General features: G+C 38.4%; 1 protein-coding gene across 1 annotated transcript; it reads right to left on the bottom strand.

The window, feature by feature from the left end:
* Positions 1-83,429: 83,429 nt before the first annotated feature.
* On the bottom strand, positions 83,430-220,806 carry Clvs2 (clavesin 2). The gene is made up of 5 exons (XM_052169641.1): positions 220,418-220,806; positions 195,275-195,449; positions 130,388-130,498; positions 113,172-113,392; positions 83,430-83,517 (listed from the first exon to the last, which is right to left on the bottom strand). Exons 1-5 carry the CDS (start codon positions 220,804-220,806, stop codon positions 83,430-83,432), a joined length of 984 nt encoding a protein of 327 aa, XP_052025601.1.
* Between the last annotated feature and the right edge of the window lie 67,552 nt (positions 220,807-288,358).

The following is a 288,358-nucleotide window of genomic DNA, read 5'->3' as shown; positions in this document are numbered from 1 at the left end:
GGCCACTTGATCCTCGACAAAGAGGCTGAAAACATCCAATGGAAAAAAGATAGCCTTTTCAACAAATGGTGCTGGTTCAACTGGAGGTCAGCATGCAGAAGAATGCGAATTGATCCATCCTTGTCTCCTTGTACTAAGCTCAAATCCAAATGGATCAAGGACCTCCACATAAAGCCAGACACTCTGAAGCTAATAGAAAAGAAATTGGGGAAGACCCTTGAGGACATCGGTACAAGGAGAAAGTTTCTGAACAGAACACCAATAGCGTATGCTCTAAGAGCAAGAATTGACAAATGGGACCTCATAAAATTACAAAGTTTCTGTAAGGCAAAGGACACCATCAAGAGGACAAATCGGCAACCAACAAATTGGGAAAAGATCTTCACCAATCCTACATCAGATAGAGGGCTAATATCCAATATATATAAAGAACTCAAGAAGTTAGACTCCAGAAAACCAAACAACCCTATTAAAAATGGGGTACAGAGTTAAACAAAGAATTCTCACCTGAAGAACTTCGGATGGCGGAGAAACATCTTAAAAAATGCTCAACTTCATTAGTCATTAGGGAAATGCAAATCAAAACAACCCTAAGATTTCATCTTACACCAGTCAGAATGGCTAAGATTAAAAATTCAGGAGACAGCAGGTGTTGGAGAGGGTGTGGAGAAAGAGGAACACTCCTCCACTGCTGGTGGGGTTGCAAATTGGTACAACCACTCTGGAAAGCAGTCTGGCGGTTCCTCCGAAAACTGGACACCTTACTTCCAGAAGATCCTGCTATACCACTCCTGGGCATATACCCAGAAGACTCCCCACCATGTAATAAGGATACATGTTCTACTATGTTCATAGCAGCCCTATTTGTAATTGCTAGATGCTGGAAAGAACCCAGGTATCCCTCAACAGAAGAGTGGATGCAAAAAATGTGGTATATATACACAATGGAGTACTATTCAGCCATTAGAAACAATGAATTCATGAAATTCTTAGGCAAATGGATGGAGCTAGAGAATATCATACTAAGTGAGGTAACCCAGACTCAAAAGGTGAACCATGGTATGCACTCACTAATAAGTGGATATTAACCTAGAAAACTGGAATACCCAAAACATAATCCACACATCAAATGAGGTACAAAAAGAAAGGAGGAGTGGCACCTGGTTCTGGAAAGACTCAGTGAAACAGTATTCAGCAAAACCAGAACGGGGAAGTGGGAAGGGGTGGGTGGGAGGACAGGGGAAGAGAAGGGGGTTTGCGGGACTTTCGGGGAGTGGGGGGGCTAGAAAAGGGGAAATCATTTGAAATGTAAATAAATTATATCGAATAAAAAAAAGTTTTTTAACTAGTTCTTCCTAGTGAAACTGAATTAGCAAAATGTAAAAGTCCCAATTCCTTGAGACCTTTGCAAGCACTTACTAACCTCTTATTTAACCAACTTTATTGTGAGTATGAAGATAAACACATTTATCTTTTAAATTAGTTTCCCCAGTGGTTAGTGATCTATAGAATTGTTTACCCTTTCTATTGATAACTTGAATAGCTTATTTGATATACAGCCCAAGATTTTTTTCTGTTGCTAGTTGGATTTTTGTTACCCATTATTATATAGGAATCCCTATTTTTGTTTTAAGTCCTTAATTTGTCATCAGTATTATAGATGCATTCTCTTACTCTTGCCTTTTAATTATGTTTTAAAGTCTTAAACTAAGAATAACCTGGTAATACTTCCCTCTAAAAACAGTGCTCTTAACCTAAAATTAATATATGTTTCTTCTAAACTATCAAGAAAATTTTCCTCAATCTAAAAGAATTTTGTAGTCTACTTGTCTGGCAGCTTCAAGTGCATATCCATCTGAGTGTGGGCTTCACAAGGCCCTACAAGCTTCTAAAGAATAACTATGCATCATTCAAGAAAGTATGTCACTAGTGCCTTATACAGTGGTTAATTCACAACCCTACTAATTTTCTTATTGTGCAAATATATGCAGAATAATGAAGGTATTAACTTCTCATTACATTAATTTTATAAACATGATTCCTACATATACTAATAATTCTCCATGTAAAACCACAAACCTGAACATTTTCTGCACTACCACTTTCTCAATCAGACCAGCATGTCCTAATTTAGAGGGGTCTGAGAACTATTTTTGGATAGCATGGAAAGAAGTAAAATGCTAAGAATGATAATTTTCAAATCACCTACGTTCTCAAATATAAGATCTTTGACAATCTCTCTTTGAGACCCCTGCTGTCCTAGATCCCTCCCACTGTCACACAAGACTTGAGATAGAAATTAGCTAATATATTTTCTTAATTTTGAAAAAAAACAATTCCATAATAAAAAACTAAAGTCAAGATCATCAATTTTGACTTCATTTGAGACTTCAATAATTCCCATTTTTTAATAATTTTTCTCCTGGATTTCAAAGATTAATGATTTTCATAATTCTTACTCAATCCATGAGTAACTTAGTCTGTGAGATTAAGTTTCTGAAGAAGAAAATAATAAAGATGTGTTTAGTATCACTTTTTTTAGAGCCAAATGTATCTGGAATCTTAGTCAACCCCAATATTTTTCTCCCATAATACACACACACACACACACACACACACACACACACTCATATATGTATATACATATAAGATATGTAAATATATAATTAAAATATGTTATTAATATATTTTATGATTAATATAATACACAAATGATATAAATATATAAGCATAATATTAAAATATAAAATTGTATATTATAAATACTTATATAATAGATAAATGTATACTTTGTATATGAAAATAAGGCCTTTTTTATATATGTGTGAAAAATGAAACCATTCATTTGAAAAAGAGCTAGGAGGGGTATGTCAGAGGGTTCAGAGTGGGCAAAAGGAAAGGGGAAATGGTTTAGTAATATTATGATCTTAAATATGAAAAGATAATTTCTGAAAATGAAAATAAAATCCATCAATAAATCAATCAATTAATAAAGCTAAATATTGTAATTCTGGGAAATAAGCTGTCATTTACAAATGGCAGATTTCAATATCTCAAAAAGAACAATCTAGTGAAAAGTTTTTAGAAAACTTTTCTAACACAATTTATTGAACAAAACATTGTTATTCAAACTGACCCATTTAAATAATTTTTAAAAATAATAGTGTAGCTTTATAACTAAGAGTAACAGATTTATTTCATTTCTAACAAAATTGTAATATTTCCCATTAATTCATTAATTAATTTATTAACTTTACATTCTAATTGCTGCCTTCCTCTACTTCTGCTCCCCCCACCACACTATCTTGGCCCTGTGAAGGAAACACCGCACAATTTTAGTTTAGAATCAACAGAGAAGATTGCTCCTCCCAATCTTCTCTGAGATTGTGAAAATTTTCCAGGGATCACCCACCCTGGAAATCATGTCTGCAGTTCTAGGCACATTCTTTCCGACTAAGGCCAAACAAGGCAACCAAGTGAGGGGAACAATATCCACAGACAGGCAATAGCTTTAGAGATAGCCCCTGCTCCAGTTGTTAGGGGACCTACACTAAAAACAAGCTTCATATCTGCTATGTATATATGGGTAACTAGTTCCAACTTATGCATGCTCTTTGGTTGGTAGTTTAGTCTCTGAGAGCCCCCAAGGATCCAAGTTATTTGATTCTGTTGGTATTCCTGTGGGGTTATTATTTCCTTTGTTGCTGCATGAAATATTAAAAGAGCAATGCACATTATCTGCACTGGCAGACAGGTGGGCCTGTTCTCAGCCTAGCATACTCTCAGACTCAGAGCTCCTAAATCACTCTCTCCTCTAGGCTCCCTAAGTCCCCAGGGCTGGCTGTTGCCATGCCTGCCCCTCACTTCCAGATCCTATGGGTGCCTTGAGTGTACTCTTGCACAGTTATACTCTGCCGCAGTTACCTTTCTCTCTGGAACCCAGCTGAATGGCCCTGTGAAGGAAAACTCCACACAATTTTAGTTTAGAATCAGTAGGTAACACAACCAATGGGCGCAGAACCTAGCATCCTAATTTTATAAAGTAATCTGTTATAAATCCTCCAGTGGTGGATCCACCACTCAAACTGACAGCCTCCAGCTTCCTACATTGTGCCTGCCTCCCTTGCTCCTACAGTCCAAAAGAGCTATTCCTTTCTGTCTTGGTTGCTCTTCCTCTTCCCAACCTGCCTACTTGCCCAGTGATTGGTCCCTTATAATATTTATTCATTAGGGGAAAGTTCCACCACACTCTGGGGGCCCTTAATCATTCCTCCAACTCTTCCAAAATAGTTTCTGGGCTCTGACTAATATTTGGCTTTGGGTCCCTGTGTCTGTTTCAGTCAGCTTCTGGGTGGAGCCTTTCAGAGGATAGTTAGGCTATGTTCCTGTCTGCAAGCATAACAGAATATCATTGATAGCCTGTGATTGATGCACAGTGGATGGGTCTCAAATTGGGTTGGTTATTGTTTGATCATTCTTCTGCTCCATCTTTCTCCCTGAAATTCTTGTAGTCAGGACAAATTAAGGTCAAAAGTCTTGTGAAAGGATTGGTGTCCTTATTCCTCCACTAATGATCGTGCCTGGCCATAGGGCATGGGCATTTTATGTTCCATATCCTCACTGCTAGGTCTCAGGTAAAGTCACCCCCCCCATAGACTTCTGGAGTCACCCCCATCCCAGCTTGCTAGCAGGTCCTAGAGATGCACCCAGAGCCCCACCCACAACAATAGCCAATTTTCATTCATTCTCAAAGACCATGTCCCTCTCTTCTTTTCTTTTCCGACACCTGATCCTGAACACTACCCCACATACATTCTCTCTCCCACACAGTTTCCTCCATGCATTTGCCTCTAATGACTCTTTTATTTCCCATTCTAAGTGATGTTCAAGCATCCTTGCTTGAGTCCTCCTTCTTGGTTAACATCTTTGATTCTGTGGAGTATAGTGTCAGTATAGGAATAGTATAGTTATATCCATTTATAAGTAAGCACATGCCATGCATGTCTTTTGGGACTGGGTTATCTCACTCGGGATATTTTCTACTTCTATCCATTTGGGAGCAAAATTTGTGATTTCCTTGTTACTTGATCAAAGTGGGTGCTGCTTTTGATGTGATCCTGGATTTGGTTTGGAAATATTTTATTATTTTTGCTCTGTGTTGAATGTTTACATATCAGGGTTACTGTGGGCTTAGAATGATTTTGGTAATGTTTCTTCTGTTTTTCTTTTGTGGAATGATTTGAGGAATATTGGTATTAGTTCTTCTTTGAAAGTCTAGTAGAACTCAGTACTCAAATCATCTGACCCTGGACTTCTGGGAGGGGGGGGTTGGTTGAGGATTTTTAATGACTGGTTCTATTTCTTTAGGGGTTATGGGCTGTTTAAATAGTTTACCTGATTTTGATTTAACTTTGGTAAGTTGTACCTATCTATTTTTCTTTTTTTCTTTCTTTCTTTCTTTCTTTCTTTCTTTCTTTCTTTCTTTCTTTCTTTCTTTCTTTCTTTCTTTCTTCAAGACATGGTGTCTGTCTGTCTGTCTTTCTTTCTTTCTTTTTTCAAGACATGGTTTCTCTGTGGAATCCTGGCTATCCTGGAACTCACTCTGTAGATCAGGCTGGCCTCGAACACAGAAATCCGTCTGTCTCTGCCTCCCAAGTGCTGGGAGTACAGGTGTGTGCCACCACGCCCGGCTATGTCATACCTATCTAGAAAATCATCCATTTCATTTATATTTTAATGTTTTATGGAGTAAACGCTTTTGGAGTAAGACCAAATGATATTTTCAATTTCCTCAGGGTCTGTTGCTACATCTCTCCTTTCAATTATACTTTTGTTTATTTGGATACTGTCTCTCTGCCTGTTAGTTAGTTTGATTGTCACAAAGAACCAGTTCTTGTTTCTTGTTTTTGTTGTTGGGTTAGGGTTTTTTTTCTTTTTGGTTTTTGGATTGTTTGCTCAGTTTTTTTGTTTGTTTGATTGATTGGTTCTTTGTATTGTCCTCTTCATTTTTTCAATATCTCATTGATTATTTTACTTATTTACATTTCAAATATTATGCCCCTTCCGGTTTTCTCCCTATCCCATCTCCTTCTCCCCTGCTTCTATGAGGGTGATCCCACACCCACTCACCCACTCCCAAACATTGTCCTACTCTGGGGCATCTAGCCTTCACAGGACCAAATGCCTCTCCTCCCACTGATGCCAGATAAGTCAATCCTTATCGACATATGCAGCTGGAGACATGGGTCCCTCCATGTATACTCTTTGGTTAGTGATTTAGCCCTTGGGTGCTCCTGGAGGTCTGGTTGGTTGAAACTGTTTCTCTTCCTATAGGGTTGCAAAACCCTTCAGCTCCTTCAGTCCTCCATTGGTGTCCCAATGCTCAGTCCAATGGTTGACTGCAAGCATCTGCATCTGTATTGGTCAGACTCTGGCAGAGTCTCTCAGGAGGCAGCTATATCAGGCTCCTGCCACTTCTTGGCATCAGCAATAGTGTCTGGGTTTGGTGGTTGCATATGGGATGGATCCCCAGGTGAGGCAGTCTCTGGAAGGCCTTTCCTTCGGTCTCTGCTCCAATCTTTGTCCCTGTATTTCTTTTATAAAGGAAAAATTCTGGGTTAATATTTTTGAGATGAGTGAGTGGCCCCATTCCTCAACCAGGAGCTGTGACTAACCCTTGGATATGGTCTTTACAGGTTCTCAGTCTCCTTTGTTGGGTATTTTAGCTAATGTCATCCCTGTTGGGTCCTGGGAGCCTCTTGCTTTCCTGGCATCTGACACTTTCTAGTGGCTAACCCCAGTTACCCATCCTCCAACATATCAGACTTCTGTTCAATTTTCTTCCCACACCTAGTTTTGTCCCCTCATTTTTCTCCTCCTCCTCTCTCCCTCCTAAGTTATCCCTCCCTCTACCTCCTGTGATTATTTTGTTCCCTCTTCTAAGTAGGACTGAAGCATCCACACCTTGGGCTTCCTTCTTCTTGAGCTTCATATGATCTGTGAGATGTATGGAAGGTATTCAGTGCTTTTTTTTTTGACTAATATCCACTTATCAATGAGTACATACCATGTGTGTTCTTTTGTGACTGGGTTACCTCACTCAAGATGATTACTTACTTCTTCTATCAATTCTCCTGTGAATTTCATTAAATCATTGTTTTTATATTATTTATTATTCATTATTTATTACTTTATAGCTGAGTAGTACTCAATTGTGTAGATACACTAAATTTTCTGTATCTATTCCTCTGTTGAGGGACATATGAGTTGTTTCCTGCTTCTGGATCTTATAAATAAGGCAGTTATAAACATAGTGAAGCATGTGTTCTTATTATATGTTGGAGCATCTTTTGGGTATACGTCCAGGAGTAGTTTAGCTGGTTCTTCATTTTATGAGGAACTGCCAGACTGTTTTCCAGAGTGGTTGTATCACCTTGCAATTCCATAAACAATAGATTGAGTGTTCCTCTTTCTCTACATCCTTGCCAGCATCTGCTGTTACCTGAGCTTTTGATCTTAGCCATTCTGACTGATATGAGGTGGAATTTCAAGGTTGATTTGAATTGCATTTTCCTGATGAGTAAGGACATTGAAAATTTCTTTAGGTGCTTCTCAACCATTTGAGATTCCTCAATTGAAAATTCTTTGTTTAGCTCTGCACCCCATTTTTAATAAGGTTATTGGGTTCTCTGGAATCTAACTTCTTGGGTTCTTTGTATATACTGGATATTAACCCTCTATTTGATGTAGTATTAGTAAGATCTTTTCCCAATCTGTAGGTTGCCATTTTGTCCAGATGACTAAGTTTTTTGACTTTGCTTTTAAAATTTATGAGATCCTATTTATCTATAGTTTATCTTAGAGCCATTTGTGTTCTGTTCAGGAAAATTTTCCCTGTGCAGATATGTTTGAGGCTTTTCCCCAGAGTAGAGAGTTGAAGTCTCCCACTGTTAATGTGTGGAAATCAATGTGTGATATAAGCTTTAGTAATGTTTCTTTTATTTGGCTTTGCATTTGGGACATAGATGTTCAGAATTGAGATGTCATCTTGGATTTTTTTTCCTTTCATGACTGTGATATGTCCTTCTCAATCTCTTTTGATAACTTTTGGTTAAAAGTCTATTTTATTACACATACATTAGAATAGCCAATTAAGCTTTTTCTTTGATCCATTTGACCAGAAAACCTTTTACCAATTCTTTCTTTTGAGGTATTGTCTATCTTTGTTGATGAAGTATGGTTATTTTTTGTTTTGTTTTGTTTTGTTTTGTTTTGTTTTGTTTTGTTTTGTTTTTGTTTTTCAAAACAGGGTTTCTCTGTTTTTCTGGCTGTCCTGGAACTCACTCTGTAGATCAGGCTGGCCTTGAACCCAGAAATCCGCCTGCCTCTACCTCCCAAGTGCTGGGATTAAAGGAGTGCACCACCACTGCCCAGCTTGAAGTATGTTTCTTGTATGTTGCAGTGATGGACCCTGATTACTCATCCTCTCTATTATCCTGTAACTTTTTATTGGTGAATTTGTTGTGCCCATTCACAAACCTCAAAAGACCACCAAGGAGCCAACTCTGATTCAATTGCACTAGGGTCTTTTTATTTAAGCTTGAGCTTGGGCTCACTGCTGACCATGATGCAGCAGGACAGAAATGTAAAGCCCTAAGCTTTTATAGCTTGCAGTTTCAAGCAAGCATTTATAGAGCAAGCATTTATACAGTTCAAGCAAACAAGCAAGGGCATTTCTAGCCTGGCACACATCTGATTGGGGGCTATTATGAAACTTTTGGTCCTTTAAAATAATTGACTGGTGCTGGGAGCCAAACCATAAACTTAACTTTAGCCTTCCTCCTGACTGGTGGTTGTTAGGAAATGAAGTGCCTAGGACAAGCGTGTTAGAGAGTAACCTGGGAACTAGTGCTAGGTTTAGGTTTGTTTGGGAGTAACCTGAAAACTGGAGCTAGATGCTGGCTTGTTAGTTAACTCTAGTTCATCATTAGGTCAAGTTCTCTAAGATGGAGTCTGAACCCAAGATCTGGTCTCTCAAATTGAGTTCAATAATGTTGAAAGATATTAGTCACCAATGATTGTTAGTTCTTGCTATTTTGGTGGTGGTGGTGGTGGTGGTGGTGTGTGTGTGTGTGTGTGTGTGTGTGTGTGTGTGTGTGAGAGAGAGAGAGAGAGAGAGAGAGAGAGAGAGAGAGACTCTCTTGGTTTTGCTGTATAAATATTAATTTTTGTGCCCTCCCCTGAGCCTTTGAGCAGGAATTTCAGACCTCTATTCTAGCCACTACTTCACACTCTTCTTGGAGCTCTTCTTGTCTATTGTTCTTCAAGGACCTGCAGTTTCCTGAGAGTGACTTAACTAGCCACCTTCTGAGCAAACAAACTGTTTTTGCAGATGAGTTTCCAGCCTTTGGGGGAAGGGTACCACCCACCCTGTCTTTATATTTGGACCCTCCCATTAAACATTGATCAGAAAACTTCTCTTTGCTCTTTATTTCTCTAACAAGCCCATTCAACCCCAGCTTTCCTTCCAGGTGACCCTGGTTCCCTTAGCTGCAGGTGGCTACAAATTTTGTGTGTTTTCTTGGGTTTAGTTACTGTTCTTGTGCTGGAGTTTTCCTTTTAGTATCCTATGTAGAACTGGATTAGTGGAAAGATATAGCTTAAATTTGGCTTTGTAATGGAATATCTTGTTTCTCCATCTATAGTGATTGAATGTTTTGTTGAATACAGTAGTCTGGGCTGATATATGTGGTCTCTTAGGGTCTGTAAAACATCTGTCCAGGTCCTTATGGCTTTTAGACTCTCTGGTAAGAGGTCAGGTATAATTCTGAGAGATCTACTTTTATATGTTGCTTAGCCTTCATCTATTGCAGCTTTTGTATTCTTTCTTTGTTCTGTACATTTAGTGTTTCGATTGTTGTATGGTGGGAGGATTTTCTTTTCTGGTCCAAACTACTTGGTGTCCTGTAAGCTTCTTGTACATTAATAGGCATCTCTTTATCTTAGGAAAATTTTTTCTATGGTTTTGTTAAAGATATTTTCTGGGCCTTTAATCTGGGCATCTTTTGCTTCTTCTATTTCTATTATTCTTAGGCTTGGTCTTTTCATAGTGTGCCAAATTTCCTAGATGTTCTATGTTAGAAATTTTTCAGACTTAGCATTTTCTCCGACCGATGTATAAATTTATTCTATTGTATTTTTTATGCCTGAGATTCTTTCTCCCATTCTTGAATTCTGTTGTTGATGCTTGCATCTGTAGTAACTAGTTCTTTTTCCTAGGATTTCCATCTACAGAGATACTTCTCTTTTTGTTTTCTTTATTTTTTTCCTATTTCCATTTTAAGGACTTGAACAGTTTTATTCATTTATTTTGCCTGTTAAATTGCATTTTCCTGTATATTCCTATATTTATTCACTTCTTCTTTAAAGGCCTATACAAGCTTGATTATATTTTTTTCTTTTCCTTTAAGGAATTTATTTATTTCCTCTTTAAAACTCTCTATCATCTTCATAATATGAGATTGAAGGTCATTGTGTTGCTATTCAGATGTATTAGGTTTTCCAGGGCTTGCTATAGTAGGAGAGCTGGTTCTGATGGTGCCATATTGCACTGGATTTTGTTGATTTTGTTCTTAAAGTGGCCTTTGTCTCTGGTGTTGGCTGCCCTGGTAGTCCCTGGAAGAAGCAGGCCTCTGGGACTGCATGTGGAGCTGGTAGTCGCTAAGAGCAGCAAGCTTCTGTCTCTCTTGGGTGACAGCAGGCCTCTAGGGAGGAAGACTGAGCTGTAGCCCTGGAATTGTAGTATGAATCTGGTATGACAAGTAGAGATGTGGCCTGGAAGGTGGAGCACAGAGGATCTAGAGTATATCTTCCAAATTTTCAATATTGATGAATAATTACTGATTGATGAAATATTTTCCAAGTTCCAGAAAAATGATTCTTTCAAATTTAGAAATCAATTTGAATGATGTACCTTGACAAGGCTACTAAACACAGAACAAAACAAAACAAGACAGATTAGATGGCTTAAATAATGGTAATGTGTTTTCTCAGAATTCTAATATCTAGACATGTAACACAAGATTATTAGCAGTTAGTGTTTTCTTGAACATCTCTCTGTGGCTTTCAAGAGGAAATCTTTTCATTGTTTTCTCATATATCTTTTCCTATATGCATATTCGTCTTGGGCATATCTTTTCTTTTATTTCGTTCCTTATGCTAACATTTCGATAGCTTCAGGTTCTTGCACTTATGAATCAAATCAACCACAGTTATCTTTATAAAAGACCTAACTACAAATGAAATCACATTCTAAAGTACTGAGATCAGGGTTTCAGTTGAAAATATTTTTGGCCATGAAGTAATTCATAACATGTAATATGAAATAAAACTTGGAAACATGGGGAATTTAAAATCCCCGGCAGAAAGCTTCGAAAATAATATAGCTTAAGAATAAGATGTCAAGATTACTGGGCGGCGGCGGCGGCGGCGGCGGTAGCAGTGGCTGCTCCAGCTGAAGGGCCATCAGCAGTGGAACCAAGGCGACACAGGGTCCAGTTAGGCCCTGCGCCCACGACCACTGACCTTCGCTGACCAGCCGGGCGGCAAGCAACTGCGGTTCTGCGGAGCCTTTCGCTGCACGGAAGCCACTTCAGAACTCGGCTGCCCGCCAGTCAGGAGAGACTCACCGCCATCTTGATCCCGGGCTCCAGAGATCAGTCAGACTGAGGTACACAAACATAATCCTAGGCCCAACACCGCAGGGGTCTGAGCCAGACGGGCGTTGGCCTGCACCCAGGCCCTGGGCTGTTCGAGTGGCCATCGGGGCGCCAACCCAGCCAGGAGTTTTTTTTTTTTTGCCCCGGCCGGTGCACGCGCCGCCATTTTGCCTACAGGAGCCAGAGTGCTCGGGAGGGCAGAGACTGCTAACAAGCGTAGCCTGAGGCTAACAAAACGGGGGTCTAGGCCCCAAAAGGCACAGGACTGACCCCAAGAACTGGGCGGCTTGGTGGGCCATCTGTGTGTCAACCAGCCCAGGAGGTTATTAGCACAACAGACTCTCCCGGTGCTTTCGCGGAGCGCGGACGCGCACGCCCGCCATCCAGGTCACCTGGCGGACCCAAATAACAGACATAGCCCTAGGGGAACTTTGCTCGGACCTTGGCCTCCCAGGCGTTTGCCTGGACTCAGGGCCCAGGCGACAAGGCTAACCTAGTGTGCGCCAGCCCGGTTGGGGAAATCGGCTGCCCAGCGGAGTGAGCGGAGCACAGGGGAGGTCACAGCAACATTCACCTTCGGAGCTCCCTGGGGGTGCACACGGGTTCCACCTGGTCCACAGACACAATCTGGGGCAAGGCCTCAGGCAGAAGCCCCCAGCTCAAATCTCTCCGCTTCAGATCAGCCTGGGTGGCCGCCACATCTCCAGGTCCCTCAAGAGGCTAGTGGGGGCTTCCGGGCGGCCAGCTGGGAAAAGTCGGTGTGCTCCGATAAATCCTGCGGGCCCCAGCGGGAGCCTTCAGGTGCCTGCTTTGGGATCTGAACAGCCTGGAAAACAGCACCCTGTCTACAGGCAGTGCAGAGTGTAAGCTGTGCACCAGAGGCCAACGGGGAAGGGGCAGCTTGCACTGGTGAGTCCAGCACTGACAAGACCAAGTAACACCAGTGAGAGCTAGATGGCAAAAGGCAAACGCAGAAACGTCACTAACAGAAATCAAGGCAATATGGCAACATCTGAACCAAATTCTCCTCTACCAGCAAGTCCTGGATACCCCATCACACCAGTAAAACAAGATTTGGATTTAAAATCACTGGTCATGATGCTGGTACAGGAACACATGAAGGTCATTGAGGAGAAAATGGATCAAAAGTTAGAAGCCCTTGCAAGGGAAACACAAAAATCATTGAAAGAAATCCAGGAGAATACAAAAGCCAACAAGGAGGAAATGCAAAAAACACTTAAAGAAATACAGGAGAACTTTGCTCAACAGGCTGAGGTCATGAAAGACGAAACACAAAAATCTCTTAAAGAAATACAGGAGAACTTTGGTCAACAGGCTGAGCTCATGAAAGAGGAAACACAAAAATCTCTTAAAGAATTACAGGAAAACACAAACATGCAAGGGAAGGAGCTAAGCAAAACCATCCAGGATCTAAAATCAGAAGTAGAAACAACTAAGAAAACTCAAAGGGAGACAACTTTGGAGATAGAAAGCCTTGGGAAGAAATCAGGGGACAGAGATGCAAATATCAACAACAGAATACAAGAGATAGAAGAAAGAATCTCAGATGCTGAAGATTCCATAGAAACCATGGACTCAACAGTTAAAGAAAATGCAAAGTGCAAAAAGCTTGTAACCCAAAATATCCAGGAAATCCAGGACACAATGAGAAGACCAAACCTAAGGATTATAGGCATAGATGAGAGTGAAGATTTACAACTTAAAGGGCCAGCAAATATCTTCAATAAAATTATGGAAGAAAACTTCCCTAACCTAAAGAGAGAGATGCCCATGAATATACAAGAAGCCTACAGAACTCCAAACAGACTGGACCAGAACAGAAATACTTCCCGTCACATAATAATCAAAACACCAAATGTTCTAAACAAAGAAAGAATACTAAAGGCAGTAAGAGAAAAAGGCCAAGTAACATATAAAGGAAGACCTATCAGAATCACAGCAGACTTTTCACCTGAGACTATGAAGGCTAGAAGGTCCTGGGCAGATCTCATGCAGACTCTAAGAGAACACAAATGCCAACCAAAACTACTATATCCAGCAAAACTCTCAATCACCATAGATGGAGAAACTAAGATATTTCACGACAAAACCAAGTTCACCCAATATCTATCCACAAACCCAGCCCTAAAAAGGATAATAGGAGGACAACACCAATACAAGGAGGGAAACTCCACCCTGAAAAAAGCAAGATAGTAACCTTTCATCAAACCCAAATAAGTTAAGCAATCAAATTTAAAAAATAACGTCAAAAATGATAGGAAGTAACAATCACTATTCCTTAATATCTCTTAACATCAATGGACTCAATGCCCCAATAAAAAGACACAGACTAACTGACTGGATACGTAAACAGGACCCTACATTTTGCTGCTTACAGGAAACACACCTAAGGGTCAAAGACAAACACTACCTTAGAGTAAAAGGCTGGAAGACAATTTTACAAGCAAATGGTCTCAGGAAACAAGCTGGAGTAGCCATTTTAATATCAGATAAAATTGACTTTCAACCCAAAGTCATCAAAAGAGACTCTGAGGGACACTTCTTGCTGGTCAAAGGAAAAATACAACAAGAAGAACTCTCAATCCTGAACATCTATGCTCCAAATGCAAGGGCACCCTCTTTCATAAAAGAAACTTTATTAAAACTCAAAGCACACATTGCACCTAACACAATAATTGTTGGTGACTTCAACACTGCACTTTCCTCAATGGACCGATCAGGAAAACAGAAACTAAACAAGGACACAATGAAACTAATTGAAGCTTTGGACCAATTAGATTTAACTGATATATATAGAACATTCTATCCTAAAACAAAAGAATATACCTTTTTTTCAGCACCTCATGGTACCTTCTCCAAAATCGACCATATAATTGGTCACAAGACAGACCTCAACAAATATAAAAAGATAGAACTAATCCCATGCCTCCTATCTGATCACTATGGAATAAAAGTGGTCTTCAATAGCAACAGAAACAACAGAAAACCCACAAACACGTGGAGATTGAACAATACTCTACTCAATGATACCTTGGTCAAGGAAGAAATAAAGAAAGAAATTAAAGACTTTTTAGAACACAATGAAAATGAAAACACAACATACCCAAATCTATGGGACACAATGAAAGCAGTGCTAAGAGGAAAACTCATAGCCCTGAGTGCCTCCAAAAAGAAAATGGAGAGAGCATACATTACCAACTTAATGACACACCTGAAAGCCCTAGAACAAAAAGAAGCTATTTCACCCAGGAGGAGTAGAAGGCAGGAAATCATCAAACTCAGGGCCGAAATCAATCAAGTAGAAACAAAGAGAACCATACAAAAAATCAACAAAACTAGGAGCTGGTTCTTTGAGAAAATCAACAAGATAGATAAACCCTTAGCCAGACTGACCAAAGGGCACAGAGAAAGTATCCAAATTAACAAACTTAGAAATGAAAAGGGAGACATAACAACGGAAACTGAGGAAATCCAAAAAATCATCAGATCCTACTACAAGAGCCTGTACTCAACACAACTGGAGAATCTGGAGGAAATGGACAATTTCCTTGACAGATACCAAATACCAAAATTAAATCAGGACCAACTAGACCATCTAAACAGTCCCATAAAGCCTAAAGAAATAGAAGGAATCATAGAAAGTCTTCCAACCAAAAAAAGCACAGGACCAGATGGTTTCAGTGCAGAATTCTACCAGACCTTCAAAGAAGAGTTAACACCAATACTCTTCAAACTATTCCACAAAATAGAAACAGAAGGAACACTACCCAATTCCTTCTACGAAGCCACAATTACGCTGATACCAAAGCCACACAAAGATCCAACAAAGAAAGAGAACTTCAGACCAATTTCCCTTATGAACATCGATGCAAAAATACTCAACAAAATTCTTGCCAACCGAATCCAAGAACACATCAAAACGATCATCCACCATGATCAAGTAGGCTTTATCCCGGGAATGCAGGGTTGGTTCAATATACGGAAATCCATCAATACAATCCACTACATAAACAAACTCAAAGAACAAAATCATATGGTCATTTCATTGGATGCTGAAAAAGCATTTGACAAAATTCAGCATCCTTTCATGCTTAAAGTCTTGGAGAGAACAGGAATTCAAGGCCCATACCTAAACATAGTAAAAGCAATATACAGCAAACCGGTAGCCAGCATCAAACTAAACGGAGAGAAACTTGAAGCAATCCCACTGAAATCAGGGACCAGACAAGGCTGCCCCCTTTCTCCTTATCTTTTCAATATTGTACTTGAGGTACTAGCTCGGGCAATTCGACAACATAAGGAGGTCAAAGGGATACAAATTGGAAAGGAGGAAGTCAAACTATCATTATTTGCAGACGACATGATCGTCTACCTAAGTGACCCAAAGAACTCCACTAGAGAGCTCCTACAGCTGATAAACAACTTCAGCAAAGTGGCAGGTTACAAAATCAACTCAAGCAAATCAGTGGCCTTCCTATACTCAAAGGATAAGCAGGCTGAGAAAGAAATTAGGGAAATGACCCCCTTCACAATAGCCACAAACAGTATAAAGTATCTTGGGGTGACTCTTACCAAACATGCGAAAGATCTGTATGGCAAGAACTTCAAGACTCTGAAGAAGGAAATGGAAGAAGACCTCAAAAAATGGGAAAACCTCCCATGCTCATGGATCGGTAGAATCAATATAGTTAAAATGGCCATTTTGCCTAAAGCACTATACAGATTCAATGCAATACCCATCAAAATCCCAACTCAATTCTTCACAGAGTTAGAAAGAGCAATTATCAAATTCATCTGGAACAACAAAAAACCCAGGATAGCTAAAACTATTCTCAGCAACAAAAGAAAATCTGGGGGAATCAGTATCCCTGACCTCAAGCAATACTACAGAGCAATAGTGTTAAAAACTGCATGGTATTGGTACAGTGACAGGCAGGAGGATCAATGGAACAGGATTGAAGATCCAGAAATGAACCCACACACCTATGGCCACTTGATCCTCGACAAAGAGGCTGAAAACATCCAATGGAAAAAAGATAGCCTTTTCAACAAATGGTGCTGGTTCAACTGGAGGTCAGCATGCAGAAGAATGCGAATTGATCCATCCTTGTCTCCTTGTACTAAGCTCAAATCCAAATGGATCAAGGACCTCCACATAAAGCCAGACACTCTGAAGCTAATAGAAAAGAAACTGGGGAAGACCCTTGAGGACATCGGTACAGGGAGAAAGTTTCTGAACAGAACACCAATGGCGTATGCTCTAAGAGCAAGAATTGACAAATGGGACCTCATAAGGTTACAGAGTTTCTGTAAGGCAAAGGACACCGTCAAGAGGACAGATCGGCAACCAACAAATTGGGAAAAGATCTTCACCAATCCTACATCAGATAGAGGGCTAATATCCAATATATATAAAGAACTCAAGAAGTTAGACTCCAGAAAACCGAACAACCCTATTAAAAAATGGGGTACAGAGTTAAACAAAGAATTCTCACCTGAAGAACTTCGGATGGCGGAGAAGCATCTTAAAAAATGCTCCACTTCATTAGTCATTAGGGAAATGCAAATCAAAACAACCCTAAGATTTCATCTTACACCAGTCAGAATGGCTAAGATTAAAAATTCAGGAGACAGCAGGTGTTGGAGAGGGTGCGGAGAAAGAGGAACACTCCTCCACTGCTGGTGGGGTTGCAAATTGGTACAACCACTCTGGAAAGCAGTCTGGCGGTTCCTCCGAAAACTGGGCACCTCACTTCCAGAAGATCCTGCTATACCACTCCTGGGCATATACCCAGAGGATTCCCCACCATGTAATAAGGATACATGCTCTACTATGTTCATAGCAGCCCTATTTATAATTGCCAGATGCTGGAAAGAACCCAGGTATCCCTCAACAGAAGAGTGGATACAAAAAATGTGGTATATCTACACAATGGAGTACTATTCAGCCATTAGAAACAATGAATTCATGAAATTCTTAGGCAAATGGATGGAGCTAGAGAACATCATACTAAGTGAGGTAACCCAGACTCAAAAGGTGAATCATGGTATGCACTCACTAATAAGTGGTTATTAACCTAGAAAACTGGAATACCCAAAACATAATCCACACATCAAATGAGATACAAGAAGAAAGCAGGAGTGGTCCCTGGTTCTGGAAAGACTCAGTGAAACAGTATTTGGCAAAACCAGAACGGGGAACTGGGAAGGGGTGGGAGGGAGGACAGGGGAAGAGAAGGGGGCTTACGGGACTTTCGGGGAGTGGGGGGGGCTAGAAAAGGGGAAATCATTTGAAATGTAAATAAATTATATCAAATAAAAAAAAAAGACAAAAAAAAAAAAAAAAAAAAAAAAAAAAAAAAAAAAAAAAAAAAGAATAAGATGTCAAAGGGGTGGGTGGGAGGACAGGGGAAGAGAAGGCGGCTTACAGGACTTTCGGGGAGTGGGGGGGCTAGAAAAGGGGAAGTCATTTGAAATGTAAATAAATTATATCGAATAAAAAAAAAGAATAAGATGTCAAAAAAAAAAAAGAATAAGATGTCAGTTTTAAAAAGTATGTGCATGCTGCCTGCTGGGACAGAAAAGGGTCACTAGGTACTGTATCACCCTGAGCTTTAGATCTCTGGTGGTGTAAGCCTGCGCCAAGAAACTGAGCACATAGGCGGTTTGTCTGCCAGCCCGCCAGGAGTGAGGCCTGTGTCCTGCCCAGAGAGCTGCAGAAGAAGAGAAACCCCTCAGCCATATTTGCTGCCTGCCGGGACAGAAAAAGGTCACTAGGTGCTGTATCACCCTGAGCTTTAGATCTCTGGTGGTGCAAACGGCCAGGGGTCTGCCTGCACTCAGGAACTGAGCACATAGGAGGTTTGTCTGCCAGCCTGCCAGACCAGGGGCCTGTGCCCTACCAGGAAAGCAGCAGAAGGAGGGAAGCCACGTGGCCATATTTGCTCCCTGCCTGGACAGAAAAGGGTCACTAGGTGCTGTATCACCCTGAGCTTTAGATCTCTGGTGGTGCAAACCACCAGGGGTCTGCCTGCACCAAGGAAATGAGCACATAGGTGGTTTGTCTGCCAGCCAGCCGGGCGTGGGGCCTGTGTTCTGCCCAGAGAGCAGCAGAGGAAGAGATTCCCTGTGGCCATATTCGCTCCCAGCCGGGACAGAAAAGCATCACTAGGTATTGGATCACCCTGAGCTTTAGATATCTAGGGGTGCAAATCTCAAGGGGTCTGTCTGCACTCAGGACCTGAGAACATAGGCGGTTCATCTGCAAGCCAGTCCATCGCGGGACCTGTGTCCTATGTGAGAATCAACAGAGGGAGAGACCCCCACCACACCATCTTCGCTCCATAATAGAGCAGACAGAGGACACCTGGTTGACCTTGACAACCTAAGTATAACATTGCTTGAGGCAAGACTGAGCAGGGCTCCAAAGGAACAAAAGAGGAAGGCAGCATATCAGTAATCTGTGTCAGAGGAAACCCAGTCATCAAGTGTTGCAGAAATAACCTTAAAGATCCACAGTAGGTTGAAGCACCAGCCAGTGACAATAAGACCATCTAACACCTGAGAGAACTAGATGGCTAAAGGCAAACATAGGAATGTTACTACCGGAAACCAAGGCATTATGGCAGCATCTGAACACAATTCTCCAACAATAGCAAGTCCTGGATACCCCAAAACACCAGAAAAACAAGATTTGGACTTAAAATCACTAGTCATGATGCTGTTACAGGAACACATGAAGGACATACTTAAAGAAATTCAGGAGAAAATGGATCAAAAATTAGAAGCCCTTACAAGGGAAACACAAAAATCATTGAAAGAAATTCAGGAGAATACAAAGGCCAATAAGGAGGAAACGCAAAAATCACTTAAAGAAATACAGAAGAACTTTGACAAACAGGCAGAAGTCATGAAAGAGGAAACACAAAAATCTCTTAAAGAATTAGAGGAAAACACAAACAAGCAAATGACAGAACTGAGCAAAAACTTCCAGGATCTGAAAACAGAAGTAGAAACAACTAAGAAAGCACAAAGGGAGACAACTTTGGAGATAGAAAACCTTGGGAAGAAATCAGGGACCATAGATGCAAATATCAACAACAGAATACAAGAGATAGAAGAAAGAATCTCAGACGCCGAAGATACCATAGAAATACTGGACTCAACAGTCAAAGAAAATGCAAAGTGCAAAAAGCTTGTAACCCAAAACATCCAGGAAATCCAGGACACAATGAGAAAGCCAAATCTAAGGATTATAGGCATTGATCAGAGTAAAGATTTACAACTTAAAGGGCCAGCTAATATCTTCAACAAAATAATGGAAGAAAACTTCCCTAACCTAAAGAGAGAGATGCCCATGAATATACAAGAACCCTACAGAACTCCAAACAGACTGGACCAGAAAAGAACTACCTCCCATCACATAATAATCAAAACTCCAAATGTACTAAACAAAGAAAGAATACTTAGGGCAGTAAGAGAAAAAGGACAAGTAACATATAAAGGAAGACCTATCAGAATTACACCAGATTTCTCACCAGAGACCATGAAAGCTAGAAGATCCTGGGCAGAGCTTATGCAGACTCTAAGAGAACACGGACGCCAGCTGAGACTACTATACCCAGCGAAACTCTCAATTAATATAGATGGAGAAACCAAGATATTCCATGACAAAACCAAATTTACACAATATCTTTCCACAAACCCAGCCCTACAAAGGATAATAGGGGGAAAACACCATTACAAAGAGGGAAACTATACCCTGGAAAAAGCAGAATATTAAGCTTCTTTCAACAAACCCAAAGAAGATAACCACACACATATAAAATTAAAATAAAAAATGATAGGAAGCAATAACCAATACTCCTTAATATCTCTTAACATCAATGGACTCAATTCCCAAATAAAAAGTCATAGACTAACAGACTGGTTACATAAACAGGACCCTACATTTTGCTGGATGCAGGAAACACACCTCAGTGTCAAAGACAAAAACTGCCTTAGAGTAAAAGGCTGGAAGACAATTCTACAAGCAAATGGTCCCAGGAAACAAGCCGGAGTTGCCATTCTAATATCAGATAAAATTGACTTTCAACCTAATGTCATCAAAAGAGACATGGAAGGTCACTTCTTGCTGGTCAAAGGAAAAATCCAACAAGAAGAACTCTCAATCCTGAACATCTATGCTCCAAATAAAAGGGCGCCCTCATTCATAAGAGAAACTTTACTAAAGCTCAAAGCGCACATTGCACCTAAAAGAATAATTGTGGGTGACTTCAACACTCCACTCTCACCAATGGACCGATCAGGAAAACAGAAACTAAACAGGGAGACAGTGAAACTAATTGAAGCTTTGGACCAATTGGAGTTAACAGATATATATAAAACTTTTCATCCCAAAGCAAAAGAATATACCTTTTTCTCAGCCCCTCATGGTACCTTCTCTAAAATAGATCATATAGTTGGTCACAAGACAGACCTCAACAAATACAAGAAGATTTAAATAATCCCATGCCTCCTATCAGATCACTATGGAGTAAAAGTGGTCTTTAATAACAATAAAAACAACAGAAAGTCCACAAACAAATGGAAACTGAACAATACTTTACTTGGTCAAGGAAGAAATAAAGAAAGAAATCAAAGATTTCTTAGAATTTAATGAAAATGAAGGCACAACATACACAAATCTATGGGACACAATGAAAGCAGTGCTAAGAGGAAAACTCATGGTTTGAGTGCCTCCAAAAAGAAATTTGAGAGAGCATACACTAGAAGATTAACTGAACAACTGAAAGCTCTGGAACAAAAAGAAGCTAATTCACCCAGGAGGAGAAGAAGACAGGAAATCATCAAACTCAGGGCTGAAATCAATCAAGTAGAAACCAAGAGAACCATACAAAGAATCAACAAAACCAAAAGCTGGTTCTTTGAAAAAATCAACAAGATAGATAAACCCTTAGCCAGACTAACCAAAAGGCATAGAGAAAGTGTCCAAATTAACAAAATTAGAAATGAAAACGGAGATATTACACCAGAAACCGAGGAAATTCAAAAGATCCTACTACAAAAACCTGTACTCAACACAACTGGAGAATCTGAAGGAAATGGACATTTTCTTAGACAGATACCAATTACCAAAATTAAACCAGGATCAAATAGACCATCTAAACATACCCATAATCCCTAAAGAAATAGAAGGGGTCATAGGTAGGCTTTCAACCAAAAAAGGGACAGGACCAGATGGTTTCAGTACATAATTCTATCAGACCAGACCTTCAAAGAAGATTTAACACCAATACTCTTCAAACTACTCCACCAAATAGAAACAGAAGGAACACTACCCAACTCCTTCTTCAAAGCCACAATTACGCTGATACCAAAACCACCCAAATATCCAACTAAGAAAGAGAATTTCAGGCCAATTTCCCTTATGAATATAGATGCAAAAATACTCAATAAAATTCTTGCCAACCAAATCCAAGAACACATCAAAACAATCATCCACCATGATCAAGTAGGCTTCATCCCAGGGATGCAGGGATAGTTCAATATAAGGAAATCGATAAATGCTATCCACTACATAAACAAACTCAAAGAAAAAACCACATGATCATTTCATTAGATGCTGAAAAAGCATTTGACAAAATTCAGCATCCTTTCATGCTAAAAGTCTTGGAAAGGACAGGAATTCAAGGCCCATATCTAAACATAGTAAAAGCAATATACAGCAAACCAGTAGCCAACATCAAACTAAATGGAGAGAAACTTGAAGCAATCCCACTAAAATCAGGGACTAGACAAGGCCACCCCCTCTCTATATATCTTTTCAATATAGTTCTTGAAGTCCTAGCTAGAGCAGTTAGACAACATAAGGAGGTCAAAGGGATTCAAATTGGAAAGGAAGAAGTCAAACTATCACTATTTGCAGATGATATGATAGTATACTTAAGTGACCCTAAAAACTCTACTAGAGAACTCCTACAGCTGATAAACAACTTCAGCAAAGTGGCTGGCTACAAAATCAACGCAAGCAAATCAGTAGCCTTTATATATTCAAAGGATAAGCAGACTGAGAAAGAAATTAGGGAAATGACCCCCTTCACAATAGCTACAAACAGCATAAAGCATCTTGGGGTGACTCTAACCAAACAAGTGAAAGACCTATATGACAAGAACTTCAGATCTCTGAAGAAGGAAATCGAAGAAGATCTCAGAAAATGGAAAAATCTTCCATGCTCCTGGATTGGCAGGACTAATATAGTTAAAATGGCCATCTTGCCAAAGGCAATCTAAGATTCAATGCTATCCCCATAAAAATCCCAAACCAGTTCTTCATAGAGCTAGAAAGAGCAATTCTCAAATTCATCTTGAATAACAAAAAACCCAGGATAGCTAAAAACTATTCTCAACAGTAAAAGAACTTCAGCAGAATTTGATATCCCAGACTTTAAACTCTACTACAGAGCAATAGTGATAAAAACTGCATGGTATTGGTACAATGTCAGGCAAGCGGATCAATGGGATAGGATTGAAGACCCAGAAATGAACCAACACACCTATGGTAACTTGATCTTGACAAAGGAGCTGAAAGCATCCAGTGGAAAAAAGAGTCTTTTCAACAAATGGTGCTGGTTCAATTGGAGGTCAGCATGCACAAGAATGCGAATTGATCCATTCTTATCTCCTTGTACTAAGCTCAACACCAAATGGATCAAGGACCTCCACATAAAACCTGACACACTGAAACTAATAGAAAAGAAACTGGGGAAGACCCTTGAGGACATGAGCACAGGGGAAAAGTTCCTGAATAGAACACCAATAGCTTACGCTCAAGAGTTCAAGAAATGACAAATGGGACCTCATAAAACTTCAAAGTTTCTGTAAGGCAAAGGACACCGTCAAAAGGACAAAATGTCAACCAACAGATTGGGAAAGGATCTTCACCAACCCTAAATCCAACAAAAGGCTAATATCTAATATATACAAAGAACTCAAGAAGGTAGAACCCAGAAACCCAAATAACCCCATTAAAAAGTGGGGTACAGAGCTAAACAAAGAATTTTCACATGAAGAACTTCAGAGGGCTGAGAAACACCTTAAGAAATGTTCAACATCATTAATCATTAGGGAAATGCAAATCAAAACAACCCTGAGATTTCACCTCACACCAATCAAAATGGTTAAGGTCAAAAACTCAGGAGATAGCAGGTGTTGGTGAGGATGTGGAGAAAGAGGAACAGTCCTCCACTGCTGGTGGGATTGCAAGATGGTGCAACCACTTTGGAAATCAGTCTGGCGGTTCCTCAGAAAACTGGGCATGACACTTCCTGAGGACCCTGTTATACCATTCCTGGGCATATACCCAGAGGATTCTTCAGCATACAATAAATACACATGCTCTACTATGTTCATAGTAGCCCTATTTGTAGTAGCCAGAAGTTGGAAAGAACCCAGGTATCCTTCAACGGAGGAATGGATACAAAAAAATGTGGTATATTTACACGATGGAGTACTATTCAGCCATTAGAAACAATGAATTCATGAAATTCCCAGACAAATGGATAGAGCTGGAGAGCATCATACTAAGTGAGGTAACCCAATCTCAAAAGATCAATCATGGTATGCACTCACTGATAAGTGGATATTAGCCTAGAAACTTTGAATTCCCAAGAAATAATTTACATATTAAATGATGTCCAAAAAGAATGGAGGAGTGGCCCCTGGTTCTGGAAAGATTCATTGCAAAAGTGTGGGGGAATTCCAGAACAGGGAAGCGGGAAGGGGTAGATTGAAGAACAGGAGAAGGGAAGAGGGCTTATGGGATTTGCGGGGAGTGGAGACCCAGAAAAGGGGAAATCATTTGAAATGTAAATAAAAAATATATCAATAAAAAAATAAAAAAAATAAAAATAAATAAAAAGTATGTGCCACCTCTCCATACATGGAGAATATTGAACTTTTACCACTATGAACAGAGGGAATTTAGTTTGCTTTGGGCCTCTCCCTATGCCTAAGAGTTCAGTCTCGTCCTGCTTGATTTACTGATATATATTGTTATGTAAGCCTGTTTATTTAAATTTGATTCTTCTTTTGTTTTCTCTCTCTCATATATATATGAGAGCTAAGCAGGAATTCACAGGTGTCTAGTCTACATCAGTGGGAGAGAAAATAAGATCAAATTTTAAATTCCTCAAAGGAAAGTGGAACTATACAAACCCCGACTTTGGCTTCTGACTCCTAGAATTATGAGAAATACATTTCTGGTTTTGGTACACCCTATTTCTGTTATTTTATGTAGGTAGTTCTAGCAAACTAAAAGGATTCTTAGCCTAAGATTCAAGATGGGCTTTCTCCTGTGTTTCTTTGTGAAGTTATACAGGACCTGTTGGACTCTAGACTGTAGAAAAGTGTTTCTTACTAGTAACAGTTCAGCATGTTTGGCTATCATGTGTTACAAAGAAGGCACTTTGTAAAAAAGAAATAAGAAGTTGGTAAAATCTTATTCTAGATATTCTCTGGATTTATTGAACAAAGGACTGTTTTGGGAATTGATCCTTCATCAGTTATGTGTGTTCACAGTTAGCGTAATAAGACACTCAGAAGCACCATTATGGTAGGCTCTCTTTAACCTATTTGACACTTCATGAAAGCTATCAGTTTACAGCTTATACTTGTTTTTCCCTTCACTAAAATGCACTTCATCTCATCTAAGGTATACAACATTAAAGACTGAACCATTATTCTTTGATAAGGTTGGTTCTTTGGTTTTCAGTCAGACTCATGTTAGAACATGACTGTTTAATTTTAGTGTTACCGGAGATATGATTATATTGATTGTGAAATAAATAGATATCTCATATAAAGAAAGAAATATTAAAAGATTAATAAATAAAAGTAATAGCAACAATGTTAAATACTACTTTTTTATTATTAAATCCTTTGCTTTTATATATTTCAGGGACTAACATTCAACTTATGGTAAAGGAAGGGAGGTATATTATCAGTGTATCAATTAAGTACACACAGAGTATCAGTATTCAATTTAATTTCTATGTGGTAAGCACTTGAATTGGATCTAATTACCAGTAGTGGTGAAATCGTAGTGATCTGGACCATGATTATACACTGAAAAATATCTAGGGGAAAGATAAAATACTAACTTTTTCTGCAACGATTTGTGGCCTATAAGACACTGACAAAATAGTGAGATGAATAATTTAACAGTTCTTTTTCATCTCTATATTTTTAATTGGTTTCATGCAAATCTTGTTCTCTTAGGTCTGTGACCTCCTTGAAAAGAAGAGTGATATGTCAGCTTTTAATGCATTTCCTTTCCCATTCCCTAAGACAATGAGATTTTCAACTATAAATACTAATTTATTAATAGGTACAGAAATAAAATTCTGAAAAATAGATTAAAGTGGTACTCTAGGCATTTAGAATTCCATTAAAAACCCAAAACCATCTCAACAACTTAAAACTGCAAAGAATCGTGTTGTAGAGCTGTGAGCACCTAAAATTGCCTTTCTGCTTCTTTACCAGTTCTGTATGGATCTTAATAAAAGAATTATATCTGTAGATATTACAGAAAGTTTACATCAGAGGATGCATCAATGGTGAAAAATCAAATGCTGCTCTTTGGGACATCAGCATTTTCAGCAATTCCAAACACAAGAGATCAGGGAAGAGACCTGCCCCTGTTGTCAAGAATTTAGTCAAGAAGAAGTGATATGAGTGTCTGTTTTTCAACATCTCTATATAGAAAAACACCTGGAAATCATCTTCAAAAAATACAGTCTTAAGTATGAAAAACATTGCTCACAAGTCAAAATGACTTAAAATAATTTGAAGCTATTACTACTTTTACATTTCTGGGCATCTCAAAAATATTAGATATAAGCAGTCTAATAATAAAAAAGTTTGCTCTTCTTTTTATGACCAACTTATATTGTCATTACTGTATAAAATATGACTGAGATTTTATTGGTTTGGCCCACCCTTTTCCTTCTGCTTATAATCACTTTGTGTAATCATAGCTCATATTCCTCCAATTATTGATGACATTTTTAAATTACATGGAGCTTATAAAGTTGGTTGAGTATGGATAATGTAGTAAAGCCTTAGTGTGCACCCTGGCACACTATGAAAACACACTATGTTTTCAGAATCTCAATAGTTTCCAAAATTTTGTCCAAGTATTTCATGTTGCCCCGTATTAGTTATGGCAGTTCTACTCTGAATTAGCTATATTATTCGCTCTCCATGTTTCCCTTAGTTTTAGAGGAAGCACTATATATATATATATAGTGGGATGTATGTATGTATGCAGGTGGCATCAGATATCAGATGCCTGGGAGACCAGAGGTTTCAAACTCCTGTGAAACTGGAATCACAGGCAGAAATGAGCACACCATTCTCAGAGTTAGGAAGTGTATTCATTTCTTCTCCCATGAGAGAAGTAGCAGGAGTTGGCTGCTAGTGCAAGATGATTTGCATAGGTATTTATTAATTAAACTACAGATGCCTGCATAAAACTTTATATGTCACTGGATATTGGGTTGCAAGTAGTCATGGGTGTCTGTTAGAAAATGTGGGAGAGTTTTGTTGTTATTTTTTGTCCTTGCCCTCTTCTGTGTTAAGACTTTATATTTCAATTGATTAGAACATGTCCTAATTAGACTTGTGTTTGGAGAAACTGGTCATTTTCTTTTCTGTTTTACTTTTTCACACTATTAACAATGATAAAACTACTAAGTGATTTTAAAAAGAAGAAAATTATCTTGGTAATTATTTATACACACAAAGCAAACTGGTTAGTAGAAATTATTCCACTGATAATTTTTTTCAAGCTTATTTATTTTACAAATACCAAATAAATGAATACTCATTTAAGGTAATGGTTCTCCATAATGTCTAGAAAAAAAGAGACAAAGCAAAATTTATTAGATTATTTTGTCAAATATCTCTTTGTCTCCAATATCAATTTTTGTTGTATAAAGTCTTTTCTTGCTGAATTATAACTTTTCTTTTAGTGTCAATTAATACGGGAAAGACGCAGCATGATCTCCTAACCACTGAACCATCTCTCCATGTCCATGACTGTGATATTCTCATGCATTCATGTGATCCGAAATGAATATTTCCAGTGATGACATTCCAAGAAGGGTATAAATAAGTAAATATGAATCACTTTCCTACACTGTTCTTTGATTGCAGAACTGGAGCCTTAAAATCAATGTGTCTCTCTAGATGTCCTCAAAACAGTCAAATAGATCTAGAGATAGCTCAATGATAAAGAGCTTGTACTTCTCTTACAGAGGACAGGAGTTCAGCTCCCAGGACCTATGTCAGGTTTCTCCCCAGCCCCTGTAAGTCCATATCTGACACATTCTTCTTGCCTCTGCAGGTATTCACACACACATAAACATACCAAGACAACCACAAAATTTTTCACATCAAACACAGTAACACTGATTTCCAAAGTGTTTTTACCAGCTTACAGTCCCACCAGCAATGGAGTAGTATTTATGTTTCTCCACATCCTTGCTGTCTGGCACCTACATTTTTTATCTTAACCAATCTGATTTTTGTGAGGTAGAATCTCAGGCTCCTTTTGATTCGCATTTCCCTGATTACTAAGGATGTTGAACATTTATTTAGATGCTTCTCAGACATTTGATATTCTTCAGTTTAGAATTCTTTGTTTAACTCTGTACCCCACTTTTTAATAGGGTTATTTGGTTCTCTGGAATCTAACTTCTTAAGTTCTTTGTATATTTTGGATATTAGACCTCTATGATATGTATGGATAGTAAAGATTTTTTCCCAATCTGTGGGTTGACATTTTGTCCTATTGATAATGTCCTTTGCCTTACAGAAGATTTTGAATTTTATGAGGTCCCATTATTCAACTGTTGATCTTAGAGCATGAACCATTGGTTTTTTCTTCAGGATTTCCCCCTGTGCTAATGTGTTCCAGGTTCTTTCTTAATTTCTCTTCTATTAGATTATACATATCTAGTTTTATCTGAAGATTCTTGATCCCCTTGGACTTGAGATTTGTATAAGGAGATAAGAGTGGATCAATTTGTGTTCTCTACATGTTGACATCCAGTTGAACCAGCACCATTTGTTAAAAATGCTGACTTTTCTCCACTGGATAATTTTGGCTTCTTTATCAAAGATCAGGTGACTATAAGACTCCAGAGAGGCTCCAGAACCCAAAAGATATGTCTTTTGCTGAAATACCCAACAAAGGGGGAAATAGAACCTATAAATACTACCTCCAGTAGTAGGCATGGCCCCCAGTTGAGGGGTGGAGCCACCCACCCATGGGGCCACCCACCCATCTCAAAATTTTTAACCCAGAAATATTCCTGTCCAAAGGAAATACAGGGACAAAAAATGGAACAGAAACTAAAAGAAAGACCAACCAGAGACTGCCCCAACTAGGGATCCATCCCATCTGCAGACACCAAACACCCACATGATTATTGATGCCAAGAAGCACTTGCTGACAGGAGCCTGCTATGGCCGTTCCCTAGGAGTCTGCTAGCACCTACCAAATACAGGTGCAGATACTCAAAGTTAACCATTGGACTGAGACCAGGGACCCCAATTGAACAGCTAGGGGAAGGACTAAAGGAGGTGAAGGGGATTGCAACCCCATAGGCAGAACAATATCAGCTAACTGGATCACCCAGAGTTCCCAGGAATGAAACCACTACCCAAAGAGCATACATTTAGAGAGCCATGACTCCAGATACATATATATAGCAGAGGATGGTCTTATCTGGAATTAATGGGAGAGGAGGCCCGTGGTCCTGTGAAAGCTTGATGCCCCAGCATAGGTTAGTGAGGCAGAAGCGGGTGAGTGGGTGAATAGGTGGAGGAGCACCTTCATAGAGCCAAAGGGAAGGGGAAAGAGGATGGATGGTATTGGGGAGATGTGGAGAGGTAACTGGGAAGGGAGCTATCATTTGAAATGTAAATGAATAAAATGATTAATAAAAAATAAATAAATAAAATCAGTCCCAAGGAAAATGAATACAACTAAGCCAAGTGTTCATGCATGGATAAAGTGGAAGAAATAAACAGAAAAAGATAAAAGTATGTGTAAGTTCATAAATATCAGAACATTATAGCATCTAGAATGAAGAGTTAGGTAAATAATTTGAAGATAATCTAAGTTTAAGGCAATCAAACCCAGAGTAGCTAACCTGGAAAAAGAAAAGTACCATAATCAAGGCAACTTTTAGAAGAAATGATTTATTTTGGCTTTTGATTATAGAGGGTTAGATTTCATGGTGGCTATTAGATGTGATGGGAAGAAGATGCTGGAAACTTCTACTGAGAACTCACGTTTTGAATAACAAGAAGGAAGCAGAGAGACTGCACTAGAAATGGTACAAGTCTAAGCCTCAAAGTCCTCAATTCTCCTACCAAGGCCACACCTTAGTCCTGCATAAACTAGGTGCATTAGCAAAGTTATTACTTGCATTGTAGAAGTATTTATAGACATAGAGGCAAGAGGATCAGGATATAATAGCCTAAAGGGGCTTCCGTATCAGCATGAAATATATGAAACTTTAGCTTAAAAACAAAAATGAAATGGAAATGGTTTTGTGTGTGACTGTGTATGTATGTTACTTTTGTTTATTTGCCATGCTGGAGATCAAAGTCAAGACCTACATATTTTGGATAAATCCCTTATCCCAATATTGAACTGTATATGCTGTCTTAACATGCAGAATGCAATTATGAAATAAAGATAAATATGGCAACCTCTGTATTTATATCTCTGTTTAGCTCATTTGTATTTTAAAAATTAACAAGGTATTTGAAATTTCATTTGTCCCTTTTTCCTACAGATTTTTTTCTCTCTTTTGTCCCTTTGTCCGTTTTTGCATGATTTTCATGCTTTGGAATTATATTTTCATTTTTTGTTTCTCTTGAGCCATTCCGGTTTTGTGTAATTTTTGAGTAGTTAGCATGGAGAATACTTAATATGTAACTGTTTACAGTCTTCTTAGAGTAATTATTTCCACTTGACTCCTGCAACCATTACTGTTTCCTGATTCTGATTGCCACTTTTGTTACCTCTGTACATTTAAAACATTGCCCAGAATAGTAAATTTAGCTTTCAATGGTCTTAAATGTTTAAAATAATTGACAGGGGCAGTTACTTTCTGATTTATTTCTACCAATTTAACCAATTGGCTTACTCCCTTCATTTCTAGAGTTTCAAATTTTCCTGAGTGATAATTTACTAGAAATCTTACTTGTTTTTTTAAGCATTTAAAGAAATAACCATGGTCTTCAAGTTCCCAATTCTCACAACAGGCTTCCTGTTTTGTGATATCTGAGGGGCCTGAAAGGGCCTGCGGGTTGTAGCTTACATATACATGAAGTTTTTTAGAATGTCTTTACTGGGTTTGCTCCAGTTAGTCCAACAATAGTTTTCTACCAATGGAAAGTTCAAGAATCTATTACTTGTTTAGTCCACAAGGTTGTATATCTCAGTTTGTCTTTAGTATACACCCAAATGTCAAAGAAGTAGGCTCTAATGTTAGTGATGGAATGGACTTGCCAACCAAAGTAAGGGCAATCAGACAGAGTGAAAGAGCTTCCTTCATCTATGTCATTCACATAGGCTGCCACAAGAAGGCATGACTAAGAAAAAGGTGGGTCTTTCCATCTAAGAACTTTTGATTGAAGATTTGTATTTCCACTTCAAATTATTTGATAAGGAAAAATTCCTCTCAGGTGTAATCATGTGCTTGTGTTTTAGTGAATTCCTGAGATAGTCATTTGACAAGTAAGTATAGTCATTGCACATTAGTAAAATTATTATTGCATAATTATTATTCTTTTCTCAGTCTCTGTCTCGCTCTGTCTCTCTGTCTCTCTCTGTCTCTGTCTCTGTATCTCTGTCTCTCTCTCTGTCTCTCTCTCTCTCTCTCTCTCTCTCTCTCTCTCTCTCTCTCTCTCTCTCTCTCTCTGCCTATGTAGTATTGTTCGTTTTTAAAATTCCTACTTCTGTTTTCCCCTAGAGGTTTAAATTTTCATCAGGGAAAATTGTCTGCAATAATATTGTCCCCATCCTAAGTAAAAGTCTTTCTCATGATATTTCACCACAGCCCTTTTATCCAATCAAGGCCAATTTTCAAAAGTCCAGAAAACATTAGCAGTAATATACATGCCTTTGGTTATTTAAACACTTTTAAAATCACATATATTAAGTAATTTCTATTCAAATTTCATAATTCATAAATTTCAGTAATTTCATATACAAAGCATATGAAAATTTTAATTTGCCTGAAAATAAAATTAAAAACAGGTATTAATAGGTGAGTGCTTGAATTCACCAAATCACTTTCACACTACATAGTGAGTTTAAGAATACACAATTGGAGTATTTTGCTTACTAAATATGTATGTAAATGGTATTGTTTCTTTATATAACCAATGCACATAAATTATTGGAGCTTTGATGAATTTATTTTCAAGAAGTAATTAACTATTGCTCTGTAATACAACTTGAGGTCAGGGATAGTGATTTCCCCCAGAAGTTCTTTTATGGTTGAGAATAGTTTTCACTATTCTAGGTGTTTGGTTATTTCAAATGAATTTTCAGGTTTCTCTATCTAACTCTATGAAAAATTGAGTTGGATTTTGATGGGGATTGCATTGAATCTGTAAGCTGTTTTTAGCAAGATGGCCATTTTTCCTATATTAGCCCTGCCAATCCATAAACATGGAAGATCTTTCCATCTTCTGAGATCTTATTCAATTTTTTCTTCAGAGACTTGAAGTTCCTGTCATACATTTCTTTCATTTGCTTGGTTAGAGTCACACAACGGCATTTTATATTATTTGTGACTATTGTGAAGGGTGTCATTTCCTTAATTTCTTTTTCAGCCACTTTATCCTTGAGTAGAGGGTGGCTACTGATGTGTTTGAGTTAATTTTATATCCAGCTGTAGGAGTTCTCTGGTGGAATTTTTGGAGTATTGTATACAATCTCCATTAAGTATACAATCATATCATCTGCAAATAATGACATTTTGACATCTTCCTTTCCAGTGTGTATCCCTTTGACCTCCTTTTGTTGCTGTTTAATTGCTTTGGGTAGGACTTCAAGTACTATATTGAATAGGTAGGGAGAGAGTTGGCAGCTTTTTCTAGTCCCTAATTTTAGTGGGATTGCTTCAGTGTTCTCTCCATTTAGTTTGATGTTGGTTACTAGTTAGCTGTATATTGCTTTTACTGTCTTTAGGTATGGAGCATGAATTCCTGATCTTTCCAAGGCTTTTACCATGAGAGGGAGTTGAACTTCTTTGTCAAATGCTTTCTCAGCATCTAATGAGATGATCATATGTTTCTTTTTCCTTGAATTTGTTTATATAATAGATTATGTTGATGGATTTCCATATATTAAACCATCCATGCCTTCCTGGGACGAAGCCTACTTGATTATGATGGATGATTGTTTTGATGTGTTCTTGAATTCCTTTGCAAGAATTTTATTGAGTATTTTTACATTAATATTCATATGGGAAATTAATCTGAAGTTCTCTTTCTTTTTGGGTCTTTGTGTGGTTTAGGTATAAGCATAATTGTAGCTTCATAAGAGAAAATGGGTAGTGTTCTTTCTATTTCTATTTTGTTAAATAGTTTAAAGAGTATTGGTATTAGGTCTTCTTTGAAGGTCTGATAGAATTCTGCACTAAAACCATCTGGTCCTCAGCATTTTATTGGTTAGGAAATTTTAATGACTTCTATTTCTCTAGGAGTTATGTGACTGTTTAGATGGTTTATCATATCCTGATTTAACTTTGGTACCTAGTATCTGTCTAGAATTTATTCAGATTTTCCAATTTTGTTGTAGTATGATCTGATAATTTTTTTTGTATTTCCTCGGTTTCTGTTGTTATGTCTCCCTTTTCATTTCTGATTTTATTAATTTGGATACTGTCTCTGTGCCTTTAGTTGGTCTGGCTAAGGGTTTACTTATCTTATTGATTTTCTCAAAGAACCAGCTCCTGGTTTTGTTGATTCTTTGTATGGTTCTCTTTGTTTCTACTTGATTGATTTCGGCCCTGAGTTTGATGATTTCCTGCCTTCTACTCCTCCTGGGTGAAATAGCTTCTTTTTGTTCCAGGACTTTCAGGTGTGTCATTAAGCTGGTAGTGTATGCTCTCTCCATTTTCTTTTTGGAGGCACTCAGGGCTATGAGTTTTCCTCTTAGCACTGCTTTCATTGTGTCCCATAAGTTTTGGTATGTTGTGCCTTCATTTTCATTAAAGTCTAAAAAGTCATTAATTTCTTTATTTCTTTATTACTCTTGGTTTTCTTTGTATAGAGTAAGATTAATTATAATTAATTTATATTTATTATATTATTTATTTACATTCAAATCATTGGCCCCCTCTCCAGTCTCTCTTCCACAGTTCCTCTTTCCATTCTCCTTCCCACTTGCCTCCAAAAGGGTACCCTCCCACCATACTTTCCCCTTCCCTGTGTCCTCAAGTCTCTCCAGGATTAATCAGTTGCATTTAAGAATGAGTTATTTTGGGATAGGGAAGTTGCTTAGCAGGTAAAGGTGCATACCTGCCAGTCTGTTTGGAGTTCTGTAGGCTTCTTGTATATTCATGGGCATCTCTCTCTTTAGGTTAGGGAAGTTTCTTCCATAATTTTATTGAAGATATTTGCTGGCCCTTTAAGTTGTAAATCTTCACTCTCATCTATGCCTATAATCCTTAGGTTTGGTCTTCTCATTGTGTCCTGGATTTCCTGGATATTTTGGGTTACAAGATTTTTGCATTTTGCATTTTCTTTAACTGTTGAGTCCATGGTTTCTATGGAATCTTCAGCATCTGAGATTCTTCTATCTCTTGTATTCTGTTGTTGATATTTGCATCTATGTACCCTGATTTCTTCCCAAGGTTTTCTATCTCCAAAGTTGTCTCCCTTTGAGTTTTCTTAGTTGTTTCTACTTCTGATTTTAGATCCTGGATGGTTTTGCTTAGCTCCTTCCCTTGCTTGTTTGTGCTTTCCTGTAATTCTTTAAGAGATTTTTGTGTTTCCTCTTTCATGACCTCAGCCTGTTGACCAAAGTTCTCCTGTATTTCTTTAAGTGATTTTTTAAGTATGTCCCTCATGTGCTCCTGTACCAGCATCATGACCAGTGATTTTAAATCCAAATCTTGTTTTTCTGGTGTGATGGGGTATCCCAGACATGCTGTTAAAGGAGAATTGGGTTCAGATGCTGCCATATTGCCTTGATTTGTGTTAGTGACATTCCTGTGTTTGCCTTTTGCCATCTGGTTCTCAATGGTGTTAGTTGGTCTTGTCAATGCTGGACTTACCAGTGCAAGCTGCCTCTTCCCAGGTGGCCTCTGGTGCACAGCTGACCTCCTTCACTGCCCGGAGACAGGGTGCTGTGGCCCAGGCTGTTCAGATCCCGAAGCAGACACCTGAAGTCTCCCGCAGGGGCCTGCTGGACTCACCAGAGCACACTGACTTCTCCCAGCAGGCCTCCTGGATGCCCCTCTTGCCTCTTGCAGGAACTGGAGATGTGGTGTTGTAGCCCAGGCTGTTCTGGATCCCGAAGCGGAGATCTGAAGGCTCCTGCCAGAGGCCTCAGGACCGGAACCTAAGCTCCATGCTGGAGCAAGCTGTGTGCTCCCAGTCTGCTTCCAGGTGCACACCAGGTCTCCTGCACTTCCTGGAGACCGAGTGCTATGGCCCAGGATGTTCAGATCCCGAAGCAGACACCTGAAGGCTCCTGCTGGGGCCTGCTGGACTCACTAGGGCGCACTGACTCCTCCCAGCCGGCCTCCCAGATGCCCCTCTTGCCTCTTGCAGAACCTGGAGATGTGGCATTGCAGCCCAGGCTGTTCTGGATCCCGAAAACGGAGATCTGAAGGCTCCTGCCAGAGGCCTCAGGACTGGAACCTAAGCTCCGTGCCTCCGGAGCAAGCTGTTATTATCAGTTTTATGATCCCAAAGTGTATTCACCCAAATTCTGTCGCTCCTTCAGATATTTATCTGTAATTACTTTATTCCATTTTAAAAAGAGATAGAAATCTTTGGCCTGTTTTAGGATTTGTAAATATTATATGGCAGAAAAGCATGTGATTTTGATGATTTATTTGTATGTAAGGATGTTATCATTTAAGCTTTGATAAACAGTTCATAGTGCTATTATCACTCATAAATCTCCAGCTGCCTGTTTAAAAAATACTGTGGCATGTTACTCTTAGTCTTTCTCTGTGTTTCTCTTCATATATATTTAATCTCTAGGCAAAGCTATCATTCTTAGTAATATCTGCCATTACATCGTTAGGCCACATTAACTCAATCTTCTTGGCTAAGAAATTTTATAAAACAGACAAAATGTCTGTATGCCAGTATGTACATTAGCTTTAGTTCTAGGATGACTGATTGCCTAATGTTCTAGTCTGGAAAAAATTTGAGACTGATAAGAAGAATAATTAATAGTTCTGAAGATATATCAAAAACAATACAGTTGGTTTTTTTTCAATTAGCAAAACAACTGGAAAAAGTATAAAATGTAATTAAATATCCAAAATTATACATGTGGCCCACAATGAAAACTAAAGAAAATATCTGATACTAAATATTTTGCTTCCTCTAGAAAAATATGCTATGTACTCTATGATTCAATATTTTTGCTTAAAATGAACCATAAATTATTCCATCTATAGACATAGGTCTAATAGGTTAATAAACATAAAAGAATTTGATAGAGCACTTATTAGCAGAGGTTCAACTTGCAAATGTGTTGCTACCTCACTTTGCTGTGCTCCTTTGGGCACTCCTGATACTCATAAGAATAAATAGGACTCTAACTCTAAGTGTTGGCACTCATTAATATATTAGATACCTTGTATATCATGCTATATCTATTATTCCATTGGCACCTTCAATCCTGATACCATGTCCATTGTACAGATCAGAAAACTAAAATAAATGGAGGTCATAATATTACTCGGTATCTAGGATTAATATTTAGTTGATTCATACAAAGTTCTTCTGGTTTTAAAATCTATATAGGGCCTTTTATGCTTTTGCTGTTTATTTACAAAATAAATTAAAATAGATAAGAACAGATAATTACAAAAGGATTCCAATATTAGAATTTAAAAAGTGTTAATCTTTGGTCTTCCTTCTTCTTGAGCTTCATTTGGTCTGTGAATTGTATCTTAGATATTCTGAGTTTCTGGGCTAATACACACTTATCAGTGAGTACATACCATGTGTCTTCTTTTGTGATTCGGTTACCTCACTCGGGGTAATATTTTCTAGTTCCATCCATTCGCCTAAGAATTTCATGAGTTCATTGTTTTTAATAGCTGAGTAGTATTCCATTGTATAAATGTACAACATTTTCTGTATCCATTCCTCTGCTGAGGAACATCTGTGTTCTTTCCAGCTTCTGGCTATTATAAATAAGGCTGCTATGACTGTATTGGAGTGTCCTTATTACCTGTTGGAGAATCTCCTGGGTATATGCCCAGGAGTGGTATAGCTGGGTTCTCTGGTAGTACTATGTCCACTTTTCTGAGGAACTGCCAAACTGATATCCAGAATGATTGTACCAGCTTTAAATCTCATCAGCAGTGTAGGGGTGTTCCTCTTTCTCCACATCTTTGACAGCACCTACTGTCACTTGAGATTTTTATCTCAGCCATTCTAACTGATATGTATGGATACTTTGGTCCTTCTTAGAAGGGGTGAAACAAAATACCCATGGGAGGAGATACAGAGACAAAGTGTTGAGTAGAAACTGTAGGAAACATCATCCAGAGACTACCCCACCTGGGGATCCATTCCATGTACAGTCACCAAACCCAGATACTGTTATGGATGCCAACAAGTGCTTGCTGACAGGACCTTGATACAGCTGTCTCCTGAGAGGCTCTGCCAATACCTAACAAATACAGAGGTGATGTTCTCAGTCAACCATTGGACTTAGCACAAGTTCCCAATGGAAGAGCTAGAGAAAGGACTGAAGGAGCTGAAAGAGCTTGTAGCCCCATATGAGGAGCAACAACATGAACCAACCAATATCCCCAGAGCTCCCAGGGACTAAAACACCAACCAAAGAATACACATGGAGGGACCCATGGCTACAGCTGCATATGTAGCAAAGAACGTCCTTGTTGGACATCAAAGGGAGGAGAGGCCCTGAGTCCTGGGCAGGCTCCATTCTCCAGTATAGGGAGATTGGGTAGGTTGTGAGCAGGGAGAGTGGGAGGTTTTGGAGGGGAAATCAGGAAAGGGCGTAGCATTTTAAATGCAAATATAGACACTATCAAATAAAAAGTAAAGGAAAATAAAATGAAATGTGTAGAGTTTGGGAAAATAAAAGAATTAATCTATTAACCAATGGATATAAAAGCCTAGTTTATTGCACAAAATAAATATTCAATTATTTATTTTTTCTTCTTTGAATTATAATATAGTTAGGCTACTTTTTGCCTTCCATTTTTCCCTCCATGCCCTCATGTTCTTCCACTTATTTTGAATGTTGTAATCTCTTTTTTCATTATTATTATTGTTACACATAGTAAATGTGGGCTAAACTATCACAGCAAACTTTGTTTGGGCTATAAGCAGATGAATAAATGTGTCATTCAGTGTTCTGACATCTTATATAGGCACTGGTGTTGAAAAGAAGAAACACTGAATTCAATTTGGGAGGTAAACACTTGACCAGCCTTCTGATGTGTAGGCACACTGGCTGTGTGGTTCTCTTTATGTAGTTACTGTTGTTATTTCATTTTGTTTAAAAATGACAGAATTATGTGTCACTCAAATTATTTTAAAGACATATTTACTAAAGAAAAATGCTGTCTTGTTAGCATTTAATTTGTGTTATCATCTTTGCCTGCCTGTAACAGAATGAGACTAAAAGGACATTTAGTTCTGTCTTTTAGTGACTAATGTTATTTTATTCAACACTTTTTTTCTAGATGATTTTCTTATTATAAAATGTGTGTGTGTGTGTGTGTGTGTGTGTGTGTGTGTGTGTGTGCTCCCATTCACGCATGCATGAACATGAGAGAGACAAAGATGAATTGATGGATGGGTGGATGGATGGATGATGGATGGGTGGATGGATGGATGATGGATGGATGGATGGAGAGATGGATATGTAAATGATAAATAGATGATAGGTAGATAGATAATAGATAGATGATAGATAGATAGATGATTGATGGTGTAGGGAAAAACGAACGGGGCCAGCGACCTGTATAGAGATCATGAGTACCTGTGTATCTATGGAGGGAAGGCTGCCCAGCTAGTGGGGAAGGTCCTTGCTCAGAATGTGGTACCATTCTGGCATGGGCCCGTGTACCTGTAGAGAAAACCTGACTGGGAATAGTCTTTGGTCCTTTTTGGCAGCTGGAGATGCTAAGGCCTATTCCATTATTCCTACATGGCAGATTTTGATTAGAAGAGACAGACCATGGTTTCAAAGCTTTCTTATAGAAAAGTAGAAAAAGAAAAGGAGATAGAGAAGTAAAGAGAAAAATAAAAGATAGAGGGGCAAGAGCTGTCTATAACCACATGGAAAGAGAGGAGAAGAATGGGGAGAGAGGAGAAACAGGGGGGAAAGAAATAAGAGAGAGCATAAGGGCAAGAGAGAAAAAGCAAGAGAGCTAGTAGGGGCCTTGCATCACCTTTTATAATGGGCTGGGTTACCTGGCTGTTGCCAGGTAACTGTGGGGCGGGGAAAACCTGGCTGTAGCCAGGCGACTGTGGGGTGGAGTCTAGCCAGAACACTAAGGTCCTGGCTCTATATGTGACTGATAGCCACAGGATTATGGAGTTGAGGAGTCAGGAGTATATGGCAGGAGCCTGAGCATTTGGGAACATGGCTCACTGGTTCCAACCCTTGTAGAATATTCTACTGGGTCTCCTGAGTAAGCCTTGCTCAACCAGGCCATGGACTGCCTTTCACAGTCCCACAAGATGGATAGATAGATGATAGATAGATAGATAGATAGATAGATAGATAGATAGATAGATAGATGATAGATGATAGATAGATAGATAGATAGATAGATAGATAGATAGATAGATAGATAGATGATAGATAGATAGATAGATAGATAGATAGATAGATAGATAGATAGATAGTTGGATAGATAGATAGGATGGAGAGACAGTGCACATATGAGGGCACAGGTGTTGGCTGACAATTTTCCTCTATCAATTTCCAATTTACTTTTGAAATAATGTCATTTCATTGAACCTGGTTCTCCATGATTGCCCAACCAAGCTAACCATCTGTCTCGGATATATCCCACTGTGGTTATAATTTCTTGCTTCACTGTTGGGCTTTTACTTCGATATCAGGGTTCTGAACTCAAATCCATTCAAGCACTTTACCCAAAAATCTGTCTCTCCAGTTCCATTTTAAAGTATTATACATGATTTAATTTTTTTAACAAACGTGTTTATTTTCTTCCCTACCCTGAAAATTGTTTTAGGCACTGAAGAATAGTAATATAAAACATAAATAATAACACTTGCCTTTATTGAATGTATTTATTATCTCCTTACATATTCAATTCACTTAAATCGTTAGCTAGAGCAACAAGACAACTGAAGGAAATCAAGGGGATGTAAATTGGAAAGGATGAAGCCAAAGTATCTTTATTTCCAGATGATACAATAGTATGCATAACTGACCCTATAATTTCCAGCAGAGACTGCCTACAGCAGCTAAACACTTCCAGCAAAATAGTTTTATATAAAATTAACTCACAAAAAGTAGCCTTCCTATATAAAAATTACAAATGGACTGAGAAATAAATCAGGGAATCAACACCTGTCACAATAGCCTCATCCATGTGAACACATGTCTAATTCCTCTATCAACATTGGTTAATAATACATCTATATGTCCTGTTATGGTATTATGCCCCCATGCACTTTTGTAATAGTACATCCGTGTATACATTCATTAGTGAATCTATATCAGTACATCTGTAACCACTGTACTTCTAGGAAATCCATAAATGCTTCTTTACTAGTACTTCTATGAATGCTGATGTACTAGTATATTTGTTCTCTGCTATAGTTATACACCCATGTGCACTCCTATATTTGCATATAAGACAACACTACTGCACTGCATTCATTTAAACTGATTAGTAAATAAATCCATGTGCACTTGTGTCGTCACATATAACCCTGTGTTTCTGTACTAGCTCCAACTTGTGTATGTTGACATAGTAGTACATCCATGTTTTGTGATTATACAGGTCATCCTCATCAACTTTGTATTACTATATGATTGCCTACCATAGTGACAGTACAGGCATGTGTTCCATTATATAAATACATTAATGTCAAATGTTGTAACAGCGTATTATTTTATACTGCTTAACTCCTTCATCAAGGTATGCTGTAGTACTGGTACTTCCATGAGCTCTTCTTTTTTTTATTAACATTTTTTATTCGATATATTTTTTATTTAAATTTCAAATGATTTCCCCTTTCCTGGCTTCCCACTTCCCAAAAGTCCCATAAGCCCTCTTCCTGCACCTTGTTCCCCCATCCACCCCTTCCCACTTCCCTGTCCTATTATTGCCCTATACTGCTGCATTGAGCCTTTTCAGAACCAGGAACCACTCCTCCATTCTTCTTGGACATCATTTGATATGTGGATTATGACTTAGGTATTCCAAGTTTCTAGACTAATATCTGCTCATCAGTGAGTGCATACCATGGTTGATCTTTTGAGACTGGGTTACCTCACTTAGGATTATGTTCTCCAGCTCCATCCATTTGTCTAAGAATTTCATGAATTCATTGTTTCTAAGGGGTGAATAGCACTTCATTGTGTATATATACCACATTTTTTTTATCCATTCCTCCGTTGAGGGACACCTGGGTTCTTTCCAGCTTCTGACTATTATAAATAGGGCTGTTATGAACATAATGGAGCATGTATCCTTATTAAATGCTAGAGAATCCTCTGGGTTTGTGTCCAGAAGTGGTATAGCAGGGTCCTCTGGAAGCGACAAGCCCAGTTTTTTGAGGAACCCCCATACTGATTTCCAGAGTGGTTGTACCAATTTGCAATCCCACCAGCAGTGAAAGAGTGTTCCTCTTTCTCCACATCCACACCAGCACCTGTTTTCTCCTGAGTTTTTGATCTTAGCCATTCTGGCTGGTATGAGGCAAAATCTCAGGGATGTTTTGATTTGCATTTCCCTAGTGACTAACGATGTTGAAATTTTTTTAAGATGCTTCTCAGCCATCCAAAGTTCTTCAGGTGAAAATTCTTTGTTTAGCTCTCTGTACCCCATTTTTAATAGGATTATTTGGTTTTCTGGGGTCTAACTTCTTGAGTTCTTTGTATATATTGGATATTAGCCCTCTGTCAGAGGTAGGGTTGGTGAAGATCTTTTCCCAATTTGTTGGTTGCCAATTTGTCTTTTTGATGGTGTCCTTTGCCTTACAGAAACTTTGTAATTTTATGAGGTCCCATTTGTCAGTTCTTGATCTTAGAGCATACGCTATTGGTATTCTGTTCAGAAACTTTTCCCCTGTGCACAATTCCTCAAGGGTCTTTCCCAGTTTCTTTTCTATTAGTTTCAGTGTGTCTGGTTTTATGTGGAAGTCTTTGATCCACTTGGAGTTGAGCTTAGTACAAGGAGATGAGGATGGATCAATTCCCATTCTTCTGCATGCTGACCTCCAGTTGAACCAGCACCATTTGTTGAAAAGGCTATCTTACAGCACCATTTGTTGAAAAGGCTATCATTTTTCCACTGGATGTTTTCAGCTCCTTTGTTGAAGATCAAGTGGCCATAGGTGTGTGGGTTCATTTCTGGATCTTCAATCCTATTCCATTGATCCGCCTGACTCTCTCTGTACCAATATCATGCAGATTTTAACACTATTGCTCTGTAGTATTGCTTGAGGTCTGGGATACTCATTCCCCCAGAAGGTCTTTTGTTGTTGAGACTAGTTTTAGCTGTCCTGGGTTTTTGTTATTCCAGATGAATTTGAGAATTGTGCTTTCTAACTCTATGAAGAACTGAGTTGTGATTTTTGATGGGTATTGCATTGAATCTGTATATTGCTTTTGCCAAGATGGCCATTTTAACTATATTAATCCTGCCAATCCACAAGCATGGAAGATTTTTCCATTTTCTGAGGTCTTTTTCCATTTCCTTCTTCAAAGACTTGAAGTTCTTGTCATACAGATCTTTCACTTGTTTGGTCAGAGTCACACCAAGGTACTTAATATTGTTTGTGACTATTGTGAAGGGTATCATTTCCCTGTTTCTTTCTCAGCCTGCTTATCCTTTGATTAGGAAGGCTACTGATTTGCTTGAATTGATTTTATTTTTTATTAAATATTTTCATTTTCTATATTCTTTGTTTACATTCCAAATGATTTCCCCTTTCCCAGATCCCCCCTCCCCATATGTCCCATAAACCTTCTTCTCTCCATCCATTCTCCAATTACCTCCCTCCTTTTTCTCTGTCCTTATAACCTGCCACTTTGCTGAAGTTGTTTATCAACTGTAGGAGTTCTCTGGTGGCGTTTTTTTTACGGTCACTTACGTATACTATCATATCATCTGCAAATAGTGGTAGTTTGACTTCTTCCTTTCCAATTTGTATCCCTTTGACCTCCTTATGTTGTCTAATTGTCCTAGCTAGTACCTCAAGTACTATACTGAAAAGATATGGTGAGAAGGAGCAGCCTTGTCTAGTCCCTGATTTTAGTGGGATTGCTTCAAGTTTCTTTCTATTTAGTTTGATGCTGGCTACTAGCTTTCTGTATATTGCTTTTTACTATGTTTAGGTATGGGCCTTGAATTCCTGTTCTTTCCAACACTTTAAGCATGAAAGGATGCTGAATTTTGTCAAATGCTTTCTCAGCATCCAATAAAATGACCATGTGTTTTTTTTTTTCTTTGAGTTTGTTTATGTAGTGGATAGCATTGATGGATTTCCTTATATTGAACCATCCCTGCATCCCTGGGATGAAGCCTACTTGATCATGGTAAATGATGGCTTTGAGGTGTTCTTGCATTCAGCTGGCAAGAATTTTATTGACTATTTTTGCATCAATGTTCATAAGGGAAATTGGTCTAAAGTTCTCTTTCTTTGTTGGATCTTTGTGCAGTTTTGGTATCAGCATAATTGTGGCTTCATAGAAGGAGTTGAGTAGTGTTCCTTCTGTTTCTATTTTGTGGAATAAACTGAAGAGTATTGGTTTTAGGTCTTCTTTGAAGGTCTGATAGAATTCTGCACTGAAACCATCTGGTCCTGTGCCTTTTTTGGTTGGAAGACTTTCTATGAACCCTTCTATTTCTTTAGGGGTTATGAGACTGTTTAGACGACCTATTTGATCCTGATTTAATTTTGGCATTTGGTATCTGTCTAGGAAATTGTCCATTTCCTCCAGATTCTCCAGTTGTGTTGAGTATAGGCTTTTGTAGTAGGATCTGATGATTTTTTAAATTTCCTCAGTTTCTGTTATTATGTCGCCCTTTTCATTTCTAAGTTTCTTAATTTGGATACTGTCTCTGTGACCTTTGGTTAGTCTGGCTAAGGGTTTATCTATCTTGTTGATTTTCTCAAAGAACCAGCTCCTGGTTTTGTTGATTCTTTGTATGGTTCTCTTTATTTCCACTTGATTGATTTCAGCCCTGAGTTTGATGATTTCCTGTCTTCTACTCCTCCTGGGTGAATTAGCTTCTTTTTGTTCCAGAGACTTCACGTGTGCCATTAAGCTGCAAGTGTATGCTCTCTCCCGTTTCTTTTTGAAGGCACTAAGGGCTATGAGTTTTCCTTTTCACACTGCTTTCATTGTGTCCCATAGATTTCGGTATGTTGTGTCTTCATTTTCGTTAAATTCTAAAAAGTCTTTGATTTCTTTCTTTATTTCTTCTTTGGCCAAGGTGTCATTGAGTAGAATATTGTTAAGCCTCCATGTGTATGTGGCCTTTTGTTGTTTTTGTTGCTATTGAAGACCACTTTTACTCCATAGTGATCAGATAGGAGGGATGGGATTAGTTCAATCTTCTTATATTTGTTGAGGTCTGTCTTGTGACCAATTATATGATCGATTTTGGAGAAGGTACCATGAGGTGCTGAGAAAAAGGTATATTCTTTTGCTTTAGGGTGAAATGTTCTATAAATATCAGTTAAATCCAATTGGTCCAAAGCTTCAATTAGTTTTTATGTCTCCCTGTTTAGTTTCTGTTTTCCTGATCAGACCATTGAGGAGAGTGGAGTGTTGAAGTCACCCACAATTATTCTGTTAGGTGCAATGTGTGCTTTGACCTTTAGTAAAGTTTCTTTTATGAATGATGGTGCCCTTACATTTGGAGCATAGATGCTCAGGATTGAGAGTTCTTCTTAGTGGATTTTTCCTTTGATCAGCAAGAAGTGTCCTTCCATGTCTCTTTTGATGACTTTAGGTTGAAAGTCAATTTTATCTGATATTAGAATAGCTACTCCAGCTCATTTCCTGAGACCATTTGCTTGTAAAATTGTTTTGCAGCCTTTTACTTTAAGGTAGTTTTTGTCTTTTACACTGAGGTGTGTTTCCTGTATGCAGCAAAATGTAGGGTCCTGATTCCTTATCCAGTCTGTTAGTGTGTGTCTTTTTATTGAGGAATTGAGTCCATTGATGTTAAGAGATATTAAGGAATAGTGATTATTACTTCCTGTCATTTTTGATGTTATTTTTATATTTGAGTGGTTATCTTCTTTTTGGTTTTATGAAAGAAGGTTACTATCTAGCTTTTTCCAGGGTATAGTTTCCCTCCTTATATTGGTGTTTACCCCCCTATTATCATTTGTAGGGCTGGGTTTGTGGAAAGATATTGTGTAAATTTGGTTTTGTCATGGAATATCTTGGTTTCTCCATCTATGGTGATTGAGAATTTTGCTGTGTATAGTAATCTTGGCAGACATTTGTGTTCTCTTAGAGTCTGCATGAGATCTGTCCAGGATCTTCTAGCTTTCATGGTCTCTGGTGAGAAGTCTGGTGTAATTCTGATAGTTCTTCGTTTATATGTTACTTGGACTTTTTCTCTTACTGCCTTTAATATTCTTTCTTTGTTTAGTACATTTGGAATTTGATTATTATGTGATGGGAGGTATTTCTGTTCTGGTCCAGTCTGTTTGGAGTTCTGTAGGCTTCTTGTATATTCATGGGCATCTCTCTCTTTAAGTTAGGGAAGTTTTCTTCCATAATTTTTTGAAGATATTTTCTGGTTCCTTCGGTTGTAGACCTTCACTCTCATCTATACCTATAATTCTTAGGTTTGGTCTTCTCATTGTGTCCTGGATTTCCGGGATGTTTTAGGTTACAAGGAAATACTACTCAGCTATTAAGAACAAGGACATCCTGAGTTTTGCAGGCAAATGAATGGAACTAGAAAATATCATCCTGTGTGAGGTAACTCAGACCCAAAAGGACATGCATAGTATGTAATTAATAATAAGTGGATATTAACCAAATACCCAAGATGCAGAACTCATAAAGGTCAATAAGCTGTAGGGCCCAAGTGAGGACACCTCAGTCCCACTTGGGAAGGATAAGAAAGCAATCACAATAGAGGATGGAGGGAGGGACATGGGAGGAAAAGTGGAAGGAGGGGACAGGGAGAAGAGAAGCTGATCTGGTAATGGGTGAGGGAAAAGGACAGAATCCCTGAGTGTCAGCAGGAAGAATGGAAACAGGCAACCTTGGTAGGTAGGAGGTTGAGGGGAACCTCCAGAATGCACAAGAAACCTGGGAGTTGAGATACCCTCAGGATTCAAAGGGAGGGTCCTTAGATGACATGCTGGACAATAGAGAAAGGGAACTTCTAGAACCCACCTCTAGCAGAAAGATAGAGCATTAAGTGAGGAATGGAGCTGTCATTGCACAGTCAAAACTCAGACACATAATTGTTTCTGTCTGAAAGAACTGCAGGGATTGAAATGGAGAGGAGCCTGAGAAAAAGGAGGTCTAGCAGTAGGCCCAAAGTGAAATCCAGCTCAAGGGGAGGCCTCAAGACCAGAAGCTATTACTGAGGCTATAGAGTGCTCCCAGAAAGTGACCTATGGTGACTGCCCTTTGAAAAACTCAACAAGCAATTGGAAGAGTCAGATGCAGCTATTTGCATCCAACTAATGGACTTAAGATGCTGATCCCTGTGATTGAATTAGGGGAAAGCTATAAGAAGGTGAAGAGAAGAGTGACCAGACCATGGAGGAGGATCAGTGTTCACAATTAACCTTGACCACAAGATCGCTCAAACACTGGACCACCAACCAGGCAGCATACACCAGGTGATATGAGGACCCCCAAACACATATATAGCAGAGGACTGCTGGGTCTGGATTCAGTCAGAGACAATGTACCTAACCCTCAAGAGACTGTAGGCCCCAGGGAGCTTAGAGGTCTGGTGGTGGGGGGGGGGGTTGGGGACATCTTTGTAGAGACAGGGAGGTGGGGAGGAGGTATGAGATGTGGAACAGTTGGAGAGTGGACTGGTAGGGGAAAAAATCTGGAGTGCATACCACTCCTGGGCATATACGCAAAAGATACTGCAACATAGAACAAGGACACATGCTCCACTAAGTTCTTAGCAACCTTCCTTATAATAACCAGAAGCTGGAAAGAACCCAGATATCCTTCAACAGAGGAATGGATACAGAAATTATGATACATTTACACAATGGAGTACTACTCAGCTATTAAAAACAATGAATTCATGAAATTCTTAGGCAAACCGATGGAACTAAAACATATCATCCTGAGTGAGGTAATTTAATCACAAAAGAACTCACATGGTATGCACTCACTGATAAGTGGATATTAGCCCAAAAGCTCAGAATACCCAAGATACAATTCATAGCCCACATGAAACTCAAGAAGAAGGAAGACCAAAGAGTGGGTGCTTCAGTCCTTCTTAGAAAGCTGAACAAAATACTCAGGGGAGAAAATATGGAGAAAAAGTGTAGAGCATAGACTGAAGGAAAGGCCATCCAGAGACTGCCCCACCTGTGGATCCATCCCATATACAATCACCAAACCCAGACACTATTGTGGATGCCAAGAAGTGCTTGTTGAAAGGAGCCTGATTTAGCTGTCTCTTGAGATGCTCAGCCAGAGCTTAACAAATACAGATGTGGATGCTCTCAGCTGACCAGTAGAGTAAGCATGAGGTCCTCAATTGTGTCCCCAATGTAGAATTTAGAGAAAGGAGTGAGGAGATGAAGGTGTTTGCAACAACATAGGAAGAACAATTATATCAACTAGCTAGACGCCCCCCCCCCCCCCGAGCTCTCAGGGACTAAGCCACCAACCAAGGAGTACACATGGATGGACCCAGTGCTCCATTTGCACATATAGTGGAAGAAGGCCTTGTTAGGCATCAATGAGAGGAGAGACCCTTGGCCTCTGAAGGCTTGATAGATGCCCCAGTGTAGGGGAATTCGAGGGCAGGGAGGCAAGAGTGGATGCGTGGGTGGGTAGGGGAACACTCTCATAGAAGCAGGGGGAGAGGGGATGAGGTAGGGGGCTTGGGGGAACCGGGAAAGGGTATAACATTTGAAATATAAATAAAGAAAATATCCAATAAATACATCTGGAGTGCTAAATAAATGAATAAATAAATAATTTTTTAAAATAGTTTCTAAAATAAATAAGTAAATAAGTTATAACAAACATCTTACTTTGATGATCCTCAAGGATTTTACAGTAGTGAGTACTGATTTAGATACTTGTGACTTTGGCAAGGTCTTTTAAAATAAGAAGCTTTTACAGGGAGTGGTATATACCTGAAACACCAACAGCTGGAAGGCTAAATCAAGAGGACTATAAGACAGAGGTGAGCATAAAATATCTAGTGAAATGCTTCAGTAAGAAGAAGGAGGAGGAGGAAGAGGAAGAGGAGAGAGAGGGAGAGAGGGAGAGGGGGAGGGGGAGGGGCAGGGGGAGAGAAAGAGAGAGAGAGAGAGAGAGAGAGAGAGAGAGAGAGAGAGAGAGAGAAGGAAGGAAGGAAGAACGAAGGAAGGAAGGAAGGAGCGTATTCATTTTGTTGATAGGAATGGCAGATACATGCATGCTTCTCATATTAAATAATGATTTTGTTAGAAAATGAGCTCATGAACTCAATTCAAGAAAAATTGGGTATAAAACCTGTGATATGTGATCAGTGTGGCAAGTTCTATGCTGTTCTTTAGTAACAGCATGATGCCAATATTCAATGTGTTTTTCTGTCTTGTTTTACACCAGTGTCATAGGAAACAAAGGTATTTACCTTACTAATGTATTTGCAATTTTTATTCAAAATAAATTCAAGTTCTATAGCATATTTTGTTTTGCCACACAGTTACACAATATGTTTTCATTTGAAAAAATGAATTTTACGCAGCAGTCTCTACGGAAAATTAGAGTGATTATAATTCCTATTGATATTTTTAATGCAGTGATTTTATATTTAATTCTGAGTCTCTTAGAATACACTAAAATACAGCAATATGCTGCATTTTTCTGGATATTTTCTTATAATCTTTTTTATTTATGAGATTGTAGGATTTAATGAGACTTTGAGAATTCACTGCAGTATACCAGGGGATCTATGGGTTTTAAAAATGAAGACAAATTAGTAAAAATTTCAACTGAATTGTATTATACTAAAAATAACTCCTTTTCACAGAAGATCACAAAGAAAAAATCTAGATGAAATAGCAGTCAACTTCTAGAAAGAAAAATAATAATTTATGGACTGAAAACATCCATGCCAACAAAATTGAAGTTCTTGGAATAACATTATTATAAATATATTGTAAAAAATATTTAGTACTCTAAGGAAAAAATGTCAGTCTTCCTGCCTCCATTTGCACCAGGGAGCCAGGAGACTCCACAGCCTTCTGTGCACAGCCCACCAGGAGGGAGTGATCTCCCAGCAGGCTTTCACTTTTGAGCTCAGAGGTGAGATCTCCATCTTCTCTCTGGAGGGGACCTGCTAGGAGCACACAGGGCCTAAGATCAGTGAAGCAGCTGGGATAGAAGTCTTCCTGCCCACCACTGCCATTTGCACCAGGGAACCAGGAAACTCCACAGTCTTCTGTGCATAGCATAGCCCGCCAGGAGAGAGAGATCTCCCTGTGCTTTCACTTCTGAGCTCAGAGGAGTAAGGACACAGGCTTACAGGTCCACAGGAGGAAGAAACTCCAGTCAGAGACAACAATACCAACTAGCACCAGATGGCAAAAGGCAAGTACAAGAACCCTACCAACAGAAACCAAGGCCACATTGCAACATCAGAACCCAGTTCTCGCACCACAGCAAGTTCCGGATACCCCAACACACCGGAAAAGCAAGAGTTGGATTTAAAATCATATTTCATGATGCTGACAGAGGGCTTCAAGAAAGACTTAAATTCATATATAAGAACTATATATGTATACATAAATAGTATAGAAATACAGGAGAACATCGGTCAACAGGTAAAAGCCCTTAAAGGGGAAACACAATAATCCCTTAAAGAAATACAGGAGATCATGGGTCAACGGGCAGAAGCCCTTAAAGAAGAAACTCAAAAATCCCTTAAAGAGTTACAGGAAAACACAAGCAATCAAGTGAAATAACTGAACAAAACTATCTAGGATCTAAAAGTGGAAGTACAAACAAAAAAGAAATCACAAAGAAAGACATCTCTGGAGATAGAAAACCTTGGAAAGAATTCAGGAGTCATAGATGCAAGCATCAAAAATAGAATACAAGAGATAGAAGAACCTCAGGTACTCAAGATACCATAGAAAACATTGACTCGACAGTCAAAGAAAATGCAAAATGCGTAAAGCTGGTAACCCAAAACATCCAGGACACAATGAGAAGATCAAACTTCTAGAAATATAGGTATAGATGAGAGTGGAAGATTTCCAACTTAAAGGACCAGTAAAATTCTTCGACAAAATTATAGAAGAAAACTTCCCTAACCTAAAGAAAGAGACGTCCATGAACATACAAGACTTCAGAACTCCAAACAGACTGGACCAGAACAAAAAATCCTCCCAGCACATAATAATCAAAACACCAAATTCACTAAAGACAGAATATTAAAAGCAGTAAAGGGAAAAAGGCAAGTAACCTATAAAGGCAGACCTATCAGAATCACACCAGACTTCTCACCAGAGATGATGAAAGCTAGAAGATCCTGGGCAGACCTCATACAGACCCTAAGAGAACACAAATACCAGCCCAGGCTAATATACCCAGCAATCATCATAGATGGGGAAGCCAGGATATTCCATGATAAAAACCAAATTTGCACAATATCTGTCCACAAATCCAGCCCTACAAAGGATAATTGATTGAAAATGCCAACACGAGGGAAACTACACACTAGAAAAAGCAAGAAAGTAATCTTCCAACAAACCCAAAAGAAGATACCCACACAAACATAAAAATAACATCAAAAATAACTGGAAGCAATAATCACTATTCCCTAATATCTCTTAACAATAATGGACTCAACTCCCCAATAAAAAGACATAGACTAAAGAAGTATTTCTCATGTAAATCTTCAATTTTATCAGAAAATGTTTGCAATTCCCCTTTGAATTAATTTAGTAATTTCTTTTATGTCTACCATTTTACCTGCATTATTTTTCAGGATAATCTTCAATTTTAATATGTCTTTCTATATACTTCCTCTATTTTATCGAAATGTTTTCAATGTAAATCTTTGATTTTATCACAAATGTTTCTAATTCCACCTTCAGTTAATTTAGAAACAATTTTACATCAACCATTCTTTATGTAAAATTACCCATGAAATAGTCAATTTTAACATGTTTGTCTATTTCTTGAATTTTACCAGAAATATTTTCCATGTAAATCTTCAATGTTATCTGAAAATGTTTATAATTCCACCTTCAATTAACCTAGAATTATCTTTATGCCTATCATTTTATTTATATAATTTTCATGATAATCTTTAATTTTGACATGTTTTTCTATATATTTCTACAATTTTATCATATTTTCCATGTAAATCTTCAAGTTTATCAGAAAATGTTTATAATTCCACTCTTAATCAACTTAGGAATACTTTTATGCCTATCATCATTATATCTATATAAAATTTTCCATAAAAATCTTCAATTCTAACATGTTTTTCTACATTTTCTACAATTTTATCAGAAATATTTTCCACATAAATCTTCAATTCTATCATAAAATGTTCCTATCCCATATTTCAATTAATTTAGCAATGTTTTACATCTCTGCCACTTTACTCCTTAATTTTCCATGAAAATTAAGGACGTGTTTATCTGAAATATTTTCCGGGTAAATCTTTAGTTTTATCATAAAGTGTTTTTATTTCCCTTTACTTCCCTTTTCAATAAATAAAAAAATTTTTAAAAAGAATTTAAAAAAATGTCTATGCACTTAAATTTTTAGAAGCCTTACTTTCATATATAATTAAAGAACTCAAAGTTATTGCTTTTTTTATATAGCTGTAACAATTTTTCCACTAATCCTGTCATTGATATCAATACTCAGTTTGCATCAAAAATATATTTGTGTGGTCAAAACATCTGTAGTAATTTGAGAATTTAGTGAGAAATTCTCCCATTGACTTGGCTTGGGTATTTGAACAGTTGTTTCTTAGATAGTAGCACTGTTTGGAAAGGTATAGGAAGTGAGGCCTTGCTGGAGGGAGTATATCTGATTGCCTTTACATTCCCAGTCTTCACGTATTCTGTCTGGTGTTTTCATTACAGAATGTAAGTTCTCAACATCTTTCTCCAACCACTGCGCCTGCCTGTTGCCTTGTCTCCCATCATGAAGGTGATGATGTACTCTTTTCCCTGTGTAAACAAAGCCCAATTAAATCCTTTCTTCTGTAATTGCCTTGGTTATGGTGTGTTACCATGGCAACAGGAAATTATCTAATGCAACATCAATTATTTAAAATTAGAGGCTGGAGGGAATGTACAGGGGTTAAGAGGTCCAATTGTTCTTCAGAGGGCCAGAGTTCAATTCCCCACACCCACATGGCAGCTCACAACTGACTATAACTCCAGTTCCAGTGGATCTGACACCCTCACACAGACACATGTAGGAAAACACCAATGTACATAATATATAAATAAATAAATGATTTAAAATTAAAATGTGTAACTATCAGAGGTAATTTTTAAAGCACATTGTAGAAAAATTAATTTTGTCCTATATGCTTGACCTATAAATAAATGACAATATCAAGACTGTGCTCGATTTGAATACCCATCACAAAGGAAATGTTAGTGAGATGAGCCAAACAAAAATTATCTGCTAAAATTAGTATCCATTGTGAGTGGTTAATGCTCCACAAATAGTATAGAGCAATCAGAGGTACTTTAATTTTTGCTACATCTCATCACAATCATAATAAGACTACAAATGAACACCTTTACTCTTCATACTATTCACTGGTACATCCTAAATGTATCAAAGTCCCAATAACAGGAACTTCATTATGCCCACAGATTCTGTAAAATAAGAACACAGAGAGATGATAGAATCAAAGCTGTACACTTGCTATAGTAGTCTGATCATCACCCAACTTTAATCTGGAATTCACCAGAAGCATTTCATATGTGACACATAGGTGGAAGATAAAGCAAAGGCTGAGCCTTACTAAGATTGTTAACTATTAGAATTTACTCATTTGTTGTGCTAGTCACTAACTTAAATTGAAAGACTTAGGTTAGAACTCCCATAGCATAACATCTTTGCTCTAATAAGGAGCATACGGGTTTATAGCAAGGATTACAAGAGAAATATGGGAGCTAACTAGCTTTTCGGGGATTTTTGGCTGCAAGAATCATGACTTTTATATTCAGTTATTCAGTAAGTAGTACAGCTTTTTTTTTTTCAAATGAGAAGTGGCTCTGCTTCTTTCTCTTTATGATGTCAAGATGTTGCAAAAGTGCACATGGTACCAAGAAGTCTTTGCCATCCCTAGAAAATATAACCTGCTACGATTTTATATTCACTTCATGTCACAGCTTTTATCCAAAGCCCCATTCATTATTCTGTAATATTCTCAGTGGAAAATTAAGTACTCTATAGTTTACGTAAAAATGTATTGTATTTCCCCTTCCAAGGGAAATTCATGTGTCCCCCCTCTAAACCTCTCATCTTTATCTAAATTCTCTTTATCTTCGGATTGTAGTATCATTATCCTTTACTTATCAGCTCATATCTACTTCCCTGCATGAGGCAACCCAGAAAGACTGACATGATATATACTCACTTATAAATAGATTTCAATTTAAATAGCAACTGTCAGAGCAGATACTGTCATCAAAAGTTTACTTGTTTGTAAGGCTTTGACTCTTATGCCATTAATGTGACTACCCTTATACACAACTCACCTTTTATTTTTTTGTATTCGATATATTTTTATTTACATTTCAAATGATTTCCCCTTTTCTAGGCCCCCACTCCCCGAAAGTCCCATAAGCCCCCTTCTCTCGCTCTATCCTCCCACCCACCCCTTCCCACTTCCCCATTCTGGTTTTGCCCTATACTGCTTCACTGAGTCTTTCCAGAACAAGGGGCCACTCCTCCATTCTTCTTGTACCTCATTTGATGTGTGGATTATGTTTTGGGTATTCCAGTTTTCTAGGTTAATATCCACTTATTAGTGAGTGCATACCATGATTCATCTTTTGAGTCTGGGTTACCTCACTTAGTATGATGTTCTCTAGCTCCATCCATTTGCCTAAGAATTTCATGAATTCATTGTTTCTAATGGCTGAATAGTACTCCATTGTGTATATATACCACATTTTTTGCCTCCACTCTTCTGTTGAGGGATACCTGGGTTCTTTCCAGCTTCTGGCAATTATAAATAGGGCTGCTATGAACATAGTGGGACATGTATCCTTATTACATGGTGGGGAGTCCTCTGGGTATATGCCCAGGAGTGGTATAGCAGGAAGTGAGGTGCCCAACAACTCACCTTTTAAAAGTAGGCCACCGTTCTGATATGAATTAACCTATAGTAGAGGCTCTAAAGCAAACAAATTTTGAGAGTTATAATGCAGAAGAATTTCTAAGAATGACGTATATCAAAGAAAATTTCACATCCTCAAAAGCAAGTCAACTTCCTATCTCTGTGAAGAAAGGTGCTTCATAATCTCAAAAATATCAATATTTAGCTGTTGCCTGAACATAGGAAGACTAAATTAATTTTCAGATAAACATGTTAAGAGTAAATTTTAGTTTACCTGATTTAGTATACTTAAACAGTTTCATTACACTGAAAAAAAATTAGAGGAAGAGTTGAAAGGAGTTTAGGAGATTTTTTTAATCTACTAATTTCAAGGATAGCAAATCATTCACCAGAAACAATGGTGTTCAGTAGGAGTGAAGGATAGAATTCAAATGTAAAATATTGTCAGCCTTTCATTCTATACCTAATGACATTACCTGTCAGAGATGAATATGGGAGAGGAAGTAAAGTAAATCCAGCAGATTTACCACTTAAGACTAGATGGAGGAGGTTAAAAAAACAGACAGTGAATAATGATACAGAAAGAAACCAGAGTCACCATGAAGGACAGAAGAATGAAAAGGGCAGAAATGTGACTATGACATCTAAGGAGATGGAGATAATTGTAGTAACGTTTAATAATAAAAACAACAATATTTAAAATCATTAGGGTGGAAGAACAAATTAGGAAATGCAGATTTTTCATTGCAAATTTTTCAAAAAGCACCCTAATTGATAATAATAAGTCAAATGCACACACAAAGAAACACACTATAATATGAAAGATAACTACTAAAAATACTAAAAAAAATCTATATTCAGAAGTCACTGTGATTCAGGATTAGGGATGGAGCCAAGAATGAGAGAAAGAGAGTGCCTGTGACAGGGGATCAAGTTACACTAATATTTATTCATAAGCAACAATTAACAAATATAAAGCGAAAAGGAATCACATTCATTCACACACACACACACACACACACTCACCTCTGGTCTCCTAAGTGCTGTAGCCTAGTTCCAATGGAAGCACAGGCAAGATCTGCAGCGTTTCCTCACTGTGCTTTGGATCCCTGCTGGAGCCTTGGTCCAGAGTTGGGGTGCCTGGAATCAGTGGGCTGGCACCAGGATTGAGTTTAGTCTCAACACAAAGAGGACGGAAGAATGAAGAGTCTCCATTGGAGTTCTCCAGAATGAGGCCAAGCCTTAGCTATCAGACCAGGATTTTTAAGTCTCTTACCTAACACCACCTTATCTAACACTAGGCTTATCAATCTTCACACACACTCTCCAGACTTGGTCTTCATAGTATTTTTTTAGTCAATTAAAACTGAGGAATTCACCTAGTCAGGGCATTTCCTTATTACATTTCACACTCACACACTCTGAGCTTGGTTACATTTGTAATTTCTTTTATATTGCTTACATTTATTCCTTGCAGAAGCCTAAATCTATTAGAATATAATCCAGAAAATTACTCAAGGCACCCACAGAAAGTCCAGGGTTGTGAGTTGAATACTTAAATAAACTACAATTATGCCCTGGTATGACACAACAGTGAAGAGGAAAGAATAATGAATGTATTTTTCATGTGACTAGATGTTCAGAGAATTAGGCTATTGCAGAAAAGTTAAACCCCAAACAACTGCTCTAGTATTGCAGCTATGGAACATCTTTGAAGGAATGAAATTAGAGAGATGGAGATTAAATTAGTTATCAGTGTTTTATAGAAGGTGAAGATTGAGACAAAGGGAGCTGAAGATAGTTACAGAAAAAAGCTCAAAGAACCTTATTTATTTATTTATTTATTTATTTTATTTGTGGTGATATATTTGCAAACTTCTAAATTTAATAGATTTTATAGATGACTATCTAAACACAAACACATACAGCAATGTCAAGAAGATGAATAAAGATGGAAGGTTATATCAGTGATAATATACTGGTTGAATTATTACTGTATAGTTTTTGCAAGTTGCTACATTTGATTCTAAAAAACCAAAAATAATGTTTCTTAATTTCTGTCTTGGCCCATGTTTCAGTCAGTTGTGAGCTGTCTACCTTTCATTAGTTTGCAATACTTCTGTTTTTTCTGATAATGCCTATTATAGTGTGATCAGAAAGGATGGTATTCCAATTTTCTTTTATCTGTTGACCCTTGATTTGTGTCCCAGAATGTGGTCAATATTGGGAGAAAATTTCATTAGCTGCAGAGATGAAGACATTTTCTTTTATGTTTTTCTGAAATTTTCTGTAAATAGCTGTTAGGTCCATTTAGTTTATAACATCAGTTATCTCTGTTTCATATTTTATTTCTGGATTATCTATTAGTGAAAGTAGATAATGAAGTCACCCACTATCAGTGTGTGAGAATCTAAAGTGATTTTACCTGTAGTATGTCACTGTCCTGCAGCCATGGAGAACTGAGTACCTGAAAGGGAGGCCTGGAATAAAAAAGTATGGGAGGGGAAGAGAAGAATAAAGCCAACACAAAGGTTTCTGATCCAGGCTCAAAATTTAATTTTCAGCTCTGCATTTAAATTTGCAAAACACAAAGTCCTATCCTTTGTTTCAGCTGGATTGAGTTGCAAAGCAAGCTCAACAGGCAGTCAACTCCTTGAAGTTCAGGAAGGAAAATATAAATGCAGTGAGGCCAGGTGACTCCAACTAAGTTGTAAAACCCTCAGAGGTTTGTTTAGCCCATTCAAGACTGGGGGAAGGGCACAATAGTAGTGTCTGTTTTATGAAGTTGAGGTACACCTGTGTTTGGTGCATAGATGTTAAGAGTTGCAATATCTTGGTGTATTTTTCTTTGATGAGTATATCCTTCCCTATTGGTTCATTATTAGTTTTGGTTTGTGGTTTATTTTATCAAATATTAAAATGGCTACACTACAATTTTTTAAATATATTTTCGTCTTTTAATGCTGAGATGATGTGTAATAAAGTGTTCCTTCAGATACATCAGAAGAATGGATTATGTTTTCCTATCCAATCTGTTCCTTTGTAACTTTATATTGGAAATAAGACTATTAATGTTGAAATACAAGTGAAACTTGTTGATTTCTACTATTTTATTGTCGTGGTGTGGGATTTACCCCCTCTGTTTTGGTTTACTGCTACAGGTCTGAGATTAAGTATTCTTTTTTCTTCATAATTGTGATTAACCTCTTCAGGTTAAAAGCACCTTTCAGGTCCTTCTAGCACCTTTTGTAGAGGTGAATTTACAGATAGATATTATACAAATTGTGTTTTATTGCTGAATATCTTTCTTTTTCCATCTATTATGATTGAAATGTTTTTGAGGGTATAGTAATATTGGCTGGAACCTGTGGGTTTTTTGTTTGTTTGTTTGTTTGTTTGTGGGGGTTTTTTTTAGTATTTGTAAAACACCTACCCAGGCCTTTTTTTTTTTTATTTTAGTGTATCCATTTAGAATTCGGTTGTTATTCTAATAGGCCTGCCTTTATCTGATACTTGATTTTATCCTCTGCAGCTTTCAATAATCTCTATTTGTTCTGCTTAGTATTTCGAATATGTACCTAGGGGAATTGCCTTTCTAGTCTTGTCTATTTTGTGTCCAGTATGCTTCTTGTATACCTTGATAGACATCTCCTTCTTTAAGGAAGTGAAGTTTTCTTCTATGATTTTATTGAAAGCATTTTCTGTGCTTTTTGTCTTGGTTTCTTTGCCTTCTTCTCTTCCTACTCTTTTCAGATTTGGTCTTTTCAAAGTGTCCCAGATTTCCTCTATGCTTTGGAATTTTTTTTAATTTAAAATTTTCTCTGACTGGGGTATCCATTATTCCGTCTCATTTCCTTTTTCTCCAAGGGCCAGATATTCCTCATTTACTTACCTGTGAAATATGTTGAATACAGTCAAGGTGATATAGGTTCTATACCTGACAGAAGCAAGACCTTTCATGGAACTGAAGGTTGACTACAGTCTAGTGTGTAAGTATCTATATACACTATATATAAATCTAAGTGGATCTCTTTGTTTAGGAAAACAAGACATAAGTAAAAACATATTGGGTGATACATACAAGATATAAAATGCAACATAAATCACAAAACAGTAACCAAAATAGCTTTCCCAGAGAACTATACAGGGATGGGACAAAGGAGCACCCTGATAGTACTCCAGACAGGCAGGCTTGGAAGGCTGCTGAAATTACTCTAGAAGCATGGTGGCTCATCTATGGCCAGTTGCAATGTACAGGCTGCTACATTGCTAGGTTGGTGGTGAGGCTGTGCATCCTGACACTAAGTACTAGATCATTTGGCAGTAGCACTCTAAACAGGAAATGCCAACTAGGTAGTCAGCAAAGGGTTAAGTCAACCCTGCCCTTTTCCTGCCAAAAGCCAGACAAATACTTGATACTCTTGTAGTATGTTTCTCCTGAATATTTAGTGAGTTCCATAACAAAATCTAACATAGAGAGCTGAAGATCTAACTACAATTTTCAACTTTCTTTTGTCACTTTTTATTCAACTAATAAAATTTATTTTAAAATATACAACTCAGTATTGATATTTTTAAGTCAGCAAAATAATATATAATAGTTAAATGCCTCATAAATATACATGATATCTTCTGAAGCTAAAAGTAATATGCATTCAACCAGTTTTTAAAATCTATTGGGAACATTAAACTTAATAGAAATAGGAAAAAATCTCTTATAAAGTCCTCTATGAAAGGAAATTGTGAAAATTTCCTGATTAGACAGAAATCTTTGAATCTCCAAGGGAGAATGCTCAGCGAAACTAAGGCATCATAGAATGAATTGGGTAGTATTCCTTCTGTTTCTATTTTGTGCAATAGTGAGAAGAGTATTAGGTTTTCTTTGAAGGTCTAATAGAATTCTGCACTAAACCCCTTTGGTCCGGGCTTTTTTTTTTTTTTTTTTTTTTTTTTTTTTTTTTTTTGGGCTGGGAGACTTTTAATTACTTCTTCTATTTCTTTAGGGTTTAGGGTTTAGGTGACTGTTTAGAGGTTTTATCTAATTCTGGTTTAACTTTGGTATTTGGTAACTGTCTAGAAAATTGTCCATTTCATCCAGATTTTCCAGTTTTGTTGACTATATACTCTTTTTTTTTAATTTTTTTTATTCGATATAATTTATTTACATTTCAAATGATTTCCCCTTTTCTACCCCCCCCCCCACTCCCCGAAAGTCCCGGAAGCCCCCTTCTCTTCCCCTGTCCTCCCTCCCACCCCTTCCCAGTTCCCCGTTCTGGTTTTGCCAAATACTGTTTCACTGAGTCTTTCCAGAACCAGGGACCACTCCTCCTTTCTTCTTGTATCTCATTTGATGTGTGGATTATGTTTTGGGTTTTCCAGTTTTCTAGGTTAATAACCACTTATTAGTGCGTGCATACCATGATTCACCTTTTGAGTCTGGGTTACCTCACTTAGTATGATGTTCTCTAGCTCCATCCATTTGCCTAAGAATTTCATGAATTCATTGTTTCTAATGGCTGAATAGTACTCCATTGTGTAGATATACCACATTTTTTGTATCCACTCTTCTGTTGAGGGATACCTGGGTTCTTTCCAGCATCTGGCAATTATAAATAGGGCTGCTATGAACATAGTAGAGCATGTATCCTTATTACATGGTGGGGAATCCTCTGGGTATATGCCCAGGAGTGGTATAGCAGGATCTTCTGGAAGTGAGGTGCCCAGTTTTCGGAGGAACCGCCAGACTGATTTCCAGAGTGGTTGTACCAATTTGCAACCCCACCAGCAGTGGAGGAGTGTTCCTCTTTCTCCGCACCCTCTCCAACACCTGCTGTCTCCTGAATTTTTAATCTTAGCCATTCTGACTGGTGTAAGATGAAATCTTAGGGTTGTTTTGATTTGCATTTCCCTAATGACTAATGAAGTGGAGCATTTTTTAAGATGCTTCTCCGCCATCCGAAGTTCTTCAGGTGAGAATTCTTTGTTTAACTCTGTACCCCATTTTTTAATAGGGTTGTTCGGTTTTCTGGAGTCTAACTTCTTGAGTTCTTTATATATATTGGATATTAGCCCTCTATCTGATGTAGGATTGGTGAAGATCTTTTCCCAATTTGTTGGTTGCCGATCTGTCCTCTTGACGGTGTCCTTTGCCTTACAGAAACTCTGTAACCTTATGAGGTCCCATTTGTCAATTCTTGCTCTTAGAGCATACGCCATTGGTGTTCTGTTCAGAAACTTTCTCCCTGTACCGATGTCCTCAAGGGTCTTCCCCAGTTTCTTTTCTATTAGCTTCAGAGTGTCTGGCTTTATGTGGAGGTCCTTGATCCATTTGGATTTGAGCTTAGTACAAGGAGACAAGGATGGATCAATTCGCATTCTTCTGCATGCTGACCTCCAGTTGAACCAGCACCATTTGTTGAAAAGGCTATCTTTTTTCCATTGGATGTTTTCAGCCTCTTTGTCGAGGATCAAGTGGCCATAGGTGTGTGGGTTCATTTCTGGATCTTCAATCCTGTTCCATTGATCCTCCTGCCTGTCACTGTACCAATACCATGCAGTTTTTAACACTATTGCTCTGTAGTATTGCTTGAGGTCAGGGATACTGATTCCCCCAGATTTTCTTTTGTTGCTGAGAATAGTTTTAGCTATCCTGGGTTTTTTGTTGTTCCAGATGAATTTGATAATTGCTCTTTCTAACTCTGTGAAGAATTGAGTTGGGATTTTGATGGGTATTGCATTGAATCTGTATAGTGCTTTAGGCAAAATGGCCATTTTAACTATATTGATTCTACCGATCCATGAGCATGGGATCCCACTAGCCTCTTGAGGGACCTGGAGATGTGGCGGCCACCCAGGCTGATCTGAAGCGGAGAGAGTTGAGCTGGGGGCTTCTGCCTGAGGCCTTGCCCCAGATTGTGTCTGTGGACCAGGTGGAACCTGTGTGCACCCCCAGGGAGCTCCGAAGGTGAATGTTGCTGTGACCTCCCCTGTGCTCCGCTCACTCCGCTGGGCAGCCGATTTCCCCAACCGGGCTGGCGCACACTAGGTTAGCCTTGTCGCCCGGGCCCTGAGTCCAGGCAAACACCTGGGAGGCCAAGGTCCGAGCAAAGTTCCCCTAGGGCTATGTCTGTTATTTGGGTCCGCCAGGTGACCTGGATGGCGGGCGTGCGCGTCCGCGCTCCCCGAAAGCACCGGGAGAGTCTGTTGTGCTAATAACCTCCTGGGCGGGTTGACACACAGATGGCCCACCAAGCCGCCCAGTTCTTGGGGTCAGTCCTGTGCCTTTTGGGGCCTAGACCCCCGTTTTGTTAGCCTCAGGCTACGCTTGTTAGCAGTCTCTGCCCTCCCGAGCACTCTGGCTCCTGTAGGCAAAATGGCGGCGCGTGCGCCGGCCGGGGCAAAAAAAAACTCCTTGCTGGGTTGGCGCCCAGATGGCCACTCGAACAGCCCAGGGCCTGGGTGCAGGCCAACGCCCGTCTGGCTCAGACCCCTGCGGTGTTGGGCCACGGATTATGTTTGTGTACCTCAGTCTGACCGATCTCTGGAGCCCGGGATCAAGATGGAGGTGAGTCTCTCCTGACTGGCGGGAAGCCGAGTTCTGAAGTGGCTTCCGTGCAGCGAAAGGCTCCGCAGAACCGCAGTTGCTTGCCGCCCGGCTGGTCAGCGAAGGTCAGTGGTCGTGGGCGCAGGGCCTAACTGGACCCTGTGTCGCCTTGGTTCCACCGCTGATGGCCCTTCAGCTGGAGCAGCCACTGCTACCGCCGCCGCCACCGCCGCCGCCGCTGACCACCTACCATGCAGTTTTTAACACTATTGCTCTGTAGTATTGCTTGAGGTCAGGGATACTGATTCCCCCAGATTTTCTTTTGTTGCTGAGAATAGTTTTAGCTATCCTGGGTTTTTTGTTGTTCCAGATGAATTAGATAATTGCTCTTTCTAACTCTGTGAAGAATTGAGTTGGGATTTTGATGGGTATTGCATTGAATCTGTATATTGCTTTTGGCAAAATGGACATTTTAACTATATTGATTCTACCGATCCATGAGCATGGGAGGTTTTCCCATTTTTTGAGGTCTTCTTCCATTTCCTTCTTCAGAGTCTTGAAGTTCTTGTCATACAGATCTTTCACATGTTTGGTAAGAGTCACCCCAAGATACTTTATACTGTTTGTGGCTATTGTGAAGGGGGTCATTTCCCTAATTTCTTTCTCAGCCTGCTTATCCTTTGAGTATAGGAAGGCCACTGATTTGCTTGAGTTGATTTTATAACCTTCCACTTTGCTGAAGTTGTTTATCAGCTGTAGGAGCTCTCTAGTGGAGTTCTTTGGGTCACTTAGGTAGACTATCATGTCATCTGCAAATAATGATAGTTTGACTTCTTCCTTTCCAACTTGTATCCCTTTGACCTCCTTATGTTGTTGAATTGCCCGAGCTAGTACCTCAAGTACAATATTGAAAAGATAAGGAGAAAGGGGGCAGCCTTGTCTGGTCCCTGATTTCAGTGGGATTGCTTCAAGTTTCTCTCCATTTAGTTTGATGCTGGCTACCGGTTTGCTGTATATTGCTTTTACTATGTTTAGGTATGGGCCTTGAATTCCTGTTCTCTCCAAGACTTTAAGCATGAAAGGATGCTGAATTTTGTCAAATGCTTTTTCAGCATCCAATGAAATGACCATGTGGTTTTGTTCTTTGAGTTTGTTTATGTAGTGGATTGTATTGATGGATTTCCGTATATTGAACCAACCCTGCATTCCCGGGATAAAGCCTACTTGATCATGGTGGATGATCATTTTGATGTGTTCTTGGATTCGGTTGGCAAGAATTTTATTGAGTATTTTTGCATCGATGTTCATAAGGGAAATTGGTCTGAAGTTCTCTTTCTTTGTTGGATCTTTGTGTGGCTTTGGTATCAGCGTAATTGTGGCTTCGTAGAAGGAATTGGGTAGTGTTCCTTCTGTTTCTATTTTGTGGAAGAGTTTGAAGAGTATTGGTGTTAACTCTTCTTTGAAGGTCTGGTAGAATTCTGCACTGAAACCATCTGGTCCTGTGCTTTTTTTGGTTGGAAGACTTTCTATGACTCCTTCTATTTCTTTAGGCTTTATGAGACTGTTTAGATGGTCTAGTTGGTCCTGATTTAATTTTGGTATTTGGTATCTGTCAAGGAAATTGTCCATTTCCTCCAGATTCTCCAGTTGTGTTGAGTACAGGCTCTTGTAGTAGGATCTGATGATTTTTTGGATTTCCTCAGTTTCCGTTGTTATATCTCCCTTTTCATTTCTAACTTTGTTAATTTGGATACTTTCTCTGTGCCCTTTGGTCAGTCTGGCTAAGGGTTTATCTATCTTGTTGATTTTCTCAAAGAACCAGCTCCTGGTATTGTTGATTTTTTGTATGGTTCTCTTTGTTTCTACTTGATTGATTTCGGCCCTGAGTTTGGTGTTTTCCTGCCTTCTACTCCTCCTGGGTGAAATAGCTTCTTTTCGTTCTAGGGCTTTCAGGTATGTCATTAAGCTGGTAATGTATGCTCTCTCCATTTTCTTTTTGGAGGCACTCAGGGCTATGAGTTTTCCTCTTAGCACTGCTTTCATTGTGTCCCATAGATTTGGGTATATTGTGTTTTCATTTTCATTGTGTTCTAAAAAGTCTTTAATTTCTTTCTTTATTTCTTCCTTGACCAAGGTATCATTGAGTAGAGTATTGTTCAATTTCCACGTGTATGTGGGTTTTCTATTGTTTCTGTTGCTATTGAAGACCACTTTTACTCCATAGTGATCAGATAGGAGGCATGGGATTAGTTCAATCTTCTTATATTTGTTGAGGTCTGTCTTGTGACCAATTATATGGTCGATTTTGGAGAAGGTACCATGAGGTGCTGAAAAAAAGATATATTCTTTTGTTTTAGGATAGAATGTTCTATATATATCTGTTAAATCTAATTGGTCCAAAGCTTCAATTAGTTTCATTGTGTCCTTGTTTAGTTTCTGTTTTCCTGATCGGTCCATTGAGGAAAGTGCAGTGTTGAAGTCACCCACAATTATTGTGTTAGGTGCAATGTGTGCTTTGAGCTTTAATAAAGTTTCTTTTATGAAAGAGGGTGCCCTTGCATTTGGAGCATAGATGTTCAGGATTGAGAGTTCTTCTTGTTGTATTTTTCCTTTGACCAGCAAGAAGTATCCCTCAGAGTCTCTTTTGATGACTTTTGGTTGAAAGTCAATTTTATCTGATATTAAAATGGCTACTCCAGCTTGTTTCCTGAGACCATTTGCTTGTAAAATTGTCTTCCAGCCTTTTACTCTAAGGTAGTGTTTGTCTTTGACCCTGAGGTGTGTTTCCTGTAAGCAGCAAAATGTAGGGTCCTGTTTACGTATCCAGTCAGTTAGTCTGTGTCTTTTTATTGGGGCATTAAGTCCATTGATGTTAAGAGATATTAAGGAATAGTGATTGTTACTTCCTATCATTTTTGACGTTATTTTTTAAATTTGATTGCTTAACTTCTTTTGGATTTGATGAAAGGTTACTATCTTGCTTTTTCCAGGGTGAAGTTTCCCTCCTTGTATTGATGTTGTTCTCCTATTATCCTTTTTAGGGCTGGGTTTGTGGATAGATATTGGGTAAACTTGGTTTTGTCGTGAAATATCTTCGTTTCTCCATCTATGGTGATTGAGAGTTTTGCTGGATATAGTAGTTTTGGTTGGCATTTGTGTTCTCTTAGAGTCTGCATGAGATCTGCCCAGGACCTTCTAGCCTTCATAGTCTCAGGTGAAAAGTCTGCTGTGATTCTGATAGGTCTTCCTTTATATGTTACTTGGCCTTTTTCTCTTACTGCCTTTAATATTCTTTCTTTGTTTAGAACATTTGGTGTTTTGATTATTATGTGACAGGAAGTATTTCTGTTCTGGTCCAGTCTGTTTGGAGTTCTGTAGGCTTCTTGTATATTCATGGGCATCTCTCTCTTTAGGTTAGGGAAGTTTTCTTCCATAATTTTATTGAAGATATTTGCTGGCCCTTTAAGTTGTAAATCACTCTCATCTATGCCTATAATCCTTAGGTTTGGTCTTCTCATTGTGTCCTGGATTTCCTGTATATTTTGGGTTACAAGCTTTTTGCATTTTGCATTTTCTTTAACTGTTGAGTCCATGGTTTCTATGGAATCTTCAGCATCTGAGATTCTTTCTTCTATCTCTTGTATTCTGTTGTTGATATTTGCATCTCTGTCCCCTGATTTCTTCCCAAGGCTTTCTATCTCTAAAGTTGTCTCCCTTTGAGTTTTCTTAGTTGTTTCTACTTCTGATTTTAGATCCTGGATGGTTTTGCTTAGCTCCTTCACTTGCTTGTTTGAGCTTTCCTGTAATTCTTTAAGAGATTTTTGTGTTTTCTCTTTCATGACCTCAGCCTGTTGACCAAAGTTCTCCTGTATTTCTTTAAGAGATTTTTGTGTTTCGTCTTTCATGACCTCAGCCTGTTGACCAAAGTTCTCCTGTATTTCTTTAAGTGTTTTTTGCATTTCCTCCTTGTTGGCTTTTGTATTCTCCTGGATTTCTTTCAATGATTTTTGTGTTTCCCTTGCAAGGGCTTCTAACTTTTGATCCATTTTCTCCTGAATTTCTTTAAGTATGTCCTTCATGTGTTCCTGTACCAGCATCATGACCAGTGATTTTAAATCCAAATCTTGTTTTACTGGTGTGATGGGGTATCCAGGACATGCTGGTAGAGGAGAATTGGGTTCAGATGTTGCCACATTGCCTTGATTTCTGTTTGTGACATTCCTGCGTTTGCCTTTTGCCATCTAGCTCTCACTGGTGTTACTTGGTCTTGTCAGTGCTGGACTCACCAGTGCAAGCTGCCCCTTCCCCGTTGGCCTCTGGTGCACAGCTTACACCCTGCACTGCCTGTAGACAGGGTGCTGCTGTCCAGGCTGTTCAGATCCCGAAGCAGGCACCTGAAGGCTCCTGCTGGGGCCCACAGGATTTACTGGAGCACACTGACTTCTCCCAGCTGGCCGCCCGGAAGCCCCCGCTAGCCTCTTGAGGGACCTGGAGATGTGGTGCGGCCGCCCAGGCTGATCTGAAGCGGAGAGAGTTGAGCTGAGGGCTTCTGCCTGAGGCCTTGCCCCAGATTGTGTCTGTGGACCAGATGGAGTCGTGTGCACCCCCAGGGAGCACCGATGGTGTAAGCTGCTGTGACCTCCCCTGTGTTCCGCTCACTCCGCTGGGCAGCCGATTCCCCAACCGGGCTGGCGCACACAAGGTTAGCCTGGTCGCCCAGGCCCTGAGTCCAGGCAAAAGCCTGGGAGGCCAAGGTCCGAGCAAAGTTCCCCTAGGGATATGACTGTTAATTGGGTCCGCCAGGTGACCCGGATGGCCGGCGTGCGCGTCTGCGCTACCCGAAAGCATCGGGAGAGTCTGTTGTGCTAACAACCTCCTGGGCGGGTTGACACACAGATGGCCCACCAAGCCGCCCAGTTCTTGGGGTCAGTCCTGTGCCTTTTGGGGCCTAGACCCCCGTTTTGTTAGCCTCAGGCTACGCTTGTTAGCCGTCTCTGCCCTCCCGAGCACTCTGGATCCTGAAGGCAAAATGGTGGCGCGTGCGCCGGCCAGGGCAAAAAAACCTCCTGGCTGGGTTGGCACCCAGATGGCCACCCGAACAGCCCAGGGCCTGGGTGCAGGCCAACGCCCGTCGGGCTCAGACCCCTGCGGTGTGGGGCCTCGGATTATGTTTGTGTACCTCAGTCTGTCCGATCTCTGGAGTTCGAAATCAAGATGGAGGTGAGTCCGACTATATACTCTTGTAGTAGGATTTCATGATTTTTTTTTTAATTTCCTCAGTTTCTGCCGTAATATCTCCCTTTTCATTTCTGATTTTGTTAATTTGGATATTGTCTTTGTGCCTTCTGGTTAGTCTAGCTAAAGATTTATCTATCTTGTTGATTTTCTCAAAGAACCAGCTCCTGATTTTGCTGATTCTTTGTATATTTCTTTTTGTTTCCACTTGGTTGAATTCAGCCCTGAGTTTGATTATTGCCTGCTGTCTACTTCTCTTGGGTTTATTTGCTTCCTTTGTACTAGAGTTTTCATGTGTTCTGTTATGCTGCTAGTGTATGCTCTCTCCAGTTTCTTTTTGGAGCCACTCAGAACTAAGAATTTTCTTCTTAGCACTGTTGTCATTGTGTCCTATAAGTTTGGGTATGTTGTACTTTCATTTTCATTAAATTCTAAAATAGTCTTAATTTCTTTCTTTCTTATCATTTATCAGAGTATTGTTCAGCTTCCATATGTATGTAGGACTTTTGTAGCCATGGAAGACCAGCCTTAATCCATAGTTAGGAGGCATTTGATTATTTCAATCTTCTTATATCGGTTGAGATCTTATTTGTGGCCAATTATATGGTCAATTTTGGAGGAGGTACAATGAGGTGATGAGAAGAAGGTATATTCTTTTGATTTAGGATGAAATATTCTTTAGATATCTATTACATCTATTTGGTTAATAACTTCTATTAGTTTTACTGTGTCTCTGTTTAGTTTGTGTTTTCATGATCTGTCCATTGAAGAGAGTGGGGTGTTGAAGTCTCCCACTATTATTGTGTGAGGTACAATGTGTGCATTGAGCTTTAGGAAAGTTTCTTTTATTAATGTGGGTTCCCTTGCATTTGGAGCATAGATGTTCAGAACTGAGAGTTCTTCTTGGTAGGTTTTTCCTTTGATGAGGATGAAGTATTATTCCTTATCTTTTTTGATGACTTTTGGTTGAAAGTTGATTTTATCTGATATTAGAATAACTACTCCTGCTTGTTTCTTGGGACCATTTAGAAAATAGTTTTCCAGCCCTTGACACTGAGGAGCATTTTCTATATGCAGCAAAACCCTGGGCCCAACATTTTTTTTTTATTTTCTATATTCTTTGTTTACATTCCAAATGATTTCCCCTTAACCGATTCCCCCCTCCCCATAAGTTCTATAAGCCCTCTTCCCTCCACTCATTCCCCAGTCAACCCCCTCCCACTTCTCTGTCCTGGTATTCCCCTATATTGCTGCATCAAGCCTTTCCAGGACCAGAGAGCCCTCTCCTTCCTTCTTGGGAATCATTTGATACGCTAATTGTATCTTGAGTATTCAGAGCTTCTGGGCTAATATCCACTTATCAGCGACTGCGTTCCATGTGTGTTCTTTTGTGATTGGCTTACCTCACTTAGGATGATATTTTCCAGTTCCAACCACTTGCCTAAGAATTCATTGTTTTTAATTGCTGAGTAGTATTCCATTGTGTAAATATATCACATTTTCTGTATCCATTCCTCCATTGAGGGACATCTGGGTTCTTTCCAGCTTCTGGCTATTATAAATAAGGCTGCTATGAACATAGTGGAGCATGTGTCCTTATTGCATGCTGGGGAATCCTCTAGGTATATGCCCAGGAGTGGTATATGGGCCCAACATTTTAATATCCCCTGTGTTAGTCTATGTCTTTTTATTGGGGAACTGAGTCCATTGATGTTAAGAAATATTAAGGAAGAGTGATTGTTGCTTCCTGTTATTTTTGATGTTACTTTCATGTTTGTGTGTCCATCTTCTTTTGGGTTTGTTAAAAGAAGATCACTTTCTTGCTTATTCTATGATATGGAGTCTCTCCTTGTGTTGGCATTTTCCATCTGTCACACTTCATAGGGCTGGATTTGTAGAAAGATATTGTATCAATTTGGTTTTCTCATGGAATATCTTGGTGTTTCCATCTATGGAAATTGAGAATTTTGCTAGGTATAGTAGTCTGGGCTGGCTTTGTGTTCTCTTATGGTCTGTATAACATCTGCTCAGGATCTTCTAGCTTTCATAGTCTCTGGTGAGAAGTCTAATGTAATTCTGATAAGTCTGCCTTTATGTTACTTGACATTTTTCCCTTATTACTTTTAATTTCCTTTCTTTGTTTTGTGTATTTGGAGTTTTGACTATTATGTTATGGGAAGAATTTCTTTTCTGGTCAAATTTATTTGGAGTTCTATAGGCTTCTTGAATGTTTATGTGTATCTCTTTCTTTAGGTATGTTTTCATCTATAACTTTGTTGAAGATAATTACTGGCCCTTTAAGTTGAGAATCTTCACTCTCTATTATCCTTATGTTTGGTCTTCTCATTGTATCCTGGATTTCCTGAATTTTTGGGGGGTTAAGAGCTTTTTTTATTTTGCATTTTCTCTGACTGTTGAGTCAATGTTTTCTGTGGCATCTTCTGCACCTGAGAATCTCTTTTCTATCTCTTGTATTCTGTTGGTGATGCTTGTATCCATGACTCCTCATCTCTTTCCTAGCTTTTCTACCTCCAGGGTTGTCTCCTTTGTGATTTCTTCATTGTTTTTATTTCCATTTTTAGATCCTGAATGATTTTGTTCAATTCCTTCACCTGTTTGTTTATGTTCTCCTGTAATTCTTTAAGGGATTTTTGTGTTTCCTTCAAGCTGTTTACCTGTGTTCTCCTGTATTTCTTTAAAGGAGTTATTTATGTCCCTCTTGAAGTCCTCTATTATCATCATGAAATGTGATTTTAAATCAGAGTCTTATTTTTTCGGTGTCTTGGGATATCCAGGGCTTGCCATGGTGGCATCACTGGGTTCTGATGATGCCAAGTAGCCTTGGTTTCTGTTGCTTTATGTTCTTTCCCTTGCCTTTTGACATATGGTTATCTTTGGTGTTAGCTGTTCTTGCTGTCTCTGACTGTGGCTTGTCCCTCCTGCTAGCCTCTGTGTCAGTACTCCTGGGAGACCAGTTCTCTCTGGGAAGAATTTGGCTATGAAGAGCTGTGGTACAGGGTCAGCTCTGTTGTGCAGACAGAAACCAGAAGAATCCTGTTCCCAGTTGTTCCTTGATTCCTGTGTCCTGATGGCTCTGGGGGCATCCCACTTTGGCTAGGAATTTGAATAGAAGTTGTAACATTACCTGTGCTTGCAGGTGTGTCGGCTCCCATGGGATCCCAGCTCTCTCCTGCTGGTATTTGTATATGTACAGCTGTGGTACACAATCAACTAAGGGAGCAGATGGAGAACGGAAGGCTCCTGTCCCAGGCTGCTCCTCAGTTCCTGTCCTCAGGTTTTCAGAAGGGTCCCTCTGAGCAGCAGTGTTGGTTTTACCTGTGCTCACAGGCTTGTCAACACACCTGGAATAGTAGTTCTTCTGGCACTATATGATTATTGACAGTATGGACTCTTAATTACTACAAAAAACATACATGAAAAACCTTCTTAAATTTGAGCCAAATAAAGTCCATAAATATCTTACAAAGACATTTATGTAACTAAGATATCAAATGTAACTAAGTTTTATTTTATCTAATGATTTGACTTGTCTTCCAAGTTTGCAGGGGATGGGAGTGGATGAGGTGGAGTGGACCTATTTCCAGTAGATCACACAGATCACCTACAGCCTTTTCCATCACCTTTTCCATTTACCTCTTGCCATCAACTCCAACAGTCTCACCTTAGAAACCTGTCAGTCAGCCTAGCCAAGGAATGAGTGAGGTAGGTGATCTTCCCTTTCCCTTCTCTTCTCCAATTATAGTCTAACAAACTGACTTCCAGCCACTGACTGTGGCCTCTCCTACTTCACTCTCCCCATTCCAAGAAGTCAATCTAGGTCCTGATTGCACCTCAAGTATTTCTCCCTCCTAAAGACCACCTCAGTCTCCTCACTTGTAGCCTATCCCCATACCTTAGTGTCAGTTCCTAATGCATAGAGACACATTCTACATGTGACCCTTAGTGGTCAAATCTGGTAGAATGTGAGACCATGAAGGGCAGCCTGTGATCTGACTGGGCTAGGTTTAAGCATCTCAGTCCCCCAGAGATAGAGCAGATACAAGGAACAGAAGGCCATTTGCCACACTCCCAGACACTAGGCTCCTGATACTAGGCCTCAGCTCTCCATAATTCTGTGGCCATCAGTCACATAGGGCAATGACCCAAGGCCCTGGTGTTCTGTCTGGACTCCACGTACACAATTACTTGACAACAGCCAGGTAGGCCTGGCCCACTATAAAAGGGGATGCTTTGGCCCTCTTTTCTCTCTTACTCTCATACTCTCTTATTCTCTTATTCTCTTACACTTTTACTCTTGCCTCTCTCTCTTGCCCTCTTGCTCCCTCCCCCCTCTCTCCATTCCCTTCCCCCTCACTCCATGTGGCCATGGCCAGCCTCTACTTTTCACTCATTACAACTCTCTGCCAACAACAAATGCTTTAAAACCATGGACTGCCTCTTTTCATCTGGACCCACAGTCCTGGAGCAATGGAGCAGGTCTTCCTCTAAAGAGCCATGTCTAGTCTCACACGGAAGGCCTCCCTGTGCTCCCAGCCATGTCTCTTATGAGCCAAGCAGCCACCCAAGCAAGCCAAGTTCTCTCCTCCTCATGGGAACAAGCTGAAGCTCTCCTCAATGCCCTTTTGCCTTCAGTCCTGGCTAGAGCTGGCCCACGGGGTCCCCACTCCATTCTAGATTCCAACATCCAGTGGCGTCTGTGGTGTCAAGAGCTAGAAACTGCTGTCTTTGGCCTCTATGAGACCTGGGGACCCACGAGTCAGCTTCTACAGGTTCCCTAGGGACTTCAGACTGTGCTTCCCCACCACCAGAACTGGGTCCTGCAGCTTCCCACAGCCCAATACACACCTAGCAGTGGCAAGGGTGTGCACAATAAACTTCCCTCATCCTCTTCATCCAGCAGCTTGAGCCCTGGCTGGACACAGGCTACCATTTTAACCCACAGTAGAATATCAGAAACACTCTACCAGGCAACCTATAGCTACCACATATCCTAAGAAACAGAAAGGGTACCAGAAACCAAGAAACTCAGCACACACACACACACACACACACACACACACACACAACCAATCAAGCAAACCAACCCACATAAGACTAGATATCAGCACTGGGAATTATGATCATCCAGAACCTAGATGCTTAGGTGCCAGTATAAAAACACAATAATATACCTCCACTAGTTCCTAGAAACTCTAATGCAGTAGGCCTAAAGAAATGGAAAATAACTGAAGCATAAAAAAGACTGAAAGAAAGCTATTATGAATATGCTCATGGACTTTTAAAAGGTTATAAAAAAATCTGATAATAAAATATAAATATGCGAAGGGTAGAATGAAATGAAGAAAGCTGTTCAAGATATAAAAGTTGAAATGGAAACACTAAAGGAAACCCAATCATAGGGAAAGCTAGAAAGGAAAAATTTAGGAACTCAAGAAGAATACTCAGAGGCAAGCCAACCAAAGTAATACAAATCCCCACTATAGGCAAGACAGGAGAAATGTATAACTCACTTAAAGAAAATCCTAAATCCAAAAAATTCCAGGTACAAAACATTCAGGAAATGTAAGACACTATGAAAAGACCAATCTATAAATAATAGGAATACAAATAGGACACAAAATCCGGGTCAAAGGTACAGAAAATATTTTCAACAAAATCACAAAACAAAATCAACTTAAAAGAGAAAATGCCTATCATGGCAACAGAAACATACAGAATACCAAATAGGCTGGACCAGAAAAGAAATTCCCCATAACTAATAATAATCAAAATAAGAAACATACAGGACAAAAAGAGTGTTAAATGTTATAAGGGGAAAAGATCAAATAACTTTTCTATTGGATATTTTATTTATTTACATTCCAGATGCTCTCTACTTTCCCAGTTTCCCCTCTGCAAATGCACTATTCTATCCCCTTCCTCCTGCTTCTAAGTCAGAGCTCTCCCACCCACCCATTCACTCCTGCCTCACTGCACTTGCATTTCCCTCCATTTGGCATTGAGCCTCCAGAGGACCAAGGGCCATGTCTCCTATTGATGCCAGATAAGGCCATTCTCTGCTACATATGCAGATGGAGCCATGGGTCCCTCCATGTGCACTCTTTGGTTGGTGGTTTAGTCCCTGGGAGCTCTGGGATGTCTGGTTGGTTGATGGAGAAAGAAAGGTATTTCACACACACAAAAAAAATCAAGAAGTATTTATCTGTAAATCCAGCTCTACAAAAGGTGCTAGAAGGAAAACTTTAATCTGAAAGAAAAGCCACATCCAAGAAATTAGCATAATAAATAATCAGACCAGTAAATCAAATGATGGGGAAAACCCACACCACCACAACAAAATAATATAATCAAAAAACACTGCTCACTGATAATACTCATCATTGGTCTCAATCCATCAACAAAAACATATAGATTAACAGATCAAATCTGAAAACACAATTCATCCTTTTATTGCACCCAAGAAAGAGACCTTAATATCAAAGATAGACGTCATCTATGGGTAAAATGATTAAAAAATATTTTAAGAAAGTTGACCCAAGAAGTAAACTGGTGTAGATATTTTCATGTCTCCCAAAATAGACTGAAACAAAAACTAAGTAGAAGAGATAGGGAAGGACTCTAAACAAAAGAAGAATCCATCAAAAGAATATTGTAATTCTAAATATTTATGAAACAAACACAAGGTCACCTAAGTTTATTAAAGAAACGGGAGGCACCCTGTAGCCAGGCAGGGTCTATAGCATATGGATGACACCAACATACTGTTAGAACCTTTGACCAAATATTTGTCCTGTTTACAAGACATGGAGGGACAAATATGGAGCAGAGACTACAGGAATGGTTAACCAATAACTAGCCCAACTTTGAAAGCCATCCAATGGGCAAGCACCAATCCCTAACACTATCTGTGATACTCTGATATGCTTGAAGACAGAAGTCTAACATAACTGTCATCTGAAAGTTTTCACCCAGTAGCTAACTGAAACAGATATAGAGATCAACAGCCCAACATTGAACGAAGCTTAGTAATTCTTATGGAAGAGTTGGGAGGGAAAGCCCCTACAGTGTGACACTGAAGGGGATGGGAAATCCACAGGAAAAACAACAGAGTAAACTAACCTTGACCCTTGTGGGTTCTCAAAAAGTGAGCCACCAAGCAAAGAACATTCATGTGCTGGATCAAAGTCAGTGCCTCTACCCAGCACATAAGTATCAGAACATGAGCTGAGTCTTCATGTGGGTCCCATAATTACTAGAATGGGGGCTATTCCTACATCGATTTCCTATCTTTATAATCCATTTCCCAACTGACCTACCTAGTCTGGCCTCAGTGGAAGGGGATGTGTCTAACCCTGAATAGACTTGATGCCCCATGGTGGACAAATACCCAGAGGACTCCACCCTCTCAGAGAAGAAAAGGAGTGGGGATGGAGGTAAGGACTCTGTGAAGAACTTGGAGGAGAGTGCTGTGATGGGGATGTCAAATAAATAATTAATGGAGAAAGAAAAAAAGCCCATTTTGTGCCTCACACAATAATAGTGGGTGATTTCAATACCCCATTATTGCCAATAGACAGGTCATCCAGACAAAAACTTAATAGAAAAATTCTGGAGCTAAATGATGTCATAAATCAAGTGAACATAGCAGGTATTTACAGAGGATTTTAACCAAACACACACACAAAATTCCTTCTTCTCAGAAGCTCATGGAGATTCCTCCAAACTTGACACAAAGTAAGACTCAACAGACACAAGAAAATTGAAATAACTCTCTGGATTCTATCTGATCACCTTGGATTAAAGCTATCAGTCACAAAAGAAACAACAGAAATCATACAAACTCGTGGAAAATGAATAACACACTAACATGAAAAATGTGGCAGGGCAGAAATTAGGAAAGAAAATAAGATGATTTTAGAATTCAAAGAAAATGAATACACATCATACTCAAACTTATGGGACTCAATGAAGGTTCTAAAAGACAAAGTTACAGTATTAAGTGGCTACATACAAATTAGATTGATCTCATATTAGTAACTTAATGTCAAATATAAAAGTTCTAGAACAAAAGGGAAAAAATGAAATCCAATAGGAGTGGTTAGTAAGGAAAACATCAAACTCTGGACTGAAATAAATAAAATAGAAACACAATGACAATACAAAGAATTAATGAGCAAATTAAACTAACTCTTCAATAAGCAAACTATAATTTGTATAACCACAGAAGTTAGGCATATAATGCAGGAATGGGAGGGACATGTGGGAAGGAGAAATAGAATAGATTGGGAGGACTAATTAGGAAGAGGGAGAAAATAGAGGGCAGTGGAAGAGATTTGGGGAGTGACAACTTAAATTAGAGGTCATTTGAAGGACAAATGAAACCTAATACAGTACATGCTTCTTAAAATATATACATAGAGTACACATGGAGAGATCCATGGCTCCAACTGCATATGTAGCAGAGGATGACCTTGTTGGGCATCTATTGAAGGAAAGGTCTTTGTCCTGTGAAGGCTTGATGCCTCACTGTAGGGGAATGCCAGGGCGATGAGTTGGAAGTAGGTAGGTGGGTGAAGGAGCGTCCTCATAGAAACAGGGTGAGGGGGATGACATAGGGGATTTTCAGAGGGTAAACCAGGAAAGGTGATAACATTTGAAATGTAAGTAAATAAAATAGCCAATAAAAATTCAAAAAACTATGTACATGTATGAAGGTAATTGAAATGATGTTGCTCCAATACCTCTCATCCCTAAATGAAGCTTCCTATATGTACAGTCATGTGTCTCTACATCTACATATGTTTCTTGTGCTATTCTTTGTTGTTTTTTCTTCTGTGGTTTGGATGTTTCGTCTAATTCCAGCTTGTTTGGTTTTTTGAATATTTTATCTTATTTTATTATTATGTATTAGATACCTGCTTATTTTCTATCTAGAGACAGAAAGGATTCGGATGGGAAGAGAGGTAGGAGGATCTTAGCGGAATTAAGAGAGAGGAATTATATTCAGAATATATTGCACAAAAATGTTTCAATAAAAGAAAAATAAAAGTAAAAAATACACATACGTGTGCCAGTGTTCAGAGTTAATTCTCTCTGAACCAATATTTTACCACCAGCTTAATATTTGATGGCCTCATCTTATTTTAATGTAGTTTTTATTTTGAAGAACCTATCCACTAAATGAGAAATGTTTCACTGATTTAATAGGCTGTATAAGGAAAGAAACTGAAACAATAAGGTAATGATTGAACATATAAGTACACACATACTCAAGCACAGTCATACAATAGAAAATTGGAAGTTTGGGAAAATACTAACTCTTCAGACAGGCTGAATATTTTTTATTTTACTTAATGTTTCCTCCTAAAATTATTTTCAATGATATTTACTTAAATAAATATAGATGGTTCTTATAATCCTAATTTCTGAATTTGAACTCTTGCTTAATCCAATTGTTTTCTATGAAGAAGTGAAAGTTATGGCATGTATAATAAGGCTATTTTCCTCAGTACACACTGTTTTACTTCTTCACACACTGTTGAAAGATTGTAAAGTGATCAGATGCTAAGCAGTATCTTAGTGAAGCAAATTATGCAATTATATTTCCCTTTGTTTCAAACATACAAATATTAGAAAAAATGAAACATTCCTGCACAGGGTGGAAAGAATAATCTCTTTAAATAAAGTTCTTATGTGCTTTTAATGTTTCACTAGAAACCGTCACTTTTTTTTTTTCAGATGGAGTCCATCCAACACCTATGAACTCAATAGATTCCCTATACGAAACAGTCGACAGAACTGTATTCTTTCCAAAAATAATTGTTTTTCAATTTGTAATTCTCTGTTAGAATAAATTACTGAATAGATTATATTTATCAAAAGTTTACTTGAGATTACTAATATAATCTTACCAAACATGTGAAAGATCTGTATGACAGGAACTTCAAGACTCAGAAGAAGAAAATAGAGGAAGACCTCAAAAAATGGAAAAATCTCCCATGCTCATGGATTAGCAGGATTAATATAGTTAAAATGGCCATTTTGCCAAAAGCAATATACAGATTCAACGCAATACCCATCAAAATTCCAACTCAATTCTTCATAGAGCTAGAAAGAGCAATTCTCAAATTCATCTGGAATAACAAAAAACCCAGGATAGCTAAAACTATTCTCAACAACAAAAGAAATTCTGGGGTAATCAGTATCCCTGACCTCAAGCAATATTACCAAGCAATAGTGTTAAAAACTGCATGGTATTGGTACAGTGACAGGCAGGCAGATCAATGGAAAAGGACTGAAGATCCAGAAATGAACCCACACACCTATGGCCACTTGATCCTCGACAAAGGGGCTGAAAACATCCAATGGAAAAAAGATATCCTTTTCAACAAATGGTGCTGGTTCAACTGGAGGTCAGCATGCAGAAGAATGCGAATTGATCCATCCTTGTCTCCTTGTACTAAGCTCAACTCCAAATGGATCAAGGACCTCCACATAAAGCCAGACACTCCGAAGCTAATAAAAAAGAAACTTGAGAAGACCCTTGAGGACATCGGTACAGGGGGAAAGTTCCTAAACAGAGAAGAGAAATAAAAGCATTTCCTTTTGGAGTCATTTAACCAAGAGAGAGTCCATATTTGAATTCTCTATTCTCCCAGTATCTTCTGGCTTCTGTCTCTCTATTATGTGAGTCTTAATTTGTCCCTGATTGAAGACTGTCTTATGATTCTTTCCAGTGTGTTTCTATGTTTGTGTGACTGTCTCTGTGTCTACCATAGGGCTTTGGTTTGCTTTACTGGACAACATAGAAAATATCTAATGGAGAAAGAATGAGAAATTTTTTACAGAAAACATTATCAGGGTATTACAAGAGAACAGGGCACTGGCTTCAACCTACCCTGACTTACCAGAGAGCAAGCAGTACTAAGAACATCATTGTTTCTTAATCAATGTCCAAATTTATGCTCAAAATTTATGTTGGATAGTCATTTTAGGATACTTTACAACAACTGTATTTGTTTCTTTCAGCAAATGATACAAATGCATTGTTCTATGTCAGGGCATGGAGTAGTACATAAGATTACAACTATGCATTATCATAGATTTAAAAAGTTGATTACATGGGAAATTCAAGGCAATTGAAGTTGGTTGTTACATAGTTCAGAGACAATTGAACAAACAGACTGAGCACACAGTAGGATAGCATTCTTAAATCTTCAGTAAACTCAGGGTGATTATTAATTATGTGAAGTCCTGCAAAACTCTATGCAGAATGTAAGAACGTAAGAAATTATGTTTTATCATAATGCTTTGCCACAAAGAACTCCCTCAAGAGATCAAATAGTAAATAAAGAATAATGGAATACAAACAATATATTAGTTAATAAATTTAAGCCAAATAATAAAGTGTTTGGTACTTTTGCAACACTTGTATAATTTTGTTGTAGATATTATTTGAACCTTAAGAACAAAGAATGTGTATTTTTAGCTATATTTTTAAATGTATTTTGTTTCTTATAAAAACTTGTGTCATCATGCTATGACACAAAGTCTAAAACAAAACTAGATCAGAAATAAGACAATAGCTTGAACCTGTGATGATATCAGTTATATAGATATCATTGCAATTCTTCAAAATAGTGGAGGTCTGGGTCATGCTAAAGATATTGTTTAACTTTAGTTAGGTTTTATCCAGGTCTATTTTATTCACAAAAATAATAATGTCATAATCAACAATTCTGAAAACAAAAAAATTTGCATGGAGATCTGAAACTAAATCAAATAATGACAAATACCTTCTACATTGTCAACACTTGCCAAGCCTTGCTCTAAAATGCAGCTATTATAACAATTTGGTGTCTAAATGATTTTCATTTCTATAGTAACATCTGTATCCCTTTGAACAATAGGTCCAATTTGAGCATTTCACTACTCATAAATTAGTTTGTTTTTATCTATAGTCTAAGTGGATTCATTGCCATATTTTTTAAACAACAAGTTTCATAACAGTATGTATAGGACTAAGTAACCTCTGGATTTTATGAACTTAAAATCTTGGTTGCATCAAAACTGTTCTCCAGACCATGAAGTCATTCAGTGAGCTAATAATGCTGCAAAGGCAAGGCCTGCTTGTATTTCTATATATCCACCCAATATGAAGTGCTGAGCAATGACCAGTCATTATAGTAGTACACTGGAAGCTGTTTTCCTCAGCTAAAAACAAGAAAAGTCCATTTGTTCCATGTGTTCCTTTACTTGTAGCAGCCTCACAAATTCAAAGAGCACTGCTATTTCAGGCTCCCTGTGCACATAGCAGGTCTAAACTGGAGTTCCTATGGCATACTGATGTCAAGTATCAGTACCCTATGCACTAAAAGTTGAATTAGTACATACTAACACTTGTGTTTGGCCATTTTATTCTGTGTATTGATGGCTCATGGCAACTTTTCAAGGAATCATATATATAATAGATATATACTCAATGAAAGAAGCAAAAGGATAATATAAACCAACCCCACCAGGAAGATTTTGATAAAGCAGCAGATACACAGTGTTTCAGCAGACTTTCTTAATAAAACATCCTTAAAGGACCATAGGTAAGGATAATAAACTAAAGTTGTGTGTGGAAATAGAAACAAACTACTATGGTTCTAAAGGTTTCCTAAATGATTCCTCTTTCATAGTCTCTACTATATATTCTGTTTCCTTGAGAATGTTACAGAAACCTTAAATGCTTCATTGAACCATGTGACTTGAATATTCACATTAAAGAGAATATTTTATATGGTTTTTCTCTTTAGTGATATGAAAATTTAATATGTGAAATGAGCATTTTCTATGATGTGGCTTTTGGAATGCTTCTGCCCACACAAATGCAAACTATTTTCCCATTTCAACTACTTGCTTGAAAAAAATTTATTTAATACCTTTATAATATTTTAACATGCTCTGTTTTAAGTAGCATGAGTTGAAGTTACTGCTTTAATCTTACACAACAGACAATACTGTATGAAAATCATTAAACCACATTCTTGGATATCCTTCTTCAAGCAATATCTACATATTACCTTTACAATACTGAAAAACATATGTTGCTTTCTTTTTGAGAGTTCAAAAAGATTGAGTATATCATTACTGATGCTTTAGTCTATTTAAAGAGGCACTTCTTCATATTCCTTAGAGTATATGTTGTGATATTACCTTATGTAGTATTCAACAAATTGTGTTGTCAAGAGCATGGTAAGAAGTATTCTTTGTTTCTTAGCCAGTTTTGGAAGAAGCTGTTTTTGAAACAACTGAAAGATATAAATGATGGAACAAAGTGTAAAAGTAAATTAGGATTTGGCATAGGCTCAAGGGTAGAACACTCAGAAATGGGGTCAATGCTCATCACGAGTTTCAAAATGTACAGAACAGTTTTCTACTGGACTATTTCAAATTGAAGTGGTATCTCTTTGAAGTTCACAAATGTCAAGTAATTAATTTAAAAAGCAAACTATAGGATTCAAAGAAAAGAGTAGAATCCATCAAGACCATCTATTGTGAAAGAATACTGGAATGCTTATTCACTAGATCATGTACCATAAGCACTGCTACATGATGTAAAACATTACAAGGGGGAAAGTTTGCCTCGACAAATTTTATAAATTTGAATAAAAATCCCTTGACTAAAAAGCTTTCAACCTATGGCTATAAAATTAGAAGTCATCATCGTTTTAATTTGTTCATTCATATAAAAAAGCATTCTATACCATCTAGCCAACTTTCACTTGCTCATGTGAAGAGGAGCAGATACCTCGCAATGCCAAATGTGGGATTAGGAGAAAGTATAGATAATACTAGTTATTTTTATATGTGACACTAACTTTACAGTAGAAGGACGCTGGCCATTCTGGGTGACTTCTGAAGCTGGTGGAATTCTGAAAGCTTTCAACAACTGATGTGTGTCAAGAGTATGAGACTGTCTGTGTGTGCTTACATTATTCTTGCTTTATTCCAATGACTCCTAGTGCCAGATGTATGTTTATAACAGAATCGATGTCAGGTAGACAACTTATACATCAATAAGTGGTGCATCAGTTCTTCTCAAATAGAATTGCCTCGGCTTTTAATCACCATTTCATTCTAATCTCTGACAGGAGATTGGACAGACTACCCAGACCATCAATCACTATTATTCTGCACACAACTAAAGGTTGCCATCCTTACTTTAAGAATAAGGAAGTTTTTAAAAACTCGTTATCCTTGTAATTTTATAAGCATTAAGTAACCTATGTTGCTGTGGATTGATTTGTTGATTCAACTTTGAGATTTGGGGCTGCATAATTATAATTGGATTTTTTTGAAGTTTTTGGTTACTGTCTATGTCATGACTGTGAAATGCCTTTACAGATACTGGATTCCAAAAGTTCTTGGAGATTTTTTTTTGAACAAAGAGTGATAGATTCTCAATCTCAAAATTCATCATGCCAAGAGCATGATAATTCTGTTGCCTTTCTACAGAGGAATTAGACATTTAAATTAAGATGTTTAGCATTGAGTATAATTATACAACTTATAAAATAAGACTTTATATTACATACAAATATGAGTCTAGACTTAAACTGTTATGTGTTGTCTTCATTGTTCTCCATCACTTACATTATATCTGCCAGATGTCATCTACTCTTTTTGCCTTTTCTCAAAATAAAACATGAGCATGAAAGAACAACAGGATAATTAGTTTTAACTCATGAAAAACTCTTTTACTCCTCATTGAAATTTGTTGATTCTTAAAAGGAAAGTAAAACCATATTTATTAAGATGATATATAGTCAAGATTTCATTGTATGATGTACTAAAATCCCTGATGTCTGTCAAATGGTTTCATTTCTATTTACTTCAACATCAGTTATTTTCCATATCTCAAAGCCTGTCATATCAAGAATTTATTAGAACTCAACAACACTATATATGTTGTATGTAAATATTTATATTCGTAACACCTGCACAATGATCTGATATTAGCCCCCATTTGTAAGTGATAAAATTTATGTTCAAAATTGTCTGTCAAAATGATTCAAGAACTCATTCTCATTTACTTTGTCAAAGAATTTTGGTGAAAATATATTCTAAAGTACACCAGACAGGGGTTACAATGGAAACTTAAGTAAAGGAACATTGTGAAGACAGGTGTTTAGACAAAAAAACAACAACAAACAAACAAATCCATTCCTTTTCAGAATTCCTCATCTTAAATGTGGAAACACATTTTCTTAAAAAACAAACAAACAAACAAACAAAAAAACTCCCAAACAACAGAGAAGAGCTCAAGTTTGGTTCAGTGTCCCAGCTCATCAGTCACTCTTTTTCTTCAGAATGCAGCCAGTGATGTTTCCAGAATAGTTCCTCTGAAACAACAATCACTAAACAGGAAAGCATTAATCATAACAATTTCTGGGAAATAATTGATTTGCTGTGACTAAAGCATATTTGGATATTGACAGTGTTTGGAGAAAAACATTGAAACAATCACTATGATAGCAGATATGTGACTTCATAAGAATGTGTCCTTATGCTCCATATCATTGGTTCAAACATGTGAGTCAGTCTTTCCCAAATTAAATTACTATCAAAATTTACAAACTAGATGTGATGACTATATTGTATTTACAAAGAACTTGGCACTTACAGAATAAATTATTGACTTTTTAAAATCTATCCCAGGGCACCCACGGTTTAGGCAAATGTGAAAGCCAGATGCCTTATACATTATGCTACATAAATATGAATAAGATTTTTCCATCCGGTAAATCCCACAGTGCTGTCACTGTTGCTGAATGCCAGGACCTCCCATTTTTAATTCATGGTGTAGGAGTGGAGAACTTCTCAATCCAGAGAAAGTAAAGGCTGCATGTTTTCTTCTTCACTTTTATCCTTGCGTTTCAGTACTGTAGGGTCCACTACTGACTGAGATCTGGAAAGAATAATGCCAAGGTCAATGAGTCAGCCCCAGTAATTACCCACAAATATTCTCTACAGTGATTTTTTTTAATTCACCTATGGCCCTGAATTCTCTTCCCCTGCATCAAAAGATTTATGAACTGGGGACACCAAACATATAGAATTTGGCATTAGAGTGAACAGACAATCCCCTCTGACCTTCAGGGTTATAAACAGAAAGGGGTTCCATGCAGAGAATAATAAAATTGATGTTCACCTTACAATTGAAACAGAATAGTCTCCTTGAAATACTGACATTTTATAGTATAGGACAAATATTTTCTAATAAAATATTTCTGGATGGAAAAAGAAACTAATAGGAAGATGATTTTGGTATCAGTAAGAGACTAATACCTGCTTTAAAATACCCCATAAAACAAATCCAAAACATGTATATAACTTATTTCTTTATCATTTCTTAATTTGAATTCCATGTCAATCAAAAAATCAGAATTTCAATGTAATTTTATTATGTCTCCCATTCGAATGTCCAAATAAAGGAAACTATATGTTTGAATGCTTCAAAAAATAAAGGTTTTAAAGTAAAAATGTTTATTTGGTCAGGACATAGATGGAAATGCAGAGACAATAACAGAGCAGAGACTTAAGGAAAGGCCACCCAGTGACCAGCCCAATTAGAGATCCATCCCATGTGTGCACAACAAATCTTGACACTAATACTGAGGCCATATTGTGTGTGTAGACAGGAGCCTGGCATGGCTGTCCTCAGAGAGGCTCTACCAGCAACTTACTGAGACAAATGCAGATGCTTACAGCCAACCATTGGATTGGTGTTGGAACCCCCATGGAATAATTAAAGGAAGGACTGAAGGAGCTGAAGGAGACTGTAATTCCATAGGAAGAACTAAAGTGTCTACTAACCTGGAGCCCTCAGAGCTCCCAGAGACTAAGCCAAATCCAAGAAGCATAACTGGGCTGGTTCATGACCCTGGACGCGTGTAGCAGAGAAGTGCCTTGTATGGCCTCAGTAAGAAAGGATGTACTCAGTCTTGTGGAAACTTGATGACCCAGGGAAGAGAGATACTGGTGAAGGTAAGGTAGGCACTGGAGGGCAAATGGGGGAAAGGATATGGAAGGAAAGAACTTGGGGAGGGTGTACCAGGAAGGGAGGCAACTTTGGGAGTGTAAATACAAACAGTAACTTAACACAAATTAAAAAAAGAAGGCATATAATTTGAAAACATATATATATATATATATATATATACACATATATGTTATATGAATATACTATGCATATACATAAATACACACATGCAAATATACATATATGCATATGCACATTACACATATACATATATGCATATAAACATATATATGAGTGCATGCGTACATGCATGCAGATATATGCATTACAGTTATACATATGTTTATGTACATGTATACATGTACATATATACATTTATATGCATATATACATATGCAAATATGTATATATACACATATATGCATACACACATGTATGTGCTTTTGCTAGTAATGGGGAATTGTATTCCAGATTATCATTAGGAAATAAAATTAAAATGCGAAGGAGAGAAAACAATGACATGTGCTAATATAGTGGCAGGAAGAACCCATTTTAATGACTATAACATTAAGAAGCAGATGCACTTTTAGAGTCCCCACTAGTAATTTCTTTCAACCTGCTACATTCTACTTAATTGCTTTTTGCTGTAGCAATGTGCCTCTTGGCAGACTTCATTAACTCCAGAAAAGGAAGACTCTCTCAGCTAAATTACAATTGTACTTCCTAATAAAAACAAATGTAATGGAACTAATTATATTATTAATAATCACAAGATTCACCAGAAAAGACTCAATTTATTTAAAAAAAACAATTGTTTCATAAAAGGAAATGAAAGTATCATTTTTATTAATCATTTTATTCATTTACATTTCAAATTATATCCCCCTTCTGGGTTTCCCTTCCACAAAGTCCCCATTCCTTACCCCTCCCCCCAATCCACCCTACCCTAACCCATCCCCTTTGCCTATATGAGGGTGCTCCTCCAGCCACTCATACACTCTGACCTTATTGCTCTAGCATCCCCCTACAATGGGACATCAAGCTCCACAGGATCAAGTGCCTCCCCTCCCATTGATGCCAAATAAGACCATCCTCTGCTACATATGTATCTGAAGCCATGGCTCCTTCCGTTTGTACCCTTTGGTTGGTGACTTAATCTCTGAGAGTTCTAAGAGGTCTGGTTCATTGATACTTTTCTTCCTATGGTGTTACAATACCCTTCAGCTCCTTTAGTCTTTCCCTTATATCCCCCATTGGAGTCCCTGTGCTCAGTCTGATGGTTGGCTGTGTACATCCACATCTGTATTGGTCAGGTGCTGGTAGAACCTTTCAGGGAACTGCCATACCAGGCTTCTAACAGTGAGTTCTTTGCATCATAGTGTCAGGGTTTACAGTCTGCAGATGGTATGGATCCCTAGGTGGGGCAGTCTCTGGATGGCCCTTCCTTCACTCTCTGTTCCATTTTTATGTCACTGTCTTTCCTTTGGATAGGAACAATTCTGGGTTAAAAATTTTGGGATAGGTTGGTGGCCCCATCCCTCAACTACAGATAGTGCCTAGCTATTGCAGGTGGTCTTTACAGGTTGTATTTCCCATTTGTTGGGTATTTTGGCTAAAGTCAGCCACCCCTTGGGTCCTGGGAGGCACTCACTTACCTGGGGTCTGGGACTTTCTAATGGCTACTCCCTAGTTCCCATCCTCCACTGTTACATATTTCTATTCAAATTCCTGGCTTTCTGTACTTCTCTCCTGTTACTTCCAATACCTGATCTTGCCCTCCCTTTTTGACCGTTACCCTCCTCTCTTCCTCCCAGATCCCTCACTCCCTCAACTAAGTGATTATTTTCCCCCTTCTATGTAAGATTGAAGTATCTACACTTTGTTCTCCCTACTTCTTAAGCATCATATGGTTTGTGAGTTATATTGTGAGCTTTTTTCCTAATATCCACTTATCAGTGAGTGCATAGCATGTGTTCATTTGTGACTGAATTATCTCTCTTAGGATGATATTTTCTAGTTCCATCCATTTGCCTAAGAATTTCATGAAGTCATTGCTTTTTAGTAGCTGAGTAATACTCAACTGTATAAATTTAGGTTTTCTATATATATTCTTCTAAGGACATTTGGGTTATTTCCAACTTCTGGCTATAATAAATAAGGCTGCTATAAACATAGTAGAGCATGTGTCCTTGTTGTATGTTGAAGTATCTTTTGGATATATATCCAGGAATGGTACAGCTGGGTCCTCAGGTAGTACTATGTCCAATTTTCTGAGGAACTGTGAGGCTGATTTCCAGAGTGGTTGTACCAGCTTGCAATCCCAGCAACAATGGAGGAGTGTTCCTCTTTCTCCACATCCTCTCCAGCATTTGCTGTCCCCTGAGTTTTTTGTCTTGGCCATTCTGAGTGGTGTGAGGTAGAATATCAGGGTTCTTTTGTATTGCATTTCCCTGATGACTAAGGATATCAAACATTTCTTTAGATGCTTCTTAGCCCTTCGAGTTTCCTTAGTTGAGAATTCTCTATTTAGCACTGAACCCCATTTTTAAATAGGGTTATTTGGTTCTCTGGAGTCTATCTTCTTGGTTTGTTTGTTTGTTGGTTGGTTGGGTGGTGTGTGTGTGTGTGTGTGTGTGTGTGTGTGTGTGTGTGTGTAATTTGGATATCAGACCTCCATGGGATAAAGGGTTGGTAAAGATCTTTTTCCAATGTGTGGGTTGCCATTTTGTCCTTTGCCTTATAGAAGCTTTTTAATTATATGAAGTCCCATATGTCAATTGTTGATCTTAGAGCACAAGCCATTGGTGTTCTGTTCAGGAAATTTCCCCCTGTGCCAATGCGTTTGAGGCTCTTTTCTTCTTTCTTTGCTATTTGATTCAGTGTATCTGGTTTTAAGTGGAGGTTCTTAATCCACTTAGACTTGAGTTTTGTACAAGGAGATAAGAATGTATCAATTTGCATAATTCTTCATGCTGACTGCCAGTTGAACCAGCACCATTTGTTGAAAATGCTGTTGTTTTTATCACTGGATAGTTTTGGCTTCCTCGTCAAAGGTCAGGTGACCATATGTGTCTGAGTTTAATTCTGGGTCTTCAATTCTATTCCATTCATCTATCTTTCTGTCTCTGTTCAAATACCATGCGCTTTTTACTACTCTTACTCTGTAGTACAGAGTGAGGTCAGGAATCGTGATTCCCCTGGAGTTCTTTTATTACTGAAAAGGGATTTCACTGTCCAGGTTTTTTGTTAATCCATATATATTTGAGAATTGCTCTTTCTATCTCTGTGAAGAATTGTGTTGGAATTGTGATGGTGATTACATTGAATCTCTAGATTGCTTTTGGTAAGAGGGACATTTTTACTAATGTTAATCCTGCATGTGCTTGAGCATGGGAAATCTTTCCATATTCTGAGGTCTTCTTTGATTTCTGTTTTCAGAGACTTGAAGTTCTTGTCATACAGAACTTTCTTTGTTAGAGTCCCAGAAAGATATTTTATATTATTTATAACTATTATGAAGGTTGTCATTTCCCCTAATTTCTTTCTCAGCCCATCTATTCTTTGAGTCAAGTAAGGCTACTGATTTGTTCGAGTTAATTTTATATCCAGCCACTTTGCTGAATTGTATATCAGATGTAGGAGTTCTCTGGTAGAATTTTTGGAGTCACTTATGTATAGTATCATATCATCTACAAATAGTGTTATCTTGACTTCCTCCTTTCCAATTTTTCTCCATTTGACCTGCTTTTGTTGTCTAATTACTCTGGCTAGAACTTCAAGTTGTATATTGAATAGATAGAGGGAGAGTGGGCAGCCTTGTCTTGTCCCTCATTTTAGTGGGATTGCTTCAAGTTTCTCTAAGTTTAGTTTGATGTTGGCTATTGATTTGCTGTATATTATTTTATTATATTTATGAATGTGTCTTGAATTCTTGATATGTCCAAGACTTTTAAGGTTAGGGGTTGTTATCTTAAGTGGAAAGGTTTGTTTCTTAGATCAATCTTACATTATCTGAATAGTAAATAGGCACTAGATGTTAGAACATGTACTGATTAAGCTTTTCTGTTTTTCTCTGTGTGTCTTCAGGGGAATGAGATAACAAATAAGGATGAGAAGTTGAAAGAGAGAAAATCAGGGAGGCAGAGGGAAGAATCACAGGGTAAGATTCATAGGACTATTTTAATCTCTGAACTTGTAACGAATTTCCAAACAAAAATAATCATATAAAGTATTCAAAGTGAAAACAAGAAAAATGGAAAATTAATTCTTTACAGAAAACAAAATATCATAAAGTACATCAACTTTCAGACTTTGGATTCTATATTAATCATCTTCAATATGTTAATGGCAAAGCTGTTTAAGTTGCACAAATCCCACCATTAAATTATTTGTGTTTGTCATAATATTGTGTTAAAACACATACAAATAGATACAAACATACATTGTTTTAAGTTTGTATGGAATTTGACATTTCAATATAAAAGAATATGGTAATATTCTTGTTCAACCTATAATTAAATTGCTACATTATTTTCTCAGGCATCACAGTTATCAGAAAAATTGATGGGTGAATGTTGTCTCCATGTACATAATTTCAGAAAGGAAAAAAAGTACTCAAATGATTAAGGCTGCCTTTGGTATTTTGTTGGCCCAACTGTACTGTACTTGGTCTAAGCTTTTATTCTTCCTCTCTTATATGAAAGAAGAGAACAGTTTGTGTAAGATCATAGCTATTATTATTATTCCACCTATGATAAAATAGATTGTCTTCAATAATTTTGCCACTTACATCCAGAAGTTCTGTGTAACTTCTGTGTCTTTGCAGTGAATAACTTATTCCATTTTTTTTTTTATTTGATATAATTTATTTACATTTCAAATGATTTCCCCTTTTCTAGCCCCCCCCCACTCCCCGAAAGTCCCGTAAGCCCCCTTCTCTTCCCCTGTCCTCCCTCCCACCCCTTCCCAGTTCCCCGTTCTGGTTTTGCCAAATACTGTTTCACTGAGTCTTTCCAGAACCAGGGACCACTCCTGCTTTCTTCTTGTATCTCATTTGATGTGTGGATTATGTTTTGGGTATTCCAGTTTTCTAGGTTAATAACCACTTATTAGTGAGTGCATACCATGATTCACCTTTTGAGTCTGGGTTACCTCACTTAGTATGATGTTCTCTAGCTCCATCCATTTGCCTAAGAATTTCATGAATTCATTGTTTCTAATGGCTGAATAGTACTCCATTGTGTAGATATACCACATTTTTTGTATCCACTCTTCTGTTGAGGGATACCTGGGTTCTTTCCAGCATCTGGCAATTATAAATAGGGCTGCTATGAACATAGTAGAGCATGTATCCTTATTACATGGTGGGGAATCCTCTGGGTATATGCCCAGGAGTGGTATAGCAGGATCTTCTGGAAGTGAGGTGCCCAGTTTTCGGAGGAACCGCCAGACTGATTTCCAGAGTGGTTGTACCAATTTGCAACCCCACCAGCAGTGGAGGAGTGTTCCTCTTTCTCCGCACCCTCTCCAACACCTGCTGTCTCCTGAATTTTTAATCTTAGCCATTCTGACTGGTGTAAGATGAAATCTTAGGGTTGTTTTGATTTGCATTTCCCTAATGACTAATGAAGTGGAGCATTTTTTAAGATGCTTCTCTGCCATCCGAAGTTCTTCAGGTGAGAATTCTTTGTTTAACTCTGTACCCCATTTTTTAATAGGGTTGTTCGGTTTTCTGGAGTCTAACTTCTTGAGTTCTTTATATATATTGGATATTAGCCCTCTATCTGATGTAGGATTGGTGAAGATCTTTTCCCAATTTGTTGGTTGCCGATCTGTCCTCTTGATGGTGTCCTTTGCCTTACAGAAACTCTGTAACCTTATGAGGTCCCATTTGTCAATTCTTGCTCTTAGAGCATACGCTATTGGTGTTCTGTTCAGAAACTTTCTCCCTGTACCGATGTCCTCAAGGGTCTTCCCCAGTTTCTTTTCTATTAGCTTCAGAGTGTCTGGCTTTATGTGGAGGTCCTTGATCCATTTGGATTTGAGCTTAGTACAAGGAGACAAGGATGGATCAATTCGCATTCTTCTGCATGCTGACCTCCAGTTGAACCAGCACCATTTGTTGAAAAGGCTATCTTTTTTCCATTGGATGTTTTCAGCCTCTTTGTCGAGGATCAAGTGGCCATAGGTGTGTGGGTTCATTTCTGGATCTTCAATCCTGTTCCATTGATCCTCCTGCCTGTCACTGTACCAATACCATGCAGTTTTTAACACTATTGCTCTGTAGTATTGCTTGAGGTCAGGGATACTGATTCCCCCAGATTTTCTTTTGTTGCTGAGAATAGTTTTAGCTATCCTGGGTTTTTTGTTGTTCCAGATGAATTTGATAATTGCTCTTTCTAACTCTGTGAAGAATTGAGTTGGGATTTTGATGGGTATTGCATTGAATCTGTATAGTACTTTAGGCAAAATGGCCATTTTAACTATATTGATTCTACCGATCCATGAGCATGGGAGGTTTTCCCATTTTTTGAGGTCTTCTTCCATTTCCTTCTTCAGAGTCTTGAAGTTCTTGCCATACAGATCTTTCGCATGTTTGGTAAGAGTCACCCCAAGATACTTTATACTGTTTGTGGCTATTGTGAAGGGGGTCATTTCCCTAATTTCTTTCTCAGCCTGCTTATCCTTTGAGTATAGGAAGGCCACTGATTTGCTTGAGTTGATTTTGTAACCTGCCACTTTGCTGAAGTTGTTTATCAGCTGTAGGAGCTCTCTAGTGGAGTTCTTTGGGTCACTTAGGTAGACGATCATGTCGTCTGCAAATAATGATAGTTTGACTTCCTCCTTTCCAATTTGTATCCCTTTGACCTCCTTATGTTGTCGAATTGCCCGAGCTAGTACCTCAAGTACAATATTGAAAAGATAAGGAGAAAGGGGGCAGCCTTGTCTGGTCCCTGATTTCAGTGGGATTGCTTCAAGTTTCTCTCCGTTTAGTTTGATGCTGGCTACCGGTTTGCTGTATATTGCTTTTACTATGTTTAGGTATGGGCCTTGAATTCCTGTTCTCTCCAAGACTTTAAGCATGAAAGGATGCTGAATTTTGTCAAATGCTTTTTCAGCATCCAATGAAATGACCATATGATTTTGTTCTTTGAGTTTGTTTATGTAGTGGATTGTATTGATGGATTTCCGTATATTGAACCAACCCTGCATTCCCGGGATAAAGCCTACTTGATCATGGTGGATGATCGTTTTGATGTGTTCTTGGATTCGGTTGGCAAGAATTTTGTTGAGTATTTTTGCATCGATGTTCATAAGGGAAATTGGTCTGAAGTTCTCTTTCTTTGTTGGATCTTTGTGTGGCTTTGGTATCAGCGTAATTGTGGCTTCGTAGAAGGAATTGGGTAGTGTTCCTTCTGTTTCTATTTTGTGGAATAGTTTGAAGAGTATTGGTGTTAACTCTTCTTTGAAGGTCTGGTAGAATTCTGCACTGAAACCATCTGGTCCTGTGCTTTTTTTGGTTGGAAGACTTTCTATGACTCCTTCTATTTCTTTAGGCTTTATGGGACTGTTTAGATGGTCTAGTTGGTCCTGATTTAATTTTGGTATTTGGTATCTGTCAAGGAAATTGTCCATTTCCTCCAGATTCTCCAGTTGTGTTGAGTACAGGCTCTTGTAGTAGGATCTGATGATTTTTTGGATTTCCTCAGTTTCCGTTGTTATGTCTCCCTTTTCATTTCTAAGTTTGTTAATTTGGATACTTTCTCTGTGCCCTTTGGTCAGTCTGGCTAAGGGTTTATCTATCTTGTTGATTTTCTCAAAGAACCAGCTCCTAGTTTTGTTGATTTTTTGTATGGTTCTCTTTGTTTCTACTTGATTGATTTCGGCCCTGAGTTTGATGATTTCCTGCCTTCTACTCCTCCTGGGTGAAATAGCTTCTTTTTGTTCTAGGGCTTTCAGGTGTGTCATTAAGTTGGTAATGTATGCTCTCTCCATTTTCTTTTTGGAGGCACTCAGGGCTATGAGTTTTCCTCTTAGCACTGCTTTCATTGTGTCCCATAGATTTGGGTATGTTGTGTTTTCATTTTCATTGTGTTCTAAAAAGTCTTTAATTTCTTTCTTTATTTCTTCCTTGACCAAGGTGTCATTGAGTAGAGTATTGTTCAATCTCCACGTGTTTGTGGGTTTTCTGTTGTTTCTGTTGCTATTGAAGACCACTTTTATTCCATAGTGATCAGATAGGAGGCATGGGATTAGTTCTATCTTTTTATATTTGTTGAGGTCTGTCTTGTGACCAATTATATGGTCGATTTTGGAGAAGGTACCATGAGGTGCTGAAAAAAAGGTATATTCTTTTGTTTTAGGATAGAATGTTCTATATATATCAGTTAAATCTAATTGGTCCAAAGCTTCAATTAGTTTCATTGTGTCCTTGTTTAGTTTCTGTTTTCCTGATCGGTCCATTGAGGAAAGTGCAGTGTTGAAGTCACCAACAATTATTGTGTTAGGTGCAATGTGTGCTTTGAGTTTTAATAAAGTTTCTTTTATGAAAGAGGGTGCCCTTGCATTTGGAGCATAGATGTTCAGGATTGAGAGTTCTTCTTGTTGTATTTTTCCTTTGACCAGCAAGAAGTGTCCCTCAGAGTCTCTTTTGATGACTTTGGGTTGAAAGTCAATTTTATCTGATATTAAAATGGCTACTCCAGCTTGTTTCCTGAGACCATTTGCTTGTAAAATTGTCTTCCAGCCTTTTACTCTAAGGTAGTGTTTGTCTTTGACCCTTAGGTGTGTTTCCTGTAAGCAGCAAAATGTAGGGTCCTGTTTACGTATCCAGTCAGTTAGTCTGTGTCTTTTTATTGGGGCATTGAGTCCATTGATGTTAAGAGATATTAAGGAATAGTGATTGTTACTTCCTATCATTTTTGACGTTATTTTTTAAATTTGATTGCTTAACTTATTTGGGTTTGATGAAAGGTTACTATCTTGCTTTTTTCAGGGTGGAGTTTCCCTCCTTGTATTGGTGTTGTCCTCCTATTATCCTTTTTAGGGCTGGGTTTGTGGATAGATATTGGGTGAACTTGGTTTTGTCGTGAAATATCTTAGTTTCTCCATCTATGGTGATTGAGAGTTTTGCTGGATATAGTAGTTTTGGTTGGCATTTGTGTTCTCTTAGAGTCTGCATGAGATCTGCCCAGGACCTTCTAGCCTTCATAGTCTCAGGTGAAAAGTCTGCTGTGATTCTGATAGGTCTTCCTTTATATGTTACTTGGCCTTTTTCTCTTACTGCCTTTAGTATTCTTTCTTTGTTTAGAACATTTGGTGTTTTGATTATTATGTGACGGGAAGTATTTCTGTTCTGGTCCAGTCTGTTTGGAGTTCTGTAGGCTTCTTGTATATTCATGGGCATCTCTCTCTTTAGGTTAGGGAAGTTTTCTTCCATAATTTTATTGAAGATATTTGCTGGCCCTTTAAGTTGTAAATCTTCACTCTCATCTATGCCTATAATCCTTAGGTTTGGTCTTCTCATTGTGTCCTGGATTTCCTGGATATTTTGGGTTACAAGCTTTTTGCACTTTGCATTTTCTTTAACTGTTGAGTCCATGGTTTCTATGGAATCTTCAGCATCTGAGATTCTTTCTTCTATCTCTTGTATTCTGTTGTTGATATTTGCATCTCTGTCCCCTGATTTCTTCCCATTATTCCATTTTTTTAATGTTAAGGGCTGGGAGAAATAGCTTTGTTGGTAAAACTACTGCCATGCAAATATGAGGACCTGAGTCTGGATTTTTAGCACCAAGTTACAGGCTGAGTATTTACCAGTGCCTCTAAACCCAGCTGGGGATGGAGAGATAGGAGTATCCTTGAAGTTCACTTACCAGCTAGTTTAGTAAAATTGATGAATTCCCAATTCAATGAAAGACCATGTTTCAGACAAAAAGGTCAGAGGCGTCAATGAAGGCAGCTGACATTTACCTCTGGAATCCATATTCATGTACACCCACATACACATACACACACCTACACACATGCATGTCCCCACACACATATGAACATTTACATAGATATACACATGAAAAATCATACTAAGTTAAATTTAATAATCTAATATTTATTTATTCAGTAACCATGCAGCTATAACATGTTGCACCAAAATATTTTAGACCTGCATTTCAGAGTCAAGCATTTTAATACCAGTTGCTTTTGTAGCTAATTTACTTGCTTTTTAATCATTGGAAGGCTATTAAAATTCCTAAGATTATGTTCTTTTATACATATAATTGTGGGAGAACTCTACTTTACATTGAGAATATGAGACTAAAATATTATAATACATACCTAAACCTCATGTGCACACATGACCAGCAGAAAGGGTTAAGGAAGTAGCTCATAGAACAAGATTGTTGGCTAACTGAAATTAGAACTGGAATCCATTTACTTTATTGTCTCTTACTCTCCTTATCAATAAGATGGGACTAGTACTATCATATTATTTAACTTCAAGAAACATGAATGTGAATTTTTGCAAGTCAGTAGAATACAGATTAACATGCAGTAATAAGTATTCATACCATTCAAGAAATTTATATCTGCACTAAAACAGCTGAAATTAGAACTGGAATCCATTTACCTTATTGTCTCTTACTCTCCTTATCAATAAGATGGGACTAGTACTATTATATTACTTAACTTCAAGAAACATGGATGTGAATTTTTGCAAGTCAGTAGAATACAGATTAACATGCAGTAATAAGTATTCATACCATTCAAGAAAATGTATATCTGCACTAAAACAGCATTTTCAGATTATATGGCTTCATAGTGGCTATGACTGCATGCATGAATCCTGAGTAAGAACAAGCCAACCAAAGTCCCTGCATGGATGAGCAGTTGGGGTCAGGGAGTGTCGGAAGAGCAGCAGAAGTACTAAACCCTCACTGAGATACTATTTGTAAATGATGACTTCTAAGGAAGAGTCAATTTTCTTTAGTATAGTAGTCCCTGAGAAGTTACATATTATTCAACAAAAATATATTAAACCTGCTGCATATTGTCAGGCACTATCCTAGGATCTGAAGGGGTATAAGGCAAATGATATCTCAAGCACTAAGGACAAGCACTCTCTAATGAACTTTGCATGTTTTCAACTAACCATGTTCTCTCTCTGACAAATTCAAACAACAAGACAAAACCATAATAGGATTATAAAATCTCTCCGCATTATAAGTATACCTGGAAAAACAAGAACCTTTAACATTCTATTCAGCTCACATCAAAAGCAAAAATACAGCTTGGGTAGTGGATGGGCTAAAAGCCGGGTAGTCAAGAAATGAAATGCCCCAATTAATTGGACTAAAGAAGCAGGATCTAAACTGACTGCAAATAAGGGCTACATAGCTTATGTAACAAGGACATGTTACTCCATCAAAACAGTGTTCTTGTAACAAGGCTAAATGCAGAACATATCATTAGAAGATTATGACTAGTAGACTAGTAGCCTGCTAGTTTAAGGCTGTCAATGTGAGTCAACAACATGCTTTGTCTTCTAGCAATAGCATCTATTGATAGACACTCACAAGGACTACACAAGAAACTCAGGTACTAGACACACCCAGTTCAGACGTTGCATATTAGTTATAAATACTGACTGTAGGTTGCCACTGAATGCCAGAAAATTACCCACTCTTTCTGTCAACTGGTATGTAAGGGGCCACCTCAAAGAGCCCACTTTCTCCAGGAACTAAGTATTCAGAGAATAGAAACACATAGCCACAATGGACTCCATAAAGTTTACGCTCTAAAGTAAATATCAAATTAGCCCCAGTGGTATCACAGCACAGCTAAGGACACTTTTGAGAAGGTATTTCACTGCTACTAGTCACTTGAAGAAGCCCACAGAAAGTACTCCATTCAGATTTGACCATTAAAGAATTTAGAGAGAGACAAGATGGAGAAGCTGAAGAGCAGAGAGATAGAAACTTTCAGGAGCCATCTAGGATAGGCTAGGACTAGCAGGTGTCCTACCCCCTCCCATTTTTTTGCATGGTCCACAATGCATGAGCTCATTGGCAAGGTCCCAAAGAGACTTTACCTCAGGATTGATTCTTGCAGCTGATATGACTTTCCTGTCATTATCAAACTAATATAATAATCCCTGGGCATTTGGTCACCCTTTTGATCAGATTTCCTGCAGATCAACTTAAACATGAACTTTCATGATTAATGCTGTTTAGGTGAATTAATGATTCTATAGAATTCCTGATTTAATTAAAATAATTTTAAGAAGAAAGCTTTAAGAGATGGTCTTTTGAGTCTGGGAGCTCACAGCATAGCTTGCTCCTGCGGCCCAGAGCTTGGGTCCCAGGCCTGAGGCCTATGGCGGGAGCCCTCAGCTCAACTCTCTTCGCTTCCGGATCCAGATCAGCTTGGGTGGCAACACCACATCTCCAGGCCCTGCAAGAGGCGAGAGAGGGGCTTCCGGGCTGCCAGCGGGGAGAAGTCAGTGTGCTCTAGTGAAACCAGCTGGCCCCAGTGGGAGCCTTCAGGTGCCTGCTTCGGGATCTGAGCAGCTTGGGCAACAGCACCCTGTCTCCAGGCAGTGCAGGAGGTAAGCTGTGCACCAGAGGCAACCTGGGAAGGGGCAGCTTGCACTGGTGAGTCCAGCACTGACAAGACCAACTAACACCAGTGAGAACTAGATGGCAAAAGGCAAACGCAGGAACATCACTAACAGAAATCAAGGCAATATGGCAACATCTGAACCCAATTCTCCTCTTACCAGCATGTCCTGGATACCCCATCACACCAGTAAAACAAGATTTGGATTTAAAATCACTGGTCATGATGCTGGTACAGGAACACATGAAGGACATACTTAAATAAAATCAGGAGAAAATGGATCAAAAGTTAGAAGCCCTTGCAAGGGAAACACAAAAATCATTGAAAGAAATCCAGGAGATTACAAAAGCCAACAAGGAAGAAATGCAAAAAACACTTAAAGAAATACAGGAGAACTTTGGTCAACAGGCTGAGGTCATGAAAGAGGAAACACAAAAATCTCTTAAAGAATTACAGGAAAGCACAAACAAGCAAGTGAAGGAGCTAAGCAAAACCATCCAGGATCTAAAATCAGAAGTAGAAACAACTAAGAAAACTCAAAGGGAGACAACTTTGGAGATAGAAAACGTTGGGAAGAAATCAGGGGACAGAGATGCAAATATCAACAACAGAATACAAGAGATAGAAGAAAGAATCTCAGATGATGAAGATTCCATAGAAACCATGGACTCAACAGTTAAAGAAAATGCAAAATGCAAAAAGCTTGTAACCCAAAATATACAGGAAATCCAGGACACAATGAGAAGACCAAACCTAAGGATTATAGGCATAGATGAGAGTGAAGATTTACAAATTAAAGGGCCAGCAAATATCTTCAATAAAATTATGGAAGAAAACTTCCCTAACCTAAAGAGAGAGATGCCCATGAATATACAAGAAGCCTACAGAACTCCAAACAGACTGGACCAGAACAGAAATACTTCCCGTCACATAATAATCAAAACACCAAATGTTCTAAACAAAGAAAGAATATTAAAGGCAGTAAGAGAAAAAGGCCAAGTAACATACAAAGGAAGACCTACCAGAATCACAGCAGACTTTTCACCTGAGACTATGAAGGCTAGAAGGTCTGGGGCAGATCTCATGCAGACTCTAAGAGAACACAAATGCCAGCCAAAACTACTATATCCAACAAAACTCTCAATCACCATAGATGGATAAACTAAGATGTTTCATGACAAAACCAAGTTTACCCAATATCTATCCACAAACCCAGCCCTACAAAGGATAATAGGAGGAAAACACCAATACAAGGAGGGAAACTTCACACTGGAAAAAGCAAGATAGTAACCTTTCATCAAACCCAAAAGAAGTTAAGCAATCAAATTTAAAAAATAACATCAAAAATGATAGGAAGTAACAATCACTATTCCTTAATATCTCTTAACATCAATGGCCTTAATGCCCCAATAAAAAGACACAGACTAACTGACTGGATACATAAACAGGACCCTGCATTTTGCTGCTTACAGGAAACACACCTCAGGGTCAAAGACAAACACTACCTTAGAGTAAAAGGCTGGAAGACAATTTTACAAGCAAATGGTCTCAGGAAACAAGCTGGAGTAGCCATTTTAATATCAGATAAAATTGACTTTCAACCCAAAGTCATCAAAAGAGACTCTGAGGGACACTTCTTGCTGGTCAAAGGAAAAATACAAAAAGAAGAACTCTCAATCCTGAACATCTATGCTCCAAATGCAAGGGCACCCTCTTTCGTAAAAAAAAATTTTATTAAAGCTCAAAGCACATATTGCACCTAACACAATAATTGTGGGTGACTTCAACACTGCACTTTCCTCAATGGACCGATCAGGAAAACAGAAACTAAACAGGGACACAGTGAAACTAATTGAAGCTTTGGACCAATTAGATTTAACAGATATATATAGAACATTCTTTCCTAAAACAAAAAAATATACCTTTTTATCAGCACCTCATGGTACCTTCTCCAAAATCGACCATATAATTGGTCACAAGACAGACCTCAACAAATATAAGAAGATCGAACTAATCCCATGCCTCCTATCAGATCACTATGGAGTAAAAGTGGTCTTCAATAGCAACAAAAACAACAGAAAACCCACATACACGTGGAAACTGAACAATATTCTACTCAATGATACCTTGGTCTAGGAAGAAATAAAGAAAGAAATTAAAGACTTTTTAGAACACAATGAAAATGAAGACACAACATACCCAAATCTATGGGACACAATGAAAGCAGTGCTAAGAGGAAAACTCATAGCCCTGAGTGCCTCCAAAAAGAAAACGGAGAGAGCATACACTACCAGCTTAATGACACACCTGAAAGCCCTGGAACAAAAAGAAGCTATTTCGCCCAGGAGGAGTAGAAGGCAGGAAATCATCAAACTCAGGGCCGAAATCAATCAAGTAGAAACAAAGAGAACCATAAAAAGAATCAACAAAACCAGGAGCTGGTTCTTTGAGAAAATCAACAAGATAGATAAACCCTTAGCCAGACTGACCAAAGGGCACAAAGAAAGTATCCAAATTAACAAACTTAGAAATGAAAAGGGAGATAAAACAACGGAAACTGAGGAAATCCAAAAAATCATCAGATCCTACTACAAGAGCCTGTACTCAACACAACTGGAGAATCTGGAGGAAATGGACAATTTCCTTGACAGATACCTAATACCAAAGAAATAGAAGGAGTCATAGAAAGTCTTCCAACCAAAAAAGCACAGGACCAGATGGTTTCAGTGCAGAATTCTATCAGACCTTCAAAGAAGAGTTAACACCAATACTCTTCAAACTATTCCACAAAATAGAAACAGAAGGAACCCTACCCAATTCCTTCTACGAAGCCACAATTACGCTGATACCAAAACCACACAAAGATCTAACAAAGAAAGAGAACTTCAGACCAATTTCCCTTATGAACATCGATGCAAAAATACTCAATAAAATTCTTGCCAACTGAATCCAAGAACACATCAAAACGATCATTCACCATGATCAAGTAGGCTTTATCCCGGGAATGCAGGGTTGGTTCAATATACGGAAATCCATCAATGCAATCCACTATATAAACAAACTCAAAGAAAAAAACCACATGGTCATTTCATTGGATGCTGAAAACGCATTTGACAAAATTCAGCATCCTTTCATGCTTAAAGTCTTGGAGAGAACAGGAATTCAAGGCCCATACCTAAACATAGTAAAAGCAATATACAGCAAACCGGTAGCCAGCATCAAACTAAATGGAGAGAAACTTGAAGCAATCCCACTGAAATCAGGGACCAGACAAGGCTGCCCCCTTTCTCCTTATCTTTTCAATATTGTACTTGAGGTACTAGCTCGGGCAATTCGACAACATAAGGAGGTCAAAGGGATACAAATTGGAAAGGAAGAAGTCAAACTATCATTATTTGCTGACAACACGATAGTCTACCTAAGTGACCCAAAAAACTCCACTAGTGAGCTCCTACAGCTGATAAAAAACTTCAGCAAAGTGGCAGGTTATAAAATCAACTAAAGCAAATCAGTAGCCTTCCTATACTCAAAGGATAAGCAGGCTGAGAAAGAAATTAGGGAAATGACCCCCTTCACAATAGCCACAAACAATATAAAGTATCTTAGGGTGATTCTTACCAAACATGTGAAAGATCTGTATGACAAGAACTTCAAGACTCTGAAGAAGGAAATGGAAGAAGACCTCAAAAAATGGGAAAACCTCCCATGCTCATGGATCGGTAGAATCAATATAGTTAAAATGGCCATTTTACCAAAAGCAATATACAGATTCAATGCATTACCCATCAAAATCCCAACTCAATTCTTCACAGAGTTAGAAAGAGCAATTATCAAATTCATCTGGAACAACAAAAAACCCAGGATAGCTAAAACTATTCTCAGCAACAAAAGAAAATCTGGGGGAATCAGTATCCCTGACCTCAAGCAATACTACAGAGCAATAGTGTTAAAAACTGCATGGTATTGGTACAGTGACAGGCAGGAGGATCAATGGAACAGGATTGAAGATCCAGAAATGAACCCACACACCTATGGCCACTTGATCCTCGACAAAGAGGCTGAAAACATCCAATGGAAAAAAGATAGCCTTTTCAACAAATGGTGCTGGTTCAACTGGAGGTCAGCATGCAGAAGAATGCGAATTGATCCATCCTTGTCTCCTTGTACTAAGCTCAAATCCAAATGGATCAAGGACCTCCACATAAAGCCAGACACTCTGAAGCTAATAGAAAAGAAACTGGGGAAGACCTTTGAGGACATCGGTACAGGGAGAAAGTTTCTGAACAGAACACCAATAGCGTATGCTCTAAGAGCAAGAATTGACAAATGGGACCTCATAAAATTACAAAGTTTCTGTACGGCAAAGGACACCATCAAAAGGACAAATCGGCAACCAACAAATTGGGAAAAGATCTTCACCAATCCTACATCAGATAGAGGGCTAATATCCAATATATATAAAGAACTCAAGAAGTTAGACTCCAGAAAACCAAACAACCCTATTAAAAAATGGGGTACAGAGTTAAACAAAGAATTCTCACCTGAAGAACTTCGGATGGCGGAGAAGCAAAAAAGATAGCCTTTTCAACAAATGGTGCTGGTTCACCTGGAGGTCAGCATGCAGAAGAATGCGAATTGATCCATCCTTGTCTCCTTGTACTAAGCTCAAATCCAAATGGATCAAGGACCTCCACATAAAGCCAGACACTCTGAAGCTAATAGGAAAGAAACTGGGGAAGACCCTTGAGGACATCGGTACAGGGAGAAAGTTTCTGAACAGAACACCAATAGCATATGCTCTAAGAGCAAGAATTGACAAATGGGACCTCATAAGGTTACAGAGTTTCTGTAAGGCAAAGGACACCATCAAGAGGACAGATCGGCAACCAACAAATTGGGAAAAGATCTTCACCAATCCTCCATCAGATAGAGGGCTAATATCCAATATATATAAAGAACTCAAGAAGTTAGACTCCAGAAAACCGAACAAGCCTATTAAAAAATGGGGTACAGAGTTAAACAAAGAATTCTCACCTGAAGAACTTCGGATGGCAGAGAAGCATCTTAAAAAATGCTCAACTTCATTAGTCATTAGGGAAATGCAAATCAAAACAACCCTAAGATTTCATCTTACACCAGTCAGAATGGCTAAGATTAAAAATTCAGGAGACAGCAGGTGTTGGAGAGGGTGTGGAGAAAGAGGAACACTCCTCCACTGCTGGTGGGGTTGCAAATTGGTACAACCACTCTGGAAATCAGTCTGGCGGTTCCTCCGAAAACTGGGCACCTCACTTCCAGAAGATCCTGCTATACCACTCCTGGGCATATATCCAGAGGATTCCCCACCATGTAATAAGGATACATGCTCTACTATGTTCATAGCAGCCCTATATATAATCGCCAGATGCTGGAAAGAACCCAGATATCCCTCAACAGAAGAGTGGATGCAAAAAATGTGGTCTATCTACACAATGGAGTACTATTCAGCCATTAGAAACAATGAATTCATGAAATTCTTAGGCAAATGGATGGAGCTAGAGAACATCATACTAAGTGAGGTAACCCAGACTCAAAAGGTGAATCATGGTATGCACTCACTAATAAGTGGTTATTAACCTAGAAAACGGGAATACCCAAAACATAATCCACACATCAAATGAGATACAAGAAGAAAGGAGGAGTGGCCCCTGGTTCTGGAAAGACTCAGTGAAACAGTATTCGGCAAAACCAGAATGGGGAAGTGGGACGGGGTGGGAGGGAGGACAGGGGAAAAGAAGGGACTATCGAGGAGTGGGGGGGCTAAAAAAGGGGAAATCATTTGAAATGTAAATAAATTATATCGAATAAAAAAAAAGAATATAATAAAAAAATGCTCAACTTCATTAGTCATTAGGGAAATGCAAATCAAAACAACCCTGAGATTTCACCTTACACCAGTCAGAATGGCTAAGAAAAGGAAAAAAAAAAAAAAAAAAAAAAAAAGAAAGAGTAAAAATTCAGGAGACAGCAGGTGTTGGAGAGGGTGTGGAGAAAGAGGAACACTCCTCCACTGCTGGTGGGGTTGCAAATGGGTACTACCACTTTGGAAATCAGTCTGGTGGTTCCTCCGAAAACTGGGCACCTCACTTCCAGAAGATCCTGCTATACCACTCCTGGGCATATACCCAGAGGATTCCCCACCATGTAATAAGGATACATGCTCTACTATGTTCATAGCAGCCCTATTTATAATTGCCAGATGCTGGAAAGAACCCAGGTATCCCTCAACAGAAGAGTGGATGCAAAAAATGTGGTACATCTACACAATGGAGTACTATTCAGCCATTAGAAACAATGACTTCATGAAATTCTTAGGCAAATGGATGGAGCTAGAGAACATCATAGTTCTCTATTCACCTTTTGAGTCACCCAGACTCAAAAGGTGAATCATGGTATATACTCACTAATAAGTGGATATTAACCTAGAAACCTGGAATACCCAAACATAATCTACACATCAAATGATGTACAAGAAGAAAGGAAGAGTGGCCCCTTGTTCTGGAAAGACTCAGTGAAGCAGTATTCAGCAAAACCAGAACGGGGAAGTTGGAAGGGGTGGGTGGGAGGACAGGGGGAGAGAAGGGGGCTTACAGGACTTTCTGGGAGTGGGGAGCTAGAAAAAGGGAAATCATTTGAAATGTAAATAAATTATATCGAATAAAAAAATTTAAAAAAAGAAATGAATGCCAATGACAACATCTATAATTTATTAAAGTTAGGTAAATATTTTACTTTTAAAAAAATCAAAAAAAAAATCGTAGAAGAAAAAAATCTCCAAAAAGAAAAATGCTCAACTTCATTAGTCATTAGGGAAATGCAAATCAAAACAACCCTGAGATTTCATCTTACACCAGTCAGAATGGCTAAGATTAAAAATGCAGGAGACAGCAGGTGTTGGAGAGGGTGTGGAGAAAGAGGAACACTCCTCCACTGCTGGTGGGGTTGCAAATTGGTACAACCACTCTGGAAATCAGTCTGGCGGTTCCTCCGAAAACTGGACATCTCACTTCCAGAAGATCCTGCTATACCACTCCTGGGCATTTACCCAGAGGATTCCCCACCATGTAATAAGGATACATGCTCTACTATGTCCATAGAAGCCTTATTTATAATTGCCAGATGCTGGAAAGAACCCAGGTATCCCTCAACAGAAGAGTGGATGCAAAAAAATGTGGTACATCTACACAATGGAGTACTATTCAGCCATTAGAAACAATGAATTCATGAAATTCCTAGGCAAATGGATAGAGCTAGAGAACATCATACTAAGTAAGGTAACCCAGACTCAAAAGGTGAATCATGGTATGCACTCACTAATAAGTGGATATTAACCTAGAAAACTGGAATACCCAAAACATAATCCACACATAAAATGAGGTACAAGAAGAAAGGAGTAGCCCCTTGTTCTGGAAAGACTCAGTGAAGCAGTATTCAGCAAAACCAGAACGGGGAAGTGGGAAGGGGTGGGTGGGAGGACAGGGGAAGAGAAGCGGGCTTACAGGACTTTTGGGGAGTGGGGGGCTAGAAAAGGGGAAATCATTTGAAATGTAAATAAAAAATTATATCGAATAAAAAAAAAGAGATGGTCTTTTTTTAGCCCTATACCTCGTATTTAATACGGATATTTGATTCTCTGGAGTATACATTGGCTATTAGCCCTCTATCAGATGTAGGATTGGTAAAGATCTTTTCCCACTCTGTTCATTGCTGTTTTTTCCTATTGATAGTGTCCTTTGCCTTACAGAAGCTTTGCAATTTTATGAGGTCCCATTTGTCTATGCTTGATCTTAGAGCATAGGTCAATGGTGTTCTGTTCAGGAAATTTTCATCTGTGCTGATATGTTCCAGGTACTTCCTCACTTTCCTCTTTATAAGATCCAATGTATCTGGTTTTATGTGGAGGTTCTTGATCAACTTGGACTTGAGATTTGTACAGAGAGTTAAGAATGGGTTGATTTGCATTTTTCTACATGCTCACCACCAGTTGATGCAGTACCACTTGTTAAAATGCTGTCTTTTTTCCACTGGATGGTTTTAGCTCCTTTGTTGAAGATCAAGTGAACATAGGCGTGTAGGTTCATTTTGGGGTCTTCAATTCTATTCCATTGATCTTCCTGCCCCACTCTATATCATTATCATACAGGTTTGTATCACTCTGTAGTACTGCTTGATATCAGGAGTGGGGATTCCACCACAAGTTCTATTATTGTTGAGAATAGTTTTCACTACCCTGGGCTTTTTGTTATCCCAAATTAATTTGGAAATTGTTCTTTCTAACTCTATAAAGAATTGATTTGGAATTTTGATGAGTATTGCATTGCATCTATAGATTGCTCTCAGTAAGATGGCCATTTTTAGTATATTAATCCTGCCAATCCATGAGCATGGGAGATCTTTCCATCTTCTGAGATCATTTTGGATTTCTTTCTTCAGAGACTTGAAGTTCTTGTCATACAGATCTTTCACTTGGTTGGTGAGACTCAAACCAAGGTATGTAATATTATTTGTGACTATTATGAAGGGTATTGTTTCCCTAATTCCATTCTCAGCCTGTTTATCCTTGAGTAGATGAAGGCTACTGATTGGTTTGAGTTAATTTTAAATCCAGCCACTTTGCTGGAGTTGTTTATCAGTTTTAGGAGTTCTCTGGTGGGATTTTTGGAGGCACTTAAGTCTATGATCCTATAATCTACAAATGGTGATATTTTGATTTCTTGCTTTCCATTTGTATCCTTTTGACCTCCTTATGTTATCTAATTGTTCTTAGAAATTCAAGTACTATATTGAATAGACAGGGAGAGAGTGGAAAACCTGCCTTGTCCCTGATTTTAGTGAGATTGCTTCAAGTTTCTCTTGGTTTAGTTTGATGTTGGCTATTGGTGTGCTGTATATTACCTTTACTATGGTTAGGTATGGGCCTTGAACTGTAATCTTTCAAAGACTTTTAACATGAAGAGATGTTGAATTTTTTTAAATGCTCTTCAGCATCTAATGAATTTATCATGTGGAATTTTTTCCTTTGAGTTTTTTTAATGTAGTGTATTATGTTGATGGATTTCTGAATATTGCAGTATCTCTGCATCCCTGGGATGCAGCCTACTTGAATTTTCAACTGAGGAATATCAAATGACCAAGAAGCACCTAAAGAAATGTTCGAGATTTCACCTCACACCAGTCAGAATGGCTAAGGTCAAAAACTCAGGAGACAGCAGGTGTTGGCGAGGATGTGGAAAAAGAGGAACACTCCTCCACTACTGGTGGGATTGCAAGATGGTGCAACCACTTTGGAAATCAGTCTGGCGGTTCCTCAGAAAACTGGGTATGACACTTGCTGAGGACCCTGTTATACCACTCCTGGGCATATATCCAGAGGATTCTTCAGCATGCAATAAGGACACATGCTCCACTATGTTCATAGCAGCCCTATTTGTAGTAGCCAGAAGCTGGAAAGAACCTAGATGTCCTTCAACGGAGGAATGGATACAGAAAATGTGGTATATTTACACAATGTAGTACTATTCAGCCATTAGAAACAATGAATTCATGAAATTCTTAGACAAATGGATGGAGCTGGAGAGCATCATACTAAGTGAGGTAACCCAGTCTCAAAAGATCAATCATGGTATGCACTCACTGATAAGTGGATATTAGCCTAGAAACTTTGAATACCCAAGACATAATCCACAAATTAAATGATGTCCAAAAAGAATGGAGGAGTGGCCCCTGGTTCTGGAAAGACTCAGTGCAAGTGTATAGGGGAATTCCAGAACAGGGAAGCGGGAAGGGGTAGATGGAGGAACAGGGGGAGGGAAGAGGGCTTATGGGACTTGTTGGGAGTGGGGACCCAGAAAAGAGGAAATCATTTGAAATGTAAATAAAAAATATATCAATAAAAAAAGAAATGTTCAACATCTTTAGTTATCAGAGAAATACAAATCAAAAAACCCTGAGATTCCCCCTGACACCAGTCAGAATGTCTAAAATCAAAAACTCAGGTGATAGCAGATGCTGACAAGGATGTGGAGAAAGAGAAAGTCCTCCAGTGCTGGTGGGATTCCAAGCTGGTACAACCACTCTGGAAATCAGCCTGGTAGTTCCTCAGAAAATTGGAAATCATACTATCTGAGGAACCTATCTCACTCCTGGGCATATACCCAGAAGATGCTCCAACTGGTAATAAGGACACATGTTCCACTATGTTCATAGCAGCCTTATTTTTTTTTTATTTTCTATATTCTTTGTTTACATTCCAAATGCTTTCCCCTTTCCCAGTTCCCCCTCCCCATCTGCCCCATAAGCCCTCTTCTCTCCACCCATCCCCCAATCACCTGCTCCCATTTCTCTGTCCTGGTACTCCCTTACAATGCTGGATCAAGCCTTTCCAGGACCAGGGTTAGAATCTGAAAACAATCCAGATGTCCTTCAACAGAGGAATGGATACAGAAAATGTTACCACATATAGTTACACAATGGAGTATTATGCAGCTATTAAAAACAAAGAATTCATGAAATTCTTAGGCAAATGGATGGAACTAGAAAATATACTGAGTGAAGTAACCCAGTCACAAAAGAACACACATGGTATGCAGTCACTGATAAGTGGATTTTAGCCCAAAAGCTCAGAATACCCAAGATAAAATTTACAGACCACACAAAGGTCAAGAACAAGGAAGACCAAAGTGTGGGCACTTTGGTTCTTCTGAGAAGGGGACCAAAATACTCATTGGAATAAATATGGAGTGTAAAGCAGATAATGAAGCAAAGGTCATCCAGAGACTGTCCCACCTGGGGATTCATCCCATATACAGTCACCAAAGAAAGAAAGAAAAAGAAGATATGGTCTTTTTGCTTTGCTAGAAAGATGTAACAATGTGAGAATCAAGTGTAGAATGGGCCCACTCCTTATAATAGTAAAGATCACATAATAAGAAATAAAATGAGCTTTCATAATCACACAAAAAAAGAAAGAAAGAAAGAAAGAAAGAAAGAAAGAAAGAAGAAAGAAAGAAAGAAAGAAAGAAAGAAAGAAAGAAAGAAAGAAAGGAAGGAAGGAAGGAAGGAAGGAAGGAAGGAAGGAAGGAAGGAAGGAAGGAAGGAAGGAAGGAAGAAAGAAAGAAAGAAAGAAAGAAAGAAAGAAAGAAAGAAAGAAAGAAAGAAAGAAAGAAAGAAAGAAAGAAAGAAAGAAAGAAAGAGTCTTGGGAAAAAATTGTATCCAAGGAAAAACATTTAGCTCCAAAGACAAAGGCACACATGTATACTATGATTAGGCAAGGCCATGTAAAAACTGATGCTTTGAACTTAAAGTGAACATATTGGAATTAAACATTGCTTTGAATTTAATATCCTTAACTCCCGTTTATGTAATGTTTTATCTCTGAGGTAATTTTCTGAAGAACATTTTGTCTAAGACAGTAAAGAAATCCAGAGAAAGCAGAGAAAGTTGGTTGGTTGGATGGTTTGTCTTGGGGAGTTCTGCCCCATCTATCCAACCATCTAACCATCCATCCATCCATCCATCCATCCATCCACTCATCCACCCAAATATATGTATCTGTTTATCTATATGTACATGTGCAGGTATATGTGTATGTATATAAGCATGCATGAATACCTATGGAAGTTGATTGAGACAGACAGTCCAACCCAGCCAAAGTGTAAGCATATGAATTTATATGTTTCTGTGCATATTTTCATGCATAAAGATTCTGGTTCTTTTCCTTTTCTTCTTCTCTGGTTCTCAAAGAGTTAACTAGCCTATCCAGAGAGGCAAAGGGAGAGTTAGCAATATTTGTTTTTTACTTAATATTCTGCTGCTAGGCAACAGGTGTTAATAGCCCAATCCAGAGTTTTTACCCCCAAAATAAGCAAGAAAGATCTTAGGACATTGTTCAGAAGTTATGGTCAAGCAACGGTAGAGTTAGAAGGCCAAAGACCATCAGTCTTTAAAGCTACCTCTGAGACCATCAGCCTTTAATGGTAACTCTTTTTACAACTCTGTATCTCATGTTAAAGCATTCCATGCAGGGCTGGAAACAATGTAAAGATTGAATTTCAGAGGGCAATTAGTATCTGGGTAGTACTGGTACACACCTTTAATCCCAGAACTTGAGAGGCAGAGGCAAGTGGATCTCTGTGAGTTTGAGGCCATCTTGGTCTACAGAGAGAGTTCCAGGATAGGTAAGGCTATAGAGAAAACTCTGTCTTGAAAAAATGTTTTTTAAAAAGACAATTAGAAAATTCTAGGAAAGGAAAAAAACAAATACTGTGAGTGACAGGTACAGCAAAACTGAAAAGAGAAATGTGTAAATTATTATGGGACTGGGTAAATGACACTGTTACAGGAGGAAAACCTTTGTCAATTGGTCAGAGAGAAAACTAGGGCCATTACAAACACATGTTTCCTAAGTTCATTTATTTATATCGTTATTTTAATTTTTAAATTTTATTTTTATTGGTTATTTTATTTATTTACATTTCAAATGTTATTCCCCTTCTTCCCAGTTTCTCCTCCATAAACTCCCTATCCTACCTCTCTCTACCTTTGCCTCTATGGGGTGCTCCCCAACACTCCCACCCAGTCCTGCCTCACTGCCCTAGCATTTCCCTACACTGAACCTTCACGGGACCAAGCGTCTAGCCTCCTATTGATCCCAAATAAGGCCATTCTTTGCTACATGTGCACCTGAAACCATGGGTTTCTCCATGTGTACTCTTTGGTTGGTAGTTTATTCCTTGGGAGCTCTGGGGGTCTGGTCAGTTGATGTTGTAGTTCTTCCTATGGGGTTGCAAACCCCTTCAGCTCCTTTAGTTCTTCCCCTAACTCCACCATTGTGGATACTCTGCTCAGTCCCATGATTGACTGAGAGCATCCCCATCTGTATTGGTCAGGCTCTAGCACAGTACAAAACCCCACAGAAGCAAGAGTAGAGTAGTAATTTTTGCAGCAATCAACACCTCTCTAATTGTACTTAAGACCCATTCATACCTAGTACTGAGAGGCTAGTTAACTACTCAGTGCTAGTGAAGTCATGACTATCGTGGGAGAATCAACAAGCACTCTATCTTAATGTAGTTGTAGTGTTTTAAACATGGGTAGAGTCTTCTGATGCCTTTCAGAAGACTGCTATATCAGGCTCCTGTCTGCAAGCACTTCTTGGCATCAGCAATAGTGTCTGGGTTTAGTGGCTGCATATGGAATGGATCCCTGGGTGGGGCAGCCACTGGATGGCCGTTCCTTCAGTCTGTATTTTTATCCAATCTTTGTCCCTGTATTTCCTTTATACAGGAGCAATTCTGGGTTTCTATTTTTGAGATGGGTAGATGGTCCCATCCCTCAACCAGGAGTTGTGCCTAACCTCTAGATATGGTCTCAACAGTCTCTAACTCTCCTATGTTGGGTATTTCAGCTAATGTCTTCTCTGTTGTGTCCTGGGTGCCTCTCACTTACCTGGTGTTTGGGATTGTCTAGTGGCTACCTCTAGTTCCCTATCCCCCACACCTGACCCTTCCCTCCTTTCCCCTCAGCCTCCCCCTCCCTCTCAAGTCTCACTCTTCTTCTACCTCCCATGATTATTTTGTTTCCCCTTCTAGGTAGGACTGAAACATGAAAACTTTGGCTTCCTTCTTCTTGATCTTCATGTGGTTTGTGAGTTGTATCATGGGTATTTGGACTTTTTTTCCTAATATCCACTTATCAGTGAGTACATACCATGTGTTCTTTTGTGACTGAGTTACAACTCTTAGGATAATATCTCCTAATTCTATCCATTTGCCTAAGAATGTCATGAAGTCATTGATTTTAATAGCTGAGTACACTCAATTGTATAAATGTACCATATTTTCTATATCCCTTCTAGATTGTTTCCAGCTTCTAGCTATTACAAATAAAGCTGCTATAAGCATAGTGGAGCATGAGCCCTTGTTATATGTTGGAGTATCTTTTGGATATATGCCCAGGAGTAATATAGTTGGGTCCTTAGGTAATACTATGTCCTATTTTCTGAAAAATTGCCAGGCTGATTTCCAGAGTGCGATTCCACCAGCAATGGAGGAATGTTCCTCTTTCTCTACACCCTTGCCAGCATCTGCTGATACCTGAGTGTTTGATCTTAGCCATTCTGACTGCTATGAAGTAGAATCTCAGGGTTATTTGTTTTGCATTTCCCTGATGACTAAGGATGTTGAACACGTTTTGGGTACTTCTTGGCCTATGAATATTCCTCATTTGAGAATTCTCTGTTTATGTCTGTGTCCTATTTTTAATAAGGTTATTTGATTCTCTGAAGTCTAACTTCTTAAATTCTTTGTATATATTGAATATTAGCCCTCTATTGGATATAGAATTGGTTAAACGGCCTGAGAAAGAAATTAGGGAAACAACACCCTTCATAATAGTGATAAATAATATAAAATACTTTGGTGTGACTCTAACCAAGCAAGTGAAAGATCTGTATGAAAAGAACTTCAATTCTCTGAAGAAAGAAATAGAAGAAAATCTCAGAAAATGTAAAGATGTCCCATGCACATGGATCTGGAGGATTAACATAGTAAAAATGGCCATCTTACCAAAACCAATCTACTGATCCAATGCAATCCCAATTAAAATTCCAACTCACTTCTTCAGAGAGATAAAGAGAGCAATTCTAAAATTCGGTTAGAACAACAAAAAAACCCAGGATATCGAAAACTATTCTCAACAACAGGAGAACTTCTGGGGGAATCACCATCCCTGACCTCAAGTTCTAATACAGAGGAATAGCAATAAAAACAATTGCATGATATTGGTACAGAAATAGGCAGGTAGATCAGTAGAATGGAATTGAAGGCCCAGAAATGAACTCACACAACTATGGTCATTTGATCTTTGACAAAGAAGCCAAAATCATCCAGTGGGGAAAAAAAAAGACAGAATATTTGACCAATGGTGTTGGCTCAAGTGGTGGCTAGCATGTACAAGAATGAGAATTGATCAATTCTCATCTCCTTGTACAAAGCTCAAGTTCAAGTAGATCAAGGACCTCCACATAAAACCAGATACCCTGAATTTAATAGAAGAAAAAAGTGGGAAAGGGCTTCAAACACATCAGCACAGGTAAATTTTCTTAAACAGAAAAATCAGTGACCCAGGCTCTAAGATCCACTACATACAAATGAGATCTCATAAAATTGCAAAGCTTCTGTAAGGCAAAGGATACAATCATCAGGACAAAAAAGCAAGCTACAGATTGGGGAAAAGTCTCCTAAACTTTATATAACTTACTTCCAGAGAGGCAAGTCACAGAGTCATAAAAGAATATACAGGCTTTCTTCCAACAATCTGAAAGTCTCCAGATGAACCCTATTAATCACACACAAACACACACAAACACACACACACACACACACACACACAAACTCACACACACACAGAGTAAGAAGAAAGACTGAAAATATGTTTTAACAAGTTTCTATGAGAAATAAATTTATCAATTTAAAAGAGGCACACTTACATCCCTTTGTATAATACATGTTGTAGTATAACAAGTTTCAGCAGATTTGCTTTCCTTAGGTGACATTTGTCCAACAGCAATTAGTTTTATGAATTTTTGTTTTAGCAACTCTTTTATAGTTAAAATACAAAGTTTTATTTACACACTTGATGATTTTAAATGCAACTTGTTGCTGAACAGAATCTTCAAAAGCTATCAAACAATAATTCAGGAGGTTAATGAATCCTCAGGTTTACTGATACTTATTGTATACAGATATCAAGTGAAGGTAGCTCAGAGGACTAAAGTTGGCCTAAAGACAAACTTGTTAATGTGTGAGGAAATAACTGCAGGGAACTAGAGACACAAAAGTAAAATATGTATGGTCAGGATAGGGAGTTAAACTCAGACTGCCTTCTCCAAGCAGCTTTGTCCCTTCCTGGTCTCTCCATAGCATACCTCTTCATGGATTTGGGGGAGAGTTCCTTGTCCACTTCCTTCACCGGCATGCTATAGGAATCCACGTTGTACTCACTGTCATCATCATACTCATGGTCTAGCAGGGTTCGTGCCCACGTCCCCATGTCATATGGGGGCAGCATTCCTCCAAACTCAGAAGGTAGTATCTCAGGATGAATTAGTTGGTGTAGACTGTTCAGGTTGTTACCATGTAAAAATATCTAGAAATGAAAGGTGAGAGGCAGGGAGGAAACACATAGTGAAAAAGCTAAATATAATTCAAAGGCAATGGGGAAGGGGTGAGTCTAGAAAAACAAATGCAAGAGGCTTATGTTTCTTACAATCTAAGTCTCTCCTCTATTCTATTAAGCAGACAAGATTGTATCATCATATAGCATTTCATATATACGTCCTGAGGATCAAGAAGGTTTAGATTTTGGAAGGACAGATAGTCACTGGGACAAAGACTTAGAATCACAAACATGATTTTCTGCTTCTTTGATAAGGCCATGAACAGAAACTAAGCTCCACATCACCTTGGTGTTGGCTGTGCAAACATAGTCATATTCATAATGAATGCTACTCAGCCTTTTCTCATGAGGGACTTATCAGTTCCAGAGCCATTCAATTTATCAAAGCCAAAAGCTGCCTCCATATCCATTTTTTATTGTCAATAAAATTAGGAATACTGTAACTGCTCTACTGTTGCTTCAGAACTTGAAGTGGATCCCATAAAGAAAATTAAATTGGCATCCTTATAAGAAATGGCAGGCCCATGCCATAGAGGATCTGCATTATTGCCAACACACTCTATCCTAGAGATTTACATATTCATTGTCCAAATTAAAATTAGAACAATGACTTGAAAGGCAAACATATCATAAGTATACTTAAGTAATTTGTATTATTGTGAAAAGAGTATTTTTTTAATTTTTTATTCGATATATTTTTTATTTACATTTCAAATGATTTCCCCTTTTCTAGCCCCCCACTCCCCGAAAGTCCCATAAGCCCTTCTCTCCCCCTGTCCTCCCACCCACCCCTTCCCACTTCCCCATTCTGGTTTTGCTCTATACTGCTTCACTGAGTCTTTCCAGAACCAGGGGCCACTCCTCCTTTCTTCTTGTACCTCATTTGATGTATGGATTATGTTTGGGATATTCCAGTTTTCTAGGTTAATATCCACTTATTAGTGAGTGCATACCATGAGTCACCTTCTAAGTCTGGGTTACCTCACTTAGTATGATGTTTTCCAGCTCCATCCATTTGCCTAAGAATTTCATGAATTCATTGTTTCTAATGGCTGGATAGTACTCCATTGTGTAGATATACCACATTTTTTGCATCCACTCTTCTGTTGAGGGATACCTGGGTTCTTTCCAGCATCTGGCGATTATAAATAGGGCTGCTATGAACATAGTAGAGCATGTATCCTTATTATATGGTAGGGAATCCTCTGGGTATATGCCCAGGAGTGGTATAGCAGGATCTTCTGGAAGTGAGGTGCCCAGTTTTCGGAGGAACCGCCAGACTGATTTCCAGAGTGGTTGTACCAATTTGCAACCTCACCAGCAGTGGAGGACTGTTGCTTTTTCTCCACACCCTCTCCAAAACCTGCTGTCTCCTGAATTTTTAATCTTAGCCATTCTGACTGGTGTAAGATGAAATCTCAGCGTTGTTTTGATTTGCATTTCCCTAATGACTAATGAAATTGAGCATTTTTTAAGATGCTTCTCCGCCATCCGAAGTTCTTCAGGTGAGAATTCTTTGTTTAACTCTGTACCCCATTTTTTAATAGGGTTGTTTGGTTTTCTGGAGTCTAACTTCTTGAGTTCTTTATATATATTGGATATTAGCCCTCTATCTGATGTAGGATTGGTGAAGATCTTTTCTCAATTTGTTGGTTGCCGATTTGTCCTTTTGATGGTGTCCTTTGCCGTACAGAAACTTTGTAATTTTATGAGGTCCCATTTGTCAATTCTTGCTCTTAGAGCATATGCTATTGGTGTTCTGTTCAGAAATATTCTCCCTGTACCAACGTCCTCAAGGGTCTTCCCCAGTTTCTTTTCTATTAGCTTCAGAGTGTCTGGCTTTATGTGGAGGTCCTTGATCCATTTGGATTTGAGCTTAGCACAAGGAGACAAGGATGGATCAATTCGCATTCTTCTGCATGCTGACCTCCAGTTGAACCAGCACCATTTGTTGAAAAGGCTATCTTTTTTCCATTGGATGTTTTCAGCCCCTTTGTCGAGGATCAAGTGGCCATAGGTGTGTGGGTTCATTTCTGGATCTTCAATCCTGTTCCATTGATTCTCCTGCCTGTCACTGTACAAATACCATGCAGTTTTTAACACTATTGCTCTGTAGTATTGCTTGAGGTCAGGGATACTGATTCCCCCAGATTTTCTTTTGTTGCTGAGAATAGTTTTAGCTATCCTGGGTTTTTTGTTATTCCAGATGAATTTGTTAATTGCTCTTTCTAACTCTGTGAAGAATTGAGTTGGGATTTTGATGGGTATTGCACTGAATCTGTATATTGTTTTTGGCAAAATGGCCATTTTAACTATATTGATTCTGCCAATCCATGAGCATGGGAGGTTTTCCCATTTTTTGAGGTCTTCTTCCATTTCCTTCTTTAGAGTCTTGAAGTTCTTGTCATAAAGATCTTTCACATGTTTGGTAAGAGTCACCCCAAGATAATTTATACTGTTTGTGGCTATTGTGAAGGGGATCATTTCCCTAATTTCTTTCTCAGCCTGCTTATCCTTTGAGTATAGGAAGGCCACTGATTTGCTTGTGTTGATTTTATAACCTGCCACTTTGCTGAAGTTGTTTATCAGCTGTAGGAGTTCTCTAGTGGAGTTTTTTGGGTCACTTAGGTAGACTATCATGTCATCTGCAAATAATGATAGTTTGACTTCTTCCTTTCCAATTTGTATCCCTTTGACCTCCTTATGTTGTCGAATTGCCCAAGCTAGTACCTCAAGTACAATATTGAAAAGATAAGGAGAGAGGGGGCAGCCCTGTCTAGTCCCTGATTTTAGTGGGATTGCTTCAAGTTTCTCTCCATTTAGTTTGATGCTGGCTACTGGTTTGCTGTATATTGCTTTTACTATGTTTAGGTATGGGCCTTGAATTCCTGTTCTCTCCAAGACTTTAAGCATGAAAGGATGCTGAATTTTGTCAAATGCTTTTTCAGCATCCAATGAAATGACCATGTGTTTTTTTTCTTTGAGTTTGTTTATGTAGTGGATTGCATTGATGGATTTCCGTATATTAAACCAACCCTGCATTCCCGGGATAAAGCCTACTTGATCATGGTGGATGATTGTTTTGATGTGTTCTTGGATTCGGTTGGCAAGAATTTTATTGAGTATGTGAAAAGAGTATTTAATAAGATAAATCTCAGGTATTTGCTACCTCTATCAAATGCCACCACCTTCTCCATTCTTTTTATTAAGAATCACTTAAATATTTCTATTTTAAAATATTTTTAACATTGCAATTATTAAAAGTACATTTATTAAGATGTTGATATAACAAATCTTTCCTTGAAATAAAATTATACCATTGAATATAAAACAATTTTCAATAGTTAATAATACTCATCACTATTAGTAAGGTCTCTAAAGGAAACATCGCACACTGTGGTTTCTACACATAAAAGAAAATTCTAGCTAGAACTGAGCTGGAAGCTTTCTACCTGCCAGCTGGATTTCATAGTTTCTGAAGGTGCTATAATACTGTTTGGAGAAAAAAAGATATCAGCATTTTTACCTAGCTACTACGTTGCTAACTTCAGTACCAACCTGCCAGGCAAGATTTGGCAACTGGTGTAATACAGTTCCAACTGTTATCAGGGCATCCATTGATTCTTAGATCAGTTTTGAAACATGATCCACAGATGTCTCCATTGTAAAGCAGGTTAAAAACCATAGCAGAGAGATGTATCAATAAATGGGTATGAAATAAAACAGATGTCCCTCAGTGGAAGAGAGGATATAGAAAACGTGTTTCATTTACACAATGTAATACTGCTCAGTTACTAAGAACAAAGGCATCCTGAGTTCTGCAGGCAAATGGATGGAACTAGAAAATATCATCCTGAGTGAGGTAACTAAGATACAAAAGTACATGTACTCACTAAGTAAATATTAGCCAAAAATGTACAGTATATGAAGGACATAATACACAGAACTCAAGAAGGTAAAAAGTTGAAGGGACCAAATGATGATGCCTCAGTCACACTTGGGAGAGAGCAAAAGCAATCATGGTGGGCAGAGAGAGGGAGGGATCTGGGTGAGAGTGGGGACAAGGAGGAGAAAAGGGAACATCATCAGGTACTGGGGGAGCAGGAGTGAAGCCCTTAGGGCCAGCAGAAAGTATGGAAACAGGTAGTTCTGGAGGTGAGAGGTGGGGAAACCCTCTAGAATGTACCTGAGACCTGGGAGGTGACAAAGACTCAGAACTCAAAGGAAGGATCTTTAGATTAAATGCCCAACAGTGTGTAGAGGGTACTTGTAGAGTCTACCTCTAGTAGATACACAAAGTAGGAACCTGTGCCCTCAGCAGACCTTGAGACTAGCTCCACACCCAGACCCACAACACATAGAGGAAGCTTGACTCCCAGTGCTCTAACATGCCCAGGAGAACAGGTATTATGACACACTCAAGATCACAGTTGAGGCCACAACATCTTTCCCAACACGCAGTATAACTTGGACTCCACAGGAACCAGGGAAACACAAACATCATTGCCAGAAAGAGGCATGGGTTCCTTCCAGCTTGCACCTGTACCCGGAGCAAACCCAGGGCTCCGGCTCTACACCCAACCCTATAACACCCAGAGAAAGCTGGATTCCCAAGGGATCTGAAACTACAGGATGTCAGGAGCTTGGTCACACCAGGATTTCAGGATCCCAGAGGTAGCTTTACTACCAGGAGCTCAGACATAAGAATCTCAAGATCACAGGATCGCAGAATCATAGGATCACAGAGACATCTGGACTTGGAAAAGTTCTAACACAACTAGGACCACAGGAGGGACAAGCTGCAGTCAGAGATAGCAAGGGCAGGTAGCATTAGAGATAACCAGCTGGCAAGAGGCAAGCACAAGAACATAAGCAACAGAAACCAAGGATACTTGGCATCATCAGAACCCAGTTCATCCACAACAGCAAGTCCTGTATACCTCAACAAACCAGAAAAGCAAGTTTTAGATCTAAACTTTTATTTGATGAAGATGATAGAGGGCTTTAAGAAGGATATAAATAATTCCCTTAAAGAAATACAGGAGAACACAGAAAAACAGGTAGATGTCTGTACGGGCTAGTTTCATGTGTCAATTTGACACAGGCTGGAGTTATCACAGAGAAAGGAGTTTCAGTTGGGGAAGTGCCTCCATGAGATCCAGTTGTGGGGCGTTTTCTCAATTAGTGATCAAGTGGGGAGGGCCCCTTGTGGGTGGTACCACCTTTGGGCTGGTGCTCTTGGGTTCTATAAGAGAGCAGGCTGAGCAAGCCAGGGGAAGCAAGCCAGTAAGAAACATCCCCCCATCGCCTCTGCATCAGCTCCTGCTTCCTGACCTGCTTGAGTTCCAGTCCTGACTTCCTTTAGTGATGAACTGCAACGTGGAAGTGTAAGCTCAATAAACCCTTTCCTCCCCAACTTGCTTCTTGGTCATGATGTTTGTGCAGGAATAGAAACTCTAAGATAGATGTCCTTAAAGAGGAAACAAAAAAATCCCTGAAAGAATTACAGGAAAAAAACAATCAAATAGGTGAAGGAATTGAGCAAAATCTGCAAGGATCTAAAAATGGAAATAGAAACAATAAAGAAATCACAACAGGAGATAACTCTAGAGATAGAAAAACTAGAAAAAATATCAGGAGTCATAGATGCATGCATCACCAACAGAATATAAGAGATAGAAGACAGAATCTCATTTGCAGAAGATACTATAGAAAACATTGACACAATTGTCAAAGAAAATGCAAAATGAGAGACTTCTTAAGTCTCTCATGGGCCCTTCATGGGCCAAGAATTACCCAAAGAAATGTTCAACATCCTTAGTCATCAGGGAAATGCAAAACAAAACAACCCTGAGTTTCCACCTCACACCAGTCAGAAATCCTAAGATCAAAAACTCATGTGACAGCAGAAGCTGGTGAGGATGTGGAGAAAGATGAACACTCCTCCATTGCTGGTGGGATTGCAAGCTGGTACTACCACTCTGGAAATCAGTCTGGTGGTTCCTCAGAAAACTGGACCTTAAGACCCAGCTATACCACTCCTGGGCATATACCCAAAAGATGTTCCAACATATAACAAGGACACCTCCTCCACTATGTTCACCAGCCTTATTTATAATAGCCACAATCTGGAAAAGACCCAAATGTCCTTCAACAGTAGAATGGAAATTAGAAAATGTGGGACATTTACACAATTGAGTACTATTCAGCTATTAAAAACAATGACTTCATGAAATTCTTAGGCAAATGGATGGAACTAGAAAATATCATCCTGAGGGAGGTAACCCAATCAGAAAAGAACACACATGGCATGCATTTACTGATAAGTGGATATTATCTCAAAAATCTCTGTGTACCCAAGATACAATTCACAGAGCACATGAAGCTCAAGAAGAAGGAAGACAAAAGAGTGGATGCTTCAGTCCTTCTTAGGAGAACAAAATACTCACAGGAAGAAATATGGAGACAGTGTGTGGAGCAGAGAATAAAGGAAAGGACATCCAGAGACTGCCCCACCAGAGTATCCATTCCATATAGAGTCACCAAACCCAGACACTATTGAGGATGCCAAGAAGTGCTTGCTAAAATGACCATAATATAGCTGTCTCCTGAGAGTCTTTGCCAGATCCTGACAAATACAGAGGTGGATGGTTGTAGCCATCCATTGTACTGAGCACAGGGTCCCCAAAAGAAGAGGTAGAGAAAAGACTGAAGAAGCTGAAGGGTTTTGCTTCCCCATAGGAAAAAAAAAAAGAATATCAAGCAACCAGACTCTCCAGAGCTCCTGGGAACTAAACCACCAACCCAAAGGTACACATGGCATGACCCACAGCTCTAGCCACATATGTAGCAGAAGATGGCCTTGCCATGGATCAATGGGAATAGACACCCTTGGTCCTGCAAAGGCTCGATGCCTCAGTGAAGGACAATCCCTGGGCAAAGGAGTGGGAGAGGATGGGTGGGTAGAAGAGCACCCTCATAGAAGCAGGGGGGGTGGTTTAGGAGGTTTTGGGGGGAGGGGACCAGAAAAAATAATTTGAAATGTAAATTAAAAAATATCCAATAAAAGTAAGAAAGAAGAAAGAAAGGGCATTAAGTGGAGGGATGGGTTTCTATCCTAGAGTCAATAACTCTGACCCAGAATTGTTCCTTTCTAAAAGGACTGAAAGGACAAAAATGGAGAAGAGACTGAGGAAAAGGAGGTCTAGTGACTGGCTCAAATTGTGATCCAGCTCAAGGGAAGGCACCAAGCCCTGACATTATTACTGATGCTATGATGTGCTTACAGACAGAAGCCTAGAATGGCTACCCTTCAAGAGGCCCAATAAGCAGCTGACTGAGACAGAAGCATATACTTACATCCAACCAATGGACTGAAGTAGGAGATCCCTGTGGTTGAATTAGAGAAAGGCTGGAAAAAGTTGTGGAGGAGGGTAACCGCATAGGTAAACCAACAGTCTCAACTAACCTAGACTCCTGAGATCTCTGAGACACTGATCCACCAACCAGGCAGTATACACTAGCTGATATGAGGCCCTCCTGACACATATACAGCAGAAGACTTCCTGGTCTGTCCTCAGTGAGAGAAAATACACCTAACCCTCAAGAGATTTGGAGCCCCAGAGAATGGGGAGGTCTAGTGGATGGGTGTGTGGGGTCATCCTCTTGAAGAAGATGGTATGTGGAAAAATGGGATGAAGAACTGTTGGAGGGTGGACCAGGAGGAGGATAATGACTGGACTGTAAACAAAAGATTAAAGATAATTTTAAAAAAGAAGTGCTGAGAATCTGTGATGATTGAGTGCTCAGCTCTAAAAAAAAATATATATAATATATATATGATATATATATATATATACATATGTATACATATATGTACATACATATATTTATGGATTCTGAGATTAGCAATTGATAAATGAGAACTTCTGAAACTGAAAACTTTCTGTAAGGCAACCTTACAGGGACAAATTGGCAACCTACATGTTAAGAAAAAAAAACTTCACTGACCCCCACATCCAATAGAGGGCTAATATACAAAATATATACAGAACTCAAGGATCTAACCTCCAAAAAATCCCAATCAAAACATGGGGGAAAAAACTAAGTAGTGACTTCACAACAAAGGAATCTTGAATGGCTGAGAAACACCTAAAGAAATGTTCAAAGTCCTTAGTCATCAGGGAAATGCAAAGCAAAATGACTCTGAGATTCCACCTTACACCAATCAGAATGGTTACCAAAACCTCATGTGACAGCACATGTTAGCCGGGATGTTTAGAGAGAGGACCACTTCTCCACTGTTGGTGGGAGTGCAAACTTGTTGATTGCACTGGAAATCAATCTGGAGGTTCATCAGAAAATTGGATATAGATCTGCCTGAAGAACCAGATAGACAACCCTTGGACACATACACAAAAGATGTCCCACTATACCATAGGAGCACATGCCCCACTATGTTCATAGCAGCCTTGTTTGTGAAAAACATGTTTTATATTATACTATTCAAGGTTCCAGGATCATTGCAGAAGAAAGGGGAGAAAGACTTGAAATTATTCTTTCTGGACATGGCCTAGTCAATGAAGTCATGATCTCACAGTACCTGTATTTTCATTGTAACAACTTTGCATTAGATTGGGCCTACCAACAGATAATCATGAGATGGAGGGGGATGCTCACATAATCCTACTCTTCCCTGCTGACATACTGGACAGTGATTCTTATGGGATTAATCATTTTCTGTAATGCCCACTTATGAGACCACAGACTGCAATGGTCACATAGAAGACCCTGGTTAAACTCAGTGAATAAGGAGGTGAGGTTTGGGGTGATGGGGTAAAAAGAAACAAGGGAAGATGGATGACAGTAATTATAATACAGTGCATATGCATATACATGTGCATATATTACATTATGCACGTGTGTAAAATTGTCAAAAACCAAACTTTGGAAAGTTAAAATGTATGTGATAGGTAAGTCTTCTTTTCTAGTCAAGTTTTCATTATCAGTACCTTATGTTCCCAATCTGATGAGAGATTTTTAAAGTGTAACTTGTGTTTTCTTCATTTTCTTTTCTATCATCACAAAAATATAGATCTACCCCTCAAAAAAAGCATCATTGGTATCATACACAAATTTTTATAATATTTATTGTAAGAGTATAGTTTATAAGTAACTTAATTTCACACAGTGGATTCAAGATGAACAGGCTAACCACATTCATATTTATTGTCTGTACCTTTAGAATCCACAGAAGTTAATATATATCCATATATATATTATACTATATCTCCATATCATTATGTAAACTCAGAGAGAGGAAACATAAGTACACTATTACTTTTCACAATTTATGGAGGATTCAAAACAGATATGAGGCAAACCTTGGCCAAAGTATACAAAACAAATTTCTAAATAGGTTATTACAGTGGTGGAAGATGCCCTCTGCCTCATTGTAAGCATGGTTACTTGAAAGCATAACACCTTCTTACTGCAGTTTGTAACACATACATACACACACACACACACACACACACACACATCACAACAATATTCCTCAGTCAGAAATAATTTTGCTAGAAAATATGCTTCTAAATACTTTATCATATCATCTATCTAACTTTGAAACAATCATATATATTATACCACATAAGAATATTCTATCAAGTCATGAAGGTGCTATGGTTAAAAACAATCCTTAGAGAAGTACATTCTGGAGCACTGTTACTGTTACTTCCTCCCTGCACATCACTTTCAGCACTGGCAGTGATTCCACTCTCAATAACGAAATAGAACAGTCAGCTGAGATCCACCTATGAGCATCTGTGCCCATGTGTTCTGCCTTACTAGTAGAACAGAGAAAATATAAACTTCACAAACACCAACTATCCCACTGGCAAAACAAAATACATTGTTTTTCCTCAACTCAGATTTATTTCCCAACAATTATCTCTTGTTTTTCTCATATTAAAAACTTAACCTCTCTTTCCCATCCAAAGCAAAATACAAAAAGCTTGTAACCCAAAATATCCAGGAAATCCAGGACACAATGAGAAAGCCAAATCTAAGGATTATAGGCATTGATGAGAGTGAAGATTTACAACTTAAAGGGCCAGCAAATATCTTCAACAAAATTATGGAAGAAAACTTCCCTATCCTAAAGAGAGGGATGCCCATGAATATACAAGAAGCCTACAGAACTCCAAACAGACTGAACCAGAACAGAAACACCTCCTGTCACATAATAATCAAAACCCCAAATGTACTAAACAAAGAAAGAATACTTAGGGCAGTAAGAGAAAAAGGGCAAGTAACATATAAAGGAAGACCTATCAGAATTACACCAGATTTCTCACCAGAGACCATGAAAGCTAGAAGATGCTAGGTGGAACTCATGCAGACTCTAAGAGAACACAAATGCCAGCCGAGACTACAATACCCAGCGAAACTTTCAATTACTATAGACGGAGAAACCAAGATATTCCATGACAAAACCAAATTTACACAATATCTTTCTACAAACACAGCCCTACAAAGGATAATAGGGGGGAAACACCATTACAACGAGGGAAACTATACCCTAGAAAGAGCAGGATATTAAGCTTCTTTCATCAAACTCAAAGAAGATAACCACACACGTATAAAATTAAAATAAAAAAATGATACGAAGCAATAACCACTACTCCTTGATATCTCTTAACATCAATGGACTCAATTCCCCAATAAAAAGACATAGACTAACAGACTGGTTATGTAAACAGGACCCTACATTTTGCTGCATACAGGAAACACACCTCAGTGTGTCAAAGACAAAAACTACCTTAGAGTAAAAGGCTGGAAGACAATTCTACAAGCAAATGGTCCCAGGAAAAAAGCCAGAGTCGCCATTCTAATTTCAGATAAAATTGACTTTCAACCTAATGTCATCAAAAGAGACATGGAAAGTCACTACTTGCTGGTCAAAGGAAAAATCCAACAAGAAGAACTCTCAATCCTGAACATATATGACCCAAATACAAGGGCGCCCTCATTCATAAAAGAAACTTTACTAAAGCTCAAAGTACACATTGCACCTAACACAATAATTGTGGGTGACTTCAACACTCCACTCTCACCAATGGACCGATCAGGAAAACAGAAACTAAACAGGGAGACAGTGAAACTAATTAAAGCTTTGAACCAATTGGAGTTAACAGATATATATAGAACTTTTCATCCCAAAGCAAAAGAATATACCTTTTTCTCAGCCCCTCATGGTACCTTCTCCAAAATAGATCATATAGTTGGTCACAAGACAGACCTCAACAAATATAAGAAGATCGAACTAATCACATGCCTCCTATCAGATCACTATGGAGTAAAAGTGGTCTTTAATAACTGTAAAAACAACAGAAAGCCCACATACACATGGAAACTGAACAATACTTTACTCAATGATACCTTGGTAAAGGAAGAAATAAAGAAAGAAATCAAAGATTTCTTAGAATTTAATGAAAATGAAGGCACAACATACACAAATCTATGGGACACAATGAAAGCAGTGCTAAGAGGAAAACTCATAGCTTTGAGTGCCTCCAAAAAGAAATTCGAGAGAGCATACACTAGAAGATTAACTGAACAACTGAAAGCCCTGGAACAAGAAGAAACTAATTCACCCAGGAGGAGAAGAAGACAGGAAATCATCAAACTCAGGGCTGAAATCAATCAAGTAGAAACCAAGAGAACCATACAAAGAATCAACAAAACCAAAAGCTGGTTCTTTGAAAAAATCAACAAGATAGATAAACCCTTAGCCAGACTAACCAAAGGGCACAGAGAAAGTATCCAAATTAACAAAATTAGAAATGAAAACGGAGATATTACAACAGAAACCGAGGAAATTCAAAAAATCGTCAGATCCTACTACAAAAACCTGTACTCAACACAACTGGAGAATCTGAAGGAAATGGACATTCTTAGACAGATACCAATTACCAAAATTAAACCAGGATCAAATAGACCATCTAAACAGACCCATAACCCCTAAAGAAATAGAAGGGGTCATAGATAGGCTTCTGACCAAAAAAAGCACAGGACCAGATGGTTTCAGTGCAGAAGTCTATCAGACCTTCAAAGAAGTCTTAACACCAATACTCTTCAAACTTTTCCACCAAATAGAAACAGAAGGAACACTACCCAACTCCTTCTACGAAGCCACTATTATGCTGATACCAAAACCACACAAAGATCCAACTAAGAAAGAGAATTTCAGGCCAATTTCCCTTATGAATATCGATGCAAAAATACTCAATAAAATTCTTGCCAACCAAATCCAAGAACACCTAAAAAGGATCATCCACCATGATCAAGTAGGCTTCATCCCAGGGATGCAGGGATGTTTCAATATAAGGAAATCCATAAATGCTATCCACTACATAAACAAACTCAAAGAAAAAAAACCACATGATCATTTCATTAGATGCTGAAAAAGCATTTGACAAAATTCAGCATCCTTTCATGCTAAAAGTCTTGGAAAAGACAGGAATTCAAGGCCCATATCTAAACATAGTAAAAGCAATATACAGCAAACTGGTAGCCAACATCAAACTAAATAGAGAGAAACTTGAAGCAATCCCACTAAAATCAGGGACTAGATAAGGCTGCCCCCTCTCTCAATATCTTTTCAACATAGTTCTTGAAGTCCTAGCTAGAGCAATTAGACAACATAAGGAAGTCAAAGGGATACAAATTGGAAAGGAAGAAGTCAAACTATCACTATTTGCAGATGATATGATCGTATACTTAAGTGACCCCAAAAACTCTTCTAGAGAACTCCTACAGCTGATAAACAACTTCAGCAAAGTGGCTGGCAACAAAATCAACGCAAGCAAAACAGTAGCCTTTATATATTCAAAGGATAAGCAGACTGAGAAAGAAATTAGGGAAATGACCCCCTTCACAATAGGTACAAACAGCATAAAGTATCTTGGGGTGACTCTAACCAAACAAGTGAAAGACCTATATGACAAGATCTCTGAAGAAGGAAATCGAAGAAGATCTCAGAAAATGGAAAAATCTTCCATGCTCGTGGATTGACAGGATTAATATAGTTGAAATGGCCATCCTGCCAAAGGCAATCTACAGATTCAATGCTATCCCCATAAAAATCCCAACCCAGTTCTTCATAGAGCTAGAAAGAGCAATTCTCAAATTCATCTGGAATAACAAAAAAAACCAGGATAGCTAAAACTATTCTCAACAGTAAAAGAACTTCAGGGGGATTCAGTATCCCAGACTTTAAACTCTACTACAGAGCAATAGTGATAAAACCAAGCAGTATAGGGCAAATCCAGAACAGGGAAGTGGGAAGAGTTGGGTGGGAAAACAGGGGGAGGGAAGGGGGCTGATGGGATTTTCAGGGAGTGGGGGTCCAGAAGAGGGGAAATCATTTGAAATGTAAATAAAAATTATATCAATAAATTAAAAAAAAACTGCATGGTATTGGTACTATATCAGGCAAACAGGTCAATGGAATAGGATTGAAGACCCAGAAATGAACCAACACACCTATGGTCACTTGATCTTTGACAAAGGAGCTGAAAGCATCCAGTGGAAAAAAGATAGTCTTTTCAACAAATGGTGCTGGTTCAATTGGAGGTCAGCATGCAGAAGAATGCGCATGAATCCATTCTTATCTCCTTGTACCAAGCTCAACTCCAAATGGATCAAGGACCTCCACATAAAACCTGACACACTGAAACTAATCGAAAAGAAACTGGGGAAGACCCTGGAGGACATGAGCACAGGGGAAAAGTTCCTGAATAGAACACCAATAGCTTATGCTCTAAGATCAAGAATTGACAAATGGGACCTCATAAAACTACAAAGTTTCTGTAAGACAAAGGACACCGTCAAAAGGACAAAACGTCAACCAACGGACTGGGAAAGGATCTTCACCAACCCTAAATCCGACAGAGGGCTAATATTTAATATATACAAAGAACTCAAGAAAGTAGAACCCAGAGAACCAAATAACCCCATTAAAGATTGGGGTACGGAGCTAAACAAAAAAATGTTCACATGAAGAACTTCAGAGAACTGAGAAACACCTTAAGAAATGTTCAACATCATTAATCATTAGGGAAATGCAAATCAAAACAACCCTGAGATTTCACCTCACACCAGTCAGAATGGCTAAGGTCAAAAACTCAGGAGACAGCAGATGTTGGCGAGGATGTGGAGAAAGAGGAACACTCCTCCACTGCTGGTGGGATTGCAAGATGGTGCAACCACTTTGAAAATCAGTCTGACGGTTCCTCAGAAAACTGGGTATGACACTTCCTGAGGACCCTGTTATACCACTCCTGGGCATATATCCAGAGGATTCTTCAGCATGCAATAAGGACACATGCTCCACTATGTTCATAGCAGCCCTATTTGTAGTAGCCAGAAGTAAGAAAGAACCTAGGTGTCCTTCAATGGAGGAATGGATACAAAAAAAATGCGGTATATTTACACAATGGAGTACTATTCAGCCAGTAGAAACAATGAATTCATGAAATTCTTAGACAAATGGATGGAGCTAGAGAACATCATACTAAGTGAGGTAACCCAGTCTCAAAAGATCAGTCATGGTATGCACTCACTGATAAGTGGATATTAGCCTAGAAACTTTGAATGCCCAGTACATAATCCACAAATTAAATGATGTCCAAAAAGAATGGAGGAGTGGCCCCTGGTTCTGGAAAGACTCAGTGCAAGAGTATAGGGGAATTCCAGAACAGGGAAGTGGGAAGGGGTGGATGGAAGAACAGAGGGACGGAAGAGGGCTTATGGGACTTGCAGGGAGTGGGGACCCAGAAAAGGGGAAATCATTTGAAATGTAAATAAAAAATATATTGACTCAGTGAAGCAGTATAGGGCAAAACCAGAACGGGGAAGTGGGAAGGGTGGATGGGAGAACAGGGGGAGAGAAGGGGGCTTATGGGACTTTCGGGGAGTGGGGGGCTAGAAAAGGGGAAACCATTGGAAATGTAAATAAAAAATATATCGAATAAAATATATATATATCAATAATTAAAAAAAAATAGTGAGACTGGTTGAACACCCAAACACATGCAATGCTGGGCTAAACCACAAAAGATCTAGTGAACCCTATTTTCTTCAAGCTTGTCTCATACTACCTTCCCCCACAGTTAATTCTACAGATTTTCTACTCTCTTTGTTTTTGTTCAGTATCTTGGACAAACACTGGCCTAAGACATGTGACTTTTCTATCCCTTTTCTGCTATTTTTTCACATTTAATTCTGAACTTCTATATGTTCTACTAGTAGCAATATACAGCAAATTATTTAATCTTACAAGGTTCATTTTCTACCTGTAAAAGAAAAGGAAAAAGATCTTACCCTACAGCATTGTTGAAGGTGTTAAATAAAACACATATAATGCCTTGAGAACAGCAAGTAGCAAGAGTGAACATACAGAAGTGGAATTTGTACTAAAATCCCCAGCAGATATTTGGGATAGCCTTATTGCCACTTCATTAAACAAAGCTTAAAGGTGCATTTGCACTTTTAAGCACTTCTATGTACTTTTGAATTCTAAAATATGCATAATTTCATATATAATGGTAGAAATAACTCAGTATAAATTATAGTTGTTTGCAGAGTTCTTTCTCCTGAAGTACTGGAATATTTTTAACAAATCCCCACACTGTCAAAACCCTCTGCTTGCTATTGCTTGATGTGAACACATAATTATTGCACTTTCATGCTTGGAATGATAACTTGGCAAGACTGGAAAACATGGAATGCTTAATCACTGAGATTCACATTGCTGTTGTCATCCACATAGCTTTAGAATTAGTATACTTTACAATGTCACTTCATGATTAGCACAGGAAGGTATATACAACTGGAATCTTTGAAGGCATATACTGGGTTGACATTTTCCCATCTGTTTCTACAAGGAAGCAAATTGCTTATCAATTCTCAAACTTCCTTTCTCAGCATAGAAATAGGAGAGTATGTTTACTAAATTTACTTTTCAGAATTCAACATAAAATCAGTAATCAAATTCTGGCAAAGAAGAACTAGGAACTGATTGATCTATGGGTACAAATTATCCAAGTTACAGGTGGATAAAGAAAATAAGACAATGACTTCAGCTAAAGAGAGAAATATATTTCTCTCTTTAGCTGAAGAAATATATATATATATATGTATATATATATATATATATATATACATATATATATATTTCTTAAGCTACAAAAGGTTTGAAATGTTTTCACCACAAAGAAACACACTAATTTTCAAAGGGAGCACATATGATTACCCTCATTTGAATTGTTTAAAATGTATATGTTTAAATACATAGTTGAGCAATGTTTTAAATTTATTTTACACAGCTGTTAAATGGATAAATGAAATTCTGTGCAATTAAATACATTTTAAAATTCTGTGTTCCATAAAAATGCCTATTCAATTTATCGTGTAATATGGTGCTGGTATTAAATGTTTTAAATAATTCTTATATTTATTGATCATGATTGTCATTATACAAATATATCACAGTCTGGAAAATTTGCTTCATTTTAATAAATATTATAAAACAAGCATTCCTTTTTAAGTAAATAAAATAATGATTTACATTTAGACTTTACTTAAAAACTAAGAATACCAACAATATTAGAATAACATAGCAAAATTTTTTGAGGTTTATACTGAGATTTCACTATTTAGTGAGAAAATTGGAAAACTTGTGTTCAAATATCCCATTCCTGAAACATTATTAAGAATTTAGAGAACTTATAGGCTCTCTAAAAATCTAAAAATGTGTCCTATGCTGAACATATTAACATGAAAAGATAAAAGAAATTTAGCATGGCTGACATTTAAAAAAAAAAAGCTATGTATCACAAATCATTGAATGGGGATGAGGACATAGATCAGATTTTAAAATTTAAAAAAAAAAAAAAAAAGTACCCTTTTCCGAGTCTTCTCTTTCAGAAATGGGCGTATCACAGTGTACAAGGCATGGATATACCAAGGTTGATTGACAAAATGAATTCCTCCAAATCTTGCGGGGAAGCTGTCCTAGAACAAGAAAGGTAAAGATGTTAGAAAAGGCTTTTCAATACTAGATGATTCAGAAAATATTACATTTAATTCAAATGTGTTAATCATATGCTAAAGAAAGGGACTAAGCCTTGTCACAGTAAGACTCTCATAAATCATTAAAACAACGTGCAGTAAATCATGTCTTTCCAAAGAGCAGGTTGCTGAAAAGAACTTCATTATCTTTAAGACTGTATTTTCAGCCTGTTAAATTCTAAGTTATTGCCATCACAAAAACACAGAAAATAAACATATTACAAAAGTGTTAAATACTAGATCCATGTAGAATAAATTATTTATTTAAATTATATATATTCTTATTCACACTACTTAAAACTATAATAAGTCTCAAGATTTAAGTTCAATTCCTGGGACCTATATATGATATAAGGAGAGAAATGCAGGTTGTCCTTTGACTTCCAAATTTACACTCTAATGAAGCCACCTACTTCTGACCTCACAATAAATAAATAAATAACTCAAAAAGATGACTCAGTAAAATGAGTAAAGGCACTTGAGAGTCTGAGTTTAAACATGGAAACTAACCTGGTGGAAAGAAATAAGCAATTTCCATAATGTCATCTCTGACCTCCACAGCTATAACATAGCTCATACTCATCACACCAAAATTTAAAATTAATAAAACATAAATTGGGTTACATTAAAAACATACTTTTTATCCTCCTATTACTTCTATGCTTCATTATAAACATTCACCTTCCTTACTTATATATTACAAAGGAATTATGTGTAAGCAACATAAAAACCCAGGTTTGTGATACAGGAAACTTCAAGATTCGTTGAGTAGTTTAAATGAGCCTCAAAAGCACTCTGAGCTCACTCAGAGGGAGGAAAGTGGGACTCTAATAAAGCCTACTTCTTCTTGGCAAAGCAATCCTGGGGTAGGTTTGAGACAAGAATGATGACGTGAAGTCTATTCTGCCTATTTGTGTCCTAGTGCCTAGGGTAATGGGATTCCCTAGCTCAGATGGCTCACAAACTTGACACCTGGTTGAATATGTTGAGGATTCTCTTCCAAAGGACCAGACTCATCTCTTCTGCTATATTGAAACTCCAAAAGAATCAGTTTCATTCATAAACAGATGAGGAAAAGCAACAAAATAGCTCCTTTAACTATACTTGTCTTTTTTTTTTAATTTTCTATATTCTTTGTTTACTTTCTGAATGCTTTCCCCCCTCCCCGTCTGTCTCATACACCCTCTTTCCTCCACACATTTCCCAATCACCCTCCTCCCATTTCCCTCTCCTGGTACTCCCCTACATTGCTGGATCAACTCTTTTCTGAACCAGGGCCCTCTCTTTCCCTCTTCTTGGGTATCATTTGATAGGCTAATTGTGTCTTGAGAATTCAGAGCTTCTGGGCTAATTAATATTCACTTATCAGTGATTGCATTCCATGTGTATTCTTTTGTGATTGGGTTACCACACTTAGGATATTTTCCTGTTCCAACCATTTGCCTAAAAATTTCATGAATTCATTGTTTTTAATTGCTGAGTAATTTCCATTGTGTAAATATACCACATTTTCTGTATCCATTCCTCCATTGAGGGACATCTGGGTTCTTTCCAGCTTCTGGCTATTATAAATAAGGTTGCTATGAACATAGTGCAGCATGTGTCCTTATTGCATGCCGGGGAATCCTCTGGGTATATACCCAGGAGAGGTATAGCAGGGTCCTCCAGAAGTGTCATGTCCAGTTTTCTGAGGAACCACCAGACTGATTTCTAGAGTGGTTGTACCATCTTGCAATACCACCAGCAGTGGAGGAAAGTTCCTCTTTCTCCACATCCTCGCCAACACCTGCTGTCTCCTGAATTTTTAACCTTAGCCATTCTGACTGGTGTTGAGGTGAAATCTCAGGGTTCTTTTTGATTTGCATTTCCCTAATGATTAATGGTGTTGAACATTTCTTAAGGTGCTTCTCAGCCATCAGAAGTTCTTCAGGTGAAAATTCTTTGTTTAGCTCTGTACCCCATTTTTAATAGGGTTATTTGGTTCTCTGGGGTCTAACTTCTTGAGTTCTTTGTATATATTGGATATTAGCCCTCTGCCAGAAAACTTCACATCTCTAAAGAAGGAAATCGAAAAAGACCTCAGAAAATGGAAAAATCTTCCATGTTCATGGATCGGCAGGATTAATACAGTTAAAATGGCCATCTTACCAAAAGCAATTTACAGATTCAATGCAATCCCCATCAAAATCCCAACTCTGTTCTTCATAGAGTTAGAAAGAGCAATTCTCAAATTCATCTGGAATAACAAAAAACCCAGGATAGCTAAAACTATTCTCAACAGTAAAAAAAATTCTGGGGGAATCAGTATCCCAGACCTCAAACATTACTATAGAGCAATAGTGATAAAAGCTGCATGGTATTGGTACAATGACAGGCAAGTGGATTAATGGAATAGGATGGAAGACCCAGAAATGAACCCACACATCTATGGTCACTTGATCTTCAACAAAGGAGCTGAAACCATCCAGTGGAAAAAAGATAGCCTTTTCCAACAAATGGTGCTGGTTCAACTAGAGGTCAGCATGCAGAAGAATGCAAATTGATCCATTCTTATCTCCTTGTACTAAGCTCAACTCCAAGTGGATCAAGGACCTCCATATAAAACCTGACACACTGAAACTAATAGAAAAGAAACTGGGGAAGACCCTTAAGGACATGGGTACAGGGGAAACGTTCCTGAACGTTAGAGCTTATGCTCTAAGATCAAGAATTGACAAATGGGACCTCATAAAATTACAAAGTTTCTGTAAGGCAAAGAACACTGTCAAAAGGACAAAAACAGCAACTATACTTGTCTTTCAAGTAGCACCATAGTTGATAATTTTTCCTATCTTCTTCAGAACATGAGTAGGAGCAAAGAAAAGAAAAAGGTCACAATGGGGGTAAAATATAATGTCATTATTATTTTTAATTTAAGTTCTAAGTAAGATTTTCTGATCTAAAATATGTACCAGCATAAGACAATAAGCTGTTTACAATACAAAAAAGTGATATGGTCATAACATTAATCCTGAGGCTCACTACTTTTGAGGGTGGCCACATATATTCAGTGCCACTGCTGTCCAGTATCAACAATGAATACCATGACTATATTATAGTTTATGGTAATTGACTTGTTTCCTCTCATCCATGCACATTGTTTTCATGTCTTCTCTGCATTTGCCACATCCCACATCCAACCCTTTGCCTGCACATCCAAGGGTGTGGTGCTGATGCTGCTTGCCAAAGTGCATGCTTCTCATACTAACAAAACCAGGGACTGCCTCAATTTAAATGCCTCCTTCCTCTAGCACCGTGTACCAATTCTAGTTATTTTATATAGCTTGTATACTAGATATAACTTTATAATTTTACAAACCTAATAGAAATAAAATTGATACACATACAAATATTATGTATTATGTTATCTGAAACCCAGGGATTACAAATTTCATACTTTACTTCTTATAGACATGAGAATTGAACATACAGAATTGTGCCAGAGAGAAAGCACTCAACTACTTCCCTGCAGCCTTGTTTAACAATATTTTTATTAAATTAGTTTTACATTTCTCTCCTTCCTTTCCTCCCTTTAATACCTTCCACATCTCCCCAACACAGACTCAATACTTTTGCCAATAATTTTGAAGCAAAGTCTATCTAAATTGCCTAAACTGCACTTCAACTCACTCTGAAATCCAGGGAGATCTTGAACTTGCAATCTTTCATCAGCTTCCCACATAGCTGGTATTACAGGCATGTACCGACATGCCTGGCTCATACATCTACTCTTAAACTTTTACTAGGATAAAAATCATTGCATCATACCTTTATGATCCTTTTGTTATAAATTTTATGCATGATTTTTAGAATAGTGATGACATTTTTAAATACTATTTAAAGCACCACTCATGTTCTTACCATTTAAAAACAAAAGGACTGATAAATATCTTGGTCTTCATTTCCAATCTTATTAAGTTAAGCATTGTACATATGACATGGAATTCTACAAAGATGATTTGGAAGTGCGATTATAGTTATTCATGATAGTCATGAATATACAGCACACACAATATTATTTTCTGTGTCATACTGTAGGAAGTACAAGTAATTACTATAGTAGTTGGTATATCTGGCTCTCTTCCAGCCTCTCTATTAGAGTTCTTCAAAAGTGTTTAGACCTACCCCAATTTCTGTGTTTTGACATGCTAACCATATTGCTAATCTTAATGCATCTTGTGGGGATGTCCTTTCTGAATAATCTGGTAATATATGAAAATATTACACCCATATTTTATAGTTTATACTGAGCATATCTCATCTGCTACAATGTCAGATTCCTGAAAGAACTCAAACTAGCACTTGTTCACAATTCTAACTCCTGCTCCTCTGTTGCTATCATTTGTAGTAGAACAAATGTAGATTATAGATGTATACTCTTTGTCATTGTTTCTAGACAGTGAATTCAGACAAGTTGTTCACTCACTTCCACAACATGGTTTTAGCACAAACATTCCAGCTTCTACATGTTCTGCCAAACTGAGGAAAGACCAAGAAATTATTCAATATTCAGCTAATATAAATGTCTTTTTCTGTTGAAGCTGGAGCCCATCCTCTGCCACAGGGCTCTATACCAAGGTGGCACAGGGAGATAGCTAGCCTACCAGGAATGTGGACAGGCCTGTGAGAGCAGGTAGGACCACCCCTGCTGCTCAGAGGAACCTGACCTGAGGTTCCTGTGACCATCAGGACACAGGAACAGAGGGGATCCTGGAACAGGAGCCTTCTGATTTCCTTCTGCTCCTAGAGCTGATCCTGGGACACAGAGCTACATACACAAATACCACCAGGAGAGAGCTGGTCTCTCAGGAGTACCTACACACCTGACAACACAGGCTAGACCACCTCAAATTCCAGGCCACAGAGGGACACACTCAGAGCCATCAGGACACAGAAATCAAGGATCAGCTGGAGACAGGATCCTTCTGGTTTCTGTCTGCACCCCAGAGCTGACCCTATACCACACCTAAACCTAAATTTCTCCCGAAGACGACTGGTCTCCCAGTAGTACTGACAGGCAGTGGCTTGCAGGACAGACGAGCCACAGACAGAGACAGCAAGACCACCAAACAACAGAGATAACCAGTTGGTGAAAGGCAAGTACAAGAACATAAGCAACAGAAACCAAGGATAATAAGCATCATCAGAACCTTGTACTCCCAACAAAGTGAGCCCTGGTTACCCCCAACAAACCAGAAAAGCAAGACTCTGATTTAAAAGCACATCTCATGATGATGATAAAGGACTTTCAAAAGGACATAAATAACTCCCTTAAAGAAATGCAAAAGAACACAGGTAAACAGCTAGAAGTCCTTAAAGAGGAAACACAAAAATCCCTTAAAGAATTGCAAAAAAACACAATCAAACAGGTGAAGGAATTGAACAAAATCATCCACGATCAAAAAATGGAAATAGAAACAATAAAAGAATCACAAAGGGAAACAACTCAAGACATAGAAAACCTAAGAAAGAAGTCGTGAGTCATGGATCCAAGCATCAACAACAGAATACAAGAGATAGATGAGAGAATATCAGATGCAGAAGATAACACAGAAAACATTGACACAACAATCAAAGAAAATGAAAAATGCAAAAAGCTTCTAATCCAAAACATCCAGGAATTCCAGGACACAATGAGAAGACCAAACCTAAGGATAATAAGTATAGAAGAGGGTAAGGATTCCCAACTTAAAGGGCCAGTAAATATCTTCAATAAAACTTTATATGACAACTTCCCTAACCTAAAGAAAGAGATACCTATAAACATTCAAGAAGCCTACAGAACTTCAAATAAATTGGATGAGAAAAGAAATTCCTCCCATCACATAATAGTCAAAACACTAAATGCACAAAACAAAGAAATGACATTAAAAGCAGTAAGGGAAAAATGTCAAGTAACATATAAAGACAGGCTTATCAGAATTACACCAGACTTCTCACCAGAGGCTATGAAAGCTAGAAGATCCTGGGCAGATGTTATACAGAGCATAAGAGAACACAAAGGCCAGCCCAGACTACTATACCCAGCAAAACTCTCAATTACTGTAGATGAAGAAACCAAGATATTCCATGACAAAACCAAACTGACACAATATCTTTCCACAAATCCAGCCCTACAAAGCATAATAGACTGAAAACACCAACACAAGGAGAGACTCCATACCTAAAAAAAGCAAGAAATGATCTTCTTTCAACAAAGCCAAAAGAAGATGGACACACAAACATAAAAGTGACATCAAAAATAACAGTAAGCAACAATCATTGTTCCTTAATATCTCTTAACATCAATGGACTCAATTCCCCAACAAAAAAGACATAAACTAACATACCAGATATGAGAATGTTGGGTCCAGCATTTTGCTGCATACAGGAAATGTTCCTCAGTGTCAATGACAGACACTACCTCAGTGTAAAGGGCTGGAAAACTATTTTCCAAGCAAATGATCCCAAGAAACAAGCTGTAGTAGACCTTCCAATATCAGATAAAGGTCATCAAGAAAGATAAGGAAGGATGCTTCATCCTCATCAAAGGAAAAACCTATCAAGAAGAAATCTCAATCCTGAACATCTATGCTCCAAATCCAAGGGATCCCACATTCATAAAAGAAACTTTCCTAAAGTTCAATGCACACGTTGTACCTCATGCAATAATAGTGGGAGACTTCAATACCCTACTTTCTTCAATGGACAGATCATGGAAACACAAACTAAACAGAGACACAGTAAAACTAACAGAAGTTATGAATCAAATAGATTTAATAGATATCTATAGAATATTTCATCTTAAATCAAAAGAACATACCTTCTTCTCATCACCTCATGGTACCTCCTCCAAATCTGACCATATAATCGGCCACAAGTCAGACCTCAACAGATATAAGAAGATTGAAGTAATTCTATACCTCCTAACAGATTACTATGGATAAGGCTCATCTTCAATGGCAATAAAAACAACAGAAAGCTCACATACATATGGAAGCTGAACAATGTTCTACTCAATGATAACTTGGTCAATTAAAAAATAAAGATATTAAAAACTTTTTTGGAATTTAATAAAAATGAAAATACAACATACCTAAACTTATGGGACACAATGAAAGCAGTGCTAAAAGGAAAATTCATAGCTCTGAGTGGCTCCTAAAAAAAAAAAAAAAAAAAAAAAAAAAAAAAAAAAAAAAGCTGGAGAGAACACACACTAGCAGCATAACAGGACACCTGAAAACTCTAGTACAAAAGGAAGCAAATATACCCAAAAGGAGTAGACAGCAGGAAATAATCAAACTCAGGGCTGAAATCAATGAAGTAGAAACAAAAAGAACTATACACAGAATCAACAAAACCAGGAGCTGGCTCTTTGAGAAAATCAACAAATAGATAAACCCTTAGCCAGACTAACCAGAGGGCACAGAAAGAGTATCCAAATTTACAAAATCAGAAATGAAAAGAGAGATATTAAAAGAGAAACTAAAGAAATTTTTAAAAAATCATCAAATCCTACTACAAAAGTCTGTACTCAACAAAACTGGAAAATATGGATGAAATGGACAATTTTCTAGAGAGATACCAAATACCAAAGTTAAATCAGGATCAGATAAACTGTCTAAACAGTCACAAAACTGCTAAAGAAATAGAAGCAGTAATTAAATGTCTCCCAACCAAAAGAAAAAAGAAAAAAATCCCAGGACCACATGGGTTTTGTGCAGAATTCTATCAGACCTTCAAAGATCTAATACCAATATTCTTCAACTATTCCACAAAATAGAAACAGAAGGAACACTATCCAATTCACTCTATGAAGCCACAGTTTTTCTGCATATTCTCCCTTGAAGATGGAAAGATTTCTGTCTAACCAGGAACTTGTCAAAATTTCCTTTCATAGAGGACCTCATAAGAGTTTTTTTTTCTACTTCTATCATGTTCAATATTCCCAAAAAATTTTAAAAACTAGTTGAGGTGACATAAAGAAGCCAAGGGCTGATGGCCAGGAGTGCAGGGACTACAGGAGTGGCAGAGCAGCTGGGACATGGTTCTTCTGGGCTCCATCTGCATCCAGGAGCTGGGCTGCTCCACAGCTTTTTTTGTGCACCAGTCCTGATGGGGAGAACTGGTTTTCAAGAAGTGCTTTAACATCAGGATTTGGAGGTGAGACCACCGTTTTCTATCTGGTGACTCTGCAGGCAGGTATGGTCTGGAGTGCAGGGAACACAGGTGTGGCAGCGCAGCTGGGACAGAGTCCTTCCTGGCTCCATCTGCACCCAGGAGTTGGGCTGCTCCACAGCCCTCTGTGCACCAGTCCTGCCAGGGGAGAACTGGTACACAGGTTCAGAGGTGAGACAACCATTTTCTCTCTGGTGACTGCAATTTGGTTAAGGCCAGGAGTGCAGGGAACACAGGAGTGGCAGGGCAGCCTGGATAGGATCCCTCCAGGCTCCATCTGCAAACAGGAGCTGGACTGAGCCACAGCTCTCAGCTCTCTGTGCCAGGGGAAAGCTGGTCTCCCAGGGGTGCTGACACAGGCTTGCAGGCCCACAGGAAAGACAAGGCCCAGCCAGAGACAGCAGGACCAACCAGAGATAACCAGATGGCAAAAGGTAAATGCAAGAACATTACCAACAGAAACCAAGGCAAGATAGCACATTCTGAACCAAGTTCTCCCACAACAGCAAGTCCTAGATACCCCAAAACATGGGAAAAGCAAGATTTAAATTTAAAATCACAGCTCATGATGTTGATAGAGGACTTCAAGAAGGACATAAATAACTCCCTTAAAGAATTACAGGAAAACATAATCAAGCAGGTGATCCAGGATCTAAAAATGGAAGTAGAAACAAAAAAGAAATCACAAAGGGAAACAACTCTGGTGATAGAAAACATATGAAAGAAGTCTGGAGTCATAGATGCAAACATCAACAACAGAATACAAGAGATAGAAGAAAGAACCTCAGGTGCTGAAGATACCATAGAAAACATTGTCACAACAATCAAAAAAATGAAAAATGCAAAAAGCTCCTAATCCAAAACATTCAGGAAATCCAGGACAAAATGAGAAGACCAAACCTAAGGATTATAGGTATAGAAGAGAGCAAAGAATTCCAGCTTAAAGGGTCAGTAAATGTCTTCAACAAAATTATAGAAGAAAATTTCCCTACACTAAAGAAAGAGATGCCCATGAACATACAAGAAGACTACAGAACTCCAAATAGATTGGACAAGAAAAGAAATTCCTCCCATCACATATTAATCAAAATACCAAATGCACTAAACAAAGAAAGAATATTAAAAGCAGTAAGGGAAAAAAGGCCAAGTAACATATAAAGGTAGACCTATAAGAAGTACACCAGACTTTTTGCAAGAGGCTATGAAAACCAGAATATCCTGGGCCAATTTCATATAGATGCTAAGGGAACACAAATGCCAACACTGGCTACTATACCCAGAAAACTCTCAGTTACTATAGATGGAAGAACCAAGGTATTCCATGACAAAAACAAATTCACATAATATCCTTCCACAAATACAGCCCTTCAAAGGATAATGAATGGAAAACACCATCAAAAGGAGGGAAAATACACTCTAGAAAAAGAAAGAAAATACTCTTCTTTAGCAAACCAAAAGGAAGAGAGCCACAGAAACATAACTTCACCTCTAATAGCAAAAATAACAGGAATCACAAATCACTTTTCCTTAATATCTCTTAATATCAATGGAATCAACTATCTAATAAAAAGACATAGACTAACAGACTGGATACATAAGCAGGACCCATTTTGCTGCATACAGTAAACTCACCATAGACACAAAGACAGACACTACCTCAGAGTAAAAGGCTGGAAAACAATTTTCCAAGCAAATGGTCCCAAGAAGCAACCTGGTGAAGCCATTCTAATATGGAATAAAATCTACTTTCAACCTAAAGTAATCAAAAAAGATAAGGAAGAACACATCATACTCATCAAAGGAAAACATCTATTAAGATGAACTCACAATTCTGAACACCTATGCTTCAAATGCAAGGGCACCCACATACATAAAAGAAACTTTCCTAAAGCTCAAATCACACATTACCCCTCACACAATAATAGTGGGAGACTTTTAAACCCCACTCTCACCAGTGGACAGATTGTGGAACAGAATCTAAACAGAGACACAGTCAAACTAACAGAAGGTACAAACCAAATAGATATAACAGATATCTATAGCACATTTTATCCTAAAACAAAAGAATATACCTTTTTTCTCAGCACCCCATGGTACCTTCTCAAAAACTGACCATATACTCTGTCACAAAACAGAACTCAACAGATATAAGAAGACTGAAATAATCCTATGTACCCTATCAGATCACCACAGACTAAGGCTGGTCTTCAATAACAACAGAAACAACAAAAAGCCCACATACACTTGTAAACTGAATAACATTCTACTCAATGATAACTCGGTCAAGGAACAAATAAAGAAAAAAATTAAAGACTTTTTAGAATTTAATGAAAACAAAGGTACAACATACACAAACTTATGGAACACAATGAAAGCAGTGCTAAGAGGAAAGCTCATAGCTCTGAATACCTCCAAAAAGAAACTGTAAAGAGATACACTAACAGCTTGACAGGAATTTTGAAGGCTCTAGAACAACAAGAAAAAAATACACCCAAGAGGAATAGATGCTAATAAATAATCAAACTCAGGGCAGAAAACAGCCAAGAAGAAACAAAAAGAACTATGCAAGAATCAACCAAACCACGAGTTGGTTCTTTGAAAAAAAAAGATAAACCCTTAGTCAAACTAACCAGAGGGCACAGAGACAGTATCCAAATCAACAAAATCAGAAATGAAAATGGAGACATAACAACAGATAATGAGGAAATAAAAAAAACACCAGATCCTAATATAAACATCTATATTCAACAAAACTGGAAAATCTAGATGAAATGGATAAGTTCATAGGCAGATACCAGGTACCAAAGTTAAATCAGGAACAGATAAATGATCTAAACAATCCCATAACACCTAAAGAAATAGAACCAATAGTTAATAGTCTCCAAACAAAAAACAAAACAAAACAAAAACAAAAACAAAACAAAACAACCAAAAAAAGCACAGGACCAGATGGGTTTAATGCAGAATTCTATCAGACCATCAAAGAAGAACTAATACCAAAACTCTTCAAACTATTGCACAAAATTGAAACAGAAGGAACACTACCCAATTCATTCTATGAACCCACAATTACCCTGATACCTAAACCACACAAAGACCCAATAAAGAAAGAGAACTTTAGAACAATTTCTCTTATGAATATTGATGAAAAATACTCAATAAAATTCTTGCCAACTGAATCCAAGAACACATCAAAATGAACATGCATCATGATCAAGTAGTCTTCATCCCAGGGATGCAGGGATGGTTCAATATATGGAAATCCATCAAAGTAATCCACAATATAAACAAACTAAAAGAAAAAAATCACAGAATCATTTCATTAGATGCTGAGAAAACATTTGACAAAATTCAATATCACTTTTTAGTAAAAGTCTTACAAAGATCACAAACTCAAGGCCCATATCTGAACATTGTAAAAGCAATATACAGGAAACCAGTAGCCAACATCAAACTAAATGGAGAGAAACTTGAAGCAATTCCACTACAATCAGGAACTACACACGGCTGCACACTCTCTCCCTTCCTATTCAATACTGAAATTCCTAGCCAGAACAATTAGACAAAAAAAAAAAAAAAAAGGAAATCAACGGGTTACAAATTGGAAAGGAAGAAGTCAAAGTATCACTATTTGTAGATGATATGATAATATACTTAAGTTATCCCAAAAATTCCACCAGAGAACTCTTACACCCAATATACAACTTCAGCAAAGTGGCTGGATATAAAATTAACTCAATCAAATCAGTAGCCTTCCTATACTCAAAGGATAAAGAGGCTGAAAAAGAAATATGGGAAATGACACACTTCACAATAGTGACAAATGACATAAAATACCTTAGTGTGACTCTAACCAAGCAGGTAAAAGATCTGTATGACAAGAACTTCAAGTCTCTGAGGAAATTGAAGACAATCTCATTAGATGGAAAGATTTCCCATGCTCATGGATTGGGAGGATTAATACAGTAAAATTGGCCATCTGGCCAATAACAATATACAGATTCAATGTAATGCCCATCAAAATTCCAACTCAATTCTTCATAGAGTTAGAAAGAGCAACTTCCAAATTTAATTGGAAAAACAAAAAAAAACTTAGGATAGCAAAAACTATTCTCAACAGTAAAAGAACCTCTGGGGAATCACCATCCCTGACCTCAAGCTGTATTACAGAGCAATAGTGGTATCAACTACATGGTGCTGGTACAGTGACAGGCAGATTGATCAATGAAATTGAATTGAAAATCCAGAAATGAACCCACATACCTATGGTCACTTGATAATTGACAAAGGAGCTAAAACCATACAGTTGGGGCGGGGGGGGGGGGGGGGGGGGGGGGGGGGGAAGACAGCATTTTCAAAACATGGTGCTAGGTCAACTGGTAGTCAACATGTACAAGGATGCAAATTGATCCATGCTTATCTCCCTGTACATAGCTCAAGTCCAAGAGGATCAAGTACCTCCACATAAAACAAAATACACTCAACCTAGTAGAAGAGAAAGTGGGGAAGATCCTGAAGCACATGGTCACAGGGGAAATTTTCCTGAACAGAACACCCATAGCTTATGCTTTGAGATCAAGAATAGACAAATGGGACCTCATAAAATTTCAAAGCTTCTGTAAGGCAAATGACACTGTCAGTAGGACAAAACAGCAACCAGAAAACTAGGAAAAGGTCTTCACCAAATCTACATCCAATAATGGGTTTATATCTAATATATGAACGAGCTCAAGAAGTTAGACTCCAGAGAACTAAATAACCCTACTAAAAAATGGGATATAGAGCTAAAAAAACTTCTCAACTAAGGAATAATACCACATGGCTAAGGAACCCCTAAAGAAATGTTCAAAGTCCTTAATCATCAGGGAAATGCAAATCAAAACAACACTGAGATGCCACCTCACACCAGTCAGAATGGCTAAGATCAAATCTCAGGGGACACCACATGCCAGAGAGGATGTGGATAAAGAGGAGCACTCCTCCATTTCTTGTTGGATTGCAAGCTGGTAAAACCATTCTGGAAATCACTTTGGTGGTTCCTCAGAAAACTCGACATAATACTACCTGAGTACCCAGCTATACCACTCCTGGGTATATACCAAGACAATGCTCCAACATGTAATAATGACACATGCTCCACTATGTTCATAGCAGCCTTATTTATAATAGCCAGAAGCTGGAAAGGACCCAGATGTCCCTCAGCAGAGGAATAGATAGAGAAAATATGGTTTATGTACATAATAGAGTACTATTCAGCAATTAAGAAATGACTTCTTAGGCAAATGATTGGAACTAGAAAATATCTTGCTGAGTGAGGTAACCTAATCACTAAAGAACACACATAGTATATATGTAAGACTTGAGGGAGTCTTAACTTACTGTCGAGAGCCCCTGAGTGGACCAAGCAGAGACAGAAATCCATCGATTTTTATTTTAAAAAGCACAAGGATTTTTATTTATTATCCAGCATGTTGGGGCCATCCTGCACATGGAGACAGAATGACACGCGATACAGGCTAAGTGGGTCTTTTGTACAGTCCTCTGGGGCAGCTGCCATTAAGCACAATGATTAGCAGAACAATGTTACCTTTATTTTTTTTATTGTTCAATATATTTTTTATGTACATTTCAAATGATTTCCCCTTTTCTGACTTCCCACTCCCCAAAAGTCCCATAAGCCCTCATCCCTCCCCCTCTTCCCCCTCCACCCCTTCCCATTTCCCTGTTCTGGTTTTGCCCTATACTGCTACACTGCATCTTTCCATAACCAGGGGCCACTCCGCCGTTCTTCTTGGACAGCATTTGATGTGTGGATTATGTTTTCGGTATACCAATTTTCTAGGCTAATATCCACTTATTAGTGAGTGCATACCGTGATTGATCTTTTGAGACTGGGTTACCTCACTTAGTATGATGTTCTCCAGCTCCATCCATTTGTCTAAGAATTTCATGGATTCATTGTTTCTAATGGATGAATAGTACTCGATTGTGTATATATACCACATTTTTTGTATCCATTCCTTCGTTGAGGGATACCTGGGTTCTTTCCAGCTTTGCTATTATAAATAGGGCTGCTGTGAACATAGTGGAGTACGTATCCTTATTACATGCTGGGGAATCCTCTGGGTATATGCCCAGGAGTGGTATAGCAGGATCCTCCGGAAGTGACATGCCCAATTTTCTGAGGAACCGCCAGACTGATTTCCAGAGTGGTAATACAAATTTACAACCCCACCAGCAGTGGAAGAGTGTTGGGTTCCATAGCTGCCCACAGCTATTACGAAGTGGGTTTCTGGAACAGAAGCTGAGGGATGAATATGGAAGGGGCAAAAAGAAAAATGGCCAGGACAATGTTTCACTGATCGAGGCTGGAAACTTTAATGGCGCCAGACCTTTTAACAGTTTGGGCAAACCCTTCCCCCCAGACTCCGGGCTGAGTTTCGGTGGAAGTTGTCTAGCTTCTCTTGGAGGTCCTCGTCTTGACTGCTCCAGCAGCTGGGTGGGTCACCTGCTTAATTCAGGAATTCCTAGACCTGGAGGAACAATGAACTTAACCTTTACTTCTAGCACTCCACCCTAGGTGAAGCAGGATCCTGGCTATCTGGGAGAAGTTAACCTTGACCATAGCCAAGTACATTCTTAGCACTCCACCCAAGGATAAAAATTCCTGCTTAAACCTACTTCCCTATTACGCCCGAATGGCAGATTCCTGCCTGAAGCCAGGGATTGTCCTTGACCAAAGTCAAACTCCAACCAAGTGCATGACTGCCCTAATATGGCTCTGTACAGAAGAGTGTTCCTCTTTCTCCACATCCTGGTCAGCACCTGCTGTCTCCTGAGTTTTTAATCTTAGCCATTCTGACTGGTGTAAGGTGAAATATCAGAGTTGTTTTGATTTGAATTTCCCTAATGACTAATGATGTTGAGCATTTTTTAAGATGCTTCTCAGCCATCCGAAGTTCTTCAGATGAAAATTCTTTGTTTAGCTCTGTACCCCATTTTTAATAGGGTTATTTGGTTTTCTGGGGTCTAACTTCTTGAGTTCTTTGTATATAATGGATATTAGCTCTCTCTCAGATGTAGGGTTGGTAAAGATCTTTTCCCAATTTGTTGATTGCCGATTTGTCCTTTTGATGGTGTCCTTTGCCTTACAGAAACTTTGTAATTTTATGAGGTCCCATTTGTCAATTCTTGATCTTAGAGCATAAGCTATTGGTGTTCTGTTCAGGAACTTTCCCCCTGTACTGATGTCCTCAAGGGTCTTTCCCAGTTTCTTTTCTATTAGCTTCAGAATATCTGGCTTTATGTGGAGGTCCTTGATCCATTGGGAGTTGAGCTTAGTACAAGGAGATAAGGATGGATCAATTCGCAATCTTCTGCATGTTGACCTCCAGTTGAACCAGCTCCATTTGTTGAAAAGGTCATCTTTTTTCCACTGGATGTTTTCAGCCTCTTTGTCAAGGATCAAGTGGCCATAGGTGTGTGGGTTCATTTCTGGATCTTCGATCCTATTCCATTGATGCACCTGCCTGTCACTGTACCAATACCATGCACTTTTTTTTTATTCGATATATTTTTTATTTACATTTCAAATGATTTCCCCTTTTCTAGCTACCATGCACTTTTTAACACTATTGTTCTGTAGTATTGCTTGAGGTCTAGGATACTAATTCCCCCAGAATTTCTTTTGTTGTTGAGAATAGTTTTAGCTATCCTGGGTTTTTTGTTATTCCAGATGAATTTGAGAATTACTCTTTCTAACTCTATGAAGAACTGAGTTGGGATTTTGATGGGTATTGTGTTGAATCTGTATATTGCTTTTGACAAAGTGGTCATTTTAACTATATTAATCCTGCCAATCCATGAGCATGGGAGATTTTTCCATTTTCTGAAGTCTTCTTTGATTTCCTTCTTCAGAGACTTGAAGTTCTTGTCATACAGATCTCTCACTTGTTTGGTCAGAGTCACACCACCAATTTCCCTTATGAACATTGATGCAAAAATACTCAATAAAATTCTTGCCAACCGAATCCAAGAACACATCAAAATGATCATCCACCATGATCAAGTAGGCTTTATCCCAGGTATGCAGGGATGATTCAATATACCGAAATTCATCAATACAAAACAAACATATACAAAAACTCAACTACATAAACAAACTCAAAGAAAAAAAAAACCACATAGTCATTTCATCGGATGCTGAAAAAGCATTTGACAAAATTCAGCATCCTTTCATGCTAAAAGTCTTGGAAAGAACAGGAATTCAAGGCCCATACCTAAACATAGTAAAAGCAATATACAGCAAACTGGTAGCCAGCTTCTAACTAAATGGAGAGAAACTTGAAGCAATCCCACTAAAATCAGGACTAGATAAGGCTGCCCCCTCTCTCCTTATCTTTTCAATATAGTACTTGAAGTACTAGCTAGGGCAATTAGACAACATAAGGAAGTCAAAGGGATACAAATTGGAAAGGAAGAAGTCAAACTATCACTATTTGCAGATGATATGATAGTCTACCTAAGTGACCCAAAAAAACTCCACCAGAGAACTCCTACAGCTGATAAACAACTTCAGCAAAGTGGCAGGTTATAAAATCAACTGAAGCAAATCAGTACCCTTCCTATACTCAAAGGATACTCAGGCTGAGAAAGAAATTAGGGAAATGACACCCTTCACAATAGCCACAAACAATATAAAGTACCTTGGTGTGACTCTGACCAGAGTTACCTTTAAACTAATTAGTTGATAGGGATGAGGTAGGTGGCCTTCCTAGCTGCAGGGACCTCCCTGTAGTCTGAGGAATATAATTTAGCCTCTCTCTTCTGGGAGGGGAAACACTTGCCCTTATGGGATGAGCAAGTGTTCCATGGACCTGTCCAAAGTTCCTGAGTTAACAGTTTCACATGTTTATAAGTATTTTTATTTTATTGACAAATTTCATACCATCACATTACTCTGCATTTTATAAGGCTTTTACATTCTTATTATTTTCATTGTGCTCTAGGCACTTGCCCTCTATCATATTTCCTGGGATATTTTGTGAATTCAACAAATAGTACAAATATTTCCAGCTTGAATAAAAAAAATTTTTTTAAAAAACTAAAAAAATTAAAGTAATATGGATTTGCCCTAGATGAATCACTTAAAAATGTTAAGAAAAGACCGACTTGGGTTTTGGTTTTTAAGTAGAATTTGGTTTTGGATTTTAAGTTTTGAAATATCAGTGTATTTTGAAATTATTTTGCTTGGCAGCTGTGTAAATATTAACCCAAATTCACACAAATACATAGATAACATTTGAGATGCAAGTTTGAATCAGAGGACTGATTTTCAAGATTTGCCCCTATATTTGTTTTAGAACAAAGTGTTAGCTATTGCTTTGTTTGTCTGTCATAACTACACATGTCAGTATGTACTTCCCACCAAATGCATACTGTAATTAACTATATACACATCATTTCTGACATTGTATTTAAATTTTTTTAGAAAGGTAAAGTTATTAATTCTTTTATTTTTGTGGTTTTTTTATTTCATTCGATATATTTTTTATTTACATTTCAAATGATTTCCTCTTTTCTGGTCCCCCACTCCCCAAAAGTCACATAAGCTCCCTTCCCTCCCCCTATTCTCCCACCCACCCCTTCCCACTTCCCTGTTCTGGTTTTGCCTTATACTGCTACATGGAGTCTTTCCAGAACCAGGGGCCACTCCTCCGTTCTTCTTGTACCTCATTTGATGTGTGGATTATGATTTGGGTATTCTAGTTTTCCAGGCTTATCCACTTATTAGTGAGTGCATACCGTGATTGATCTTTTGAGACTGGGTTACCTCACTTAGTATGATGTTCTCCAGCTCCATCCATTTGCCTAAGAATTTCATTAATTCATTGTTTCTTTTTTTTAATATTTTTATTTTCTATATTCTTTGTTTAGATTCCAAATGATTTCCCCTTTCCCAGATGCCCCCTCCCCATATGTCCCATAAACCTTCTTCTCTCCATCCATTCTCCAATCACCTCCCTCCTTTTTCTCTGTCCTTATATTTCCCTCCAATGCTAGATCAATCCTTTCCAGGATCAGGACCTTCTCCATACTGCTTCATGGGAGTCATTTGTTATGCGATTTGTGCCTTGGGTATTCAGGGCTTCTGGGCTAATTAATATCCACTTATCAGAGATTGCATTCCATGTGTATTCTTTTGTGACTGGCTTACCTCACTTAGGATGATATTTTCCAGATCAAACCATTTGCCTAAAAATTTTGTGAATTCATTGTTTCTAATTGCTGAATAGTATTCCATTGTATAAATATACCACATTTTCTGTATCCATTCCTCCTTTGAGGGGCATCTGGGTTCTTTGCAGCTTCTGGCTATTATGAATAAGGCTGCTATGAACATAATGGAGCATGTGTCTTTATTGAATGCCAGGGAATCCTTTGGGTATATGCCCAGGAGAGGTATAGCAGGGTCCTCCAGAAGTGTCATGTCCAGTTTTCTGAGGAACCACCAGACTGATTTCCAAAGTGGTTGTACCATCTTACAGCCCCATCAGCAGTGGAGGAGTGTTCCTCTTTCTCCACATCCTCACCAACTGAGGATTGTCTCCTGAGTTTTTAACCTTAGCCATTCTGACTGGTGTAAGGTGAAATCTCAGGGTTGTTTTGATTTGCATTTCCCTAATGAATAAGTGATGTTGAGCACTTCTTAAGGTGCCTCTCGGCCATCAGAATTTCTTCAGGTGAAAAATTCTTTGTTTAGATCTGTACCCCATTTTTAATAGGGTTATTTGGTTCCCTGGGGTCTAACTTCTTGAGTTCTTTGTATATATTGGATATTAGCCCTCTATCAGATGTAGGGTAGGTGAATATCCTTTCCCAATTTGATGGTTGCCGTTTTGTCCTTTTAACAGTGTCCTTTGCCTTACAGAAACTTTGTAATTTTATGAGGTCCCATTTGTCAATTCTTGATCTTAGAGCATAAGCTATTGGTGATCTGTTCAGGAACTTTTCCCCCATGCCCATGTCCTCTAGGGTCTTCCCCAGTATCTTTTCTATTAGTTTCAGTGTGTCTGGTTTTACATGGAGGTCCTTGATCCACTTGGAGTGAAGTTTAGTACATGGAGATAAGAATGGATCAATTTGCATTCTTCTGCATGCTGACCTCCGATTGAACCAGCACCATTTGTTGAAAAGGCTATCTTTTTTCCACTGGATGTTTTTGGCTCCTTTGTCGAAGATCAAGTGACCATAGGTGTGTGGGTTCATTTCTGGATCTTCAATTCTATTCCATTGGTCCACTTGTCTGTCACTGTGCCAATACCATGCAGTTTTTAATACTATTGCTCTGTAGTATTGCTTGAAGTCAGGGATACTGATTCCCTCAGAATTTCTTTTGTTATTGAGAATAGTTTTAGCTATCCTGGGTTTTTTGTTATTCCAGAGGAATTTGAGAATTGCTTTTTCTAACTCTGTGAAGAGCACACTGACTCCTCCCAGCTGGCCTCCCGGGTACCCCTCTGGCCTCTTGCAGGACCTGGAGATGTGGCGTTGCAGCCCAGGCTGTTCTGGAACCGGAAGCCAAGATCCGAGGGCTCCCGCCAGAGGCCTCAGGACTGGAACCTAAGCACCGTGCCACTGGAGCAAGCTGTGCACTCCCAGTCTGCTTCCGGGTGTACACCAGGTCTCTTGCACTTCCTGGAGTCCGAGTGCTGTGGCCCAGGCTGTTCAGATCCAGAAGCAGACATCTGAAGGCTCCCGCAGGGGCCTGCTGGACTCACCAGAGCACACTGACTCCTCCCAGCCGGCCTCCCGGATGCCCCTCTTGCCTCTTGCAGGACCTGGAGATGTGGCGTTGCAGCCCAGGCTGTTCTGGATCCCGAAGTGGAGATCTGAAAGCTCCTGCCAGTGGCCCCAGGGGAGCTGTTTTTAAATTTTTATCATTACTATTGTGCTTGTTAATACATGCCTGCAATTCCAGTTTGTAGCTGTCCTGCAGCTTTGGAAAAAAGGGGTTACTTGGAAGAAGAGCTGGGGATAGATAGGAAGGATGGATGAGAAAGCAGTGAAGCCAAGACAAAGGTTCCGATCAAGGCCCAATGTTTAATGGATAACACTTAATTTAAAGAGTGAGGACCCCCCCTCCCCAATATGCCAGGATCTGGTCAGTAAAATAGGGTATCTGGCACCTTACAGTCAGCTGCAGGTCTGGAAGAACAATAGACTTCACCTAGATCAGAAAACTCCATCCTAGGTGGGCAACTGTGGCAAAACAATGTCTGTACCCACCTGCTCAAGGCTGGAGGAAGGGCACACCAGTTCATAGGTGACTAATCCAGGGGGATTATCAGTAGCTGGATTCCCTTCAGAGCTACATACTGAAACTTTGTCTCAAAAAGCAACAACAGTAACAACAGCAAGCTCTCATTCTCTTATACCGTGTTCATCAATAATTGACTAAAACAGACTTCATGATACCATGGCCCACAGAAATAGTCTTCTTTCCCATTTCTGCTGTTCTTTCTTGGTATTCAGTTCCTGTACAATTACAGAAATATTCTAGTTTTTTTCTTTTTCAATTTTGTCTGAAACATTTTTGTTAAATTTATTATAAATGATGTTCTAATCTAATAGTGTGGTCTGAAAGATAGGTTGCATAAGAAGGACTTATAAAGACACAGTGGAGGGACATATTTTCTCACTGTACACTATTAGCAAAACTGTTATAACAGTGAAACCTCTGGAAGATATCCTTCAAATTGTCATAGATATGTACAATAAAGAGACCAAGTATACAATATTTGGAAGGCAGCATTTGACTTCATTGTTTTGATAAGTTCTCACAATCCACTAGTCATCATATTCATTCAAACCTCACAGAAGAAGATAACACACAATAAAATTACCTATCTTGCAAGAAAAGTCACACCAACAGGTTGCTAAGTCAGGTTCTTACCAAGGATAGCTTCTATCCACATACCAGTTGGCAGCAAGAATGTCTTACTCATGCACTGACCCACAGGACATCTACTTGACTTTTAAATTACATAAAATAATGTGTATCCAGAACTCCTGATCCCACATCCAAACTTGCCCAGAGGGGCATACATAACAAAGTATCCTAGAAGAACTGAAATTAGTGAATTACCAGACAGATCTTCATAAATGGACATTCCAGGACACTGTTGACTTATCCGTCATATGTGAAACTAGAGGCATCTTTGCTCTGAATAGGACTTGGAAAATAGGAATAGTCAGCTCTGTTAAATGTACATATAGACATAAAATACTCTTGAAAGAACCCATGTATGGAAATACAGAGACAAAGTAAGGAGTAGAGATTGAAGGAAAGGCCATCCAGAGACTGCCCCACTTGGGTATCCATCCCATATACAGTCACAAAACCCAGATACTATTGTGGATACCAATATTGTGTGCTTGCTGACAGGAGCCTGATATATCTTTCTCTTGAGAGGCCCTGTCAGTGCCAGACAAATACAGAGATGAATGCTCTCAGCCAACCATTGAACTGAGCACAGGGTCCCCAATGGTGGATCTAGAGAAAGGATCCAAGGAGCTGAAGGGATTTGCAGCCCCACAGGAGGAACACAGTACCAATATGAACCAACCAATACCTCCAGAGCTCCCAGGGACTTAATCACCAACCAAAGAGTACACATGGAAGGGCCCATGGCTCCAGCCACATGTGTAGCAGAGGATGACCTTGTCAGACATCAATGAGAGGAGAGGCCCTTGGACCTGTGAAGACTCATTGCTCTAGTATAGGGAAATGCTAGGACATGGAAGCTGGCGTGGGTGGGTTAGTGAGCAGGGGGAGAAGGGATGGGATGGGGGTTTATGAAGAGGAACAAGGAAAGGGGATAACATTTGAAATGTAAATAAAATATCTAATAAAAAAGTTAAAAAAAGAAATTTAAAAGATTATTGTCCATGTTCTCCCATGTTACTTCTTGTCATCAATTATAAAAAAAAATAACTGAAGCAAAATTCTATGTACAGCAATGTTTACTTAACTTTTATGTTTGGTAACTAGTAACATATTGTAATCAATTTTAATTTACTTCAATGAAAGAAGGAATAAATTGATAATGTATTTGAAGTAGAAAACCACTGAATAGTATTTTCTATCATTGCCTAACTACAAAATGGAGCTGATAAATCAAAAAATAACTTGTTTTTTTACAAGAATAGAAAGCACTTGAAAAATAAACCTGAAAGTAGCTTAGTTAACTTTGTGAAACACAATAACAAATGACTTTTTCCTTTCTCTTTTTACATTATACATGCAACACAAATTTTACTTAAGGGGTTATTAACAAATAATAAAACAGAAGTTGGTAAGAAAATATGTTGAGGGAACATATAGAATTGGCAGAGAAAATAATAGATGTAACCATATTTCCATTGTATATATGTAAAAAGTTCTTAGAAACAAAGAAACTCAGAATGTCATGACTCTTTTGAAACCTCAAAACTTGTAACAAGTGACACACCTCCAGAAAGGCCACAATTCCTAATTCCCACCTAATTTCACCAACTGGGAATGGAGTATTCAAACTTCTTAAGAATTTAACAAATAGGCAGAATTTTACTTTGATGAATTTTCTTTCATTTAATATTTTCCCTAATTCATAGATTTGACTAGAAACACAATAACAAAAGTCATAGTCATGTTGTTAATGATACAAAATGAAAATGTTTACTGATTTTAATTGTACAGTATGTTATTTACTTTTTCTGTTGCTGTGACAAGACAACATAACCAAAATAACTTATAGAAGAACTTTTGGGGGCATAACAGTTAGTCATGGTGGGAAGCATAGCAGTATGCAGTAAGGCATGGCACTGGAGCTGTTGCTGTAGGTTCACACCTCGAGTCATAAAAAGAAGGCAGAAAGAAAGAAACTCAGGATGGCATGATTCTTTTGAAACCTTAAAATCTGGTCCACTAACACATCTCCACAAAAGCCATAATTCCTAATCATCCCCAACAGTTCTAACTGACATTCTCATTCAAGCTGCCCTGGAATTCTTCAAAGTAGAAAATAAACATTTTCTTCACTCAGAAAGTACTTCCAGTGCCTAGTATATTGGCACAAGGCTATCTCACTCTATTCCAATGTTTCCAATGCACATTGATTTTTCATTGACTTACTGACTTTTAAATATTTTGACATTAAAATTGTTAGCAGCCCACAGGAAGCTTGCAAAAATCTAAGCAGCATAGTCCTATACACCCATTATACAAATTTAGGATTGAGTTAGTTCACTAAACTAAACCACCAGACCCAGAAAACTGGCATTGCTGCAATCCACAGGGCTTATCCATATGCAGTTTGTTTTTCTATCTTTTTAATGTGGTATTTTAAAAGGCATCTTTAAAAATTTATCACTTAGGGAAGTCAAGGCAAGAACTCAAGGCAAGAATCACACAGGAATTGCTTATCAGTTTCTCCAGCTGGCTCAACAGCTCATGATTATCTAGCTTTCTTATACAACCCAGCACCATCCATCTAAGGATAATTCTGCCCAAACACATTAATATTGGCCCTCCTGCATCAATTAATAATCATAATAAGCTCCCAAAGTGAATCTACAATTACCACCAATCCAATCTCACATAGGCAGTTCAGTACTCAAAGTTTTCCTCTCAGATGATTCTAGACTATTTCAGGGTGACAGCTAATACTAACTAGAATACCTAACTAAAGTACCATTTTGTTGCACTCTGTGTAACCTATCTAAGAAAGCTTAGATAAGTTACAATGATACATAATTATTGATACAGTGAGATGTATAAATATTGATGCAAATAATGATATGTAATTATTTAAAAGCCAGTGTTACCTGAAATATAAGTAATAATGTGGATACATTTATTTGAATGCCCTTTTAGTCTATCATTTTATACATATATCCTTACTTAATACTATAGTGTTAAGTCAAGTATGAAAAGAAAAATAATAAGGTCAAGTATTTTTCTTAGTGGGGCCAGTGTGATTCATTATATATGCCCTATAGGAATACATTCAGTGCATTATTAGATACTTTAGTAGCAGAACTTGAAGCTTTACTCCCTTATAATCTTCTTGGGAAAAAATGTAAAGGATCATATTTTTCCTATTTAGCTTTCTCAAACACACAAATTGATAATTAGAATTGCATATAATTAGAATTTTATCTATATATGATGCAATTTAGTGATTTGGTGCATATATAATGTGAAATAATAATAAATCTAATTTATTATTATAAACCTCCCATGATGTTTGTATGTGTGTATGTTTGTGTGTGTGTGTTTGTGTGTGGGGTGTGTGTGTGTGTGTGTGTGTGTGTGTAAGAGCACCTAAGTCTGCTCTCCTAGAAAATTTCAAGCATATTATGGTACTATGGCATTATTCACTTTGGTCATCCTATATGATTGATCCCTAGAGCAGATTCATCTTGCATAACTGAATCATTTTGCCTTTTAATCAACCTCCCCACATTTCTATCTCTTTTAACAGACATGAGTGCTACAGTAGAGATTGGCATTTTCTTCTGGGACCAGTTATCCTCACAGAGATATTCACAGAGTAGAAACACCTCTTTTTTCTAGTCTATGAACAACTCAGTGACAAGCATTCAGAGATTATGATTGTTCTTGCAAAATCACATGTAGCCCATCATAAAGCTGGCTGATACAGTTTTTGAGACACTGGGACTTACTTTATTTAGTTAACTGAGCTAGTTTGGGCCTCAGATGTTGCCACGGAAGAAAGAAGTGCTTTCATGCAAATCTGGTCAGAGCTCATGTTAGACTAATAACAGCTGGACTTCAGGATTGGTTTCCAGTTGTGGAGAGTGGCAAAGAGAAACAGATCTGGAAGAAATGTAATCAAAGGTCAAGCTGACCTTTAAGCTTCACTGGTGGGGAGAAAGCAATTCTCTGCACAAACAACCACATAGGAGTCTGGACAACATGGTGTTAGCAGAAAGCATGACTTTAAAATGACCCATTCCTGCCTGACACTTACAAAGGCACTGAAAACATTAAGGCAGAACATTAGAAAATGTTCTTGGGTAACTGGGAGTTCACTAAAGATGAAGCATTACTAAGTGAATTCAAGAACCCAATCTCTTATAATAGTTGTAAAGGGCCAGAGATAAAAAGCTAAGATCAGGCACAGACAGTGCTGAACAAGAAAAGAGCTAAATGGCTACTTTTAGTAGCCACCTTAAAAGTCTATTTTAAAGAAGAGGGTAATGTGATACCAAAGTCAGACAGTGAGATATGACTAGACATGTGTTAGTGATAAACTTTGCATCCTTTCTCAAGAGCATTTGTACAGCTTTTATTGTGGACTCTTTGGCCTCCTAAAATCCAGCGCATCCAGCGGTAACAAGCACTACCCTAAAAGAAGGCAATGTTTCTTCAGCTTAACAGCCATTCTCCATGTAGATCAGTGGTTCTCAATCTCCCTAATGCTGCAACCCTTTAACATAGTTCCTCATATTATGGTGACTCTCAACTACAAAATTATTTTTTTTGCTATCTCTTATCTGTAATTTTACTACTGTCATGAATCACAATGCACATATCTAATTTGTAGAATATTTAAATGAAGCTACTACAAAGCATCCTTCAGCTCCAAAAGAGGTCTCGATCCACATATTGAATAGATAATTCAAGAGATCTGGTTGCAATGCATTTTAGACAAACTCTATTTCACTAATCTGTGCTTTGATGCACAACCTTCTTGTCACCTATATTTGCCATCATCAGGCTATATTTGGAAAATATCTAGTTTATGACCTGTTTAAAATGAAAGTGCGACTAATAAATATATTCCTCATTAAATCATGTTTTATCAAAAAATCACTAGCTTTAAGCACTAAAATATACTTTTTGATCAAATAAAAACTTACACTGGAGAAAAATCTTATTTTAGAATTTTAAGCATAGTATTTGGGACTATGGTGATTATTGTTAATTGTCTAAAAAAAAAAATTAAAATCACCTGAGAGATGGACCTCTGCTCATGTCTATTAAGAGATTTTTCTTGATTACACTAATTGAGGTGGGAAGATCTAGCCATTATCAGAGGCATCATTTCTGACTGGATCCTGATACACAGAGAAAGGAAGCTGAGAAGTCACAGAATTTCATTATTCCCTGTTTCCTCATAGTAGATGTGATGTGACCAATTGCTTCAAGCCCCTGCTGCACTGATACCTTTGCCATGATACAAAGTACCGTTCAACTGTGAACCAGAAGGAACCCTTTTGCATGTTGCTTTTGTCAAGAGTATTTTATCATAACAGAAGATGATGGCCTTCTACTGTCATCTCAAATGAAGTCTAAAACTTTATTTCCTACCTTTTAAGTTTAATTTTGAAAGTGTATTTTCATTCCAACTTTCCTTGCTCCAAGTCCTCCTATATATCCTTCCTCAATCTCTATCAAACTCATGGTCACTTTGTTTCTTTATCGATTGTTATTTTATCTATATATACGAGGTTGCTTGTATATATTCAGGGCTGACCATTTGGCACGGGACAACCAAAAACTGCTAAATTATTACTGAAATAGGCTGCTTTCTAATAGCTAGAATATATCACAAATATAATTACTTCTTTCCCTATTCCTCAACACATACTGCCTTAATAGTACATTGTCTCTTTTTTTAATCTTTTTAAAGGTCCTCCATGGACTTCCGGCGGCAGCAGCGGCAGTGCAGCAGTGGCTGATCCAGCTGAAGAGCCATCAGCAGTGGAATCAAGGTGACACAGGGTCCAGTTAGGCCCTGCACCCACGACCACTGACCTTCACTGACCAGCCGGGCGGCAAGCAGCTGCAGTTGTGCGGCGCCTTTCCTGCACGGAAGCCACTTCAGAATTCGGCCTCCCACCAGTCAGGAGAGGTCCATCCATCTTGGTTCCGGACTCCAGGGATCTGACAGACTGAGGTACACAAACATAATCCGAGGCCAACACCGCGGTGGTCTAAGCCCGACGGGCGTTGGCCTGCACCCAGGCCCTGGGCTAGTCAGGGGGCCATCGGGGTGCCAACCCAGCCAGGAGGTTTTTTGCCCAGGCCTGCCCGCGCGCCGCCGCCATTTTGCCTGCAGGACGACAGAGAGCTCTGGCGGGCAGACCTGTAACAGGCATAGCCTGAGGCTAGCAAAGCGGGGGTCTAGGCCCCAAAAGGCACAGGACTGACCCCAAGAACTGGGCGGCTTGGTGGGCCATCTGTGAGTCAACCTGCCCAGGAGGTTGTTAGCACAGCAGACTCTCCCGGCGCTTTCAGGGAGCGCTGGTGCGCACACCTGCCATCCTAGTCACCTGGCAGACCCAATTAACAGTCATAGCCCTAGGGGAACTTTGCTCGGACCTTGGCCTCCCAGGCTTTTGCCTGGACTCAGGGACTGGGCGGCCAGGCTAACCTTGTGTGCACCAACCCGGTTGGCAGATCGGCTGCCCAGCGGAGTGAGCAGAACACAGGGGAGGTCACAGCAGCATACACCTTCGGCACTCCCTGGGGGTGCACACGGGCTCCATCTGGTCCACAGACACAATCTGGGGCAAGGCCTCAGGCAGAAGCCCTCAGCTCTACTCTCTCCGCTTCCGGATCCAGATCAGCCTGGGCGGCAGCACCACATCTCCAAGTCCTGCAAGTGGCTAGCTGGGCTTCCGGGCGGCCAGCTGGGAGAAGTCAGTGTGCTCCAGTGAATCCAGCGGGCCCCAGCGGGAGCCTTCGGGTGCCTGCTTTGGGATCTGAACAGCCTGGGCAGCAGCACCCTGACTACAAGCAGTGCAGGAGGTAAGCTGTGCACCAGAGGCCAACTGGGAAGGGGCAGCTTGCACTGGTGAGTCCAGCACTGACAAGACAAACTAACACCAGTGAGAACTAGATGGCAAAAAGCAAACGCAGGAACGTCACTAACAGAAATCAAGGCAATATGGCAACATCTGAACCCAATTCTCCTCTACCAACATGTCCTGGATACCCCATCACACCAGTAAAACAAGATTTGGATTTAAAATCACTGGTCATGATGCTGGTACAGGAACACATGAAGGACATACTTAAAGAAATTCAGGAGAAAATGGATCAAAAGTTAGAAGCCCTTGCAAGGGAAACACAAAAATCATTGAAAGAAATCCAGGAGAATACAAAAGCCAACAAGGAGGAAATGCAAAAAACACTTAAATACAGGAGAACTTTGGTCAACAGGCTGAGGTCATGAAAGAGGAAACACAAAAATCTCTTAAAGAAATACAGGAGAACTTTGATCAACAGGCTGAGGTCATGAAAGAGGAAACACAAAAATCTCTTAAAGAATTACAGGAAAGCACAAACAAGCAAGTGAAGGAGCTAAGCCAAACCATCCAGGATCTAAAATCAGAAGTAGAAACAACTAAGAAAACTCAAAGGGAGACAACTTTGGAGATAGAAAGCCTTGGGAAGAAATCAGGGGACAGAGATGCAAATATCTACAACAGAATACAAGAGATAGAAGAAAGAATCTCAGATGATGAAGATTCCATACAAACCATGGACTCAACAGTTAAAGAAAATGCAAAATGCAAAAAGCTTGTAACCCAAAATATCCAGGAAATCCAGGACACAATGAGAAGACCAAACCTAAGGATTATAGGCATAGATGAGAGTGAAGATTTACAACTTAAAGGGCCAGCAAATATCTTCAATAAAATTATGGAAGAAAACTTCCCTAACCTAAAGAGAGAGATGCCCATGAATATACAAGAAGCCTACAGAACTCCAAACAGACTGGACCAGAACAGAAATACTTCCCGTCACATAATAATCAAAACACCAAATGTTCTAAACAAAGAAAGAATACTAAAGGCAGTAAGAGAAAAAGGCCAAGTAACATATAAAGGAAGACCTATCAGAATCACAGCAGACTTTTCACCTGAGACTATGAAGGCTAGAAGGTCCTGGGCAGATCTCATGCAGACTCTAAGAGAACACAAATGCCAACCAAAACTACTATATCCAGCAAAACTCTCAATCACCATAGATGGAGAAACTAAGATATTTCATGACAAAACCAAGTTTACCCAATATTTATCCACAAACCCAGCCCTAAAAAGGATAATAGGGGGACAACACCAATACAAGGAGGGAAACTTCACCCTGGAAAAAGCAAGATAGTAACCTTTCATCAAACCCAAAAGAAGTTAAGCAATCAAATTTAAAAAATAACGTCAAAAATGATAGGAAGTAACAATCACTATTCCTTAATATCTCTTAACATCAATGGACTTAATGCCCCAATAAAAAGACACAGACTAACTGACTGGATACGTAAACAGGACCCTACATTTTGCTGCTTACAGGAAACACACCTCAGGGTCAAAGACAAACACTACCTTAGAGTAAAAGGCTGGAAGACAATTTTACAAGCAAATGGTCTCAGGAAACAAGCTGGAGTAGCCATTTTAATATCAGATAAAATTGACTTTCAACCCAAAGTCATCAAAAGAGACCCTGAGGGACACTTCTTGCTGGTCAAAGGAAAAATACAAAAAGAAGAACTGTCAATCCTGAACATCTATGCCCCAAATGCAAGGGCACCCTCTTTCGTAAAAGAAACTTTATTAAAACTAAAAGCACACATTGCACCTAACACAATAATTGTGGGTGACTTCAACACTGCACTTTCCTCAATGGACCGATCAGGAAAACAGAAACTAAACAGGGACACAATGAAACTAATTGAAGCTTTGGACCAATTAGATTTAACAGATATATATAGAACATTCTATCCTAAAACAAAACAATATACCTTTTTCTCAGCACCTCATGGTACCTTCTCCAAAATCGACCATATAATTGGTCACAAGACAGACCTCAACAAATATAAGAAGATAGAACTAATCCCATGCCTCCTATCTGATCACTATGGAGTAAAAGTGGTCTTCAATAGCAACAGAAACAACAGAAAACCCACATACACGTGGAAACTGAACAATACTCTACTCAATGATACCTTGGTCAAGGAAGAAATAAAGAAAGAAATTAAAGACTTTTTAGAACACAATGAAAATGAAAACACAACATACCCAAATCTATGGGACACAATGAAAGCAGTGCTAAGAGGAAAACTCATAGCCCTGAGTGCCTCCAAAAAGAAAATGGAGAGAGCATACATTACCAGCTTAATGACACACCTGAAAGCCCTAGAACAAAAAGAAGCTATTTCGCCCAGGAGGAGTAGAAGGCAGGAAATCATCAAACTCAGGGCCGAAATCAATCAAGTAGAAACAAAGAGAACCATACAAAGAATCAACAAAACCAGGAGCTGGTTCTTTGAGAAAATCAACAAGATAGATGAACCCTTAGCCAGGCTGACCAAAGGACACAGAGAAAGTATCCAAATTAACAAACTTAGAAATGAAAAGGGAGATATAACAACGGAAACTGAGGAAATCCAAAAAATCATCAGATCCTACTACAAGAGCCTGTACTCAACACAACTGGAGAATCTGGAGGAAATGGACAATTTCCTTGACAGATACCAAATACCAAAATTAAATCAGGACCAACTAGACCATCTAAACAGTCCCATAATGCCTAAAGAAATAGAAGGAGTCATAGAAAGTCTTCCAACCAAAAAAGCACAGGACCAGATGGCTTCAGTGCAGAATTCTACCAGACCTTCAAAGAAGAGTTAACACCAATACTCTTCAAACTATTCCACAAAATAGAAACAGAAGGAACACTACCCAATTCCTTCTACGAAGCCACAATTACGCTGATACCAAAGCCACACAAAGATCCAACAAAGAAAGAGAACTTCAGACCAATTTCCCTTATGAACATCGATGCAAAAATACTCAATAAAATTCTTGCCAACCAAATCCAAGAACACATCAAAAGGATCATCCACCATGATCAAGTAGGCTTTATCCCGGGAATGCAGGGTTGGTTCAATATACGGAAATCCATCAATACAATCCACTACATAAACAAACTCAAAGAACAAAACCACATGGTCATTTCATTGGATGCTGAAAAAGCATTTGACAAAATTCAGCATCCTTTCATGCTTAAAGTCTTGGAGGGAACAGGAATTCAAGGCCCATACCTAAACATAGTAAAAGCAATATACAGCAAACCGGTAGCCAGCATCAAACTAAATGGAGAGAAACTTGAAGCAATCCCACTGAAATCAGGGACCAGACAAGGCTGCCCCCTTTCTCCTTATCTTTTCAATATTGTACTTGAGGTACTAGCTCGGGCAATTCGACAACATAAGGAGGTCAAAGGGATACAAATTGGAAAGGAAGAAGTCAAACTATCATTATTTGCAGACGACATGATCGTCTACCTAAGTGACCCAAAGAACTCCACTAGAGAGCTCCTACAGCTGATAAACAACTTCAGCAAAGTGGCAGGCTATAAAATCAACTCAAGCAAATCAGTGGCCTTCCTATACTCAAAGGATAAGCAGGCTGAGAAAGAAATTAGGGAAATGACCCCCTTCACAATAGCCACAAACAGTATAAAGTATCTTGGGGTGACTCTTACCAAACATGTGAAAGATCTGTATGACAAGAACTTCAAGACTCTGAAGAAGGAAATGGAAGAAGACCTCAAAAAATGGGAAAACCTCCCATGCTCATGGATCGGTAGAATCAATATAGTTAAAATGGCCATTTTGCCTAAAGCACTATACAGATTCAATGCAATACCCATCAAAATCCCAACTCAATTCTTCACAGAGTTAGAAAGAGCAATTATCAAATTCATCTGGAACAACAAAAAACCCAGGATAGCTAAAACTATTCTCAGCAACAAAAGAAAATCTGGGGGAATCAGTATCCCTGACCTCAAGCAATACTACAGAGCAATAGTGTTAAAAACTGCATGGTATTGGTACAGTGACAGGCAGGAGGATCAATGGAACAGGATTGAAGATCCAGAAATGAGCCCACACACCTATGGCCACTTAAAGGTCCTCCATTCATATTTACTTACGCTATTTTCCTAACAAAGATCTTATTGCCTTTTTCTTTCAGCACCATTGGTAAATTATTAGCACTTTTACTAACAATTATAAAACTTAAAATAGCATAATAGTTGAAAACTTTATAATATTTTTCTAATGATGGATATTTGATATACTGAAAAATATATGTGCAGTTATTCTTTTTCTTCCTCAGTATCTTACTTTGGGTACTATAACTTAAACAACACATATTACTTGGCTTAAACATCACTCAATTCTCATGGTCATAATGTCTTAGAAATTCAAGACTAAAGTGCTAGCATGGCTGGCCTCTCTTGAGGGATGACTTCAATATCCCCTCACATATATAAGCTGACAAAGGCAGTAGATAAACTCTGAGTATACGTACGAGGAGCATAATCCAACATCTTGAACCTCAAAAGGATATGAGTTCAAGCCATTTCCTTTGAAGATAAATTAACAAAATATAAATTTTGCAGACAATGTAAGATGCTGCACTCTTTTAAAAAAATCTATTTCATAAGACAAAAGGAATTTTGAGAAAAAGCAAATTATATAAATGAAATACATTGGGGAGGGCACTGATCAGAGTTCTTATCACTGTTGCAAATACAAGACAGAGCCAACTTATGAGAGGAATTAATTTCAGAGGTTTAAATCCATATTGGCAAGGATAATAGGGCAGAGCAGAGCACCACAGGTCATTGAGACAAAGAAGCAGACATGTAACACACATACAAACACACACACACACACACACACACATACACACAAACACAAACACGCACACACTAGCTAACTGGTTTCTTTCTCTCTGGAGTCTATCCATGTCCTCAGCCTCTAGAATCCTGCCACTCATATTCAGGGCATTCTCTTCAGAAGTTAGTTCCTTCTGTAATTGCCCTCATGATACACCCTCAGGTGTGGTTTAGTAACCACAGATGTGTTTCCAAATCCAGCGAGTACTGTGGTCAAGATTAGCTATCACAGCCCATTATCAATTGAACATACAAACACATTTTTAAACAGTGATTACTTGCATCAGATTTTCAAAAGAACAGAAATGTATTTCATGTATTTGAAATTTTTTATGTACAAAACAGTGTATTAAGAATACAATAGTAATCCTATGGTCTACAGAAGCTATACAGCCAAGGTTCTCATGCATACTCCAGCTGAATTCCAAAAGATCCTTGTTGCCAAACTCTTAGAGAGTTTGCTCTTTGAGTTGTGCTTCACTTATGTAGAGAAGCTGAATCTTAAAACTATGCAGAAATAATCTGACAGAGTATTCCATGTGATTTCTAAGATTCCCAACTTCTTTTCTACAACATTGTCCTTTATAGAGACATGGACATCTGTGCTGCGGACCTGCTAAAACTGATTTAGGTCTGTTTGTTCTGGTATATAATTCCATATATAATCCTAAAATGTCAATAAATAGCATTGATAGGCTGGGGAAATAGCTCTTGCCACAAAAACATGAGGACTGAAACCTCCAGAAACATGTAAAGTTCAACACATTAGCACATATGTGTAATCTTAATGGAACTATGCATAGGTGGGAAGAAGAAACCCTAGCATCTTAGGGCCCAGGTAAGGAGAATGGACCCCAAGAATACTTGCCCTCTCACACAAATACACATACACACACAAACACACACACACACACAGAGAGAGAGAGAGAGAGAGAGAGAGAGAGAGAGAGAGAGAGAGAGCACAAAAAAGATAAAAGAATTGTCATTCCTATTACTTAAGAAAGGTTACATTGGGGTTCTAAAGGTTTTTTATTGGATATTTTATTTTCTTACATTTTTAAGTGTTATCCCCTCTCCCAGTTTCCCCTCTGCAAAGCCCCTATAACATCACCCTACTTCAACAAGGGTACTCCCCATCCACCTACTCACTCCTGCCTCTTCACCCTGGCATTCCCCTACACTGGGGCATTGATCCTTCACAGGATCAAGGGCCTCTGCTCCCATTGTTACCCGACAAATCCATCCTCTGCTGCCTATGGGTCTGGAGCCATAATGTGTTCCATGTGTACTCTTTGGTTGGTAGTTTAGTGCCTAGGAGTTTGTGGGGGAGGGTCTGGTTGGTTGATATGGTTCTTCATATGGGATTGCAAAACCCTTCAGATCTTTTAGTCCTTTCTATAACTCTTCCATTGGGGTCCCCATGCTCAGTCCAATGGTTGGATGTGAGAATCCACCTCTGTATTGTCAGGCTTTGGCAGAGCCTCTCAAGAGACAGCTATATCAGGCTCCTGCCAGCAAGCACTTCTTGGCATCCTCAATAGTGCCTGTGTTTGGTGTCTGTATATGGAATGGGTCCTCAAGTATGGCAGTCTCTGGAAGGCCTTTCCTTTAGTCTTTGCTCTACACTTTGTCTTCATATTTCCTCCCATGAATATTTTGTTCCCCCTTCCAAGAAGGACAGAAGCATCCACACTTTGGTCTTCCTTCTTCATGAGCTTCATGTGGTCTGTGAATTGTATCTTCTGTATTCTGAGCTTGTGAACTAATATCCACTTATCAGTAAATATACCATGTGTGTTGTTTTCTGACTAGGTTACAGCACTCAGGATTTTATTTTCTAATTCCATCCATTTGCCTAAGAATTTCATGAATTCAATGTTTTTAATAGTTGAGTAGCACTACATTGTGTAAATGAACCACATTCTCTGTATCCATTCTTCCCTTGAAGAACATCTGGGTCCTTTCCAGACTGTGGCTAGTATAAATAAGGTTGTGGTGAATGTAGTGGAACATGTGTCCTTGTTATATGTTGGAGCATCTTTTAGGTATATGCCCAGGAGTGATATAAATGTGTCCTCGGGTAGTACTATGTTCAATTTTCTGAGGAACCACCAGACTGATTTCCAGAGTGGTTGTACCACTTGAAATCGCACCAAAAACGAAGGAGTGTTCCTCTTTCTCCACATCCTTGCCAGTATCTGCAGTCACATGAGTTTTTGATCATAGTAATGCTGAGTGGCATGAGGTGAAATCTCAGGGTTGTTTTGATTTGCATTTCCCTGATGACTAAGGATGTTGAACATTTCTTTGGATGCTTCTTAAACGTTCCATATCCCTCAGTTGAGAATTCTTCGTTTAGCTCTGTACCATATTTTTCAATAGGGTTATTTGGTTCTCTAGAGTCTAACTTCTTAACTTCTTTGTATATACTGGACATTACCCCTCTATAGGATGGAGTATTAGTAAAGATCCTCTTGTTGATTGCCATTTTGTCCTATTGACAGTATCCTTTGCCTTACATAAGCTTTGCAATTTTATGTCAATTGTTGATCTTAGAGTATGACCCATTGGTACTCTTTTCAGGAAAGTTCCCCTGTGCCCATTTGTTAAAGGCTCTTCCCCACTTTCTCTTCTATTAGTTCCATTGTATCTGGTTTTATGCGGAAGTTCTTGATGGACTTGGAAGTGAGATTTGTACAAGAAGATCATTTTGTGTTCTTCTTCATTCTAACTGCCGGTTGAACCAGCACCATTTGTTGAAAATGCTGTCTTTTTCCCATTGGGTGCTTTTAGCTTCTTTATCAAAGATCAAGTGACCATAGGTGTGTGGGTTCATTTGTGGGTCTTCAATTCTGTTCTATTAATCTACCTGCTTGTCTTTGTACCAATACCATGCAGTTTTTATCACTATTGCTCTGTAATATAACTTGGTGTCAGGGATGGTGATATCCCCCAAAAGATCTTTTGTTGGGAATAGTTTTCACTATTCTGGGTGTTTGGTTATTTCGAATGAATTTGCAGAGTTCTCTTTCTAACTCTATGAAGAATTGAGTTGAAATTTTGATGGGGATTGCATTGAATCTGTATATTGCTTTTGGCGAGATGGCCATTTTAACTATATTAATCCTGCCAATGCATGGGAGATCTTTTGATTTTCTGATATCTTCTTTAATTTTTTTTCTTCAGAGACTTGAAGTTCTTGTCATACATATCTTTCATTGCTTGGATAGAGTTACACCAAGGTATTTTATGTTATTTGTGACTATTGTGAAATGTGTCTTTTCCCTAATTTCTTTCTCAGCCTGTTTATCCTTTGAGTAGAGGAAGACAAGCAATTTGTTTGAGTTAATTTTATATCCAGCCACTTTGCTAAGTTGTTTATCAACTTTAGGAGTTTTCCAGTGGAATTTTTGGGGTCACTTAAGTATACTATCATATCATCTGCTAATAGTGATACTTTGACTTCTTCCTTTCTGATTTGAATCCACTTGACCTCCTTTTGTTGTCTAATTTCTCTGGATAGGATTTCAAGTACTATAGAGAGAGAGTGGACAGCCTTGCCTAGTTCCTGATTTCAGTTGGATTGCTTCATGTTTCTCTCCATTTAGATTGATCTTGGCTACTGGTTTTTGCTTTTACTATGTTCAAGTATGGGCCTTAAATTTGTGATTTTCCAAAACTTTTACCATGAAGTAATGCTGAATTTTGTCAAATGTTTCTCAACATCAAACAAGATGATGATGTGATTTTTTTTCTTTGAGTTTGTTTATATAGTGGATTATATTTATGGATTTCTGAATATTGAAGCATCCCTAAATACTTGTGATAAAGCCTACATCATCTTGATTTATGATCCTTTTGATATGTTCCTGAACTCGGTTTCCAAGAATCTTATTGTGTATTTTTTCATTGATGTTCTTAAGGGAAATTGGTCTGAAGTACTTTTCTTTTCTTTTGGGTCTTTTTGTGGTATAGGTATAAGTGTAATTGTTACTTCATAGAACAAATTGGGCAGTGTTCCTGCAGTTTCTATTATGTCAAATAGTTTGAAGAGTATTGGTATTAGTTCTTCTTTGAAGATCTGATAGAATGCTGCACTAAACCCATCTATCTGGTCATGACATTTTTTTTTTAAGTTGGAAGACTTTTCATCACTGTTTCTATTACTTTAGGCCTTATGGGATTGGTTAGGTGGTTTATCTGATTCTTTTAACTTTTATATGTGGTATCTGTCTAGAAAATTGTCCATTTCATCCAAATTTTCCAGTTTTGTTGAGAATAGTATTTTGTAGAAAGTTCTGATGATATTTTTAATTTCCTCAGTCTCTGTTGTTATGTCTCCCTTTTTATTTCTGATTTTGTTCATTTGGATACTGTCTCTGTGCCCTCTGGTTAGTCTGGCTACGGCTTTCTCTCTCTTGTTGATTTTCTAAAAGAACCAGTTCCTGGTTTTGTTAATTCTTTGTATAGTTCTTTATGTATCTGCTTGGTTCATTTCCACCCTGAATTTGATTATTTCCTGCTAACTACTCCTCTAGAGTATTTGCTTCTTTTTGTTCTAGAGCTTTTAAGTGTGCGGGCAAGCTGTTAGTGTATGTACTCTCCACTTTCTTTATGGAGGCACTCAGAGCTATGAGTTTTTCTGTTAGCACTGCTTTCATTATGGCTCATGAGTTTGGATATATTGGATATCATTTTCATTTCATGTTCTACAGGTATCTGTTAAATCCATTTGGTTTGTAACTTGTTTCACATTTTCACTGTGACTATTTTTAGTTTCTGTTTCCATGATCTGTCCATTGATGAGAGTCGGGTATTGAAGTTTCCCTCTATTATTGTGTGAGGTTCAAAGTGTGCTTTGAGCTTAAGTAAAGTTTCTTTTATGAATGTGAGTGCTCTTGTGTTTGGACCATAGATGTTCAGAAGTGAGAGCTCATCTTGGTAGATTTTTTTGTCTTTGACAAGTATGAAGTGTCTTTCCTTATCTTTTTGAAAACTTTTGGTTGAAAATCAATTTTTAAGGCCACTGATTTGCTTGAGTTGATTTTATAACCTGCCACTTTGCTGAAGTTGTTTATCAGCTGTAGGAGCTCTCTAGTGGAGTTCTTTGGGTCACTTAGGTAGACGATCATGCCGTCTGCAAATAATGATAGTTTGACTTCTTCCTTTCCAATTTGTATCCCTTTGACCTCCTTATGTTGTTGAATTGCCCGAGCTAGTACCTCAAGTACAATATTGAAAAGATAAGGAGAAAGGGGGCAGCCTTGTCTGGTCCCTGATTTCAGTGGGATATTAGAGTGGCCACTGCAGCTTGTTTCTTGGGGCCATTTGCTTGGAAAATTTTTTTCCAGCCTTTTACTATGAGGTAGTGTCTGTCTTTCTCACTGAGTAGCATTTCCTGTATGCAGCAAAAATTTGGGTCCTATTTGTGTATCCAGTCTCTTAGTCTATGTCTTTTTACTGGGGAATTGAATTCATTGATGTCAAGAGATATTAAGGACCAGTGATTGCTGTTTCCTGTTATTTTTATTTATAGTGGTGGAATTATGTTTGTGTAGCTATCTTCTTTTGGGTTTGTTGGAAGGTTTCCCTCTTTGTGTTTGAGTTTTCGGTCTATCATCCTTTGTAGAGCTAGATTTGTGGAAAGCTATTGTATAAATTGTTTTTGTTATCTTGGTTTCTATCTATGTTAACTGAGAGTTTTTCTGGGTGTAGTAGTCTGGGCAAGCATTTGTGTTCTTTTAGGGTCTATATGACATCTGCCCTGGACCTTCTGACTTTTAACATCTCTGGTGAAAATCTGGTATAATTCTGATAGGTTTGCATTTATATGTTACTTGACTTTTTTCCCTTATTGCTTTTAAAATTCTTTCTTTGTTTTCTGCATTGGTTCTTTTTATTATTATGGGACGGGAGGAATTTCTTTTCTGGTCTAGTCACTTTGGATTTCTGTAGGCTTCTTTTAAGTTTATGGGCATCTCTTTCTTTGTTTATGGAAGCTTTCTTCTATAATTTTGTTGAACATATTTACTGGCCCTTTAAATTGGGAACCTATGCTCTCTTCAATACCTATTATCCTTAGGTTTGGTCTTCCCTTTGTGTTGGATTTCCTGGATGTTTGGAAAGTTAGGAGCTTTTTGCATTTTGCAAAAGTTAGGAGCTTTTTGCATTTTGCATTTACTTTTGACTGTTGTGTCAATGTTTTCTATGGTATCTTCTACACCTGAGTTTCTTCCCTCTTTTGTATTCTGTGGTGATGCTTACATCTAGGACTCTTGATCTCTTTCATTGTTTTTCTATCTCAGTGTTGTCTCCCTTTGTGATTTCTTTATTGTTTTGGTTTCCATTTTTAGATCCTGGATGATGTTGTTCAATTCCTTTACCTGTTTGGTTGTGTTTTCTTGTAATTCTTTAAGGAAATTTTAGTGTTTTCTCTTTAAGGGCTTCTAGCTGTTTACCTGTGTTCTCTTGTATTTCTTTAAAGGAGTTATTTATGTCCCACTTAAAGTCCTCTATCAGCATCATGAGATGTGATTTTAAATCTGAATCTTGCTTTTCTCCTGTGTTAGGGTATCCAGAACTGTGTTCTGATGATACCAAGTTCTTGTGCTTACCTTTCGCCATCTGGTTATCTCTGGTGTTACTTGGTCTTGGTATCTCTGATTGGAACCTGTCCCTCTTGTGAGCCTGTGATCTTAGTTGTGTCAGCACTCTTGGGAAAGCAGTTGTCTCTTGGTGGGATTTGGGTGTTGAGAACTGTGCCACAGGGTTAGCTCCAGGCCGTTGATGGAGACTGGAAGGATTATCTCCCCAGATCCTCCATGGTTCTTGTGCCCAGGTCTCCTGGAGGGTCCCTCATTGGCCAGTTATTAGAGCAAAAATGGTGGCCTTACCTGTGAACTATGAACTTAAGACTGACAACACTGCTGGGAAACCAGCTCTCTCCAGGTGGTATTTGGGTGCCAAGAGCTGTGCCATAGCCTGTGCTCTGGGATGAAGACGGAGACTGGAAGCAGGTTTAAAGTTTTAATTTTAACTCAGGATTAAAATTAATATTAAGCTTTCTATTTATGTGAGCCTATTAATGTAAAAAAAGTCTATAGAAAAAACTGATAAATCATGCAAATGGTTATTTTTGACTTAGCAATATTTGATCGTATTTCAGAAAAAAAATGTTTTAGTTTTTTAATGTTTCCAGTTGAAATCCAATTGTATTGCTTTACTCTCCTCTCTCCCTCTACCTCCTCACTTTTCCCCTGCCCCCAGCTACACTTCCTAAAACACTATATGTGTCTTTTCACATTCAATTTGATAGCCTCATTGATTTATATATATATATATATATATATATATATATATATATATATATATATATATATATATACATGTATATGTACAACTATATATATACACATATATATGTGCAACTATATATATATAAATGCAACCTGCTGAGTCCATTTTTATTGTTGGTGTGTATACAGTTTCAAGGATGACCACTATGAATTGCATAACCAATAAAGGGTTTCATCCCTTAAAAAGGCCAATTTCTTTTTCCCAGTAGTTGTTAGTTGTCTGTGGTTCTTTGCTTTGGGGTGGAATCCTGTGAAATATCCTCACTTCCATATTATTGTGAAATCAGAATTGCTGTAATTTAGTCTTCTTTATGGAGCTGTTTCTAAGTGATTGATTCACAGGAGAATTTTTGATATTCTCACAAATATATTCTTCTGAAAATCTACAATGCATAAATATATTGGGCAGAATTTATCTAGAGCTTAAACAAGTGCAATGCAAAGCTTTTTCTGCAAATCTTTTCTTCAAGATGTATTTAATCTGAACAACTCATTTCCCTTTCAATACTAGGTTTTAATTCTCTTTCTCAAACTCATTGTTTTTGTCTAAACCTCTAGTTTATTCCATCATCTTTTAAGCCATATGGACTATGAGTACAAACACTCTGGCAAGCCCTTGTTTCTCCTTTATGCAAAGGAATGGGAGATTGTCTGCTGAAAGAGCCTGTGTAGGGAGATTAGTATGTAAAATGGTATGGGACATCAGTTTATAAAAAGGTAAATGACAGGCAATAGACAAAGCTACTTATCCCTTTCTAAAAAAAACATGTCAAAGTGGTATGTGAGAAGAATAAACTAAGGACAGAAGGAAAGTAGATAGGAAATAATGTGGACAAAATGTGTTCCACCACTTTGCACATTATGTCCCGACCAGGACTATGTGGACATCCGACATCTCTATGATAGGCTGTGACACAAGTCTCTAAACTCAGACTGGAGAAATGGTTCATCAGTTGAGAGCATGTATGATCTTTGCAGAGGGCCTGACTTGGGCTCCCAGAATTCATGTCAGGAGACTCTCACAACTGCCTGTAAGTCTAGCTCCAAGGAACACTATACCATCTTCTGACTTCAGTGAGTACCTATACTCATGGTCATAAACACTTACATGCACAGATGCAGAATGATGCATTCATAAACATAATTTTTTATTCATTGAAATATCCCACTTCCTGAGTGTAAGAATAAGGAAACCAATACTAGATTTTCTTTATCCTTTATAACTTTGTTAATTACACTCACTATGCTTTTTTCTTCTCTTTCCTCTCTCCAAACCCTCCTAATACCCCTCCCCACATTCCTTCAAGTGTATGGTCCATGTTTTGCTAATTATTATTGCATGCATATATGTGCATTTACACACACACACACATACACACAAGCACACACACTCTTTTTTTCCTTTTTTTTTAATTCGATATATTCTTTATTTACATTTCAAATGATTTCCCCTTTTCTGGCTCCCCACTCCCTGAAAGTCCCATAAACCCTCTTCCCTCCCCCTATTCCCCCATCTACCCCTTCCCACTTCCCTGTTCTGGTATTCCCCTATACTGCTGTGCTTTCCAGAACCAGGGGCCACTCCTCCATTCTTCTTGGACATCATTTAATATGTGGATTATGTCTTAGGTATTCAAAGTTTCTAGGCTAATATCCACTTATCAGTGAGTGCATACCATGATTGATCTTTTGAGACTGGGTTACCTCACTTAATATGATGTTCTCCAGCTCCATCCATTTGTCTAAGAATTTCATGAATTCATTGTTTCTAATGGCTGAATAGTACTCCATTGTGTAAATATACCACATTTTCTGTGTCCATTCCTCTGTTGAGGGACACCTGGATTCTTTCCAGCTTCTGGCTACTACAAATAGAGCTTCTATGAGCATAGTGGAGCATGTGTCCTTATTGCATGCTGAAGAATCCTCTGGGTATATGCCCCGGGGTGGTATAGCAGGGTCCTCTGGAAGTGTCAGAATTCCTCAGATTTCTGAGGAACTGCCGGACTGATTTCCAAAGTGGTTGCACCATCTTGCAATCCCACCATCAGTGGAGGAGTGTTCCTCTTTCTCCACATCCTCACCAACACCTGCTGTCTCCTGAGTTTTTGACCTTAGCCATTCTGACTGGTGTGAGGTGAAATCTCAGGGTTGTTTTGATTTGCATTTCCCTAATGATTAATGATGTTGAACATTTCTTAAGGTATTTCTCAGCCATCTGAAGTTCTTCATGTTAAAATTCTTTGTTTAGCTCCATACCCCAGTTTTTAATATGGTTATTTGCTTCTCTTTGCTCTACCTTCTTGAGTTCTTTGTATAAATTAGATATTAGCCCTCTGTCGGATTTAGGGTTGGTGAAGATCCTTTCCCAATCTGTTGGTTGACATTTTGTCCTTTTGACAGTGTCCTTTGCCTTGCAGAAATTTTGTAGTTTTATGAGGTCCCATTTGTCAATTCTTGATCTTAGAGCGCAATCTATTGGTGTTCTGTTCAGGAACTTTTCCCCTGTGCCCATGTCCTCAAAGGTCTTCCCCAGTTTCTTTTCTGTTAGTTTCAGCACATACACAGTCTTAAATGTAATCTGCCGAGTCCATATACTGTTACTTGTATGTATGTTTTAAGGACTGACTATTTGGCACCAGACAACTACTTATAATATACACTTTAAATTAAAAGAACATCCTATTTTGCTTCATCAAATCAGATTCCTTCAGCTTATCTTTCTTGCCCATCTTACAAGAACATTTCCCATGAGATTTCTTACACTCATTGTGTCCATGGTATAATGTATGAATGCTTATTTAATTAACTTATAAATGTATTATTTCTTCCTATTTCTCCTATTTAACTACCCTCCCACCATCCCACATTCAGAAGACCTCTTCTTCTTTAGCCACCATTGTTAAATAGACATATAAACAAATAAATATTCATCCTTTGTCAAATTATTATATAACCATTAAGTTTTATTAAAAGAATTAGCTCATTTTTAATAGGCATTTTCACGGGTGCATCACGAGCAATATTATTCTATCTTTGCAAAAAAAAAAAAAAAAGTCCTATTTTAAATGGTGCTACTAATGCTTACTGGCCTAAATTTAACTTCCTTTCTCCAATCAAAGACTGCTTAGCATATGCTGAATATAATATTAGAATGATATTTGGTCTGATGACTTCAAAATCAAGTTTTCTAAAAGATGTGCACTTTTATTCCCCCTAATAAATATTTGGATTTTTGCTGATCCTGTTTCTCTACATCTTGCTGTGACTTTCCTTTGGGCTGTGAACCTGGACATTAGCCACCACGATGATAACATTGATGTGCTCAAACACAGAAAAAATAGCCTTAAGATGAGCAGCTGAAGCTGTCTTCATTTTATTAAGTAAATCATCAAATTATGCTAATACTACTGTTAAATAGAAACTAATTTTTCAAGCACAGCACATTGTATAATGATTTATTAAATAATGTTTTATTTTGCCATTATATGCCAGGACTGTTTGAAATAAAGTATCTATGTTTTAAAAATACTTTACTCTAAATGATACAGTCTAGACAGGCAGAAAGCAAGAAAGATAAGATTTCATCATTGCCACTCTAATGCATCACTTTTTCCACTCAAATCTCTCTCAATATATTAGCAACATAAACATGCATTGTTTTACATTTATGTCACATGTTATATTCCACTTAACACTATATGTAACATTTCCCACAATATCTATAAATTCTTCAATCAATATCCTCAACATGTAAGGTACATCTGTTACATCTCAAGAACAGAACTCATCATAATCAAGGAAAGTGTAGGAACAAAAATGGAGCAGAGACTGAAAAAATAGCTGACCAGTGACCAAACCAATTTGAGACTCATCCCATGGACAGACACCAATCCCTGACACTATTACAAAGCCATGCTGTACTTGCAGACAGGAGCAGAGCATAGCTATCCTCTCAGAGGCTCTAGCCATTAGTTGACTGAGACAGATGCAGATACCCACAGCTAAATGTTATACGGAGGTCAGGGACCCCTATGGAAGAGTTAGGAGAAATTCTTAGGCAAATGGATGGAGCTGGAGAACATCATACTAAGTGAGGTAACCCAGACTCAAAAGATGAATCATGGTATTCACTCACTAATAAGTGGATATTAACCTAGAAAACTGGAATACCCAAAACATAATCCACACATCAAATGAGGTACAAGAAGAATGGAGGAGTGGCCCCTTGTTCTGGAAAGACTCAGAACAGTATAGAACAAAATCAGAACAGGGAAGTGCGAAGGGTTGGGTGCGAAAACAGGGGTAGGGAAGGGGACTGATGGGACTTTCGGGGAGTGGGGGTCCAGAAAGGGGGAAATCATTTGAAATGTAAATAAATATATCAATAAATTTAAAAAAAATGTGTTTAAAGCTCCAAAAAAAAAAAAGAGTTAGGAGAAGAACTGAAGTACAGAAGGGAATGGCAACCTCATAGTGTTAGGGTTCTATCAAAGCTCCACCCTACAATTACCTGGCAGCAGCCAGGTAGGCCTGGCCTACTATAAAAAGGGTTGCTCAGCACCTCCTCTCTCTCTTACTCTCTTACTCTCTTAACTCTCTTAGCTCTTACTCTCTTATACTTCTCAGCCTCTCTCTTGCCCCTCTTGGGCTCCCCTCCCTTCCCCCCCTCTCTCCACGTGGTCATGGCCGGCCTCCACTTCTCTACTCTCTCCTTCTCTCTGCCTTTCTCTGCCTCCACTACCCTATTAATTCCCATCCTCTGCTCTGAATAAACTCTATTCTATACTATTCCAGTGTGTCCTATTCTGGTCCCTCAGGGGAAGAGATGCTTCAGTATGGACCCTCTGGGGCACACCACCATATACCCTATTCTCTAAACTCTTTCTCTTTTTATGATCACAACACATAGGAAGATCAACAGTGTCAACTAACCTGGAACCCTAGTAACTCCCAGAGTACGAGCTACCAACCAAAGAGCATACATAGACTGGTCCAAGACCTTGGGCACACATGTCAAAGAAGGTTACCTTATCTGTCCTCAGCAGGAGAAGATACACCTAATCCTGCAGAGACTTGGTGCACCAGCGTGGGTGGATATGTAGAGAGCACACTCTCAGGGGTGAAGTTTGGGGGGGGGGGGGACAGGAAAAGGAACTCTTTGAGAGGGGACCACAAAATGAGACAGTATTTGAGATGTAAATAATAAACAATTTTTTTAAAAATTAAGGGAAACAGGTAAGGAGAGAGAGAGAGAGAGAGAGAGAGAGAGAGAGAGAGAGAGAGAGAGAGAGAGAGATCCAACAGATGCAACAAAGGCCTCCCCAATACCAAAAAATTCTCCAGGCTGGGATCCTTCAGGGCTTCTCAAAATGGAGGAAAGGGGACAATGAATTTGTATTCCTATAATGCCCTGATTCCTTGTGCTTGTAGACTCCCTAGGAATATAACCTCTGAGAAAGTTCCCTCTGAACATGACTTTTGAAAGAACCCAGGTTAGCCTATCAGCACTGATCTAATATATATCTAGCCACTAGAAGAATAACTCTCTGAATACTAGAGCTAAATCTGAGAACCTACTGCATTATGCATATATATAGCCATGTGTGCCACTCTACTTGTTTTACTTAACAAGCTCATCCTTTCCATAATAGCAACCCCAGTGCTGCTTACTTTTTTATATTTTTTTCCTCATTGGAATTTTGAAAAAAAGAATGCTGTACACAACTCAGCTTTCACTAAAGTTACTGGTCTCAAAGACTTTCCTTCTTGCTATATATTTCCTCAAAGACAAGTGAAATGAGCTCCAAGATCAAATGAACATAACACATATCATGAGTCAACTTTCAGATATGCCCCCACTTTTTTTCAATTTTCTTGTCCCTATGAATTCCAAGTCTAAATGTAGATGGAGGATTTCAATTCAAGTGTTTTATGATCCTCGATATGAGTGTTACTTTGGCTTCCATGTTCAATTGCCCTTGAAATGGCCTTGTAACTCACTTATTCCAGTGTACTGTGATCCAAATAAATGGCAGTGGATCTATATAAAAAATGAAGTTATTAATTAGATTGCATAGCATCTCTTTGGCATATACAAGGCAAAAAGTTGGATCTCCAAAACCAGAAAAACTGGGTATAATTATGTAACCCCTTTAATTCCAACACAGAGGACATGAAAACAGAAGGAGCAAAAGTCACTCTTGGCTATAGAACAAGCTTGAGGCCAGCCTGTGTTAAGTGACACTCTCATGAGAAAATTTAAAAATCAATGAAACAATTCTCTTGTGCTTCATACTTTTCTGGGTGGAAATCTGCACTTTTTCCTTTGTGTATTTGGAGGCTGAAGACTGGTTGAGGTTAGGAATGAGGCATGGTATTCAAATATGAATTGGATTCACCGTCTTTCCCTTGTTAATTTTGTTTTGTTGAATATTTTAAATGAAACTTTTGTCTTCTCATGTATATTTTTATGTGTATAGATGTGAATTTGTGTATAAAAGTGTTTTGTATGTGTGTGTGTGAAGGAAGTACACATGAGTGTTTGCTGTGTTGAAGCCAGAATTGAACAGCTTACTTTTTTAATTGGCTTCTACTTCATTCTGTGGGTTAGTGTGTGTATATGCATGAATATGTGTGCTGATATAGATGCATATGCACATATCTACACATGACAGAGGAGGTCATCAAACATCCCTTACAACAGTCTCCTCCCCCCCCCCCTGCCCCAGGGATCTCTTATTGAACATGGAGTTTGTTGTTTTCTCAGATAAGCTGCAGGCCAGCAAGCACAAGAGTGTCTCTTCCCTCCTCTCTCTCTTTACCCCTTGCCCCACAGCACTAAAGTCAGAGGTATGTGTAAATATGCCTCACTTTTCCCATGGGTGCTAAAGATATTAACTCAGGTCCTCAATTCTGAACAGTGAGTTCTCTTACTCACTAAGCCACAACTCCAGCCCATTCAACTTTGAGACATGGTCTCTCACTGAATTTGGACCTCAGTGATTGTTCAGAGAGTCCCAAGTCCTACTTTCCCCACATCTTAAGCTCTGACTTTCCAGGCATTATGCCTTCATTTTTACATAGCCTCACAGTATCCACACTCAGGTCCTATATGGTGAAAGTAAGCTTCCTCTTGTACCTCATAAGAGAGGCTGTGTGTGTGTATTAAACTTATCTGAGGTCTGATAAAGTATTCCATTTACCTACATCAAAATGGCATTCTCGGCTTTAAAGTGTGAGTTTAATCTGTTCAGATTTATTTATCAAGAATTTTTAACATGTCTCTCAAAATTTGGAGAATAAGTACATTTCATATTTCATCCCATAAAGAAATATACCCTTAAATTTCATGCTAATCAGAGAACATCAACTTCTTCATTCTTATCATCACTTTCATCTTACTATTATGAGTCAGAAAAATAAGCATCACCTATTTGACTTTCCTTACAGCTCCATTTGTGGCACTGCAAGATAGATGTATATGATATTACTACTTAAAGAGATAATGTGCTATCTTTCTGTATTATTCTATAATTACATGTACATCTTCAATTATTTAAATTGCTTATGTTTAATAAAATACCTACAGTTATGACACATAATCATTATGGTATACAGCACAGAAGATTGTGAACATAAATATGGAATCAAAGATACAGAAGTATTAAAAAGGAGTCAGAGACAAATTGCAAAGAAAGTATAATGAAATTGTTTCCTTACCTAGCTTATGAATTCATCAATTTAGTTTATGTAGATGGTGTGGGAACAGATTCACATTCAGAAGCATTTTTATAAAATAGGGACATGAAGAAAGGTACAAAAAGTTAGCAGAGAAGCAAGACTTTGTTTAAAGACAAGCTTCTTCTCAGAAGCCATAGATGCATGACAATTATGAAATACTGATTTCAAAGGGAAAAATCCATTTGAACTTATGTATGTACATATTTCATTTTGAACATTATGTATATAATATTATATATAATATTTATATAATATATATAGTATTGAGAATAGGCCTTTTTCATGCAATATATTCTGATTACAGTTTTCCTTCTCTCTTCCCCTCCCAGATTTTTCCATATTAAACGCCCATCTATATCCATACCCTTTCTGTCTCTGGCAAGACAATTAAACAGGCATCTGTAGTATAAAAATCAGAATATAAATAAAACAAAAAAAGTAACTTAAGAAAAAGCATAAGAAACATATATAGATGCAGAAATATACATCTTTGCATACAACCAGACAGGGTAGCTCAAGCCTGTAAATATAGCACTTGGGAGAAAGATGCAACAGAATTGGCACTAGTCTGAGCACAGCTTGTGATGTAGTAATGAGTTAGAGGCCAAGCTGGACAGCAAAGATTCAAACCATATCTCAGTAAAACCAAAAAAAAAAAATTTATAAAGAAAGAAAAAATAGAACACCATTTAGAGAACATTTAATATTGAGTCAAGATCATTCTTTTCCAAAGAGGAAATAAAGTGAATGTGGGAGAGAGGGGTAGTTGTGGTGGGAGCTAGGAGAAGTGAACAGAAGGGAAACTGTGGTGGGGTGTATTGTATGATAGAATAATCTGTTTTCAATTTGAAAAGATTAAAAATAATATAAATTGATGTTTTACATTAGGGAGAAATAAAGAGAAGACAGAAACTCAAATAAAGTGAAAGCCTGAATAAAAGATAGAATAAACTGTTCTTGGCTTTACAGATGGCTTTCCCACCAGGACATTAAATGGATTGTCCACAGCATACTATAAATGCCATCTCTTGCATATTTATATACATAAATATGCTAAACTAACACTCTCACGTATTAAAAATATAAGGAAAATACTAAGCAGGCATTTATAGCAATACTACAAAATCTCCAGTCACTGCTTTGACTGTCACCATCTGCTCCTTAGTGCAGTCTTTCTGCATTGCAGTTGCTCCTTTTCTTTACATTTCATACTCCTGACTTTGGAGTTAAGTACTTGCTCACCCAGTGTTGTACTCACCTTTCTTATTATACATACAATGTAACAATACATTTTGATGCTCAACCAATTTTTTCTTTAATAAAGGATTTTTATTTGAAATAAAAGAGAAGAGAAAAGAGAAAAGAACTGCCCCTGGACCTCCCTTTCCTTTTTACACTCTGTCTTAGACTGGTTCACGTTTTTTTCTTCCTTAAGTCCTGGGCTCAGATTGTATCTTGTATGAGACTCTTCTTTTTATCAGCTTTTTCTGACCTTCGGAGTTGAATAAAAACTACTCTATCAATCTTTTGATTATCAGATTTGTCTGCAAGTCATACGTTCTCGTTCTGTTTTTCTCAATATACCTGTGATATTGATTCCAGATCTCTAGAAGAATACAACTTTCTGGAAACAATCTTAAAGATTTAGTGGACTTAATAATTTAAAATTAATAGCATTTTAACTGACATTTCAAAATAGTTTAATTAAGTTACCAGGAGATTAAAAAAAAAAACCTCAAAATAAACATTGTGTATTGAGTATCTCTTGGGCCCAAGCATGAGGACCCAAGTTGAGACATGCAGGATGCATTTACAAACCTGGCATGGTGATAGGCATTAAAACTTCAGCTCTGATAGTGTAGAAACAACTCATTTAAGCTCATTAACTAACCAGCCTACCATTAACATGTTTCAGATTCAATGAGACAGCCTTGCTCAAAGAATAAAGTGAAGAGCTGTGGAGAAAGGAACCAGTATCAACCTTTGGGCTCCACATTAACACACACGTGCTGCACAAAAAAAGGGGAGGGAATTTGGATGATCTACTACTTGTTCTTTTATACTCAAAATGTTAGGAAGTATTATCATTTGGAGATCAAAGTTATTTGTGGAATGTTGGGTTGATTACAACATAGCTGTCACAAAGACATGCTGTGCTAACATAGAAATGTAAAAATTGTCTACAAATTATGCAAAGCTAGTTGGTACAAAATGGTAATCAAGACACAGATGGATTGTAGGAACTATATATTTAGTCCTTTGTACTTAAATACAGAAATTGAAGTTCCTTTAAAATTATCTAATTATTACCTCTTTCTCTCATGAACATAAGTAAAACTTTCCTTAAATGAGTGATTTAAGAGTCACCAAAGTTACTCCACTGTTTAGCACTGTGAAAAATTGATATTTCTTCCTGGTGTCACAGGGATGCCTTGCTTCTTCTTTTGCAACAGTGAGCATCCAGTATTTGAGTTATAGCAAAGAGAATGCCAAAAACATGTGTACTACTTCCAAATCTGGCTTGTGGGATCTGTGACTGTTGTTTTCCTTTAAGTTTGCCAACTTATAAAGTCAATGAATGAAACTCAGAAAAGTCACTAGAAAGTTCATGCGGAAGATGGCAGGCAATGAAGAGGTAAAAATCCAGGCTTCTGGATTTTGATCAGCACCATCTGCTGATCACAAATGCCTACAGAATTTATCTAAGAGATAGTTGATATATGTACATAGGTTTGTCAGAGCAACCAGCAAGCAGTTAAGTGCCTTTTTCTCATTTATCATTCTACTTGATTGTATGATTTTAAAACGCAACTCATTTCAGACTACAGAAACACCATATGATTAATTGTTCATCAAATATTTCCCAGGAAAACCTCCAAGAAGGCATTCTGCTTATGACTGTATCCTGGGTTCTTCAATTGTAGAGAAGAAAAATAGGCACTTTTGGGGAAAATGGCTCTCAGAACACTGACAGTGAGAGGTAGTGTGTATTCTAACTTCTAGAACAATCTTAAGAGAACAGAACCAGAGTGATGTTCATTAACTAGATATCATAATCACCACCTCCAAGACCGTGGCAATATAATATCAGAATTTTAAATATAAGGAAAATAAAATAGAATTTTAGTTGACATTTCAAAAGATTTTAATTAAGTTCCTAAGAGATAAAATAAACTGAAAGGAGTTTAAGTTTGAAGGCTAAGTGCATAAGTCTTATTACTACCTATAATTAGACCTGATGCCACTAAAGTTGTAAACTAATATTTAAAACTATATGGGGATGTTCATATTTAGAATTGTCTGTGTGCATGTCTCTATGTCATCATGTTTGGGAATGCAGGCACACTGGTGCCACAGAGGATGGAGGCAGAGGACAACCTCTGGAATCATTCCTCCTATTCACCTTGTTTGAGATAGGCTCTCCTATTTTTTTTTTTTGAAAAGCATGTTCTTTTATTGAAAAAGGAAGTAAAAACATTTTGGGATAAAATTGAAGATTTACATGGAAAATATTTCTGATAAAATTGAAGAGATATATAGAAAAACATTCAATTTGACAATTTTCATGGAAAATTAGAGTAAAGTGGTAGACATAAAAAAATTGTTAAATTAATTGGAAAAGGAAGTAGAAACATTTTATGATAGAATTGAAGATTTACGTGGAAAATATTTCTGATAAAGTTGTAGAAAATGTAGAAAAACATGTTAAAATTGAAAATTATCATGGAAAATTTTATATAGATATAATAATGGTAGGCATAAAAGTATTCCTAAATTGATTGAAAGTAGAATTATAAACATTTTCTGATAAAGTTGAAGATTTACATGGAAAATATTTCTCATAAAATTGAAGAAATATATAGAAAAATGTGTTAAAATTGAAGATCATCATGGAAAATTATACAGATAAAATGGTATAGCAGCCCTATTTATAATTGCCAGATGCTGGAAAGAACCCAGGTATCCCTCAACAGAAGAGTGGATGCAAAAAAATGTGGTATATCTACACAATGGAGTACTATTCAGCCATTAGAAACAATGAATTCATGAAATTCTTAGGCAAATGGATGGAGCTAGAGAACATCATACTAAGTGAGGTAACCCAGACTCAAAAGGTGAATCATGGTATGCACTCACTAATAAGTGGTTATTAACCTAGAAAACTGGAATACCCAAAACATAATCCACACATCAAATGAGATACAAGAAGAAAGCAGGAGTGGTCCCTTGTTCTGGAAAGACTCAGTGAAACAGTATTTGGCAAAACCAGAACGGGGAACTGGGAAGGGGTGGGAGGGAGGACAGGGGAAGAGAAGGGGGCTTACGGGACTTTCGGGGAGTGGGGGGGGGGGGCTAGAAAAGGGGAAATCATTTGAAATGTAAATAAATTATATCGAATAAAAAAAAAGAATGGAAAAAAAAAAAAGAGCCAGAAACGAAAAAAAAAAAAAATAATAATTCTAAGTTGGTTAAAAGTGGAATTATAAATATTTTCATGTAAAAATGAAGATTTATATGGAAAACATTTATGATAGATCAAGAAATATATAAAAATATGTTAAAATTGACTATTAATTGAAAGAGTAATTATAAACATTTTTCTGATAAAATTGAAGATTTACATGAAAAATATTTCTGTTAGTCTATGTCTTTTTTTTAATATTTTTATTTTCTATATTCTTTGTTTACATTCCAAATGATTTCCCCTTTCCCGGATCCCCCTCCCCATATGTCCCATAAACCTTCTTCTCTCCATCCCTTTTCCAATCACCTCCCTCCTTTTTCTCTGTCCTTATATTCCCTTCCCATGCTAGATCAATCCTTTCCAGGATCAGGACCCTCTCTATACTTCTTCATGGGAGTCATTTGTTATGCAATTTGTGCCTGGGTATTCAGAGCTTCTGGGCTAATTAATATCCACTTATCAGAGATTGCATTCCATGTGTATTCTTTTGTGATTGGGTTACCTCACTTAGGATGATATTTTCCAGATCAAACCATCTTAGGCTCTCCTATTTTTACCTAGTTGAATTGACACCAAACTTCCGAGGATTCTCTCTTAAGTTTCCCATATCTCTTCATAGAGCTAGAACCACAATGATCATGCTGTTCATCTAGTTTTTATGTGGATTCCGGTGATTCCTCCATTCTGGTCCTCATGTCTGTGCATGAAGCACTTTACCCATTGAGCCATCTACCCAGCCCCAGTGTCAGGAGCCAACAAGCTAATAACTAGCATGTGATCTTTCTGATATTGTCTCCCTCAGATTATAATACTCCATGACAGATTTGCTCCCATATGAATGGCCCAGGAGAAAATCATTTTTGGAAAGATTCCTGGTATTAATATGTTTTTCCTGTTATTATTAAAAATATATGCAATCACTAGCCCACCCTTTTGAGCATATCTCTGCAGATCTATGACAATGTACTGTCTTGTAGTAATGGTATATAGACAAATAGGTGACTTTTCAAATCTTTATGATGATTCTATAAGAATTTCTAAAATTGTATCCGTATCTCTTAAGCTCTTTTATAGTGGGACTACTATTAGGTCTCTTCTGGCTTTCTTTTTTCTTTTAATATTTTTATTTTCTATATTCTTTGTTTACATTCCAGACTTTCAAAATGCAATGAGAACTCTGTCACTCTCCCATGTGTCACCAGTTAATTGCTTCTAGACAGTGACTTTCTACTATTCAGAGAACATTCCCAGAGGTTGTAAAACCATTAACCAAAGGTCATAAAAAGGGAACTAGCAATTTATTCTAAATGCTAGGACAGAAAATAAAATATTGACTGAGTTTATCTGTACAAAACTTAGTTATGGGTTTTAACTTTTTATGAACCTGTTGGGCTGTGACAGGTGATGAAGGTTTAGCCAGATAAATACTACTAATAGATATGCATGTAAGCATTCACCATTGTAAACATCTTATTCAATTCATGATTTGATTTTTTTGTGTAAACTTGAGATGAACTTTAACCATGTGATCATGTATTCTGAAGATGTATAAGTGCTGAGGATAAAGAAAGGAGGGCAAAAATTTTTCCTTATCCTCTTTTTTTCATTCATTCTGCTTTTTCCAGTTTTCTTGGAGAGCTTTCTTAGGAAACTTTTACAACTTAGAAAGAATGCTAGAATCACTTTTCAAAGTTTCCCTTTTTCTTCCTGTGACTTCAACTAGCAGGCTGAAAGTTAGATCATAGAGCAACACAATTCCTGCAGAGATAGAACAAAGGCTACATTAATTAATTAATTCCTAACTGTTAGGCTACAGGTGTTAATCGCATACGGCAGTGGCTTTAATCCCTCAGAATAAACAAGAAGGTTTTTAGGAGTTTTTAGAAGTTATCATCAGCATTCAGTATAGTTAAAGAGCTAGAGCTTCCAGAGACCATCAGACTTTAAAGCCTACCAGAGTCCAGAGTCCTGTTTCAAGCTACACCAGGCCTGGAGGCTCCAGTCACCCCAGCATTTTACAGTTTTGACCTGAAGGTACTGATAAAAATGAGGTTCTGCTAAGAGGAATATATGCCCAATGTATCCATGTGGGATACTGGAATGAGTAAAAGAGAAACTTCATTCACTCATCTCTGTCCTCTGGCTCTAGATATATCTTAACAAAGGCAAAGAAATGAAATTCAGAATAGCTCGTTGTGTGCTTGAGTTATTGGTAGAGAATTGCTTTCTTTCCATTCATCAAACCTCAATGGCTCAGAAAAAAAAGTATAATTTCTTTATTTTCTTTTTGTAGCTTCAATGGTTCAAGCATTTGAAGGTACATAAAATAACAACTTTGTCAATAATTGAAAGAAGACAGGTATCTAGTTTTATTGATAATCACTACTAATTTTTATTCATCAAATATGGGTTAAGTAACTCTACAGAACACATCTTTGAATTTGTTCAAGTTTAACACCTATGTCTCCACAACTAGGTGTATTGAACATATTTTTCTATTAAACATGAGAAGTGGATAACAGTTCTAATCCAGTAAAAAAAAAATATGGTAAACACACACACACACACACACACACACACACACACATATACATACACAAACACACACACACGTATGTATATACAAAATTAGAGTACTAGTGTCTTGAAAACTTGTTGAACTGAATTTATATAAGTTCTATATATCTAATGTCAGGTTTTAAGAGTAACCTCTGACCTACTTCTGGGAATTAAAACTTTCAGTCAAAACATATTCTCATCACAGAATTGAGCACCTCCAGTCTTTCACTCATTTTGTTTTAGCCTAAGTAACAACTTCATGCAAGGAAGCATAATTATCTCAGACAGCTATGCATAAAATGAGGAAAATGTCACTTTCTTTATACTGCCCTTGTTACTGTTTCTCATTATGGTTCTGTATGTGCACACAAAATGTGGAAGTAAATATTCTTCCCTCTAGGCTGTCTGAATGAATACAGATCATAAGGCTATGTGGTCGTTTTCTTTTCTTTCTTTACTTTGGGGGGGGGGGAGTAATATGTAACTTATTTTTTATTAGATATTTCCTTTATTTACATTTGAAATGATATCTCCTTTGCTCATTACCCCTCCGAAAACTCCCAACCCATTCCCCATTCCCTCTCCCCCTGTTTACCAACCCCCACCCACTTTCCTGACCTGGCATTCCCCTACACTGGGGCATCAAGCCTTCACAGGACCAATAGCCTCTCCTCTCGCTGATGTCTGAAAAGGCCATCCTCTGCTACATATGTAGCTAGAGCCATAGGTCCCTCCATGTGTACTCTTTGGTTGGTGGTTTAGTGCCTGGGAGCTCTGAGGGTACTGGTTGATACATATTATTGTTCCTTCTATGGGGCTGTAAACCTATTTAGCTCCTTAGGTTCAGTCTCTAGCTCCTCCAATGAGGACACTATGCTCAGTCTATGGATGGCTGTGAGCCATGGGTATTTTGATTCACCTTCTACAAAGGATCAAAGTATACACACTTTAGTCTTCCTTCTTCTTGAGCATCAGGTGGTCTGTGAGTCGTGCTTTGGGTATTCTGAGCTTTTGGGCTAATATCCACTTATCATCGAGTACATAATGTGTGTGTTCTTTTGTGATTGGTTTACCTCACTCAGGATGATATTTTCTACTTCCATCCATTTGCCTAAGAATTTCATGAAGTCATTGTGTTTTTGTTTTGTTGTTTTGTTTTGTTTTAAAGTGAACAATACTCTGTATAGTCCAGGCTATCTTAACAATTGACAATAGAGCTTACACATGGATTCAAAATAGGAAAAGCCAATACATTTAGCTATGGTAACTGTACACCTCACTGACAGATTTTCCTAATTTCTAACCTTCCATTCATGGCTGTTTCAAAAGTCATAATTTCTGGAGTGAAAGCAAATGAGTAGTATCAGGAAAGGAAGCAGACATATGTCAAAGTGCTGACTGTCCCTCATCTTTGTAAACTGAAAAATAATGTATTCTTTATGTAATGTTTTAATTTGATCATTTTGCAAGATTTTTATTTGCTTTTAAGGGTTATTAGTTTCTCAAAAATTAGAGCAAAATAAAAGTGGTAATGGATTTAAGTTTATGCTTTAGTTATACAAACTGGTTGAAAGACTGCAAGCCTGAGAAATGTGAGAAATCATTGTTTTTAATAACTGTAAATGTACAACATTTTCTGTATCCATTCCTCTGTTGAGGAACATCTGGATCGTTTCTAGCTTCTCACTATTATAAATAAGGCTGCTATGAACATAGTGGAGCATGTGTCCATATTACATGTTGGAGAATCTACTGGGTATATGCCCAGGAGTGGTATATCTGGGTCCTCGGGTAGTACTATGTCCAATTTTCTGAGGAACCACCAAAGAGATTTCCAGAGTGGTTTTATCAGCTTGCAATCCCATCAGCAATGGAGGAGTGCTCCTCTTTATTGATATCCTCTCCATCACCTGCTGACACCTGAGTTTTTGATCTTAGCCATTCTGACTGGTTTGAGGTGAAAACTCAGGGTTGTTTTGATTTATATTTCCCTGATAATTAAGGATGCAGGACATTTTTTAGGTGTTTCTCAGCCATGTGCTATTCCTCAGTTGAGAATTTTCTGTTTATCTCTGTACCCCATTTTTAATAAGGTTGTTTGGTTCTCTAGAGTCTAACTTCTTGAGTTTTTTGTATATATTGGTTATTATCCCTCTATTGGAAGTAGGATTGGTAAAGATATTTTCCTAATCTGTTGATTACCATTTTGTCCTATTGACAGTGTCCTTTGCTTTACAGAAGCTTTGCAATTTTTTCAAGTCCCATTTGTCATTTCTAGAGCATAAGCTATCGGTGTTCTGTTAAGGAAATTTTTCCCTGTGGCCATGTGCTCCAGGTTCTTTCCCACTTTCTCTTCTATTAGATTCAGTGGATCTAGTTTTATGTGGAGATCCTTGATCCACTTAGACTTGAACTTTGTAGAGGGAGGTAAGAATGGATAAATTTGCATCCGTCTATATGTTGACAGCCAGATGAACCAGCACCATTTGTTGAAAATGCTGTCTTTTTTCCACTGGATGGTTTTAGCTCCTTTATCAAAGATCAAGAGACAATAGGTGTGTGAGTTCATTTCTGGTAACTACTCATGGTAGATGATCATTTGATGTGTTCTTGGATTCACTTGTCAAGAATTTTATTGAGTATTTTTGCATTGATATTCATAAGGGAAAATGGTCTGAAGTTCTTTTTCTTTGTTGGGTCTTTGTGTGGTTTAGGTATCAGGGTAATTGTGGTTCCATAGAAAAAATTGGGTAGTGTTCCTTCTGTTTCTATTTTGTGGAATAGTTTGAAAAATATTGGTATTAGGCCTTCTTTGAAGATTTGATAGGAATCTGTATTAAACCTATCTGGTCCTGGGCCTTTTTTGGTTGGGAGATCATTAATGACTGCTTCTATTTCTTTATGGATTATGGTATTGTTTAGATCATTTATCGGACCCTGATTTAACTTTGGTACCTGGTATCTGTCTAGAAAATTTTCCATTTCATGTAGATTTTCTAGTTTTGTTGAGTATAGGCTTTTGTAGTAGGATCTGATGATGTTTTGGATTTCCTCAGTATCTGTTATGTCCCCATTTTCATTCTGATTTTGTTGGTTTGGATACTGTCTCTATGTGCTCTGGTTACTTTGGCTTAGGGTTTAACTATCTTGTTGGTTTTTTCAAAGAACCAGCTCCTGCTTTGATTGATTCTTTGTATAGGTCTTTGTTTGTACTTGGTTGATTTCAGCCCTGAGTTTGATTATTTACTGCTGTCTAATTCTCTTGGGTGTATTTGAGTATTCAGGACTTGCTGTTGTGGGAGAACTGAGTTGGCATGGTGCCATGTCACCTTGGTTTTTGTTGGTAATGTTCTTGCATTGGCCTTTCACCATTTGATTATCTCTGGTGTTATTTGGTCCCACTGTCTCTGGCTGGAGCTTGTCTCTCCTGTGGGCCTGCAAGCCTATCTCAGCACCCCTGGAAGACCAGCTCTCTCCTGGTACAGAGGACTGTGCACAGATGCTATGGAGCAGCCCAGCTCTGGGTGCAGTTGGAGCCTGGAAGAACCCTGTCCTAGATGCTCTGCCACTCCTGCCGTTCCCTGTGCCACTGGAACCACCTTGCACAGTCACTGGAGAAAAAAATCATGTGGTCATTTTCAAGACTGGTATCATCAACCCTGTTTACTCAATGCTGCCTTATAATTCAAAATAGTTTATAAGCAAGAGGTATCTACTACTGTCCAAATGCTGTATGCCTGAAAACTACTAATAGGTCAGCAACCATCATAAGGAGCAGTGGTAAAGCAGCCTGTAGGTTTACTATGTCAACATCACCAGTTTCCTTTTTCTAGTCTTTCTTAGACTCTTCAAACATGTGCATGTGCACATGTGGCTTCATAGCTACCCACATGAACATGAAGTGTTTAAATAATTGAATAAGCTAAATCTACAGTGAAGTTAATGGAGTTCTTCCAGCCACTGGTCTTCAACAGCGATATTCCAAGTCATTAGTGTGTGCTATGATTTTGGAAAGATTCCCTGTATAACAGGGTTTCCAAAGAGTCAGAATCAGGATGTGTAGTGGCAGTGCTCCCCCCCCCCTTCTGGATGAATGATCAGAGCTCTCTCAGTTAGCAGGGTCCTTGAGTCAAATGAAAGGGCTAGTGAATTGAAAACATTTTCTTTATTCTTTCTCAATTCCTACTAAATAAGGAATTTTGGAGTATCTGGCACCATGTTAGGTACTTTACAATGGTCCTACATCTGAGTTTTATATAGCAATCAAAGACCTATTCAGCCCCTTGTCACAGCCAACCACTTTGCTAGCCAGCCTGTCTTCTATGCACTATGCAGCCGGAAATAGGGGATTTCAGGGAAACTGTGAAAGTAAAAGCAGAAACCCAGCAGGATAGCACCAAGGAGAATAACAGACAAGCATATCTTAAAGACAGCAAGCAATACTGGGAGGAGGAGAACACATTTTCAAGTTTTTATAAATTGGTTTTTCATTACTAAAGAAGTTTCCAAGAAAATAATAGCTCAAGAGAAATAAAATACACTCATAAAGAACATCATCATTTCACTATGAATTCAAAGACTGAACTGTTTCAGGTACGTTTTTCAACTGTTCCATGTATTTTAAACATTTTATGCTTTAATTGGCTTCCTAGGAAGATACCTTAAATCTCCAAGTCACATTCATTTAATCTTTCATTGATTTCCAATGAAACTTCCTATTTCTATGACTACACTAAACAATTAACTTCTTGTAAGTGGCAAGACAATTTTGTCTTGTCTTTCTCTCCAAAGAAATCTGAATATATTCTTCCTTCAAACATAGCTAATGGTGCCCATACCTATGAAGAAAATATACTGTTTTGGGCAACACATTTGGTGCCTTTTGTATTTTGAAAATGTTTAGTATTCTTTACAGATAAAGCATGCAAAACCTCCTTTGTACTCCTTTGCTAGTGTTTGGTGGTACTTATAAAAGGTCTTTTGGATACTAACCAAAAATGTCTATCTCTTCATGCTTATGCTTTATCCCAGGAAAATTAGTCACTAAGCAATCAAGGAGGTTTTATACTAAAGAACAGACAATGAATCTTCCAGCAAACATCAACAAAGTACAAAAACATAGGGCAGTCATTTGTGACTTAATTAGAAATTAATCAATGTATTATGGACATTTCACTTATATTTAAATATGAAGATTGGAGGTTACTTTAAGCTACTTGATATCTCTTATAATCAATCCAGGTGTCAACAATAAAAACAGAAAATAACCCTTGGGAAGGCTTTGATTTGCAGATTTAGATAACCTGGACTCAGCACTACGAATCAGCTGAGAAGATGTGGCTAAGTGCCTTAAACTCACTGCAGTGAATGAACATGTTTGACTAAGGGATTTCTCAATCCCATGTCTTCTCTTACTCAGAAAATCGTCCCAAAGTAGAAAAATAATCAAAACATTCCTTTGCCCCAATTCCCTTCTGTCTAGAGAACCAAGAGTCTTCTGACTAAATTGCATCACTTGAAGCTTTCTATTCCAGCAATTCAAATCTTAACCTTCCTTCCCAAACTCATCTAACTCAATTCATATCTAATTGCAGCCACACTGGAATGGATTCACTATATATTTCTAACTCTAGTTCTGTGCTGTCCAAAGTATTTTCTGGATCTCTCCTTTCCTAAAAGTCCCTTCTTGTCCTTGTCCCTTTAGCAAAGATTTGCACAATCTTCCAGGCCAACACTATCTTCACAAATGCCACCTTTTCAGTTATGGCTGGAGGGCCTACCTCATCAAACAACAAAAATACTAAACTGTTCCAAGGTAAATCATCTCACTCTTTTTTTTCTAATTGAAAGAGTATATTATTTTATATCCACTGTGAAATTACATAGAGGCTGTCTAACCATAGGGAAGAAACATTAAAAATTTAATTATTTATATGCAACATGAACCCTAAGGTGGAGGGGAAAATTCAGATTCAACCAAATTTCATATCAACTAGAGTTTTTCATATTGAGGAATTACTGAATTTCTCAATTCTCAAATTTCTCAATTTTCAAACTTCTCAAGAAGGAAACAGTTCACACTGATAACTAAAAAAGTTTACCTGAAAACTCAGCTGATCCACACTGACTTTAGCTAAGATGTCACCTGATGGGTGCATAATAACACTTAAAATCTGGGTAAACACCTAGAGTGAGATTCAAGCAGGGTAAGTAACTTCACAAGTACTTGATGTGTGGCAGGGCAGCCATCTGTTCTAGCTCTGGCTTCTGAGCATATCCTGCATCTACCTTTACTTAAACTCTCTCAATTGACTTTGTTCTATGACTACATGTGGACCTATGCCATTTTCCATGTATCTTTATAAAGTAGGTATGAAATCTTAGCTCTATCCAGGTTATTCAAAATAGTATGCTTCAGGAAAAAAAAGTGAGCTGGTGATATAATGACATATTATTTAGATGACTCAAGAAGAAAGGAAATAGGTCCTCTTAAAAACAATGATACCCATTAATTAAATGGCATTAAAATAAATGTCCCATTGTCCATTGTGTTTACTAGAAATATTTTTATTTTTGTTTTAACATATTAGAGTATTATTTATATTCATCTAAGTAAAAGTCACATCATGACAGAATTGCAGTATAATGTTGCCAGGTTACTAAAACAGTTTAGATTTTTTAATGGCCATGATTGAATTAGTTGGTGGGATTTCTGTTTTGGTAGTGGAGGTATTCTTATTTCTGGTGGTATATAACAATCTATTTGAATATATCACAATGCTCATTAATAGGTTTTCCCCTAAATAGTAAATGTAAGCTTAACTAGAGACTTAATTTTAAAAGTCAGATTGTGTTACTTCAGTCACAGTTATCTTCTGATCAACCATAAGCCCAGACATGTCACAATGAAAGGCTGATAGAAATCTTAGGAAACATACAGATACAAGGAGCAATCAATTTGGACTGAAGATAATTTGAAGTTAAAGTTTTATACCTCACGTGCTAGTTTGAATGAGATTTCCCCATGTCTTCTACCGGAGGCTCAGTTATCTGAATATTTGATCTCAGTTGTTTGTTGAGAAGGTCTGCGGTCTTCTAGGAGGAAGTATGTTACTGGAGAGTCAGACTTTATTGAGAGTTTAAAGATTCATAATTTCATTTTCTCTCCTTGAGCTTGTGGTTCAAGTTATGAGTTCTCAACTTTCTGCTCAAGTCACCTTGCCTCTGCTCTTTTATCACATTCATATAATCCCCTGGGACTATAAGCCCATATAAAGTCTTTTTCCCATATGTGCCTCAGTCATAGTGTTTTATCTCAGCAATAGAGCAGAAACTCATACAAGATGTCAAGCACATTCTCAAGAAGATATCCTTTCTTTTAATACTTTTCTTTTAATGCAGTTGTGAAGCAGGATATTTTTGGCCTGCTTACAGAGTGTACATTTTGGAGAAAATAGGTGGCTGGAAAACTTACAGAGAATGAACAGAAGGAAGTAGAAACCTGTGCAGGGAATGGAAATCATTTCCCTCTCTAGCCACAAACAGACTGTAATTCCTGCTGGGTTCACACCAAGCACTTAAAGTACTTAAAGTTCTGACAATAGTCACAAGAATGAGAACTTCCCTCAAATCCTATGCTGCTTGCTTTCCAACAATGACTTCTGAAGTTATTAAAGTGGCTCCCATCTAACAGGTGTTGTATGTAGTATGATTTCCCTACTGTTCCCATAACTGAAGGCCTACCCCAGCTACCTTACAAATAAAAATGAGAAATACGAATTGAGTAAGTGATCATTCTATGTTTTGTAGATAATTTGAGATAACCAGTTTTCTTCACAAGTTGAACACTTTACAAATTGCTGGAAATAGTGCAGAATACATGACAGGCATGTTGGAGAGCATGTCTTATGCTTGTCCTCTCTCAGTTCTTATTAACTGTCTCTAGAGAGTAATTAAAAGATAAGACTGTGGCAAGTCTGAATTACCAAGAGCAAGTCAGGATTCTTGCTTTAGGATAAAGCTATATGGAAAATATCAGTTTGTCTAAATCTGTACAAAGGCAAGCCACAAACTTGACTTAAATTTGATTAAGATGTCCTGTGGCTGAGAGTAGATGCCATTGTTAAAAAGTAAGTGGTCATCAATTTAACTGCCTGCAGACACCAGAAAAGATCAAATGAGATACAGATTATTTTGTTTTACTTACCATTTAAAGAAAGTATAGCATCTTTCATTAGGAAACAGTAAGTTATAATTTATCATTTTAAAATAAAGATATTCTAATTGTTAAAATGTTAACCTGAGTATGTCAAGAATGTATGTTAGGGTTACAAGAAATAAATACCAATAATATCATTTTAGTGAACTTACAAATGTTCCAGCTCAAAAATCAATTCTACAAATTCTGTAAGTAGAATACAGTAGAAAGAGATAGTAGGAAATCCTAAAAGTTAGGAAAAAACTTACTAAGAGCAAATTTATGCATGTATAATGATTTATTTTCCAACTTATGATTCCTAACAAGTTAAATAGTATTCCCAAGGAAGGTGTACCATTATTACATAAATTGCCTATCACACTCCCTTTTACCAACAAAGAGATAAAAATCAATAGCTCTAAGTATGACAAAAGAAATGTTTCAAAGAAAATATTTCTAAACCTTAAAGAGCAGGAGAGCCATTGATGAATTTTAGTTAGCATGAGTCAATCTCAAATTCACTAGTTTAATAGTCAAAAACAAAATTTTGTTAATTTGCTAACATAAAAGAAAATAAAAATTAAACAACATCAACAACAAACAATACTAAATACTACTACATCAAAACCAAAAAAGTAAATTTGTATGTTCCAGGTATCAAGACAAAAATCTCCATTTAACCCTTATACTCATGTGCAACCATAGGCCTTTTTATGACTACCTCAATTTCCAAATAATGACACAGAGAATATATTTATTTATAAACCTTGGCCTTATAATTAAGCATTGTTTCTCATTTGCTTGTAACTCAATTAACCCATTTATACTAATCTTAGTCCTGCCACATGGCTGATTAATTATGCCTCCTTCCTTTCCAGCCTGCTGCTTCTTTATGTTTGGCTGGTACAACCTCCCATGCCTGACTCCCAGAGTTCCTATATCTTCCCAGATGTCCCACCTTCTACTTCCTGCCTTTGTTGCAGGCCATCAGCTTTTTAACAAACCAATCAGAAGAGAGGGACTGTTTACAAAATAGGATGTGTCCACATGAACAACACAACCAAAGTTCAGTCTACAGTAAACTCTCTGGGCACAGAAATCAGCAAATAAATAACATGATGACAATCTTTACAAAGTGCACAAAAACAGTTGTCAACACAATATGTCCACATAAAGCCAGGCTCCTAAAAGAAATAAAAGACCACCAAAAAAGAAAAAGAAAAAAGAAAAGAAAGAAAGAAAAGACCTTCGTTATTAAAAGATTCACATCCTGTGTTCTCTTTGTTTGTTTGATCCTTATTTAATTATTTTATTTACAAATTCTACTAAAGATCCATTAACTTTTTGTTTTGGGGTTTATTATTCCATAAGATATCCAATATTTTAAAATACAAAGCAAGTAGCATAAGGATACAAAGAAACAATAGCAGCAGTATATGCTTACCTGTAGACCTTCAATTGCAAGCCGCAGCATGCTTGGTGTAAGCTTAGAAGCTTGCTTAAAGGTAAAGTTACTCCAGTCTATGATCAAAACAAATCCATTTACTTGAAGCTCTGGATCTTCAATCATGGCTTCTAAAGAAAGTAAGATGGCACGCAAAATATCCACCAGTGTGTACCTATCAACAACAGAGAAGTATTGAGATGAATCTAACAGCCGCTTTTCATAACTACTTGGATAAAAATTACTGAGGCTTTATATTTGGGTGGAGTTTAGGGGAGTTGTTATTACTTTTTTGTTTGATTTGACAAATTTTTAACAAACTAAACATCCTCTTTAAAATACCTTGAAATTATTTTAGGAAATGATTTTTTTAAATTGGTTTTTAAGAAGAGATCGACTTAAATGGACCATGAGAACCAAGTAGAAATTAACAGGTAGGAGTCATAGAAGTGAATCAGCAGTTACGAAGGTTACTAGTATGCACTTCACTTGCAGAAGAGCCAAATTCAATTCCCAACACCCATGTTCAGTGGCTCACAACCTTCTGTAACTTTCTTTCTATGGGCCAGTACAATGACACTGGCCCACAGGTTGCACTGATGTAACATACTGCCTACCACTAAAAAGTATATACACAATTTAAAATAATAAAAATAAAATTTAGGAAATGAAGCATATATTCTACCCAAACAAATAGCAATGCTTTTGAAAACACTACACCTAATTTTCCTCTAGACTATTACATAGTTTTCTAAAATCTCATTTTAACTACCTCCAAAAGTAAGCATCACACTTTCCATTAAGGATCCCTCAGGATATGTACGTTTTGTTTGGTCATACAGTCGGCATTCCATGTGTGAGAAACATGCAGCTGAGCATTCACTCAACTGAGAATCAAACATAATCTGTAAATATAGAAACCATGTATAGAACTTTTTTATCATCCAATAAACATAACTATTTACACACCTTTTTATATCATCAAACATTGCAAATCAAGAGACACTAAGCTATACAATGAGAGGCTTAGAAATTATACACATACACAAGTGTACACATATACAAGTACATTGCCATTTTAGAGAAAAGACCTAAGCATTTTCAGATTTTGTTGTCCATGTGAAATGCTTAAACCAATGCTCAAAGGACACTGGCTAATGTCCTAGCAAAATGTTAAATGCTGAGACCTTCAGGACAACCCTTAAGGTTGCAGAAAAAAAAACTCTAAAAACACGAGTTCAAAACTACAGAATTTCTCAGCTATACAAAAATATAAGAATACAATGTGAATTGTGTACAGTGATCTAAAGGAACAGAAAGCACCTACACTGTGAGCCAGCCTGTCAGAAAGATACAAAAAGCCTGTCTGAAGGATACTAAGACAGGCAAATACAAATGCAGATAGATCCCTGAATTCAAGGTCAGCCTGGAACACAGTGAGTCAAGGCCCAGGTATGGTAGGAATAGTAATTTCAGCACAGGTTCCCATTCAACTGAATTATTGTCTGTGCTTAACAGAGGCAGGCAGATCTCTGGATTATTTTGCAATGCTAAAAGAAAATGTGTGCTTACTATTTCCTAAGAATTAAGGGGCTGGGGTCACAACATGCTGATTCATAGGATAATAAAAAGGAAACCTGGAGTAAATAACCAGATTGATATGTAAAATAAAAGACTGTGCCTATGATCTACAAGAGATGAGCCATCCAAAGAATGTTTTAGATAGCAAAAAATAACTGCTTGAAAAACTGTTTTGAGCAGGAAAGAGAGAGAGAGAGAGAGAGAGAGAGAGAGAGAGAGAGAGAGAGAGAGAGAGAGAGAGAGAGAGAGAGAGCTGTCTGGAAATCTCCAGAGAAAAGAGATCAGAGAGAAAGAAAGCAGAACAGAGAGAAAGCAGCAAGCTAGGCTACTAGCTTGGAGGAAGGATTTGACTTTGAGTTATTTGTTTTCACCACTCCAAGACACCCCTTCTCTTCAAGTCAAAGCTGGTCCTTGGCAACATACTGCAACAAAATAAAGGTGGCATATGAAAAACTCATACTAAGAACATGATAAATAGAGAAAAAAATGAATCAATAGTTTTAAAACAGGAGCAAGATGGGGCTTTATTCACAGTTGCCATTCCTATTCAATAGTGTGCAACATCTTAGGTCAAGCAATAAGATAACAAGGAAAGAAGTAAGAAACTAAGTCAATGTCTCTTTCTTTGCCCATTTTTTAGTTCTAAATATTAAAAAAGTAATAAATCAATCAGAAAACTTATAGAAACGATTAAACTTTAAGCAAAGAAGCAGGATATAAAATTTAAAAGTGAACTTCTTTCATTCATTCATAACACAAAAACAAAACAAACAACAGGCTGTCTTTCATTAGAAACAAATGGGCATCTAAGAAATAATAACAAAATAAACAAACCAGAATAGGACAAAACAGAAGAAGAAGAGCCAAAGAAAAAGAACAAGAAACATAGATGCAAAGGACACATACATGTGAACACAGAGAAATCCCAGAAAAACATACACCCTGTAGCCATAATAGATATGCAAAGGAAGGACCTATAAGCTTTTGGTTTAGAGATGGGGACAATGTGTTGACTTTTTTCAGTTCTAGAATTATATCTTGTACAGGCAGACTCCTGCAGCATGTGTGCATGATGCCTCAGTCTCTGGGAGTTCATATGTGCATTATTCCAGCTGATTTTTAAAGGCCTGTTTCCTTGTTCCCCTTGGCTCTGGATAAGAGGAGAGGTGGGGGAGGAACTGAGGGGAATAAAAAAATGAGAAAACATAATCATAATACAGTGTAGGGAAAAAAAACTATTTTCAAAGAAAGGGAAATTTTTTAATAAAAGTAACTAAAAAAAATTAAGTTTTGAAAGAAATTGAGTTGTATACTAAAAGTAAATAGGCCCCCTATGCTCACAGAGTAGTAGAATTGACATTGTACAAATGTCCAGCCTTCAAAAAAGCAACTTACATATTCAATGCAACTGTAGTCAAATTACCTATGCCTTTCTTCATAGATTTATAAAAAAAGTCTTGAAATTCATATTTATAAACACAAATACCAGTATATCCTAATATATATATATATATATATATATATATATATATATATATATATATATATATATATATATATGAAATTGCTGGAAACATTACCATAAGCAATCTCTAGAGTCATGCCTATAAAATAATAATAAAAGCAGTATAAGGTACTCATACAAAAATATTCATGTATATAAAAAATATAATAGAAAACCCATATTTAATTTCACCCAATTACAACATCTGTTTTGTTTTGTTTACAAAGAAGACAAAAATACCAGAGAAAAGCAGCTTCAACAAATTGTATTGGAGAAACTGGACTCATACATGCATAAGCATTAAACTAAACCTTTATCTCTCACCTTTCACAAAAGATAACTCCAAATCAGCTGTATACAGCAAGAGGAACAGTCAGTTAAGTGAAAGTGCAGCTTACAGAATGGGAAGTAATCTTTTCCAACAATACATTGGACAGAGAATTAATACTGAAACACACACATAGAAAAATAAAACATCAAGAAGACAAGCTACTATCTAAAAAAACAGGCTATAAATCTGAGAAAAGAAAATCTGAAAAAATGAAATACAAAGAGCTAATATCAATTTTGAAAATGTTAAACATCCTTAGCCATCAAGAAAATAGAAATTTAAATTATATTGGGTTTTGATCTCTCCCATTATTGAATGATTTTCATCAAGATACCAAATGACAAGGCTGGAGAAGGTATATAGAAAGAACTCTTACATACCATTGGTGAGAGCATAAAGTGGTGTCGCCACTATGATAATGAACATGGAAATTCTTCAAAAGATATATAGAAATATAACTACATACATCATAGCTATTCCATTACTGATCATATGCCCAAAAATTTCTACTGCAAAGATACCTGCTCAACCATATCCATTTTTCTACTATTCACAAAAACTAGGAAATGGAATTATCCTATATGACCATAAACTAATAAATGGGCAAAGAAAATCGGCACAAAGAAGTTTTATTCATCTGTAAACAAAAATGAAGTCATAAAATTTGCAGAAATGGATGTAACTATAAAACTGAGTGAACTAACCTCGAACCAGAGAGATAAACAATATGCTTCACTCTCATATATAAATCCTAGCTTCTAATCTTTAATTTTGTGTATTCAACTTGAAGTACCCCCAGAAACCAGGAAACTAGATAGAAAGAAGCCATCTGTATAGGTAGGAATGGTGAGGGGAAGATAGAATATAGGTAATACAAGAAAGGAGAATCCCATGGATGGAAAGATTTAATCAAGAATGGTAACTCCACATAAGGAAAAGCAGAGAGTGGTATGAAGACTGACCACATCAAAAGATGTATAAAATGCTCATATGGAATCTCTTATCTTGTAAATCAATTCAAAAGTGCATTTTTTTAATGAATTTGAAGGGTCATGTTCTGCATGGCTGGACAGTGCTGCTCCTATAAGCTTTAGGTTATTATTAAATAAAATCCCAATATCAGCATTGAAGTCCTCTCGATGAGCTGTTGGTCAGGGAAACTCCATTAGACAACAAAACTATGACAGTTCCTAACTTTCCTTTTGCTGGCCCACCAGAATTCTATAAGAGCCTATTTAGAGTAGAAGTGAGTTGGAAGCTTCTTCCTTGGTGGCTAGCTTTCATAGTACCAGAAAAAGCCATGCATGTAACCAGAAGAGAAAGGATATCAATAGACTTACATACAGTGTCAGCCTACAAGGGAGAGATAGGTGCTTTAGTACACTGGTAACACATACATGACTACTAAGGAAATAGTCAACCACTCTGATTTGCATTAAGGTTTCACTGGGGAAAATCAATTCCTGGTACATAAGCCCAGCCAGAAAACAATAGCTAGGGAAACAGTGGGTCATAGGTCCTGAGGATCTACTTAATTCTTATCACTTAGCTAAACTGACAGCATCAAATTACCTTCCTATTGCTACTCCAAGGCATGAGAGAGAAACCGTTCATTCCAGCCAATAGTTCTGAATACAGAGACTAATGGCTGCTCAGGGTGCTGAAGGTAGTTTATGTGCTCATTCTTGAACAAGACATTTCTATCTACAATATAATCATCTACACTGTGACTCAGTGGGGATTGTTTATTCTAATCTTAGGAACTAGTAGAATTGGTAATGGGATAAGAGTGGTTGAACTACACCTGACATTTGAATTTGACTCCTAGAACACTGTCGATGAAAGGAGAGAAATGGTTCCCAAAGGTTTTTATTCTGACCTACACATAAGCTGTAGCATGTGCACACTGGAACCCATACTGTCCCACACAGTATTTGAATAGAGTATTAATCTTACATATTCAAGAAATATTTTTATTCATATTTATTTTCTTCACTGTGGAAAAGGAGAAGAAATAACATAAGAATCAGAAGATATGAGTCCAGCAGGCCCCGGCGGGAGCCTTCAGGTGTCTGCTTCAGGATCTGAACAGCCTGGGCCACAGCACTCGGTCTCCAGTAAGTGCAAGAGGCCTGGTGTGCACCCGGAGGCAAACTGGGAGAACACAGCTTGTTCTGGTGGGTCAGTACCACAGAGCTTAGATTCCAGTCCTGAGGCCTCTGGCAGGAGCCTTCAGATCTCTGCTTCGGGATCCAGAACAGCCTGGGCTACAACACCACATCTCCAGGTCCTGCAAGAGGCAAGAGGGGCATCCAGGAGGCTGGCTGGGAGGAGTCAGTCTGCTCTAGTGAGTCCAGCAGGCCCCTGCAGGAGCCTTCAGGTGTCTGCTTCGGGATCTGAACAGCCTGGGCCACAGCACCCTGTCTCCAGGCAGTGCAGGAGGTCGGCTGTGCACCAGAGGCCAGCTGGGAAGAGGCAGCTTGCACTGGTGAGTCCAGCATTGACAAGACCAACTAACACCAGTGAGAACTAATGGCAAAAGGTGAACGCAGGAACGTCACTAACAGAAATCAAGGCAAAATGGCAGCATCTGAACCCAATTCTCCTTTAACAGCATGTCCTGGATACCCCATCACACCAGTAAAACAAGATTTGGATTTAAAATCACTGGTCATGATGCTGGCAGAGGAACACATGAAGGACATACTTAAAGAAATTCAAGAGAAAATGGATCAAAAGTTAGAAGCCCTTACAAGGGAAACACAAAAATCATTGAAAGAATTTCAGGAGAATACAAAAGTCAATAAGGAGGAAACACAAAAATCACTTAAAGAAATACAGGAGAACTTTGGTCAACAGGCTGAGGTCATGAAAGAGGAAACACAAAAATCTCTTAAAGAATTACAGGAAAGCACAAACAAGCAAGTGAAGGAGCTAAGCAAAACCATCCAAGATCTAAAATCAGAAGTAGAAACAACTAAGAAAACTCAAAGGGAGACAACTTTGGAGATAGAAAACCTTGGGAAGAAAGCAGGGGACAGAGTTGCAAATATCAACAACAGAATACAAGAGATAGAAGAAAGAATCTCAGATGATGAAGATACCATAGAAATCATGGACTCAACAGTTAAAGAAAATGCAAAATGCAAAAAGCTTGTAACCCAAAACATCCAGGAAATCCAGGACACAATGAGAAGACCAAACCTAAGAATTATAGGCATAGATGAGAGTGAAGATTTACAACTTAAAGGGCAAGCAAATATCTTCAATAAAATTATGGAAGAAAACTTCCCTAACCTAAAGAGAGAGATGCCCATGAATATACAAGAAGCCTACAGAACTCCAAACAGACTGGACCAGAACAGAAATACCTCCTGTCACATAATAATCAAAACACCAAATGTACTGAACAAAGAAAGAATATTAAAGGAAGTAAGAGAAAAAGGCCAAGTAACATATAAAGGAAGACCTATCAGAATCACAGCAGACTTTTCACCTGAGACTATGAAGGCTAGAAGATCCTGGGCTGATCTCAAGCAGACTCTAAGAGAACACAAATGCCAGCCAAAACTACTATATCCAGCAAAACTCTCAATCACCATAGATGGAGAAACTAAGATAAACCATGACAAAACCAAGTTTACCCAATATCTATCCACAAACCCAGCCCTACAAACGATAATAGGAGGAAAACACCAATACAAGGAGGGAAACTTCACCCTGGAAAAAGCAAGATAGTAACTTTCTCTCATCAAACCCAAAAGAAGTTAACCAATCAAGAGATCATGGAGTTTTTTTATTAAAGAACAAATCGGAGACGAGCAGCGGCGGCAACGGCAGTACAGCAGTGGCTGGTCCAGCTGAAGGGCCATCAGCAATGGAACCAAGGTGACACAGGGCCCAGTTAGGCCCTGCGCCCATGACCACTGACCTTCGCTGACCAGCCGGGCGGCAAGCAGCTGCGGTTTTGCGGCTCCTTTCGCTTCACAGAAGCCACTTCAGGACTAGACCTCCCACCAGTCAAGAGAGGCTCACCTCCATCTTGGTTTCGGATTCCAGAGACATCGGACAGACTGAGGTACACAAACATAATCCAAGGCCAACACCGCGGGGGGGGGGGGGTCTGAGCCCGACGGGCGTTGGCCTGCACCCAGGCCCTGGGATGTTCGGGGGGCTATCGGGGCGCCAACCCAGCCAGGAGGTTTTTTGCCCAGGCCTGCGCGCACGCCACCATTTTGCCTGCAGGACGACAGAGAGCTCTGGCGAGCAGAGCCGTAATGGGCAGAGCCTGAGGCTAACAAAGCGGGGGTCTAGGCCCCAAAAGGCACAGGACTGACCCCAAGAACTGGGCGGCTTGGTGGGCCATCTGTGAGTCAACCCACCCAGGAGGTTGTTAGCACAGCAGACTCTCCTGGCGCTTTCGGGGAGCGCGGGCACACACCCCCGCCATCCTGGTCACCTGGCGGACCCAATTAACAGTCATAGCCCTAGGGGAACGTTGCTCGGACCTTGGCCTCCCAGGCTTTTGCCTGAACTCAGGGCCTGGGCGGCAAGGCTAACCTTGTATGCGCCAGCCCGGTTGGGGGATCGGCTGCCCAGCGGAGAGAGCGGGACACAGGGGAGGTCCCAGCAGCATACACCGTCAGCGCTCCCTGGGGGTACACACAGGCTCCATCTGGTCCACAGACACAATCTGGGGCAAGGCCTCAGGCGGGAGCCCTCAGCTCAACTCTCTCCGCTTCCGGATCCAGATCAGCCTGGGCAGCGGCACCACATCTCCAGGTCCTGGAAGAGGCTAGCAGGGCTTCCGAGCGGCCAGCTGGGAGAAGGCGGTATGCTCCAGTGAATCCAGGAGGCCCCAGCGGGAGCCTTCGGATGCCTGCTTTGGGATCTGAACAGCCTGGGCAGCAGCACCCTGTCTACAGGCAGTGCAGGGGGTAAGCTATGCACCAGAGGCCAACAGGGAAGGGGCAGCTTGCACTGGTGAGTCCAGCACTGACAAGACCAACTAACACCAGTGAGAACTAGATGGCAAAAGGCAAACACAGGAACATCACTAACAGAAATCAAGGCAATATGGCAACATCTGAACCCAATTCTCCTCTACCAGCATGTCCTGGATACCCCATCACACCAGTAAAACAAGATTTGGATTTAAAATCACTGGTCATGATGCTGGTACAGGAACACATGAAGGACATACTTAAAGAAATTCAGGAGAAAATGGATCAAAAGTTAGAAGCCCTTGCAAGGGAAACACAAAAGTCATTGAAAGAAATCCAGGAGAATACAAAAGCCAATAATGAGGAAACACAAAAAACACTTAAAGAAATACAGGAGAACTTTGGTCAACAGGCTGAGGTCATGAAAGAGGAAACACAAAAATCTCTTAAAGAATTACAGGAAAGCACAAACAAGCAAGTGAAGGAGCTAAGCAAAACCATCCAGGATCTAAAATCAGAAGTAGAAACAACTAAGAAAACTCAAAGGGAGACAAATTTAGAGATAGAAAGCCTTGGGAAGAAATCAGGGGACAGAGATGCAAATATCAACAACAGAATACAAGAGATAGAAGAAAGAATCTCAGATGCTGAAGATTCCATAGAAACCATGGACTCAACAGTTAAAGAAAATGCAAAATGCAAAAAGCTTGTAACCCAAAATATCCAGGAAATCCAGGACACAATGAGAAGACCAAACCTAAGGATTATAGGCATAGATGAGAGTGAAGATTTACAACTTAAAGGGCCAGCAAATATCTTCAATAAAATTATGGAAGAAAAACTTCCCTAACCTAAAGAGAGAGATGCCCATGAATATACAAGAAACCTACAGAACTCCAAACAGACTGGACCAGAACAGAAATACTTCCCGTCACATAATAATCAAAACACCAAATGTTCTAAACAAAGAAAGAATATTAAAGGCAGTAAGAGAAAAAGGCCAAGTAACATATCAAGGAAGACCTATCAGAATCACAGCAGACTTTTCACCTGAGACTATGAAGGCTAGAAGGTCCTGGGCAGATCTCATGCAGACTCTAAGAGAACACAAATGCCAACCAAAACTACTATATCCAGCAAAACTCTCAATCACCATAGATGGAGAAACTAAGATATTTCATGACAAAACCAAGTTTACCCAATATCTATCCACACACAAACCCAGCCATACAAAGGATAATAAGAGGACAACACCAATACAAGGAGGGAAACTTCACCCTGGAAAAAGCAAGATAGTAACCTTTCATCAAACCCAAAAGAAGTTAAGCAATCAAATTTAAAAAATAATGTCAAAAATGATAGGAAGTAACAATCACTATTCCTTAATATCTCTTAACATCAATGGACTTAATGCCCCAATAAAAAGACACAGACTAACTGACTGGATACGTAAACAGGACCCTACATTTTGCTGCTTACAGGAAACACACCTCAGGGTCAAAGACAAACACTACCTTAGAGTAAAAGGCTGGAAGACAATTTTACAAGCAAATGGTCTCAGGAAACAAGCTGGAGTAGCCATTTTAATATCAGATAAAATTGACTTTCAACCCAAAGTCATCAAAAGAGACTCTGAGGGACACTTCTTGCTGGTCAAAGGTAAAATACAACAAGAAGAACTCTCAATCCTGAACATCTATGCTCCAAATGCAAGGGCACCCTCTTTCGTAAAAGAAACTTTATTAAAACTCAAAGCACACATTGCACCTAACACAATAATTGTGGCTGACTTCAACACTGCACTTTCCTCAATGGACCGATCAGGAAAACAGAAACTAAACAGGGACACGATGAAACTAATTGAAGCTTTGGATCAATTAGATTTAACAGATATATATAGAACATTCTATCCTAAAACAAAAGAATATACCTTTTTCTCAGCACCTCATGGTACCTTCTCCAAAATCGACCATATAATTGGTCACAAGACAGACCTCAACAAATATAAGAAGATCGAACTAATCCCATGCCTCCTATCTGATCACTATGGAGTAAAAGTGGACTTCAATAGCAACAGAAACAACAGAAAACCCACATACACGTGGAAATTGAACAATACTCTACTCAATGATACCTTGGTCAAGGAAGAAATAAAGAAAGAAATTAAAGACTTTTTAGAGCACAATGAAAATGAAAACACAACATACCCAAATCTATGGGACACAATGAAAGCAGTGCTAAGAGGAAAACTCATAGCCCTGAGTGCCTCCAAAAAGAAAATGGAGAGAGCATACACTAACAGCTTAATGACACACCTGAAAGCCCTGGAACAAAAAGAAGCTATTTCACCCAGGAGGGGTAGAAGGCAGGAAATCATCAAACTCAGGGCCGAAATCAATCAAGTAGAAACAAAAAGAACCATACAAAGAGAACCATAAAAAGAATCAACAAAACCAGGAGCTGGTTCTTTGAGAAAATCAACAAGATAGATAAACCCTTAGCCAGACTAACCAAAGGACACAGAGACAGTATCCAGATTAATAAACTTAAAAATGAAAAGGGAAATATAACAACAGAAACTGAGGAAATTCAAAAAATCATTAGATTCTACTACAAAAGCCTATACTCAACACAACTGGAGAATCTGGAGGAAATTGACAGTTTCCTAGACAGATATCTGACACCAAAACTAAATCAGGATCAAATAGATCAACTAAACAGTCCCATAACACCTGAAGAAATAAAAAGGGTCATAGAAAGTCTCCCAACCAAAAAAAGCACAGGACCAGATGGCTTCAGTGCAGAGTACTATCAGACCTTCATAGAAGACATAACACCAATACTCTTCAAACTATTCAACAAAATAGAAACAGAAGGAACTCTACTTAACTCGTTCTATGAAGCCACAGTTACACTGGTACCAAAACCACACAAAGATCCAACAAAGAAAGAGAACTTCAGGCCAATTTCTCTTATCAATATTGATGCAAAAATACTTAACAAAATTCTTGCCAGCCGAATTCAAGAACACATCAAAACGATCATCCACCATCATCAAGTAGGCTTCATCCCAGGGATGCAGGGATGGTTCAATATAAGGAAATCCATCAATGCTATCCACTACATAAACAAACTCAAAGAAAAAAAAACATATGATCATCTCATTAGATGCAGAAAATGCATTTGACAAAATCCAGCATCCTTTCATGCTAAAAGTCTTGGAAAGAACAGGAATTCAAGGCCCATACCTAAACATCGTTAAAGCAATATACAGCAAACCGGTAGCCAACATCAAAGTAAATGTACAGAAACTTGAAGCAATCCCACTAAAATCAGGGACTAGACAAGGCTGTCCTCTCTCTCCATATCTTTTCAATATAGTACTTGAAGTTCTAGCTAGAGCAATTAGACAACATAAGGAGGTCAAGGGGATACAAATTGGAAAGGAAGAAGTCAAATTATCACTATTTGCAGATGACATGATAGTCTACTTGAGTGACCCGAAAACCTCCACCAGAGAACTCCTACAGCTGATAAACAACTTCAGCAAAGTGGCTGGTTATAAAATCAACTCAAGCAAATCAGTTGCCTTCCTATACTCAAAGGATAAGCAGGCTGAGAAAGAAGTTAGGGAAATGACACCCTTCAAAATAGCCACAAACAATATAAAGTATCTTGGTGTGACTCTAACCAAACAAGTGAAAGATCTATATGACAAGAACTTCAGGTCTCTGAAAAAGGAAATCGAAGAAGACCTCAGAAAATGGAAAAATCTGCCATGCTCGTGGATCGGCAGGATTAATATAGTTAAAATGGCCATCTTGCCAAAAGTGATCTACAGATTCAATGCAATCCCCATCAAAATACCAACTCAGTTCTTCACAGAGTTAGAAAAAGCAATTCTCAAATTCATCTGGAATAACAAAAAACCCAGGATAGCTAAAACTATTCTCAACAACAAAAGAAATTCTGGGGGAATCAGTATCCCTGACTTCAAGCAATACTACAGAGCAATAGTGTTAAAAACTGCGTGGTATTGGCACAGTGACAGACAAGTTGACCAATGAAATAGAATTGAAGATCCAGAAATGAATCTTCTGACCAATGAAGACCACACCTATGGTTACTTGATCTTCGACAAAGGAGCCAAAAACATCCAGTGGAAGAAAGATAGCCTTTTCAACAAATGGTGCTGGTCAATTGGAAGTCCGCATGCAGAAGAATGCGAATTGATCCATTCTTATCTCCATGTACTAAACTTTCACTCCAAGTGGATCAAGGACCTCCATGTAAACACAGACACACTGAAACTAATAGAAAAGAAACTGGGGAAGACCCTTGAGGACATGGGCACAGGAGAAAAGTTCCTGAACAGATCACCAATAGCTTATGCTCTAAGATCAAGAATTGACAAATGGGACCTCATAAAATTACAAAGTTTCTGTAAGGCAAAGGACACTGTTAAAAGGACAAAACAGAAACCATCAAATTGGGAAAGGATATTCACCTACCCTACATCTGATAGAGGGCTATTATCCAATATATACAAAGAACTCAAGAAGTTAGACCCCAGGGAACCAAATAACCCTATTAAAAAATGGGGTACAGATCTAAACAAAGAATTTTCACCTGAAGAAATTCAGATGGCCGAGAAGCACCTTAAGAACTGCCCAACATCATTAGTCATTAGGGAAATGCAAATCAAAACAACCCTGAGGTTTCAGTCAGAATGGCTAAGGTCAAAAACTCAGGAGACAGCAGGTGTTGGCGAGGATGTGGAGAAAGAGGAACACTCCTCCACTGCTGGTGGGGCTGTAAGATGGTACAACCACTTTGGAAATCAGTCTGGCAGTTCCTCAGAAAACTGGATATGACACTTCCAGAGGACCCTGCTATACCTCTCCTGGGCATATACCCAAAGGATTCCCCGGCATGCAATAAAGACAGATGCTCCATTATGTTCATAGCAGCCTTATTTATAATAGCCAGAAGCTGGAAAGAACCCAGATGCCCCTCAAAGGAGGAATGGATACAGAAAATGTGGTATATTTGCACAATGGAATACTACTCAGCAATTAGAAACAATGAATTCACAAAATTTTTAGGCAAATGGTTTGATCTGGAAAATATCATCCTAAGTGAGGTAACCCAGTCACAAAAGAACACGCATGGAATGCAATCTCTGATAAGTGGATATTAATTAGCCCAGAAGCCCTGAATACCCAAGGCACCAATCGCATAACAAATGACTCCCATGAAGAAGTATGGAGAGGGTTCTGATCCTGGAAAGGATTGATCTAGCATTGGAGGGGAATATAAGGACAGAGAAAAAGGAGGGCGGTGATTGGAGAATGGATGGAGAGAAGAAGGTTTATGGGACATATGGGGAGGGGGGATCCGGGAAAGGGGAAATCATTTGGAATGTAAACAAAAAATATAAAAAAGTTTTAAAAAATTAAAAAAAATCAGAAGATATGGCATTGCTATCTTCAGGGAGAAAGATAATGCGTTATACACACATTCATAATCAGCAAAAACAAAAAGTTTTAAAAATGAATGGTCTATCTTCTTTTACAAAAAGTAAGCATCAAAAGATTATATCCAACTATATGGAATATATCCAGGGTACTACATGTCTCATTGTAAGAAGTCTAAAAATATTTCTCAAATATGTAAGATTTTAACACTACTCAAAATTCGTATTTCACTTATTTATTTGTGTGGGAGCAGAGTGAGTGCTGCTGTTCACATGCTACAGGTTGGAAGAAGAACCTTGGGGAACCAGTTCTCTCCTTCTATCAACACGGTCCTAGCTGTCAAATTCAAATGTTAGGCTTAGTGTCAAATGCCCTTATCCCATTACCATTATCATCTTACCAGCTCCTAAGATTAGAAAACTTTTTAGAGAGTTGAAGAGTTCTATAGCTCTATGACTATATAGATTTCTATGAGTCTATGGAGTGTGCATGTCTATCTTTGGTACCACTCACTGCTTCATTGTAAACATGATACTCTGACAGTGTTGTGAACTGAAGCTTGTAAGTATGCAGAGAGAGGCATGTTAGATCAGAAATAATATAATTTTGGTTAAAATTGGGCATCTTTTCAAAAAATCTATTTAATTTCTGAAATTCACAATAAAACCATGTTAAAGACAAAAATTTTAATTCATATAAACCTAATTTGGATATTCTCTCATGGGAATGATTTAAGAATGATAAGAATTTCAAATGTTATTGATATAAAAACATAAAATGTAATCTGAATCTGAAATACTTTTCAAAGGAGTGATGAATTTGTATGTAGTAAAAATCAATCATGGCTCCACTAAGGACAAAACAAGAGACAATATGTTTCAACATGCTTCCTCCTTCCAAACTGTGTCAAAATCAAGATATTTATACACATTATTGTTTAAAAAGGAGTAAAATAAGGAAAATCACAGTATAAATAAAGATGAGCCTTTGGATTTCAGGGTTTCTAAAAGAAAATTTAACCTTTTAAAAGATATCTAATATTAATATCTTGCTCCAAAAAGGGAATTAATGGTCTTATATAAATAAATCATTTTAATTTTTAAGTCTGAGAAAAAATTGAAAAGTTTCTAAGCTTACTGCATTCAGAGGGCAGGCCAATAACACTCTTGTCCTCTGTTGTCATATTCTCATTGTTAGCAACTCCTCAGGCACTGACTTAATAGAAAATTATTTAACAGGCTCCTGCCAATGCCTGTAAAATACCATCCACAAAGACATATAACACCTACTAAAACAAATCTACCTCTTCAGGAATCTTACCATCATTTTCTTTTTAAAATTCCTTTCAGATTCCTTTTTTAAAAATTAAAATTCACTACAATGAGATATTGCATATGTTCATGTTTGGACTTTAGAACTAAATTGTGTGAGCTGTCCTTCTCTTATGTACCAGGAAAGAGTCATGAATAAAAACTGGCACATTGTTGCAGCTCCTGACTCCTAACTGTGCTTCCCAAAATAGTGTAAGCCAAGGCTTGAATCAGTTGAAAGAAAATGCAGAGCACATAGTAAGAGGAAATCATGATTCTAACAAAAGGCACCATACCATGTAAACTATTGCTCTCAAAGGAAATTAAAATTTCTATAATGTGTTAAAAAAAAAAAGAAGAAGAAGAAGAAGAACCATGGACAGCTACAGCTGTTTCTTACTGTGCAGTCTAAACTGAGCCCTTCGTGAAGTCCATGGATTATAAAAATAAGTACTCATTATGGAGTATAATACATACCTGAATTCATAAGTTGGAATTCATACTTTTATTTAACTTAATGTCTTAAGGTAACACTTACAGCTGCAAAAATACAAGTTAAAAGTGGGAACTTTTATATTTCTAACCCCAACTTCCCTTTGTATGTTGAGGAATTTGTTGAATATCACTAAGATTTTATTTCTTTTTGTAAAATTAAAAAGTCATAGGATATATGTAAAGTGTGTAGGCTCATGTCAGCCACAAACCCCACACTTTGGTGCTAAGTTCTATGATTCCTGTTTAGCCTTCTTTTGTACATTCACTTAATCAACACTTGATATGTGGACCTTGCAGCAATATAGTCTTAATCTTACAAAAAAATTATAAGGATAAAAATTAAAAAATTATAAAGCTTTTAGCAGGGCTTGGCCTAAAATGAAAACAAGAGGAATATTTTCATGAAACTGCCCTGCTCTGCAATAGTACATGGAACAATTTCTCATTCTACTTTGCCAGAGATTGTTCTGTTTTTTTCTTCCACTCCTTCCTCCCATCTCCCCTATGGAGAAATAGAATTTGGTATCTCACTCTCATGCAGTATCTCACAGAATTCCAAAGTCATGTGTTTGCACTATAGGCCAATATATTGAGTAATGCCTTATTTGTGGACTCAGCCAGTGCCCTTCTTAGACACATCTACCTTTCCAGCTACTCTGTCAACATCAGCACTTCAGTATCTCTTCATAACTGAAATATTTCATGTTGATACAACTCATTTCAATGCCTCCCAAACTAACTGTCCCTCTGAGATTGTTAGCATTAAGCACTTAATAAATATTAACTCAGTTATTCCATTTCCTTTTAACGCTATATTTATTCACCAACACCCAACTCTTCCTTTCTCTATATTCATATATCTTGTATCTGATAACCCTTTCTACTACAGTTCTATCTACATTGCCTAATAAAATGGCAGTCAGCCTCATTCTCTTTATTGCTTCTCTTTCTCTTCTGGACATCTTTCCTTCAATTTTTTTTGTACGATTGATCATCTTGACACCTGCATAGAAGACTAATCACCCATGGCTCTTCCAAAATCTCACCATTACCATTACATCATACATCATATATAGACCCACACATACAAAAAGCTCACCCCAGACATTGAGACATTGTCACACGGCAGTTCCCCCAAACAGTAGTTTATTCCTCTGCTCTTCTTTCTCTTCGGTCTGTTGAGGATGACACTGCTTTTCATTTTCTCTAAGTTCTACCCTTCTCATCTCCAGTATGCTCTGCCATGTAAGACTGTCTCTATGAATTTGAGACTTTGGCACCCTTCCCACTATGAATCTATATCTCCCAGGCTATCCTTGTTTGTCTTGTGACACCTTGGACATCTAAAATTAGCTCTAAAACTATGTTTTTCAATGTGTTGCTACTTTCTGTTCTTAGTACAATATCAACATTCCCTGAATACTTTGGTCTCTAATGTCATATGCAAAAATCAAATTATTTCCCAAGGACACAAAGTACACTGTTTATTTCTGCACACAGAAGAAAACAAGTTAGCACCATTTAGTGTAAATATTTGGATGATATCATTCAGTTCAGAGGTCTTTTATTTCTCTAACTCCAACTTCCTTTTGTATGTTGAAGAAATTGTTGAATATCACTAAAATTTTATTTCTTTTTTTTAAATTAGAGATAATAGAATTTTTATTTGAACTATATCATTAAGTTCAGGCTTCCCTCTCCCTCCAAGGGAGAAAATTAAGACATCTAGATAATAAACAAGAATTACGTAACATTGCTTAGTAGATAAGAAAACGGAAACCTTGAATTTCTTTAATAAAAGAAGTTAATTTCAGGAATTGAATTCCAAAAGTATTTTTTAAAAACATTCAAGGTGACCAGGCAAGCCTCTCCTACCTCCATTCAAGCAAATTTTGGTTACTTCCAGGTCCTTGTTTCTCACCTAGAATCTTATAGCATCTCTTCCTTAAAAGCAAAGATCAGCTGAAATGCAAATGTGTTCTGTCTATCACTTTCCAGCCTTTTCAGTATCACAAGTGGAATACTAGATAACATCCTAGTATCACAATGAACAGCACAACAGCCAGCAATTCTCTTTGTTGATAAATTAATAACTGTTATTAAATCTTCCATTAAAGTTAGCCCAACACTGCAGTTGTCATTAAACCACATTTTTCTAATGTTCAAAACATTTTCTGTTGGAATGATGCTTGAGGTTGGAACAGACACAGAATTGGCTTTATTTATGCTACAATGTATCATTAGTGCTAAAGCTGATAAACCTATCTAGGATTTTTATAGCACCACATGGTGATAATTGATAATAATAATAATAATAATAATAATAATAACAAATCTATCTGGTTAATAACTAAAATTTTAAAGCAATTTCAAATATGTTATTACAATCTCAGCATAATAATGGGGTCTCAGCCAGGTATGATTATATTATTTTGCAAAGAACAATATGGATCTAAAGAATTTCAGATTTTCCCAGAATCTTCATGGGAAGAGAGAACAGAGCTTAGATTAAAATCTAATGTCTTTCTGCCACCACTTAGGACAAGCTTCTTTCCATTTCCTTTGGTGTCGAATACCTAAAACAATTTAATAGAGTTGATCTGTATTTTTGTGTCAGAATATAGGAGATCCAGAAATCAATGCCAACGTGGCATCTTCCTTTGATGCCAGGGATGCTCCGAACTAGCCACAGTAAGGGATTATGTAAAGGAAAACCACGAGCACACTCAAAAGGGGCAGTATAGAAGTAGCTCAGTCTGCAAGTCATAGAAGAAATAAAGATTCTGAAGTTTTCAGTTGTCTGGCTTCTGACACTAAACGGAGATTAGCTGCCCCACCCTTGCTTCTGGGAGGTGGAGGTAAAGCAAAAAAAAAGAATCATTGGGGATGAGACAGTCACACAAAGTTTTACTTTATGGAGAAAAAAAGGCAAAAAGAAAGTAAAATAGATTTATGCTGGATAAACACAAACACATCAGGAAGCCAGTGTTTGGCGACTGGCTACTCTAAGCAAATGGCACTTACTACAGTCATTGCTTTCAGAATATTCTTTTTACCTTAGCTTTTGATCCCTCACACACATGCACACACACCTTTCTGTAATCACACGTGGATTTTTTTTTCTCGAGACAGGGTTTCTCTGTATAGCCCTGGCTGTCCTGGAACTCACTCTCTAGGCCAGGCTGGCCTTGAACTCAGAAATCCACCTGCCTCTGCCTCCCAAGTGCTGGGATTACAGGCATGCGCCACCACTGCCCGGCCATGGATTTTTTTTTTTTTTTTTTTTTTTAGCTATTGAGGTTGATTTATGTTGGCCACTACCTACACATGAAAAGTAACTGATTTGCTTACTAGTCAGAGGAGACCAGGATGCATATCCTTAACATAGTGTATGCAAGATGCAGAGTGGTTTTGAATAAATAAATGGATGGATGGATGGATGGATGGATGGATGGATGGATGGATGGATGGATGGGTGGATGGATGAAATGGAACAGTGACTAAATTTTGTTAAGATATTTTTTCCAACAAAAATGAGGAGCTCACAGCTGCCCCTTTGCCCCAAAATTCCAACAGTAGCATGTAGTACCTTCATTAGACATTTGAGCAAATCTATGTAATTATATTTGTCCCTAATACTTACAAATTTTAGATAAAAATTCAGTAGCTGACAGAAATTATTTTTCAATCAAGTTGAATGAAATATTAATAACTCAGATTGTTGGTTACAATCACAAGGTCATAGCACACAGGAATAGATTTTCCTCATGATGTTAAACCTGATTGTTATAACAGTGAAATTATGTACCTACTCTAGGTGAAGTTAGAGGTATTCAACCTTTATTTTTTCAAATGGAAGTAATGCATTATGGATGTATGGAAGTAATCACTAACCATATCCTGTCTTTGTACCAAGTGTTGACTCCTGTGTTGATACACCTTTAAATAGTTCATTTGAGTCATCCTGTAGTAAGTTATTTGTTATTTACTTTGCTGCTCTTCAACCTTTCTTAAAGCTGCATATTTAAAACATAAGAACATCCTATACCAGACCATGTAAGCATGCTAGCAAGGGTTGCTTCTCTTGTTTTTTGCTACTATTTCAGGATTAGTTCACTAGTTGCTACATAATTGACCCAGTTTTAAGAGACTGTCCTAATTTTTTTTTTAGTAATCTGTTGCTTTATTCCTTTACCATATCCCAAGACAGTTTTTTATGCCACTTTCAGTTTGCCATTGTCTGTACCACAAGTAAAGTTTAGCATAGTTGATGTTTCCAGAATGTTGTTCAGATAGCTTCCTTCTAGTTATAGAATCTCTTCTGATCAGAAGTGGGATGCAATGCCCATCTATCATTGTTAGCTTTGACCTAATGACATCCCCACCTTCAAACACACATAGCAGTGCCTTCAGGGTTGGGAAGGTAAAAGTGCCTGATCTGCACTGCACATGACAACAACTCCTTAAATGAAACAAATTCCAATAAGATGAAAAAGGAAGTCTTTGAAAATCAGACCAAACAATTAAAACTGTTTTAAGGGGTTACTATCGGAGTATCTCCCTACTTCTCTGGCTAACTTTCCTTGAGTATTTTAATCCATATTTAATCACTTTTGTTTTACTTAATATTTTAGTGTACTTTAGAGAAGACTAAATCACTATATCTGGCACTAAATCAATTCAGTATGCTCTATGGCTATTTTTTTAATTGTGAGTGTTTTAGTACTCTGCATTTGTTTTGAATGTTGACCACATTGTTGGAAGGAATAAGAGCATGATGTAGCTTTGAAAAGAAGCCATAAATAGCTGTCCATTTATATGTCTTCTTTTTTTTAAAAAAAAAAAAGCTATACAATAATAGCAAGTATGCAAGAATAATGGGCAAGTTTATGGGTAATTTGTTGATTACAGGTGTATCTGAGCAGTCTGCTTTCTACCACTTTTGGTACTTTACTACTGTATGTAATCTTCAGTTATCATGAGAACTTTGAATTACCACTATCATAGATTTGCTTTGGTTATAGTTATATTTAATTTTTTTCCAAAGTATTTTCCAAATGTAATTTCCAGATAAATGACTGATTGGAATATAAATAACAACTTCATAAGCCTGTTACAATCTACAAATGTATCAGCAATGATCTGACAATATACAAGCCAACTCAGAATATAGCAACTTATATTTCATATGACAAAATTTCATTCATGAATACTTCCAGTAATAATTACTTGTCCATCCACGGAGGAATGTTCTCTCTCTCTTTACCCCCTCATCACATATGCAAATATGTATCTCTGTGTGTATGTATGTCAGTTTGTGAAAGTATGTGAGGTATACACTGTACAGATACAAGTAGAAGTCAGAGTTGACAACCTTTTGTGTCAGTCTTAATCTTCTATCTTGTTTGAACTGGGTTTTTTGGTAGTTATACCACTGTGTGCAACAAGCTTCCAAGGATTCACTGTATCATACTCTTACAAATAAGAACTCTGGGGTTACAAAGGCACAGGCTGCTTGTCTAGCCTTTATATTGAGCCTGGAATTCAAAATCAAGTTTACTATGTTTTTGTGGCTAGTGCTTTTACACATTGAGCCATCTCCACAGATTTTATCTATGGGTTTCACCTTCCCAGATATTAGCTCTCATGATCTAAGGTCTAGACTGCTTTCCTCTTTCATCCCAAGCTTTACTTCTACAAGAAACTATCTCTTCCATAGATCATTAACCTCTGTCTCTTGACAAAATCAGGTGAACAAATTGAATTTCTGTACTGAATCCTAAGCAGGGCACTATCACTAAGAAAGCAAATGAAGTGTGTAATATCTGGGGTACTGGGAGGACCATGGCAGTCTAATAGTTCTTATAATTTCCTTGTTTTTACTTCTATTTTCAGAAATTATGTTAGATGACCTGAACAAATGGAGACAAAGTTATATGAATCTTCCAAAGTACAGTCTGAGCAATGAAATCCACCAGTCATTTGAGCCTGTTCTGCATCATTTTAAAAGAATCTGCAGACCAAAGTCAAAGTCATTTTGACATCTTAGAATTTTGAATTGTGTTAGATTTATTATAAAGTGGTTATACTGCAAATATTGTGCTTTGCATAGCTTCTTAATGACTTCATGTCTCATAAAGTATTTGGAAGTGGTTCAGTTCTATATAAGTACAAACTAACCGATGCTATAGCGCAGTAGAAAAGTCACTACTTTATGCTTTCCTCTCATATTCACTTATGGGACCAGTGTTCTGGAGAACACCAAAACTTTTCTTTCTTATTCAACACAGGAAAAAACTCTTCATAGATAAATCCCACTTAAAACATTCAGTAAAAACTATGTAACTTTTACTTGAATTCTGGTTCATTCTGGGTCTTTCTACTCTAGTTTAGGCTCTTCTGTTACCAAATTAACTTTCTGTAGAATAGGCTTTTTAAAAATAATTACACACTTTCCTTTTACCTCTTTACTTAGTAAATTGAATATAATTCTTTTTTCCTTTCTGTTATATGGCTTGTTGATTTTACTCAGTTTCTGAAATTTCTCTGTAGAATTATCTACATTCTCCATTTTCTTCCCATAAAACATTACTTTTTAAATAATAGCTACTCCACTCAAGGGATATGGTCAGATTAAGTTCAAATAGTCAGACTTCTTGAATTTGGATTATTTGGGATTGTCAAGATGAGGGAAAATAAAGAATGAGCACCTTAGTCACAGCGCATGGAAGAGCAGAATAGAGGAGCTGGCATGTGATGTGTACAGCTAACAGAGCAATATTACCAAGACATAATATAGAGAAGGTACCAGAGACTTCTACAGGAGTCAAGTAAGATAAGCCATGATACTATGTGTAGAAAGAGAAGATCCGGTCTGAGATGAACTAGGGAAGCCCTGACACTGTAAGAGACTTACATTTCAAGACCAAGATCGAAGGTTTTCAGAAAATGTCAAGATGTATAACCATTTATCTGTTTCACTTCCCATCAGTATTTGTAGATTTAAAATGTAGTGTCAATAAAGAAAAAGAAAGGAAAAATATCTGAAATTTAGACAAGCCCCAAACCATGTGTGTCCTTTTCCTATTGATGTGCTTTGCCTTCTGGATGATAGTTGCCCTTCTTCAACCACAGAAATGGCATCCTATGACTACTACATAGATCCTGAAAGTGCATGACCATAAAACTTGGCTTCTAATTTTTAATTTTAGCTATACAATCATGTATTATCATCTTGTTATCATCTTGTATCAATATATTGAAAATAATTCTACACACCAATTAATAAATTCCTTTCTAATAGAGATTTCTAGGGAGAGTTTTGGTTGTTGATAGCCTGTCTTTAATAGTAATACATACAATGAGCAACTAAAACACATTCTATTTTCTATAGACAAAATAACTCTTACTGTATATGTAAGAACTGTAAATAATGTTCACCTGGATATGGCTTCTAAAATGTGAATAAAGTTTATTTGCCTACAGAAAAAAAATTCTATAGTTTGGATATGTGTGTGCATGTGTGCATATGCATGTGTGTGTGTGTGTGTGTGTGTGTGTGCGCGCGCGTGCGCTCGCGTGCATGCACATGTGTGTGTGTGTGTGTGTGAATTTGCCTATCTACAGACCATAAGCAGATTCTAGACATATTTAAATATAAAATGCCCATATATCACTATTGTTCCATATAGCATAACATTAAAACTCAAGTAATAGACTTTCAATCTAACTGATATAAGGAATATGAGGAATATGAGGAATATGAGTTTTACTTTTACATTTTAGTAGACACAACTGGCTGGCTTACATAACTCTATAGTGGACTTTTTACAGTTAAAAAAAAACTCAAAGAAAGTATGTAGTTAATGGGTGGAATTTTCTCTGGAATAGTCTTTGAAAATTTCCTTCTAGGCTTGGAGGAATGGCTCAGTGGTTAAGAGCACTGACTGCTCTTCCAAAGGTCCTGAGTTCAAATCCCAGCAACCACATGGTGGCTCACAACCATCGGTAAAAAGATCTGACACTCTCTTCTGGTGCATCTGGGGACAGCTACAGTGTACTCATATACATTAAGTAAATAAATAAATATGTACATACATACATACATACATACATACATATATCTATAAAAAACAAAAAAACAAAAAATGAAAGTTTCCTACTTGAAAACAAAACAAAACAAAACAAAAAAAACAAAAAAATGCAGAATAAGATCCAAAGGACTCCCAGAATCAATTCTATCTGTGAGTTCCTAAACTCGGTGATTCTTCATATAACATGCAGTCTTTATATTTACTAGGAAAGATTATCAGTTTAAACACTCAGCCTATAATTATAAGAAAAATGACCAATAAAAATGGGGAAAACTATTAAAATATGCATTTGCATTTTAACATGCTAATACTTTTAAAAGTTTTCTGAAAAATCTGTTAGACCTACTAGATCTCTCTGATTGCAAAAGTTAGTTACATCACTCTAGAAATAGTTTAAACCAACTGGATGCATCCAAAGACACCATTCACAGAACTAAAAGGACACTAAATGCTTTACAACTATCTCTGTAAATATTGTGAAATATGCTTAACTTTGTATTAGATGGGAACCCAAGAGCCTTTTATAATTTTTGTGTCTTACATTCTGAGAAAATAGTTGTGAGGGAAGACACAGAAATACCACTGTCTGCATTTTTTCTAAAGTAAAGAAAGAGTAGTATTTATCTCCTACTAAACAGCACCCAAGCCCATAGAGTCTACCAGCTGATAGATACTAAAGTTTCTCACTCTGAAAAAGATAAGAAATCATATCAGACAGGAAGCATACCCTTCAGACTAGTGACAGGCATCAAACAGGAACATTAGTCAACCTTTATTTTGAGTGTCATTAAGTGTGCTCAGCGATAAAGGGTACAACTCTTCCTTCTCATCGGAGTGACACGTATTGTACTATGCTTTCATCTACACATCACCGAGCAGAAAAGTTCCTAAGCAATAAAGCTGTCTGCTCACAGTTAAGCATGAGGCTGCTTGAGGGAGATAAACTATCAGTACTTGGGAGAGAGAAAGGTGGTGATGGTGATTATGACCATGAATCTGATGAATAATGACAGACTAAGGACTTCTTGAGAAAGAAGAAAGAAACATCTCTATTCTCTCCTCATTTCTCCATGTGAGTAAACGCCAGGATTTAAAAGCCAATATTTTTAGAAGCTTTATTTAGTAGTTGTGTGGTTTCATTCACAACTTAATATGGCTTGGGAGCACATAAGGCTGCAGGTGAAACTGTGTTAGAGAAGGAAGAGTTTTAAAAGAAAAAATTACAAGCCCTTCCCTAGGGAGCCTACCCAAAGCTCAATATAAGTCCCATTTTCCCTTTGCCCCCTTCCCTGCTCCCACCAAATAAACAAAAGCATTGAAATTGCAACACTGGGAAATGCCTCGGAGTAAATTATAAAAAAAACATAAGGATCAAAAGATCACAGTAAACTTTGGGACTCCGAATTTACCTGCTCTGATCCCAGTTGGCAGCAAAAAGGACTAGAATCTTCCTCCCATAATGGTCCAGATTGGCCAGGCCCCCAGGAAAGCCATCCTTCAGTGCCTGCTTGATGCCAGGGTCAGTGGCCTTGAAGCTTTTGAACATATCCAGGTTCTGCTGCCGATACTCAAAGTATTGGGCCAAGAGGCGGAAAGCTTCAAAGTGATGAAATTTCCTGGCCCTCAAGAACCGTAGAATGAAAGCATCATCTGTGCGCAGAAAGCCAATGTCCGGCCTAGTGATGACCATGTCCCTTACTTCTTGGATGTCCTGGTGCAGAGTGTCTGGGTTCTCATTGAGTTCCAGGCGAGCTTTCTCCAAGGTCTCAGGAGAGAGACCAGCTTGCAAATGAGTCATTGTTCCCTTGTATCCAAGCTGTCCACTCTGGTTTTTTGTGTGTCCAGCAATATACCTGGCACTTGTCACCTCCACACCACACTCTGGCCTCCGGTTCTCCTCACTGCTGTCTGCTTCCTTTCCTGTACAAGAAATGGTTCCTCTTCTGTTTTAAGTCAAGTACCCTGTTGCTCCTGCTTTTCCCCACAGCTTTTCTGTAGAGTATCTAAACTTCTCCCCGCCCCCCAGCACCCCTTAAAGAACAATACCTCCCATTAGAAGTGAGCCTCTGGACAGGCTCTGCTAGCCTGCCTCTTGTCCTTTGCCATTCTGAATTTTAAAAAAAAAAAAAAAGGAAAGAAACCCTAATACCAATTAGCATGGGTGCTTAGAGTCTTGGTTCTGTCTTCTCTTGTCTTGCAAGACATAAAGAAAAAAAACAACAAAGAAAAAATAACAACAACAACAAAAAAAAAAATCACGGTCAGCTCAGCTGTGAAGCTGCTGTGGTCCCTGCTGAAGGATGTGTCTGCCACAGATAAAGATAAGAATTCTGATTAATAATAAGGTGGCTCTTCTGCTCCGAGATCCAAGGCGGGGAGGGAGCATCTTTGGCAGAAAGAGAAAGAGGAAGGAAAAGAAGTTCATTTCTCTCTGCTTATTCAAAGATACTATTTTTATAGGCTGTCATTGCGTGGTTTTTTACTTTAAGTTATTATGATCCAATTAGGGAAGACTGCAGATAGTGCACCTCTTCCACACACTATGATCTCATAAGACTCCATCTGGGTTTGGGGTACTGTTGACAGGAGTGTGGGCTCACCCTTACCCCCGCCCCCAACTTCTGCCTAGTCTCTCCCTTTATTTCAGGAGACTTGCCAAGGAAGTAGAGGATAATGATAAGGACAGGAGGAAACCTCTTTGGGAGCAAAGATGTCAAAACCAGGGTGGGTATAGGAAGTTGTGGAGCATGAAATAAAAATGACTCTATCTTTCCTATAATCCTCAACCCCAAAACAAGAAAGAAGAAAGAGCAGTCAGTTCCTACCAGCAAACCGCGAGGCAGAGATGCTAAGCAATGCGGCACTCCCCAGCATCCATCAGCCCTGGCTTACGCGGAGGTGGTAGCTGTGGTAGAGGCGACAGCTGCATCAACTCCTCTCCGAGGGATAGAGCAAGCGGAGAGAGATGGTGGCTGAGACCCGCCTGAGGATTCACCATGGAGCAGCCTCGACCACCTCATCCAAGGACAGCCCGCCTCTGTCAGCAGGAAGGGTGGGGACAGGCAGAGCTAGGACCTCTGCTGCCCCAGTACCTCGCCCGGCCCAGCCATTTTCGCATTCGAAAGAGGAAGGGGGGGGGGGGGAAGGGAGGGGATGGGAACGCTGGGACGAAACAGGCCACGAGGGCTGCGGCCGCCTTTACCTTTGTGAGCCCAAGTAGTGGCACAGCGCGGCCCGCCAGGCTGTTCCAGTGCGCCCAGAGACACTGGGTCCTGCGCACCCCTGCAGCTGCCGCAGCCACTCCTTAGCCCGCTGCTGCTAAAAGAGGATCGGCTCAGCCCAACTCTTGATTATCCCAGAAGAGAGCTCGTAGCATTGTAAGCACTCGCGCATGCACTCAGCTCCTCTCTTAGGGATAGGACCGCATTTTGGGAGGCATTCAAATATCCCGAGCCCCAAGTTCAGCCAGTTCTGGGTCTCCAGGTCCAAGCCAGGTCAGGCTCCAGTTGGTCTAGAGGGACAGCTATGGTCTCACAGCATCCCCACGGCCCTCACTCACCCTTTGTGTACATGACCGGGGAGTGTGGGGTAGAGTTCTCTTTGCTTTTGCTCCTTAATTGAGGTTGAAAAACCTTTTCTGGTTCTTATGGGTAATTTTGATGGAGTAGGAGTACGGAAACGTATTGTATTTTCTGCTTTTGTTGTACACAGAGATATTTAAATTTAAGAAAGCCCACAGAGGTTCCAAGATTTTTTAGTGTTTACTCTCCTGGGGAAACTTACAGGGATTTGTTTCCAGCTGTAAACTCTCCCTGCTAAATTCCTGTTGAAGAGGAATACCAACACCAACAAGAATAACAAAATTGTCATAGGAGAGGGTGTTGGGCAGGAGCAGGGGATGAGGGGCACTTGACTCCCAATAAAGTGTATTTCCAGTTACTTCTAGAGACATGCTCTTTCCTTGTAATGCATCTTTATACTGGAATCATCATAAACAAAAAGAATACTTGGTGCCTGGAAATCTTTTTTTACAAAAAGAAAAAAATGTTTTCGATTTTCTTTCTTCCCCCCCCCCCCCCAGACAGGGTTTCTCTGTGTAGCCCTGGCTGTTCTGGAACTCACTCTGTAGACCAGGCTGGCCTCAAACTCAAAAATCCACCTGCTTCTGCCTCCCAAGTGCTGGGATTAAAGGCATGCGCCAACATCGCCCAGCTATGTTTTTGATTTCCAAAGCACAGTTCGCATTACTCAAACTGTAAGAAAGGGCCCTGAGTTTAAGTTACCCCAATGCAGCAACTCTTTACTGAACTCCAGTGTAAGTCTGTGTTCTACATTCTGTGAATAGGAGATATCCCTGAAGTTAAAGACTTCACACTTTAAAGACTGTTAGACTTTCAAGTTATACATTATTTTTGTTTTCTTGAGTATGGTATTGATAAAAAAGAAAGGAGAGTGATAGGGTATACTACATAATTTGCCAAATAAATTATCATGAAAAAATTTAGGAACCAGAAAATATGTATATTTTACATATACTCTGGACATATCTTGGGAACTATGGGGAACTGATTCCCAAGTCTTGTGGATAACAAACTCTGCAAAGGTTTACATATATAGAATGCTACAGAATTTGTATGTATTCTACACACATCTTCCATGTGCTTTAAATCATCTCTATATTACTTATGATAATTAACTCAATGCAAATACTGTATAAATAGTTGTCATGCTGTATTCTTTATGGACTAATGATGCAGAAGAAGGCCTATATATTTAATAAGGACAGAAATTGTTTGTGCAAGTATTTTAGTTCTCAGTTTGTTGAATCCACAAATACAGAACCCATAAATATTAATCTTTATTCTATATAAATTTGCTTTAGCCAATATCTAAAAGTTGGAAGAAATTTCTTTCTCTTATCAACTTATAAACAAGTTTCATCTATTACCAATACTGAAAGTAAATTTTCTATAATTATCTTGTGTTTCTGCATGTCTTACAAAAAACAAAAACAAAAAAATCTAGGTGCCCATTATCTAGACTAACTTTTTTTCCAAACTAACTGTACCCTTGGAGGGGCTTTGAAAGATAGAGATAATAGTGCCTCCATATGAAATCAAGGTAAGTCTATATCTAGACATGGAGCTATAATCTCCTTATTGAGCCAAAGGCAAACACCAAGCTTATGTAAATTTACTACTCCAAAAGTACCCCATGTATATACAAGTATCACCTGACTCTCTTTTCTTAACTCAATGGGAAAAAAAGCTAAGAACCTAATGCCTGACATGGATATTCATGCTTCATACTGGCTTTGTAAATCAGAATGTTTGATCATATATGTTACCAGAATTTCTGAAATTACAGTTAACTTGTTACCTTAAAATAATTAAAACACAGATTTCTCGGTGTATTTTAAAAACAACTGCTTAATATCACTAAAATATAACTGATTGTGATAAATAGATAGATGATAGATAGATAGATAGATAGATAGATAGATAGATAGATAGATACATGAAAATGACAGATAAACAGAGAGACAGATTTTTTTTCCTATTATTATTGCTTGAAATGCTGGTGTTAGAACTAAAACCCTTGAACATACTAAGGAAGCACTCTACCCAACAATGAAACATATCTCCAGGCTTTTTTCAGACTATATTTTTATGATATTTTTTATTATTTAAAACAATTTTTAAATTTAAATAAATTTTGATAATACTTTTTCTTCTCCAAGCCTTTCCAGATCCTCTCCACCACCCAACATTAATTTTTTTCTCAAAAACAAAAACCCAATACAACAAACCCCTCCCCAAAGCAAGAACACAAAATAAAACCATACCCTAAAAAGGAAAAAAAACAAAAACATTGAATTGTAACCAAATAAAGGAATGCACAGAATGCTGTGGAGTTGGTTATATGTTGATCAACTCTGCCTGAACACCAGGCCTGTCCATGTGAGTGGTTGATATACTCAGTGCCACTCTGCTGGAGAAAACTGATTTTCCCTCTCCTAGCAAGTTTAAGTGACAGTTCAGTTGTTAACCTTTACTCAATGATTAGCTTTTTCATTCATTCATCAATTTTTTTAAAAATATATCAAAACAAAATCCATTAAGAAAAGACAAAAGTTATCTTATCAATGTTGGACAAGACAAAAAAAGCAGGAGCTTAGAAAAAGGCACTAGAATCAAAAAAACCACTTGCTCCCACACTCAGAGATCCCATAAATATATGTAGAAGATCTGGTGCAGACCCTGTGCATGCAGAAATGCGGTCCTTCTGTTAGTTTGTCTTTGCAACAGCCTGGGTTTTGTGGGGGTTCCCATAGAACTTTTTCAGCCAAAAATTTAAATACATGTAATCCCCACTCCATCCATCCATCCATCTGTCAATCTATAATGATCTATTCTATTTTCCTTTCCTAACCATGTCTGACTGTCCCCTTTAGTCCCTTACTCTATATCTACCCTCTGTGGTTCTATGGATCGTAGGTTGGCTTTCACTGATTTCACATTTTATCCACATATTAGCAAATACATACCATAGTTGTATTTCTGAGTCTGGAGTGCCTCCTTTCTAGTTCCATCTATTTGCCTGCAAATTTCACAGTCATTTTTTTAATAGCTGAGTAATACCACATTGTGTAAAATTACCACAAGTTTATCCATTCTTCTGTTGAGAGATATCTAAGTTGTTTCCAATTTCTGACTATAATGAATAGAGAAGCAATAAGTTGAGTATGTGTCTTTCTGGTAGGATAAAGAATCCTTTGGAACAATAATCAGGAAAGGCATAAATGGATCTTAAGGAATATAATCCCATCTTCCTGAGAAACTGCTGCACTAATTTCCATAGCTATTGTAGAAGTGTGCATTCCTATCAGCAATGCATGAGCGTACCTCCTAATCCATGTCCCCACCAGTATAACTTCTTGCTCTTACCCATTCTGACAAGTGTAAAATAAAATCTCCAAGTAGTTTTGGATTGCATTTTCCACTTCTTATCCTGACTCCTTCTCTCTCTGATGAGGATGATTTTTATTATCTAAACTTTTTAAATGTTGTTTCAATTTCTCCTTATTAATAACCCTCTATGGCCTCTAAAAAATGTCCTCAGTATCATTCTTCAATACACCTTCTACAAGTCTCATACTTCCCATCTTACATTTAGAATTCCAGTGTGCTTGGGGATATGCATACTGAACTATGTGAGGAAGAGCTCAAATGTTGTTGTTGTTGTTGTTGTTGTTGTTGTTGTTTTTGTTGTTTTTTTTTGCAGAGTACCCAATTAATCCCACATCATGTATAGACACTAAGTATTGAGACTACTACCTTCCCTGCCCTATGGGAGAGATAGGACACCCATTTTCACAATATAACTATGTATATGCCTAGATCTTAACTCAACAAAATTTTTAAATGCCCCAGCCTTTTATATCCTCAAGACTCCTCTATGGTTCTCATAGTGTGGCCCCAGCAGAATCATCAATGACATCAGGAAACTGAATTGAAAACTATATAAGATATGGGAACTTGCAGAGTTTGGGAGTCAGTCCTTTGATTTTGAAATTATTGCCCTAGTTACCAGATCCTTATACTTCTCATTGTTCCTCCTTAGCATTCTTTTTTGGTTTTTTTTTTTTTTTAATGTGAAAAACACCTTTTTATAAATCCTCCAGTACAGCTCTAAGGATCATAAATTACTTGTGTTCCTAAATTATTGTTGTACATTTTACAGTACAAAATGCACATGCACATCAGCAGTACTGCACCAATTGTTGATAATTAGCTAATTCTAGATTGATGACAATGTTTGCAAATACTTTATTTTTTTCTGTATTTTTCCTGGCTTCTCTTGTTTCTGTTGTAAAATACCAGTATTTTTTTAATTTTTTTATTCGATATAATTTATTTACATTTCAAATGATTTCCCCTTTTCTAGCCCCCCACTCCCCGAAAGTCCCATAAGCCCCCTTCTCTTCCCCTGTCCTCCCATCCACCCCTTTCCACTTCCCCGTTCTGGTTTTGCCGAATACTGCTTCACTGAGTCTTTCCAGAACCAGGGGCCACTCCTCCTTTCTTCTTGTACCTCATTTGATGTGTGGATTACGTTTTGGGTATTCCAGTTTTCTAGGTTAATATCCACTTATTAGTGAGTGCATACCATGATTCACCTTTTGAGTCTGGGTTACCTCACCTAGTATGATGTTCTCTAGCTCCATCCATTTGCCTAAGAATTTCATGAATTCATTGTTTCTAATGGCTGAATAGTACTCCATTGTGTAGATAAACCACATTTTTTGCATCCACTCTTCTGTTGAGGGATACCTGGGTTCTTTCCAGCATCTGGCAATTATAAATAGGGCTGCTATGAACATAGTAGAGCATGTATCCTTATTACATGGTGGGGAATCCTCTGGGTATATGCCCAGGAGTGGTATAGCAAAATACCAGTATTTTTACCATTCTTTTTAAAGTAATTTTTATTTTTCTTTGATCCTATTTTGTCTAGTTATATTTAAATTTCAGTCATGTTTACACTAATTTTTATTACTAGTCTTTTAATCTTGCACTAATCTACACCTTTAAAATTGTGCATGGAGTATTGGAACCTCTGTCTCCATCCAGAGTGTTCTTAAGCTCTGAGATTGATATAAGTCTTACTATCTTGAAGTATTATTTATGCTTTATTTTCTTTTTTCTATGCATCTGGAATTTCAGGTATACATATTTTATATTTTCTTACTTCCTTTTTGTGAGAGAGTCTCACTATGTAGCCCTGGCTGGCTTGAATCTGCTATATAGACCAGGCTATCATCAGTCTCACAGAGGTCCACCTGTCTCTGCCTCCCAAGTGATGTATTCAAAGCATAAGTTATCATGCTTTATTTCTTATATGTCATTCTCTTCCTGTCACCTATTTTATTTATAATCTGCCATGAAATTGTCATATCGATGTTCACTGTTTCTAATTTATTTTATTTTCTCTCTTTACCCTTACTCTGTTGATATTTATCAATTCTTCAATAAAATCATGTTTGTTCTTTCTAGAATTTCTTGTGAGAAGGGTTACATACACAGAGACATATCAGCAATATTATCAATAATGATTCCACTTTTAAATATCTTCAAACATAAAAACAGTAATTTTAATGTGCTTCATAACTTTAAATTCTGAATAAATATTGTATCATACATTTATTAATTTGTCTTTGCTTATTGTTTATGTATGTATTATATATGTATATATATATTACATTCTCTCCTTGAATGTCTATTATTTTATTTTAGTCATATGTAATCACAGAGTTAGTTTCATGTATTTGTGTTGAGTTGGTGCCATAATGTGTCAGCATGATATACAAATTGTCAATATGCTACACATGCTGATTATAGAAATAGTCTATTGTTTAGGACTACAAACATGTCAATATAGTGAACAGTATGACTAAATATAAAACAACAGTTTATATACGTATGCCTATAAACATAGAAAAGGTATATAAAACATGCAGAAGATTGAAAGTTTTACTAAAATTAAATTATTATACCTGTAATGTTACATGAGATTTACTATGAACTGAGACCATGAAAGCTCCTCTGGTAATTTAGTGAGCAGGGTAAGGCCATGATGGCATGACTGCAGACTCCTTCAGCACTGCAAATAGATGACATGCTTCTTTTATCAAAAACAATTTTTCCTTCAGCAGTTTAACCTTAGCCTACTATAACATTATTTTATAAACTTTTAATTCTGTAAAGTGTTTGACCCTTTATCATAAAGATGGCTGTCAATGAATGATATCCATCGATTATATCTGCCTGGAACTTGGACTTCTCAGATATAGAACTGTGAGAAATGTGTTTCGACTATTTATAAGCTCCACGGCTCACGGTGTATTTGTTATAGTAGCACAGAGGAGTTAAAGCACTTCTCAAATACTTTACTTCTAATACACTCCACTTAGTGTGCCTTTGACACTAAACCTGTCTCTTTGACCTTCTGAACTATTGAAAAAAATTACTGGTTAGACTCTGAACCATGAAAATGCATTTTCTTCAACCATGAATTGCACTCTCATGACAAAGTGACAACAAATACAGATTCACCTCCTGTGACCTTCCTCCAAATCCACCTGCTTCTGACCTATATTTTCAGGTGGGCTTTATTTTCATTTTTGTTGATTCTAAAGACCCTCGGCAAGCAAGTTGGTCACCAAATCACCTAAAATTAGTCTTTTAAAAAGAGATTTTAAAATAAGTTCATTTCTAATTTTTATTATTAGTAGACATTTTAATGTGAAAGATCATAACAGCATGCCTTGTATCTTTATACATGTTTGGCTAAGAGAAATAAAGAAACTGTCACACCATAAGGAACCAGGAGCTCATAAGTAGTCAAAAAAACAAAAACAAAAGCAAAAACAACAACAACAAAACACAAACATGCACTTATTTCTAAGTTTTTCCTCCAGTATTTATTTCTCTATTACTTCACATAAAAATTTTATACATGAACATTTAATAACTAAACCCATAATCAAAGAGAAAAGATTATTCACATGTAAATTTTACACATGAACATCTAATAACTAAACCCATGATCAAAGAGAAAAGATTATAGGCTTAGCTTAGAATTCTTACATTGAGACACAAAATATCAAGAAACACAACTTGACAGGGTATAAGATCAGTGGAGCAACTGGGACAGAAGTCTTCACGCCTCCATTTGCACCAGGGAGCCAGGAAACTCCACAGCCTTCTGTGCATAGCCTGCTAGGAGAGAGTAATCTCCCAGTAGTGCTTTCACTTCTGAGTTCAGAGGAGTAAGGACACAGATTTACAGGCTCACAGGAGAAACAAACTCCAGCCAGAGGCAACAATACCAACTAGCACCAGAGATAACCAGATGGTAAAAGACAAGCACAAGAACCCTACCAACAGAAACCAAGGACACATGGCAACATCAGAACCCAGTTTTCCCAACACAGAAAGTCCCGGATACCCCAACACACTAGAAAAGCAAGAGATGGATTTAAAATTGTATCTCATGATACTGATAGAAGGCTTCAAGAAAGACTTAAATAACTCCCTTAAAGAAATACAAGAGAACATTGGTCAACAGGTAAAAGTCCTTAAAGAAGAAACACGAAAATCCCTTTAAAAAAAATACGGGAGAACATGGGTCAACAGGCAGAAGCCCTTAAAGAAGAAACACAAAAATCCCTTAAAGAATTACAGGAAAACACAAACAATCAAGTGAAGGAACTGAACAAAACCATCCAGGATCTAAAAGTGGAAGTAGAAACAAAAAAGAAATCACAAAGTGAGACATCTCTGGAGATAGAAAACCTTGGAAAGAATTCAGGAGTCATAGATGCAAGCATCAACAACAGAATGCAAGAGATAGAAGAAAGAACCTCAGGTACTCAAGATACCATAGAAAACATTGACTCAACAGTCAAAGAAAATACAAAATGCATAAAGCTGGTAACCCAAAAGATCCAGGACACAATGAGAAGACCAAGCTTCTAGGAATATAGGTATAGACGAGAGTGATGATTTCCAATTTAAAGGGCCAGTAAACATCTTCAACAAAATTATAGAAGAAAACTTCCCTAACCTAGAGAAAGAGATACTCATGAACATACAAGAAGCCTACAGAACTCCAAACAGACTGGACCAGAACAGAAACTCCTCCTGGCACAAGATAATTAAAACACCAAATTCACTAAACAAAGAAAGAATATTAAAAGCAATAAGGGAAAAGGGCCAAGTAACTTATAAAGGCAGACCTATCAGAATCACACCAGACTTCTCACCAGAGATGATGTAAGCTATAAGATCCTGGGCAGACCTCATACAGACCCTAAGAGAACACAAATGCCAGCACAGGCTACTATACTCTCAATCATCATAGATGGAGAAACCAAGATATTTCATGATAAAAACAAATTTACACAATATCTTCCCACAAATCTAGTCCTACAAAGGATAATAGATGGAAAATGCCAACACAAGGAGGGAAACTACACCCTAGAAAAATCAAGAAAGTAATCTTCCTCCAACAAACCCAAAAGAAGATACCCACACAAACATAAAAATAACATCAAAAATAATAGGAAGCAACAATCACTATTCCCTAATATCTCTTAACAACAATAGACTCAACTCCCAAATGAAAAGATATAAACTAACAGAAGTATTTCTCATGTAAATCTTAAATTTTATCAGATGTTTGTAATTCCCCCCTTTTAATTAATTAAGTAGTGTTTTTATGTCTACCATTTTATCTGCATTATTTTTCATGATAAGCTTCAATTTTAATCTTTCTATATGCTTCCTCTATTTTATCAGAAATGTTTTCAATGTAAATCTTTGATTTTTATCACAAATGTTTCTAATTCCACCTTCAATTAATTTAGAAAGAGTTTTTATATCTACCATCCTATATGCAAAATTTTCCATGAAATAGTCAACTTTAACGTGTTTGTCTATTTATTTCTTGAATCTTACCAGAAATATTTTCCATATAAATCTTCAATGTTATCTGAAAATGTTTATAATTCCACTATCTATCAACTTAGAATTAGCTTTATGCCTATCATTTTATCTGTATAATTTCCATGATAATCTTTAATTTTAACATGTTTTTCTATATATTTCTTCAATTTTATCAGAAATATTTTCCATGTAAATCTTCAAGTTTATCAGAAATTGTTTATAATTCCACTTTCAATCAACTTAGGAACACTTTTATGCCTACCATTATTATATCTATATAAAATTTTCCATCATGATTTTCAATTTTAACATGTTTTTCTACATTTTTCTACAATTTTATCAGAAATATTTTCCATGTAAATCTTCAAATCTATAATAAAATGTTTCTATTTCATATTTCAATTAATTTAGCAATGTTTTTATGTATACCTCTTTGCTCTTTAATTTTTCCATGAAAATTGTCAATTTTAACGTGTTTTTCTAGGTATCTCTTCTATTTTATCTGAAATACTTTCTATGTAAATCTTTAATTTTATCATAAAGTGTTTTTACTTTCCTTTTCACTAAAAAAAAAGGAGGGGAAAAAAGAAAAAAAAAGAAACACAACTTATCTGGAATCTCTAGTGACAAAACCTGGCAAGATCTCAAAAGTAGGCAACCTGTAGCCACTACACTCTCCTAAGAAACAGAACAACATAAATAAAGGAACCAGTGCCTAGAATTACAATCTTCTCAAATCCAGATTCTTAATGCCAGACTAAAAATACAACCAGTAATATCCAGGACAATGTATCTCCACTGAAGTCCAGAAAACAACCCTTTTACAGATTACAGTAAACCCTGAGAATTGCAGTATAGCTGAAACACCAGGCAAAGACTTGAAAAAAGCCTTTATGAATATGCTAGATGTCCTTAAAAAATAAACAAATAATTTTTTAAAAAAATATGAAAATTCAGAGAAGCTTCCTCCAATAGCAGATAGTAATAAATTCAGAGACCCACAGCCAGAAAGTCTTTTTTTTTTTTAACAGAAAGAAAGTCTTAACGGAGGTATCCATCAAATCCTTCCCCTCAGAGCTCAGAGGACACTGTGGAAGAAGGTGAAAGACCGTAAAAGTCAAATGGAGGACATTAGGAGAAGAAAGCCTTCAGAGTCAACTAAGCAAGATATATATTAGCACACAGAGACTGAAGCAGCAAGTATAGAGCCTACATGAGTCTAGAACAGGTCCTCTACCTATATATTATAGCTTTTATTGTAATATTTTTATGGCAATCATGAGTGTGACAATCAGTAGGTCTTTAATTCTTTTCTTATTAATCATTTTATTCATTTACATTTCAAAAGATAACCCACTTCCTGGTTATCCTTCTACTAATCTCCCATCCCTTCCTCTCCCCATTGTCTTTATGAGGGTGCTCCTCCACACATTTACCATTACCACTTCACCCTCTAGCATCCCCCTATTCTGGACCATCAAGCCTACCTCCCCTCCCATCGATGTCATATAAGACCATCCTCATTTGATGTGTGGATTATGTTTTGGGTATTCCAGTTTTCTAGGTTAATATCCACTTATTAGTGAGTGCATACCATGATTCACCTTTTGAGTCTGGGTTACCTCACTTAGTATGATATTCTCTAGCTCCATCCATTTGCCTAAGAATTTCATGAATTCATTGTTTCTAATGGCTGAATAGTACTCCATTGTGTAGATATACCACATTTTTTGCATCCACTCTTCTGTTGAGGGATACCTGGGTTCTTTCCAGCATCTGGCAATTACAAATAGGGCTGCTATGAACATAGTAGAACATGTATCCTTATTACATGGTGGGGAGTCTTCTGGGTATATGCCCAGGAGTGGTATAGCAGGATAATCCACACATCAAATGAGGTACAAGAAGAAAGGAGGAGTGGCCCCTGGTTCTGGAAAGACTCAGTGAAACAGTATTCAGCAAAACCAGAACGGGGAAGTGGGAAGGGGTGGGTGGGAGGACAGGGGAAGAGAAGGGGGCTTGCGGGACTTTCGGGGAGTGGGGGGGCTAGAAAAGGGGAAATCATTTGAAATGTAAATAAATTATATCGAATAATAAAAAAAAATTAATTAAAAAAAAAAAAAAAAAAGACCATCCTCTACAACATACGTAGCAGAGGCTCCCTCCATGAGGCTCCCTCTTGGGTGGGTGATTTAGTACCTGGGAGATCTGGGTGGTCCAATAAGTCGATATTGTCCTTCTTATTGGGTTGCAATCCCCTTCAGCTTCTTCAGTCCTTCCCCTAGCTCTTCCATCAGGGTCCCCAGGCTCAATTGAATGGTTGGCTATAAGTATCTATATCTGTTTTGGTCAGGTGCAGGTAGAACAGCTCAGGGATCAGCCATATCAGGCACCTGTCAGCAAGCAATTCTTGGCATCAGCAACAGTGTAGCAGTTTGGTGTCTGTAGACAGTATGAATCCCTAGCTGGGGAGGTCTCTGGATGGCCTTTCCTTTGGTCTCTGTTCCATTTTTTGGCCATGCCTTTCCTTTAGACAAGAACATTTCTGTGTTTAAAATTTTGAGATGCATGAGTGGCTCCATCCTTCAAATGGAGGCCTTGCCTATTTACTAGAGGTGATCTCTACAGGTGGTATCTCCCCTTTGTTGGGTATTTTGGCTAAAGTCATCACAAATGGTTTCTGGGAGCCTCTCTCCAGTAGTCTGGGACTGTCTAGTAGCTATACCAGTTCCACATCTTCCTCTAATACATGTTTCTATTTAATTTCCTGATCCTCTGTACTTCTCTCCTGCCCCTTCAAATCCCTGTTTCTGTCCCCCTCCTTTGTTCCATTGTTATCCTCTTTCCTTCCCTGGTCTCTCCTTCCTTCTAGCACCTGTGATTATACTGTTCACCATTCTATGTAGGATCTACACATTGGTCTTCCATCTTCTTAAGCTACATATGGTTTGTGGGTTATATTATGAGTATTCTGAGAATTGGTTTTCTGGGTACCTTATATATACTATCATATCATCCACAAATAGTGATTTCTTGACTTCCTCCTTTGCAATTTGATAGAAGGGTGAATCCAAATTCTTGAAGACAAGATAGAAAAAAACAGACACCTAAATCAACTAAAATCCAAAACAAAATATCTATAAAGTCTGGGATAGTATTAAAAGATCAAATCTATGAATAATAAGAATAGAGAAAAGAAAATATACATAGGTCAAAGGCACAGGAAATATTTTCAAAAAATTTATAGAAGAAAAATTTCCCAACCAAAGGAAAGAGGTACCGATCAAGGTATAAAAAGCACACAGAATACTAAGTAGAACCAGTAAGAATTTCTCATGACACATAATAATTGAAGCATGAAGCACTCAGGAACAAAGAAAGAATATTAAAAGCTCTAAGGAAAAAAAGACCAAACTAAAAATAATAAAGGCAGAATTATTGGAATAACACCTGACTTGTCAATGAAGATTGAAAGCCAAGAAGAGGAGCCTGGACAGATGTTACACAAATTTTAAGAGACCACAAATGAAAGCCCAAACTATTACAGTCAGCAAACTGATTCAGATAAACGGCATTATAAATCCAGTGGAGTTAGCAGATTTAGTCTTTCCACTTTAATAAACCCAGTCAAGAAAATCCTCATAGGCATTCCCAGAAATCCATCTCCCAGGTGAGATGACTAGCTTGCATCAGGCTAACAATGAAGATTAAACATTACAACTATAGTCCATGCATAGCTCATGAGATTTGCTCACTTTAAAATTCAAATCTTAACTTGGTGTGCTATATTCTATCTGGCAAGCCAAGTTGAAAGGTCTGTTTGCTACAGAGTAGAAGATATAATAGTAAACTTTAACAGTGAACAGTGAGACCTATTTTATCAACACTAGAATGAAAGCAAAAGGAGAATGTGGCAAGCAGTGTCAACCTTACAGTGAAAGGATTGTATCTGTCCAGAAAGACCAGACAGTCACAGGACAATGACTACAGAACTGGTGATGGGCTGTATCCTGTATCTGTGAGCCACAATAGACACTTCCTTAATTGAGTTGTTCTGCCAAGTATTTCATCAAAGCAGAGAGAAAAATATCTAGTCCTGCCAGCCTCTCTTGATTATATGCTTTTGCATACTCTATTCCACATTCTGCTCTCTAACCCTAGAACATACCTCTGCCTTCCTTCATTGTGGTTACAATTGTAAAACATTTAAAACTCAACTTGAAGGCAATGCCTTTATGTGACTTGTCCACTTTGTACAATGTTAAATCAGTCCCTTAGTCCACACTCAAAGTATCACCCTTATATTTTGTCACTTACCATGCTTCAAGGTACTTTCCTGTTTTCTTCCTTTTTATTTAGAGAAATCTCTTTCCCAATGTGAATAAGTTCTGTAAACTTTATGCATAACCCTAGAGGGATGTGATAGATCTGTGTTGAATTAATAAACAATACCACTTTACTTTATTTAGATAATATGCCAGCTTGCATGGGCAAAGCAAAAGCACAAATAAATTATTAAATAAAATATTATAATTACATCCTTACAAACCAGATACATTTTTAAGTACTTGGTAAAAAATTCATTAATAGGAGTCAGCAGATCAGATGCTAGTTATGATTTTCTTACCTGCTACGCTTTAGGTGAAGTCATTCAATATCTCCCAGCCATGCTGTTTTTCAGTTATGAAGTTAGAGTGTCTAGTTAAACAGTTTTATTGTTACTTTCCAATTTGATAATCATCTGGTCTGATAATAACATTGAATTTAGGTGTAATATATGAAAGGTGCAAATGTTTCCCTGACTGTTCAGTAAAGAATGCATTACATTTATTCTGTTGTCAAGCTTAGTAGAAGAAATATATATCATTGCAAATTATCAGTGTTTGACAAAATATCCTCTGCATTCTCCGAATAAATTGGTTTATTTTTGTCGTTATATTACTGAATGGAAATTTTTATTCCTCAACAAATGGAGCTAAACAAACAACTTGCCTCAACTATAAACTGTGGCTTGAAACCTGCTTTTAAATGTAGTTTGAGTAATTCAATTCTTATCACTATAATCAACACTAAAATTTGAAATACCATTTTGCACAATTCTGTGTTTTATCAGTATCTTCTGATTAGTTGTCTTCTTTAAGCAGAGCAATACAGGGGCAGATATCCCACATTGAAATGTTACTATCGATTATATAATTTTTCAAATAATAATACCTCAACATCACCACATGACTTTCCATTCATAATTTCCAGTTTTGGATGAACAAGGTAATATCACCTTTGATAATCTATTCACTAATGCCAAAACAACATTCAATTCAATTCAACAGAAAAGCAGACTCATCATCTCAGTAAAAAGGATACTAATTATGTACCAATTAAAACCAACATGATTCACACTAAACAGGAAACCACCAACTCTATCTATATAATAAGCGATATCCTCCCTTTATTGTCTTGGAAATGGAGATATGAAGGTGATGAGAGACAGGCAGGCAGACAGAGACAGACAGAGAGAGAGAGAGAGAGAGAGAGAGAGAGAGAGAGAGAGAGAGAGACTGACTCTTTATCTGACATGGTAATGTATTGGAGATCAGGAAAGCTGAAATTTTGGCCAAGAAACTACCTGACATGGGTTAATGCATATGTCCTGATGCTTAGAGAGGAATTACTCTTAGTGCCCTGAGATCCTAGGTTTTCATGGAGCAAAACTATATGAAAGAAAACAACTGAGTAAGGGATAAAAGAGACACTTATACCATTATAACTAATCTTTGAGCTGGTCTTAGGGTGAGAGTAAGTAAACATTATGATCCTTTAAAGTAATTCGGGGTACAGAGTTAAACAGGGAATTCTCACCTGAAGAACTTCGGATGGCGGAGAAGCATCTTAAAAAATGCTCAACTTCATTAGTCATTAGGGAAATGCAAATCAAAACAACCCTGAGATTTCACCTTACACCAGTCAGAATGGCTAAGATTAAAAATTCAGGAGACAGCAGGTGTTGGAGAGGATGTGGAGAAAGAGGAACACTCCTCCACTGCTGGTGGGGTTGCAAATTGGTACAACCACTCTGGAAATCAGTCTGGCAGTTCCTCCGAAAACTGGGCACCTCACTTCCAGAAGATCCTGCTATACAACTCCTGGGCATATAACCAGAGGATTCCCCACCATGTAATAAGGATACATGCTCTACTATGTTCATAGCAGCCCTATTTATAATTGCCAGATGCTGGAAAGAACCCAGGTATCCCTCAACAGAAGAGTGGATGCAAAAAATGTGGTATATCTACACAATGGAGTACTATTCAGCCATTAGAAACAATGAATTCATGAAATTCTTAGGCAAATGGATGGAGCTAGAGAACATCATACTAGGTGAGGTAACCCAGACTCAAAAGGTGAATCATGGTATGCACTCACTAATAAGTGGATATTAACCTAGAAAACTGGAATACCCAAAACGTAATCCACACATCAAATGAGGTACAAGAAGAAAGGAGGAGTGGCCCCTGGTTCTAGAAAGACTCAGTGAAGCAGTATTCGGCAAAACCAGAACGGGGAAGTGGAAAGGGGTGGGTGGGAGGACAGGGGAAGAGAAGGGGGCTTATGGGACTTTCGGGGAGTGGGGGGCTAGAAAGGGGGAAATCATTTGAAATGTAAATAAAAAATATATCGAATAAAAAAAATTAGAAAAAGTAATTCGGGATTTCATAACATGGCCTCCAGGTGTCACTGTAATGCACTCAAGACTGCCCAACAAGATTTCAAATGGGGGGGGGGGGGGGATTCTAGTTCTTGCAAAGTTGCCACTAGCACAGTAAGAACAGTGCCTCAAATCTCAACCTCCTTTTATGAGATGTTATAAACCTGTTATGTTGTCTATTTAATTTTATTTTAAGGACAACTGAATGGTATGTTGTACTGAAATAAGGACTGCCACGGGATACTAGGGCAAGTTTTCTAGGCTACACAAATTCAGTAAACCAGGTATAAAGATTATGATAAACTGCTTATTATAGTTCTTCTGTATTTCCTTCACCCATATGAAGTGCTTAGGACTCCAGTTATCTCATTTAATTGCCTCTTCATTTCTCTGCACTTAGCTTTACCATGTTTAAAGAACTTACATTATTCTGCTGGGTAGACCTTTTCTATTTATCTTTCTTCAAAATGGGACTGGCAAGTGTCCTAGGGAAATACTCAGCACTAGCATCACTTACAGCAGTAGAAATTGAAACATTTCAAAGAGAAATTCAGGATCTTCATGTACTTGAAGGAGTTCAAAGCAGTCTTAGAAAAATGTTTTTTTTTTCCTCAAGAACAGTCACTATGGTCATTGAGAATAAGCCACAGCCATCAGGAACCCAGGACATGACATAATTAAACTATTCTAGAGATCAATGTGTCTTAAATATACAGCCCTAACTTTCCATATAAATTGCAATTTTCAAATAATCTTCTGAATCTTACTGTAAAACAAAGCAAGGATCATGTAAAAGTACCTACAAACTATGCTGACCAAAGATCAAAATATCATATAGTATTCTTAATACATATAATGTATAGTATATACATAATGTATAATATATATTAAGCTGGTATTCTTAAATAGCTGTCTATCTAAAAGTATAAAGTTGAGTAAAACATTTATTCAGGTGATTCAACATTATATTTTTGATAAAACATTAGCTGATATTTTAGTTCATTTTTACATATTGTATAACACTCAAAGCTCTATTGGTGACATTGTATTCAAAATGCATTTCATTTTTAATAAGTCAACCACTGCTTCTGAAGTAAATGATATTTTTAAATTTCTACTACAGTGATAAAAACAGAAGTCACAAGGGTCAAAGAATATGGATCCATTGCTACTAGTATACTACCCCTATGTCAGGATTTCTAAATCATACAAAGTAGAGACTCACAGTAGCTCCTTCCTCTCAACTGCATGAATGCATCTTGTTGGAGAACTGTGACCACTGGTTTCATTTGAATACATTTCTTATAGAATTTTCAACTCTTAGAAAGAGCTTCATGCAAGCAAATTTATTTACAAATCAAATAATACCATCCCTGTGATTTACCTTCAAACACAGTCAGTGTAATTTTTGGAAACAGTTAAAATATTAGTTGTTGCTGAAGTTGGATTATGGAAGAGACTGTTGTGCTTTTGTGCCCATTTAAAAATCCCTACAATAAAACTTTGAAGTAAATTTGAAGACAATTCATAAACTTCTTCTTAAAAGCATATATGGTAAATTATTCAAAGCAGTGGTTTCTTCCAAGCCTAAGACCAGAAAAGCCCTGGAAGAATTCCAATATTTCAACTCCTACACCCTCAGACATCATGGTTCCACTCTAACACATGCCAGCTCCATAAATAGAACTCTTTATATATATACACTTACTGAGTATTCAAATTCTATCATGATTTAAACAAACAATACAACAGTCTAAGAAAAATACTCATAAGAACAGAAAATAAAATTAATTTTTAGAATTAAGAGTGAGATCTATTAGAACAAGGATGACTTTTTAAAAGGAAAATAAATGTACTGTGTTTTAATTCTACTTAATGTAGCATGACACACCATAAATCTTAAAACTTTCAAAAATTTTTTTTTGTTTTTAAGAATTTCATACATTGGAACTGGATCATATTTACCCCTCTTTTTCTAACTCCTCCCAGACATTCAATATCCACCCAAATTTGTGTACTCGTTAGTATTTAACAATCTATAGAGTAGCCCTAATGCCTGGTCTTTCTGCTGGGGCAGAATACTATCTAGTCTGTTCCCACGAAGTCACCATACCCTGAGCTATCCTAGAGGAACTACTGCACTCAGAGCAGTTGAGGATCAGCTGCACTCAGAGCAGTTGGACATCAGGTTGACTGTTCCACTGAAAACCCAACAGACTGAAGGCCTCCCAAGAGATATACTGCGGCCAGGGCAACAGATCAGCAACTTCTCTGCCCCTGTGAAGAGCTCCCAATTGGAAGGCCCCACAGGTGGTCTACTACAGCCAAGGCTACAGGCCTACCAGAAGACCTGAGGCATCCCAGGAACAAAAGATGCAGACTCCGGAGAGTCACCCAGACCATGAAACACCAGGGATATCCAGATGGTGCAAGGCAAGTACAAGACCATAAGCAACAGAAGCCAATATATGTGGGCATCAACAAAACCCAGTTTTCCCACTACAGCAATTCCTGAATACACCAGCACACCAGAAAAATCAGGAGCCTGTCCTAAAATCCTATCTCAGGAAGATAATAGAGTCCTTTAAGGAGGATATCAGTAACTCACTGAAAGAAATACAGGAAAACACAGGTAAATAGGTGAAGATATTGAATAAAGTGATCCAAGATCTAAATATGGAAGTAGAAACAATGAAGAAAACACAAATGGAGGCAAACCTTGAAATGGAAAACCTAGAAAAAAGGGTCAGAAATTACAGATGTAGGTATCACCAACAGAATACAAGGGATTGAAGAGAGAATCTCAGGTGTAAAAGATACCATAGAAGAGATTGACACAACTGACAAAGAAAACTCAAAATGTAAAACTATCTTAACCCAAAGCTTCCAGGAAATTCAGGCAACAAAGAAAAGACCAAATCAAAGAATAATCAGAATGGAGAGTCGAGATTCCCAGTTCAAAGGACCTAAAAATGTCTTCAACAAAATCATAGAAGAAAACTTCCCCACCCCAAAGAGACAGATGACCATAAGGTACAAGAAGCCTATAAAACACCAAATAAATAGGATTAGAAAAGAAAATCCTCTCATCACAAAATAATCAAAATACTAAATGCAAAGAACAAAGAAAGAATATTAAAAGCTGCAAGAGAAAAGGGCCAAGTAGCATACAAAGGTAAAGCTATCAGAATTACACCAGACTTATATCTCACCAGAGAGTATGAAAGCCAGAAGAGCCTGGGCAGATGTCATACAGACCCTAAAAGAACATCAATGCCAACCCAGGCTACTATACCCAGCAAAACTCAATCAATCAACAAAGATGGAGAAACCAAAATATTCCAGGACAAAACCAAATTCAAACAGTATCTGTCTACTAATCCAGCCCTACAGAGAATCCTAGAAGTAAAACCCCAACACAAGAAAGGTACCTGAACCAAAGAAAGGACAAGATATTAAGCAACAAAGCCAAAAGGAGAGACCCACAAGCACATAATGCCATCTATAAATACAAACATATCAGGAACAGTCATCTCTCTTTAGCATCTCTCAATATTAATGGAGCCAACTCACCTATAAAAAAAGACATAAGTTAAAAAATTATATATGCAACCAAGATCTAGTATTTTGCTGCATACAAGAAACCCACCTCATTATCAAAGACGGGCACTATCTCCAGATAAAAAGATGGAAAAGGGTCTTTCAAGCAAATGGTCACAAGAAACAAGCTGGGGTTGCCATCTTAATATCCAATAAGATATGGGCGGCAGCGGCGGAGGCGGCGGCAGCAGTGGCTGGTCCAGCTGAAGGGCCATCAGCAGTGGAACCAAGGCGACACAGGGTCCAGTTAGGCCCTGCGCCCACGACCGCTGACCTTCGCTGACCAGCCGGGCGGCAAGCAACTGCGGTTCTGTGGAGCCTTTCGCTGCACGGAAGCCACTTCAGAACTCGGCTTCCTGCCAGTCAGGAGAGACTCACCTCCATCTTGATTTCTGACTCCAGAGATCAGACAGACTGAGGTACACAAACATAATCCGAGGCCCAACACCGCAGGGGTCTGAGCCCGACGGGCGCTGGCCTGCACCCAGGCCCTGGGCTGTTCGGGTGGCCATCGGGGTGCCAACCCAGCCAGGAGGTTTTTTTGCCCTGGCCGGCGCACGCACCGCCATTTTGCCTACAGGACACAGAGTGCTCGGGAGGGCAGAGACAGCTAACAAGCGTAGCCTGAGGCTAACAAAACGGGGGTCTAGGCCCCAAAAGGCACAGGACTGACCCCAAGAACTGGGCGGCTTGGTGGGCCATCTGTGTGTCAACCCACCCAGGAGGTTGTTAGCACAACAGACTCTCCCGGTGCTTTCGGGGAGCGCGGACGCGCACGCCCGCCATCCGGGTCACCTGGTGGACCCAATTAACAGTCATAGCCCTAGGGGAACTTTGCTCGGGCCTTGGCCTCCCAGCCTTTTGCCTGGACTCAGGGCCTGGGCGACAAGGCTAACCTTGTGTGCACCAGCCCGGTTGGGGAATCGGCTGCCCAGCGGAGTGAGTGGAACACAGGGGAGGTCACAGCAGCATACACCTTCGGCGCTCCCTGGGGGTGCACACGGGCTCCATCTGGTCCACAGACACAATCTGGGGCAAGGCCTCAGGCAGAAGCCCTCAGCTCAACTCTCTCCGCTTCAGATCAGCCTGGGCGGCCGCACCACATCTCCACGTCCCTCAAGAGGCTAGCGGAGGCTTCCGGGCGGCCAGCTGGGAGAAGTCGGTGTGCGCCAGTAAATCCTGCGGGCCCCAGCCAGAGCCTTCAGGTGCCTGCTTCGGGATCTGAACAGCCTGGACAGCAGCACCCTGTCTACAGGCAGTGCAGGGTGTAAGCTGTGCACCAGAGGCCAACGGGGAAGGGGCAGCTTGCACTGGTGAGTCCAGCACTGACAAGACCGAGTAACACCAGTGAGAGCTAGATGGCAAAAGGCAAACACGGGAACGTCACTAACAGAAATCAAGGCAATATGGCAACATCTGAACCCAATTCTCCTCTACCAGCATGTCCTGGACACACCATCACACCAGTAAAACAAGATTTGGATTTAAAATCACTGGTCATGATGCTGGTACAGGAACACATGAAGGACATACTTAAAGAAATTCAGGAGAAAATGGATCAAAAGTTAGAAGCCCTTGCAAGGGAAACACAAAAATCATTGAAAGAAATCCAGGAGAATACAAAAGCCAAGAAGGAGGAAATGCAAAAAACACTCAAAGAAATACAGGAGAACTTTGGTCAACAGGCTGAGGTCATGAAAGACGAAACACAAAAATCTCTTAAAGAAATACAGGAGAACTTTGGTCAACAGGCTGAGGTCATGAAAGAGAAAACACAAAAATCTCTTAAAGAATTACAGGAAAGCACAAACAAGCAAGTGAAGGAGCTAAGCAAAACCATCCAGGATCTAAAATCAGAAGTAGAAACAACTAAGAAAACTCAAAAGGAGACAACTTTGGAGATGGAAAGCCTTGGGAAGAAATCAGGGGACAGAGATGCAAATATCAACAACAGAATACAAGAAATAGAAGAAAGAATCTCAGATGCTGAAGATTCCATAGAAACCATGGACTCAACAGTTAAAGAAAATGCAAAATGCAAAAAGCTTGTAACCCAAAATATCCAGGAAATCCAGGACACAATGAGAAGACCAAACCTAAGGATTATAGGCATAGATGAGAGTGAAGATTTACAACTTAAAGGACCAGCAAATATCTTCAATAAAATTATGGAAGAAAACTTCCCTAACCTAAAGAGAGAGATGCCCATGAATATACAAGAAGCCTACAGAACTCCAAACAGACTGGACCAGAACAGAAATACTTCCCGTCACATAATAATCAAAACACCAAATGTTCTAAACAAAGAAAGAATATTAAAGGCAGTAAGAGAAAAAGGCCAAGTAACATATCAAGGAAGACCTATCAGAATCACAGCAGACTTTTCACCTGAGACTATGAAGGCTAGAAGGTCCTGGGCAGATCTCATGCAGACTCTAAGAGAACACAAATGCCAACCAAAACTACTATATCCAGCAAAACTCTCAATCACCATAGATGGAGAAACGAAGATATTTCACGACAAAACCAAGTTTACCCAATATCTATCCACAAACCCAGCCCTAAAAATGATAATAGGAGGACAACACCAATACAAGGACGGAAACTTCACCCTGGAAAAAGCAAGATAGTAACCTTTCATCAAACCCAAAAGAAGTTAAGCAATCAAATTTAAAAAATAACGTCAAAAATGATAGGAAGTAACAATCACTATTCCTTAATATCTCTTAACATCAATGGACTTAATGCCCCAATAAAAAGACTAACTGACTGGATACGTAAACAGGACCCTACATTTTGCTGCTTACAGGAAACACACCTCAGGGTCAAAGACAAACACTACCTTAGAGTAAAAGGCTGGAAGACAATTTTACAAGCAAATGGTCTCAGGAAACAAGCTGGAGTAGCCATTTTAATATCAGATAAAATTGACTTTCAACCCAAAGTCATCAAAAGAGACTCTGAGGGACACTTCTTGCTGGTCAAAGGAAAAATACAACAAGAAGAACTCTCAATCCTGAACATCTATGCTCCAAATGCAAGGACACCCTCTTTCATAAAAGAAACTTTATTAAAACTCAAAGCACACATTGCACCTAACACAATAATTGTGGGTGACTTCAACACTGCACTTTCCTCAATGGACAGATCAGGAAAACAGAAACTAAACAAGGACACAATGAAACTAATTGAAGCTTTGGACCAATTAGATTTAACTGATATTTATAGAACATTCTATCCTAAAACAAAAGAATATACCTTTTTTTCAGCACCTCATGCTACCTTCTCCAAAACTGACCATATAATTGGTCACAAGAAAAACCTCAACAAATATAAGAAGATCGAACTAATCCCATGCCTCCTATCTGATCACTATGGAGTAAAAGTGGTCTTCAATAGCAACAGAAACAATAGAAAACCCACATACATGTGGAAATTGAACAATACTCTACTCAATGATACCTTGGTCAAGGAAGAAATAAAGAAAGAAATTAAAGACTTTTTAGAACACAATGAAAATGAAAACACAACATACCCAAATCTATGGGACACAATGAAAGCAGTGCTAAGAGGAAAACTCATAGCCCTGAGTGCCTCCAAAAAGAAAATGGAGAGAGCATACATTACCAGCTTAATGACACACCTGAAAGCCCTAGAACAAAAAGAAGCTATTTCACCCAGGAGGAGTAGAAGGCAGGAAATCATCAAACTCAGGGCCGAAATCAATCAAGTAGAAACAAAGAGAACCATACAAAAAATCAACAAAACCAGGAGCTGGTTCTTTGAGAAAATCAACAAGATAGATAAACCCTTAGCCAGACTGACCAAAGGGCACAGAGAAAGTATCCAAATTAACAAACTTAGAAATGAAAAGGGAGATATAACAACGGAAACTGAGGAAATCCAAAAAATCATCAGATCCTACTACAAGAGCCTGTACTCAACACAACTGGAGAATCTGGAGGAAATGGACAATTTCCTTGACAGATACCAAATACCAAAATTAAATCAGGACCAACTAGACCATCTAAACAGTCCCATAATGCCTAAAGAAATAGAAGGAGTCATAGAAAGTCTTCCAACCAAAAAAAGCACAGGACTAGATGGTTTCAGTGCAGAATTCTACCAGACCTTCAAAGAAGAGTTAACACCAATACTCTTCAAACTCTTCCACAAAATAGAAACAGAAGGAACACTACCCAATTCCTTCTACGAAGCCACAATTACGCTGATACCAAAGCCACACAAAGATCCAACAAAGAAAGAGAACTTCAGACCAATTTCCCTTATGAACATCGATGCAAAAATACTCAATAAAATTCTTGTCAACCGAATCCAAGAACACATCAAAACGATCATCCACCATGATCAAGTAGGCTTTATCCCGGGAATGCAGGGTTGGTTCAATATACGGAAATCCATCAATACAATCCACTACATAAACAAACTCAAAGAACAAAACCACATGGTCATTTCATTGGATGCTGAAAAAGCATTTGACAAAATTCAACATCCCTTCATGCTTAAAGTCTTGGAGAGAACAGGAATTCAAGGCACATACCTAAACATAGTAAAAGCAATATACAGCAAACTGGTAGCCAGCATCAAACTAAATGGAGAGAAACTTGAAGCAATCCCACTGAAATCAGGGACCAGACAAGGCTACCCCCTTTCTCCTTATCTTTTCAATATTGTACTTGAGGTACTAGCTCGGGCAATTCGACAACATAAGGAGGTCAAAGGGATACAAATTGGAAAGGAGGAAGTCAAACTATCATTATTTGCAGACGGCATGATAGTCTACCTAAGTGACCCAAAAAACTCCATTAGAGAGCTCCTATAGTTGATAAACAACTTCAGCAAAGTGGCAGGTTATAAAATCAACTCAAGCAAATCAGTGGCCTTCCTATACTCAAAGGATAAGCAGACTCAGAAAGAAATTAGGGAAATGATCCCCTTCACAATAGCCTCAAACAGTATAAAGTATCTTGGGGTGACTCTTACCAAACATGTGAAAGATCTGTATGACAAGAACTTCAAGACTCTGAAGAAGGAAATGGAAGAAGACCTCAAAAAATGGGAAAACCTCCCATGCTCATGGATTGGTAGAATCAATATAGTTAAAATGGCCATTTTGCCAAAAGCAATATACAGATTCAATGCAATACCCATCAAAATCCCAACTCAATTCTTCACAGAGTTAGAAAGAGCAATTATCAAATTCATCTGGAACAACAAAAAACCCAGGATAGCTAAAACTATTCTCAGCAACAAAAGAAAATCTGGGGGAATCAGTATCCCTGACCTCAAGCAATACTACAGAGCAATAGTGTTAAAAACTGCATGGTATTGGTACAGTGACAGGCAGGAGGATCAATGGAACAGGATTGAAGATCCAGAAATGAACCCACACACCTATGGCCACTTGATCCTCGACAAAGAGGCTGAAAACATCCAATGGAAAAAAGATAGCCTTTTCAACAAATGGTGCTGGTTCAACTGGAGGTCAGCATGCAGAAGAATGCGAATTGATTCATCCTTGTCTCCTTGTACTAAGCTCAAATCCAAATGGATCAAGGACCTCCACATAAAGCCAGACACTCTGAAGCTAATAGAAAAGAAACTGGGGAAGACCCTTGAGGACATCGGTACAGGGAGAAAGTTTCTGAACAGAACACCAATAGCGTATGCTCTAAGAGCAAGAATTGACAGATGGGACCTCATAAAATTACAAAGTTTCTGTAAGGCAAAGGACACCATCAAGAGGACAGATCGGCAACCAACAAATTGGGAAAAGATCTTCACCAATCCTCCATCAGATAGAGGGCTAATATCCAATATATATAAAGAACTCAAGAAGTTAGACTCCAGAAAACCGAACAACCCTATTAAAAAATGGGGTGCAGAGTTAAACAAAGAATTCTTACCTGAAGAACTTTGGATGGCGGAGAAGCATCTTAAAAAATGCTCAACTTCATTAGTCATTAGGGAAATGCAAATCAAAACAACCCTAAGATTTCATCTTACACCAGTCAGAATGGCTAAGATTAAAAATTCAGGAGACAGCAGGTGTTGGAGAGGGTGTGGAGAAAGAGGAACACTCCTCCACTGCTGGTGGGGTTGCAAATTGGTACAACCACTCTGGAAATCAGTCTGGCGGTTCCTCCGAAAACTGGGCACCTCACTTCCAGAAGATCCTGCTATACCACTCCTGGGCATATACCCAGAGGATTCCCCACCATGTAATAAGGATACATGCTCTACTATGTTCATAGCAGCCCCATTTATAATTGCCAGATGCTGGAAAGAACCCAGGTATCCCTCAACAGAAGAGTGGATGCAAAAAATGTGGTATATCTACACAATGGAGTACTATTCAGCCATTAGAAACAATGAATTCATGAAATTCTTAGGCAAATGGATGGAGCTAGAGAACATCATACTAAGTGAGGTAACCCAGACTCAAAAGGTGAATCATGGTATGCACTCACTAATAAGTGGTTATTAACCTAGAAAACTGGAATACCCAAAACATAATCCACACATCAAATGAGGTACAAGAAGAAAGGAGGAGTGGTCCCTGGTTCTGGAAAGACTCAGTGAAACAGTATTTGGTAAAACCAGAACAGGGAACTGGGAAGGGGTGGGAGGGAGGACAGGGGAAGAGAAGGGGGCTTATGGGACTTTCGGGGAGTGGGGGGGGGCCTAGAAAAGGGGAAATCATTTGAAATGTAAATAAATTATATCGAATAAAAAAATTAAAAAAAAATAAAAATAAAAAAATAAAAAAAAATATCCAATAAGATAGACTTTCAATCAAAAGTTATCAAGCATGATGAGGAAGAATGCTTCATATTCATCAAGGGAAAAATCCACCAAGAGAAAGCCTCAATTCTGACCATCTTTGCCCCAAATGCAAGAGCATCCACATTCATAAAAGAAACTTTACTAAATCTCAAAACACATTAAAACCCATACAATAAGAGGGGGAGACTTCAACACCCCACTCTCACCAATGGACAGGTCATTGAATCAGAAACTAAAAGAGACATGGTGAAACTAATAGAGGTTATGAACCAAATTGATTTAACAGATATCTATGAAATATTTCACCTTAAAACAAAAGAATACACCTTCTCAGCACCTCATGGTATCATCTCCAAAATTGACCACATAATTGTTCACAAACCAACCCAACTGATATTGAATATTGAAATAATCCCATGCATCCTATCAGATCACCATGTCCTAAGGCTGGACTTCAATAACAACAAAAACAACAGAAACCTCACATACACATTAAAACTGAACAACTCTCTACTCAACAATAACTTGGTCAGGAAATATCATCCTAAGTGAGGTAACCCAATCACAAAAGAACACACATGGAATACAGTCACTGATAAGTAGATATTAGCTCAGAAACACTGAATACCCAAGACACAATTCACATATCAAATGACCCCCAAGAAGAAGGAAGGAGAGGTCCCTGATCTTGAAAAGGCTTGTTCCAGCACTGTAGTGGAGTACCAGGACAGAGAAGTAGGAGGGGGTTGATAGAATGGGCGAAGGGAAGAGGGCTTAGGCAACTTATGGGGAGAGGGGAACCTGGAAAGGGAAAATAATGTGGAATGTAAATAAAGAATATAGAAAATAAAAAATATAATAAAAAAGAAACAAAGAATTACTGAAATTTAATGAAAATGTTGACACATCATACATACCCAAACTTATGGAACACAATAAAAGCAGTGCTAAGGGGAAATTTCATAGCACTAAGTGTCATGGTAAAGAAACTGGAGAGATCATACACTAACAACTTAATAGCACACCTAAGAGCTCTAAAACAAAAAGAAGCAAACTCACCCAAGAGAAGTAGAAGGCACGAAATAGTCAAACTTAGGTCTAAAATCAACCAGATTAAAACAGAGAACAACATAAAGAAGCAACAAAACCAAAGCTGGTTCTTTGAGAGAATCGACAAGACAGATAAACCCCTAGCCAAACTAACTAAAGGGCCCAGAGGCAGTATACAAATTAACAAAATCAGAAATGAACAAGAAGACATAACAACAGAAACAAAGGAAACTAAAAGAAAAAAATTATCAGATCCTACCATAAAAGCCTACACTTAACAAAACTGGAAAATTTAGATGAAATGGATGGTTTTCTAGACAGATACCACATACCAAAATTAAATCAATAGCAGGTAAACTATCTAAAGAGGCCCATATCTCACAAGGAAATAGAGGAAGTCATTAAAAACCTCCCAACCAAAAAAAAAAAAACAAAAAAAAAACAAAAACAAAAAAAAAAAAACAAAAACAAAAACAAAAAAAAAAAACAAAAAAACAAAAAAAAAAACCTAAGGCCAGATGGGTTTAGTGCAGAATTCCACCAGACCTTTATGAAGGCCTGATAACCAATATTCCTCAAACTATTCCATAAAATATAAATATACGGAATACAAACTAACTCATTGTATGAAGCCATAATTATTCTGATATCTAAACCACACAAGGACCCTACAAAAAACAATACTTCAGACCAATTTTGCTTATGAATATCAATGCAACATTACTTAATAAAATTCTTGCAAATTGAATCCAAGTACACATCAAAACGATTATTCACCAAGATCAAGTAGACTTCATCCGCCGGGCAGTGGTGGCGCATGCCTTTAATCCCAGCACTTGGGAGGCAGAGGCAGGTGGATTTCTGAATTCAAGGCCAGCCTGGTCTACAGAGTGAGTTCCAGGACAGCCGGAGCTACTGAGAAACCCTGTCTCGGAAAAAAAAACAAAAACAAAAACAAAAACAAAAACAAAAACAAAAACAAAAACAAACAACAAAAAAAAAAAACAAGTAGACTTCATCCCAGGGATGCAAGGTTGGTTCAATATATGAAAAATTCATTAGCATAATCTACTATATAAACAAACTCAAAAAATTACATGATCATCTCCTTAGATTCAGAAAAAGCATTTGACAAATAGCAACATATCATATTAAAAGAATTGGAGAGATCAGTTATTCAAGGTCCATACATAAGCATAATAAAAGCAATGTACTGCAAAGCAACAGCCAATATCAAATTAAATGGAGATATATTTGAACAAATCCCACTAAAATCAGGGACAAGACAAGGATGCCCACTCTCCTGATATCTATTCAATATAGTACTCAAAGTGCTAGCTAGGAAAATAAGACAACAAAAAGAGATCAACAGGATACAAATTGGCAAGGAAGAAGTAAAGGTATCACTATTTGCAGATGATATGATAGTATACATAAGTGACCCCAAAAATTCTGCCAGAGAACTTCTCCAGCTAATAAACAACTTCAGCAAAGTTGCTGAATATAAAATTAACTCAAATAAATCAGTAGTCTTCTTTTATACAAATGATAAACAGCTGAGAAAAAATTAGGGAAACAACTCTATTAACAATAGCCACAAATAGAGCAGCAGCAGCAGCAGCGGCTGGTCCAGAGGAAGGGCCATCAGCAGTAGAACCAAGCGGACAGGGTCCAGGCAGACCCGGCGCCCACGACCACTGGCCATCGCTGGCCAGCCAGGCTGCAAGCAGCGGCGGATTTATGGTGCCTTTCACCACACAGAAGCCACATCAGAACTCTGCCTCCCACCAGTCAGTTACCAGGGCTCCATATTGGTTCTCGGTCGCCAGAGAAATCAGACTGAGGTACGCAAATATAACCCGAGACCAACATCATGGGGGTCTAAGCCCGACGGGCGTTGGCCTGCACCCAGGCCCTGGGCTGATCGGAGGTCCACCGGGGTGCAAACCCGGCCAGGAGGTTTTTTTCCTCCCAGGCCGGCGCGCGCACCACCACCATTTTGCCCAAGGGAAGCCAGGGAGACCTAGCAGGCAAAACCAAACCGGCTAACAGGCATAGCCCGAGGCGGACATAGCAGGGGTCTCAGACGGTCAGGCCCCGGACTGCCCCCAGGTCCTGGGCTGCTCGGCAGGCCATCTGTGTGCCAACCCAGCCAGGAGCTTGTTTGCCTGGGCCGGCGCGCACCGCCGCCATTTTGCCTACGGGAAGCCAGAGAGACCTAGCAGGCAAAACCAAACCAGCTAACAGGCATAGCCCAAGGCGGACATAGCAGGGGTCTCAGACGGTCAGGCCCTGGACTGCCCCCAGGCCCAGGACTGCTCGGTGGGCCATCTGTGTGCCGACCCAGCCAGGAGGTTGTTTATCGGGGCCGTTTGCGTACCACCGCCATTTTGCCTACGGGAAGCCAGAGAGACCTAGCAGGCAAAACCAAACCAGCTAACAGGCACAGCCCGAGGCGGACATAGCAGGGGTCTCAGACGGTCAGGCCCTGGACTGCCCTCAGGTCCTGGGCTGCTCAGTGGGCCATCTGTGTGCCGACCCAGCCAGGAGCTTGTTTGCCCGGGCCAGCGCGCACCGCAGCCATTTTGCCTACAGGAAGCCAGAGAGACCTAGCAGACAAAACCAAACCAGCTTACAGGCATAGCCCAAGGCGGACATAGCAGGGGTCTCAGACGGTCAGGCCCTGGACTGCCCCCAGGCCCTGGGCTGCTCGGTGGGCCATCTGTGTGCTAACCCGGCCAGGAGGTTGTTTATCCGGGCCAGTTTGCGCACCACCGCCATTTTGACTACGGGAAGCCAGAGAGACCTAGCAGGCAAAACCAAACCAGCTAACAGGTATAGCCCAAGGAGGACATAGCAGGGGTCTCAGACGGTCAGGCCCTGGACTGCCCCCAGGCCCTGGGCTGCTCGTTGGGCCATCTGTGTGCTGACCCAGCCAGGAGGTTGTTAGCCCAGCAGACTCTCCCAGCACTCTCAGGGAACTCGCGCATGCCACCATCCTAGCCACCTGACACACCCAATTAACACCCACAGCTGAGGGGAGCTTTGCACCAACATTGGCCTGCCAGGCTTTTGCCTAGACTCAGGGCCTGAGCAGCTAGGCTAGCCTTGTGTGCACCAACCCGGTTGGGAGTTCTGCTGCCCAGATCAGCCTGGGCGGCAGCACCACATCTCCAAGTCCTGCAAGTGGCTAGCTGGGTTTCCGGGCGGCCAGCTGAGAGAAGTCAGTGTGCTCCAGTGAATCCAGCGGGCCCCAGCGGGAGCCTTCGGGTGCCTGCTTTGGGATCTGAACAGCCTGGGCAGCAGCACCCTGTCTACAAGCAGCGCAGGAGGTAAGCTGTGCACCAGAGGCCAACTGGGAAGGGGCAGCTTGCACTGGTGAGTCCAGCACTGACAAGAAAAACTAACACCAGTGAGAACTAGATGGCAAAAGGCAAACGCAGGAACGTCACTAACAGAAATCAAGGCAATATGGCAACATCTGAACCCAATTCTCCTCTACCAACATGTCCTGGATACCCCATCACACCAGTAAAACAAGATTTGGATTTAAAATCACTGGTCATGATGCTGGTACAGGAACACATGAAGGACACACTTAAAGAAATTCAGGAGAAAATGGATCAAAAGTTAGAAGCCCTTGCAAGGGAAACACAAAAATCATTGAAAGAAATCCAGGAGAATACAAAAGCCAACAAGGAGGAAATGCAAAAAACACTTAAAGAAATACAGGAGAACTTTGCTCAACAGGCTGAGGTCATGAAAGACGAAACACAAAAATCTCTTAAAGAAATACAGGAGAACTTTGGTCAACAGGCTGAGCTCATGAAAGAGGAAACACAAAAATCTCTTAAAGAATTACAGGAAAACACAAACATGCAAGTGAAGGAGCTAAGCAAAACCATCCAGGATCTAAAATCAGAAGTAGAAACAACTAAGAAAACTCAAAGGGAGACAACTTTGGAGATAGAAAGCCTTGGGAAGAAATCAGGGGACAGAGATACAAATATCAACAACAGAATACAAGAGATAGAAGAAAGAATCTCAGATGCTGAAGATTCCATAGAAACCATGGACTCAACAGTTAAAGAAAATGCAAAATGCAAAAAGCTTGTAACCCAAAATATCCAGGAAATCCAGGACACAATGAGAAGACCAAACCTAAGGATTATAGGCATAGATGAGAGTGAAGATTTACAACTTAAAGGGCCAGCAAATATCTTCAATAAAATTATGGAAGAAAACTTCCCTAACCTAAAGAGAGAGATGCCCATGAATATACAAGAAGCCTACAGAACTCCAAACAGACTGGACCAGAACAGAAATACTTCCCGTCACATAATAATCAAAACACCAAATGTTCTAAACAAAGAAAGAATACTAAAGGCAGTAAGAGAAAAAGGCCAAGTAACATATAAAGGAAGACCTATCAGAATCACAGCAGACTTTTCACCTGAGACTATGAAGGCTAGAAGGTCCTGGGCAGATCTCATGCAGACTCTAAGAGAACACAAATGCCAACCAAAACTACTATATCCAGCAAAACTCTCAATCACCATAGATGGAGAAACTAAGATATTTCATGACAAAACCAAGTTTACCCAATATCTATCCACAAACCCGGCCCTAAAAAGGATAATAGGAGGACAACACCAATACAAGGAGGGAAATTTCACCCTGGAAAAAGCAAGATAGTAACCTTTCATCAAACCCAAAAGAAGTTAAGCATTCAAATTTAAAAAATAACGTCAAAAATGATAGGAAGTAACAATCACTATTCCTTAATATCTCTTAACATCAATGGACTTAATGCCCCAATAAAAAGACACAGACTAACTGAATGGATACATAAACAGGACCCTACATTTTGCTGCTTACAGGAAACACACCTCAGGGTCAAAGACAAACACTACCTTAGAGTAAAAGGCTGGAAGACAATTTTACAAGCAAATGGTCTCAGGAAACAAGCTGGAGTAGCCATTTTAATATCAGATAAAATTGACTTTCAACCCAAAGTCATCAAAAGAGACCCTGAGGGACACTTCTTGCTGGTCAAAGGAAAAATACAAAAAGAAGAACTGTCAATCCTGAACATCTATGCCCCAAATGCAAGGGCACCCTCTTTCATAAAAGAAACTTTATTAAAACTCAAAGCACACATTGCACCTAACACAATAATTGTGGGTGACTTCAACACTGCACTTTCCTCAATGAACCGATCAGGAAAACAGAAACTAAACAGGGACACAATGAAACTAATTGAAGCTTTGGACCAATTAGATTTAACAGATATATATAGAACATTCTATCCTAAAACAAAAGAATATACCTTTTTCTCAGCACCTCATGGTACCTTCTCCAAAATCGACCATATAATTGGTCACAAGACAGACCTCAACAAATATAAGAAGATAGAACTAATCCCATGCCTCCTATCTGATCACTATGGAGTAAAAGTGGTCTTCAATAGCAACAGAAACAACAGAAAACCCACATACACGTGGAAACTTAACAATACTCTACTCAATGATACCTTGGTTAAGGAAGAAATAAAGAAAGAAATTAAAGACTTTTTAGAACACAATGAAAATGAAAACACAACATACCCAAATCTATGGGACACAATGAAAGCAGTGCTAAGTGGAAAACTCATAGCCCCGAGTGCCTCCAAAAAGAAAATGGAGAGAGCATACATTACCAGCTTAATGACACACCTGAAAGCCCTAGAACAAAAAGAAGCTACTTCGCCCAGGAGGAGTAGAAGGCAGGAAATCATCAAACTCAGGGCCGAAATCAATCAAGTAGAAACAAAGAGAACCATACAAAAAAAATCAACAAAACCAGGAGCTGGTTCTTTGAGAAAATCAACAAGATAGATAAACCCTTAGCCAGACTGACCAAAGGGCACAGAGAAAGTATCCAGATTAACAAACTTAGAAATGAAAAGGGAGATATAACAACGGAAACTGAGGAAATCCAAAAAATCATCAGATCCTACTACAAGAGCCTGTACTCAACACAACTGGAGAATCTGGAGGAAATGGACAATTTCCTTGACAGATACCAGATACCAAAACTAAATCAGGACCAACTAGACCATCTAAAAAGTCCCATAATGCCTAAAGAAATAGAAGGAGTCATAGAAAGTCTTCCAACCAAAAAAAGCACAGGACCAGATGGCTTCAGTGCAGAATTCTACCAGACCTTCAAAGAAGAGTTAACACCAATACTCTTCAAACTATTCCACAAAATAGAAACAGAAGGAACACTACCCAATTCCTGCTATGAAGCCACAATTACGCTGATACCAAAGCCACAAAAAGATCCAACAAAGAAAGAGAACTTCAGACCAATTTCCCTTATGAACATCGATGCAAAAATACTCAATAAAATTCTTGCCAACCGAATCCAAGAACACATCAAAACGATCATCCACCATGATCAAGTAGGCTTTATCCCGGGAATGCAGGGTTGGTTCAATATACGGAAATCCATCAATACAATCCACTACATAAACAAACTCAAAGAACAAAACGACATGGTCATTTCATTGGATGGTGAAAAAGCATTTGACAAAATTCAGCATCCCTTCATGCTTAAAGTCTTGGAGAGAACAGGAATTCAAGGCACATACCTAAACATAGTAAAAGCAATATACAGCAAACCGGTAGCCAGCATCAAACTAAATGGAGAGAAACTTGAAGCAATCCCTCTAAAATCAGGGACCAGACAAGGCTGCCCCCTTTCTCCTTATCTTTTCAATATTGTACTTGAGGTACTAGCTCGGGCAATTCGACAACATAAGGAGGTCAAAGGGATACAAATTGGAAAGGAAGAAGTCAAACTATCATTATTTGCAGACGACATGATCGTCTACCTAAGTGACCCAAAGAACTCCACTAGAGAGCTCCTACAGCTGATAAACAACTTCAGCAAAGTGGCAGGTTATAAAATCAACTCAAGCAAATCAGTGGCCTTCCTATACTCAAAGGATAAGCAGGCTGAGAAAGAAATTAGGGAAATGACCCCCTTCACAATAGCCTCAAACAGTATAAAGTATCTTGGGGTGACTCTTACCAAACATGTGAAAGATCTGTATGACAAGAACTTCAAGACTCTGAAGAAGGAAATGGAAGAAGACCTCAAAAAATGGGAAAACCTCCCATGCTCATGGATCGGTAGAATCAATATAGTTAAAATGGCCATTTTGCCTAAAGCACTATACAGATTCAATGCAATACCCATCAAAATCCCAACTCAATTCTTCACAGAGTTAGAAAGAGCAATTATCAAATTCATCTGGAACAACAAAAAACCCAGGATAGCTAAAACTATTCTCAGCAACAAAAGAAAATCTGGGGGAATCAGTATCCCTGACCTCAAGCAATACTACAGAGCAATAGTGTTAAAAACTGCATGGTATTGGTACAGTGACAGACAGGAGGATCAATGGAACAGGATTGAAGATCCAGAAATGAACCCACACACCTATGGCCACTTGATCCTCGACAAAGAGGCTGAAAACATCCAATGGAAAAAAGATAGCCTTTTCAACAAATGGTGCTGGTTCAACTGGAGGTCAGCATGCAGAAGAATGCGAATTGATCCATCCTTGTCTCCTTGTACTAAGCTCAAATCCAAATGGATCAAGGACCTCCACATAAAGCCAGACACTCTGAAGCTAATAGAAAAGAAACTGGGGAAGACCCTTGAGGACATCGGTACAGGGAGAAATTTTCTGAACAGAACACCAATAGCGTATGCTCTAAGAGCAAGAATTGACAAATGGGACCTCATAAAATTACAAAGTTTCTGTAAGGCAAAGGACACCATCAAGAGGACAAATCGGCAACCAACAAATTGGGAAAAGATCTTCACCAATCCTACATCAGATAGAGGGCTAATATCCAATATATATAAAGAACTCAAGAAGTTAGACTCCAGAAAACCAAACAACCCTATTAAAAAATGGGGTACAGAGTTAAACAAAGAATTCTCACCTGAAGAACTTCGGATGGCGGAGAAGCATCTTAAAAAATGCTCAACTTCATTAGTCATTAGGGAAATGCAAATCAAAACAACCCTAAGATTTCATCTTACACCAGTCAGAATGGCTAAGATTAAAAATTCAGGAGACAGCAGGTGTTGGAGAGGGTGTGGAGAAAGAGGAACACTCCTCCACTGCTGGTGGGGTTGCAAATTGGTACAACCACTCTGGAAAGCAGTCTGGCGGTTCCTCCGAAAACTGGGCACCTCACTTCCAGAAGATCCTGCTATACCACTCCTGGGCATATACCCAGAAGACTCCCCACCATGTAATAAGGATACATGTTCTACTATGTTCATAGCAGCCCTATTTATAATTGCCAGATGCTGGAAAGAACCCAGGTATCCCTCAACAGAAGAGTGGATGCAAAAAATGTGGTATATCTACACAATGGAGTACTATTCAGCCATTAGAAACAATGAATTCATGAAATTCTTAGGCAAATGGATGGAGCTAGAGAATATCATACTCAGTGAGGTAACCCAGACTCAAAAGGTGAATCATGGTATGCACTCACTAATAAGTGGATATTAACCTAGAAAACTGGAATACCCAAAACATAATCCACACATCAAATGAGGTACAAGAAGAAAGGAGGAGTGGCCCCTGGTTCTGGAAAGACTCAGTGAAACAGTATTCAGCACAACCAGAACGGGGAAGTGGGAAGGGGTGGGTGGGAGGACAGGGGAAGAGAAGGGGGCTTACGGGACTTTCGGGGAGTGGGGGGGCTAGAAAAGGGGAAATCATTTGAAATGTAAATAAATTATATCGAATAAAAAAAAATTAAAAAAAAAACAAAAAAAAAAAAAAACAATAGCCACAAATAATAAAATATATCTTGGGTAACTCTAACCAAACAAGTAAAAGACCTGGATGACAATAACTTCAAATCCCTCAAGAAAGAAATTGAAGGAGATCTTAGAAAATGGAGAGATATCCCATGCTCATGGACTGGCAGAATTAATATAGCAAAAATGGCCATCCTACCAGTGGCAATCTACAGATTCAATGCAATTGCCACCAAAATCCCAACACAATTCTTGAAAGACATGGAAAGAGCAATTCTCAAATTCATCTAGAAAGGCAAAAAAAAAAAAAAACAAAAAACAAAAAACAAAAAAAAACAAAAAACAAAAAACAAAAACAAGAACAAAAAAAAACCCAGAATGGTCAAAACAATTCTTAACAATAAAAGCACTTCACAGAGAATCACCATTCCTGACTTCAAGTTTTACTGCAGAGCAATGGTCATAAAAACTTCATGGTATTAGTACTGCCACAGACTTGTTGATCAATGGAATAGAATTGAATACATGATGGGAACTGGCCTTATCTGACATTAATGAGAGAGAAGGCAGGTTTGTTTCCCCATCACAGAGGGATGCTAGAGGGGTGAGGATGGAGTGGATGAATGGGTGGAGCACCCTCAAAGAGGCAGAAAGGAGGGGGAGGGGATATGGGATGGAGGTTTTGTGGAGGGGCAACTGGGAAGGGAGATATCATTTGAAATGTAAACAAATAAAATTATTAATAAAAATTAAAAAAGGAAAAAAGAAAATAAGTAAAAAAATTAAAAAATTAAAAAAATAAATAAAACTTGTGGTTGCCAATGGTTGATGAAAAATGCTAATGGGAACACTATTATTTATAGAAGAAGTTTTCTTTAATCCTAAGAAAGGCTTGGCACTGTGATATACAGATAAACAAAATAAAAACACTATTCATAACCTGTTTGTAATGCAAAAAAAACCTGCATAGTATTAGTACAATGACAGTAGATTAATGGAATAGAATTGAAGACCGTGATGAACCCACACACCTATGGTTACTTGATCTTTGACAAAGGAGCTAAAACCATCCAGTGGGAAAAAATAGAGAGCATTTTCAACACATTGTGTTGGTTCAACTAGTGGTTAGCATGTTTAAGAATGCAAATTGATCTATTCTTGTCTCTGTGTACAAAGCTCACGTCCAAGTGGATCAAGGACCTTCACATAAAATCAGACACACTGAAACTGATTGAAAAGAAAGTGAGGGAGAGCCTTGAGCACATGGGCACAGGGGAAAATTTCCTGAATAGAACACCAATAGCTTATGCTCTAAGATCAAAAATTGACAAATGGGACTTTATAAAATTGCAAAGCTTTTGTAAGACAAAGGATGCTGTCAATAGGATTAAACAGCAACCAACAGATTAGAAAAAAGATCTTTACCAATCTTACATCAGATATGGAGCCAATATCTAATATACATACAAAGAACTTAAGAAGTTAGAATCCAGACAACCAAAAAAACCCTATTAAAAAATGGGGCACATAGCTAAACAAAAAAGTCTCAACTGAGGAAACTCGAATGTCCTAGAACTTAAAGAAATGTTCAACATCCTTAGTCATCAGAGAAATGCAAATCAAAATGACACTGAGATTCAACATCACACCAGTCAAATAGCTAAGTTCAAAAACTCATGTGACAGCAGACACTGGCGAAGATGTGGAGAAGGAGGAATACTCCTCCATTGCTGGTACAACCACTCTGGAAATCAGTTTGGTGGTTCCTCAGAAAACTGGACTACCTGAGGACCCAGCTATACCATTCCTGGGCATATACCCAGAAGATGCTCCAACATATAATAAGGACGTATGCTCCACTGTGTTCATAGCAGCCTTATTTATAATAGCCAGAAGCTGAAGAGGACCCAGATGTTAGATATAGAAAATTTTGTACTTTTACACAATATAGTACTACTATTCACCTATTAAAAACAATGAATTCATGAAATTCTTAGGCAAATGGGTGGAACTAGAAAGTATCATCCTGAGTAAGGTAACCCAATCACAAAAAAACTCACATGGTATGCACTTACTGATAAGTGGTTATTAGCCCAGAAGCTCAAAATACCAAAGATACAATTCACAAACAACATGAAGCTCAAGAAGAAGGAAGATGGAAATGTGGATACTAAGGTGTTTCTTAGAAGGAAGAATAAAATACCCACAGGAGGAGATTCTGAGACAAAGTGTGGAGCAGAGACAAAGAAAGGCCATCCAGAGACTGCCCCATCTGGGAATCCATCCCATATACAGTTACCAAACACAGACACCATTGTAGATGCTAACAAGTGCTTGCAGACAGGAGCTTAATATAGCTGCCTCCTGAGAGGCTCTACCAGTGCATGACAAATACAGAGGTTGATGCTCTCCATCCATTGGACTGAGCACAGTGTCCCCAATGGAAGAGCTAGAGAAAGGACCCAAAGAGCTGAAGGGGTTTGTAAACACATAGAAGGAACAAGAATATGAACCAACCAGTAACCCCCAGAGCTCCCATGGACTAAATCACCAACCAAAGAGTACACATGGAGTGACACATGGCTCCAGCCACATGTGTAGCAGAGGATGGCCTTGTAGGTTATCAGTGAAAGGAGAGGCCCTTAGTCCTGTGAAGGATCTTTGCCCCAGTGTAGTGAAATGTCAGGATAGGGAAGCAGGAGTGGGTGTGTTAGTAAGCAGGGGGAGAGGACATAAGATAGGGTGATTTCAGAGGGGAAAAATAGGAAAGAGGATAACATTTAAAATGTAAATAAAGAAAATATCTAGTAAAAAAGAAGTAGGTTGAAAAATAATCAAAATCACAGATTAAATCATTAAAATAGGAGAAAATTTAATAAACAGAATTAAAAAATGAATCGATTCTTTGTGAAAATCAATGATTGTTAAAGTCGTAACCAAACTAAATTAAAGAAAGGCAAAGCAATGAAGATCCAAATTATCAAAGTTAGAGACAAAAACACACTGGTACTGAGAAAAGCCAGAGAATAATAAGGACATATTTTTAAAACCTGTAGCCTGTCAAATTGGAAAAAATTTAAAAGAAATGGCTACATACACACACACACACACACACACACACACACACATGCACACACACGCACATGCGCACACACACACAGAGAAACAGTACCTACTGAAGTTAAATTAAGGTCAGATAATCAAACAGACTTGTAACTCGTAAAATAGAAGAGGTAATTATGCTTCCTAACCAAAAATGAAGCCCCAGTCCAAATGGTTTAAGACAGAATTATACAATAATTTCAAAGAATTAAAACCAATACTCCTGCCTGTGCCATTGGCACCAGGGAACCCGGAGAGTGATCTCCCAGCAGGCTTTCACTTCTGAATGCAGAGGTGAGATCTCCACCTTCTCTCTGGAGGGGAACAGCTAGGAGCACACAGGGCATAAGATCAGTAGAGCAGCTGGGACAGACATCTTCCTACCTCCATTAGCACCAGGGAGCAAGGAAACTCCACAACCTTCTGTGCATAGGAGAGAGTAATCTCCCAGCAGTGCTTTCACTTCTGAGCTCAGAGGAGTAAGGGCACAGGTTTACAGGCCTGCAGGAGGAACAAACTCCAGCCAGAGACAACAATATCAACTAGCACCAGAGATAACCAGATGGTGAAAGGCAAGCATAAGAACACTACCAACAGAAACCAAGGCCATATGGCAACATCAGAACCCAATTCTCCCAACACAGCAAGTCCGGGATACCCCAACACACCAGAAAAGCATGTGTTGGATTTAAAACCGTATACCATGATGCTGATAGAGGGCTTCAAGGAAGACTTAAATAACTCCCTTAAAGAAATACGGGAGAACAACAGTCAACAGGTAAAAGCCCTTAAAGAGAAAACACAAAAAATCCCTTAAAGAAATACAGGAGATCATGGGTCAACAGGCAGAAGCCCTTAAAGAAGAAACACAAAAATCCCTTAAAGAATTACAGGAAAACACAATCAAGTGAAGGAACTGAACAAAATCAGGATCTAAAAGTGGAAGTAGAAACAAAAAAGAAATCACAAAGTAAGACATCTCTGGAGATAGAAAACCTTGGAAAGAATTCAGGAGTCATAGATGCAAGCATCAACAACAGAATGCAAGAGATAGAAGAAAGAACCTCAGATGCTCAAGATACCGTAGAAAACATTGACTCAACAGTCAAAGAAAATGCAAAATGCATAAAGCTGGTAACCCAAAACATCCAGGACACAATGAGAAGACCAAACTTCTAGGAATATAAGTATAGACAAGAGTGAAGATTTCCAACTTAAAGGGCCAGTAAATATCTTCAACAAAATTATAGAAGAAAACTTTCCTAACCTAGAGAAAGTGATGCCCATGAACATACAAGAAGCCTTCAGAACTCCAAACAGACTGGACCAGAACAGAAACTCTTCCTGGCACATAATAATTAAAACACCAAATTCACTAAACAAAGAAAGAATATTAAAAGCAATAAGGGAAAGGGGCAAGTAACTTATAAAGGAAGACCTATGAGAATCACACCAGACTTCTCACCAGAGACGAGGAAAGCTAGAAAACCCTGGGCAGACCTTATACAGACCCTAAGAGAACACAAATGCCATCCCGGGCTATTTCACCCAGCAAAACTCTCAATCATCATAGATGGAGAAACCAAGATATTCCATGATAAAACCGAATTTACACAGTATCTTTCCACAAATCCAGCCCTTCAAAGGATAATGAATGGAAAACACCAACAAAGGGAGGGAAACTAGAAAAAGCAAGAAATTAATCTTCTTTCAACAAACCCAAAAGAAGATACCCACACAAACATAAAAATTACATGAGCCTATCTGCCATTCTCTGTAGGTCCCTCAGACCCAGTCAGCTTTCAAAACACACTGCTGCAGCCTAGATGGATGCCTGAGCCATATTCCGGGGTTTGGGGGGCAGTGAGCTTTTATCTCAGTTTAGTTAAGTTCTAATTAATATGTTGGGCACCAATTTGTTGAGGTAAATCTCCAACTGTCCTCCCTTCTCTCTTCTCCTCCTTTCCCCCAAACTTTTCAGCTCCACCTTCCCTTCTTCTGCCCAATCACTGGCTCTAGACTTTATTTTACAAGTTAAGGTGGGGAGAAGGTTCACAAGAAATTACCTGTGTTTGTGATTCATTCCTTGTCCATAGTCTCTCCTGGGAAAGCGGAATTAGCATCAAAATACAAGAAACACCAAGGTTACTCACAGCAGTTGTTCAGTCCCATAAGGGTAGTTGTTTCAGTTGGTCTTCTGTATAAACTGAAATCCTGAAGAGGTAGATTCCAATAGATATGCTGCCAAGTAAGTGCAAGCAGACAAAGACAAAGAGTGAACCTTCTTTCTTCCATTGTCCTTATGTAGACCTCCAGCAAAAGGTATGGGCCAGATAAAGGGCATGTTTCACCATGCCTGGGTTTGGAGTTTGCTCTGTTCTTGGCTGTTCTTGAACTCAGAGATCTGTTTGCCTCAGTCTCCTGAGATTAAAGGTGTATACTACCTTCCCTGGGTCTAAACTTTTCATGGCCATTATGCAACAAGATCTGGATCAAAATCTTGTGTCAGCTGAAGTCAAGATCTGGGTCAGAAGCCTCTGTCTTCCAACATCAAGATCTGGATCACAGGTGTGCCCTCCATTTCTGGATTGTAATTCATTTGAGACATAGCCAAGTTGACAACCAAGAATAGCCATCACAATGGGTTGCTGCTGAGAATAGACTAAAGAAACTAATCCTAGGCTCTTTCTCATCTCTCGTATGTCTCCTACTATGAGAAAATATCAGTTTCCTCTTATCTTTAGCCTGATTGCTAAAGAGTCAGAAGACTCAGCTTTGCTTACTTCTACCTCACTCATGCAAAGTAACTCCTGGATTCATCTCATTATATCCTCTTTGGTTTAGATACAGTTGTCTTCAAATAGTTGACAGATTCAGAAATAATTGTTAAATTATGAGAAAAAGATTTAAGAAAATTTCAGAAATTCATTGCTAGCTTTGATGAATGCCTTTATACTTATGTTAAAAAGACCTCCTCAAACAGTTCTCTGTAGAGGTGGAAAGTGCTGCTTCATGAATGAGTAATCATTTGTATTCATGCAGAGGCTAAGAGACCATCTAACAGGAACAATGTCTTAATTAGAGACAATTCTATTACTAAACAAATGGATTAATCATATGATACTTCAGGAATATATGTTTTTTCAGTCTCTCAATTCTATTCCAAATAGCTAAGGTTGCTTCAAGAGTAGTTTGGGAACAATATATGGCAATTGCTTTATACTTGCAATGTCTCTTTTAAAATGGTAGTCATGTTTTGTTTTATATTAACACTGGTAAGAATAAAATTTCAATTTTGAGATAACAAGAATAAAGAAAAATAGTGTCTTTGCCATTTTGCCTGTCATGTATTTCTATAAGGATGCCTGAGAAATTCAAGTTGAAACAAATCCAGGGTACATATCTGATGTGTGCTGCCAAAGTTTTTTTTTTAATAATTATTTTAAGACAGTGCATGCACCACCAAGGACAAGGATAAAGTATGTGATATTTGGACATTAACAGGCTTCCTTTTAAAAAAAGGTACTAAATATGACAAGATGAGACCATCTCAGAGACGCCAAATATATCTGGGAAAGAGCAAGGTGAATGAGCCAACAGAAGAGATCGCATAGGAGGCAATCACATTATTACTCATTTCTGTGGTGGTGGCCTCTGAGCATTGATTAGTGTTTGACACTCAAAAAGGCCTATCATCAGCTTTTATGAAGGGCACTCATCCAGGGACCACCCCACTGGGGGATACATCCTGTGTGCAGACACCAACCCTCCACACTATCCTGCTGTTGTGAAGAGTTCTCAGGAACCTGGTGTGGTTGTTCCTTGGGAGGTTCCAATGCAGAACCAACCATCAGACTGAGCTCAGAGACCATGGTATGGGAGCTGGCGAATGGACTGGAAGAGTTGAGGAGGATTGCAATCCCATAGGAAGAAATATGTTAGCAGACAAGACCACCCAGTGCTCCCAGGGACTAGACTATCAACCAAGGATTGTACAGGGAGGGATCCATGGCTCCAGATACATACATAGCAGATGATGGCCTCGTCTGACATCAATGGGAGGGGAAGTCCTTAGTCCTGTGGAAGTTTGATGCCCAGGGTAGGGGGATGATGGAACAGTGGGGAAAGAGAAGGCGGAAGAGTGGGGTAGCACCCTCATAGAGATAAATGGAAAGGGGGAGAGAGAGGATGTGGGATGGGGGATTTGTGGAGTGGTAACCAGGAACTGGGAGATCATTTGAAATGTAAACAAATGGAATGATTAATAAAAAAATATTACTATAACAGATTTGGCTTATACATTGCCTACTTCTTGGGAATTTTATTCTGCAAATACATTTAAATTTAACTCAGTCAAGTTTAGACCAGGCAGCTTTCTACATCATGTGTAACAAATTCTGTAATAAATTCTTCACTTGCCGATGGTATATGGGTATTCCACATATCTCTGGCAAGAGGTTTTGAATTATGTCTTACAAGGAGTAGGGCATTCAGTGTTCCAAGTAACAAAACTCCAGTGGAAAATATTATTTTAAAAATGGGCCACACTTAAGTGTTAGGTCACTGGAGAATGCAGTTCTTCTGTTCAATCCCACAGGAAGATTCTAGAGAGCTCATCCAGATGGGTGAGGCAGGCACATAGCACTCTGTGTTCTTCTAAAGCTGTCTCTGGTAAAGAAAATAGATTTTATCCCTATCAGCAATTACTACTGTAAAGTTCCACATGTCGATAAAACATATAGGGTTGTTTCCATTGTATTTTTACTTCTGTGATAATTTTGTTTTAAGGGTCATTCAAACATCAACTATGTAACTTCATCATGGCCTTCAATCACATATCATAAACACAATACTACTGTGCACATGTTGTAGTAAGTCTCCAGGCCAAATAACCTGGGCAAAGAAAATACAACTCAATTAATATGAATACATGCTGTGAACCTAGATTGGGCAGATCTACCACTACACTACCATCTTCCCCATCTATGAGATCCTTTATAACTTGCCATTTTTCCAGGCCAGGTTCCTCTGTTCTGTTTTCTTTCTACCTCCTCCATCATCCTCTCTCTCTCTCTCTCGCTCTTCTTCTCTCCCAACACCTTCAGCTCCACCTTCCTTCCCATCTTTCTATGCCCCTCTTTCTCTGTCCCTTTCTCTGAACAATCACCAGCTTCTAGCCTTTATTTGTAAATTAAGGTGGGAAGAAGGTTTACAGAAAATCATCTGAGTGGTGACTCACTCCTTGTTTGCAGCCCCTCACAAGAGAACAGAATTAACATCAAATACAATTAACCACAGGGCTATCCACAACACATACACTTGTCTCCATGATCAATTTAGTTTAAGAAAAGGACAAAAGTGTATATCCTCTGAATTTCAGTTAGGGTACCTCAAGGCTTTGAATATAATTTATAGGTAAAAGAAACTGCCTTTAGTAACTCAAGTAGATAAACATAATTTAAATAACTATTTTGTAACAATAATAATGGTCTTTAAATAATATTTTTTCAGTACTTCAGTTCTCAAGTCTGTGTCTCAAATCTGTCCCCCTGCATCCTGACTCCTACCACTTTCAAGAAAATGCTGCTGATGCAACTGGTGATCTGTTTTCTTTCCCATTATTTTCTAGCAGCGTCCTCTCTACACGTTCCTAAATTTGGATCCAAATATCTAATCTAAGACATTTTTCTTAGGTTTCCACAAAAGTAGAATGCTAAATAAATATGAAATTTTTATAATTTTTATAATTTTAAATCAAATTATCAAACTTAATGTAGCATTTGCATTCATTATTTTTAACAAATGATCACCAGCCCTTCCTGTGTTCCAGGCCATATTCTGCTACAATACATCACTGAACAAAACAAATCATGGCCAGTATTTTAGCAGAATAAAGATTATAATAAAACTTTAAAGAAAAAGCAAGAGTGTGGGGTGACAAGGGAAACAGGAACTATTTTTTTCAATATTTATTTATTTTGTATGTGTGAAATAGTAGCCTTTATTGACTGCCCCATTTCACCAGCCTCAAGAAACTGAGTTTTATAACTTAAAGAGGTATTCTGGAGGAAGGAATGGCCAAGAATGAGTGTGATATTTGAAATGTAACCCTATCAAATGACTGTTCAAATGACAGATGTTTAAATACTTATCAGTAAAACCTAGAGTTTTTACTTACAAGATTTTCCTAATTGGTAAAGGGGAAACAATTGATACAGAATTAAATCAGTCTGAAACATATTGGTATAGAATTGCCATATTAAAAAGAAATAACAGGACCATAAGATGCCTAAACTTTGCAGACTTTGTTTCTTTGGGCACTAACCCATAGCAGTCCATTAGTAGATCATATATACACTGTTAAGAATATGTAGACATTTGTTGACAAGGTTATCTTTTTCCACTGGATGTTTTCAGCTCCTTTGTCGAAGATCAAGTGACCATAGGTGTGTGGGTTCATTTCTGGGTGTTCAATCCTATTCCATTGATCTACCTGCCTATCACTGTACCAATACCATGCAGTTTTTAACACTGTTGCTCTATAATATTGCTTGAGGTCTGGGATACTGATTTCCCCAGAAGGTCTTTTACTGTTGAGAATAGCTTTAGCTATCCTGAGTTTTTTGTTATCCCAGATGAATTTGAGAATTTCTCTTTCTAAATGGTGCTGGTTCAACTGGAGGTCAAGCATGCAGAAGAATGCGAATTGATCCATTCTTATCTCCTTGTACTAAACTCAACTCCAAGTGAATCAAGGACCTCCACATAAAACCAGACACACTGAAACTAATAGAAAAGAAACTGGGGAAGACCCTTGAGGACATGCGCACAGGGAAAAATTTCCTGAACAGAACACTAAAAGCTTATGCTCTAAGATCAAGAATTGACATTTGGGACCTCATAAAATTACAAATTTCTGTAAGTCAAAGGACACTATCAAAAGGACAAAACAGCAACCAACAAATTGGGAAAAGTTCTTCACCAACCCTACATCCGACAGAGGGCTAATATCCAATATATACAAAAACTGAAGAAGTTAGACTCCAGAGAACCAAATAACCCTATTAAAAAATGGGGTACAGAGCTAAGCAAAGAATTTTCACCTAAAGAACTTAGAATGGCTGAAAAGTACCTTAATAAATGTTCAACATCATTAGTCATTAGGGAAATGCAAATCAAAACAACCTTGAGATTTCACCTCACACCAGTCAGAATGGCTAAGATTAAAAACTCAGGAGAAGTAGGTGTTGGCAAGGATGTGGGAGAAAGAGGAACACTACTCCACTGCTGGATGGGAATGCAAGTTGGTACAACCACTCTGGAAATCAGTCTCGCAGTTCATCAGTAAACTAGGCACCCCATGGGCATATACCCAGAGGATTCCCTGGCATGCAATAAGGAGACATGCTCCACTATATTCATAGCAGCCTTATTTATAATAGCCAGAAGCTGGAAAGAACCCTGATGTCCCTCAGTGGAGGAATGGATACAGAAAATTTGGTATATTTGCACAATGGAATTAAAAACAATGAATTCATGAAATTCTTAGGCAAATGGTTGGAACTGAAAAATAACATCCTAAATGAGGTAACTCATTCATAAAAGAACATACATGGAATGCAGTCACTGATACGTGGATATTAACCCAGAAGCTCTGAAGATGCAATTCACAACTCACAATACCCAAGACACAACTCACAAATCAAATCATTCCCAAGAAGGAAGGAAGGAGAGGACCCTGGTCCTAGAAAGGTTTGATGCAGCATTGTAGGGGATTGCCACAACAGAGAAGTGGGAGAGTAGTCTGCCAGCAGCTACATGTGAACCGGGTTACCTGTTAAGAGAATTTTGAGGTTACAGGGAAGGGGGAGGCGGAAGAGACATGAGTCAAGGTGATAATTCCGGTCAAGACTAATTTTAATATTTTTATGGCAAGTTATATAGTATTTGGGGGATAGACCACCCCTCCCAGAAGTAGGTCACTTCAAAGGCGGGCCTGTGAATTCTCTTGGCTCCAGGTCTCAGCGGGTCGCCTGCCTTCAGACTGGCGAGTCAGGTGAAAACCGCCTTGGGGGCGGTGTCGGTAGTCGAGGTGAGGAGCCTTATTGTTCACAGGAACAAAGGCCGGAGGTAGCCGTCGGAAGAGTTTGGGAGCTGCCAGCCAGCTTGGTTGTGGGGGGAGGAGACAATTCCCCCTTAATTATTAATTTTAAACAACTCAGTGGAAATAAGTAAGTCCATCCAATGGATGACGGGCATTGATCAGTGAGTGAAAGCAGAGGCCCAACCCCCTTAAGCGTTAAGGACATCTTTTTTTTTGGGGGGGGGGGGAAATAGACCGCCTTTTTTAATTCAAGGACAGTCTTTCGATGTCAAACCCCCATGCAGCTGGGCGTGTTTTTCAGGGAAATTCGGAGACAGGATTTTTTTTTTCCCCTTTCCCCTGCAGTGCCTCGCCTCGCACCTCAACTGATGCCCATGTTTGTTATATAAACAAACATGCATGGTTCCGAATACCATGCAGCCTCCTTTCTGAGGATTCCACTGGCAGAGTAAATGCTCTGCGGATAAGCGCTGGCTGGCTGTAATAACTACCCATCCTCAACCTGGGGCCATCGCTGAAGGAATTTTGTCTTCTGAGCATTATCTGCTTGAAATATAAAAGGAGATTAAGAGAACAACCTGTTTGGTTAGTCTCGGAAGCTCAAAGCGGTTTTAGTTTAATTGAAATTCAGTGGCCTCAGGCCAGAGGCCTGGCTTGCAACTTAATTTGCAAGAACACAAAGGAACTTTACCTTCCCAAGTAAGTGGGAAGCGGCTAGGAAACAGCCTTTTGAATTAATTATACTTACCAACAGTTTAGAGGGTGTCTACCTGTTTTACCAATCTCTCTGGTAACCAACGTGCTCCGTCTTCTTCCTGGGAGAAAATGCATACAGACCCCCTTCCCCAGATTAAAACGGGGTCTGGGCCCTTCCATGTATTATTTAAAGGATCCCGCCACTTAACCATGGCGTAGGAATTGGAAGTAGCTGGGTGCCAGTGTCGGTCTGCTGCAGACTGACCTTTAGCATCCGTTTGGAGAAAATTTAAAACAAATAAAACAAAGGCAAGATGTGATTTAGGGGTCCTAGGAGGATATAGATTCCCCTTCTTAGTTTTAATAAGCCAATTTTTAAGTGTGTGATGGGCACACTCCACGATTCCTTGCCCCATTGGATTATAGAGAATTCCAGTTTTAAGTTTTATATTAAATTCCTTGCAAAATGAGATAAAGTTCTTACCAGTGTAGGCTGGTCCATTGTCTGTCTTAATGACTTTGGGTAATCCCATGGTATTAAAGGCTTGTAAACAATGATCAATTACATTTTTAGAGGCTTCTCCCATATGCAGGGAAGCAAAATTGAGTCCCGAGCACGTATCAATGCAAACATGTATAAATTTTAATTTCCCAAATTCTGCATAGTGAGTTACATCCATTTGCCAAATTTGATTGGGCATAAGACCACGTGGATTAACCCCTAAGTGGGGCACTGGTGCTAAAGTGAGACAATCAGGGCATTACTTTACGATCATTCTAGCTTGCTCCTTTGTGATCTTATGACGGAGTCTCAACGTATGACTAGAAAGATGAAATGTATCATGATCACGTTTTGCCAATTCTATGGGTGTGAGTGCCAAAGCTTGTCCTATAAGGGCTTTGTCAATGCACTCATTACCCTGAGCCAGAGGTCCAGGAAGGCCTGAGTGGGCTCTGATGTGTCCGATATAAAAAGGATTTTTCCTAGCAAGAATGATACCTTGCAATTGTGAAAACAAGGATCCAGCTGGCGTATTAAAATTAAACGTGCCACAGGTTTCTAATTGCGGTATAGAAAATGCAACATAAGCACTGTCAGTAAAAAGATTAAACGTACTATTTACAGATTGAAAAACACACAGCACTGCTGTTAGCTCTGATAACTGAGCGGACAACCCAGGTGTTTCTACGACCACCTGCTGATTGTTAATACGATATCCGGCTTTTCCTTTAGACGAGCCGTCTGTGAAAATTAAGAGGGCGTTATGCAACGGCCGTAGAGATGTCATTTTAGGAAATACAACCTCATGCATATTTAAAAACTTTATCAATTTGTCTTGAGGATAATGATTATCTATACACCCTTTAAAACCTATTTGAGCTAGCAACCAATCTGTGCTATGCTGTTTTAGCCATTCATCCTGGTTTACACTGTAAGGTTGTATAATAACGTCCGGTTCCTTGCCAAAATAAGTTAGCGCCTGCTTTCTACCAAGCATAATTACTTGGGCCACCGCCTCAAAATATGGCAAAATATTATGCCTTGAAGACACCCTCAAATGATTCCACATCAGAGGACCCTTTTGCCATAATAAACCTGTAGGCAAGTGAGTAGTATTAAAAATTAGCAGATGCAGAGGTAAAGAATAATCTATATAGGTAACAAATTGATTTTCAATAGCTTTCTCCACTGTCTGTAAAGCCAAAAGTCCTTCTGAAGTTAATAACCTAGGAGATGTCGGATCAGCATCCCCTTTAAGAATATCAAATAAAGGTTGCAATTCCCCTGTTGTAAGCTTTAAATACGGCCGAAGCCAATTAATGTCGCCCAATAACTTCTGAAAATCATTTAAAGTTTTCAAATTGTCCCTGCGGATAATTATCTTCTGGGAAAAAATTGCCTGGTCTGTAAGTTTAAAACCCAGATAATTATACGGCTCCTGGGTCTGAACTTTCTCTGGCGCTATCTGCAACCCTTTGGTGACCAAGGCTTGCTATAAATCTTTAAAACATAAAAGCAAGGTCTGAGGATTTTTTCCTGCAATTAGAAAATCATCTGTGAAATGGATAAAGTAAATATCTGGCCATTTCTGTCTCACAGGCTGAGTAGCCTGTGCTACAAATTTCTGGCATAAAGCTGGACTATTAGTCATTCCCTGAGGAAGCACTGTCCACTGATACCTCTTCATAGGCTCTGTAAAGTTAATAGAAGGAACGCTGAACGCGAACCTTTTGCAATCCTCAGGGTGCAATGGGATAATAAAGAAACAATCTTTTAAATCTATGACTATTTTATGAAACCCCTTTAGGGATAGCCACGGGGGATGGAAGACCAGCTTGTAAGGTTCCCATGGGCAACATTGTTTCATTTACTTTTCTTAAATCCTGTAACAATCTCCATTTGCCGGATTTTTCTTATTACAAATATTGGCGCGTTCCATGGAGATAATGACTCTATTAAATGTCCCGCCTTTAATTGTTCCTGCACTAGCAAAGAGGCGGCCTCCAATTTCTCCTTAGATAAAGACCACTGATCAACCCACACAGGATTATCACTAAGCCATTGAATTTTATCGGCGTGGGGTGCAGGCAAGATAGTGGCCATTACTGAAAATGCCCCAGACTTCTAGAGTTAGGGTTTGTCTGGGGGTTTTTAAACTTTCTAGTGCCTTGTCCTTCATTCCCAAGCCCCTGAGCAGGTAAGGATTCCTCTGACACTGTCTTTTGCTTAGAGGCGATTTCATTTGAACTACACATGATTAAATTCATCTGAGATAGGAGGTCTCTACCCCAGAGGGTAGTAGGCAAGTTCTGCATAACAAAAGGCCGAATTTGTCCTGAATTCCCTTCTGCATCTTTCCAAGTTAGAAGTCTCGCACTCTGTTTGGGATTATTTGCGTAACCGATGCCTTGGAGATGCGTTAGGGTCTCAGTCAGTGGCCAACTACACGGCCAATCCTATCCCTTGATAATAGTAACATCAGCTCCGTATCTATTAATCCTTAAAAACTCTTTCCTTCAATAGTCAATTTAAGGTTAGGTCTTTTATTGGTGATAGATTGAACCCAAAACACTCCGGAGGAGCCAAAGCCCTCCTCTCCTCTTTTATCTTTAATGAATTTGGAAGTCTGCCTTGGAAATTAGTTTTGGACTTGCATCCCTTCACCCAATGATTTCCTTTTCTACACTTATGGCATGTTCCTGGTGGACCACCTGATTGCCCGTTTATAGTAGTCCTGTTATCAGGGCAATCACTTTTAAAATGACCCAGACTGCCACATTTAAAACACCTATTTCCTCGTCTCTGCGAAAGGATTCCCTGGATAGTGGTTCCCTGCAGCGCCGCAGCCATAGCTAATCCCTGATTGTAGGAGGGACCGATTTCAGAACAAAGACAAATGTAACCAGCTAAGTCCGTCTTTCCCCTATGGGGTCTAATCGCCTCCCGGCAGGCTGCATTAGCATTCTCATAGGCTAGTTGAGTAACCAGTGGATTCTCTGCCTGAAAATTTCCAAAAATTCTATTAGCCGTTTTTAGCAATCGATCCACGAAATCCTGAAAGAGTTCATCGGGAGCCTGTTTCACAGATGTTAGATTTCCACTAGGATCTCCCTTAGATGGTAAAAGATTCCATGCACGGCGGGCAGCCACCGCAATCTGCGCATACACTGCGATGGGAAACCCCATCTGGTTAGTATTTCCTTCATATAGGCCTTCCCCCAGTAACATCTCAGCATTCCATTCTGGATGGCCCGCCTAAGTATTAGTGGCAGCGGTTCTTTTGCTAGCCTCACGCCATTCAGAACTCCAAAGCAAGAAATCCCCCCCCCCCCCGACAACGTAGCCTTGCACAGCGTTCTCCAATCCTGTGGAGTTAAATTCGACTCTATCACAGTATCCAATAACGCCTGTGTAAAGGGAGCTGTCGGGCCCTACTGGGCTACGGCTAGCTTTAATTCTTTTATCACTTTAAATTCCAAGGTCTGATATTGTCTAATCACATTGTCCTGGTCTTCTATCTCAAGGACTGGAAAAGCTAAGATTTCTGACGTATCCTGCCCCTCCCCGCGGGCCTGGTTTATCACTCTTTCTAATGGCGACTGGCGGGTCTCAGAATTATTGTTCTCTCTAGTATTAGAGACCCTTTTTAGCTCCTGTAACTCATTAGTCAATTTCTGCAATTTAATTTCAAACTCTAACTTTTGTAACTGCATGTCTTTCTGGATCTCGCCCTCTGCCATCAAGGTCATAGGCGGAGCAGATGGCGCTACAGGGGGCCATTCTTCTCCATGAGATTCAGTCGCTCCTTTCTTGGGATGAGCTATCTTTTTTCTAACAATAGGCTCATCAGGACTGTCTCTGTGTTTACGAGACTTAGGGTGTGGAGGGTCTTCTCTTACAGGGATCCTCTCTATCAGGCTTTCTTCTTGAGATTCCTCAATTTCTTGAATGACACCTAATTCTTCCAAACCTCCTTCATCTATGATATCCTTAATAAGAGTCCAGAGGCAGAGGGTAATATTGTCTGCTTGGCTGCCTTTAGTGAATTACCAATTCTTACCCAAGTTCTCTCATTTAACGTTCGTTTTTCTTGGAACCAAGGACAGCAAGAATATATCTGGTCCAAGAAATCCTCCAATCTTTCTTCTTCAAACCCTATCCCTTTCGCCTGAAGCAACTCTTGAATGTTGCGGGCGCAAATTTCGCGCGAACTTTCCTGTCCCATATTTCCCTATCTTTTCAACCCAAGCGGCCACTGTGCTGGGTCAACACAGTTTGCTTGCAAAACCCGTATCCCTCTGCACTCACAACAATAGAAAAAATTTTCCACTAGCGCTAGTATTTGACCTCTATGTTGCTTACCGTGCGGATAGCATTCCTTATCACCTTTTCTGCGAAGCTTCGCTCGATAGGGTTACCTCAGGAAATTCTCCCGTACCAGGTTGCCCCACGTTCTGGCGCCAATATGTAGTCTGCCAGCAGCTACATGTGAACCGGGTTACCTGTTAAGAGAATTTTGAGGTTACAGGGAAGGGGGAGGCGGAAGAGACATGAGTCAAGGCGATAATTCCGGTCAAGACTAATTTTAATATTTTTATGGCAAGTTATATAGTATTTGGGGGATAGACCACCCCTCCCAGAAGTCGGTCACTTCAAAGGCGGGCCTGTGAATTCTCTTGGCTCCAGGTCTCAGCGGGTCGCCTGCCTTCAGACTGGCGAGTCAGGTGAAAACCTCCTTGGGGGCGGTGTCGGTAGTCGAGGTGAGGAGCCTTATTGTTCACAGGAACAAAGGCCGGAGGTAGCCATCGGAAGAGTTTGGGAGCTGCCAGCCAGCTTGGTTGTGGGGGGAGGAGATATGGGAGGAGCTTGATTGGGGAATGGGTGGAGGAAAGAGGGCTTATGGGACTTATGGGGAGGGGGGAACCGGGAAAGGGAAAATTATTTGGAATGTAAACAAAGAATATAGAAAAAAAGAATATGTAGACATGACGTACATAAGGACATTGGAAGAAGGAAGACTGACTCTCTCTCCTTTACCTGCTTGCTTCCTGGGACTGAGCAACTGTTAGATCCTTGGACTTCCATCCACAGCTGCTACTGACCATTGTTGGGGAGTTGAACTACAGACTGTGCACCCTTTACATTATGTGCTATGAAATGGGAAGTAAGTAGGTACCCCACTCCATGGCAACGTCATTGGTCACCTCAAGGAAAAGCATAGAAGTGTGACTGAGGTCAAAGCAGAGCTAGCCCAGAACTAGCCCCTTCAGGGCCTCTGTGAGAGAATGATTGGCAAATCATGAAACAAACACTACTCAGACCTACATGACGTTTTTTCTAAAAAAAAAAAAAAAAAAAAAAAAAAAAAAAAAAACAACTAGTGTCTGTCTCTTTAAGAAGTACCAGAGCTCTCTGGAGAGGATCCAGCTAGGAGTACACAGGACCTAAGATCAGTGGAACAGCTAGGATGGAAGTCTTCCCGCCATTTGCACCAGGGAGCTGGGAGACTCCGCAGCCTTCTGTGCAAAGGCCTGCCAGGAGGGAGTGATCTCCTAGCAGGCTTTCACTTTTGAGCTCAGAGGTGAGATCTCCACCTTCTCTCTGGAGGGGACCCAGCTAGGAGCACACAGGGCCTAAGATCAGTGGAGCAGCTGGGACAGAATTCTTCCCGCCCACCACCATTTGCACCAGGGAGCCAGGAAACCCCACAGTCTTCTGTGCATAGCCCACCAGGAGAGAGAGAGAGAGATCTCCCAGCAGTGCTTTCACTTTTGAGCTCAGAGGAGTAAGGACACAGGCTTACAGGCCCACAGGAGGAACAAACCCCAGCCAGAGACAACAATACCAACTAGCACCAGATGGCAAAAAGAAAACACAAGAACCCTAACAACAGAAACCAAGGCCACATGGCAACATCATAACCCAGTTCTCCCAACACAGCAAGTCCTGGATACCCCAACACACTAGAAAAGCAAGAGTTGGATTTAAAATTGTATCTCATGATGCTGATAGAGGGCTTCAAGAAAGACTTAAATAACTCCCTTAAAGAAATACAGGAGAAAATCCGTCAACAGATAAAAGCCCTTAAAGAGGAAACACAAAAATCCCTTAAAGAAACACAGGAGATAGAAAATCTTGGAAAGAATTCAGGAGTCATAGATGCAAGTATCAACAACAGAATTCAAGAGATAGAAAAAAGAGCCTTAAGTGCTGAAGATACCATAGAAAACATTGACTCAACAGACAAAGAAAATGCAAAATGCATAAAGCTGGTAATTCAAAACATCCAGGAACTCCAGGATGCAATGAGAAGACCAAACCTAAGGATTATAGGTATAGATGAGACCGAGGATTTACATCTAAAAGGCTCAGTAAATATCTTCAACAAAATTGTAGAAGAAAACTTCCCTAACCTAGAGAAAGAGATGCCCGTGAACATACAAGAAGACTTCAGAACTCCAAACAGACTGGACCAGAACAGAAACTCCTCCTGGCACATAGTAATTAAAACACTAAATTCACTAAACAAAGAAAGAATATTAAAAGAAGTAAGGGAAAATGGGCAAGTAACTTATAAAGGCAGACCTATGAGAATCACACCAGACTTCTCACCAGAGACGATGAAAGCTAGAAGATCCTGGGCAGACCTCATACAGATCCTAAGAGAACACAAATGCCAGCACAGGCTACTATACCCAGCAAAACTCTCAATCATCATAGATGGAGAAACCAAGATATTCCATGATAAAAACCAAATTTGCACAATATCTGTCCACAAATCCAGCCCTACAAAGGATAATTGATTGAAAATGCCAACACGAGGGAAACTACACACTAGAAAAAGCAAGAAAGTAATCTTCTTCCAACAAACCCAAAAGAAGATAACCACACAAACATAAAAATAACATAAAAAATAACAGGAAGCAACAATCACTACTTCCTAATATCTCTTAACAACAACGGACTCAACTCACCGATAAAAAGACACAGATTAACAGAAATATTTCTCATGTAAATCTTTAATTTTATCAGAAAATGTTTGTAATTCCCCTTTTAATTATTTTTGTAATTTCTTTTATGTCTACCAATTTATCTGCATTATCTTTCATGATAATCTTCAATTTTAATATGTCTTCTATATACTTCCTCTATTTTATCAGAAATGTTTCCAATGTAAATCTTTCATTTTATCACAAATGTTTCTAATTCCACCTTCAATTAATTTAGAGTTTTTACATCAACCATTTTTTCTGTAAAATTTTCCATGAAATAGTCAACTTTAACGTGTTTGTCTATTTATTTCTTGAATTTTACCAGAAAATATTTTCCATGTAAATCTTCAATGTTATCTGAAAATGTTTATAATTCCACCATCTATCAACAAGAATTAGCTTTATGGCTGCAAGAGGCAAGAGGGGCTTCCGGGCGGCCAGCAGGGACAAGTCAGTGTGCTCTGGTGACTCCAGCGGGCCCCTGCAGGAGCTTCCACTTGTCTGCTTTGGGATCTGAACAGCCTGTGACACAGCACTCAGTCTCCAGGAAGTACGGGAGACCTGGTGTGCACCCAGAGGCAGTCTGGGAGAGCGCCCAGTTTGCTCGGGTGGCACGGAGCTTAGGTTCCAGTCCTGAGGCCTCTGGCAGGAGCCCTCAGGTCTCTCTGCTTCTGGATCTAGATCAGCCTGGGTGGCAACACCACATCTCCAGGTCCTGCAGAGGCAAGAGGGACTTCCGGGAGGCCAGCGGGGAGAAGTCAGTGTGCTCTGGTGAATCCAGCGGGTCCCTGCAGGAGCCTCCAGGTGTCTGCTTCGGGATCGGAACAGCCTGGGCAACAGCACCCTGTCTCCAGGCAGTGCAGGAGGTAAGCTGTGCACCAGAGGCCACCTGGGAAGGGGCAGCTTCCACTGCTGAGTCCAGCATTGACAAGACCAACTAACACTAGTGAGAACTAGATGGCAAAAGGCAAACACAGGAACATCACTAACAAAAATCAAGGCAATATGGCAACGTCTGAACCCAATTCTCCTTTACCAGCATGTCCTGGATACCCCGCCACACCAGTAAAACAAGATTTGGATTTAAAATCACTGGTCATGATGCTGGTACAGGAACACATGAAGGACATACTTAAAGAAATTCAGGAGAAAATGGATCAAAAGTTAGAAGCCCTTGCAAGGGAAACACAAAAATCATTGAAAGAAATCCAGGAGAATACAAAAGCCAATAAGGAGGAAACACAAAAAACACTTAAAGAAATACAGGAGAGCTTTGGTCAACAGGCTGAGGTCATGAAAGAGGAAACACAAAAATCTCTTAAAGAATTACAGGAAAGCACAAACAAGCAAGTGAAGGAGCTAAGCAAAACCATCCAGGATCTAAAATCAGAAGTAGAAACAACTAAGAAAACTCAAAGGGAGACAACTTTGGAGATAGAAAGCCTTGGGAAGAAATCAGGGGACAGAGATGCAAATATCAACAACAGAATACAAGAGATAGAAGAATCTCAGATGCTGAAGATTCCATAGAAACCATGGACTCAACAGTTACAGAAAATGCAAAATGCAAAAAGCTTGTAACCCAAAATATACAGGAAATCCAGGATAAAATGAGAAGACCAAACCTAAGGATTATAAGCATAGATGAGAGTGATTTACAACTTAAAGGGCCAGCAAATATCTTCAATAAAATTATGGAAGAAAACTTCCCTAACCTAAAGAGAGAGATGCCCATGAATATACAAGAAGCCTACAGAACTCCAAACAGACTGGACCAGAACAGAAATACTTCCCGTCACATAATAATCAAAACACCAAATGTTCTAAACAAAGAAAGAATATTAAAGGCAGTAAGAGAAAAAGGCCAAGTAACATATAAAGGAAGACCTATCAGAATCACAGCAGACTTTTCACCTGAGACTATGAAGGCTAGAAGATCCTGGGCAGATCTCATGCAGACTCTAAGAGAACACAAATGCCAGCCAAAACTACTATATCCAGCAAAACTCGCAATCACCGTAGATGGAGAAACTAAGATATTCCATGACAAAACCAAGTTTACCCAATATCTATCCACAAACCCAGCCCTACAAAGGATAATAGGAGGAAAACACCAATACAAGGAGGGAAATTTCACCCTGGAAAAAGCAAGATAGTAACCTTTCATCAAACCCAAAAGAAGTTAGCCAATCAAATTTAAAAAATAACGTCAAAAATGATAGGAAGTAACAATCACTGTTCCTTAATAACTCTTAACATCAATGGACTCAATGCACCAATAAAAAGACATAGACCAACTGACTGGATACGTAAACAGGACCCTACATTTTGCTGCTTACAGGAAACACACCTCAGGGTCAAAGACATACACTACCTTAGAGTGAAAGGCTGGAAGACAATTTTACAAGCAAATGGTCTCAGGAAACAGGCTGGAGTAGCCATTTTAATATCAGATAAAATTGACTTTCAACCCAAAGTCATCAAAAGAGACTCTGAGGGACACTTCTTGTTGGTCAAAGAAAAATACAACAAGAAGAACTCTCAATCCTGAACATCTATGCTCCAAATGCAAGGGCACCCTCTTTCGTAAAAGAAACTTTATTAAAACTCAAAGCACACATTGTACCTAACACAATAATTGTGGGTGACTTCAACACTGCACTTTCCTCAATGGACCGATCAGGAAAACAGAAACTAAACAGGGACACAATGAAACTAATTGAAGCTTTGGACCAATTAGATTTAACAGATATATATAGAACATTCTATCCTAAAGCAAAAGAATATACATTTTTCTCAGCACCTCATGGTACCTTCTCCAAAATCGACCATATAATTGGTCACAAGACAGACCTCAACAAATATAAGAAGATCAAACTAATCCCATGCCTCCTATCAGATCACTATGGAGTAAAAGTGGTCTTCAATAGCAACAAAAACAACAGAAAACCCACATACACGTGGAAACTGAACAATATTCTACTCAATGATACCTTGGTCAAGGAAGAAATAAAGAATGAAATTAAAGACTTTTTAGTACACAATGAAAATGGAGACACAACACACCCAAATCTATGGGACACAATGAAAGCAGTGCTAAGACGAAATCTCATAGCCCTGAGTGCCTCCAAAAAGAAAATGGAGAGAGCATACACTACCAGCTTAACGACACACCTGAAAGCCCTGGAACAAAAAGAAGCTATTTCACCCAGGAGGAGTAGAAGGCAGGAAATCATCAAACTCAGGGCCGAAATCAATCAAGTAGAAACAAAGAGAACCATACAAAGAATCAACAAAACCAGGAGCTGGTTCTTTGAGAAAATCAACAAGATAGATTAACCCTTAGCCAGACTAACCAAAGGGCACAGAGACAGTATCCAGATTAACAAACTTAGAAATGAAAAGGGAGATATAACAACAGAAACTGAGGAAATTAAAAAAATCATTAGATCCTACTACAAAAACCTATACTCAACACAACTGGAGAATCTGGAGGAAATGGACAGTTTCCTAGACAGATATCCAACACCAAAACTAAATCAGGATCAAATAGATCAACTAAACAGTCCCATAACACCTGAAGAAATAAAAAGGGTCATAGAAAGTCTCCCAACCAAAAAATGCACGGGACCAGATGGCTTCAGTGCAGAGTTCTATCAGACCTTCATAGAAGACCTAACACCAATACTCTTCAAACTATTCAACAAAATAGAAACAGAAGGAACTCTACCCATCTCCTTCTATGAAGCCACGATTACGCTGATATCAAAACCACACAAAGATCCAACAAAGAAAGAGAACTTCAGGCCAATTTCTCTTATGAATATTGATGCAAAAATACTTAATAAAATTCTTGCCAACCGAATCCAAGAACACATCAAAACGTTCATCCACCATGATCAAGTAGGCTTCATCCCAGGGATGCAGGGATGGTTCAATATAAGGAAATCCATCAATGCTATCCACTACATAAACAAACTCAAAGAAAAAAACCATATGATCATCTCATTAGATGCAGAAAAAGCATTTGACAAAATTCAGCATCCTTTCATGCTAAAAGTCTTGGAAAGAACAGGAATTCAAGGCCCATACCTAAACGTCCTTAAAGCAATATACAGCAAACCGGTAGCCAACATCAAACTAAATGTACAGAAACTTGAAGCAATCCCACTAAAATCAGGGACTAGACAAGGCTGTTATCTCTCTATATATCTTTTCAATATAGTACTTGAAGTTCTAGCTAGAGCAATTAGACAACATAAGGAGGTCAAGTGGATACAAATTGGAAAGGAAGAAGTCAAATTACCACTATTTGCAGATGACATGATAGTCTACTTAAGTGACCCGAAAACCTCCACTGGAGAACTCCTACAGCTGATAAACAACTTCAGCAAAGTGGCTGGTTATAAAATGAACTCAAGCAAATCAGTAGCCTTCCTATACTCAAAGGATAAACAGGCTGAGAAAGAAGTTCGGGAAACGACACCCTTCAAAATAGCCACAAACAATATAAAGTATCTTGGTGTGACTCTAACCAAACAAGTGAAAGATCTATATGACAAGAACTTCAGGTCTCTAAAGAAGGAAATCGAAGAAGACCTAAGAAAATGGAAAAATCTGCCATGCTCGTGGATTGGCAGGATTAATATAGTTAAAATGGCCATCTTGCCAAAAGTGATCTACAGATTCAATGCAATCCCCATCAAAATCCCAACTCAGTTCTTCACAGAGTTAGAAAAAGCAATTCTCAAATTCATCTGGAATAACAAGAAACCCAGGATAGCTAAAACTATTCTCAACAACAAAAGAAATTCTGGGGGAATCAGTATCCCTGACTTCAAGCAGTACTACAGAGCAATAGTGTTAAAAACTGCGTGGTATTGGCACAGTGACAGACAAGTGGACCAATGGAATAGAATTGAAGATCCAGAAATGAATCCACACACCTATGGTCACTTGATCTTCGACAAAGGAGCCAAAAACATCCAGTGGAAAAAAGATAGCCTTTTCAACAAATGGTGCTGGATCAATTGGAGGTCAGCATGCAGAAGAATGCGAATTGATCCATTCTTATCTCCATGTACTAAACTTCACTCCAAGTGGATCAAAGACCTCCATGTAAAACCAGACACAGTGAAACTAATAGAAAAGAAACTGGGGAAGACCCTTGAGGACATGGGCACAGGAGAAAAGTTCCTGAACAGATCACCAATAGCTTATGCTTTAAGATCAAGAATTGACAAATGGAACCTCATAAAATTACAAAGTTTCTGTAAAGCAAAGGACACTGTTAAAAGGACAAAATGGCAACCATCAAATTGGGAAAGGATATTCACCAACCCCACATCTGATAGAGGGCTAATATCCAATATATACAAAGAACTCAAGAAGTTAGACCCCAGGGAACCAAATAACCCTATTAAAAATTGGGGTACAGATCTTAACAAAGAATTTTCACCTGAAGAAATTCGGATGGCCGAGAGGCACCTTAAGAAGTGCTCAGCATCATTAGTCATTAGGGAAATGCAGATCAAAATAACCCTGAGATTTCACCTTACACCAGTCAGAATGGCTAAGGTCAAAAACTCAGGAGACAGCAGGTGTTGGTGAGGATGTGGAGAAAGAGAAACACTCCTCCACTGCTGGTGGGGCTGTAAGATGGTACAACCACTGTGGAAATCAGTCTGGAGGTTCCTCAGAAAACTGGACATGAGACTTCCAGAGGTCCCTGCTATACCTCTCCTGGGCATATACCCAAAGGATTCCCCGGCATGCAATAAAGACACATACTCCATTATGTTCATAGCAGCCTTATTTATAATAGCCAGAAGCTGGAAAGAACCCAGCTGCCCCTCAAAGTAGGAATGGATACAGAAAATGTGGTATATTTACACAATGGAATACTACTCAGCAATTAGAAAAAATGAATTCACAAAATTTTTAGGCAAATGGTTTGATCTGGAAAATATCATCCTAAATGAGGTAACCCAATCACAAAAGAATACACATGGAATGCAATCTCTGATAAGTGGATATTAATTAGCCCAGAAGTCCTGAATACCCAAGGCACAAATTGCATAACAAATGACTCCCATGTAGAAGTATGGAGAGGGGCCTGATCCTGGAAAGGATTGATCTAGCATGGGAAGGGAATATAAGGACAGAGAAAAAGGAGCGAGGTGATTGGAGAAGGGATGGAGAGAAGAAGGTTTATGGGACATATGGGGAGGGGGGATCCGGGAAAGGGGAAATCATTTAGAATGTAAACAAAGAATATAGAAAAAACTATATCGAATAAAATTTTTTAAAAAAAGGAAAAAAAAGAATTAGCTTTATGCCTCTTACTTAATCTGCATAATTTCCATGATAATCTTTAATTTTAATGTGTTTTTTCTACATACTTCTTCAATTTTTCAGTAATATTTTCCATGTAAATATTCAAGTTTATCAGAAAATGCTTATAATTCCACTTTAATCAACTTAGGAATACTTTTATGCCTATCATTATCATATCTATATAAAATTTTCCATGATAAAAAAGAATATGTAGACATAAAAATAGTTTTCAGTTTTAAGATATCTTAATAAATTGATTAGCTATTAAGAATAATGAATGATAGTAAAACTGGATAACTTTAACCTAAAAATTAGCAACAATAACAAGTCTGGAAATTGATGCTATAACATACAAAAATAAGCTTAAACTAAGTAAAATATTACATATGTTGTTCTATATCTTCATTATTAACCCAAGAAACATTTAGTTTCAAGCAAATATAATTTATTATATAACAACAATATTACTTTCTTTTTCTGATTTTGTATTTCATTTGTAAATATCTTACTGTTTTAATGTATAGTTTGATAAAAGCAATAAATGTAGCGCTTATATGCTTGTAATAGGTTTATAGTTTTAAGCAATACTATGAAGATAATAATTACAGAGTATTCCTGTCAATGATGCACTTTAAGCAAATTAATTTTTTATTATGTACATCTTACATGTTTATGTATACATGTATATCACTGTATGTCTTAGTATTAATTATAAATATGAGCTTGCTTTGGTTTGGTGAAGTTAATCATAGACTATGACAGAAAAGTTAAGAAACAGAATGTGAAGTCTCAGCATGCTCCTGGGTATCACATGGTAGACAGAAACTTAGTGTGATTCAAAGCCCAACTCAGTGGAATATGAAGTCCTACTTTTGAAAAGCTGAAAAATTCAGAATCTCACTCATATGTCTCTGGTTTCTTCTACTCCAGCATCAACAGCAAAAAGACTCTGATTCTAGGAATCAAAAAACTAACTAAAATAAATAAAGGAATGCAATGCACTTTAAGCACACTTGGGGATAAATACAGTTTCACAAAAAAATGCAAGTGTAAAAAACCAAATATAACCTATTTTCTGTAGAGAAATGCTATACCAAAACAGTTAATGTGCACATAAACTTAGAAGTGATACATTAGTGGGTTAAGATTAACAAAAATTATATTTTCAGCTATTTTAATGTTTAAAATAAATTCAATTATTGTATAGCATACAATCAACATTTAATAAATCATGTGTAAATCATATATATGATCCTGTGTTTTATTGGAAATAAAAATTCTTTAAAATTGCATCAAGTGTTGGTTGTTACATAAAAGTACAATGTTGTCTGCCTCCTGCTTATACATATGTCCCAGGAAAGGCAAGAAATATATTAAGCAGAACATGGAAAATTATGTAGAGTTATCATCTAGACAGATAATTCCCCAAGGGAGGAAAAGCTGTCCTTAGCTCACATTGTAAGAATTGTCTAGATCATTGGTTACATTCAGTATTCTGCCCTGAGAATAAGGAATTGAATTCTGAAGTCTCTCTCCTGCAAGAGTGTTACCTTTGGACATAGTAACTATGGTAACCTATAATTACTGTGAAAGCAGCTCCCTGTACACTATTTTCTAGATTTTTGCAGCTGCAACTTGAAGCACAATCATCTAAACCTTCAGATTCTATAATGAGCTCTGTCCCTGTCAATAATAAACTAGCAGCATTAGATTTCTGGAAGATCTGCACATATGGCAACATTGCTTTGTATTTTGCTATCATCATACGAAAAGCTATGATAGGCATATTTTATAATTTTAATTAAATTTCCAAGAAGCACAGAAAATCAGAAAGATAAAATGTCTTATACTAATAGCTAATAGCTCTTATACTCTTCTTTTTAGTTTTAATTTTTTATGTATTTTTATGTGTATTGATGTTTTGCCTGATGCACTACATGCTTGGTTGCAGTGTCCACAGAGACCAGCAGAGGGTAGCAGATCCTCTGGAAGTGGAATCACAGATGGTTGCTGGCTAGCTGACAAGTTGGTCCTTGGAACCAAATCCAAGTCCTCTGAAAAAGAAACAAGTGCTCTTTACTATTATGTAAACATTATGTAAATAATTCCAGAAATCATCTGTTATATGTGCCATAAATAAAGCAAAGAATATGTTTGGTAAAATCACATGTGTATGCATAGATGATGAGAGAGGGTAGTAAAGGGAAAGAATCTTGTTAAATGTCATGTATCACCAAGAGTAGCTTACATGTTTCACAGGAAGCATGGAATGTCATTATATAAACTTCATTATTAAGCATGCAAAAGTGAGGCAACCCCTTGCTCCTTGGGGGCTGTTGACCACCAGCCTGAGAGGACAAAGGGAGCAGAGAAGAGGAGCAGGGTTTGAGCAGCCATGAGAATGGCAAACTGACCTTCAAAGATTGCTGCAGTGAGGTGAGTCTACTTTATGCTTCAGGAATATGGAATAAGAGAGATTTTTTAGGGGTATGAGTGGAAAAGTCTCTTTGGTCATAATATAGCCCCTAATTTGTGTACATGTGGAAAGCCAATGTGATATATATGTTCTCAGTTAAGCAACCTTGTAGAGAACTCTGTACAAGCTCACTTTTGAGACAAGGCCAGCCAAGGCTAAGCCATATGTGTTCAGGAACACTCTCTAGATAAAAACAGGCAGATACAGGAAAGTCCCACTGTCACAGCTATAAGGAAAGTTAAAATCAGTCACCCTTATGACAAGGAGATTAGCTGATGGATCCGAGTCACATAGGTCCGGTAGAACAGAGCATAGAGTTGTCTAATGCACAGGGATGACAACAAATGAGGCGAGCGCACTTTAATGACTCAGAGTGTTTTCTTATTAACTGAAAAAATAAGATAGAAGAAAGAAAGACAGCATCGACTTCCCTAGAACCAAATGGAAAGGAGTACCACCTGTGGTAGGAATGGGTTTAGAAAAGGCTAGTCCCAGTATCATGAGAACCCCATTCAGCTAGCATTTTGGTTATGTCCAGAACATAGACATTCAGCCTCTAGCCTACAAAGTTGTAAACTGATAACCAGCCTCCTTGTAGAGTTTTTGAAGACAAGTCTATCTGTGTAGACTTAGCTGTTCTGGTACTCATTTTTCATCCCTGGATAGTCTTGAGCTAATTACAATCCTCCTCCCTCAGTCTCCTAGGACCTGAGATTTTTAGGTACATTCTGCTGTATCCTGCTTAGTACAGTTTCCTTTATTTCACTCTGACTGAAAAGTACCTTTTAAAAAAAATCACTTTACCCATAAGCATTGTGTGGCTTTCCTCGTGGAAATGTGAACAATATCAGTTCATAGCAGATAAGGGGCCAATGAAAGAGTAAAGAAACAATTCCATCTAAATCCAGCTTGGTGGGCCAGTGAGTTCATCGATACTCTTTATAGAGCACATAGGTGGCACAAAAGTAATTATATCACCCATCTCAGCAGGGTGATAATTCACTAAAGTTTTGGGCATCATTGGAGGTCCTTGAAGGAATTATCACTTGACAGTGTCCTCTTCCTTAAGTTTTTGGTTGATTGGTTGGTTGGCTGACTGGTTTTGGTTCTTTGTAGGTTTTGTTTTGCTTTGTTTTGACTTTTTTACTGTTTTTATAACACTGGGGGTTGGGGAGTCATCAATCTTGTAATTTTCTTAATACTGGAGCCTTGTGAGTTTCTTTAGCTTCCTTTGTCTTATAAACCTCCCTCCTGCTTTCAGAGAAAAAAGTTTCAATTAAGAGGAAATAACTACACAAGAGTGAATGATTACTTTAAAATGACAAGAATTCCCCCAAAATAAAAAAAAAAAAAAAAAAAAACCAACCACTCTTGAAAGTGCATGCACATCTATGCACATATGTATATGGTCTCTACTATACCAACTTCAAACCAGAGTGCATCCAATACACACAGTGACTTAGAGAACCACTGAGAGATTTGTGTAAATAACAGGAGAATGAAGAACATGGACTTCTGTACCAAACAAAACTTCAACCCAGCTCTGTCTCTGACATTGCATATATTTTGTTTTACAGCATAGCAATGACTCTTAAGTTGTTTTGCATTAGAATCTCCTAGGAGCCTAAATTTTTA

Source organism: Apodemus sylvaticus, chromosome 23 (genome assembly GCF_947179515.1).
Source record: "Apodemus sylvaticus chromosome 23, mApoSyl1.1, whole genome shotgun sequence".
In the NCBI taxonomy this organism is placed as follows: domain Eukaryota; kingdom Metazoa; phylum Chordata; class Mammalia; order Rodentia; family Muridae; genus Apodemus; species Apodemus sylvaticus.
The sequence above is the reverse complement of the archived record's forward strand: the minus strand, read 5'-3'. Positions and strand labels throughout refer to the sequence as shown.

Bases quoted from the DNA above. Each gene is read 5' to 3' on its own strand.
- Clvs2 (XM_052169641.1), bottom strand. From the start codon at position 220,806: ATGACTCATTTGCAAGCTGGTCTCTCTCCTGAGACCTTGGAGAAAGCT. The intron at 195,450-220,417 runs GTAAATTCGGAG...TGTTGTTGATAG, and splicing joins GCCAACTGGGATCAGAGCAG to GTACACACTGGTGGATATTT. The intron at 83,518-113,171 runs GTATGCTATGGA...TATTCTTTCCAG, and splicing joins TCCCCCAAATCCATGAAGAG to ATCTCAGTCAGTAGTGGACC.